At 38.4% G+C, this 270,404-nt stretch overlaps 7 protein-coding genes across 16 annotated transcripts; 4 read left to right on the top strand and 3 right to left on the bottom strand.

Annotated features, from left to right (window-relative positions):
* The first annotated feature begins 2,826 nt into the window (after positions 1–2,826).
* Positions 2,827–10,002, top strand: si:dkey-225f5.4 (ZW10 interactor). Its single transcript, XM_007232227.4, has 10 exons — positions 2,827–2,886; positions 3,984–4,080; positions 4,223–4,346; positions 4,551–4,708; positions 4,808–4,864; positions 5,037–5,179; positions 6,508–6,673; positions 6,780–6,919; positions 8,369–8,531; positions 9,550–10,002. Exons 1-10 carry the CDS (start codon positions 2,864–2,866, stop codon positions 9,613–9,615), a joined length of 1,137 nt encoding a protein of 378 aa, XP_007232289.2. The 5' UTR covers positions 2,827–2,863; the 3' UTR covers positions 9,616–10,002.
* Positions 10,003–16,335: 6,333 nt separating this feature from the next.
* nr1d1 (nuclear receptor subfamily 1, group d, member 1) lies at positions 16,336–23,680 on the bottom strand. Its single transcript, XM_007232226.4, has 8 exons — positions 23,314–23,680; positions 19,433–19,741; positions 19,233–19,321; positions 18,979–19,123; positions 18,144–18,859; positions 17,794–17,979; positions 17,443–17,653; positions 16,336–17,324 (listed from the first exon to the last, which is right to left on the bottom strand). The coding sequence occupies exons 1-8, from the start codon at positions 23,363–23,365 to the stop codon at positions 17,131–17,133; spliced, it is 1,902 nt and encodes a 633-aa protein (XP_007232288.3). The 5' UTR covers positions 23,366–23,680; the 3' UTR covers positions 16,336–17,130.
* A 16,255-nt stretch (positions 23,681–39,935) lies between these two features.
* Positions 39,936–44,605, top strand: msl1a (MSL complex subunit 1a). Of its 2 annotated transcripts, none has more exons than XM_022668484.2 (9): positions 39,936–40,033; positions 41,083–41,843; positions 42,185–42,381; positions 42,513–42,769; positions 43,153–43,217; positions 43,370–43,437; positions 43,526–43,650; positions 43,733–43,805; positions 43,936–44,605. In XM_022668484.2, the coding sequence occupies exons 2-9, from the start codon at positions 41,190–41,192 to the stop codon at positions 44,024–44,026; spliced, it is 1,530 nt and encodes a 509-aa protein (XP_022524205.2). In that variant the 5' UTR covers positions 39,936–40,033; positions 41,083–41,189; the 3' UTR covers positions 44,027–44,605. The 2 variants fall into 2 exon arrangements, with proteins under 2 accessions (XP_022524205.2, XP_022524204.2); XM_022668483.2 differs by having other exon boundaries at positions 39,937–40,033; positions 42,510–42,769.
* A 2,335-nt stretch (positions 44,606–46,940) lies between these two features.
* casc3 (casc3 exon junction complex subunit) lies at positions 46,941–58,644 on the top strand. Its single transcript, XM_022668468.2, has 13 exons — positions 46,941–47,148; positions 49,906–49,933; positions 50,058–50,113; positions 51,524–51,727; positions 52,297–52,445; positions 52,584–52,760; positions 52,902–53,728; positions 54,732–54,793; positions 54,947–55,055; positions 55,195–55,302; positions 55,570–55,775; positions 55,924–56,046; positions 56,526–58,644. The coding sequence occupies exons 1-13, from the start codon at positions 46,963–46,965 to the stop codon at positions 56,562–56,564; spliced, it is 2,274 nt and encodes a 757-aa protein (XP_022524189.2). The 5' UTR covers positions 46,941–46,962; the 3' UTR covers positions 56,565–58,644.
* A 27,542-nt stretch (positions 58,645–86,186) lies between these two features.
* On the top strand, positions 86,187–133,159 carry rapgefl1 (Rap guanine nucleotide exchange factor (GEF)-like 1). Its single transcript, XM_022668478.2, has 15 exons — positions 86,187–87,826; positions 104,342–104,420; positions 109,501–109,651; positions 110,414–110,511; positions 112,007–112,119; positions 114,193–114,360; positions 114,749–114,846; positions 117,251–117,373; positions 117,632–117,810; positions 118,762–118,852; positions 119,285–119,335; positions 119,443–119,530; positions 124,732–124,796; positions 125,917–125,971; positions 130,585–133,159. Exons 1-15 carry the CDS (start codon positions 87,445–87,447, stop codon positions 130,707–130,709), a joined length of 1,866 nt encoding a protein of 621 aa, XP_022524199.1. The 5' UTR covers positions 86,187–87,444; the 3' UTR covers positions 130,710–133,159.
* Positions 133,160–134,905: 1,746 nt separating this feature from the next.
* ppp1r9ba (protein phosphatase 1, regulatory subunit 9Ba) lies at positions 134,906–216,220 on the bottom strand. Its single transcript, XM_022668479.2, has 11 exons — positions 216,061–216,220; positions 213,171–214,628; positions 163,354–163,486; positions 162,127–162,247; positions 157,906–158,010; positions 152,101–152,236; positions 146,743–146,886; positions 145,705–145,758; positions 145,336–145,565; positions 145,128–145,224; positions 134,906–143,724 (listed from the first exon to the last, which is right to left on the bottom strand). Exons 2-11 carry the CDS (start codon positions 214,569–214,571, stop codon positions 143,671–143,673), a joined length of 2,475 nt encoding a protein of 824 aa, XP_022524200.2. The 5' UTR covers positions 214,572–214,628; positions 216,061–216,220; the 3' UTR covers positions 134,906–143,670.
* A 10,743-nt stretch (positions 216,221–226,963) lies between these two features.
* On the bottom strand, positions 226,964–249,983 carry col1a1a (collagen, type I, alpha 1a). 9 transcript variants are annotated; one of them, XM_007232224.4, is made up of 51 exons: positions 249,769–249,982; positions 247,621–247,812; positions 246,817–246,839; positions 246,610–246,645; positions 245,992–246,084; positions 245,361–245,429; positions 244,821–244,865; positions 244,433–244,486; positions 243,908–243,961; positions 243,525–243,578; positions 243,180–243,233; positions 243,011–243,064; positions 242,855–242,899; positions 242,663–242,716; positions 241,814–241,858; positions 241,634–241,687; positions 241,141–241,239; positions 240,977–241,021; positions 240,732–240,830; positions 240,473–240,526; positions 240,252–240,359; positions 239,065–239,118; positions 238,440–238,538; positions 238,154–238,207; positions 237,406–237,504; positions 237,113–237,166; positions 236,946–236,999; positions 236,144–236,197; positions 235,982–236,035; positions 235,074–235,118; positions 234,839–234,937; positions 234,591–234,698; positions 233,542–233,649; positions 233,383–233,436; positions 233,022–233,075; positions 232,287–232,394; positions 232,121–232,174; positions 231,944–231,997; positions 231,530–231,691; positions 231,313–231,420; positions 231,078–231,185; positions 230,912–230,965; positions 230,695–230,802; positions 230,551–230,604; positions 230,070–230,177; positions 229,894–229,947; positions 229,658–229,765; positions 229,285–229,564; positions 228,875–229,065; positions 228,516–228,758; positions 226,964–228,375 (listed from the first exon to the last, which is right to left on the bottom strand). In XM_007232224.4, exons 1-51 carry the CDS (start codon positions 249,848–249,850, stop codon positions 228,229–228,231), a joined length of 4,344 nt encoding a protein of 1,447 aa, XP_007232286.3. In that variant the 5' UTR covers positions 249,851–249,982; the 3' UTR covers positions 226,964–228,228. The 9 variants fall into 9 exon arrangements, with proteins under 9 accessions (XP_007232286.3, XP_049324026.1, XP_049324027.1 ...); XM_049468069.1 differs by lacking the exon at positions 229,894–229,947 and having other exon boundaries at positions 249,769–249,983; XM_049468070.1 differs by lacking the exon at positions 240,252–240,359.
* Positions 249,984–270,404: the final 20,421 nt, after the last annotated feature.

The raw sequence follows: 270,404 nt of genomic DNA, 5'->3' as shown, positions 1-270,404 counted from the left end.
CATTATTTTTTTTTAAGTAGTATATCCTCTTGGAAGGCTTACTCTTAGACCCCATTGGTCAAAACTTAGCCCCCTATTCATAAATATCTTTTTACTTCCCTGAGAAATGAATCTATATTTAAATAATCTAATAACACTTGTTTATCTGTTCAAAACGTACCGGGCAATCTCAAGTAGTTTTAATTAATTTTTACAAGGTTTCTAAGCCAAAGATGGTTACAAAACTCATGTGATGTTTAAAAAGCATGTTTAAAAGCAAGTCCACTGATTCCTTTCATTTTCTCTAAAGAAAGTGTTTATTTTAAATACATTTAAATAAATTGTTGCATGTTTAAATAATTGATATTTATGACAAAAAATCACTTCTGTTACTGATAATCATTCCTGTTACTTTTTGTGTTTTGAGTAACAGGAATTAAAGTAAAAGGAATTAGTTTTTAGCGTAGAATTAGCAAAAACATGAAAAATAGCTTAATGGTGGCAATGCTAATAGCATGAGGACACATTCTAGTGATTTTACCAAAAAGTGTGCTTAAACAATAAACAAATAAGACCTAAGCATTAATTTAGGTAACAGAACAGAGTGTTGAGATTAAGCTCCTCAGTCAGAGTTACAATAAAATCAAATATACAGAAAAATAAATTAGGGAAATTAATTTTGGTCTTCCCATGATCTTCAGAAGAACCAGCTGATGTCACTTCCTGTTGTAGATGTGACATGTAGAATGTTTCAGATTTTTTAGATGGGTTAATGTGTAACGGTAACAGGACTGAGTGAAAACCCAGGGACAACTAAAATGTGTATTTTAACTTAATTTTTGAAAATTTACTATGGGGAAAAAAAATAATATTTAAAGCATAGATGAAACTTGGAGTCACACAACAATGCAAAAAAATTGCATCTCTGAAGGTTTTACTAATTATATTTCATGGTTAAGTTTATAGTTAGAGAGTGGGGACAGGTAACACATGCTATTTATTCAGTGTTCTAAGTAGTTTTATATTAATATTAATGTTTTATATTACATATCTTACTTTTGCAATTAGATCAATGTACAAGATGCTATGCTTAATAATAAAATGTATTGTAAAGTTATTTTGTGTGCACATTTATACACGTAATTTCCTGGGGACAGAAATGGCACCCATTTGGTGGAATGGCCCATATATACACAAATGTATAGAATATGTCTCTGTATTTTATTAGTTTGTATCCCTGGTTATAAACTAGCCATAATACTGGCTAGTGATTTTTCCTACTTTAACTGAATATTAGGCGATTAATCAGCTGATTGTTTGGATTAGGTGTGTTAAAAAGAGGAAAAACACTAAACAATAGGACCAGGAACATTCTATCTCAAAAATAATAATAATTTGGCATTTTAAGATTCTTTGAGATGCACTGATGTGGAAATTCTTTACAATTTTTTCTTCCAATGTCGATGCCAATACACAGCTCTGAAAAAAAAGGGACCACTTAAACATTTTACCAAATTGAAAACCTCTGGAATATAATCAAGAGGAAGATAGATGATCACAAGCCATCAAACCAAACTGAACTACTTGGAATTTATGCACTAGGAGTGGCATAAAGCTATCCAAAAGCAGTGTGTAAGACTAGTGGAGGAGAACATGCCAAGATGCATAAAACTGATTAAAAACCAGGGTTATTCCACCAAATATTGATTTCTGAACTTTTACAACTATGAATATGAACTTGTTTTCTTGTTTTTAGTATTTGAGATATGAAAGCTCTGCATCCTTTTTGTTATTTCAGCCGTTTCTCATTTTCTGTAAATAAACGCTCTAAATGACAATATTTTTATTAGGAATTTGGGAGAAATGTTTTCCATAGTTTATAGAATAAAACAACAATGTTCATTTAACTGAAACATATACCTATAAATAGCAAAATCACAGAAACTGATTAAAAAACTGAAAAACAAATGTAAAATCTATTTCCCTTACATTTTAGCTTTCAAACAGCTGTAAGCACACAGTAAAATTAAACCCGTAAACCCTAACCCTAGTTTCCTCTAAAAATATTTTTTTCATTTATTTGGCTAACTGCTCCCTCCATAGACAACTTTATTCCTTCACAGCTTTAAACCCTCTTTCTTAAATTAACAAGTGAAATAAAACCATAGATCCATTTAAACTAATAAAAAACGTTGTAGTTCGGTCAGCGATGTCTGGTTATTTTCCAGCATACAATAAATACACAATAAATACGTCAGAAAACTTCGGCCAAACGTGCATCCCTAATGCCACTGATACAATTATATTATAGTAGCATGTTAATGCATTTACGTACAAAAATACACAAAGGGATCAAAATAATTCCATGGCACTTTCAAATCTTAAGGTACATCATGACTTTTACAGTTAATATTGTTACATTTAAAAATGCTAAAAAATAAATAACCAAGTAAAAATAAGTAAACTAAAAAAATAAGTAATTAATAATAAATTATTTAAGCAACTGGGTAACAGCATCTCCGCATACTGTAGTGTATGTTTAAAAAAGAAATACTTTACTTCCAAATATAATGATTTTTGTTTTTCTCCGTTTTTAGGCATTGTTCAGAAAGAATTCTGAAATGGAAATAAAGGCATTTTATACAAATACATTAACGATACATTAAGATACAGGTCGTTTTAAAAACCAAATGAAATAATAACCTATAGTTAACTTAACAATTATAAAAAATAATAAAGCATAATGTCTTAATAGTTTTTTTTTTTACTTTTATAATACTATTATTTGGCTGTAAATAATCTGATTGGCTGCTGGTTTGAGGCCTCGTTTGATTGGTCCTAATTCTGACCAATCGGTAATAGGCGGGTAAGATTCAAAACAACAATGGCGGCAGAGCGAGGTGTCGCGTAAGTATTCAGTGTGGATTTTCATTACGAGCAAAAACTGGCTTTATTTACCGAACTTGAGTAACGGCAAGTCTTACCACTCAATACCGGTGTTTGTCGTTTAATGTTTTTTGTCACAGCGTGTACCTAAAAGCTTTATAGTCCGTTAAAGTGAACCGTTAGGTTAAAACGCCGAATAGGTTAAAACGCTAGTTAGCTACATAGCTAGGTTACCTAGCCTCTCTGTTAAGACAGAGCTAACACTAAACTACTAGCCTAGTAAACTACTGTAAGCCTCTATTAAGTTACCAACTGGCTATACTCACTTTTCATATCGAAACCTTCCTAAAATAACGTATTTTTCCACGTTTTTCAGGAAACCTAACAGTTATTATGGCTATTTTAAAAAGCGCAATGGTTAAAGAGGATAGTTTAGCATACAGTCGAACAGAAGAATCAACCAGAAACCTTAATAAAATCAATAAAATATTGATTAAAAAGACAAAAACAGTTAACATTTTAACAGCAAAAGGTTGTAGAGCATATAATAATAATAATAATAATAATAATAATCCATTTTATTTCATAGGCACGTTTCTGGCACTCAATGAAAAAAACAGGCAGAGGGTAACTTATAGTCAGTTGAAATTAGGAGGATGATCTGAGTGAGCGAAAGGGAGTAGCAACATGGAAAAGATTTTAAAAATATAGCTTAGTGTGGAAAGATTGTGGATGGCCTTGAAAGTAAATAGTAGAATTTTTTACTTAATGCAGGGCTTAACCGCTATGTCTAAAACAGTTTAATGCATTTTACAGTAGAAATAAGAGGTTTTTAAAAAGACAAGAGAGAACACAGTTAACAAACCTGTCAAGTAAGCAGTTATTAAAAAAAAAATCTATTTTAGAAAAATAATCTCAATCAATGATTTTAATGCCACTGATAAAATGATAGAATAGCATAATAATGCATGAACACATTCCTTTTAATGTGTTCCTTTTGAAATATGAAATTGTATAAATATTATAAATAAATGTTAAATATTTTTTAAGGATTCAAGACCAATGTCTCTTGGCTAACCTTGCCAACTTACTGTTTTGCTAACTGTCTCTAACTGCAGATTACTGGAACAGACCAACCCTTCTCACCTGAAACCATGCGATTCCACAGAGGTGCAGGAAGCTGGAGAGGGAGAGATTATGACATCCTATTTAATGGTGAGCCTCCATTTAGGTAAATGTGAACAGTTACAAGAAAAATACATTGTACCTTTGTGTAAAGATCGCTTATACATACACACTTTTCTGACTACAACTCAGGTTTTTTTATATAAGTGTGTTTGTGTGTGATTGTGTATAGGACTGCAGGCGAAAACAGAAGCTTATGTGTCAGCAGCTTTGTGTGTTGGATGGTATGATGAAACTGCTGGCAGGTATGGAGTCAGCAGAACAGTTCCTGAATGAGCCATGTCCACCTCATCCAGGTAAAAATAAAACGTGTCTATGCACTCAAATTGCTAAATGGTTTACAGTTGCTGTTTCCTAATCTGAATATGCATGTTTTTATTTTATGTTTGATGTTATAAAATAAGAAATATTAAAGATATGCTAAAGTATATATGTATTCCTGTGAATTAATGGCATGTTCATTAGGGGCCGGTTTTGTATTTTTCTGTCTGCTTAAAAAGGTGGAGAGGCCCGTGCTGCGTGGAAAGCTTTGAAAGCTGACTATCAGCAGCAAGTTCAGGAAGTGGAGGGTCTAATACTCACGCTGGACGAGCGTATGAATGAACTGCACAGTAAACGTCAGAGACTGGAAGCTTTGCTGATAGCACTGGAGAAAAAAGTAATTTGACCCCATCATCGTGTCTAGATTATGAGTAAACTTAAAAGAAAAATAACATTACTGATCTCAAGCAATACTTACATGTGTAATCTGTTTCAGAAGGAGGAGTGCAAGGAAAAGGAAAGAACTGCAGCAAAACGGAAGCAGAGAAATGAAGTAAGCCTAGCTATATTATTTAGTCATTGTCCAGACAGCAGTATTCAGAGTACAGCATGCTCATTCCTTAATTCTCTAACAGGTTGTCGGTTGGTTTTGTATGTAGATTGTCGTAAACATGGCTTTGTGTTATCAAACAAGCTCACTCTCATACTTAATTGTTAACCCACAGATCCAGCTCAGTTTGCAGCTAGATGATTCTCTGCAGGCAGCCCAGAATGCTTTGAGAGCTTGTGAAAGGCGTCGTACTGAGCTCAAAGTTGAAGTTGAGGAGCAGCTGGCACGCTTGGCTGATTGGACATCTTATAGAGACAGGTAAGTGTCATCCCTGGAAAATGATCAAAAATCTGTGTGTGTTGAGGGGAAACAAAAACAAGAGAAATACAAGCAGATTTGAGTTAACAACAGATAAGTATAAACTACTAGGGAGCCAGACCTGAGTAGAAGTACAAGTGCACTAGAAGAAAAAAAGTAGAAGTAGAGTAGAAGTTGAAGTGTTCTTTAAGCTCCACACTTAAGTAAAAGTGCTAGTGGAAATAGGGGTGTGCCATATCATACCGTACCCACATTTTTGAATATCGTGAACGATATTATACCCTGAAATATCGTGCCATAACACTCCCCCCTAATTATCACATTAGGGTAGGACTTTTTTGCTGTTTTAAGCAAAAGAAAATTTCACACATTTCTCATTTCCTATTATATATCTACTAGAGACAGATTATATCTGTCCAGTATCACTCATTTTACTTCAATCCTGGATATATGGAGATATTTGGAGTGCATTATTAGTATCATGACATTTGGGATTATTGATTCTGTTACAAGTCTGCAAAAATTTTGTATTTTTTTTTTTTTAACTATCTCAGTTAGGGGTGTGCTGTATCATATCGTATACAATAATAAAATGTAGAAAAAGTGTAAAGTTTTGTTTTGTTGCAGTAGTGTATTTTTTTATTTTTTGTCATATCGCCAAGAGTACCGTTATCGCGATAATACCATGAAATATCGTTATATTATTTTAGGGCCATATCGCCCACCCTTAAGTGGAAGTATTCAACTATTTTTGTACTTAAGTGTTGCAAGTAGTTTATTGTGAAATATAGTATTAAAGGACGTAGCACTGCAAGTAAAAGTACAGTACTGCTTTATGTAGTTATTACAGAAAGCGGAGGGAGCAGCAAAATCTTCTTATAAAATCAGCTTGATCACTTGATTATGATGAAGAGCTTTTTTAAACCCAGTGAAGGTGCAGAGCATCTACTGCTCTGGCTTCATTAATAATGTGGGTTTGAAATGAGTTGTAATATTTTATTCTGTAATTGTAAGAATGCAGCACATAAAAAACTCAACGTATTTAAGTAAAAGTGAAAGTAGGTGAAAAAAATACTCTAGTAGATACAGATACAACATTTTAGTATTTAAGTATAGTGAAGTAGTTCCACTTCTCTCTAGCAACTTTTTTTCTTTGCCTTAAAGTAGGGAAAGCTCAGTCTGGAAGTGTGAAAGACACTGTCTGTTTATAACCTGTTAAGACTTAAGTAAAGTAGTGTATGTGTCTTAACATGTACATACTTTTGTGTAGTTTAGGTGTCCTAATTTAGTCCATAACTGTATTAAAGGTTATTGCTGTTTTCTCTTAGGTTGAGGGATGTAATAGCAGCCACTCAAGCTAATATGGAGTACAGGCTGCTGTCGGTCAGCCCCTCTGAGCTGTGTCTCGAGCTTGTGCCCCACTCTACCCAGCAGTCCCTGCAGCCTCTACGTCTCTCTGTCACTATGACCCCGAACGATGGCTTCAAACTCCAGGTACACTATTGGATGATTAGCATTCTGTAGAGTGATGGTAAAATGGTTTATTCCAAGTTTAAAATATAGAACCAGTAGCCAACCTTCCGATGTTCAATCCCTACAGGTGTTTCAGGGCACCGCAGGTCTATCAGAGGAGTCAGTAGAAGGCCCTGTTAGGCAGCTGAGTGCTGCTCTACTGGAGGTGATGCAGCGCTACATCAGTCAAGGAGAGATGCTTGCTGAGATCCAGGCTCTGCACTCCAGGTATACATTCTACAGTGCACTTCCTTGCCGTCTTTATTATGTAAGTGGAATAATATTTACACTATAGATACTAAATATTTTGTAGTTACTCGTGTACAGGGCTGCAGCGATTAGTCGACGTATTTGACAACTATAAAAATTTGTCGACACAGAATTTCATTGCCGATGCATCATTATGTACGATGGAGCTCACTACACCCTGTGAAAGAAGTAATGGACTCACAATCTTGGCTCGCTCTATGTGACTCCAAAAATAGATAAGGGACAAGAAAACAGCCATACTCACTGTTCATAAGCTCATTATACATTTAAACACATTTGCAGGGTTCAAATCTCCCATATAGTGACTTCTGTGGTCTCTGGAGTGATTGAGAGAAAGCAGACAGTGAGTTACCGGCAGCCAGGGTTGCCAGGTCCAGCAAAAAAAATCTGCCCTAAACCCTGGCCATCAGAAACTTAAATTAGCTCAATATCTAAGGTTGCCCCAGACATTAACAACACAGCATCTTTTCATTTTGAATAATTTGCATTTAAGGCTTTTTGGCAGCCCCAAATTCTCAGCCCAGTTTAGTGGGAAAAGTGCGAACCTGGCAATTTAGGTTACTGTGGCAATTCAAGATCGCAATGAAAAAGAAAATATTGATAATAAGTAAATAGGACTTTTTTGTGTCAGTAAAATGGTTACAAAAAACTTCCTCACAAAACATGATCAAATTCAAGGTAATATTGCCTGTTAATATTTATATCTTAATTAAAGACATTTAAGTTGAATTTCCTAAAAAAAAAAAAAGAATAAATATCTGACATGTGTTAATGTCTCCTATAACTTACTTTGTAATTTTATATGGGTATATCAATTATCAGGGCCCTAAAGGTTTATCTGTCAGGATGCCGTAAAACATGCATTGGCTCGGGAGCTTCACCAGTAAGAAATACAAATGGAGGGAATTATAAAAATCTTCAGATTTAATTGCAGCCCTTCTGCTGAATCATAAGGTTTTTAATAATCAGTCTCAATTTAATGGACTAAAGGCATAAATTAAGCATGAGTTTGACTTGCATGACTAGAAGGCAATGTTCTTTTGCAGTGGATGTGATATTTTTGTATCTAGATGATTCCAATATCCAAGATTTTTTTTTTAAATACCATAATTAAAATATTATTACCGTAATAAAATATTTCTGTAGATGTTCTACTGACATAATTCCATATGTAAAATGTCTAGCATTGTCACATATGGTAGTCAAGTGGCTAGGGTAGGATACAGTTTTGGCTTTGTTCATATCTTTTTGCCTGAATATGACATTCTGATTTTTTTTTTTGCTCAGGGCAGTGTGCACTTATCAAATCTAATCTTTTCAATATGAGTTGATTTAAATATGTGGTCTTAGATCAGATGTGTATACAATTTATTAGCATGCTACTTAAATGTGAAAATTGTTTTTCAGGTATGCCATTGACTGGTGCCCAGCTAAGCGGCTGCTAATCTTCCTGAAGTCTGCCACCACAGTGTGTCACCTGGAGCTGGGAGAGGGTTACCCGTCTGCAGGGAGAGCCAAACTACTTTCTGTACGCAAAGACGGCAACCTGCTGGATCTTGCCACACTGCAGGTAAACATAAGGGAGATATAAAATGATGTGTTTTGTTGTAATGCAATGAAATAATGAAACTTATTCAAGTTATCAATTAAAATATCAGCATCCTTCTTAATGGCTTTTTGGTGTGGATGTAATTCAACACAATAGTTGTGGCTCATTTTACTCTATATAATCATGGACAGCATGGTTTAGTACAAGATTTGAACAACAGAAAAAAAAGAAGGAAAACCATCAAGTACATATTTTTATTTATTTTGAGCTGTCAGTCATGGAATATACAGTTTGTTTCAGCTAGAGCTATAAAGTCTACCCTGAGGTTATTAATACAGTGTGTTAAGCATTCACAAAAAAATAAACATTCCCTGTTTTTATTAGATACTGTAGTGCAGGTAAGTACTTGATTAAATATTTTCTTCAGCACATAATTACTTGTAACAGCAAGAATATGTGGACAGTACCTTATATGTACACCATGATTCCATTCGATTCCAGTCTGTACAAATGATAAAATCCAATGCTTGGTTCAACCTGCAGCCAGGCTAGCTTCATTCCCTCCCAGACCTTCCAAGTGTCTCAGACGGCCTTTATTGAGTTTACAGAGCATTCTAAAGTACCAGAAGCATTTTCCACTGATTTCTCCATTATGCTTAGTTCGTCTAGTAAGTGTATTCTTTTTTTTACCAGTCAAATTGCAGTACCAGAGCCCAGTTTTGTTTTGTTTGCTACTGAGACAAGCCAAAGCTTCTACAGTCCAGTCCTTGATCATTGAGCTGCTGTGAGACAGTATGCATGCTCTGGTGGCAATTATAAAAAGTGAACGATAATAGGCTGGTTTGTCATTGAAACGTATGGGATGGGCAGTGCTGCATGTCATATTGCTATTTTTGAGAAAAGTAGAACTGTCCAATCTTTTCTACAGTGATCAGTTGAAACACCGTTTTTAATGCAATTAGTTATAATAAATGAATGTGCATGAATCAGATTGCACATGGTGTGTGATCAGTGCACTGATCAATTGTTCTGATTCCAGCCTCCTGTGGTGAATCCTGTGCTAACAGACTGGCTTGAGTTCCTCTCCTCCAATCCGGATTTTTGAGCACCAACTTCAGTTCCAGTCAAGGCAGGTGGAGAAGGGTCCTCAGCACCGAATAGAGTCTATTCAAATAAATCTAAAACAGACAATGAGTCAATTGTGTTAGTGAATACTGAAATTAACTATTTCTTTGTCTGTATGTGAAAAATTTCTAAGTGTTCATATTTCATGATTCTAAATTAACAGTCTTGTTTCATTTGTCTTGTCTTGTTTGTATTTCTGTATGTGTCTGTATGTTATTATTGTTTCTGTGTGTTTTTCCTGTATAATAAACTCATTTATATTGGGGGGAAAATGTCCGGCCTTTGACTGTTTAAAATATCACATGACTAAATATATAACTAGATTAAATACAGTGTTAGCTCAATAAATCAAGTTTTTGTTTCAATATTTATAATTTCAGTGAGTTACTGTACAGCTTTTTTAAAATGGAAAAAGTCTAAAGGTTTATGTTAGTGTTTTGTTTTTAAAGTAAGTATATAGTACAATATAATGCTGCTGCTTTTTAATTATCAAGAAAATATAAAATGTATTTTAAATTGATATTTTCTGTAGATTTGTATGTCTTCTAGCAGTAATAATCCAAAGAAAATACATTTAAAATTGTTAAATTTAAATTTAAATGATAGTGTTCGAGACACAGATTTGTATTATTGGTGCCAATCCCTTACAAAAAAGTTGTATTATTCAAAACAATATTCTGTGAATAATCATGAATAAAATCATGATTACATTTTTTTAAATGCTGGTACTTAACTATATTTTTGGGAAGGGGTGATAATGGGGATTTGAACCTGGCATACTAGATTCTTTTTTTTTTTTTACTGTATTATAGTATAGCAGGGTAGTTTTTAAACTAGAATATTGTAATTTTTGTAATAGTTACTGAGTTAAACTGAGAGTTAAATGGAGAAAAATAAAAAACTGGTGTAGCTCCATATTCCACATTCAACAGCGTGAAAAGAGGAAACGTGTGTGTGTGTAAGACCACTCAATATAAGAGAAAAAGAGCATGAACTTCAGCATAAATAAAAAGTAATATATGTTCTATACGTATACATTCTATAGCAGTATGCATTGCTATTTTTTATCACTAAATAAAACTATTAACGCATCACCAGGCTCTGTAAAATTTGTCACTATTAATTTGTGTAAAAAAAAAAAAGTTTCCAGATAAACTAATGTTGACAGCCCTATTTTTTTTTTCATTCATAAAGGCATCTAAAAATAAAATAATGAACAATCATAGTAATTAAAAGGGAGAAATTGTTAATGAATGATTATTTTATTGGAAAAATTCACTGTTTGGAGATGCAAAATAATATTTACTTACACCACTAGGGGGCAGAACACACCAAAAAATCATAGTAAAAAGTGATTTAAGATCACTGGTCGCAGTTCTGAAAAGTATACTGGGCACATTTTGTTCTTTTTTTTTCAGATCTAGTACTGAACTAACTCAAACTTTTATACCAAGCTTTTTGTGTGTTAGGTGTAATATGGTGGTGAGTAAATGTTTTTATATAAGATACTGAAATTTTAAAATGCATTAGAATAATTAGACTAAACAGTTTAATACACTGTTTTGTTTTATATTTGCTGCACTATATTAAACATGACTAATTATCCTGTCCAGGACATGCATGTTATTACTACTTCTACTAAGTTGCACACATTGCAGATGGAGATGTAGGTGCAAATGTCCTGGTACCCACACAGAGCTTGCATACTCTCTTTGACACTTATTGTTGCTGAATGTGATCACATCATCTCTGCAGTGCTCCATAATGTATTAGAAAGTCTTTGGTGGACTTTAGTGACAGTTACTCAAACAAAAGTAGGATAAACTCTTTATAAAAAATAAAATCTCCTCTCTATATAGTATTTGGAGAAAGGTATAGTACTTTCAGTGGAAGTCTCTGTAAAATGTTACGCCAGGTCATTTTTAAACACTTCTATTGATCCATTCTATTGACATATTTAATTAGTCACAATCTGAGAGATAGAGATGATTGTATACATTTTAAACATACATTTTTTTAAATACATGCTCCAGTTTATGTACCATACTGTACTTTCTCATCATATATGGAAAACTCAGAACTCTGAACCACTAGGAGGCAGCACACACCTCTAAAAGCAGCACTGTGTAAACTATTTAACCAGTAAAAGTCAGTGACTTAACAGAGGTTAGATAACACTTCAGAGCCCCATTGTGTTTATAGCTTCAGGATTGGCTGGTTGTCCTGTACTCTTCCAGTTTATGAGCATACTCTATATGATTATATAAAGGAAGTTACAGGGTGCTCTTCTTCAGTCTGTCCTGTCTGTTCTGTCTCTTTCTCTGTCGTTCTTCATTCATTTTCCCATCCATTCATTCATTGATGTTTTTTTTTTTTTTTGCTTACGTTTGTCGTAATGAAATGTACAGCAGATCAAGCTCATGTTGGTTGGTATTTGTCCTCATTCCCCAGTCTCAGTCTCAGTCACAGCCACAGCCACTCCACACCTTAAACTAGAAAGACTCTCTCAGTGGTGCTCACACCCTCTCAGCTCTGCTGGGCAGGAGCTTAGCTCCCATTGGCTGGCAGAGATGTGAGGCCTTCTCCAGAATGGGCCAATGAGAGGAGGCTGTGAAAAGTTGGTTATGAGGGCGGATTGACCCAATTCTGCAGTCCATGTGTGAGGAGGAGAGGAGAACCTCTTCACTTCCTCCGTCACGTTCGCTCCTGTTCTGTGAGCAGTGGGAAGGGGACGGGCTCTGCTGTGCGCTTTGGTAATCCTGCTCATAGATCAGGTTTCTCGTCTCCGGGAAAATTAATGAAAAGTAAGACAGAGTGGGTGGTGATGGTTTTCAGCCTCTTACGAAACAGAGTCCTTGACTTTCAAGCAAAGCAAAGCAAAAAAAAGGTCATTTTACTGAATTACAGTGCGGCACCATAGTTACCTGATTAGTGTTTGTTAGGTCACTGTGACCTTGCTGAGCTGCTGAACATCTTTTCCACTGGCTCATGGCCGTTTCTGTTTGAACTGTTTGATTGCTGTACTTGTTGCACTGATTCTTGTTCTTGATCTTTTTCTTAAAGACTACGTTCTCTAGTCTTGAGGTACCTTTCTATTGATCTTTCTTATACTTGTATGTATGTATTTTTCGCTCTATAAAAAACACCAAAGTATAAGGCGCACGATCAATAAACATCTATTTTCTGGTCTATTTTCATACATAAGGCACAATGGATTATAAAGCGCATTATGCGACACTAGCAAGGAACAGAGGTGTCACCATGTTTTTTTTATTTTATTTCAGCAGGTCTAGCTGCTGGGTGGGGGTAAAGCTAAGCTAAGTAAACAAAATTGTAATTCTTAAAAAACATTTTTTTTTTCTGAAAACTGTATTTGGGTGAGTAAAGCACTTCTGTTTGTTTACAGTAAGTTAAGATTTCCATATATTTCCTCTAAGGCTGGGTGCGGGTGCATTAGCATTAGCGGCTAACTGCTAGGGCTAGCCACGGTTAGCTCTAGTAAATGCCGCCTGACAGCGGCACCCTGAGGAACCCTGAGCAGGCTACAGACTGATAATACTCACCTCTGAACAGCAAAAGGGATTAGTGTGGTTAGTGGCTAATGCTAATGCTGCTCCAGCAGTGCTAGCCGGGGATAGTAGCAGGCTAGATGCTTATATATTCACCTCTGAACAACAAAAAAGCTAGCTGGCTATTTTTGTTCTGTGGAGCAGGTAATCACTAAGCTTCTGTAGCTAGCTGGGTTAATTATCACAGCCACAGCTGTTTACTAGCTTGGGAGCAACTTGTGTGACAGAAACTAAAAGTCTATATTAAGCAGTTTTGGAGATGTTCTAACTCAATTGTCTGCCCATCACAGAGGCCCTCGGCAGAGTGCTTGCTGGCTATTATATCCAACCCCTTGCCACTGTAGATGAAGATAATTTTTTTCAGTTTACCCACCAGTGATGCTAATGTTATGTTTTATTAGTATATTACTTAACAGATTAATGTTATTAATGTTATCTTCCCTGCTGTAAGTGATTTCTATACGGTTCAGGTTAACCACAAACAGGCAGTTTAAGGAACCACCCCAAGGCATTGGGTAAAGGGTGGAGGCTGGATGATGATCAGCTATGCTTACATAGACTAAAGTCATGTTCAAGAGCTTAAGGCTTACCCACATATGTCCGATCCTGAGAAGTGATTTATTAGTGTTATTGTAGTGTGGTTTTTTTTCTTCTTCTTCTTGTTTATTATTAATAATATTACAACTGTGTTTAGAGTCCTAACACATCCTGCAGTTTTTGAGATACTGAGGTCTGAACTGATCTGGAATAGTTTGCTTGTATACAGCTTTTAAATAAGCACAATTTTGCAAAATCTCCAAACAATCTTTTTTTTTTTTTTTGCCAAAAAAGTGCACTGCAATGTGTCCATAAAACTTTAACCCCAAAATTTCCAATTTCTCTAAACATCACATTTATATATGGCCACCATATTTGGCACAATCATAGATCTATTAGTGCAGTTTTGTGTTTTTTTTGTGTGTGTGTTTTTTTTTTTTAATAAATCTTACGTAAAGCCACAGTAAATCTATTTCCATACAAATTAAATAGTGGAATGTTCAGAAATGGTGTAACAACGGGAACATATCCCACAAACTAGCTTAGAGAACCATTTTATCTGTGTATGGAGGAGCTTTTGGAACAGTAGCTGAAAGCCACATATCAAAAACCTAGTAACACTTTACCAACATCTTAGAAACCACTTAGAACCACCTAGCAAAAGCTATACTGTAGCAACACCTTAGCTATCACCTAGCCACACCGCACTAATCAATAGATAAAGCATAATATCACCTAAGCTAGCTCTACCATAGCACTATCATAGTTACTAACACTCATAGTTACCAGTCACTTAGCAACACATTAGCAACATCTTAGTAACTAACACCTATAACATAGCAACATCTTAACAACCACTTAGCAACACAGTAGCAAGACCTTAGCAATTAAACCCTATACTCCTGTACTACTTAGCAGCATCTTCACAATTTTATAGCAACACCATAGCACAGATATGGAAGTAAAACAGTGTCACCAGATTTTGAATTAGGCTGAGCTGCAGTCACACTCACAGCTTCTGCAGAAACCGCACTCTAGTTAAATTCTGGTTTGATATTTACATAATTTGTTCAAATTAAGCTTTTTGATAAAAAAGTTTAAGCCGAATCCTTTTTTTTTAAATGCAATGTTTTATTTTAATGCTTTTACAGCCAGGCTGAGATTATTATGAAATCTGTCCTCGACCTTCAGCGATTTACTAGGTTTAGGACTTGACCTTCATGCAAAATTGCTGGCTCTCTTCTGAAAGACTGTTTTTGCCCCGCTCACAGTCACTGTCTGTACCCGTCCTGGTACTATTTTAAGAGGTGCAGGCTTTGTTGAAACCTTGGTCTGTTGAAAGATGACAGAATCAGGGCATTAACGCTGAACAATGGCAGAGCAGGCGGCTTATTTCAATATCATAAAGGGTGAATGAAGACACTGATGTCATATAGCACATGTTCATGACTTTAGAATTGTTAATATATATTTTAGTAACCTCTGTGGTTTGTTTATTCGAGTGTCACTGTTGTCTTTTTTTATAATTTATAAATTGCACTAGTAATGCTCAGGTAAGGACAAGCGTGTGCCTCCTCCTATACATGAAGTCAGACCCCTACATCTCCTTAGAAGTGATGTGGACAAATAGCGCGATCTGCCCACCGAGAATAAGGAAGGCTTATTGTGCTCCCTCGGACTCCAGCTGCTGATGGCAAGTACTGTTGTGGGTTTATTGTCTTAAAAATTATTCAGTTTTAGATATAGTATATCTCATAAATCACATATTAAATAATACTTAATGAAAAAGGCTTAGTTGTAGGAAAATGATGGTACAGTTTCTACATATGTATGGATTAGATTTCTAGAACACGCTGACTTTTACTGCCCTTTTTTTTTTATTTAGCATTTTTGTGCCTATTGATCCACCCTCAGTATATGCTGTACAAGGTATATTTTCTATTTATTTTGTTACTGTTATTCAGAGTGATCTGGTCAGGGTTGTTGGCACATTAGGTATGCAATGACATGCTTCATGTCATTAGAAATGAACTAATGTAGTATTGTGTCTCATGACTTTTGCTATGTCTTACGGAAACTAAAGAATGCTTCACTGACCTGTGGGATATGTGTGTGGGGCCTCCTGTACTGCATGTAGATATGAATTCTTCATGTTACTCACTTGTCTATTTGCACTGACAATTCTAACCACATTCTGCCAGTCGTGATCATTACCACCCATTGAACTGCACTTAACACTAGGTGGTAATGACTTCTTTGTTACAGTCTTGATACCCACATGACACATTGTATTGAGGAATATTAAATGCTCGCTTAACTGTATGTCCTATCCATCTGGCAGCCACTATTAGAGCTCTCTCAGCAATTTTGTTTTCTTTCATATGGCCTTGCCATGATCACACTGGTCAGTGTTCAGCCTCTCTCACAACCGGAAACAGTTGTGGGAAATCACAAACTTTCTCCTAAAGTAACACTGTATTTAATCAAATTAATGTATTAACAATATGTTAAAGAATGGAGCACTAAATATCCCTGGCTGGAGAGTATAGCAATTCAGTTTATCAAGAAAAAGGACAAGTTACACAAGTTTCAAGAAAAAAAATCTTTATGATGTAAAACACATCTGAAATACATGTCTGAATATTGTTCTATAATATGCATACACTCGACATCTTATACATTTGTGCCCACATATAACTTTGCATTGAGTGTTTAGACTTTACAAAAAAATATATATTTATATATAGAATATATTATACATTTTAAAACATTTCAAGTATGTATAGATTTATGCCTATTTACACATTTTTACAAGTCACAGGGATGTATTTACAGGTGGGATAAGTTTTCTCATGTTTTCTGTCCTTAACATTACTGATAACAAGAACCAGGTCACTGTTTCGAGAGTGTGTCTCGCAGCCTCTTGGAGGAACCCAAGCCTGACTGAAGCAACTGTCCCATAATAACCTTTACTGTCCTCTTTCACAGCCTTCTCACTGCAGGAGGCATTGTTTCACGTGTTCCCTATGGCTTGTCCTTGTGGACAGGAAGTCCAAGACTTTCAAGGTTGAATCTTTGAGTCCATGCCTTGCATCATCCTTCAGTGGGGTTGAAACTTCAGGGCAAGTGTGGCTGATGAATTAAAACTGTCCAAAAACTTTGCATGGTCATTTGACCACTATGATAGCACTTGGTGCTGGTGTGTCCCTTCAGACTCTTTAATGTTCATGTCTTTGAGCACCATCATTGCCAGTCAGCTGTTTGGTGGGGAACTCTTGAAAGGAGCACCAATGCTCGTGTTGCAAAGCCTTTCGTTAAGCCCACCAACGCTACCCATTAACTCTGACTGAGCTGGCTGGTGATTGCAGCACAGGGCAGTCCAGGGCCACTCAGTCAATGCGGAAAGACAGAAGCTTCTCGGAGTGCATGTTGTTGAGGGTGCGGAGGTCTGGCAGTTTGAGCAGCAGCTTGGTGAAACGTGAAGCATCAGCAGGAGCACTCTTGCTGACCAGTGCACGGAGGGCTCGGATCAGGCTCTCCTGCAGCATCTCCACTGAGTTGATGTTCTCAATGCCAGAGCGATCTGGAACATAGTTAATTAAAAAGAATAAACCTTTGTTCATGGCGTTGTTTTAAATGCAATAAATAATTATTGCTGCTTACAGGTGTTCATTTAATACTCAGAACAAAAAGATGCCTACCTGCAGATACCAGTACTACAGCAGTGAAGAGTCCCAGCTCCTCTGGAGAGAGCTCAAGAGCATTGAGTTTCTCACTGAAGTCAAACATGGTTCCCAACAGATCTCCCATGCCCATGTTCTTCAGAGCTTCTAGGCTGTAGGTGGTGCCAGAGATAAACGTTACAGTCTTCTCCTTAACATTAAACAGAGAGGCGAAACGCACCATCAGCACCTGTGGGGAAAACAGAGACAGAGTTTGAGAGATAGAACGGTTGACTTTTTAGTACGCAAAAATAGTATGAATACTCTTTAGTTAGAATCTAAGTAGTACTTTACAGCATTTATTAAATTGATAAATGGTCATGGGCATACCTCAAAGGTTCCAGCCTTCAGCAGCGTGACCTGATCATTTTGGGACAGGGAGCTGAAACCAGGGATGTGTTTGGCGAACTCTACCACTTCACGCACAGCTGGTGTGAAGCTTAGTGAGAAGTCTTCCCAAATCTCCTGTGGTGTCTTGTTAGGGTCTGCCTGAGGATGCATATTCATTGGGCAAGCCTGGAAATGAGACGATACACAGAAGAGAATGCAGTGCTTTAATATACCAGGCAAGTTTATAGAAAGCTCTTTAGAGTTTTCGATTCAGCATAACTCAAGGAAACTCTGGAATCACCTTGTATGAAACCAGTTCAAGATCTACAGTTTATGGACACTGAACTCACCAAAAGAATCTCCTTGCGGTTTTTCCACGGGCAGTTTTGTGACTGGACATTGTTGCTGGTCTCTTGACTCTGATGAACCCCGTACGAGTTGTTGTTGAGAAGGCGTCGCCCAATGTTTTGGTGTGGCAACCCGTGATGCTGCTGACTGGAGACTGGTGAGGATTGGAAGTGATGTCCATTATCAGATGCCATTTCAAAGCCATTGTGGTGAGGGGTAATGTTATTATTGTGACGGGTTGTATTGTGGCCATTGATGTGGTAGCCAGCTGAACAGCGATTGCCAATTTGGTCACTGATATCGACATTATTTTGGGGCCGTGGTACAGGGCCTAGCTTATCGTGAGCGTAGACAAAGGTCTCGCGGTGGGCTCGGGTGATAGCCATGATGGTACTGTCCACGCCAGGGCTGTGGCACAGTGGAGGGGAAGTGGCGATCAGAGGAGGGCTCTGAGCCGGCTGAGCCGGAGGGGAGGCAGGAGCCGGTGGGGAGGGGGAAGGAGGTATGGGCACAGCAGGAGGCTGAGGCTTAGGGGCCACGGTCAGACCTGGACAGGGCGATGAGGAAGAAGGTGACGTAGAGGACGGGGTCACGGATTTGAGACTAGCCATCTGGAATTCACTCTGCAGCTGATTGTTCACCATGTTATTCATGGCACTCTGCATCTCAGCCAGCATGCGCTGCTTTTCACGCTTTGGGATGCGTCCAAAACGGACAGCTGAAATAGAAGAATAGAGAATACATAATGTTAAAGCTTGCTTTAAAAAAATATATAATAATAATAATAACTTACTACTGTAGAATATTTTCAATATATTTGTGTTTGGTTTGACTTACCATCCCGAGACATGCCCACGGACAAGCATTTCTTGAAACGACACTGCTGACAGCGGTTGCGGTTGATCCTCATAATAGTGCAAGTCTCATTCTTCAGGCACTTTTTGTACTGGATGTTTTGCTGGATGCTCCGACGGAAGAACCCCTGTTGACAGCAAAGGAAATATTTCTCAATTTTTATGCTGTTACACAAAATTAAAAAAAAGAGATAAAAGGGTCCCATGTGATGGGATGCGAGTACATTGAATTCCTACCTTGCAACCTTCACAAGCATGGACGCCATAATGGAAACCTGAAGCTACATCTCCGCAGACTTTACAGAGCAGCACCATCCCATTGAGCTCTGATAGAAACAAGAAAGGAAAAACATTTTTTAGCCTATAAATTTATAAATCAAGCTACATCATAATTCTAGTGTGACTTAAATCAACAGGTGGTGCTCACTGTAACTCACTTGTAAGAGCCGCAACTGATTTGTTGGGTGAATTGCGTGCGTTGGTGCCTTCATCACGACCCCTTGGGGATCCACCAGAGCAGGAGGAGTTCCCATCCTCACCAGAGCCAGAACTGCTGCTGCTGCTGCTACTGCTGGTGTACATGCGGGAGGAATCTTGGGAGCCGTTGGGTGAAGGCGGGAAGGATGAGCCGAAGAATTGCTGGGTCAAGGACTGTGAACTGCTGTTGGAATTCTCACTGTACATGGACACCGGGCTGGTGCGGTTCGGGGAGCCTCCGCATGAGCCGATGTATGAGATTACGCCCCCTGGTAAAGAGACAGAAGAGATAAATAGGTTTAGCTATGTTTTAAAAGCATACAAACACAGTCTTTTGTAGAGTATATTGTTCTGTATAGAAAAGGGGTAAAGTGGGAGGAAATTGTTTATCAAGACTTAAAAAAAACACCATTACAATTTTTCATCTCACTAGACAAGCTCAGACCACATCCCAATTTAAAAAATGTTCCCAAAATGATAGCATGTGGTTACGCAAGGAGCCACAGCAACATAGATGTAGACTTGGCAGCAGAGCAAGGGGAGGGAATCTGGATGTTTATAAAAACAGCCGCTGTCTAGGAACTGCTGCTCACTGCACAAGGCTATCTAGGGTAACTTTTTTTCTTTTAATGTTTATGATTGCAGTCAGGAGTGTCAAGCCACGTGTACAATTGACACCTGCCTTATCATCTTCCTCGTACATGCCAGTGTGGTTGGCTCATTCCTAAGTATGATTCAGATCCTGCCTGCTCTCTGTTTAGTATCACGGCACTGAACACGTGCAGGCATGTGTGTGAGCATACATTGTTTACGCTTACTGTAAAGGTTAGTCACAACCTGATTACTTCTATGGAAACTGCTGAGTCTTTTATGAATGCAGGACGCTTGACTCAAGTAGACCTGGTTGACCCCACACTGTTACAAACTTTGGAGTGCTTTGAGGAACATTTTCTTCTAAAAAACTTTTCTTAAAGTTTCCCTAAATCACATTAAAGGATTTCTCCACAGTGTTTAATTGAAGAACACCAAAAAGTTTTTTTCAGCAACTAATAAATTTAACAGTAACAACTTTTGTGGTTTTATCTTCAGGGTTTCTCCCACATTTTGCTTGCCCACATTTACAGTCTCTGGTGAATGAAGATCAAATGCCCTCACTTAGTTCCAAACTATGAACCATAATGCACAACAAAGTGTCCCTTATGTCTGTCCAGTACTGTCGCCCAGAACATTCCAAACCAGAGGCAGACAGCTCCAGAAATTATATAACCGCTGTACACTAGTACAAAAAGTCAAAGGGTCACTGTGTCAGGTGGAACCACAACAGAAACACGTGCAGTTCGCCTGTTCACCCACAGTTCTTTCACAACCCTACCCTATTTTCCTCGAAGTCCTTCCCTTTAAACAAACTCCGGAAAAAATCGGTTGGAACTTGATCTAAAACGCTTTACATTCTGTAGCACTACTGGGTGTTGCCTACTGTAGCCTATTATCAGTGTCTGTACTGTATTATACATTAGAACTATATATTTTTATTTACTTATACTTTTTATTTCTATATATAATAATAGTTTAGCATTTCTAGAACATTAACAATAGTAATGAAGTGTAATTCGTGTTTCATATTTTTTTTTCTGACTGACTGAGACACTCCGAAGGAGACTCGTGCGTTCGCACAGTGTCCCCGTGTAGGCTGGCTCGAGCGCATCATCCGTGCACGCCCCCTTTCCACGTGCGCCGCAGACATAAGGCTGCTCAACGAGACTGCCTGCGCTGGTCCCGCCTTCAGGACATTCAATCCAGCTGCACGTTTCTCATTTTTTATTTTTTTATATTCTCATCTTTTATTAGTTCATTTCCTTGACTTTGTCCTTTACTGAGGAGCGAATGCCACATCAAGGTCTGATCAAGACATGTATTACAAAGCCAGTGTACTGCACTAGGCTACTAATAAAAACACATGTACGAGTAGTTATATTGTCTACATTAAGCTATGCCCTGCTATAAAAAAAAATACAGCTGGTCATTCAGAGAAAACATACCCTATGGTGGTCAAGAGCTAGTTAACGAGCTAGCCTACCAACATAGTGTATGTTTTTTTCTTGTTGACCATTGTTATTTTTATAATTATTGTTAATAATAATAATATTAATAGTAGTAGTAGTAGTAGTAGTAGTAGTAGTAGTAGTAGTAGTATTAAGCTATTTGAGTGTTACTGGTTAGTCACTTTATATGTGTTTATTTCTATTTTCTTTGCTAGACTAAGGTCAGACCAAACGGGGGTAATATTTTCCCCCACAATTCTTTTTTTATATGGAACCAGTTTGGAAAATGCGCAGTCACACGGCAGGCTATGTCAAGAATGGCAGTATAAAACTTTAGAAATGTGACCACACAATTTATATTTGTGCGTATTTTCCACATGAGTCGGTTCGTCGATTAAGTATTTTTTATGTATTTATTGTGAAGTTAATAATTTATCTAGACTAGGATGTTTGCTGTCTGTTCGTATTCGTGTCAGAACACGAAAAAAGCACCAAGCAACCAACCAACCAAACGCCTCACACACATTTACACACATTGAAAAAAAACTGTTACGTTGACTTGGATTGATTTCATGTCCTAGTTTCAACGCGAACGTGGGTTAACGTGAGGTCCTGCCCGCGTCCCACTAGTCGCTACATGCCGGGCCAATCAGCGCGCGCACATGGCCTCGAGCCGCTACGTCACACGCCCAGGACTAGGCGGCGTTATGTAACACGCGCGCGGCGTGTACCAATGGGGGGAGGCGAGAGAGGCGGAATCAAAACAAAGCGCACATGGCCAGCTCTGGCGGTCCATGTGCACGCGGCAAGAAACATGAGGGCGCCGCGCGCCTGCATCACAGGGATGTCCGTCCACCTGACTCTGCTTTAACAGCATGACCTAGTTCCCCGAACTCAAGAACGCGAGAACACAGCGGCTTGAACTACCCCCCCCCCCCCAACCCACGACCCCCCTCCAACCCAACCCACTCGTGTCCATGACCCCCCTCCCCGGCAAAAGACGCCCACAAGCTTTATTAGACTATGATCTAGGCTACAGTAGCAGCGATTTTTTTGGGGAGGGGGGTTTAAGTCGAGACTGACGAGACTGACCCCAATAATGTAGGCTATAGTCTAAACTTGGGCTTTGATAGGCTATTTGTTTTAGTTTCCCTCAGGTTCAGCTTTGAAGTGCTAGAGTTTTAAGACCTGTAATTTACAGTAGCGTCTATGAATAAGCCTTTAAGAATGTCTTGTTGACATTTTTAAATTAAACTTAGAAGCATAATTGTGTCAGTTCAAAGCACTTTTAACCATGTTCGCTCGTAATTAGCATACTTTATATATATATGCAAAGTTGTCTATGCTGTAGTTTTTATTTTTACACTGTAGCTACACGACACTAGCAACAACTTTTATAGCAAAAGGGAATAAGACCCCAATGATCTCTAATTGCAATGCATGCAATTAGCTTACATTTAGCCTACAGTAGAAACTTGTAAATTATCTTGTCTTGTTCGTGAGACATTGCTTGAAACTTAAAATTTAACATAAAGCCAATTTGTCAAATGAATCTCAACACTGCTCGTTAATATAGCCTACATTTATTTTGCATATTTTACGGTTTAAACTTGCAGCAAAGTTTAAAAACACAGCAATAGATTAAATGCAATTAACTTACATACATTTACAGTAAAAAAAAAAAAAACAGCAGAAAAGTAAAAGCATGGAACCATGAGAAGGAAAGTGAAAAAGATGACAACTCAAGCAAACGCAAGCTGCGTCTCTGGAGGAACTCAGAAGGTAATTAGGATTCTTACCTGTGTTGTTCGTGTCCATCGTGGTCGTCATTTTGTCCTCTAGCACAGTCATGCAGGTGTGGATGAGAGGAGGCTGAACCCAGAGAAAGTGTGAATCTCTCTGAACGCAGTAGAGATCAGCTAGCTCTCCCTATCTCTCTCCAGTGCTTCCACTATAATAACTACAGTATATAATAAAGCTCTAGCTGAATAGGCACTGAATAAGTGTCTTGCAGAGATGTGTGCTGAACGCCGAGGCTTTGATCTATGTGATCTATATGAGACAGAATGACAGAGTGTTTGTTTCCGGCGAGCCGGTGCAGTGGTGCTCTCCCTCTCGTGGTCTCTCAGTGTGTGAGGAGCTCTGGCAGCACGGCCCGCTTTTGCTGCGCTTCTCTGGGCAGAGACTAAGGTACATGCGCGGACGATCTGCGCATGCGCGGCCGCTTCATCGTTCCTGCACGAGGCTAGAAATGTGTCCATGTGAACCTGGGGAGGGCCTCGTGGCCCAGTGACACACTTTCTCCCGGACACATTGCAGTGCATGGCTGTTTTTGAAAATCCCCACGCGAGCGAGACGCTGGGGCGCATGGGACTTGTAGTTCTTGGATTCGGATCTACATTTTAGCAAAGACTTGGTGGAAAAAAGTTTTTTGTGAAGTAGTTGAGTTTTGTTTAAGAGATAAAAAGATATGTTCATCATTTTTAACTCTTTATAATGTGCATCTTTAAATATGTGCTTGTTGTAAAGAGCTTGTTGTCTAAAGATCAATATAAAAATATGTAGGTATATAAAAGTTTTTCATTTAAAACCTTTGTTAGTGGTGATTCTAGAGTCTGCCTCTCCAACCAGCATTGATTACCATTATTCCACAAATAATCTGACACCAACAAAAATGTTTTTTGTTATTTTGAAAGTTCACTTTATTAATCATTTCAAAATATAAACATTAACATAATTTACAAAAATGTGTAATTCAACAACATTAATATGGTGAACAATACAAATCTTACAAACACAAAACAACAACAAACTCACTTCAAACAAATCTTTGACAGTAGTCTTCTGCTAAAAAAAGTTCGATATAGTTCAGCACAATGTAAAAATTCAGGGCACCCAAGGCTCATTGATACATTCCATGGAGACCCCATCTGCCAACTTACAAAACAGATACTCAGTGGCAGACACCACAGGAGGTCAGTGGGACATCTTCGGAGGTGAAAACATGGATGTTGAAGTTTTGGCAGGACATGGGACACAATATTAGATTGGAGCTGCTGAGAAGAACAAAATGCTACAACAATCAGTAGCCTTAACAGTGTCTGTGGATTTTTGTTATTACTTCATTGCAAGATGTGGTTTAAGGCAAGTTTTTGAAGTTCTTAAGTGATGGCATGAAGCTTTCTTTAACTGTAATGGGCATATGCTTCTAAAATCACATTGACCTATTGTACTTTAAGAGTACAATAATTAGTAGGAGAAATTACCATAACATGCATTGCCTACACTGACACTTTTGGAAATTTTACAGGAAGGCTTTAAGAGCTTTAAGTTCTAAGTGGACAGTGGATTAATCATCAGCAGCCAGAGTCAGAGAGAACACAAATGGACTTGCTCTCTCTCAAATTGCCTTCTCTCCTTACATCACTCTTAGTATATTACTGAAAGGCACGGGCAGATGTATTAGAGCTGGGGATCTGCTGCTTTCCTCAGAAGGCCCTTGCTACTAAGTAATGCTGTTTAGTCGCGACTGGAAAAAAATCGGTGGCTGTTTTTTTGTTTTTTTTTACATGTGATGGATAATGCATAATGTAGTCTTTTCCGTCCTACTGTTAGGGGCATGTGGAGTAAATATGAATAGAGAATATGCTTATATGGCAGAAATATGTCATTAAAATGGCACAAGACAACATGTACAACATGGTTGTCATTGTGAGCATATTTCTTATTGATAACTAAAGTTTAAAATGTATTCTAAAGTCTTGCTACCTTCAGTTTTTAAGTCCCTATATCACACTTAGTGTACTCTTTAAATTACAGACAGGATCTGCCCTAGTGCTTATGTTGTTGGTGGCTTTGGGTCAATTACATCCACACACTGAACACCATTATTGGAGTATTCAAGAACCAGACACAAAGTTTCAGACTGTGATGAATCAGTGTGGAATGACTTTATGCAGTATTGGTTTTAGTAAGTCTGTGGCTGAACTTCTGTAGTTTCACTATAACCTGAGTTTTATACAGATTTGCATTTAATAGCAATGGTCAGATTTGCACTAAATGTGGTTTTCTGTAGCTATCAGTAGCACCTTTCTGGTTCTCAAAATTGAACTACAGTTGCCACTGTACATGCTTGCAGTAAAAAATAACATGGCCAATTCTTTTACTAAATACACTTTCAGTGTTTTGTGTGGCTCAATCACTCGATTAAAGGCCAATTTTGTAAATGTGAGTTTTTATTATCAATTCATGGTCTTTTTTTATATCTTGGCCCTATTTCGAGATGCACAGTTGTTATTTATATAGGATTGGCTAGGTTTTGTGTCTCTCTGAAATGATTGAGTATTCCATGATAACTTCAGCCTAAACCATTCCTGACCTTTATTTATGGAAACTTTATAAGCTTTATTTATGAATACTTTATTTCCATTCTTGACAAAAGGTTTATTTCAATGTGTGCATGCTGCCTTAAATAGGTAATAATGCATGATGCTTGTCCTATTTAAGTGGCAAACATTACCCTCACTTCCTGACTCTGTATAGCATGTATTGTATCCAAGTATAGAGACACAATCAGCAGGCATTCAAGGCCCAGTTCCTCTGATGGAGGCTATTTCTTCCTAAATCAAGTCAAGCAGGTGCCCTAAATAGGGCTGTGTGTCCGCTGAGATGAGGCTGACCATGGCTCACTGGACTGCTGTCCTCTTTCTTTCTTTCTTTTTTTTATTTCTGTTTGGCATCGGCACGTGCTCTGATTCAAAAAATAGCAGCAGCTCTTGTGGTGATAAACGGCTGTAAACAAGAACTCGATTTGAATTCACGTTATTGTTGACTCACTCTAGAGAGTGCACGTGCCAGAGCTGTTAATATTAAAGCCGATACACCTCTTTATTAGTCTGACTGCAGCAAGCAAACTACACTGTTATTCTATTCCTGTTATTATTCCACCCATTTTTGTCTCCTTGATTCAGGACGCAATTTCTAAGATCCACTCTGTTCCAACTCAGACACATCTGTACTGATTAAGAATAGTTGGCTTATATACAACTTGTAACAAGTGCAATAGAATGTGTACATGATTGATACATTAATTGTACATCTTCTCAAACTCAGTCAATTTTAAAGATATAACTATGACACATCTGTCTTGATCAAGAACAATGGGCCTTCAAACAGCTTTTGGCTAAATGTAATTATGTGTACAGTAAGCATTCAGTAAGTACTGAAATGTATCCATTTACTTTAAAACAAAATTATTTTTTATTTTTTGCAGGTCACATTTTTAAAACTACAAATATCAAAATCGACACCAATGTAGAACTAAGAATAAAGAGACAGCTTTATCCGCCACATATACAGCTCTGGAAAAAAATAAGAGACCACTTAAAAATGATGAGTGTCTTTGATTTTACCACATTGAAAACCTCTGGAATATAATCCAGAGGAAGATGGATGATCACAAACCATCAAACCAAGCTAAACTGCTTGAATATTTGCATGAGGAGTGGCATACAGTCATCAAAAAGCAGTGTGTAAGACTGGTGGAAGAGAACATGATGCCAAGATGTATGAAAAGTGTGATTAAAAACAGGGTTATTCCACTAAATATTGATTTCTGAACTCCTGAAACATTATGAATATGAACTTGTTGTCTTTGCATTGTTTGAGGTCTGAAAGCTCTGCATCTTTTTGTTATTTCAGCCATTTCTCTTTTCCTGCAAATAAATGCTCTAAATAACATTCTTTTATTTGGAATTTGGGAGAAATGTTTCAGTAGTTTACAGAATGAAACAACAACGTTCATTCTACTCAAACATATACCTATAAATAGCAAAATCAGTGAAACTGAAGTCTTCTCTTAATTTTTTTCCAGAGCTGTGTCTGCAGTCTACCAGAAATGGTGGATACCTACAACAATATTCATACAATAAACATCCAAACAATGCTATTGTGGCCAACACTCTCCCATAGAGAATAAATGAAATGTGTGCATTTATTTTGTAACACTACAACTACAAACACCCAATTGTCACAAGTGTAGAACTAATAGTGTAGCTTTAAAAATTGTGCATTTTGAACCAATCTGATTCAGGTTTTCTTGTCTGAATGTTTTTACAACTTTATTTGCCAAATTGTATTGGCATTCCACAATTTGTACAAATTCTTCTGAACCAAAAGTGTGTGGACACAGCCCTATTAGACATATATACTGTATCTTCATTGCACTATTTAGCCAAATGTTTTTGGACACATCTCTATTAGTCATATATATTTGTATATCACACATATATTTATCACAGCGTTAGACAAATATTTTTGGGTGGCAACATTTATCCAAAGCTATTGGACATAGCTCTATTAGCCAAGTACTTTTTGGCAGTCCAACATTTAGCCAAATGTTTTTGGACACAGCTCTACCAGTCAAACTTGCATTATTTACTCTGTAGTTGTGTTTCTCACTTTTTATTACACTATTTAGACAAATATTTTTGGATGCCAACATTTAGCCAAAAGCTGTTGGACACAGCTCTATTAGCCAAATGTTTTTGCAGTCCAACATTTAGCCAAACGTTTGTGGATGCCAACATTTAGGCAAATGTTTATGCAGCCCAACATTAAAACATATATGCGTTGCAACACTTAGGCAAACGTTTTTAAACACAACTCTTTTCCAAATGTTTATGCAGCCCAACATTAAGCCAAACGTTTTTGGATGCCGACATTTAGGCAAATGTTTTTGCACACAGCTCTTAGCCACATCTTTTAGCCACAGGTTTTGGTATTCCAGCATATATCAAAATTTTAGCAATGTCCTGCAGTCACCCTCTGTAGTTGTGTTTCTCACTCTGTGCTGCTGCATGACGGCGCACGTGACTGCAGGCTGAAAGTGTTTACCGCTACTCTCCTGCTGGAGATAGCAGTGCCGAGCGCGTGCGTCTGTTATTGTTTACGCGCAGCGCGCGCCCCGGTTTCAGGTGCATTGAGTGAAGCACTCGTGTTCGTTATTTAGACCTTTTAACAATTCCTTTGGACGTTAACATAAATTACTCGTCCAGATCCAGCCCGTGCATGTGTAAACGGCGGATGTTTTTGTTCGCTGCTTAAAGCACGAGAGTATTGAGGCCACGGGATAAGGCGCGCGCTTCCTGCGGATCAGAGAGGCGCTCGACTTGTCGCGTCACGTTTATGCAGCACGTTACCTGATTACACAGCACGAGACCAGGCGATGCGCACGAGGCGGCCCCTCTCAAGTGGACTTCCTTATGGAGTGAAACCTGTACTGGATGTTTTCATCTGTTAAAAAAATATTAATATTTCCTTATTGTTTTTTCCTCGAGCGCTTTTCACAGTGCACGCCCACTTCCAGCATTGGCGCGCGCAAAGGATCCCCTTTCCCTTAAACACTATTCAATAAACGTTAATTACTTGGTTGCATTACATAATTTAATGTTGATGATGGAAAAACAACATTTCCCAACCTTTATTTTACATTTTCCCATAAGCTCTGGCTAAAGTTGACATTTGACATTCAATCAACGTTCATTAAACGTTTTAAAGGCTTTCCATGTTTAAGTCTCTTATACATTCCCAGTGCTTTTATAGAATAAAATCGATATGCATATTTAATATAAGTAATGTAAGTTTAATACAAGCAATAAAAAACACATATAAAACCATAATGTTTGATCAATGTAAAATCACACAAAAAATCGTGTCTGACATTGAAAATCACCATTGTTTTAATGCATTAAAAATTAAGTAAAAATGAATGTTGTTTTTACATACTTTTACTATACACCAAGTATTGTGGCACCTGTTCATTTACTGTTTTTTCACAAATCAAATGTATAAAAACAAATTTTAAGCAGTTTATTCTGCTTTTCTTGGAGTAACACACTACGGGTTAAAACACTGTTGTAAGAATTTGATTGCATTCTGCAAAAAGACAATAATAATGTTAGTGATGTCAGGATGTCAGGATGTTGGACCACCACACCTTAGCCCCAACTCCCCACCGCATCGTAGGATAAAGTACAGGATGAAGCGCCATCATTTTAGATAACATAGTTATACTGCTCCTCAGCTCAATGCTGCACTAACATTAGCTCGTTAGAGAAAGCCCTCATAGTCCTCAAACCAGGTGCTAAACAAAGTTTTTTGAAAGGAAGGCTGAGAAAAACTGGCTCAAAAAGCAAAATAAATGTATTTGAAAATTGTTGTCAGCTTTTAAAAAAAACAGATTTTGTCTCCCTTAATTATTCATGCTAAGCATAACATATATTTAAAAAAATATTTATTTCTAATTTTCTAATTCCATTTTCTTTCCAATTTGGAATTCCAATTACCTAAATGACTTGTTATGACTCCTCCTATCACTAGTGATGCCCCCCAACACTAAGAGGCTGAGGACTAACACATGCGATGCTAGACTCTGCTTCTTTTCGAACTGATGTAGCATTAGGAAAGTGCAGCGATTCCTATTCTGATACATTAGCCAACAGACGCCTGACCAACATCACCATGTTGGGAGAGAGCACCATCTATGCACCCAAAGAGAGCTTGGTCACTCAATCCGGAGATCCTCATATCATGTAAGTATTGATATTGCTTTCTCCAATACTTTTGGGATGGGTTGGGTATTTGGGTTGAGGTGGAGTGGTGATCATCCAACACCCTGAACTTTCAAATCTGAAGCAAGATGCAATCAAATCCTTACAGCAATGCTAGAAAATCTAATAAAAAAACATTCTCCACACAATAAAGACCATTACTCCAACATAAGAAGGATGAACTTTTGTTTTTAAAACCCTTGCTTTGTGTTTCTTATTATGTCCCAATACTTTTGTCTATCTAGTTTAAAAGCTGTCTTTCCAGTTCATAGGAGTTTAGTCCCACCTGTTCTTATTGCAGTTCTCAGTGGTATTTAGCTGTGTGTGTTTTGTTTCAAAGAAACACAGCACAGCCAATCAGAATATAGCTTACCTTTTCTTATAACTAAGCCATAGGAACAGGAACATTATGTCCTTGACTTTTATTTTTGCTTTAAACATTTTGACATCACTTGAATCTTTTTTGACTGACCCACAAATATATTTGTGGTATATTATTACTGTTGGTGTGCATTGCAGCCATGTTACAGCCGAATTGGATATTTCTTACTTGGAAAATTGGGAATTCTTACATCTGAGTTCAAATGGAATGCAGCAACAGCAAAAAGCCATCCAGTTCTAAATATATTTTGCTGACTTGAACACTGAGAGGCATCGCTAGAGATGTATTATAGCATGTTTTTGTACTACAGTACATTTTGTTAGAGATGGTTTTCCATGAAGCAAAAATACAAGCTATAATATAGATAGGTAGGTACAATCATATGTGCATTTGTTCTGTAATTGCATTCCAGTTTTATAACCTAGAAGACCGATTTATTTGGACATTATTAATTTATTGTATTTCATGTGTACATACTTTAAGTTATTCTTACACAAAGAAGTATTAACTAAGTATAAACTATTTTTTCCTCCCTCTCTTTCCCTGCCTTCAGCAACAGGTAACTATATTAGTAGGATAGCTGAGTGTTCCCAATATTGTTCTATCTGGTACTCAAGTGAGAAATAGTGCAGAACACTGGTCCTTAGAGACCCCTTGCCCTTCCCCTACTCCCCCGACCTGATCATCTGCTCCAGTTCATGAAGGGCTTCACACTGAGCAGATGATCTGGATCAGGTTGGTGTGTATGGGCAGAATAGCCTAGTAGCACATTATACAGGACAGTCAGTGGGTTCACTGGTTTAGAAGATAAGTTAAGTTTCAAACAGAAATGTGTTGTCGCGCGCCCCAGAACACGTGTGGCAGCCAGAGCCAATCAGGTGCTCATGGGAGCACATATAGCCTGCTTTTTTTCCTCCAATCGCTCGTGGCCGTGTGCAATGTGCCCTGTTTCCAGAGAACACACTCTCTCTTAGTCATGCAAACACAGCAGCGCCTCGCGCCCTGAGCGTCCTGCGCGCGCTACAGCAGCTCAGCGCGCGTGTCTGTCCTCGTGAGGAGAAAACGAAAGCCTAGCGCTCGAGTGTTTATCAGTGTGTCAGCCTGCTGCACGCACTCTTAGCTTGGCTCCATACACCTGCCAAAGTACAACAACCTAAACTGACTGTAAAGTAATACAAATAATAATATAGGCAAATGGAATAAAAATTATTTTACCAACTTACCAATTATTTTTACCAACAAAAAAATCAGAGACCACTGAAAAATGATTTTACCAAATAAAAAAAACTCTGGAGTATAATCAAGAGCTATCAACAGTGTTGGGCACGTTACTTTGAAAAAGTAATTAGTTATAGTTACTAGTTACTTCTCCAAAAAAGTAACTGAGTTACTAACGGAGTTACTCCACTATAAAAGTAACTAGTTACCAGTAAAAGTAACTATTGCGTTACTTCGCCCTGTAAAAATAAATAAATAAAGAATAAATAAAGAAAATAAATGATGTAATTACTATTATTATTAGAAAAATAACAAACAAAAATAAACCCAAAATGTTGACAAAAATATAGTCTAACGAATAAAAAAAATAAGAAACGAAAAACTCCACAGGACCAAAGAAAATTACTAAGACATGTAATACTGAAAAAAAAACGGAAAAAACAAATACACGTCTGGGGATAAAAATTAAACAAACCAAACCACACTCAAAGAAATAAATGTATATATAAACAAAACAAAAGAATGGACAAAAACAACAATCCGTTAAAAAAACTAATTTAAATCCATTAAAAAACTCATTTAAAACAATCACTGGCTTTTTGCGCAGAATAATAAAAGTTTCGGTTAGTTTCAGTTTCAAATCATGAAAACAGCTCACCAAAACCTCAACCTATCCTTTATATTTGACAATATTTGATTAACTTACAGGTCCTTACTTATTTTTATTTAACTGAACTGAGTTGTAAATTATTTGTAGCCTCGCGCTGAATTCAGCTCCGCGCTGCAAAAGAGAGAGAGAGAGAGAGAGAGGCGCAGCGCATTTTGCCTGATTTCTCTTTATTAATTAACAGTACATTTGTTGGCTTTATAAGTTTAATAACATTAATTTTAGTATACTTGTCAGATCTTATTTATAAAAACTTTTTTTAGAAGACAGAGGTTATTCTGCGCGCAATGCCGCGCCGCTCCGCCAAGCACCACTTTGCGTGCCTGACATTTCAGAGCGCTGGACGAGATTTTAATTCATGAATTAATATATTTAATATTTTAATAAATTTGCCCTGGTGATAAGAAACGAATGCTAACATATAGCGTTATATTTCTGTGTATTTCAAATGTTTTAAGTTTTATATAATTGACGGGCAGCACCACGCGCCAGATTGACAATGTGCTTTGTTTTTCAGATATAAAAGTGAAATTCAGTTAAATAATAGCAAAGTTAACTAAAATAAATTTATGTTCAGTCAAAGTTATTTTCTCTTTTAATTTTCCATTTCAAAACTCCAGCATTTGAGTGAGAATAAGCATCTGTTGAAATTTTTAAACAGCAGAATGCCTAGTTACAGTTATTTAGTCTTTGTACTAAACATAAATATAAATCCTTATAACTGACAGAAATAAATATAACTAATAATAATTTATAGTTACAGTGCAGATTTTTAAGTATATATATTTTTTCATAGTTGATTGCTGAAGGCTCTGGGTGTGGTTTATTTTTATGTGGTAAAGATGTGATGGTATGGAGTATTTAGGAGCGCAGGGTGAGCAATCGCGCTAAGCTTTTTTCCGCCGCCAAGATAAAAACACGCCAGAAATTTACCTCAACACACATCATTTCCAGACCACCACGCCCATCGGTGTTAATATATTCCAAAGTCCAACGCTATTTTAAGGACGCGTGCAAGGCCTAAAAATAGACTGTTGACGGGTGGCAAAGCGCCACGCTACACGCCTTGTGCGGGGTGTATGATAGGGCTCTTTGTCTGTATGCGCAAAGTTAAAAAAAGTTTATTCAGCTGCTAAAGTAACGTGCAGTAACGGAGTGTCGAAAATGGTAACGGCGTTATAGTTACAGTCAGAGTAATTAGTTAGATTACTCGTTACTGAAAAAAGTAACGGCGTTAGTAACGCCGTTTATTTTAACGCCGTTACTCCCAACACTGGCTATCAAGCTATCAAACCAAGCTGAACTGCTTGAATTTTTGCACTAGGAGTGGCATAAAGTTATCCAAAAGCAGTGTGTAAGACTGGTGGAGGAGAACATGCTAAGATGCATAAAACTATTATTAACAATCAGGCTTATTCCACCAAATATTGATTTCTGAAATATTAAAACTTTCTGAATATGAACCTTTTTTTGCATTATTTGAGCCATTTTAGCCATTTCTCATTTTCTGCAAATAAATGGTATAAATGACAATATTTTTATTTTAAATTTGGAAGAAATGTTTTCCGTAGTTTATAGAATAAAAAACAACGTTCATTTTACTCAAACATGTAACAAAATCAGAGAAACTGATTCAGAAACTGAAATGGTCTCTTTTTTTCCAGAGATGTATATATACAATAATACAAATAATATATAAATATTTATAATAAAAACAAATATATTATTTAATGCTACATTGATTAGTGTTGATATTCTGACATTGAGTCGCTCATAAATACACTTAGGCGAAAGTTAAATAATATGAATAAATAAATATGAATAAATATAATAATTGTTATTATAATTAACAATTCTGAATTAAATACTCTAAAACTGCTAAATTTAGGAATTCTCCATGCCTTTATTTTTAGCTGCATACAGTAGACACACCCCATCACTGTACATTAGCTTAGCACAGACTCACCATTTAACCCACTCTTATCTAGCTAAAGCTAGTTAGCCATGCTTCTGTGAAGGTAAATCGCAGTGTTGAGACCAACGCTTTCTCCGCTCCACCGAACCGGCCACTCTATAGGTTTAAGTTCGGATAAATCTGGGTCATTTCTCCCAGCTAAGCCGCCTCCTAACCTACTGTCTGTGTGAGTCAGTAGGGCTGCAGTGAAGACTTTCTTAGGTGCTAAAGCCAAGCTGAACATAATCTCCTGAACTAGTCTCTCAGATACAGCTCACACAGCCAGTTACTGAGCTCCTCTGGGTCTGCATGTTCTCAGAGTGTGGCTGTGGTCTTCAATAGAAAACTCGAAACACTGGGCTATATGTCCAGTTGTTTGTGGACACCTCTTCTAATGAATGCATCAGAGATATTAAAGATAACCTGAGTAAATATAAAAATAATCATTTTATTTATTAAAGGGAAAAAAAAAACTATCCAAACCAATCTAGCCCTGTGTGAAAAACTTTGTTATGCCACCCTTGGTGGCAAAATCTGCAGTCAAACTTATTATTAGTTTTTTTTTATTATTATCTTCAGAGAGATTATATTATGTTCAAGTGATATAGCTACACTAGCTACACTATATGTTCAAATGATTGTGGACACTCTATAGAATGAATGTTAAGATGTACCCATTGCTGATAAGCAAGTACACACACACACACACATGCGTATTGTCTTGTCGCTGTAAAAAGTACTGTCAATAGAATAGGACTTTCTAAAACAGGTGAACATCAACACCATGCTTAATGCTAGGCATGGACTAAAGGTGGAATCACACCCCCACATTGAGCTGGGGAACAGTGGAGCTTTGTATTTTGAAATTGAGGATTATCCAATACTTTTGAAATTAGTTGGAGGTGGGTTGAGGTGGTATTTATCCATCATTCTGTCAAAACCTTAAAATTATCAATTATTTTTATTTTGGCAAGTATCCCAATACTTCTGTCCACATAGTGTTGCAGGGCTTTCTGTAGGAATGTATAAAATGTATTTTAGGACAAGAAATCATATAATTAGCATTTTTAATTGCTAATATTGGTGTTGTTATAATCATCACTGTCATCCAAAAACCTTGTATCTCAAACTTCAGAGTAGAAGGAAATACAGCTTTTAATGGAAATCAGTATAAACAATATCATGTTGCCATATTAACTAACAGTATAAAGAAGAACCAACAGATTCACCGTAGCCATATCAAAAATGAAAATATACTCAAAATGGAGTGGCATGTTTTTTTTTTCACGTGACTGTTTATATGCAATTTCAGTAAGGTAATAGGAATACAGTCTATTGAAACTCACTGTACACAATAAGGCCTTTTTACTACAGTAATATCCTTTAAAGATGAATAAAACAACACTGTTTACAGTCACCACACCTTTAAACAAGGAAAAGACTTAGTATTTATCGGTTACATCACGTTTACAACCCCTTTTAATTATTTCCTTCTTGGAAGCACCACGCATCTGTTATTATTACGTTTATCATCAAAGGGAATTCCACTAACTCTTCAGAATTTCTGCATGGTTTACTGGTTGAGATGTAAACAGTCATTAAATGTGGACTCCTGTGAAACGTTGTACTGTAGAGAAACAAGTGACTAGGCTTTCTATACAGTGGTGGGATACAAAGGATTATTATATACGTAACTACACCTATCAACATATTAAATGATTTAGGTATCCTATAACCACTACTGTGAACAATTCTTACCCAGTGTACAGTGGTAAAAGTATAAGTTACTAGAGGAACCTGTAGGGGTTCTTCAAACTGAAACTGTGGAGGGGCCTTTAGGTGTTAAAACATTGTTTGTATAAGTTTTCTTGAATTCCTTTAAGTTTCAAATTAATTAACCCTTAAGTTCCTCAGTAAACATATACACACTCTGAATTAATTTGTTTAAGTCACTATCCACACTTTATGGACAAAAGTATTGGGACACCCCTTGCATTGTTTTTTGTGAAATCTGGGATATTAAAAAGAGCCTGCTGCTTTTATTGGAATAACCTTCTGTACAGAGAAGATTTTTTTACTAGGTTTGGAGCATTGCTGTGAAGAATGGACTGCAAGTTCATGTTAGAAGTCACCTGTCACCTCAGTGAGAATTTTATATTTACAGTAGTTTTTATGTTTGTATATAGTTATGATATAGTTAGATATTTTGTCTTGATGCCAGATTTTGGTGAAGTTGCTTATAAGCTACACATATACAGTAGGAGCACTTTTTTTCACTTTTTTTTTACTCTGTTACCGATTTCTTTAATTATTAGGACCCAACAGAACCTGTGGGTGTGCTGATACTGTGCTGGTACAAATGGGTCAGCGTCCAGTGGGCACTATCTATCAGTATAAATCTGTATGTTCATGGGAACACTTAAAGTCAATGTGAATAGCAAGCTAGTAAAAGAAGATCAAAAAAAGTCTGTTGGGACTGTATATATCCAGACTATATCTATCCATCTATCCATCCATCATCCATTCATCCACCCATCTATCTACCCTGTGTTTATGGGAATATGGTCTACTCAAACTCATGGTAAATAGCCTAGAAAGGTAGTAAAGATAATGAAAACAACTATATTAACATAAATACTATGTTAAGACTACATCCATCCATTCATCCATTCAGCTACTTACCTACACTAGCAACCTAACTTTGCAATCATGAATACAGTACTATAGGAGGGGTGTCTAATCTTAGTTTAAGAGATGTACCACCCAGGACATTTAAGATTCAACACACTTGGCTCAGATATTCAGTCGCTTCTGGATCAGGTGTTGGAGCTCAGAGCTCTGCAGGGTGTGGATAAACAGTTCCAGTATTCTTTTAGATTTATCTGAACTCATAATTAATTTTTGAACCCCAGCAATAAATCGTAATTTATATTTAGTAACGGATTCATGTGAGTAAATGTTAATAAAGCTCATGGATGAGAGATGGATGCTGTGTGTCTCAGGTCTGTTCTGCTGCTCCTGCTGCTGCTGCTGCTGCTGCTCCACGCCTCTGCGACAGGCTCCCCGTGCGCCATGTGAGAGCTCCAGTACCGAGGACAGAGCTGCGCGCGGCGGAGCGTGACGAGAGCGCGACGTCACGACGCGCCGCGCTGCGGTCACCGGGCCGGTCCACGTGAGGGGGGCGCTGTTATGCAGCGCAGCGCCGCGATGTGGAGCAGCCAAGTGGGCGGTGACCCGGCGCTCTAGTTTCGGGGAAACAGCATCGGAGGGCAGCGCACCTCCACACCGGGCACCGAGCTGGATACTGCCCTCCTTAACCCACCCACCCACTCACTAACAAACAAACAGAATCCGAGACATCCGGGTCATTCATCTCATTAGTGTTTGCCTCAAAGTAGATAAAAAACATTAAATGTTCATCATAACTTTGAGGTTAAACATATATTTAAAAAAAAAAAGTATTTTATTGGTTATACTGTGAACACTATTAGCACCTTCAACTAAAAACGCTATGTTTAAAAAGCTGCTGTACATTTTTTAGTTAAATTAAAGTAAATAAATAATTAAAATGTCTTAACTTAATATTAACATTAATATAATATAATATAACATTAAGAAAATAACTTAATTCTTAACTTAATATTTACAGTTACATTTTATTTACCTGCACAGTTTTGTGAGTGAAATGTTTAGTAGTTTTTTTTACATAAGGAAAACACATCTATGAAGGAAATGGCAACTTGCTCTTACAGCTGTCACAAGAATGATGCCTTTTTCCTCAGAGAACAGTTTTGAACCTATTCTAAATATGAGTAGAAAGTAGACCATTTGTCCTAAATTAAGATACACAAAGAGGCTTCAGTAGTAGTATAATTTGTGACAATACCAAGTATATATTGTGAACAGTATTTATTAATAAATAAAAAAAATATTACTGCTTAAAGTTACTTAAAGTACTGGTTACTAGTACTAGTAAGAGAGACTGTGCGTTAAATTAAGTACCTCATTGATGGGATCTGATCATCTGGTCAGAGTTTTAAAGTATGTTTATCCAAGGATGCCCCCTGGTGGATACACGCCTCCCACACACCCAGGGACAAGAGTGCCTGTTAATATTAAAAGACTAGCTTTAAAATTTTGTTTAATCATTCAGATGTTTTTCTCTCGTTCATTTTCAACGCTCGGTTTATGGGGAGCCTGTCCACTTTTTTCTGCCCCGTTATATCAGAAAAAAAAAGATTTCTATAATTTTAGAAAGCATAAATAATTATTTCACCACAAATGCAGAAAACAAACCTGTATATGTCTAGTATTAGGCAGTAAAGACGCTAGCGTTACTGCTACTGTGCGCTGACTGGTTGGTGGGTTGATGCTGGACATACAGCCAGAGTACGTTTAAATGTTTTTATAATGTATATAATTGGAGTTTTACAGCTTTAAAAAAATATGTGTATGGTGCTGAAACATTTAATATTGTTTGTGTTGAGGGAATGAGTACTAGATTCAATATTAAAATGATCAAACATTTATAATCCACAATTTTGTTCTGTTGCTCCATATAAAACAATTTATTTTGCACCTACTCGAGAGCGCCCTCTGGTGGTCCGCACTCAGCATTTATTGCATTCAGTTTATTTTAGACTGAAATACTCCACTTTTATTTATATGAATAAAACACATGAATATTCTAGTCTTTAAATACAATTAGATCATTTAGAATAAAACTAACAGTACAGAACCTAACAGTGCAGGTTTCACCAGTGAAACTAGCCAAAATTTAATATAATAATTTAAAAACAGACCTGGAAAAACTTTTAAATTCATTAAACTGAATTAACCCAAAATAACTAGGCCAAATAATAGCATGAAAAATACATATAGTCTGAGGGTAAATTTAAGCATGAGTAAATTGATTTGTTTAAATGTGGCCTTTTTGAATAAACATTTAATTATACTAAAATATGTTTAAAGCAAAATGTTTTAAATGTTTAAAAAGAATTAAATCTTCATTTTTTTAATTTATTTTATTTACTATTACATTATTATTTATTTAATATTACCAGCATTAAGACCGGTTCTGTAAAAAAAAAAAAAAAAAATAGTCTGAAAAATCGTGAAACCTACACACAATCCAGTTTATAAAATATAACTATATAAATATCGCCATCTTTTGGGAAAATTTACTTTTTGCCTAAATCATCTCTTATTATTAATATAGACTATATGTTAATATATATTAATATAGACTATATGTTATAAGTATCGAGTTTGTAAGTCTTAGTTTTATTGAGTTTTAATACGTTTTTTAGTTTTTTATTAAGTACATTTAGTCAGCAAAATAGCTATTTCCAGTTAGCTAGCTAGAAATGCTCTACAATTTGTGGCTGTTAAAATTCTAAATTAGGGTTGATTCTGGTTTGTTCTATTGTTCGACTAAATGATAAAATATCATTTTTAACCATTGCTATTTTTTAAATAGCCATAACATCTGTCATAAGTTTTCTGACGCTATATCTGTAATTAAATAATGTAATACTGATCAGTGATACCGGAGGTCGCCGCTAGAGGGGGAATGAAACGAGCGCGCGAGCTCCTCGAGTCGAGTCGGACGGTAGCCAATCAGATTTCGAGCTCGGCGTGTTGAACGCATGCGCGCTATTTGTATTTTAAAAACAGTGGAGAAGCTGTGGTAAGTAGTGGACAGCTGGCTGGTTCGGGTGGGGATAGGGCGGTTTAAACAGCGGGATTTAACTCACTAATGGCGGTTGTTTGGTCACGACCTCGATCTGAATCTGTAGTAACTCACAGTGCAGGGTGTTGTTGGGTCTAAAATGGCGTCAGTCAGTTGCTTTTGCAAAGGAGGACGCAGCTAGAAGTGATTGTCATTGTTTATGCTGAAGATCTAAAATGGAGGACACAGCTGCAGAGGCAGGCTATGCTGAAGTGACGCTGGTTTAAAATCCCTGAAAGGACTTTATTCTCTTACAGCTTCAAATACTGAAAGACTGACGTTAAACAGTGCATGTAACTAACCGTTCTTAGAAGTTAGGTAACCTGTATAACTGGGGATGTAGCTACACATACAGTAAACATTAGTTTAGCTAGTTCTCTAACACGTACAATTCTTAACTATAAGCTATAAACAGTGTTGAATAATGTAGATTTACTCTAAGGCTCTTCTTAGAGTGACTGACCCTGAATTAGCTTGGCTAATTAACTAGTTTACTGTTGCCTAAACTAAGAAGCCCAAATATCAGAGCACAGTTGTTGTTAGCTAGCATTGCTAGCAGTTAACTAGCTGAGTCCCAGTGTTTCTTTGGTAAGCTTAAGAGCTGGATATGCAATATTTTAGCTAGGTTAAGTCCCCCATTCCTGCACTGCTTTCTAGACACACACCCAAACAGAATTAGGTTCCAACTAGTGAGCTGTAGAGCGATGGACGTTAACATGTACATGTAGCTACGTTCTTAGAAGTGTGAAGTACTGAAGCACAACAATTAGCTAACCTGGGTAATTGGGAATGTAGCTACACATACAGCAAACATTTGCATTGTTTCGAAAATACATTTAGCTAGAGTTCTAATGTACACTAACTATAGTGGAATAATATAGAATTATAGGGTTATAAATATAGATTTATATATAATATAGGGGTACCTTTACTCAAGTAAAATGTAAAAGTACTGGTTTCAAAACTATTTAAAGTGTAACAAACCACATTCTGTTTTTCTTTTTCAGAGCTCAGAATGGATGTGGATGTGGTGCTTCAAGCACGCTGCTCTCCCTCGCTGAGCCACCCTTAACGACAGCAGTGGGTGTAGGTAGCTCAGCAACTGCTACTCGCCATGACTATGCGCTCCACCGTGTTTACAAGTGGACGAAACACGCTGGACACAGACTTGACTGACCAACGCAAAAAACAAGTGGCAGCCACTGAATCTCAGAGTCTTGTAAAGAAGCAAGGCTGTGAGCATCCTGTCAGAGTTCCTGCCGTCCTGAGCACCATCCACAACAGTAGTGAACAGCATCTCCACAGCAAAGTGAAGACCTTCACAAGCAGTCACAGCACAGCAGGCAGACCTGGCCAGTCTCTGGCAGTGAGGAAAGGGCAAGAGGAGAACTGGGTGAACCTGGAGGATTTGATAGTTCCTCTGGCCAAGCAGATGGGGGCCGAGGGTACCCCAGTAAAAAGCAAATCACTGTTTGGACAGGCCAGTCACAACCACTTGGGCAGGATGGATCCAGTGGCATCAAACGGCAGCAAGCAGCCACGAAAGGCAGGGCCAGTGGGGGGAGTTGCAATAGCAGGAGTCCCCTCACCTGAACATGGCCCTGATGCAAAAAGCAGAAATATGATGAAGGGCATCGGCCATGCTGCCACACAGACTAGCTGCTTTCGTCAGATTCTTCTGTTGCAGCTAGAGCTGATTGAACAGCAACAGCAGCAGCTGCAGAATAAAAACAAAGAGATAGATGACCTCAAAGCTGAAAAGGAAATGGTAAGCAGAGGTTATTTGTCTATTGTGTACTAAACAAATTGTCTTTAGTATATTGAGACAGACACTACGCCACCTTCCCAACTGTGATACATTAATACATACCTGCTTGATCTTTGTATTTGGAGTCTAGATTTTATACAGTTTTATTTTCCTTCACACTTTTATGAGATTAAGTAAGTGGCTTAGGGCTGATAACTTGATTAAACGCACACAAATTAAGAGGAAGCATTTCTTTAATCAATTGTCATGTTTTGTACTTAAAAAAACAAACAAACTATGGCAAAGGCATCCTTCCACTGCTCTGGGCTATGCACACTTATTTATTAATTTCATTAATATAGTTGACTGCTCGCATTGAGCGAATGGAGCGGCGGCTACAGATGGTGAAGAAAGAAGGATCTGAGAATCGGCCGTCTCAGACTCCACGTCGCAAGGAAGTTGTTGAGGCCATCTCACCAGAAAGCACAGGGCAACCTGAGGGGCAGAGCCTGACACCTAGACCTATGACTTTAGGAAGGGGTGGCAAGGGCCTGAAAAGGTATTCAACATTTTATACGTAAAGCTTTAAATGTTTTTGTTTAAAAACATACTGCTTACTTATTTGTTGATTTGGCATGCATGAAAAATCAAACACAAACATGACTAAACTTTCTTTTGCTTTTTTAGAAGATTCCTTTTTCAAGAATCCGGGATGGCCAGGTCCAGACGAGGTCAGCCCAAAATGCCTTCTCCAAAGGAAGGCCAAGCTTTGAAGGAGGAGGCTCAAGAAGAAGAAAGTCCCGAATTTAAGTCACATGGTTCCTCCATTGTCCAATCAGAAGAACTGCCTTACCTGGCTACGACAGAAATGTATCTGTGCTGTTGGCACCAGCCGCCACCCTCACCTTGGAGAGAGCCATCTCCTGTGCAGGACGACACAGTTGCTGGTAAGTTTTGTCAGTTGTGCAAGCACTTTCAGTACCAATAGCCCACACACTTTTAGCACCAATAGCTCAAACTCTCTAGCTCATACATGGCATTAGGAACAGGGTCAAAAGTTTTGTGTTTATCTGCTTCAGAGATTCCTATTCTATTGGCAGTATATCTGTGCATGGACTATTTGCACATGTCAACAATGGGTGAAATTTAAAATAGCTGAATGTATTAATTACAAGGGGTGTCCACAAATATTTGTATATGTAATGTTTGTAGCGCTAAAGTTCTTTCAAATGTCAACAATGGTAACTTGTATCTAGAGAACAACAAAACTTTTAAACTAAATGTTGGTGATCTGGATTATTGACACTTTATACCTTCCTTTCCATTTTAGTCCCGTCTTGGCGAGAGAGCATTTTGGAACCCATGGAGGAGAAAAAAGCAACAGATATCCCTGAGGTCAGTAACAATTCAAAGAAAAGAGATTGATATGTTACACCATCTCCTGAAATGTATTACAGTGGCCTTTATTAGGAAAAAATACAAATGTAGTTTATCTATGTATGAAATCTTAAATCTGCACCCTAGAGTGACTTTATTATTTTATTCAGAGTCTAGATGACGGTGTCTTTTTGAAGCGGCATTCAAAACTGGAGTTGGATGAAAAGAGAAGGAAAAGGTAGAACTGATTAATATCCCTGCGGTTTCTTTGAACGGACTGCTTCTCTGTTTCTTTTCACAAGTCCCTAATTTCCTGTCTGTCTCAGGTGGGATATTCAGCGTATTAGGGAGCAGAGGATGTTCCAGAGACTCCAGCAGAGGATGGATAAGCGAAAAGTGATTCAGGAAAGTGAGCCAGAGCTACTTTCCTTCTACCCTGAAGCAGAGGATGGTATGTCACTAAAGTTTCAACAGTTAAACATAGAAAATTGGTGCATTTTTACCAAAATGTTCTTTTTTTTTTTTTGTTTCAGTGGAATCAATAATGATTACACCATACCTGCCAGTGGTGGCATTTGGCAGACCCCTGCCTAATCTTCAACAGCAGTACGTTTACTCATATTTCACATTTGTAACACAAGATTTCTTTCTTTTTTTTCTTCAAAATTTGTCCTATGTATGGTCTGTTCTGGAATCCTCTGCTTAAAATCATTCTCTTCATTTTTTCTTTGTACAGGAGTTTTGACATACCATGGCTGGATGAGCGCAGTCGCTGCCGACAAGAACTGTCCAAAAAGAAGACGCCCCATCGGACCTGCCGCAAGTGAAGCAGTCCTACAGGCGAAAAAAGACAGCGGCGCAGCCCACATGTTCCTTCTAAAGGAAATGCTGCTTCAGCTCTACTGTTTCGTGGCATGTCCTGTGTGCTACAAGATCATATTGGCAATATGCACTCACCTGGCATACCTGACTGCCTTGATTGCACTTTTGATCTTTAAGCAGACCAAGTCCATTTTTCTCCTCTGTTAAGTCTTCATTTGGTGATGGAACCACTTAACAGTCTAACTCCACAGTGGCAGAAAACCAAGCTTTCAGAAGTTCATGCTCATGGTTGTTTTAATATTGCAAAGTATAATGCTTGTGCCCTGGTTGCTTTTGCATCATCTCATACAAGTTTGCTTTCAGATGTACAGTATGGACCAAAACTCCCATCATATTGAGCTGAGAACAGAGAATGTCAAGATTTGTTGTTTTTGGTTTGCATTTCTGTTCATTGTAAGTGGATGGTATGAATCTAAGAAAACATGGCCTATCTTGTAAAATAGTGTTGATTCAAAGTATAAGTGTAAGATACTCTAAATGCATCTAAAGAGAATATTTCAAATATTAAAGAAGTTCACAATTTATTTGTTACTGTGTTTTTTTTTTGTTTGTGTTATCCACTCTAGTTTACTGTTTGTGTTACATTAGGTTGGAAAATACTTATGTAGTTAATCTAATTTTTTTTTTTTTTGCACTTAACTCAGTCATTGCACGTCATAAACAACAGCAATGGTAAGACTGAAAATGAGAAATAGTGTAGTAATCCAAAACATCCATTCAGACTCTTGAAAAAATGATTTGGACTGTATGGGGGTAATTTCATGAAAATTGGACATGGCTGTTTGAATGTAATCTGACAGACCTGTTTAGTTGTGCTTCCTTAATTTGAAATATAGATTCCAGCCTAAAGACCAAGGAAGTGTTGCCAATCTTCAGAAATCTTTCATGTGTGTGGATGATCATTACCCTGCTGAAAAATGCAAATGCAAAGACAAATATACATTTTTTTGGCTCCATAATTTGGCCTAGGGTAGAGACGTGGCTCTATTAGCGAAATGTAATTTAAACCAAAAGCTTGTGGATACAGCAGTACTACCTAAATGTGTTAGAATTATGCCGTTTTGCCAAATATTTATGGATTTCAACAAAACCTTGCACCACCTCTACAACCAACTGATGCTCTCAGGATGTTCAGTATATTTCACTTGGAACTTTATGACTTAAAATAAAGGACAGAGTGCTGTAAGGAACTTTGCACATGTTTTAAAGGGTCTGTGACATACTTCACCATGGGCTTTTTTGGGTTAATTAATCTCCACATATTTGGTATTTTATACCACACGTTCATAATTTTTGTCGACATAATTTAGGTCTTTGGAACAATGGCAATATGACAGTAAAAAAATATATATGTTATTTCTGTGCCCTTAAAAAGATTGTGATATTTATTATGTTGCTTATCTGTTGGATGATTCTGGGCATTTACTTTCTTTCCTATGAACTTAGTTTACCTTCTTATGGAGATTTAATAAAAAAAAATGGTCTTTTCTTATAAAACATAAAGAGTATAATGTTGTAGCTAAAGCTATTACTAAATGTTTATTAATGATGATGGAATCTCATATGCAATTTTACACCGTCTCCAAGTTTAAACCATTTGCTTTATATTAATGTTCGAGACTTCAAAAGTGAAACACAGTATTAGGGAAGGATTCTACAACAAAAGAAAAATTAGGCCACAAGGGATATCATATTGGAACTCTCATTTTACAGAGATCTCTTGGGGGAAAGCTTCATCACTACTTTATAAGTTTTGTATTTATAATAAAATCAGAGAATCAAGTACATTTAGAATTCACGTACATCTACCTATGTAATTATAATATTGCTACATTTATCAAAACAGTTAATTTTGCTCCAAACATACAAAAAAACTAGAACATTTATTTTTTTAATGTTCTTATTCAAAATATTTTTAGAAAGCTCTAGCCTTTTTTTGATAAGCAAATTAGAGGGTAGATATAAAATGTGACTGCTATTTTTGGTTTTATCTGTAAGGTCTCTACTGTCAACTTAACTTTAAATCTGATGATCCTCTTTGGCAAACACTCTAATATTTGGTTGGACCACCTGCTTTTGCTGTGGCATTTTTTCTTTAAGCTTCTGCAATGTCACAAGATTTATTTCAATCCAGTGTTGCATTAATTTTTAATCAAGATCTTGCAGCACTGATGGTAGAGTCTGACCACTGCACAAAGCCTTCTCCATCCAGCACATCCCAAAGATGCTCAATGGAGTTAAGGTCTGGACTCTGTGGTGGCCAATCCATGTGTAAAAATGATGATCTCATGCTCCCTGAATCACTCTTTCACAATTCCAGCCTCATGAATCCAGCCATTCTCATCTTGGAATATGCTCGTGCCATCAGGTAAGAAAAAATCCAGTGATGGAATAAGGTAGTCAGCTGACCTCATTCTTTCAGCACATACTGTTGCTGAAACCTAGACCTGACCAACTGCAGCATCAACCCCACATCATTTCCTTAGTTAAATCCAGGTGAAGATTTTTTTTTGCCAGTTAGTGTATTTCTTGATGGATTTAACTTGTTTATTAGCAGCAATAAAGCTGTGTCCACTGTAAATTACACTAAAGAGTTTAATTTGCCGGTTTATGAATGAGATGTGTTGTCAGTATAAATGTTTTGTTTAGCTTGAAAAACCTTTTTGGTTGTATGTTTAAATTACCTTGGATGTCTTTGTTTGTATTATATTGCTTTTGGAATTTAATAAAAGTATTTAAGCTCTATTTAAATGACTATGTTTCATTTATGAAGTTTCCTCAGCCCTGTTGCTTGGTAATAATGGGTGTAGAGGAAGTGACGCACTTCTTAACTCCCACATTGCCTTGCGCCTTTCCGCTCTCCCCTTCCTTGTGAGTTAAGATGGCGGACCGGCGACGACGAAGGCGGCGCGCTTCTCAGGACAGCGAAGAGGAGGAGGAGGAGGCTTCGGGCTCAGACAGCACCGGCTCCGCCTCACAAGCGGCCAAGACCCGGCCGAGGGTCCCGGAGCCTGTCGAGGCCCCGGCGGTTCGCAGCGCCCCAAAAAGCGATGTCGAGTCGGAGTGTGTAAGTATTGGCCGTCCAGCGGGGCTTCAGCGGCGGGCCGAGGGTCCGGCAGGGACTCAGCTAGCGGTCCGGCGGGGGGAGGGAGATAGGGGTTAATAGGAGAGGAATCGCGGGTTTTTTTTGGGAGGGACGGGTAGAGTCTGTAGAGTGTAGCGTTAGTGTGTAGTCTCTTTTTTTGGCTCACTGTTTTATTAGTCAACTCTGGTCAGAGGGACAGAGCAGGGTAGCTACATAACCCGCCAACACCTCCGGGATGGTGATGGTGATAGTTCTAGTGATGGTAATGGTGATTGTAACGGGAATGCATACATACGTGCTGTCCGTTAACCCTCTACTTCAGTTGTTCTCAAACATTGGTAACTAACATGAAGCACACCAAGGTGGTACACCACCAAATAAAGGTTTTAATGAATCAAAAACAAAAGATTATACAGCAAAATGCATGTGGGTACCACGTGATGTCCAAATGTCTAGCTCTTAAGAATTTGCCTGGTTTCATTGGAGACAATGACATGTTGTCACTATCATCTCATAAAAACATCTCATAATTTTCATGAAGAGAAATGTGATGAAAGTAATTTTGAAGCGTTTCTTTTATAATTTGGAGTTTACCTTTTAATAGCATTAGTGTTTCATGTCAACATCGATATAACACATTGCGTTATTTGTGAACATCGTTTACATGCTTACGAAGTTTTAGGTGGTACTTTGGGTTTGGCTTTGGTGGTACATGATCTAAAATGTTTGAGAAGCACTGCTCTAGCAAAAAAAAGGAAAAAAACAACATAATTTTTGTTATTAGTAGATTTTGTTGTGACAATGCTTCTTGGCAAGCCTGTTCATTTCCCTTAAAATTGTCACATTTGTAAGGAACATGCATTTCCAGGATGAGCAGCAGAGCTCAGCAGAGTATGTGGGTTGCCTTCATGAAAATTTTGTCAAATCTCCATCATTGCCAAACAGCGTATTCTGCTGTTACTACTGTTTCCTGTTTTCAGCTTCTGGTTCCCCCAGGTGTTGCCTTGGCATGAGCATGGGCCCTGGTACAGTGGTCAGTATATGTGTGCCTCAAGATTTGACATTCCTCAATTGACTAATCTGGATAGAAGGCCGAGAGGTAGCTTCACTTCAAGCTGGTGTGCTGCAAAGCCAAGTTACGGCATTATTCTGAGTGAGCCCTAGTACTGATATCTCCAAATTAAAGGCCACATTCCATATAGCTGACACTAAGTGGGCATCACAAGATGATCACACAGAAAGAAGATAGTCAACACCAAACGAGTCAATGGCACAATAAGCTGTTTGGCATTGGCATTGAGCATTTAGCATTTTCGTGAACACAACACACATTCTCTGCTCTGCTGCTCATCACACTAATGCATGTTTCTTAAAAATGTGGCACCATTTTAAAAGAGAAATAACAGGCTTTCCAACAGTATGGGACTTATTGCCAAGTCAGCAAAGAAATCGTCTACCAAACATGTATTTCCTTATTTTTTGTGCTACTTTTATTTGGTACTTGCACAGTAAATTATCGTTTCAGAATTGTCATTGATATCTAAGCATGGGCAAAGATGCGTCACATTGTTGATAATGTTTTTACAGCTTACTGCATTCAGTGTATGGATTTTACAAGACATTTGAAAGTGTCCTGTGTTTGCGATTAGGCACCAAGAACAACTTTAGCAGTAGGTCCTTTAAATCTTGTAAGTTAGGTAAAGTAAAGGGTGAGTGAGGTGGTGCCTCCATGAGCATCACTGAGCCGTAGGAGTACCTGACCATGTTGCTGATTCATTGGTTGGCCTGTTTTGTACTACAAAAGACCCGCCTGATGTTGTGGAGATATTATGGGCTGTCGTTTATTAGGCAGCAAACATTGGATTATTGATGATTTACACTCAATTTATCTCCATTTATCTCCATCAGTATAAGTTATTTTGCTTCAGTCTTTAATACACACAGAAGGCATTAGTAATATTATGACATTGGACCACTTTTAATACTGCAGTATTAATTACAGAGCAAGAAAACATCACTGTCAGTTTTTCTTAATATTGCTTCTTGAGTCACAATGAGGAGGCATTGACACATTTTCTGATTAAAGTGTGTGTAAGAAATTGGTGTGCTTTCTGCTTACAAGGAAAGTTACACAAAGTTATGTGTAGATGATCAAGTCTGGTTGGTAAGGCTTTGATATCTCTAGACATGGGATTTTTAGTTTTTTTTTGTGTCTTGGCTACACACAAAGCCCCCAGACAACATGCTTTTGTTGTCTGAGGTAACCGAACTGGGAACCAGCAAGTTTTTGTATATAGGTTTCATGGTGGGGCCTCACATATGGATGCCCAGTATGGTTTAGTATAGGATCAGGGGGAGTTAACCATCAATTTATTCTGAGTTGTACACTCACATGGGGCCTGGGCACATAAAGGAAGCCCAATGCATGGACAAACAAATTTTGTCCACCTGGAAGCCACCTAGCATATGACCTACGCATGTTAGCCCAGTATCAACATGTTGCCAGGTTTAAAAGCCATATTTTTTTTCACTTTCTGTTTGGGTGGATTACTAAATGGATGTGTGTTTCCTTTGTGAACCTTATCAGGTGACAGAGGTTTGGCTTATAGAATAAGGAACTTGATGTTTTTGTTTATACAGTTTTAAAGAGAAAGGAATTAAGTGGTTTCACAAACACTGTACAGCTCTGACCACCAACCACAAGTCTGACTTTAACTATATTTTTTTGTTCCTTTGTAGGAAAGTGAAGATGGTGGTGTAGGTGAAGGTGAGTTTCTCTTTGTGCTTTTACTTAAAAGTACTGACACTAATGATGGGCTTTATCATACACGGTTCCTATGTGATTGATGTAGATCACTGATTCACCACTTTTTTCGTTTTTGTTCTTGCAGCTGTCCTTTCAGACTACGACAGTGCGGATCCTGAGGAGAATGGTTCTCACTCAGAGGTGAGTCACCATAGCAACACAGACTGGAGGACTGGTGAGAAAATCTGTCCCCAAACTGGCTCCAGTACATGATGGATGCTGTGCATTAAGTGTTCGTTGGTTGCGGCTTATTGGTGTACATTTGAGTAGCTTGTTTTGGTTATGTTGCCTTTTGTCCAATTGTGTTGTTTATGGCAAGAAGTTTTAAAGAAGTTATCTCTGTTCAGTATTTAGTAGGGTTGGAAGCTGAGCTGATGTTCACTTGCTGTTTATATTAGTAATGAGTTGGAGCCAATAGGAATGTCTGTATCAAAGGCTACGTTCACATTACACCTCTTGTTTAATCATTTTAGATTGTTTTTCTCAGTTAGTGTTCGGTTTATTTGATGATCTACATTTATAAGTAGTTTGTAAGTGTAAATGACCTAAAGTGAGCAAATCTGTGCCTGAAGTAGGATGTACACATAAAATTATAAAGCACTTTTACAACAGCTTTACAGAAATGTTAGCAGGACAGAGAATCAGTCAAAACATTTAACATACAACATAGAAAACTTTTACCTTGAGAAGGAAACTCACATTTACTTTTTTCTATCAAATGTATTAGAAAGGCTAATATATGAGGGGTATCCATCCTCCTCTGGTCAGACAGCTTATAAATTAATTTTTAAAAGGTAAAAAAATGTTTGTGGACATGTTTTGTGAAAATCTTATTCAGACATGATTTGTCTACATGGCCCCTGGAAAAAATCACATCTATTATTCAGTTTAATTTTTGCAATGCCTTTATGTCTAGTCCAATACTCGAGTACAGTGTAGTGGTGCACTATTATGGTGACCCATTGGCTGTTGAGAATTAAATTACATATTGTTTTAATGCTGTTTTGCTAATTATTATTCATAGAAATGAATTCCTCTTGTTGAGCATAGACAAAATGTTGGTTGTTGGGTGCGTGGAGTTTGTGTGCTGCATTTGTTTGAACATGCTGTACATCTCCCTGTGCTGAGTTAAATCTGAACAACCTTTTTTTGCCGAAGTGGTCGTTTTGCTCGGTGTCCTAGCAACCCTCGTTCCTCAATCTTCTCGGCTGTCTAGCAGAATGAACCCCAGGCCTGCATTTGCAGTATTTCCTCTCCCTGCATATGAAGAGCTGTTTGCTGGGTTGCTTGCAGTTTATTTCATCACTGCTGCTTGCTATTGCACTTGTATTCAAAGGATAGAACGTGCTCTTACCACATGAGCAAATTTCTTCATTGACACCAACTAATTTAGTGTCCAATGACAACAATATTGCTTGATGTCTCACTTGAGTACAGTTAAGAATTTGTACTATGTGACCTTGGGACATAAATAAACTGTACAGTGTGTTTTGAGTATTGCCAAGGATGCCTTGTTTTGGGGTTCATCCATTTGACCTTGCTCCATCTCAGGGAGGAGAGGAAGAGGAGGAGGAGGAGGGAGAGCATTTTAGTGATGAAGAGGCTGCACGCCCTGCTGCAGAACAGAAAGCTGCAGTGGATACTCCTGCAGAGGAGTTGGGACCCGAACAAGAGGGGGAAGAGGAAAAGATGAAAGAAGTGAAGGTGGAAGAAAAGAGCAATCTGGCAGGAGAGAGACAGAGTGGGGATGGCCAGGTATGATATTAAAACTTTTTTCCCTTTCTACTTACTTTTTTTAAATGCATACATTTTGTATAAATATATAGTACCAGTAAAGATTTAAAAACTATAAAGGACCACATATGCAATTAGGCAGTAGACAGAAAAATGTCTTTGGCCTACACAAACACCTGGCTAGTTGGAATGCAGAGTGAAGGAATAGCAGTTGACAAGAGCTCAGCACCTCTAGAACTCCTTTAAGACAGTTGAAAAGACATTCCAGGTTCTACTTCATGAAACTGACTGAGAGGATCAGCCAAGAGGGGACTAAGTTAGCTTTAAAGCAAAGGTGGTACTTTTTTTATTAATCCTATATAAACTTAAGTGTAAAAAATATATTTTGGCTTGTTTATTTATTTTGTTTACTTCATAATTGCATATGTGTTCCTTTATATTTATATGTCTATTATTGAACAATGTAGATAATAAAAATAAAGGAAAAAAGAAGGGTAAATGTGATTGGATGTATCCAAACATTTGACTGGTACTGTATCTGGCATAAAATCATTGTAACGACATAAATATGTTTGTATAACTCTGTGCAGGAGAGTACAGACGACCCAGAGAATAAGTCGGCGGGTAAAACAGGCCAGAAGCTGGATGATGACGAGGATCGTAAGAATCCAGCTTACATCCCTCGCAAGGGCCTGTTCTTTGAGCATGACGTCAGAGGCCAGGCCCAGGATGAGGAGAGGTGAGAATGCTGGGAGCTAGGAGAAGGAGGTGTAGGATCAACAGTTTTAAATGCTACAGGACTGGACAGTCAGTTTAAATATGTTGTTGTAAGTGAAGGAAATTTTTCTCTGCTGACTTTTTGTGACTTCATTCTCAGGCCAAAAGGCAGACATAGGAAGTTATGGAAAGATGAGGGTCGCTGGGAGCATGATAAGTTCCGGGAAGAGGAGCAGGCGCCTAAATCTCGTGAGGAGCTGATAGCTGTGTATGGTTATGACCTTCGTAATGGCACTGGGCCCAGCGAAGGCAGACCATACCGGTCCAGAAAACCAAGGTGAGATATTTAGATTTTCATCTGTGTTAATAGTAGTCAACTTTTTGCAATTTTAGTGTGGTGACTGTTTGTTTTTTTATGCCTGTTGAGCAAATCAGAGTTACTCTCAGATCTTTACACTTGTCTTTTTTTATGTGGTAGGCATACTGGCTCACCAAACCAGGAGCCCAAACGTTACAAGGATTTCGAGAAGCCTACACGCACCTCGTGGCAGGGCTCAGCTCCCGGTTCCCGCAATGCTCCCCCACCCACAATGACTCTTCAATCTGGCCCTCCCTCTGCTCCCCATTCTGCTTCCCGTCCCCAAGCCAGGCCTTCCTCACAAGCACCTACACGCAGCTTCCAGGGTGGCCGTGGCCCGGTGCAGTCCCACCGCGCAGAGACTAGAGGATACGGGAAGCCTGGAATGGAGGGGCCCCCACCTCGCAATACAAGACCCCAGCCTTTGGAGGGCGAACGTGCACCCAGGCTAAGAGGCCGGGGTTCGCATGGACCGCCCGCAGAGCGCAGCCCTGCTGTGGTGGTGGAGGACGTACGCAGTGAAGACGAAGAGGAGGGTGAGATCCCCGCTGTGACCACCACCTACACCGCACATCACTACAAGACGGAGCGGGAGACTGCTCCATCGCCAAGGCGGCAGGAGTCCGGTCCTGTAGCTGAGCCAGCCGGTGGGACAGGACCAATAAGGGAGTCCTCCCCTCCCCCAGAGAGGCCTGTGGAAAAGAAATCCTACTCCCTTGCACGGAGGACCCGGGCAAAACCCTCGGACCTTAGCAAGCAGGCGTCTCTAGAGGACTCTGCTCCATCAATGCAGCCCACCCCCACAGCTATAAAGAGTGAGTCCTGGCAGGGTGAGACGAGCACACAGAGTGGACTGACTGGGCTGGATCAGGACCTGGCTCGTCTCAGCTTGGCTGGGCAAAACTGGGCCCAAAGCCCACCTTCGTACCTGCGGCCTGAGATGAGGGGTAGGTTTATTCTCTTTTCTTAGTTTTTAAATTACAGTAAAGCAGGGAATGATACATTTGGAGAATAATAGTCTAAACTCTGCTGAGAGAGATTTCTGGTGCTCTTCGAGAACTCGTCAACATGTTTCAGGCGGGTCTGTATTAGATGCATGGACTTTCCTGCTAGTTTTGGTTGATTTTAGAGGTTATTTTTACCAATATAGACCTTCGGAAGAAAAGTGTGTCCAATAAGCCGCAAAATATGTTTGGAGAAATGAGCAGTGGGTTCCTAAAAGGAACTTTTTCGAAGGTAGCGGGAGCTGGACTACAGCATGTCTACGCTTTGCCTCTATGCCTTTTTTTTTTCTTTTTCCCTTAGGATGTATTTATCCAGCTTATATATTTTAATATATTTCCAGATGCCACTGAGTTTGCCGTTTAGCTAAACATACAAATAATTATATTCTTATCATTTTTGCAATAAATGCATAAAAAAAATCTGCTTTAATGCCTTAAACAACAGCAAACTGAATTTGCATTACTCATGCAGAAATAGACCTCTGAAGAGTGAGGTAGAGGTCCTTTACTTCAGTCTTTAAGACTCCAAACTACTTCTTAGTCTTGGTAAAATGAGTGCAGCCAAGCCAAGTGCTAAAAAAAAAAAAAAAAAAAAAAAAAAAAACTTTTGAGGAGTTAAAGTTAATTTGTGATCTTATAATGTTTTGCATCGACATTGGGATGTCCAACAGTGTTTGCGTATTGCATTGATTGTCGATGTTGCGCACCCCAATTCAGTTTCTTGTGTCCAGGTATTTTTTGATACACTATTAAAAATAAAGGTGCTAAAAAGTTTTGAGTGGTGCTATAGAATACCCCATTTGGTTCCATAAGGAATAAGTGTGTGTATCAAAAATATTCTCAGAACTGCTTGAAGGTATGAAGGCTTAAAGCTGGTGCCTAGTTGAAGTATAGCCTCCAGTTGGAGTATGGTTTGTGTAATCATCAATTTTCTTACTTTTTTTAGGCATCCCCAGCACTATGCATATGGGAGGAGGTCCTCATCAATACGGCAACATGGAAGACATGGTGAGTGTTTAGCTACTGTATAAAAGCTTAACAAATATTAATATATAACCAACCACTAAAAAAATTGCTGCTGGATCGTTTGTCACTTAATGCCTGAAGTATTTTTTATTTTTTTATTTTTTTTACAATACTTTTGATATTCTTCTCTGCCAGGGTGTTGGAGGCGGTCGAGCTAAACGTTATTCCTCACAGCGGCAGAGACCAGTTCCTGAACCTGCACCAATGCATATAGGGGTGATGGAGGGTCATTACTATGAAGCCAGTAAGTGCACTCCCTTATGAAGCCTCAAGAGGGCACTATGGATTATTGGTACAATACGTGTTTGTCTGTTGATGATAAATGTCTCACATAGTGTGGTGAAAGTTTATTAATTTTTTTTTGTGTTATTTATGGCTTGCAGTGCCATTCCAGGGACCAATCTACGCACACAGTGATGGGCCTGCCCCCATGCCACCGCAGGGACTGCTGGTCCAGCCAGAGATGCACCTGCCCCACCCTGCACACCCAGGTAATGCACTGGAAACACTGGTTTGGAGGCAGTGTCCTTGGCTTCTCTTTTTTTCATGTTCCATGTCTTCTAATAAATATGTATTCTACTATAATACATAAAGACTCTGCAAGGGCATAACAATGTCATCCTTCATCTTGCTTTCAGTAGCTGTGGGATTCTTCCTTCCTTCCTTCCTTCCTTTCTTCCCCCAGATATAGGTGTAAAATCCATGATCATCTGTGTTGATTGACTTATTTAAAATCTTCTGTGCTGTTTGTCTTTCAGGCTTGCATCCACACCAGTCGGGAGGACCCATGCCTAACCCTGCTCTCTATGCTGCCCCACCTGTTTCTATGTCACCCGGACAACCTCCCCCACAGCAGTTACTGCCCCCGCCGTTCTATCCCCCACCTGGGGTCATGACCTTTAGCAACACAAACTACCCCTACCCTGCTGGAGCTACACTACCACCAATGTACCCCAACCCACAGGTGAGCTACGCTCTTCAACCATTTGTGTCATCTCACGATTTTACTGCAGCTTAATTCATTTGTTTTTTTTTTCTGTTGTGCATTAAAGTAAATTGTAATGCTTGTTTTTACAAAGGAGGCAAAATGTTGTTACATCTGTGTTTTTAAGGCCCAGTCACAGGTATATGGTGGCGTCACGTATTTTGACACGGTACAGCAGCAAGCCCAGCCTAAACCCTCACCCCCACGACGCACCTCCCAGCCGGTCACTGTCAAGCCTCCCCCACCAGAGGTAAGCATTGTTTCAGTGTATTTCAGTGTATGTAATTTTATTTTTGTTGCTCAATTCACACATTTCTCTTAGATCGTTTTTAATTATTTGCTTGGCATATCATGATACTTGAACCTCTGGTACCAGTACTACTGATATTCTACAGGTTGTTGACTGGAGCAGATTTTGTCAATTTCCTGTATGTGTAAAGTGCATTTTTAAAGTGCAAATACACACACTTACGATATAATTGTCATAAGAGAGGTCGAGGTTTTGTTGAAAACTGTGAGTGAGTTAGTTGTGAAAAATGTGATTCATTTACATAGCATACAAGTTGACTGACTGACTCTCGTAACTATTGAGAAGAAGGGGGGACATGTCCTTGAGACCCTGCAATTTTAGTTATCCTAGTGTTTAAAAAATTCTGTGATCTGACCTACACACAGAATGATTTTAGATGTGTCTCACCTGAGCTGTTTTCTTCCTTGACTGTGTTTCAGGACCAGAGCAGAAAGCCCAGTGAGGAGATTCGTTCCTAGCTCTCGCTGAGAGACATGGAGGCAGCATCGCTGCCTTCCAGGACCAGCACCACTTGTGGATGAATAGAATTTGCATTCTTGTTTTATTATTTTTAGTTTTTTTTTTTTTATTTGTTTATTCCTTATGTTTAGTTTCTTATTCTGCATTGTCAAATTTTAAACCTCATGCAAAGTCCTATTTGCAAGTCATTTTTTGGTCATATCAGTTCTCTTGACCTGCAGTGTTTTGCCTCTCAGCCGTTTGCTGTTGCTGTGTGCCGCCATCGCGTTCAGGAAGGCATATCTCAGCCCTTGAAATGTATTGCAAGACGCAGTTTAAAATCAAGCTGGCAGATGGCGAGAGGTTGTGCGGCTGATAACTGTTCTTGTATAACTTTTGGTCTACAGATATCATACTAATAATTGCTATCTTTCCTTTTTTTTGGGTAGGAAAGGCAGAGAGTAGCTAATATTTAAAACAATATTAATTTAGTGCAGTATGTCGGATGTGTTTAAAGGAGCTACATGTAAGATTAAACATACCTTTTGTCTGCTAGTAATGAAATATCGAAAATAACCTGCTTCTTAAACAAAAAAGGCTTGAACCTGCATGATTAACTTTGCTTGGTGGAATGTAACCACTATACCACATGTGCGTGACAGCTGGATGGAGGAGCCGTTCAGATAGGCTTTAGTTGCAATTAAAATAAAGAAAGATTCTTGCATGTAGCACCTTCAATTCTGTGTTGCGCTCACATTCAGCATTAGAAGGCAGTTTGTTCAGCCTGTAAGTCTATGCAGTTACTTTAGCTTACTCATTGTTTCCTGCCCCCCCCTCCTTTTTCTCTTTCTGTTGGTTAGTTAAGTAAGGTACATTTCATTAATTTTGATTCATTTGATTCATTAGTGTGGTTTCAGTACCAGAGAATGCAAGGGCCTTGAGCTGAGTAACTGTATGAGCTGTATGATTTAATTATTTTTTATTTAATAATTGTTTTGTGTAGTAGCTTAATGGATTAAGTGTAAAGCATCCATGATTAGTTGCATCACAGACAAGACTATTAATAAAAATGTATTACGGAAGGGGCATAAAAAGATATTGGTTACAAAACACTGATCTTTTTTTTTTTCTTTTCATTTTTCATTCCCTATTCCTCATCACTCACACCAGGTTTTCAAGTGTGCTCATTCAATATGAAATCTGATTTGTAAATCCACCCTAATGGTGCTAGACTCTGTGTAGCGAAGAGTAAACTTCACACTCTTCCCCGCACCTTCACCACACCTTCAAAAAACTCTCTCTCTCTCTCTCTCTATTTTTGACATTGTACTGTGTTAAATTTAATACTGTAAAACCAGATAAAGAACCGTTAACCTTGCCTGAAAAACTGACGTACTTGACAGTACTACTGCTAATGTAAGTGTATATAGAATAAATGTATATTAAAGCCTGTGGTTTAAAGAGCAGTAATACTTTAAACTCGTCGGCAGGGAAACCTCGCCTAATAACCCCCCCCCATTTTTTGTTTTCCATGCATTGTTTGTAATGGATTAACTGAATTAACTTGTGGCTATAAATTGTTTTGTCTACATTTTTTATTTTTATTTTAGATATGCTGAATGCTGAAAGTCATACCCCCCCTCCCCCCCTCACCTCCTTTAGAGGTACTGTACAGGCATGCATGCAATTAGCAATTCAAGAAGGGGCTCCTAGGGCTGAGAGGCTGTTACGTTCTACTCTTTGGGGTCTGTTTATGGATGCATCATTTTAAGTGATTCCCTTTATTATGCGTTCCCCAAAACCTGCCAGTATAACTGAAATCTGATTCTCCTGTGCGCTCTCAGTGTTGTATAAATGTTGCTCATAAAGTGGCGATTCGAGTATATTAAAAAATATATATATATATTACTTATATATGCCTTAAAAATAAATTGGTTTGACATATCTGTTTTGATTGACTAGACCTGCCAACACTGTGAGGGGCTCGTATGTTTCATAGGTGTTTGAATATATTAAAGTGTTTCATTTTTTTTTTCTTTTTTCCGTTTGTTTTGTGGAGCAATTTTGTCAAGAGAACTATTAAACAAAACCCAAGTGTAATTTCTTTGTGTGTGTATTATTAGTAATCACGATATGGACACGGTATAAACTCAACATCTCTGTCCTGTGCTGGAGTAGTGTGAATATGCATTAGTGGTGTCGATTGAGTTATTGACATTTATCTGATTAGATAAACAACACATTTTTTTGCTCCTGTATGTTTAAATGCAAAGAAAATTATCATAGATTTGCAAATTGTATAGTATCACCTTGCAACATTTTAGTATTCAAGTCATCTTTGTATAATTGCCTCTTTATGAAAGTAACTATTGACATCACAGTCTTCATACTGAAGATGATGGATGTTCAACAATTAATAATATTCATTTTATTAAACAGTTATTATATTGTCTCCATATTTAGATGAGGTGAAGCTTAAGCTGTCCAACATGTCCTGATAAAATATCAAGGAAATTAGAATAGCTTTCTAATTACTTTAATTGTAAATGTATCTCTGAAACCATTTGGTTCTTTGCAATTAATATATACAGTGATTTAGGAGGGAAAATAGGACTTCTGTGCTTTCAGACATTTAAATAAGATGAATGTTCAGAAATATATATATTTTTTAAGGGCCAAAATGTACATTCTAATAATGACCCAATTATTATTTCTCCTTTAGGGAAAGGGCACCATTGAGCAGATGCTGTGTGAGAAAGGGCAGATGAGGGTCATTTCAGCCAGCACTGGCGCTTCCAGTAGCGGAGGTGTGAGACGAGACTGCTAGATTTCGTTCTAACGCTCTGTTCTTCTACTTGGCATGTAGAAGCCAAGATGGTGCAGATGGGTGCATTTTATTGTTTTTTTCCCCCACCCCCTGATCAGTAAAATAAATGATTAGCATTTTATTATCCCCATTGTCTTTTAAAGCTTTAAAACCACAGTTGAGCTCTTTGTTATCAGGACTTCAGCTGGAAACTCAGAAATTTAAAATCCAGAGCAGTAGGCCGGCAGACTGAATCAGGATTTGTCAGAGACTGTTTCTCTGGTCTCCTTGTCACATGCCAGTGCTGACTTTGCCAGCAGTGCAGGGCAGCCTGCTGCTGCTGTATCTGCCAGGCAGGAGATCTGTGTGTGTTCTGCCCCACAGCCCTACATTACACTGGGCTCCAATTAGTTAGTAGTAGAGGAGCATGTACAGGACCTTGATATGGCAGTTTTTGTAATTGGTAGGAGGTTAAATTTGTTTGGCATGTTGCATTTTGACTTTGGTCAAATTTTTTACCCCACTTTCTCCCCAAATTGGAAGGCCAATTATCCAATCTCTGTTCATATGAACCCATATATCACAAAAAAAATGCCACCAAACACTAGCTGAAGGGTGAGGACTAGCAGCATCACTTCGAAGCCAGCACACTCGCAGGAAAGTGCCACATCCCCAGCTCTGATACATCTGCCAACAGACAACAGTGCTGACCAACATCACATTAAGGATTCAAACCAGCAAGCCTTGTTTGACATTGGTTAAGTTTATGAAGACAGTGAGACTTGTCATTAAAACAGACTTATCATGTGAACAGTTTTTTTTTTTTTTTTTTACTATTTCTAATATAAATTCTTCTGTATATTTTAAAGCAAAGGATACTTTTTTACTGTCTTTTAACGGTTGCTGACTGAACGTTGTAAAATAATTAGAATTATTATTCCTTTGTTCCATATTTTTTCCTGAAATTACAACGAATTTAAATAAACAGTGTTTACTTGTCATATTAATATGCTTTTCCAGTAGAAAATTAAACCTAGAATGCTGAGAAACTGATTTGAGAACGCTTGTAAAACAGTATACTTGTTTTGAGGAGCAGTAGTGATTTGGAACTTGGCCACTTGGAGGTGCTGATTACTCTGATTTGTAAAGAAGGGCGCCTGATAGACCCTGGCTTGCTTTAGCAGCTCTTGAGCTGCACTTACAGTGCTTATCATCACACCAGACATTAATTTTCAGATAATACATGTAAGTGAAGAGGGCCACTGGAGAACTTATGTACTGAATTAACTGTAAGTGGGAGTGAGAGACAACTGGGTTCTGTTATAACACTTTTGTTGTTCTTGTATTCAGACACCAGACAGTGCAGATGGCTTTGTGGAATTCATATGCAAAGGGTTTACTCTCCACATTAGATTTGGTTTTATTATAATTAGGGATGCACCTATGTGGGAATACTGGGCCGATGCCGATATCTGATTGGCCCAATCGCAAAATGCAGAGATTTTCTTAAAGTATAGTCCAGTACTGATATATTTGTGAATTACTAATTATAATCTTCCTATATCTTAGTCTTACCATCTCACTGTCAGCTACAGAAATAAAAAAAAAAACATTTACATTTTTCTGTCTTGATCTCACAAGATTTTAGTTTTTGATCCTAACAAATCAACAAATCCTTAAAAAAAGTTCAGAGATATTGATACAAAAAATATATAGTTCATAGTCTTTCTATACCTTTTGTGCAGTTTTTTTTATGTTGTAAATTAAAAAAATGAAATTCCATCAAGGGTGGAAAAAGTTTCCATACAACTTAGCAAATGTATAGCTTGGTTTTCCAAATGTATAATTAATTTATAATACAATATATTATAAATATTGCACAAACTAGCTTTTTTGAGTGTATATTAGGCCTTCTAATAACTGTAAATTATATGGCATAATTTTTGTCAGTAGGCGCCCTCAAGCAGAAGGAAGCATTTGTGTAAGGAAAAAAATGACCGTATAAATGATGTAGAAAACCATGAGCTTAATTTCAGGCAATAAAAGCCCACCTATGGTAGGTATTATTATGTTCACTCAATAACTCAAAGAGTATTACATTTTAGTCATATAAGTTATTATATAAAGTGGAAAGAAAAGAATGTTGTTTATATATTTTGAGTTAAAGGATGTGTCCCAAAAAACACCACTACCCTACGTAGTACGTTAAAAAGTTGTGTAGTACGGAGGTGTGGTTTGGGACGCAGCCTCAACTCATAATCAAATTTTAACGGATTTCAGCGTATCAGCGCGTGCTGAGCGTTCATTAGAAGCTGCAGGTGAGGAAAACAGCTACTATAGTTTATCTAAATAAAATAATAATAACAAATAACCTCCGTTTTAGCGAATAGTCAGTTTCAGGTCATCACTTCATGTTTATTGATGCCTGTTTTTGTCTTACTGAACACTAATAACTTAACCTTTTTTTGCCATAATTCCTGTAACTAATAATGCAGGATAACATTTAGCTTAACTACTTAGATACCTAGCTAGCTAGCTAGGTTAGCTAGTTAGCTACATTCACTGCTCTTTTTGCATGTTTTTAAGGTCGACCATAGCTATTTAAAAGGCCTGACGAAGAGAAATGTTCAGAAATAAGTGGTGAGTTAACTTACCCGTTTGAGATACAGTTATGTTTGGCGGGTTAGCTAATTAACTAAGCTAGCTATCTAACGTTAGCAAACTAGTTAGCGTGAAATGTCTTAATAGACAGAATTACTTGTGCTTAAACTACAAATATATCACCTGTAAGCATATTGCTGGATTCAGTTCATTTTTTAAGAGTTAGTTAAGATTAATTTAATTACAAAACTAGCAAAATTAAATTACATTTAAATTAGTGAGGTTATTCACTTTTTTAGACCTTTCGGTAACGTTACTCTGTAGTACCCAGACATTTCAGTGGCTTAATCATTTGCTAAAACACTGAAAAAGCTTTGCGTAATATGGATAAGAATTTAGGTAGAACCTCTTGGACAATTGAGTGCTATTCGAATTGTTGCAAACATTTTTGTTTAAACAACCAAACAATTATTGCTGCAGTAATAGGTGTATATGTTATGTTCTTTATATAGATTAGAACCATCTCTCAAGCTGATGGTATTTGGTGTGCCACCAAATCTGCACAGAACCAGTGTCCTGTTGTATTTGAAACCAAGATAATAGCACTGCCTTCCATTGACCCAAGGTCTAATTTCAATCCTTACGTGTCTATAGGTGTAAAAGTCGACTGTGCACCGGCATTGATATGGGCATTCTGACTGGTTGGAAGCTATTGTAATACATTTCAGTGACTTGTGTCTTAGTAGCCATTCTTTCAGTCTAACCCATATAGGGTAGCTTTTATTGCCCTTGTGAATCAATGAGTCTTTGGAACGTCCTGTCACCGGTTTATGGTTTGTCCCTCCTTGGTCCACTGTCACGGATTTCAGAGATGCTCCTAAGCAGATGTCTGTCCAGAACAAATTGGCTATTGTCAAAGTGGCTCTAGTCTTTAGGCTTGCCCATTTTTCTCACATCCAGTGTGTTAACTACAATAACAGTAGACTGTGCCAGACATTTACATCTATTATTATTTTAAGATAATTAATGTTTAGGATGGTCATATTGTTTTCACTCCTTGATGTAGAGATTTTTTGTCTTATTAGAACTTGTTTACACCTGGTCACAAGAACTATGTGACTAGTATCTAGATTTTTTTCTGATATTCTGACTTTTCAAAAGTAATGTGCGAGTACATTGGTGTATTATTAGTATTATCAATGTTTGTAACTTTTATCAATGTAAAAGTGGCAAAAAAATGATTCTAAAAAGACAATAATATTTCCTAGACAGTATTACAATAAAAATGGAACTCTGACTGGCCTGTTTACAGATTTGGGAACTTATGTCTCACAGTATGCAAGCTTCTTTATTTAAAATTTGGCACCACATGGTTCACAAGGTTTAGCCAATCTAGCTCATTAAAAGCTTTTAGTTTGTATTTATATTGGAATTTAAGCTGTTTGGTTAGTGTTAGTTAAGTGTTCCAGACCATGACATTTGTTTTGGTTTTAAGATGTTTTGTATAGTCATAACTTTTTGGCTCACTCTGGTAAAGAAGTCTTGAGTGACTTTGTAATGTTTTTTTCTGTTATTTCTTCAACATTTATCAAAACCTGTTTACACAAGGTCACTTTGTGAGACTAGTATCTGGATTGTATTCTGATTTTAACCATGCATTAACATATACATTTACAATTGATGGTCAAATGAGTCCCTGGTTAGTGCAATATTCAAATTTGCTTTTTGTCTATCAGTTATTGCAGGTGTTCTTATTTGCGCTGGGATGAATTTTGATTGTTCTGGGGGGAATTTTGTTCGTTAAATGTGTTTTGGAATGACTTATATGTTTACACTGCTATAACAAGTAGTTTGTTTGAGTAATCTGAGATTATATCTGTTTTAAACTTGCATTTCTGTATATGGTTTGACCTTTATCCATATATAATCCTGATACTAAAGATGCGTAGTGTGGTTAGGTGTAAATGGGGTTTTTGAGTTTGTGTTTAATATTCCTTTTTAGATATCTTTGAAGTCCCTCCATCAACCACAGCAACTTCAGGCCAGTTGCAGAGTTACATTTTCTCCCTCTGATTTTCTGTTGCTGATGGAACAGGCCTCGGAGGCGAAGCGCCAATCATCTGCCCACACCACAAACGCCTTATTCACTGAAAAACAGAATAACATGATGAATATTCATTCGATTCACAGCAAGACCTGCTGGACGATTATATTGGTTGGCATGGTGGTCAGTCTGTGCAAATGTATCTGCTCGACCAATCAGCCTGAGAGCGCAGAGGCTGCCCTGCAATGAATATTCATGCCTGGAGCAGCTGGAGGGGATGCTGAGACCGCTGAGGCACTTTTGTACGCATGCATTACTTTAGCGTTACTTTAGCACTAGCAGCTCTGTGCTGGAACACGCTTGTAATTCTGTATGAGTGACAGGTCTGAGCCACTGCTTGATGAGTGAGAAAGAAGTGAGATCCAAGGTTGTTATGCAATCAGAGTCATTTAGGCAGGAAAAAAAGAGCAAGTCTTGCCACACTTCTTCAATTTCCTGTCTGGCTAAAGGAGATTTCACACTTACAACGTGTCAAAAAAATGTGTTCCTCTCTCAGTCCCTCTCCTGCTGGCATCTCAGTGTGCCAGTTCTGTGGCGTTGCTTAGTGTTCTGATCTCTTTCTCTCTCTCACTCTCTCGCTCTCCCCTTTTTTCTGTACATTCTTTAACTCGTGGCTTTTCTTGTCTGTGCCTTCAGAGACCCAGGCCTTTCTCTCCCTCTCTTTACTGCCACTCTCACCATTTTAACCCTCCTATCATCCCCATGGCAAAGATATGTTGAGCTTTTTTTGTTCAGATCATTCTCCACCCTTAGCTGACTGACGCAAGCCAAGGAATTTGTCAAAATAATTAATCTAACCTTTCAATTATTAGTGTTTGTTTGGGCATGCCCACACTTGTATAAGTTATGAGGTATTATCTTGTGAGTGAAGATAAACACTGGCCATTGTGCTCATGGCAAAGTGTTGTGAATGATCGGAGTTTAAAGGAGGCTTGATAGGATGTTGGTGCACAATAGGATGGGACATTCCTTTGCATACAAATTGCATAAATTGGAACAAATATTTCATACATTCTTATTCTTTATATTTGAAATAGTTTAAAATATTTATTAAAATAAATGTAATTTATAAAATAAAAGGCTGTATAAAACTTATAGAAAAATTAAATGCTTACAAGTACAACAGTTTATTATGAAATTATAATGTAAATAGAGGTTATATTTTCATTGAAACATATTTTAAAATGTATTTGTTATATTTGTCTATCAGCACAAGCAGATATAGTGCAGACTCCTAAATTAAGATAAGATAAAACTTTATTGTCCATTAAATTTACATCAAATGGAAAATTGTCTTTGGCAGTCTGGCAGACAAATACATGAACACATGGACAAGTAATGAATAAATACAAAAGCTTAATAATGAATACATTATTATCAATCAATCTTCATTGTCACTCAAGAATCCATTGAGGATAACATTTTTACTGTTAAGTGTTACATATACAAATTAAAAAATAAGAATAAAAATCAAGTAAACATTTAAACTAAAATCTAAATTTAAAATATAATAAAATAAAATGGTAAAAGATAGAAAGTAAAATAACTCAATAAAAGAAAAAAAAATAAAAGAAAAGATTAACTAAAACTAAAACAGACTGTCTTACTGCAATGTAATTTAAATTAATTATATAACAGTAATAGTATAAATTTACACTAGTAAAGAGTTTGACTCCCTCTCTTCCACATGCGCTCTCTCTCTTTGCTTCTCTCTCTCTCTCACTCTCTTTCTCTCTTACCCTCTTTTAGTCTATTCAGATGGGCTGGGATAGATGACGGGTCACTTCATGCTAATTCACAGTTCAGTACAACATACTCTCAGCATGTTTTTTAGCCTAATCGAGAGTACGTGCTCACACACGCTGCATTCCCTGCGTCTGTACTAAACATACACACACTCAGTGATGTGTGGAGTGTGCTGGGTGTGCGTGTTGGCCTGGGCGTTATGTCTGAACTCACTGGAACGGAGTGTAATTTATGACTCCAAGCTCTGGGTGATGCTCCTCAGAGGGGGAGTGCTGAAGTAGGATCAGTGTGTGTCGCTCATATTGTAATGAAGACATTTGGATGCATGGTTGGCATTTTGAAACTGGGCTGGCATTTCCAGGCGCTTCATGCGTGGATGCCTCAGGTGAAGCTATCAGAGCAATGGGTTTTATCATAATAATTATCATAATACCATACTTGCACCTCCCAGCCATATGGGAGTAAACATCTAATTACCAGTTTGGCAGAAACAAAGCTCAAATGTGGACACATACACAGCTTAGAAGTTTGGGGACACCTTTAAAAAATGACATTTGTTAAGTAATTGTTGTTTTGTGTTGTTTTCTTTGCTAGATTATAATAATGTACTAAAAATATGCTAAAAGTGGGAGCGGTGTCTCCAAACTGTTGAAAGATAACATACTGTACATATTGTCCCTGAATGAACACTAATTAGGCCTTGGACTTGTTTTCTTTGGTAAATTGTGCGCTAAAATGTGGATTATTATGCACCTTTTTTTATTTGGTTCAGTTGGTTTTGCATTAAAATAACCTAAGTGCACCAATTTAACAAGTGGATGTTCATTGATTTGTCAGGAATTTGTCAGGGATACCCGAGATTAATTTTCACATTCTCTAGCATTTCTGCCAAATAACCTTTTAAAAATTAGCTTATCATTGTATAAAATCCATATCTATTTACTCACATATATTGCTGATTTTTTAACTCTCACATGGAGATGGAAAGTTCCCGTATCCACCTCATGTCTTCATGGTTTTCCTCTGGGGACTTCAAGAACGTAGATGTCCAAAAACATGAAGATCAGATGAATTGGTTGAATAAAGTGCATTGTAAAACCAAAAGTAATTGAAAAAAAAAATACAGTGTTAGGACGAACATGAACCTTTTTTAACTTTGATCCAGACTTTCAGGTCTGAAAAGGCACTTAGACTTAAAATAAGCTAAAGAGTGTTGACATGGAAAGTCTGTCAGATCTAATTTTAGTCTGAGTTGTGAAACTTTAAAGGATCCAATACTGGTACACAGATTAAGCCTCATCTAAAGCGAAACTGCAAAAGTGAGACTGTTTGTTAATCGCTTGACCTGTGAGAATTTCTGAAGAATAAATGAAACTGTGTAATTGTTCCTTAGCACCAAATAATAAAATACTACTAAATGTGGTCCTGGCCTGGTTCAGACTCTCATTTAAAAGCTACAGAAGGTCCAATTAGGTGGTTTTCTTTCAGGGCCTGTGTCAACAATGCATTTTAATAGGCAATGGTGCTGGTTTCTGCATATTTAAATAGGTCCCCTCACTCTGCTATTGTTCTCCTCTGGAGAGACACATTGTTGGGGAGGGACTGACCCCTCTGGCGTTGTCACAAGGCGACAGCGACCAAACAAAGCAGGGTGCCAGTGAGGATGATATCACCGTGTTACCCCTTCCCCCAGACTCTGTGTGTCTGTTTGTGTGTGAGTGCATTTGACACTCATTAGACACACACATGATTCATGGTAGCTGTTTGAGAGCAGCCACCCAAAGAGACAAATGATGTGCTCATGAAATGGTGTGTGTGTGTATCTGTGTGCGCGTATTGCGTGAACACAGATGCTCCCTCGCCTGGTTGCACATCCGAAACGCAAGTGCTACTCTGACTCAAAACATTCAAACTCTCTTGTTTGTATTTTCTTGACTTTGTAGGAAGGAAAAAAAAGGTGGTGGTTGCTACGTGGTTGCTAAGGTGTTTCTGTGGTGTATAGCTCTTGGTTGTAAAGGTTATGCTAGGTGGTTGGTAAGATGTTAAAATAAAATATATAGTGGTCAGTTTCTAAGGTGTTGTTGTGGTATAGGTGTTGGTTGCTAAGGTGTTGCTGGAAGAGCAGCAATGGCATTGACAGATTAATTGTAACAAATGGAAAGGGTGATTGTTCCATTTTCTGTGTTTCTACTACATATATACATATATATTTTAGATCAGTAGCCCACCTTCTCTTTCTCACAAGTAACCTAATAAACGCCTTAAAATCATATTTTAAAACTACAAAAAGATGTTTTCTTTAAATACACAACATTACTCAAGGTAAAGGGCTGTCTATAAAGCACTGTCAGTGGTTAAAAAAATAAAACATTCACAGTGATAAAAAGCCTGCTGTTGTTAGTTACAAAGGCTTAAAGTCTACTGAAGTATATAGATGAAGTGGAAATCAATGACTGACCCTAACAACTTCCTAAATATAAATCGATGACATAAACGTGTGTGTCTGCTCCTTTATTATAGTAACTTTTCCCCGTCCACAGAATTTCTCCCTTCTCTCCCTGGTACTCCACCTATTCCATATTAATGATTAGACTCTAATCTCTTTCATTGTGCTCAGCCATCACATATTTATCTGGTGCGTCTCCAGACAAGTGTGTCTGCCTTTAAATGAGTAGATCCCATATGGATCCAGGCCTTACCTAATATAGACTATATTAAGACATTTATCAGGCAACCAATTAGAGATGACACCTCTCAAAAGACACTGAGCTAAATTATGCGATACGCCCCGGGCCGACAGTGAAGCATAATCCTGTGTAAGTGCTTTTTTGGAAACATTTTCTGAGGGTGAATACATGCTGTTACTATATATTGTCCTGAGCTGTGGAGTGTAATGCTTGGGCCCAGTGAGCCGTGTCTCTGTCTGGTGTTTATGATGCATTGGGCAGAGCATGTGTGGGTGTCAGGGGCCTTTGATGGGGCTGAGAGCTCCATACATCACAGTGCTGCAAGCCGAGTCTGTTTGAAGAGTTAAAGATAATCTACAGATTGATGTGCCTTTGACTGGCGGCGCGTTAACACGCAGCGGCCGCTCCGGGTCCGTTAAATGGTGCTTTTGTGTTACTATTTGTCGTTTTTTCCGTTTATTTCCTGCAAATATGTGCATCGGAACACCCGTGCACATGTTCTACCACCGCCAGACCCTGCTACAGTGGAGAAACCAGCCAGAAAACACGCTACCGGACGAGGTTCTGCAGACGCTACTTGAGCTTAGCCTGCTAAGAGACCCAGGCCGCCAGCCCGCGGTGTTTCCTGACGCCGGAGCCCAGCGGAAGTGCCATCGCAAGCGGTGTGAGTGTAAGCGGAAGCGCGGAAAGAGAGCCGGGATCCGTGCGAGGCTAAAGGCTAGTCCTAGACGGCCGGCTATACCATCGCTCTTTCTTGCAAACGTCTGTTCCCTTGACAATAAACTGGACTACATCTGACTCCAGCGAACTACCCAGCGTGAGTTCAGAGACTGCTGTGTTTTGGTTTTTGTGGAATCGTGGCTTAACGACAACATTCCGGACAGCGCCATTCAGCTAGCCGGGCTAACCGCGTTCAGAGCCGATAGAAGCGCGGCTCTATCCGGGAAGACCCGCGGTGGAGGAGTAACAACGCTGTGACTGTCACCAAACACTGCTCTCCGCTGGTGGAGTTCCTGATAGTCAAGTGCAGACCTTTTTATTTAGTACGGGAGTTCGCCGCCATGCTAATAGCTGCTGTCTACATTCCACCCAGCGCTAGGGTGATTCTCACGAAAAACAGATTTAAAAGGGTTCACACTTGAAAAATTTCAAAAGGCATTTAAATATAAAATTTCTTTTTGTTATGCAAGACTAGGGTCTGAACTTTTTAGAAATACTTTTTTTTTTTAATTTTATAATTTTTTTCTGTATATTTTGCACCATTTTAGTCAGTCAGAGCACACACATTCTCAGTACCGCAACATGATAACACAGAACAGATATGGTTTAAAAGTTACACATTTGTTACTTTTTAAATAGATATTATTAACAGTTGTGCTCATATGTGTATATAACCCAGAAAATATTATATTTATAAGTTTCCCATTTTTTTTTATTTTATGATTTGTCTCATTACCGCAACAGATTTCATGATTCATGTCCTGTCTTTTCAGGATATTTAACTGAAAAATTACATGTATAATTTCTTATTTAGTACAGATGACCTATGAAGAAATACAATTTATCCAAATACCATTATAAACTAGAATTTGTTTTATAACAGTAAAATAATTAGTAAATAAATATGTGTTGCGGTAAAGAGAATGGTGTTTCGGTAAAGAGAGTCAATGTTTCGGTAAAGAGAGTCATTACAAGGATTCCTACTTAATTAACAATAACACTTTACACAACAAACACAGAGTGTGAATGCTGTGAATAAATAACAAACTCTAATGATGTACTTCTTGAGTTTTGTATGGAGTAGTAATATTGAACAAAATGTGGTATTTGCTGTTGAAAATTATTCTCAGTAAGACTCAAGCTGTGAAAATATCCTATTTTGAACTGTGTATTTTAATAAAACAAATTTCAACATACCTCATTAGACATAAATTCCTTAAAACTTTAAACATCACTGTATAACTAAATTGAAATGGAATGTTTAAATACAAAATAAGTAATTCAACATCTCATAAAACAACTTTTTTATTAAGTATTAATTTCATGACAGATATAAACATCAATGTACAACTAAATTGAAATTAAATATTTAAGTATGAAACAAGCAATTCAACATCTCATTAAACATCTTTGTATTAAGCATTAATCTCATGAAAAATGTAAACATCAATGTGCAACTAAATTAAAATTAAAGATAAAATTAAAGAAAGTTGTTTAATGAAATGTATATATGTGTGTATATATATAAATTTCATATATATAATATATACATTTCATGAAACAACTTTTATTGTTATAAACTGTTAATAAAGGTTGTTTCATAAAATGTGTGTATATATATATATATATATACATATAAACAGTTTATAACAATAAAAGTTTATAAAAATAAATTTCATGAAACAACCTTTATTAACAGTTTATAACAATAAAAGTTGTTTCATGAAATGTATATATTATATATATGAAAATTATATATATATATATATATATATATATATATATATATATTATTATTATTATTTTTATATATTATTTTTATATCTTATGCGGAAGTTATATGGGTGTCACTGCCCTGCTACATAAATCTGTTTTTTATCTGAAATTGCATCATGTATTGTTTTATATATTGTTTATTATAAGTAAATAAAGGCTTTTTTATGAAAAAAAAAAAAAATATATATATATATATATATATATATATATAAGTTCATGTCACTTAAAACATTAATTTCTCTTTACCGCAACAGTGAATCTCTCTACCGCAACAGGCCTTAAATTGTTGCGGTGTATGAGAAGGCTGTTGCGGAGTATGAGGGACCTTAACCTTCTTTGATCTCTGTGGGGCCACCATGATGCCTGGCTAAACTTTTGCTAGCTTTTTGTATTTAGACTTTAAAAACCTTAAAAATTCCCAAAACACAATAACATTTTCATTTTTTTAAACATTAAAAACTAGCTGTTTCGGTAATGAGAAACAAAAAGTTGTGTATGCTCGCTGACAACCAAGTTTTTAACATTTATCTGGAGAGGTATAAAATTAGGTGCTTACCTGGTAGCCATCTTGGGTGTCATACTAAAAGGTGTCCCCCCTCTCAAAATGGCTGTTTTTTTTCTGTTCCTTGTGGTCTTAAATGGTGCTTGAAAATTGTTGCGGAGGCTGAGAACATTGGTTCTGACCAAAGTTATTTTTCTAAATATTTTCTTTTCTTTTACCAATGAATTCCAAGTAATACATTTTTATTGACTGTAACAATTTACTTTATGAGATACATTTAAGTTTTTTATTATTTATTTATTTTAAATATTAAAATTGTGTAATTGAAGAGCCGAGATTCAGCAATGGACGCGTTGCGGTACTGAGAATTTCACACTAAATTATAAAAAATACATAATTTAAAATATCACAATGTCTACTTTTAATCACTTCCAATATAGCCTTTGATGAGATGTTTATAAACCAGTGTTTCCCAAATTGATAGCATTTACCTGTTCATCACACTCCTTAATGCCACCTCATTAGTCTGATTTCGTGAGAATCACCCGCTAGCATTGGTGCCAATGCTAAAGAGGCTCTGTGTGAACTCTATCGGACTATCAGCGATCTGCAAAACAAACACCCAGACGGACTGTTTATTATCGCCGGAGATTTCAACCACGCAAATCTCAAGTCAGTGCTCCCTAAATTCCACCAACATGTGAACTTTGCAACGAGAGGAGCGAGCGCGTTGGATCTTGTTTACACAAACATCCCCAGCGCGTACCGGGCGGAGCCCCGCCCCCACCTCGCTTTCTCGGATCACATGTGTGTTTGGCTGACACCAACATACACACCACTCATCAGACGCTCCAGACCAGTTCAGAAGCAGGTGAAAACCTGGCCGGCAGGCTCCATCTCTGCCCTTCAGGACTGTTTTGAGTGCACTGCATGGGACATGTTTAGGGAGGCTGCTACTGAAGGCGATTCTGTTGATTTGGAGGAGTATGCAGCATCAGTCACTGGCTACATCAGCAAGTGTATTGATGATGTCACTGTCTCCAAGACCATTACCACACGCCCAAACCAGAAGCCTTGGATGACTGCTGAGGTACGTGCGCTGCTGAGGACCCGCGACTCCGCCTTCAGAGTGGGTGACAAGGTGGCCCTGAGGAAAGCGAGAGCCGACCTGTCAAGAGCTATCAGATTGGCAAAGTGCGCACACGCCCAGAGAATCCACAGCCACTTCAAGGACACGGGTGATGCGTGGCGCATGTGGCAGGGCATCCAGGCAATCACCAACTACAGGACAATGCCACCGTCCTGTGAACGTGATGCCTCCCTCCCTGATGCCCTAAACATTTTTTATGCACGGTTTGAGGCACAAAACAACACTATGGCGAGAAAGACCATGCCCAAGCCGGACGAGCAGGTGTTGTGCCTGACTGCAGTGGATGTGAGGAACACTCTGCGCAGAGTCAACCCACGAAAAGCTGCAGGACCAGACAACATCCCCGGCAGAGTGCTCAGGGAGTGCGCAGACCAGCTGACAGATGTTCTCACGGACATCTTCAACATCTCCCTGTGCAGCGCCACTGTCCCAACGTGCCTCAAGTCCACCACCATCGTCCCCGTGCCGAAGAAGTCCACAGTGTCCTGCCTCAATGACTACCGTCCCGTTGCACTTACACCCATCATCATGAAGTGCTTCGAGAGGCTAGTCATGAGGAACATCAAGACACAATTGCCCTCTTCACTGGACCCCCTGCAGTTTGCGTATCGTCCCAATCGCTCCACGGACGATGCCATCACCACCACCCTTCATCTCTCCCTCACCCACCTGGAGAAGAAGGACACTTACGTCAGAATGCTGTTTATAGACTTCAGTTCAGCATTCAACACCATCATCCCACAGAACCTCACCAGGAAGCTAAGCTCGCTCGGCCTCAACACCCCCCTCTGCAACTGGATCCTGGACGTTCTGACAGGGAGACCCCAGTCAGTCCGGTTCGGGGGCAGCACCTCCAGCACCATCACACTGAACACGGGGGCCCCCCAGGGCAGTGTCCTGAGTCCGCTGCTGTTCACCCTGCTGACTCATGACTGTGCTGCAAAACACAGTTCTAACAGCTTTATCAAGTTCGCCGATGATACAACCGTGCTGGGTCTCATCACCAAAGGCGACGAGTCAGCATACAGAGAGGAGGTGCAGCGGCTGACAGACTGGTGTACAGTCAACAACCTTCACCTGAATGTGTACAAGACAAAGGAAATGGTTGTTGACTTCAGGAGAGCACAACACACCCACTCTCCACTCAACATCGACGGGTCCTCTGTGGAGATTGTTAAGAGCACCAAGTTCCTTGGTGTCCACTTAGCAGATAACCTCACCTGGACCCTGAACACCAGCTCTACAGCCAAGAAAGCCCAGCAGCATCTGTACTTCCTCCGGAAGCTGAGAAAGGCCCGTCTCCCTCCACCCATCCTCACACTCTTCTATAGAGGGACCATTGAGAGCATCCTGAGCAGCTGCATCACTGCCTGGTTTGGGACCTGCACCGTCTCTGACTGCAAGACCCTCCAGCGTATTGTGAGGACAGCTGAGAGGATCATCGGCGTCTCTCTCCCCTCCATCACGGACATTTACACCACCCGCAGCATCCGCAAAGCAACCAGCATTGTGAATGACCCCACTCATCCCTCACACGAACTGTTCTCCCTCCTGCCTTCGGGAAGAAGGTACCGCAGCATCCTGTCCAGCACGACCAGATTCTGCAACAGCTTCTACCCCCAAGCCATCAGACTCCTTAACTGCAGAGACTGAACTGATGGTTTTTCTGTACATGCACACACACTCTTACCCCACTTACCCCAGAAAATGGAAAGCACTAAAAACCCTACTACCTCACTGGACTCTATTGCACACTGTGTAATAGAGTAATCACTACCTCACCTGGTCCTTTTTGCACACTGCAAAATTTGTCTTGTTATTTATTATTCTTTGTCTGTATGGTGTTGTATTGTCTGTCTGCACTTTTGTACTGTTGCACTATTGTTCTGTCTACACTGTGTTTATGTGCACCATGGTCCTTGGAGGAACGTTGTTTCGTTTCACTGTGTACTCTGTATATAGCTGAAATGACAATAAAAACCACTTTGACTTTTTTGCTTATGAGCGGAACGACTCTGTGCGCGTGCACACACGCACACACACACATTCTCTCTATTTCTTCCTCTCTCGCGAGCACACACAAATACTGAGAGAACTGAGAGCAGAGCACTGGAGCTGACTCGAGTCGACAGCGATCTCCTTTACATAGCAGAGACCAAGTTTAGTTGTGTGTGTAGGTGTGTAAGAGTCAATGATGTCTGCCTGTCTTTGGCTAAACAGAAATATGATTGCAATTGTGCTTTGGGATGTGTTCTCAGGACACTTAAGTAAAGCCTTTACTCCAGCACAGATGTACCATCATAAAATACCTTTTTTAAGTTTCTCATTCAAAGGTCTACATCCCTTCTGCATGAGTGAAAATAACAAAACAAACTACAAGAGAAATTGTGTTTGCATGTGAACTGTTTAGACCTAACATTTAAATTATGTACCTTTGTGAGTTGAGATCTCCATGGATCGCATCAGTGAGCTGTTGCTATGCATAATCCTGTTGCCAGTTCTCTTTGGAAACATTTAGAATTAGACATTAGTAATAAGGAGACCATCTACTGGCTAAAATATGAAAAGGAGTTCTTGTAATGCCCATCATGGCAACACCTTAATGTGGAGATCTGTGTAAGTGTAGTAGCTAAAGTTTTTGTCAAATTCTACCAGCGATTTATGTATTTAATATGTAGTTAAGCCATTGGAACCCTATCATCTTTCCCTGCCAGGGTTTGGTAGTATTGTGACTGCTAGCATCCCGATAGAATTGTCCATGCAACCATGGTACAAAGCTAGTACCAATTATGGTACTAGTTCATGGCCCATAACTTTTGGTGTGTCAGTGTATTTCACCAATGCTCTGGCAAATTTTGCATGCCACTGATAAATATCTATTTACTGGGCAGAAAAATAGGTAACTAAGGCATTTTTGTCAGAACTATAGCATATGCACTGTGTGAATCAGTCTTCAGCTTGAAACACTTTCACAAGGAAATAAATGTCTAGAAGGTTTTATAAACAACTGTTTTTGGTAACAGAAAATTAGCAAAGAAAAACCCAAAATGAACTGTCGCATTATTTAGACTGAAACAGATGCAAACCTCTCATCAGCCCCAAAACAGTCTAGATGATAAACTGCTGAAAAAGAATAGATGCAGGGAAGTAGGGCCCTGTTTCAGCGTTGTTAAGTGGGCCCAGTACTTATCCTTACCAAAATAAAGGGTGTGGACCCAGAGAAAGCTGTAATTCCAGAATGGTAAGGCTAAAATTTATCCTACTCCTAAAACAAAGTAATATAAAATAAAAGGCAGCATTCAAATTCATATTTACTTCTGGGTGTACAAAAATAACACTTGTGAATTCGCCTGTGGCTGTAGTAAACTGTGCACTGGGACATTATGAGTACATGGACATGGCATTAGGAGTAAGCAGTGTCCCTGGGTCTGCTGGGTGCACTTGTTTGTGCGCATTGTGGGGGCTGGCGAGGCATATAACAACCACACTGTGACAGCATGGATGGTGTGTGTGTGTGTGTGTGTGTGTGTGTGTGTTTGTGTGTGCGTGTATTGGGGGAGTCATACTCGATGAGTCATCACAGATGGGTACTCTGGCCCTGTCACTCTGGGGCCAGTGTGTTATGCTCTTGAGGTCATTCGTCATCACTGTCTTTCTCTGTCTTTGTGTGTGTGTGTGTGTGTAGTATGTCCTTCTTAGCGACACGCACACATTTTCAAGAGCCACGTTCAGTACAGAGAGAGATACGATTACGCAATTGCCAAGACAACAGTTCAGTGATGTGTGAAGGCCTTTCTTCTCTGTTCGTGGTTCATCTTCTTTTAGATTGAGATTATAGAAGGATCTACACAAACACTGCACCATGCTTACAATGAATCATGTTCAGTTATCATCCACAGCAGTGGTAAAGGACCAAGGTGAAGATCTCTTCCTCACAGTTATGACCCCACAGTTTGTCAGCAAACAATACAGTGTTCCTGCCACATATGTTTAGGAGAGACTGCCCACCATGGCAGCATTATTGCTACTGCTGCTTCAGAATTTTATGAAACGTTGAGAAATCGCAATTACAAAACTCAGCTGAGGGCTTTAGATGTGAAAAGGATGCCGGAATGAGTCAGGGAGACACGAGGAAAGAAAAAGAGAGCAGTAGCTACCATTTAGATTAGGTAAGATGAATTTTACAGTTGAAAAGAACACTCAAAATTTAACGTAAATCCAAGCCTCCAGGCACTGAGCTCATTAAAGTTAGGTAGATGTTTGATATTCAGCAGAAATTCTTGATTCACCCTTTTTCTTTCTAGCAAACAACATCCCAAACTCTCTAAAATCACATTTTCAGAATGATGGAGATAAAGACTACAAACATATTTTTTTTCAAAGTTTCTAAAAATTGTGTTGTGTATTACATTTAGTGGTCACCTAATAAGGGACCATATAAAGTATCTAAAGTACAGACACTAATTAAAAATGTTAACAATAATACATTCACAGCGATAAGGAGCCTGGTGGTGTTCTGGGGGTGACTCTGTTGGACTCTAATGCATTGGTTCATTCTGGATACAAACATTCATAATACCCACCCAAGAACTGTCCCACTGGTTGTTTCTGAAATTATCTTCTCTGAAAGTACCAAATACTGTAGTTAAACATTATGTTGTTTGAGATCATCCATTTTGTATCCATAGTATGATGAACCACCTTTGTGTTAAAGAAGTGTATTTACAGTGAGAAGCATTGACTGTAATATATAGCATAAAATGCTGTGGCTCCATACCCTTCAATTCTATAAAAATTAAGTAAAACAAATCCCTACTATGTTGTCTTATTTGCACCTAGATTCTGTGTAACACTCATTTGGTAGGAGTTCATAATGTAGTCCAGTAATTTTACAGTTCATGTAATTAATTACAGAACAATTAATACTTTCCATTTCCATCAAATTACAATATTACAATATAATGTTTGTTCTGATTGCAGCAAAGATATTAACTTACAGCCCATTTTAACCCCAGAATTACTGAAAGAGAGTCAGCATGCACATTTTGACACCAATGTCAGCTAACTGGCTAACAATTAATTTAGTTACGTGGGCCAAATTATGCTATCAGACTTAAAAACTTGCCTCAAAAACACAAATAACTTTTTGCAGAGTGTCTATTGATGCATCCAACAGCACAACACCATGTGATCAGTTGATATTTGAGAGAAAGTTAATATAAAAAAGTGCCAATATTAGCGAAGGGAAAACTGTTGGACACTTGTCCTTATGTAAATAGAGTTTAAATTAGAAAGATGGAATGAATTATGGGCTTTTTTATCATTAGACGATTTGACACGTATTTCTTTCAGCCAGTAAAGGCACTAGACCTGTTGTAGCTTTAATTTTATAAGATATGTTGTCCATGCTTTCTGCAGTTACTCCTAAGAAGTCTTTTTTTTTTTTTTTTTTTTTTTTTAATTCTGAATTCTTAAAAAAAAATTGACAAAAATAGAAATTCAATTTTAACTGAGACAGAGATGATATTAATTTTAGGATTTAAACACTGTTGATGTGTAGTTTTGCTGTAAAGATGATGTTTTGCTGAAACTATCATGACATTTTATATAAAACTGTAAAGGCACATACATAAAATCATACTGGCTTGAACACAGTATATTATTGTAGAAATTAAGAAAATCTGACTGAAAGCTGTCTACTGAGTTGAAGGAAATGCTATGTAAGATGGATAAATAAGGCATAGCACAGAATGTAAGCTGACTTTCGCAAAAAAAAAAAAAAAAAAACTCCTAAAATTCTGTTTGAAACAAAGCCCACATAGAATTTGAAGCCTGGAAAGAGCATATTTAAAAATCTGCCAATACTTCCAGAATGATTAATGAAATGAGAACTTTGAAATGGTTTCTCTTCGTACTGAAAATGTATAAAGTGACTTAAAGTTAAGTTTAACAATTAAGGTTAGCCATGTAATATACATATAATATGGCACACTTACACAACATATTATGTTGTAAATGATTATGATAATAATAAATATCTTCATATTGCACAGCTCTTTTTAGCAGTGTAAGGTGCAACCACTTCCCAAATGTTTGGGTCCATCAGATATGCTTCACTGAGTGAGTTTTCCTCCATCACTTGACTGACAGAGAACAAAAGCCCCTTGTTTAGACAGCCGTAACTTGCTAAGCGTCCATGCTGCAAGAAGGCATCAGGTTAATGTAACCTTTCCAAAGACATAGAATTAAAAAAAAAACACTATATTTCCATTTAGTTATAAAAGAAATGGGTTCCTAAACTTTTTAGTTATATGAACCCTTAATCATGAATGAGTCTGCTGAGTAAATGTGCTGTTTGAGCACATAACTGTCACTTTCATTCAAAAAGTGACATTTTACTAAGGTGCATTTACGACTTGATTAGCACTGCTTAAGTAAATTCATGATCAAAATTCCACTGTTTAGGTAAACAGACAAAAACAGAGCAAAAGCTTGTCAATGGCCAGAAGAAGGTCAGAGAAACACAGGTAGAAAGAGTCCTGGAGAAAGAATGTGAGATCACTATTTAGAAAATAAACATGAGCTCAATTGTATGCTGTATATGACAAACAGGACAAACCATTTTGCCCAGAATGGACAGCGACAACATTTAATAAATTAACAGCGCAAGCAGTTTCTATCGCACAGGAGATAGTGGACAAATGGGGGATGGTTTGAAGGAGGTGAAATGTCTTTATCACCTGCAGTCTGCAGTCTTAAAAATATCTTATCTTAGCACACTTTGCAGCGTCAGCCTCCAAAGCCTTTTTCCTTTTTGGGCATACCTTCTCTGCACTGTAGGCTTTCTTTAGCTATCCATGTTTTACCACCAAGTGCCAGAGATTATAAACAGCCTCAGGGCTAGATACTTTCAGTTATAAAGCTAACTGCTATCTGCAATAACCAACTAGCAGATTACATTGTCAATTTATTTTAGAAAAGTTATTGAATATCTATATATCTATCTATCTATCTATCTATCTATCTATCTATCTATCTATATATATATATATATATATATATATATATCCTCTATCCACAGTGTCATATGTGTACCAGACAATACATCATAGAATGCACAACTGCTCATAGTAGACATTGCATTGTTTGGTAGTTATTGTCACCAGCAGCATCTGTCTTAAACTGTCCATGCGCATCGACAAGCAACTCTGACAGAAATCACATCCACAATTATTGCAGGAGGATATACACACACATCTCACAGGTCAAGGCTTCGATTGGCAGCTTCCCAACTGCCAGTATGTTGCACCTGTCTTTTGTGCTGTCTAGCAAGTCTACAGTTTACTCTTCACATTTATGTCATTATGCTTCGTTTTCCAGTCAGAAACATTTGCATGTTTGGCTGATGGCCACACATTGAGGATTGGCCACCAGTTCTCTCTTTGTCATTCTTTTAGTGGCCCAAATATCTTGATGACTAGTCCATCCTTGGCTACAACACCACTGTGCTCGTTATTCAGTGGATCAGCTAATATTTACCATATTTTGTGTAGGCTGTCTTGGCAACTTCAGTGTAAACAGTTTATTAGACCCAATGTTTGAGCTGTGTTAGATGTTATCAGTAATGTGCTCACTCATCACTTGTCTGTTTTGGGGAAGTACCTGTTTAACGGCATAGTGAGCTAATGGAGTAAAATTACATCATATTAAATGTCAGAATTTTTTGACATCCTCCTAAAATGACGGGGTGTTCCCCTGTGGGTGTGTGTATAACCTTTTGCAATCCATTGGTCCAGCAAAGTGCTACTGGTACTAAAATATAATTTGTTGCGTGAATTCAGATATATGACTTGTATTTATATTTATTTGTTTAATATATTATTTTCCCACCGTTTTTGATTAACACCAGATATTTTTTTCCAATGGTTTGCATAGCTAAAAAATCTGTTGTAACCATATTGCTGCGTTATTCTTATGGACGTTCACACAAAACCCTTTGGAGGAGATGGTCTTGTCAGGTCCCAAGCAAACTCTAAATTGATTTGTTTTTGGTTAGGATGTGATCTGACCTCAATCCGACACAACTGTTAGATTTATGTTTTAGCTATATGGCTCTGCAGGTGAAGTTTGAGCTGGTAAAATAGTCAGAAGATTACTACGGCTATGAAGAAGATATATTAGTTTAATGTAGGTTCAATGTATTATGACCCTACATAACAAATAAAATCACTTTTCCAGGGAATAAGGGGTGAACGATAATAAATAATAGTTGAAGAGATATGATGCCCAAAGTTGAACTAAAGACCAGCATTGGGGTTATTAATTTTGACAATGTATTTGTATTTAGAAAGATTGTTCTATTTCTTAGTGGGAGGATTTCAGCCACTTGGTGGCACACAAAAACAAAGGGAGGGGGTACAAATGAGAAATGGTAGTGGGCCCAATGGCAGTGTTCTTTCAACTGGGCTTTCTTCTGAATGAGTCACTGATTGTAAAGTGATATCCAGTCAGTTTTTCCAACTCAGAGATTGCAATATGATCTACGGTCATTTGACATATGACGCTTGAGCAAATCACTGACAGGGCACTCACCAACATACACTCACGCAGCTCCGGAGTAGTGTCATACATTGTAGTGCAGAGGCTGGTAGATGTGTGATGAAAGTGGCATTTTTTGAGAAACGACGGAAGGTTCCCCTTCAGAATTAGAATAAGAAAATGGAATGATTGTTATAAAGGAGAAGTGGCTACTGTGGCGAGAGAAAAAGCTCCTGTGTGTGTGAGTGTTTGTCTCCTGTTCATCGACTGTGTTGAAAACACGACCACACCAGTGTGTCTTAATTTAGCGCTGTGACCAGAAGTCGACCGTAGGGCTGGGGTGCTATGCAACATCTTCCTGCGTCACGGTTTCACACTCAGACAGAATTTCCATGGTGACTGTGGGGAATTCTCAGACATACAAGTCTAAAGTTGTAACGTAACACTTCTTATTTTACTCTGAGTAGACTGTCTTTTAAACCAGTTAAATGATGATGTTTATGCCAAAATCACATGTTCAGATGTATTATGTTTTACTACTGAAATGTTGGCTTGTGGTCATAACCTGCATTGTGCCTGAAAATCTTTTTTAGTCTGTCTAATTTTCATAGTGTGCAATTTAATAGCCTAGCTAAACAATCTTACCTTGGGCCTGTGTTAAGGTCAATAGTATTTATTGCTGATGCAGTGTTTAGAGCTTATTGTGGAACTGTGATGAAAGTGGCAATATTTGGTTTTGTTCAATAGAATCTACCAGTGATGGTAAAGTAACCATTTATAGAACAGTATGCATAGTAAGGAAAATACAAATAAAACAACTGCAGTTTTTCTACATTTGCTTTGACTTTTTATTTAATTGCAGGCAGTATGAACCCATTTCATGATTTTTGATTTCATGTTTTGTCTGATCAACACATTAATTTAATTTAAGTAATGAGTTAACACTAAAAGCACTTATTTAAAACAGAGCAATATGTGGTTATTAATGATTTGGTACAAAAGCAGTATACATAAAAACGTCTTTGAGGAGCAATGATGGGCAGAGGGGGATGTTGTTTATTCTGGACCAAACCCAAAAAGAACCATTCAGACTGTTCAGCAGCAAATCCAAAAGCCAGGGTATATCATGGTATGAGGTTGTATCTGTACACTTCTTTGATGAAGCAATAATACGGACAATATATTAGGTATAGTATAAATATAAAGATTGTGGAGCAACATCAAGCAAGCCTTCAAGTCATCTTTTTTAGGGCATTAATGCTAAACCACATGCGGCACACATTACAAAGACTTGGAGTTGGAAAAAGGGATAAGGGTCCTGGATTGGCCTGCCTGCCATTATTCTTAATCTGCCTCACAAATTGTCTGAATTTAACCTTAAAATTAATATATATTTTAATTTCCACATTTTTTTAAATATGTTTTTTTCACTTTTAAAAATTCAATTTATTAAAAAAAAAAAAAACTTGCAAACTTTTATGAGAGACCATGCATTACTATGATTTCCCATGAGGCCAAGCAGAGTGTAAATCAATAAAGGCCATAAAAAGGTATAAACATAGTGCATTAATGCATAAGAAAACTCCTCTAGTCCATACCAGCATTAGTGATAAGAATGCAATGTATATCTGGCTTGGAGAGGCCTATTCTATTGGCAGTACTTCTCTACTTCTCTTCTCTAGGGACTAGACAAGTGTAGCGTTGTCTGCATCTGCACATCTGTGTCAGCAATGGGTGCAACATAATGTAGCTGGTTGCATTAACTTAAAGTGGTGTCCACAAACCTTTGGCTGTGTAGTGTATGTAGTGGTTTATAATTTTTGACATGCCTAAGATCTACAACCAAAGCAAAGCACCACAATTTCATATTCAGGTACTTCATTTTTATATTGTTCTTACGTAAATTTAAAGAGTCCATATCTTACATATTTTATATCTCGCATATTACTGTTGTAAACCTTCTTTCTTTAACAATCTTTTTTTAATTTATTTAGAACTGAGCAGGTTGTTTTTGTTTTTGTTCCTGTCCCTTTAAGACCTGACATAAGGTAAGTGAGCTATCTTCTGATTGACTGTGCTGTATTGCACCTCATTCAAAAAAGCCCTCAGTGTTGAAACACATCTGACAATATAGTGTGAATGGGTGGGTCTAAACGGCAATAGAATGAATAAACAAATATATGTAAACAAGTTGGTTCACATGAAACCATTCAAAATAGGCTGTTTTTTTGTTTTCTGTAAATATATTGTACTGTAACTATTGTGGACTATACATGTGCACAAACCTGCTCCTGTGGCAGTAACACTACCACCACCTTATTTCACAGACTAAGTGCTATCATCATCGCATTACTTTGATGCTTCATCATCTGTTAAAGGGCAAATAGTGTCTCTGTTGCCGTAATACTCCAGGCTCTGCATGCTGCAGGAAAACACTTGTGAGTCTGGCATAATGCTGCCCAATTGATATTTCTCTGATTCAGTTCACATGTTTCTTTCTTTCATTTGTAGTCACAGCTCTGTATGTATTTCAGCTTGTCTATAAACATGTGTGAATTGTCCTTTTTAACTCTACATTCTATTAATACATTTTTCTCCTGTTTTGCTGTCCCTAGATGAGTTGTGAATAAATAGCAGTTCAACCTGCCAAGTTAATGGAAAAATGTTTTTTTACTCCAAAGAAAACAGATCCACTGCTCCACAGCCCTGGGCTGGGGGCTGTATACCCCTTAGGCAGATGCTTTGCATTAGGCATGAACTGAAGTCTAGAACCTCTAACTGACATAATCGTGACAATGTATATTATTATAATCGTTTACAAATTCTATTAAATCTTCTCTAATATAACGTTCTGTTAATGTTTTCCACTGCTTAATACATTTTAAGTGCTTGCATATAGTGTAGTCATGTGACACCACCCTATGCAGCCTGCGACACAAAAGCAACTTTGGCGAAAACTGAAACACTAAGTTAACTGAGCAACTCTAGAAGTTGGTACCAAAGAAAAATACAATGTCCATTATTTATTAAAATATTGATTTAATAATCCTCATCAAAGCAGCATGTTCGATAAATCGTGATGCTCATTTAAGGACACATCGCCAAACGCTACCATAGGCTGACGTGTGGCTGCCCCATGAGTGTGCATTCTATTAGTAGTCTTTTTATTGGAATGAAGCTGACAGTCAATATTTTATCCCACTCAGTCACATTGTGCTAAACACAGTGCTAAAACAACCTACCGGTACATACATTCTGAGCCCAGTGTATTTAGCAAATTACTCTGTGTACTATGTTTATGAGGAAACAACATGAGACAGACAAGCAATACAACACTGCTGATCAAGTTACGCTACTTTGTCAGCTCAAATTTATTAGGCAGCTTAATGCTTAGCAATGCTGAGGGTCTAACATCTTGTGCCACGTATCTCGTAATGACTCTTTTTAATTAATTTGTGGAGTCAAGCATGAAGGGATCTAAATGCTATGCATACATTTCCTATTGGGTTATGTCTTCCATCTGGACCACTTGGACATAATGGCAGGTCTCAGTGAAAGCTGACCCAGTCTAAGGACAGGATGTTGGCAAAGGTCTCTAAAACCATCACTGAATTAAGACTACTATTGCTATATACTTTATTGAAGTAATGTTTAAAATGTTAATTGTTAGACTTTTTCAAAATTGAAAACTAAAATATTTTAAACACAGTGAGAAAAAAATGTAAATTAATGAAATCCTGCGTTTAACATATAAATGTTATATAATCAGTTAATCTCTAGTTAACATGTTTTAGAGCAGGTGGTATCTTTCTCACTTGTATTCTTGATGATATATGAAATCAAGAAACTTCAAATGTACTTTACAGTTCACTATTAATTGAATGTATATTTGCATATTATCTGTTATTTTAGAGCTTTACTAACTAACAAAACAAAAAATGGTCACAGTTGTTAATATACATGTTTTGGATCCATGTAGCTTAAAAGATTCGATGTATATCCTTACTTAACTTTACCTGCAAAATGTAGATACAGTGTAAATGAAGTACAGTGGTGACACATGCCATCATCCACCAAGCACCTGGCATAGATTCATGGATTCATTTTCAAATATGTAAATTTTCGAATGTATTTGCATGTATCTAAATGGCCTTCATGTCTCTGGCGCTCGTGTGCTCACGTGCTTGCTTTGCCTGCGTTGTGGAAGTCCATTCTTGCTGCTTTAAAGCATGTGTAGGCTACTGCACCTCCAGTAGCTGCAGAGGAGAGCGGGGAGAAAGGAGGAGGAGGAGGAGGAGATAGCGAGCCATGTTATTTTGTTTACCACCTGTATTCAAACAGGCCCCGCCTCCTTGTTAGAGATTGGCAGGTCGTCCGTACTCGCAAGTATGCTTTAGTCAGTATATGGAATAAATATGGAATATTTTTGTGCCAGAAGGATTTGAATTTGAATTCCATGAATTTGAATTATTTTTATTAACAAGAATTTGAATATAAAAGATACAATACGGAATCAATGCAATGCAAATTTAGATCATCAAACTCAGACCCAAATCTCAGAATTTCTCTCAATTTTTTTACATCTGATGAGCTGAAAGTGGGATGAATACATTGGTGCTCATTTGCTCTTTCCAAGTACCCAGATGTAGTGTTTTAAGATTTTAATCCGAATTTGATTAGCTAAATTTAATATTTTTGTACTTGAATCCAGTTGTTATTTTGAAACTCATTTAAATATATTTAAATTAAATGTATCGCCTTAAATACACATTAAAATAGTTAAACATCATATTCAAGTCAAATTTAATAAAAAAGTAGTTCAATTTTATACCATAATAATTCAGATTTTGGCTCAAAAATCATTCCATATCAGTAGGGCAATAGAGTAGAATTGGGCTTACAACTGACCTATCCAAGCGCGGGACGCGGACCGCACTCAGCCAATCTTAGTACGGGAGGGGCGGTACTTGTCCGAATATGGGTGGGGAAAAAACAGCGCTACTGAAGCGCCGTCGCGGTCACAACACTTGAATTCACTCGCACGCACACCCCCGCTGGGTGTGTATTAGCCAGCCTACTGTAGACAGGAGCACAGCGCAGCTCAGGACCTCTCACATACAGAAAGGAAGACACGGAGAGGGAGAGAAGAAAGAAGAAGGAGGGAAGAAGAGGAATGATATGTAGGCTGTTTCTGCAGCCCCTCATAGCCCGTTCTGTTGATTAGGTAGGAGGAGAGAAACAGCCAGGCACGGTCTGCCTCTAGCCTACCGACCGACATCAGTGCTGAGCATCTCTCTGATCCCACAGACTCTGACCGCATCGAAACCGGCGTTAAAAACAGCGCTGTGTTTATCACAGGCTCCGCTGCTGCTGCTTCTCGCTTATCTCGTTCCTTTTCGTTAATTTACTATCTGACTAACGTGCGTGTTTCTCTGGGTTGAATCACGAACCAGCTCGCCGTCCGCCCGCGTTTACACGACGGCATGTCCCTCGCTCTTTTACCGCAACAGAAAACTGTCTGTCTCTCTTACACGACCTGAACGACTGCAGAGGACGGCGAGACAGGGAGCGGCGGGAGCGGCTGCACCGGATCACGTTTTGGGCTTTTATCAACTAGCTAGCCTATTTCTGGAGGACTGGAGCTGACTAACACTAGCTAACGGGTTGGATAGCTAGCTAACTAGCTTATTAGACGGCGCACTGTGCACCCCTGGTTGTCAACTTAGTCCATTTGGAGGCAGACAGACTGCTAGTAGCAGCGGACAGTTTATTATTAGCTGGCTTATAATTATTTTTAATACTATTATATATTATTATTATTTTAATTCACTGGAGTTGACTGAACACTGTAAAACTGTGTGCTGCGGTTATCTAGGTTAACTATCTAGTTAGCTTGCTAGTTAACTAGTCTATTTGAAGGCTAGCTAGCTGCACCGTCCGCAGACAGTGTTTTTTAGCTAGGTTAGTTAACTATTGCTATTTCTAAATCACTGATGGCTGCGTTTTCTTGACAGTGCATAGATTAGCTGGCTGGCTACCGCAGAAAGGAGTATATATTTATTTGTATATTTTATTTAAGCTATTCATGTATTGGCTTTTTCCTTCCTTTACTAAGTTAAATAACCTAACTAGCTAGGTTAGCTAAAATGTAACGCCCACTTTTAGTTTTTTATTTTAACAGAATTCTTTTTATTAGAATTCGTTTATAATATTTAGCTAGTAATTAGCTAGGACAAACCCAAAGGCCTTCTCGCTGTACCCCCGACCAAAATGCCGGCTGGAATGAAGCCACTGGAAAAGTTTCTGAAGAAGCAGACCAACGCGCTCACTCGCGCCGGGGGCTTCGGGGAAAAGGCGGCCGGCACCGGGGCGTCGCGCCGGAGGGCCAGCCTGTCCCGCGTGGTCCCGTTCTTTAGGGAGACCTCTCCTGAAGGTGGCCCGGCGCGGGACGTCTTCAGCCCCGAGACGGAGGAGGCACCGTGTTGGCCGTCCGCCGCCGCGGACATCAGGAGCCCCTCGCTGTCCAGCGATGAGCAGAGCTCCGAGGCGAGCCTGGACACCAGCTGGACGCCTCTGGCCGCGGACACGCCGGAGAACCTGGCGCTGGCGCTGCTGGACAGCGTGGCGGGCAAGCGATACGGCAACTGCACTGGTAAGAATCGGTGATTTTTTTCATTAAATATTTTATTGAAAAATTAAATAGTATCTGCTACAATTAATCATCATCATCACCACATACCTGCAACATCATCGTGACTTTCACTTATCCAGGAGCTCTTCTCTGATAGTATTATATAAAAACATTAAATAACCGTATTAAAGTATTTTTGATTGCATCACTTTTACTTTTATCTTTTAACGTTGATGATGCAAAAACAATCTTAACATTGCCTCATCAGTTATCAAGCATCAGTTAGTGTTGAAATTAGTGTTGACACTGAGTCAACGTTAATTTAAAGGTTTTGAATGGTTGGGGCTCTTTTGCACCAACTAATAATAATCATTATTTTAATGTCATCATCTATACACTGAGCACAGTATACTGTATACAGGCTGTAACAATATGACACGTACTATGTTATATTGTTGTACATAATGCAATGTATGTATGCAATGTAAGTAATACAAACTATACACAAATAAACCCATTGAATTAATGTTAATGTTATCATTAATATGTGGTTTAAATGCATTAGACATGGAAAAATTAATGTTGTGGTGTGATTTAACATACGTCTGCTCTCTGGGTCACTAGCGTTACCTCGTATGAGAAGCGTCCTGTCACCACAGACATAACAAGGCTTGTTTCTGCACGTGTCATTAATTGCATGGCCATCTCTGGCTGGAGAGTAAAGAATGCCAGCAGTGACTAAAACTGACGCTAACAGGCCCAACAACCACATGAGTGTTGAATTAGGAGCAGCTCAGGGCGAGATTACTCTCCATTGCACCACTACACTAGCCTACTCTTGAGGTTACATAATATTACCGGAGTTATTCAGTCATTACACTAGCCTCACTCCCAACGAACAAATATAGTGCTGCAGTGACTTTCATGAGCTTAACAGACTAAAGGTGAAATGATTTGCAGACTAGAGAGTGAAGTTCCTGCAGAGAGTGTGTGATTGCAGTTCAGCAGTGTTAGTTACTGTGATATTGGTGGAAAGGTGTTGGTTGCAAAGCTGTTGCAATCTATATGGTGAAACCAGCTACAGTGTTCACAAGCTTTTTAATGCTATAACGTTGGAGGTCAAAAATGTTTGGCCAAATGGTGTTACGCAAAGGTGATTGGCTGAAAGAACCTTATCTACAAACAAAATGGCTAAAATGTGGGGTGCCAGACTTTTTGATGGTTGGTCCAAAAGCAAATTAGTAGGCCATTAACAAATTAGGTATTAGAAAAGACTAGGAGAGTAAGAATCTGCTTGGCATGTTGATTTAGGTGAAGTGCCTTTACACAGCGTGTTGTGTGTCGTCTGCTTATTTATTCATTTAAGAAAATGAGGTCATGTTTCTCTCTCAGCAACAGGAGTTTGATATAATGCTGGAAAATGGCTGGTTTTGATATGGTTATGATAGTGTGAAGGACCATTTAATCTCATATTTAATTAATTAATGCAGTGTAGTGCGTGAGCTTCATATAACACGCTCTGCTCGTTTTGCAAGTTCTCTTGGAAGGCTGCCATGATATGACTTTTATTATCCTTATTTTCTACGCTTATTGCGTGCCAGGCTTTTAGCCGAGAAGTCACTAGAGTGAATGGTTTGCATACGTTCACTTTCCTTTTTAGCTGGGACATTCCTGTCTGCTCGCTGGCTGTGTATGCGGGAAAAGGAGAGGATTTCCAAGGTGCTTTCCTAATGGTTATTCCTGTTACACTGTTCCCACCTGTCCATCAGTCCGTCAGTCAGTCAGTCGGTTATTCCTGTCAACTACACCTTCTCTTAAAAGGTGGCACCTGTGTTCTACTATACCCAGACTAATCATTAACAAAGGGTTGGTCAGTTACAGTACGTCATCTTTAAGGCAAGAGCATTACACACCTCCAAATCACTTCCTGTTGCGATGATATCAGTAGTGATTTCTTCAGAATTCACTGCTAATACAGAGTGATTCACGACCACCCTGGCGCCGCAGCAGCAGCCACTGCACATGTGCAGTGAAGTGTTATTGTGAAGTAACCATAGAAACTACAGGGCCCTGGGAAGTATGGCTTTGCATAAGGGCCAGTCTGTGGGAATGGCGTTTGAAATCAATAGACCCACTAGCAATTTCCTGGACTCCACTGTATTATTGCTTTTGGTTATGGACAGAAGATCTGTCCCTCTGATGACAAAGCAAACAGGAATGCTCTGGACAGAAATTCTTCTCCCCTGAGTCCCATGGCTGTCTAAATTTGACTCAAGCTTACAGGGCTTTAAGGGTCAAGTTTGTCTGTCTGTCATAATGAAATGTGACACTTGAGAGGCTGGATAATAGGACTAAAAAACTCATATGGCAATATGCTTAAGGGAATTTGTGAAATACAGTACAACACAATATTTGGTCTGAGTGTATTGGCAAAAAATTGGTAATACAATATGTAGTGCAGTGTATTGACGCAAACTTGGCAATACAGGGGTTAAAAATGATTTAAAATAGCAAAATATATTGCAATTACCATAAGCAAGTGGACAAAATGTGTTTATTAAAGTAATATCAGCAAAAATGGAACATGTAAAGATATATATTAGATTTTAAGCATCTATGGAGGAGTATTTGGAGTTGGTATTGGTATTAGTACTCCATATAAACCATAGAAACATGACATGTACCAAAGTAAGTGTTATTCACAGATCTAAAACATCTTTAGAAAACACTTTTTTGCTTACTGTGGTAACTGATGTCTTGCACAAAAAGACAAAAACAGATGTCTGTTTAGTATAAATTCCATTCAGTTTGCAGATAAATCTGCTTCAGTGCTCCATTACAAAGCTTTATCTGATCCGTATCCAGACTGACTTATAGGCTTAGTATACTGCACACTTTTGACGGTTAAGTTGTGAAAATTTCCTGCCCAACCTGTTCCTTGGAACACTGTGCGCTCATTTGTAACGCTGTCATTCCAGAGGTCTGAGAGCATGCGAAAAAGCACCGCTAATCCTGGATTAGCTACTGATACTTTCCCAGATTGACTGTCTCATTGCGACCTGCTGTCTGCAGCAATGAATCTTTGGATTATGGATCGGGGTGGTCTATTGACCTCAGTTCATGAGACCAGTGTTTCACACTATACGCATGCGTATCAAAATATGTGCACTCAGTTCTGATTCCGATGTGCAAATGCACAGACAAATACAGCATATCTAGCCCCTATAGAGAATAGCCAATAGAACAGAACTCTCTGAAATAGATAAACCTGACAGTTAACATGTTGGCACAAACTTGTTGCATAAAGTGTGGGCTAGAAATGTAGTATTGAGCTGTGGAGCAGTGGCAATGTGTTTTCTGGAATGCTGGTGCTCCATTTAGCTCTTTTTTGGACAAGCTGGGGAGTTTGGGATGTTGAACTACTTTTCTAATATCTTTGGTTTTGGAAGAAAAAGTGAATGAGCAGGTGTCCCAAGACCTTTGTCCATATAGTATATCACACTGTCAAATTCTACACAGTTATTTATTGCCAGAAAATGCACCTACTGATTGTGTACCAATTGGCACACAGTACATCTTTCCAAAGAAAGCAACAATCACCTCAGTGATACCAGCTCTCACGATCCTGACAAAAGTCACATCTTATCTATATCCCTGTTCCCATGATAGGAACAATTTGCTATTTTCACTTTAATTTTGGCTTCGTGCTTGCACTTGCCAGAGCACCTTTGAGACACACTCTTGTCAACCCAAAACTCTCCACATCATTGCACTGTGCATTTTTAGAGAGCAAATAATAGGTGACCATCTGACGTGAAGGAATGAAATCAAGGTTTTGCAGTTCATCAGAGGTCAGCTGGTTCACTGTTATGTAATTATGTTTACCTTCTGCCCTGCGGTTGTGATCCACTAGCTAGAGATGTTTCACAAGCAAGCATGTCAGGACAGGATTTCAAAGGGCAGTGTTAGAAAAGGTACAGACAACAGTTTGGCAAGTGGGCGAGTTACTTGTTTTGGCAGTACAAGCTGGTACTGCACTGGGAGATTCCCATTACTGTGTGTAAGAGGAGAGGTTTTTTTTTCTTCCACACTTCTTGTCTTGTGTGTACAAAGAAAAGTGTTATGGTTGAGGCGTAATACCCATAGAATACCCATCATTCCTGTTAATATGTGAGTCAGACTCCGCTCAAGGTGTTTGTGATGGACAAGCGTGACATCAGGAATCTATTTTGCCTCCAGCACCTGCACCTTATGCTGTTTATTCTCAGCGCTAGATCCTCTACAGCTCTGACAGCTACAATTAAAGTGCCCACGCCCACACGCCTACGCTCAGAAAATAGATTGACTCTAACTAGCCTGTGTGCTAAATTAGCTGCACACTTATGTCTGCTGCAAACTCGACTGCTTCACGCTCAACTTCTCTCTTGTGTATGCTAATACTGGGGAATGCTGATCAGGTGGACTTAGGTTTCCAGCCACCTGTGCTTCATGCCAGTCAGCTGAGTCATCTTCCAGTGCGCTAAACAAGAGCATGTAGAGCATGCGAATCCCTCTGTGTCCTGAAGCCTGGTTGGGTTATCCGCAGTTAGGTCTCTGTGCGCCCATACGGCGCACTTCGTATTTCAAAACACTCCTCAGGCGCATTCTCGAGAAGTCTTCAGCGCGAGAGAGAAGAGAGGTAGGGGATGGGGGGTGAGCAAGCAGTAGAAAGAGATGGTGAGAAAGGGAGAAACACAAGTGCAACGTGAGAGAGTGGTGGCATGGGTCTGTGTGGGAGGAATGTTGCTTTTTGCTTTTCTCTTTCCTTTTTTTCTTTTTTTTGTTGAAAAGAGCGAGGGATTAGGAAGAAATGGCTGCCCACTCACTGGCCTCCCTTTGGAGAGCTTTACATAACGGCAGTATCTCTCTCTCTCTCTCTCTCTCTCTCTCTCTTAATGGTTGTGCCCACTTGCTCTGTGTATAGCCCACGCACCTGGGCCACTCTCTGCAGAAGACATGGAAAATGGGGGCCCCCGGGGCTGCTGCACTTGACCATGTGCAGGACGAATGCGTGTCGCTTTGAAGTCTGTCTGTGCGCAAGTCTGTCTGGCTTGTGTGTTTGTGTGCATATGTGATTGCACACAAACCCACGTGTGAGTTCACGTGTGCATCTGCTTATTTATGCATGTTTCTTTGTGTATGACTCATGTTACAATTTTTTGACATGGATTGTTAGCATGTACCAGTAGGTGGATGTTAATGCATGAGGAACACACTCATTTCTTAAATCTGAGTTTGTGTGTGTGTGAGTGTCTGTACTGATTATTACTTGGTTATTACGTGCACTGCTCTATTCCTAAACAGTAGATCAGTGAACATTATTGAGGTAATGTCCAAATATTGCATGGTAAGTTGATTGTGTAGTTATCAGGCCTACTGTATTATATAAACCAGAATTAGAGCTTGGATTGGGTCAAAAACATCCAGCCTGACCATACCCAAGCCCAAGCACAATCTGTCCGATTATGACCTGGCCGACCACATAAGCACATTATACAAGTTAGCTGACACATTTTTACGATTACACTGTGATTTGTTACTATATTGTGATTAACATATCATAGCTTCATATAAAATAAAAATAGCATTAAAAAATGTAGGCTGACACAAACCATTTTCTTGAGTCCGATTCAACAGGGCCTGAGGTAAGTTGAGGTCAGAATGTTGAATGATCACCACCCCACCTCATTCCAACTTCCCAACTCATCTCAAAAGTTTTGGGTGGCACACCAACATTCCAGAGAACAGATAGTTCCTCCTCTACTGCACAGCTTAATGCTTGAGGGCTTTAAAGCCCTCTAGCTCATGCCTGGCTTTAGGCACGGTGCCAGTAGGTTAATGTTTATTTGCTCCACAGTGTCCTATTCTAGACTGCGCTACTCTGTGTCAGTAGTTGGTGCAACTTAAAGTAGTGAAATGCGTTCATGTGACCGGGTGTCCACAAACATATTGATAAAAGGGTAGTCTGTATTACAGTTGCAATGTGCAGTAAATTGTGTCTGTGTTTGTGTGTATGTGTGTTTCTGTGTTGGTGCAAGTCTATGTGCAGAGGCACTACACTTCAGGCACAGCACCTGTTCACATGGCAACCAGCACTCTGGTATAGGGAGGAGTAGGGAAGAGGAGGAAGAGGGAACAGGAAGGAAGGGAAGGGAGGATGAGAGGAGGGTGAAGTGCAGTCTGCAGGGATGGGGTGATCACTGGGTGTAGAGCGAGCACTGCTTTGATAAAGTTGGAAAGAGGGCAGCTCCAAAAGTGCAGCTCGTTCGCCCTAGCTTCCTCTTGCTCTCCCTCGCTCCTGCGCTCTCTCTCGCACAGACGTGTGCACTGAGTTAAAATAACAGAAAAGGAGGAGGGCACTTCCAAAAATTCTCACCCCCACACACACACATGCATGCACATGCTTATTGTGTTATAACAGCATTGCAGTGAGGATGAGCAAAATAAGCCATGTGATGACAATTTGATGAGACTGCAGTGGTTGCTCTCCTTTTCGTTCACTCTGTTTTCCACATTTCTCAAGTGTACACATACGCACAGATGGCCTCATGCTCCTCGATCAGTGGCTCAAAAGACAGCCCTAATAACAGCCTATAGGCCTGAACCCAAGAGAAGGATGTGATTAGTGCACTGTGATGACTGTGACTGAGACAGTCCGATATGTGCAATACAAAAAAAGGCAATGCATTGGCTAATGACAAGCTAATGCAGAAACATTTGTTGAATTCTGCTCTAAAATTCAGATTAGTCTTTCACCTTTACTACAGCTTCTCAAAAGAGTTTAAGTGAGGCTTTTGTCTTGCCCAATTCAGAATTTTATTTTTGTTTTCTTTGCGTCATTTAGATGTGGACATTCTTTTGTGCTTTGAAAAGTTGTTTTGCCACATAACCCAATTCAGAATAGACATTCTCCTACATGGTTTTGCCCTATTTTCTCCTCAATTTAGCTTATCTAATTAACCCACACTCACTCTAGGATGCCCCATATTATTTGCATTTAGGAGGGCAATCTTGTGCACATGCCCACTCTGAAACCTGTGAAGCCAGCTGCCGCCTCATTTCAATTTGCCGCCTATGCAGCAGCAGCAGCACTATGCTGCCAACACGCTCTTATGCATCAACCTACAGACGCCTGTGCTCCTTCCTGGTTCTGTCAGGAATGGCAAGTCACCTATGTTCTAAAGCAGTGGTGTCCCCAGCCCATCACACTACCACCACCATGTTTGACTGTTGGTAGAATGTTCCTACCCTGTATGTCCAAATATTTATGGACATCCATCCAATAGGGTTGGGATGAGTTGGAGATAAGCTGTGGTGGTGATCGATCATCCAACATACTGAACTTATCTCTTCCAAAATGTCATATGAGTTCATCCTGCTTTTGTTGTAACAGTCTCTATCTCTATTGTTCAGAGCAGGATTTCTACTAGATTTTGTAGTTGAGTGATCACTACCTCACCTTACCACCAACTCACCATCACAGCACCATCATTCCAGATAGCACAGTCCCACTGTTCAGCAGCTCAGTTTGGTGTTTAATGCAGGGATTTATTTTATTACTTGATTAATTTGATTACGTATTTTATAAATTTTGTCCATACAGTCCAGCTTTATCTGTAGGTTACTCTTGACATTAGACATGGTGGAAAAAGGTTAATGTTTATTTGCGTTTATTTGCTCCAGAGAGTAATGTTCAATCAGCAGGAACTAGACAAGTAAACCAGCTGTCTATTGTAGTCATATATATTTGTTTTAATTGCTTTGTATTACCATTGCACCCTATGATATATAATTGCTCTGATGCATAGCTTGGCTATAAGAATACTTAAATTTAAACCACAACCAGGAGGAACATGCATTGTGTATGCCTGCCACATGATTTTATTTATTTATTTTTTTTCCAAAATGGATATCTGTAAGAAACAAGTGATACAAGTCGACTTACAGTAAGTGAGCCAGCATTGCACAAATGCCAGTCTACCTCTGGTTTGAGGCTTTTGTCTGTGATCTAAATTAAGTAGTGTGACCTATCCATAGGCACACACAGGTCATAAATCATAGATCTAGTGTGGGCCATAGGTCTTTTGTGTACTGACGGCATTAACATGTGAGTAGGTGACTGTTTAACACCTAACTGTTCACCTTAACCAGAATCCTTGTTAAATATTTAGTATGAACTCATTGCCCTTAGCTTCTGCTAAATCGTTAGCATTAACGGACATTGACTAGACTTGTTGTGCAGAGTTATTTGATCCCATGTGAGGCGGTGTTGAATAATGAATGAATTCTCTGCTCATAAGTGCCGAACTCATAATTTTGATTGGCGGTATTTTTAAAGAGCGTAGGGATCTTTGCCAAGAGTTCATTGCTGGCCTGTGAGGAGGCTGTGCTATATTACAGGCTGCTTTGTAATACATATACATGTATGCTTCTTCTTTCGCATCGTGTATCAGGAATGTTTAGTCCAAAATTAGAAGAGAAGATTTTGAGTTTGTGAAGTTTGAGTGTTGACGATTCCAAAAATGTCTCTGCCCAACTTGGTTTTGATGTTGATTTTTGAAGTATTGAGGCCGCTCTGACTGTCATCCTTGGTAGGCTACATTAGAGCCCACATCTTTCTTCACTTTCAGTGTGTGTCCTCGGGGGGACGTAAAGTAGAAAGTAGGACATGTGCTACATTAAGAAGTTTGCTTGTGTGTGTGTTGTGTAGCATGCTTGAAGCTGGGAGATTTTTTGTTGATGTTTTAAGCAGAAGCGTTTTGATAAGGTCCAAGGTGGTTTGGTTTCTGTGTTGTTTTTATGTCTGCAAGCTAGAATCTTTTTCTTTTTTTTTTCATATCCCTTTCACTGCTGATTGAATGCCTGCTATTTTTATCAGCTTCTTTTCTGAGAAAGTGTTAGTTGCATCTTCCTGCTGATGGTTCAGTATAATGAAAAAAACTGCAAAGTGCAAAGTGAACTTTCTTTACCTCTGTGAGAGCAATAAATGCTAACCTTGAGTGTTCAGTATCAGCGAGAGTTCAGAGTTCGTGCTCTTGCTAAACAAACACGTGTTTGAAAGCAGGTCAGTTTAATCAGCCTTGGACTTTATATGGATGCGTTTTGCTTGCAGTGTGAGTGTGGGTGAATGTTATAATGCTGTCAACAGGCATTATTCTGATCTATAGCTCTATAGTATTTGTTCTTGTCTTATGTAATAACAGCCCAAGCTAAGTGCCAAGTCATTGCTCCCAGTGCACCATACAGGAGGATTGGAGTGATATTCGTGATTGCTGCTGTGGAGAAGTTCCCCCCCAGAGACAACTACAAACTGGGTTAGGCCAAAAATCAAAAACGCTAGTGCTATATTTGGAAAGGAGCAGTGGCATTTTAGCTTTATTTTAGGAATGCTCTGACTTTTCCCATGCTGGCGTGATATTAGCTTACCTTTCCTACCGGATCCTGTTCTACACCTACGTCGCACAAATATAGGGCAAAAATATAAGAAATACTTATTACGAACAAAACTCACAGCAAAACACAATGCTCATTTTTAGTTATTCGCAGTACCAGTCAAAATTTTGAACACACATCTTCTCATTCAATGTGTTTTTCTTTCTTTTTATGATTTTTTACACAGTAAATTTAATATGAAAGGCAAGCCATACAGGAACACATGCAGAATTATTTACTAAACAAAAAGCTTTAAACAAACCAGAATAGGTTTTATACTTTAGATTCTTCCAAGTACCACATTTAGATTTGATGACAGATTTGCACAGTGTCTTCATGAGGTAGAGTCACCTGGAATAGTTTTCTCAGTGTCTTAAAGGAGTTCCTGGAGGTGCTGAACAATAGTTGATGCTTGTCCTTCATGCTGTAAAGCACTTGCTCATCCCAAATCACCATCTCAGTTGGGTTTAGGTCAGGGGATTGTGGAAGACAAACACTTGTTATGTTTACTATGTTGACTGATACTGTACTCACATGGCAAAAGCCATGGGATAGCAGTGCATGTAAATCGATACTCAGGTGATACCACAAGGGATGGCTTGGATCACCCACAGCTATATCAATAAGTCATGAGGGGCTATCTTGTGAGTGAGGTTAAACACTGGCCAGTGTGCTCATGACAAGGCACCATGAATTATTGTAGTTGGAGCAAGGTAGGATAGTGGGTGTCAGAAAGATGGGACAATCCATTCTTAAAGTTGTGCAGGTATTGTTGATTGTAGATTTCTCACAAGTACATTAGTAACTACTGTAAGCTGGCAATTTCTTTGTAAAACTTTCTCCACAACAAGCACAGTTCCCATGCACAGAACTATAGCTACTAGACCAATTTGAATAAATTCTATTCACTTTTTTGCATAAAATAAATTTTTCTCCCCATTGTAATGATTGATGCGAACATAACCTGAAGCTGCTGGCTCGTATCGCCATGATTTTATGCACTGCACTTGATTTATTGACTAGATAAATGAATGAGTTGGCGTGCAGGTGTTTCTAATAAAATGCTCAATGAACGTCTTGTCAGGCATGTTAGATATGCAGGGCGTGTAATGGAGGTACGTACAGGACACTCTAGAACAGAAGAAGAATTGAGTAGAAGACTTGAGATGAAGCAGATATGAATAACAAGAGCAGGCATCTTTTGAGAATGCGCAGCGACCTCACATATACACATTCTTCTATCTCCGTCTTGCTCTCGCTCTCGCTCTCTCACACACAAACACTCTCTCCTCCAGCGTCTCTGCATCTCCGTGCCTCATGCCAAATGCTCCAACGCATGAGAGGGAGAGATGCAGAAAAGAGAACCACATAGAAAAGAGAGGGTGCGTAGGAGGTGGGGGTTCAGATGTGATAAGGCCTCCATGGTAACGGCCTGTCTATCACAGTTTATATAATCCAGACGTTCTCTATTTAACGTGTCTAAAATCTCACTCAGTTATCCAGCAGATTCCAATCTCTACTTACCCAAAACATGTCAGTGGGGTGGTCTTCGTTTTCTTCTTCTAACTGACACACTAAACACACTGATCTGCAGTATGAGAATTGGATGGTGCCCACAACCTTTCAACCCCCACTTTGCCACCCACACACACCAGCGCTCTGTGCACCTCGTTCCTTAGCCTTGAGAATGTGAAATATAGACAGAAATGCAGTGTAGAAGGTTATGGTTTGAGGTGCATCAAGGCTACATTCTGTGTCCATTCCAAAGTTCATAAAACATCCTTTCCCTCCCCTTTTCTGTTCCTGGGTAGCTTTCTAGTGGTGGAGTTTCAATTTTATGATCTATACCTGTGGCTGTTTATACGGTAGCAGGTTTGTGTCTGGTTCCAAATTGACCAGTCACTAGTTGGTGCTAATTGGGTCAGATTTCACACTTTCAGGTAGAGCTTGGATTCATGCCTCTAATGGCTCTACTTTATTCGCTAGGTACAAGGTTGCTTTCATGCCTACCTTGTCGGAGTTTTTAGTTTAATTCGAACCAAAATAGCAGTTGTTAAACAAAGGTGTTGTGGACCATGGTCCAGAACAAAAAGAGATGGGCATGTAATAATTCTCTTAATTAATCATGGGTGTCACTTGCCATTCACTCTGATTTTGGTGGATTAGTATTTTAAAAGTGCAGTGCTTATGTGCTTCTTAGCAGAGGAAGCTGACCTGCTCTTTCATGCTTTGAAGGTTTACGAGAACAGCAATGTTAGTTTGTATTCTGTTTATTGTTGATGTTAAAGTTGCCAAGATGTTTTCCACTGCCAAGATAGCAATACGCCAGAAAGTTGCCTGAAAAAAACTCACTTTTAGTCCATCAGGCCCAATCAGCGTAGATGTATTCATAAGCTTTGCTGCTATTATAACAGCACAGGTGCAAGTCGTGAAAATAGGCGGTTGGCGAGGTGTAAGGGTGTGAGATGGGGCCCATTGTGTTTTAAAACTTGCCACCATGATTGCAGTCATTATTGTAGTTGCCTCTGTCAAGTAAAGATGTGTTAGAATTGAGCCAAAGTTACATTTTTACACTTTGCTGCTGGTCGATCCATGACATTTAATAAATCAGCATGGGTACATTGTCAAAAATGTAGTTTAATACACCAGGTATAGGGGTCCCAAAACTCTTCAGCACACTCACATTATGCAACTTGCACTCGTAGCATGTGTTATATGGCACCTTTTCTGTTTTCAACCAGCACTAGAATTTAACAAAGTTTTATTTTCCTGCTTGTTTTCACTCAAATGAAAGCAAACCACAAGTATAAACATACTGTACGAGCTTTTGGTTTGCATGGTGGTTCTGGGGATGCTGGTGGAGGGTGAGTTTCTGTGTTCATATGAGTGGGCAAAGTGAACAGTAGGGAGTGGATTTGCACTTTTCTCTCATTTTCTGAAACCTAAAGCGAGGTGCTTTATTCCAAACCGGGCGAGAGATTTGCTGCACTCAGAGCTCCATCTTAATGTGAACTGGTGGGCAGAAGGAGAGCGATGGATGAAAAGCAGAGATGGAGAGTGCGGGGGCAGTTAAGAGGTTTTTTCACAGACGTGGAGAGAGAGGTTTCATTTCCTATGTTCTGGAGACTACTTGATTGCTAACCTCACCATTCTTTCAGAGATAATCATATTAGTCAGAGTTTATTGTAGTGTTTGAAAGTGGAGATGCTCTATTCAGTGTGTGTAGAATATCTATGTGTTTATTTTAATTCTATTCATTTTTTTAGTGGTGCAGTAGGTCTGAACCCTCTTTGCACACACACTTTTGTAGCCAGCCTGTGGAGTCTTGGCCTTGGAAGACTGACAGACACACACACACTTGCGGAGGCAGGGTTTTTGTACTGTGTATTTGTATCTTGTGTGTGTGTTGTTGTGATTGGTGTACTTGACTGTAACACTAGAAGTGTATATAGTGCATGCAGTCAGTGATGGGTCTAAATCAGGACTGCAGGGCCCGGTGTGCGGTTTTGCATGTGAGTGCAACTCTGAGGGACAAGAGTGTCGGAGGTGGTAATTAACCTCACTCGCTTCTCCTCGCTCACTCTGTTCCTGTCGTTCACACTCACTCGCTTTCTATTTTCTACTTCTGCATCCCATTGTGTACCACTTCTATTCCCTCTGCATGTTTTTTCTTTATTTTTGCTCTATTTCTCTCAATCTTTTGCCCTCTCGCTTTACTATTTCTCTACATTTCTTCTATTTCTCTTTGCATCTATTCACCCCCTCTAATCACTCTTTCCTCCTCTCCTCTTTATCAATTTCTTACACTCTTCATCTTCATCTTTTTTCTTCCCCTTCTTCCTCCCTCATTCTCTCTCTCCTAATTTTTCCCTTCCTCTTTTTACCATTGTTTTCTCCTGACCATGTCTTTCTTTCTCTCCTCCTGTCCTCTTTACCTTTCTCTCTTCACCATTTTTTTCACCATTTCATCTTCAATCTATTTCTCTCATTTCTGTCTTCCTCTCACTATTCTCTCGCTTTATATTTTTCTCTCCCCTTTTATCCCTCCCATTCTCTCTTGACCATCTCTTGCTCCTTGTCATTTATCTCCCCATTGCTCTCTATTTTTTTACCTTAGCTTTTTGTTAAGCTTTTTCTCTTTGCACTTTTTTATCTCTCACTTTCTCTCTCCCTTCTTTGCTCTCTCGCTCCCTATCTAACTCTCCTCTCCCTGTCTCTCTCTTCTCTTTTTCTTTCTCTACCTCCTCCATCCTTTCTCCCTATTCTCTCTCTATCTCTTTGATCTCTACCATTCTCTCTTGACCATCTCTCACTCTTTCTCTTATATTTTCTCTTCTCTCTTCTCTCTCACTTTTTCTCTCTTCACCTCTTTTCTGTCTTTCTCTTTTGCACTGTCTCTCTCTCTCTCTCTCTCTCTCTCCGTCACCCTGCAGCCACTTAAGGCAACGTTGCCTTGGCAACCGTGGGAAATTTGCAGCTGCAAAGATGTGGACAGAGCCTCAGCTGACACGCCCACCATGGCACACACACACACACACACACACACACACTCCTGAACAAACTCTTGTACAGTATGCGTGACAATCCAGGTATACAAGCAGCTCCAGAATGAGAAAGTGTAAAATATGCCTTGAGTTTAAACAGCGCAGGTTGTGCTTTCCGTCATAATGGAGGTGAGGCAGAATTCACCACTCCGCTCACAGACCAGTCCTCTGAATCCATGCATTTAGCCCCCTGTCACGCAGCTCCTAATCCTTTTGTCTCTTTTATTCCTGCGTTTAACTGCTAGCTGGGGTCCGTTCACCTAAACTGCTGTGGCCTTTTGGCGTCAAAGGAACCACCAGGCAATTCAGGAGGTGAGAAACAAGGCAAGCCTGGACCAGTCAGGAACGTCTCACGCACTTCTGGCCTTGTCTGTGCCACACCTACAGTACTACAGCAAGGGCTGATCTGGGTGCAGCATTCACAGAAGTCAGGTTGTTTTTTTGCCAGGAAGCAGTGATTTGGGATTAGGCTTGTTATGCAATGGCAGACTTATCCAGACCCAATCAGAAAGTAGTTTTTTCCTTACCTGGGAACACTAGCTCCATAAGTTTTTTATATTTCTGATGAGGTTTGAACGCTGTTTTCAGCCGGTTTGAGGGGTTGTCCAGGGTACCAATCTCTGTTTCTCCTGAAATCGGTGGTCTGGGGTTCGGGTTAGTCTGAAATTGGTTCTGCAGACTCATTAATTCTGGACAGGTGTGACAACTATACCGGAAATATAATGGGAAAAATAGTAATCAGAAGATATCTTGGGACGTGATATCTTAAAATACAGTACAAGAAGTCCTTGTCAAATTTATCAGGGTATTAATCCATTGTTTACAGACTGTCTGACCTTTACAAAAAGTACCTTAATTAGCCAAGGGATCTCAGTGGCTGATTGTAAAAACCAGTGGTTTTAATGACCGCCTGACATCATTTTGTCTGGTTTGAGGTCGCTGGAACTGGAGGTTTTCTCCTTTACTGGCTGTTCACTGTCTAATAGAGCACTCCATCTCTGTAGCTAATAGACTGGAGCTCGTCTCTTCCCAGTCATTTTCATGAGCTCTTTTTTTTTTCATATTCTGTGAAGGGGTATACTCCCCTGACCTACTTTTTCAGCAGCTGATGTGTTCATTTTGAGGCTGCTTTTTTGGTCCTTTTATAAGTGGCAGACTTCCTCATATTCCTCATTATTAATCATTTATGAATGTGCTACAGATCGATCTAACCCAGATACTTTTGCGTAATCGTGACCAATTAGAGACAGTTAAAATGTCCAATGATTTAAATTGTAGTGCGCAACTGCTTAAAAGCACTTATAAGCAAAAATAGTTTTTGTTTTATTTCATAAAGGACTGGTAATAGTTACCATATACTTTTAGCATATCCCAAGGAAGTTAAATAGGGATATGCATAAATTGTGATGGGCCTCCTGCTCTGAATGTGTCTATTATTATTGCTAGGGTCGCTGCTCTGTTCCCATGGCCAATTCTAGCCAGACACTGCCAGTTACGCTCATCATCACATGCTGTGCTGTTTATAATAGAGGGTAGTAATTCCTTCTGTGATGTATTCCTTCTACACACATGACACTGTGGATCGAGGAGTGTTTAAAGTTGAAGGCCACTCTGAGCCTTGTGGCCAGTGTTCAGCCTCAACTAATACAGGATTGAGCATTTCTAAGCTGATTGCTGATTGTTACTATTGAGGTAACAATCATGATCAATTTGCATGTTGCTATTTCACGTTTGGTATGTCAGTCTGTATACTTAATGTTAGGCTATGAAAGCAAAACAAAGTGACAGTTGATGAGGCTGAAAAAAATACTTTCAACAAACCTTTCATAGGTTAAAACTGTATCCACAGAAAGATGTTTTGGCTCATGACCGGTCTAGCAAGTCCAGTATGTGTAAGATGATAAATTGTGCCTTTGGGGTCTTTGCTGTAGGCATACATCTCCTTGTTTTCAGCTTTACTAATTTTCAGCTCAGGAATGCTACACTGTAGAACAGAAAAGTATGAGGACAGTTGTTTGTATGTTTTTTTAATAGTTTTTTTCTAAAATCAAGGGTATTAATACCTTTTTTTCTGCTTTTGTTGGAGTAGCTTCAGTCTCTACAGTCTAAGGAAGGCTGTCTACTGTTCTTTTTTTTATTGAGGATTGCTGTGAGGATTTAATTGTATTCTTTGACAGTGAGACCATTAGTGACGTCAGGATGTTGGATGATAAACACAGCTTCACTGATCCACAGCTCAGTTCTCAATTCTGGGATGGTTTATATCTCTTTTTTCTCAAATATGTCATTAGACGTTGTACATGGTTTATATTCATCTGCTCCCAGATAGTCCTATTCTATTGGCAATACGTCTTACAGGGACTTGACGAAACACAAGATCTGCTATGAGACGAAAGTTAAAGTAGCAGGTGTGCCCACAAACTTCTGAACATACAGTGTATTCTGTAATGTCATGTTTGCATTTTGATTTTGCAAACCAAGCTTACTAATTCTCTCTCCTCTTTCCTTTTTCTTTTTGCAGAAATACTGCTGGATGACTTCATGTTGACACACCCTATCTTCCTGGCATCTGACAAGTTCCAGCAGGTTCTACTTCAGCAGTATCCTTCACGTAATGCCAAGCATCATCCATGCATCTTGAATGCTTAGCAACCAGGTCTTTGCAAACATGGAAATATCCACAGAAAATATCTTCTGTATTTGTTTTATCAGCCGCTCTGGCCGAACCCACTTAATACATCAGTCGAGGGGCGTTTAGATGATGGGCTAGCAGCAACTGGTTTCGTTTGTTTGGGTTAGAATTGGATTATCTCTGCCGTAACTCTTATTATTGCCCAACAGTTTCAGTTCAACAGTTTGAGTGGTGAGTTTCATAATATAAAAAAAGGCTCTTTGGCTCTGAGATGTATAAACACTTTGGAGAAGAACATCCAAAGCAGCAGTTGCGAATCTTCAAAACACTGGCTAGAAAAACACAGGCTTTTCAGCCAAAAAAACAGAGCCAACACCCATTCCAATGGCAGGGCCGCTTTATGCTTTGTGCTTTCAGTCTCTGTACTCTTCTCTACAAGTGTTTCCCTACCTCTGGCAAACTGCGTTTTAAATATCACTCCTTTGTGCTGCACAGAGGCTGGGGATATATCGCAGTTCTCTAAATTCTCATGACAGAGCTCCATTGTTCAATATGTTTAACCCGTAAATGCCTAGAATGATTATTCTAGATATATAATTACACAGTTACATAAGTCATTATAGTTACGTAATGAAAACAAAAAAAAACATAAATCTTTAAAACTATATACTACCTCTTACTCAGCTGCACAACTTTTGCACTTTACCCATAACTCTCATCTCTAGATTGTGTGCTCTTGTATTCTTCATTTGTATATTGTGTACATTTAGTGTATATATTGCCATTCATATTATAAGTCTTGAAGTCCCTTTATGTGTCAATCTGTGTGTCTCTCTGTTATATTGCTAAGGTTTACGTTAAACAGCTTGATTCCAGTAATGACTTAATTAATAGTGAGTTAAATAGTGACTTTTATTTTGGCACAGTCTCTTTGGTCAATGTGTTAACAAATTCTATATATTTCATTCTATACCCTTCTTACATGTGACAGACAGCTGTTAGTCTTAAAGTTTTCAGAGCAGCATTGCTTCAAGATTAAGGGGAATATTACTTACTATAATTTAAGACTTGTGTCTTTTCTAATAGTTTCAAAATAACAGCTTTGGCAGAGTTTTGCCACACTGCTATACCACCACATATAACTATGCATGTGACAAATCAACGGATTTTATGTGATTTGATTTGAGTCTGTATTGATAAGCTATCTTAGATGTTGTCCTTCTCTTTACATGTTTTTTTATTTTCTGTATAAATACGACATGCACAAGTTAAAAGAAAAACTGCTCTTTCTCTTACCCTCATATAAGTGGCATCTACTAAAAGTTCAGAATCTACATTTTTGTCCACTTTCTTTACCACTTGTTTCAGTGAGCTCCAAGCAAAACCTAATTAAAAGTGGAAGATAAGTTTTCAAGGCTTGGTGTATGCACCATGGGGAAGCTTGGAGGGTTAACTTTTGGGGATTGTTTGTGTGTGTGTGAAGAGAGGACACCCCTCGGTAATGTACCCTGTGCCCCCGCTCTCTCTGCATGACCTACATTCTCAGTGTGAGGAGTCTCGGCAGTGGAGCCTCTGTGTGAGCTACAGTGAGTGTCTGGGGGCTCGTCTGCTCTCAGAACACAAAGCCGTGCCTGGGGAGGCCTGCATGCCTCGCTGCCCCTAATGTGGCGTGTCTGCACCCCGTCTTTTCACAGGGCCCTAGTGAGTGTGTGCGTGTGTTTGTGTGTGTGTGTGTGTGTGCGCCTGTGCTAGCGAGGGGTCGAGTTTGTGCTATAAACATCACTTTCGAAATAGAGGTGCAAAAATACATCTGAAGGTGACAGTTCAGCTGCGGCCAGTTTAGAATGTTCTGGTTAATTGCAGTTCATTCCATTCTCATTTCTGTTTTTTCTGTTAATTATTTATTTTGGGGGATTTTTATGTTTTTATTTTTTGTTGATTTTACTTTTTTTTTCACAGATTTTCGTTTATGCATTGTAAACTGCAATTACATAAACATCTTAATTAGTGACTTTTTTATTTTGACACAGTCTCTTTGCTCATTGTCATAAATCGTACTGTTTTTATCCATACACTCCATTTATGTGACCGACGACTGCTCAGTCTGTGTGTTTTCAGTGCAGCTCTGCTTTAAGATAGGGGGGATTGTATTACTTACTTACTTATAACTGAGTGTAAAATATTCTGTTTAATTGGATGATGTGCAGCAGTTATGTAGTAAAAATCACTCAGAATATGCTATTGCTGATGATATTTTGATAAGTACTGTGTGTATTGTAAAAATGCCTTTAAATATCACACAAAAATATTTTTACCGTATTTCCCAGAGCATGCCATCAGTGTGTACCTAGCTATGTACACCAAGAACAGTGGCGATACTGTTCATATCAATATCAGATATCAGAATTGTATGGTATTGTTCGAATTTAAGAATTATATTGTGATATAAGTTGTGGTCACATTGTTTAGCCTACCTCCTACATTGTAGAAATCAGTGGGCCCTAATTTAGCATGTACTGGTATGTCTTTTTTAGCCAAAATGTGGTTCCTGTTTTTGTTGTCGTATAAATAACAGTAGCATGTAAATTGTACCTTTGAGGCATTTTTATTTTTAAGATAATACTAAATCGACCCAGTTAAATCCAATCAAATACGCATACACTAAATTTACACCACTTATAAGTAAGCCTCTCTTTATGCCGCCATTGACTTTATTAAAAAAAAGTCATGCATTGAATTTGTTTGACAGATATTGCAAAAAGTAAATCGACTGCAAGATGAAATTGCATTGATGTCATATATATTCTATTCATGTGGAAATCGTCTACAGAGCTGAATCAAGGAAATGCAGTGAATTAGTTTTTTTTTTCAATAGTGTCTCTGGGTCTCTCCCCTCTCTCTCTTTCTCTTTCTCTCTCTGTGGCACTCTTCTTTTCTCTTCCCGCTTATCTCACCTCGTCCACGCCTCTCTCCAGGTCCGCGGCTGCTGGCCGTAATCCAGCACTAATCAGATCTTTTTGTTGTGAGAACACGTCTGCTTCCTGCTGCGGACCAAGACAAAAGGGAAAACCCCTCGGCCCACTTTTCTGCAGCCACCTCTGATTGGATTAAATGTATAAAAAACAGAACCCCTCTCTTTTACTTTACACTGATGACTCTGTCAGCTTAGTGCACACACACACACACACTCACACACACACATTTTGGCTCTCTCTTATCTACTGTGAGTGACTGAGAGAGATCAAAGCCCGTAGGCTCAGTGCTCTGTTACAGTGAGCTGGCTTGATACGGGCCATTGCGAGGCCGGGGGCTAGCAACTGCTGCAGCCTAGCAGCAACTGCCCGCCGGCTCGTGCTCGAGCCCACCGCTTTTGGATTCTAGCGCGGTAGAAGTGGCAGCAGTCATAAATTTAGACTTACTACATGTGGAATGTCATCAAAGGCAGCTGATGCATGTGTGCTGCATGCTGCCTGGCTGTTTTGAACAGGAATAGTGCTTTTAAATCTGGACAGGGTGTCGGGGAGGGACTCTTTAAATAGATCTGAAGAGCAAGGCTACAGAAAACAGGGCTAATACACTCCAGCCTGGCCTGAATTTAGGCTCCCTGATGCAGGAATACTGGAAACATGTGGTCAGTACAGACTAGGACTAGAACAATATGTGCAAAACTCGTATGACTACATTCTTCGTAATTTATCAGAATATTTAGGATGTGAACGATCAAAAAGTAACCATACATTTGCCAAAAATGTGCACAACGTATGTTAAAAAAATGAATTTGCCAAGTCATGTAGCTATTAAACTCTGTATTATATATCAGTCAGTGTCAGATTTTGTAAAAAAAAAATAAAAAAGTATGCTTTATTAATAGATCAATTTACGTATGGTCAACTTCTTCTCTGGCATACAATATATATAAAAAGGTGCATGCAACACACGTGGCTGTTTATAACATTTCTGTTGTGCAGTGAGGCCTTATACAATCCAATAGCACAGCCCAGTTAATGACAAACTGCATAAGAGGAGGGACAGCTTGTGTCAGTGTGTGCATGTGTGTGTGCGTGTATAGACGTGCTGGGTGTGTTCCTTTGGCTACAGCACTTCTTAGAGGCTGTAATTATGCTGGCTGACTGGCCACATGCTACGGTTTGTGTTTTTCCATCCTTGCGTCTCCGTTAGGTGATCAGAAGCCAGCTGGATTCTGTTTGTCTGAGTGTCTGTGCACGTTTGTGTGTGTGTGTGTGTGTGTGTGTGTGTGTGTGTGTGTGTGTGTGTGTGTTTGTTGCCAAACACATGCATCTGAGATACCTGCAGGCACATGTCTGTTTTGTCTATTCTTATGAACATGACATCCTTAAATCTGAGTCTGGTGCTCCCAGTGGTGATCTTTGAGGACTCCTGTCCTGCTGGGTCTAACACACCTGATCCCACTAATTGGATAATTGATCCATAGGCCCCATCTGTGGACATAAAAAAAAAAAACAGAGATTTCCCTTTTTTCGTTTTTTTTAATATTTTTGTCCACATCTAGAAGAAAATGTATGCATGAGCTTGCTAGCCCTGTATGGTGTGATAATGCATTATGAAAAGGGACATAAAATGCTAATTCTAGAGCTAACTACAACTACTGCTAGACCCAGTAGTTTTATGAATTATGTAGTTCACTATATTGAGAGTCACTCAGAAACATGCATGTGTTGTTTTCTAAAATAGAATTTTAATAAAGCTAAATTTTCAGTGACCGAAAACTATTTTTTGTGTAAATGAAAGGCCGAAACACAGATGAAATCCATTTTTTAATGTGCAGATATGTATGGATGATGTTAGAGGACACTGAATAAATATATTGTTTAAATTACTTGATTATTAGCAGCAAAAACAAAATATCTGCAAGAATTCATCTCTTTGTTCTCTTGTTGCCATAAAATGTGAAAACTGTCATGGGCCCTATATTAAAAAGTAGAATATTGAATAGGAACACCTTCGTTCTGATATGCAGGCTATAGTGTACATGTGTGAGTGTTGTGTTCCTTGACGTACGCGCTCAGGTTTGGGACGGAGGGGCGGCAGGGCGAGGGCTGGCCCAGTTGGGACGGGGTGGAGAGGAAGCAGGCCGTGCTGAGTGTGGCCTTCCGCTACCTGGACACCTACAGAGAGCTACTGCAGGAGGAGGGGGACAGGTCCAACAGTTTCCCTAAGGTACATCTCTCTCACTCACTCACACACACACACACACACACACACACATGCACCTCCGACAGAAAAGCGCTCTAGAGATTTCAAGTGTTGATCCTGGCTGAAGTCTATCAGGGTTGCCATGGTAACAGAACCGACTAAGCAGTAGCTATCTTGAGTAATAATTGTTTTGGCCAGATTTTCTAAGTCCACCTCTCCTATAGCAAACATATAGATCAGATTTTTGCTAATCAGGTTATATAAACCCAGTATTTTTTTTTGTAAACCAGTAGTATTGTATTTTTGTAATGTGACAAAACAAAACTAAAAATTGCAATAAAGTAAATGTTTATTTTTTTTTTTTGTGTAACAAATTAAAACGTTCAGTAAACATTTGTCTATTTTATAAACAGCTGTACCTAACCAAGACTTTGATTTTGTATATAATAATAATAATAAAAGTAATGTAACATAAATGTAATATAATAAAAATTTACCACAGTATTTAGGGTGTGCATATAAACTGCACATTGTGAAAATCACAATTATCACAATATGATTTTTTTTAGTATAGGTAATAATAAGATATATGAGCCTTTTATATTCAGACACAGACAACAGCCATTATTGAGGCATAAATACTAGTGGTACACTGGCGGATTGATGACATTTTCTGGTAAACTGCATCCTGTATAGCTCATATCACCTCACTAATGCTCACTTGCACATGCATGAGTATGAATTTGCTTTAATTAGTTTTCTTAATCCCACTTATTCCTAATACAGGACCTGTATCTGTGTGCTGTGCAAGAGCTCAGCCGCTTCCCTGAACTGGTGGAGGATGTCCTCAAGCTGCAGCGCTGGACTGAGATCCTTCATAATCCGTGAGTAGACCTACATATAGCACTTATTATGGTCTTCTGGTCCTCTAGGTAAATATTGGCTGTAGATGATTCGTTATTGCACCTGGAGCACATACCACAGTATGAATTTTATTAAAACTTAAAAGAAAACGAAAAAAAATCCCTTAGGCCATACTAAAAAACAGTCCCTCAAACTTCTCTTCCCTTTTCAGTGCAAAACAGTAGCAAGCTCTAAATCCAAAACAGAACATATTAGTGTATCCCATTATGGAGTGCAAAGCCGCGGCTCTGTGAAGTGGCTAATTGGGAAAGGCGCTGCATCCGGAGATTGATGCTTTCCTTATGCGATTTTGCTTTGACTGAGTCGTTAAATCCCTTCCACCATCTAATGAAGCCACTAAAGCCTACATGTTTTAATTTGAGTTCAGACGCTACTGTTGCTACTGAGCATAAATCAGCATGTTCAAAACCGGAAGAAAGTGTGAATTAATAACAGTGACGCAGCATGAAACTAAAATAACTTAAAATGTTATATCTAGCTAATTTTATACTTAATGTAAGTGTTGGAGATTTAGAGACGTCTCTGGTGAGAACGTTTAGTTGCACTGAGGAAGAGTACTTTTAAAACCTGAATTGTAGTGCAGTCTCTTTTCACATTGTAGTGAAGACTCTGTTGCTCTTCATTTAATTTGCCAGGTATCTTTAGTTCTTATTCTACTTTTCTTTGGTTTAACGATGAGTGCATGAGAAGCAGATGAAGACGTTTGTGATTCTGTTATCTCCATGTTTGCAGAAGTTATTGTATTAGCACCATTTGCACCACCACAAATGCTTAGGTAAACAGCATAAACTGTCAGAAAGACATGCGGCCTGGCCAGAACAACTCAAAGGAAAACCTACCAAACCACTTTGCTTTTAAAATGAATGTGTTTGGTTTGCATGGATGGTTGCAGTAACACATTGATGTATTTTTCTACTCAGGAACACTGCTGCTTTTTAATTTATTCTCTTTTGAATATTGGTATATACAGTGGTTTACAAAACTGCCAGATCCAGGTTGTATTTCACTGTGTAAAGCATATGGTTTACTCTTGTCTACATGTCTACATGACCCTACACAAATGTGACCCTTATAATTCAATGAAGGTAGACTACGCCACCTGGGGAGTTTCACCCCAGGAAATAAATATAAATAATACCCAAAGCACACAGGTGCATTCAGAGATACTCAGGAGACGTGAGATGAGGTTCAGCATACAATCTTTACTTATTCAAGTTTGAAATAGTAGATACATGAAATACATAAGAACACTTTATTAAGCAAGTAAAGTTTAAAAAAAAAAAAAAAAACAACTTTAAAAGTATACACTGAGCCTTGGGACAAAATGCGCTTAAAAAAAAGGATATTAGAGATACTGGCTGTTTAGAGTCTTAACATTGTAAAGCTTGCTGCAGGTCTGCATTTTGGGCCAAGTCATCCGCAGCTGACCTGCTTTTTCTCCTTCTCTGTCTTCAGGGCGGAGGAGGACAAGGAGAGTCGGAAGAAGCAGGTGCGTCCACTCTTTCGCCATTTCAGACGCATCGACGCCTGCCTCCAGCCCCGAGAGGCCTTCCGAGGCTCAGACGAGAGTGAGTATATATATATACATACACTTTATATATCGCAGTATTATGTTTTGCTATACTGTACTGATTCTAAACAAAAAACAATATGACACTAATTAATTAACACTTTGATGGTTCTGGGCTACATGGTTTTCTAGGTTTTATAACTCAAAGTGCTGGACAGGAATGATACACATAGAACAAACAAACAGCTAAACTTACCCTATACAACACCATGACGAACTGTTATTAGTAATCCAGCTCTGGCAAATTTACCTGCTTCTATTGGAAGCAGAACTCGTCAAAATATGGTCTGAACCCACTCAAGTCTAGTAGAAATGTGCAGTGCAGCTGAAAAACCCTAAATGACCAACTGGGTCAATGCAATGCAAATCAACATACACGTGTGACACACAGGTGTATGCCTTTTTGGGCCGAAGTACTTAAATATTATATCATTTTAGAACTTTTTAAAAAGTAAATGTGTTAAGTTACTCTTAAACATGATCACCCTAGAGTGGAGTATTGGAAAATATCCCCAAAGTATTTATATGTTGTTTAATGTTAACTTTTTTTGTTTTGATTATTTCATAAATGTGTTGAAAATGTATTTTTTTAAACAAAGCAAACTTTCAGTGGACAGTGTATACACCGACTGCTTTGTTTATAGCCTAAATTAGCCCAATTTGGCTGCAGTGGGGTCTTTGAGTACTGCAGGGTCAGCCACGTTTTGTTATTGCTCCGTACCTCATAAATCAGTCCAAAGTCAGCAGCAGTGACTCATGTCATGTGGTTTCCCAAACTGTAATCAATAGGTAATACAAAAGAGGAAGTAGCTGGTGACCTCACTGCCCTCACTTAGCCTGATGTGGTGTATTTTTAGAGTAGCCTTATGACCGGGGGAAACTGGCAGCGAGCCAATGGATCGATCAAGAACAAGATACTTTTGAACTCTTCTTGACCTGAGCGTCTGTAGTAGATACAAATGCAAATGAAAGAGATGCATGCATATGTATTAGATTACTAATAAATCATATGCAGTCCCTTCTCTATGGACACGTTGCAGTTTTGCATTAATGTAATGAAGATGTTAACCCTTTGTAGGAAAACTTTTCACTGCTTTCTGTGATAACTACATAACACAATATTGTAATTTTACTTTCAGTTCTTGAGTAGTACATTTTACAATAAAGTGCTTGCAATGCTTAAGTGCAAAAAATGCTCATTGTTTAGTACTTGGTAGTGCTGTGCGATATGACGATAAATATCGTGGGGACGCTAGAAAAGTGTCTATCGTTCTACTTACCTTCTATCATCCCTATCGTTTCTACAGTAATTTCATTTCATCAATTATTCATGCAAATATATAAAATAGGCTACGATGAAATGTATTGGTGTGGTCACTTTGCATAAACTTGTTTTATATAAGTAAAAATAAATAATTCCTCGCAAAAACAGCTTCATAATGTGGTTTTGGACATGACTCTGCTTAACGTTATTTGACGGACACGCCGGTTTGCGACATGCTTTACGTTATTAAACTCATGAGAGCTAAACAATGGAGACACATTGTTCTTTTGAAAAAATGAGCTACTGCATCTACCTCATCTGTTTTCATTTGATACATATATATTGCTGCACTAAAATGTAGTAATTCTCATTTGTGAAAGTTTGGTTTTATTTTACTTTGAAATAAAGTTTGAAAAAAGTAAGCAATATTATTATAATAGATATAATAGAATAATAGATATTATTTTGTCCTATTTTTCGAAGAGTAACTGAAATGTGGTATATCATGACGTTATCGTGAGGTTAAAAATTCCATATCGTGATTTATGATTTTTCCCATATCGCCCAGCACTAGTACTTGGTACTTTTAGTTAGGTGTGGTTCTTAAGAGCGCTCAAACTTCTACTCAAGTCACTTTTTGATAGAACACTTGTACTTTTATTCCAACCTGGGTCTAGTACTTCATACATTATTTTTTTTTTTGAGAACTGATACAGTATACAGATTTATATAAAATGACAGCATGCTTTTGTGATAAATGTGATAAATGGGACTTCTAGGACTCATTGTACTTGCATTCGTCTGTAGTCTTCTGCAGGGTGTACACGCCGGACCACTCCTACGTGACCATCCGAAGCCGCCTGTCGTGCCGCGTGGGAGAGATTTTAGCTCTGGTGCGGGAGAAGCTGCAGTACAGCGAGGACCAGCCCACGCAGCCTGCTAACCTTATACTGGTGGCAGTCACTTCTTCTGGAGGTAATTCACAGCACATGGGCAATTCATTTGTTCATTTCTGTAACTTAAATACCGGTTTCATACTAGTTACTAAATCACTCCTGTAGCTTCTGGACAGTAGATATTAGGATTAAGAAGTGAGTTTTTGACCATGGATGTAAGACTGTATGTGAGTTTACAGTCAGCACTTCTAGAAATTAATTGAATACAAACTAAACAAATCTTGTTACGTTTGAATTCAGGTGTTTTGTTGTTTTATAACACCTAGCTGCAGACTCCAGCTTGGCTTTGCTGGCAGTGTGGAATGTAGGTGGGATGTGTTGATGTTTAGGTACGCTTATCAGCGTGGGCTGAGACACATTACCATCCTGCTCCAATCTGTGCGCTTGTGTGTGTGTTGTTTGCACAGAGAAAGCCGTGTTCCGTCCCAGTGATGAGGCCGTCTTCACCACCCTGGGCGTCAACACCCACCTGTTTGCCTGCGAACCCTCAGAGCTGGAGGCCCTGGTGAGAAGAGATGTGGGAGAGGGGAATGCTGAGGGTGGGAGAGATATATGGGGGTTGTGCCACCTCTATAGAAAATTCACTTACAGCTATAGTTCATTCAGAATCAAGTGGACGGTACAGGCAATTGTAACGTTGTAAAAATTAACATGAGACTTCTGTTTGTTTAGTTTGCTCTAAACAATTCTCTCTTCACAGAAAAGCAGTAGGCTGTATCGGGCTTGAAATGACACTTTTGGCCCTATTTTAACTACATATAGGCGAGCCCCCCACCACACACCATGCAGCTTGATTTAGATGCAAAAAGTACGCCCACCACGACTCGAAACGTGCAAAAGGCATATACCAATTCCCTTATTAACCCTTGTGAAAAGGAAGTGTTTTTAAAAGCATTAAAATATTTTCAAATTAGTAAAAAAAGCCTAAAAGTACATTTTCAATATAATATACTTTATTAAACTGCACATAAAATATACTTTTTCTGTATTTCCGAAAAATTTGTTTTAAGCAATATGCTTTGAATTAAACATTGTGTTGATACACACTATGTGCATCAATACAGAAATTATTACATTTACAGTATACTTTAAGTGTATTAAAAATGATGTTTAAAAGCATGTGCTTAAATCTATTAAGTGTGCAGAAGTTATATGAAAAAGCACATAAAATCACAATCTTTATGCTTTTATGTTGTATATAAATATAGCTTAATTACAATTGAAATATACTTATAATATACATTGTTCCAAAATAGTACATTTAGTATGAATTTAAAATAACGCCTGACTGTTGTCAGGGTTTTAATCAGTTAGTGGGACACTAACTTTTTTTCTGCTGCCAAGCAATACACCAGAACTTTAGCTGAACACATCTTATTTCCAGACTACCAAGCCCATGAGTGTAGATCAGGGGTCTCAAACTCATTTTTGCCGAGGGCCACATTGGCATATTGGCTGTCCTCTGAGGGCCAGATGTAACTTATAAATATAAGAAAATGTAACCAGATGTAATACAAAATGAATGTAATTACTCCTTAATGTTAAATAACTCTCAATATACTATTTATTCAATCAAATATTACAGTTGCATGGAAAAATGGTTGCTTGTTGCTCTATTAACATAAATCCTTTTAATTTATAAGTTATATTAACTTTGATCAAAACGTTTGATACTGAAATAAGGCTTAATAAATATAAAATCAAAAATTGTGAGCTGTGACAGATTTAGCATTTCCTCAGATTTAGCAGTTCCTCATCCAACCACTAGTCGGAGCTGCAGCTGCAGCACCACAAGCCCGCAGTCTTTGCTTAGTCAGAGCTGCAGCCCAGCCACGGGCTACAGGGCTCAGCTGAGCCAGTCTGGAGCGTTTTTAAAAATTTGTAAGTTCTTCTGTGTATGAAATAAAATAACCTCACTAAACGGATAATACAGCTCTCTACAGTTCATCTTTCAGCCCAAGCAGCTAACAGCAGCAGTTTAGAGCAGCCGTCACGGAGTCACTGCTCGGATTACATTATAAACAGGTCAGTTAGCGCGCTGCTAACCTCAGGATGTTTATAACTACGGAGTTTAGTGGACACACCACGGCTGCAAGGTTAGACTGTTGAAGGCTACTGAAGACTACTAAAGCAGGCAACGCAGCGTAAGCAAAAAAAAAACAAAAACCACACACACACACCAAAATACAAGTTAAGATAAAATATGAAAACGAACATAATAAAGCATAAATAATTAAATTGAATTGCGGGCCAGATGTATGTTTATTTTGTTAACACGTGAGGGGCCGTATGAAACCGCGTCGCGGGCCGCATGTGGCCCGCGGGCCGCTACTTTGAGACCCCTGGTGTAGATAAAGCTTTGTTTCTATTTTAATGGAGTGGGCGCAAGGTGTGAATTTTCATATACAAAGAATGGCAGGTACACTTTATAGCAATACACAGTAATAATGTCCAGAACCTCTGGTGTAGTGGACTTACATGTAGTATACTGTTTCATGTACAAGCATGTAGTGTATATAATGTAGTGTACATAGTGTGGTATACATCCATGGTAGTGTACATAGTGTGGTGTTTGGGCATATTGCATTAACGGTGCAGAACTAAAAGAGGTGTTGTTCTGTATCTTATCACATATCAGTGTTTAAATGTTTGAGGAACACTTGGGTGTAGTTGGTGCTGATATTGCTGGTTGTTGGTCACTGCTGTTGTTGAACAGAATGTTTGGTATGTGCTGAGATTTTCTGTCCCAACACGTACACTTCCAATTGTTCATCGGTCAGGAAGGCAGACAGTGGCTGATATGTTGGGTTATTGCAGTGTAGATCAGATAAGAAACAGATAAGCATGGGACAAACCGTATAGCTAGGCTGAGCCCCAGGGTTCTCATTTCTTGCGTGTGTGTCTGTCAGATGCCTCTCCCTGAGGAGATCCACTGGTCACCGGGGGACAGCAAACTGCACGACATGAGTGCAGAAGAAGTGGCCAACCAGCTGGTGGTGTTCGACTGGGAGCTGTTCAGCTGTGTGCATGAGGTCAGAATAAAACAATTTTCACTCAGTGCATTTTAATATGCCCCTGCCCCCATTTACTTTTTATATAATGTCTTTTACACTGTTTTTTATTCAATGTTTATATTATTATTTAAAAAATATATATATATATATATATATATATTATATGTTTACATCTCATTGCTGCAAATACAGAGGCCAAGGTCTCTGCCTCTACTAACTTTGTGTCATTATGTGTTTTGCTCTTGTGTGTGTGTATGTGTGTATGTGTTTGAACAGGTGGAGTTTGTGTGTTACGTGTTCCATGGGGAGCAGGCTCGCTGGCGCCCCCTCAACCTGGAGCTGGTACTACAGCGGTGTAGTGAGGTGCAGCACTGGATCGCTACAGAGATCCTGCAGTGCCAGTCACTGCCAAAGAGGGTGCAGCTGCTGCGCAAGTTCATCAAGATAGCAGCTCTGTGAGTACTTTTTTTTGTGTGTGTGTTTAAGAGAGTACATGTGCAGACACATGCGTTCGTACATTTGAAGGTGTGGTCAGGTGATCTGGTGTGTTTGTGTTGAGCATGGGAGCAGCTTTTTAGTGACTCATGAATGTAAGTTGTTGTTATATACACTATATGGACAAATATATTGGGAAATCAAGGGTATAAAAGAAGAGTTTTTGCTGCTTTTGTTGGAGTAACTGACTCTACTGTCCATGGATCTTTATATTAGATTTTAGATCATTCGATCTGAGGATTTGATTGTATTCAGCAGCAAGAGCTTTAGTGAGGTCAACATGTGGGGTGGGATGGGCATTGCTGGCATTAGGCACAGTGCCAATAGGTTCATGTTTTTCTGCTCCAGAGAGTCCTATTCAATTGGCAGGCCTTCTCTATGGGGACTAGACAAGCTGTGTGTATGTGAATTTGCACATCTGTTTTATAAATGGGTGTAACTTAAAGTGTAAATGCATTTTTTACAAACATTTGGACATTTAGGGCCCTTTTTTAGCGAGCCTTCAACGGCGCAGCTTGATTAAGGTGGGTGTCCGTGTATCTTTGGTATCATGAGAATGCAATGCAAAAATGCGTGTAACGGGCACCTGCGTTGCCAAGATAGCAATTAATGACTGTTGACTGTTGTCAGGGTTTAAATCAGTCAGTGAGCACAGTGTTTTCCGTTGCCAAGGAAAAAATACGCCAGAAATTTACCTGAGCACATCTCACTTTCAGACCACTACGCCCATCAGCGTAGATATATTCACAAGTTGCTATTTAAATGATAGAGAGCAAGGCGTGAAAATAGACTGTTGACAGGGTGCAAAATGCAATATGCATCACAACACACTTTGCGCAGGGTGTAAGATAGCGTGCATAATGTATATATATTAGGTTTATAATCAATGTGCTGTGTTGGGTGTGTTGTAGGTGTAAGCAGCAGCAGGACCTGCTGTCTTTCCTTGCTGTCGTTCTGGGGCTGGACAACCCTGCAGTTAGCCGCCTGCGCCTTACTTGGGAGGTCAGTTTTCTTTCTCCTTCTTTATGTCTTTCTCTCTCTCTGGTTGTCTCACTCTCTTTCACTCTCACACACCAGCTGTCTCTCACACTCTCACTCATTTTGTCCTCCTATTTTCCTCACTCTTTCACTTGAATAGACACACACATGCACACAAATACACACATACACACACACACTGTTTTGCCTCCTTTCATTTGGTAAGAGCAGGGTGTTATTCCTGGCAGAGGCCTATTAGCTGTTGTCATGGCAACGGAACTGACTAAGCAGCACCTTTCAAAGGGAAACACTTCCCAAGCCCACCTTTTCTGTTTCAGCGCAAACTGATATGTATTCCTTCATCTCTGTACCCACCGCTCACATTACATACACTTTTCTTCTCTCCATGTTAACTGAGAAAGGTGTCAGTGGATATTCTGCGCTGTGTTTTGACAGGGCTTGCCAGGAAAGTTCCGGAAGCAGTTCCAGCAGTTTGAGAGCATTGCGGTGAGTGTTCTGAGTCACGAACCCTTCATCACCACAGTTCACAGAGTTTGCTTCCCACAGAACAGCCTCTGAATGACCTTGTGTTCTGCTTTGTGTTTGTGACTCAGGACCCCTCAAGGAACCACAAGTCATACAGGGACCTGCTGGCCAGTCTGAGGGCCCCTCTCATCCCATTCACTCCACTGCTTCTCAAAGGTGAGCCTTCGAATACAAACGAATACAGATACACTGCCTGACAAGAGTGTGGACATTTAGATTTTAGTACATTTTTACACTTGTCCTTAATGAATGAGTTCACACCCAGAGTTGATTCTTGGCTTGTTCTGGGGAGCAGCTCATTATCTCTGGCTTGCTTTTACAAACAAGTATTTTTTTGCGAATCATGTAGGAGAGTAAGCTTTGACCATTTACTTCTTTTTACTTTTTTTGCTTCAATTACAAACACTTAAATGGAGGCTTAAGTGTGTATTGCACCTTGCATAGACATAGCCTTAATTTCTAAATACGAGCAGAACTGATGCACCAAATAGATTTAGGATACACAAGGCCATCATTTAATATTAATATAAGGTATGTTGCTTAAAAAAACAAGTCCCTAAGATATTTTCTTTTAAATTGTGTGTATTGCACCTTGCATAGACATAGCCTTAATTTCTAAATACGAGCAGAACTGATGCATCAAACAGATTTAGGATACACAAGGCCATCATTTAATATTAATGTAGGGAATTTTGCTTTAAGAAGAAGAAGTCCCTAAGTTTTTTTTTTTTTTTTTAATTGAAAGCAGTAGAATCTTGAAGCTGGGAGAATTTTAAACAGCAGTTCATATACATTAACCAGTATTAAAAGTACTCTTCAACAGTTTGTGTGCAATTACACATTCTTACCATAGAGGTCTCTAAATCCCTCTAAAACCTCAAATTCCCTCTAAAACCTTATAGACAGTTGCTTTAATGTCAAGATAAGTTTTTACAAGTCTTCTTAAACATCCTTTTTTTTATTGTGGTTGAACAGGTTTTGTTACTCTGCCCTTAGGATTCATATGTGGCAATGTTTTTTGTTGGGATTGGTGTTTTGGTTTTGGTTGTATTGTGCAGTCCAGACTAAGACATTCCTCATTACTTCAGTGTGAGTTGCTATGAACTAAATAGGTGGATATATGTAAATGTTTTGGTTTTGATTTTCACACAAATAATACAACAAACATTAACAAATACCAAAAATGTCACCCAGACCACCTATATTATACATATTACAAATTTTCTGAGTGACAAAATCACATCAGCTATAAATGCACACACTCTTGCAGTGGTCCCGAAGCTCTGCTGTCCTGCCACAATAATCCCTGTGCAGCTGCTGTCCAGATGTGTTCCCATAAAGCTCACTACTGCTGCGGCCATCCTGCTGCTGCCTGATTATAAAGCAGCATAACAGGCCCCACTAGGCTAATCAACACCCTTCTGTTCTCCGCTCACTGTGCAGGCAAGAGTCCGAACGCCCTCCCCGCTGGCCTAATACACACTTTCCTTCTGCACGTTTCTCCTCACAGCGATTGCTACTACTAGTGCTACACATGCACACTTGCACAAACACACACACATACTACACAGCCCTTCTGTTCATTATCACATAGTGGTTCACTAGACATAAAAAACATAGTTTACTACATGTATGCTTTGTGTTTATACTGCATGACCAAACTTTTAAGAACATCTTGGGGTTTTTTTTGGAACGACAAATATTTGGCCTATGTTCACTTTTCCATACTGGGCTGAAGTTTAGTCTTGATGTGACGCAGATTGTCAAATCCAAACTTTTCAAATCAGATTTGAGTCATTTTCATTTGGTCCTTGATTGGATACGTGACTAAGCATGCACTTACTGCAGTTGGTGACATTGATGATTTATAGTAAAATCTTTTCACTCTGTGGCCAATTTTGCAATGTCACAGGCAGTTATTTCTACAAGACCAGGCTTTGGTCTGTATAAATGAGGAGACCAAAATATTTAAAAATGAAGGTCAAATTATAGTTTCAAAAACAGATTTTAAACCACGGATCAACTCTGATTTAATAAAGAACCTAATAAATAGTTTGTAGCATCTGGCTCAATGATGCGCATAAAAAATATTTGGCTACTGCACCTGCACAGATCCCCACATCAAGAGGGACTTCTCCACAAGCATATTAATCCTCATCCTATCACTCCGTGATATGACCAACGACCTGATTGGCTAATTGTGTTGAAGGGTGGGACTTTGGGCTTATGTGCTCAAAATATAGTGTATCCAACAATAATAATAATTTATTGTATTCTGCAGTAAACCTGGTAGCACACAAAAGGCTGATTCTACACTCTGATGTTATCATTTCCAGAGTGAACATGCTAACACCATATAAAAGAAAGATTGATTTTTATTTTTCTTGCAGAATAGTGACTAAGGGGAGCTGTGGAAAACAGCTATGTACTGATAAAGCTCACAATAGGCTCAGAAATATTGTATCATGACTTTTATTTCATGACTTTTAATCGTGATAATGTAATGCAATCAGTTTCATTCAATTAGTGTCACTTTGTAAGCAAATCTGTTTTTATCTAGGTAATATTTTCACAATTTACTACTGTTGTAATTATTAAAAAATGCCGAAAGATACATTTACTGAAAGCACATTAAAAAGCTTTATTTTACTAAGCTTTGTGTGCTCACATAATCTTAAAAGCTCTGTTATGTTTGCTGGGCACACACTGTGATTTGGTAGATACACACAGCATGCACGGTAGGTCAAACCTCAGGAAAGATCAACGTTTAAACACACCCTCACTGTGTTTTCAGGTGCTTCTTATTTCCGCTGCTTGAGTTTTTCTTCAACTTCTTCTTCTCCTCTGCTGTATGCTTTTATACTGACCCCTATACAGCTGCACTGCCATCTTCACATCAATCAAACTGCTTCTTCTTCTCTTTTGCCTTTTCTCTCATGAGGCTTTTTTTCTAGTTTTGCCTCTCTCTCTCTCTCTCTCTCTCTCTCTTTCTCTGTACCTCGTTTCACCTCCCCTTCAGCTCCTTCTGACTCTTCTCCAGAATGCTGTCAGGACTGCTCTGGCATCAAACTCTAATCAGAGCTGATCAGCACTGACTACAGCTGTGTTTCCCTTTGGTTCAGACATAACACAGATTTAAAATGCAGACTTGACTGTGGTCTGCTGTGTAAATATGGTTGGTTGTTGATGTTTGGGTGGTGCCTGCTCTCTTGATCTATCAGTGTACCCTGCAAGTGACCTTTTTTTTTTAGTGTTAAGAGTTAGGATAATGTAGTAATCAAGTAACAAAAGCTTCAAAAATTGAAAAGTCCTTATTGGCAAGTCTGTTCACATGGTGGCCATCTTTACTTTAAGACTACCAGGCAGTATTACTTTATTTTGCACAATAAGGCTCAGCAGATTATAAGGCAGTATTTTCTCTTATATTTTGATACATAAGGTGCCCTGGACTATAAGGCGCACTGACAATTTTCGGGAAAATTAAAGTATTTTAGATGCGCCTTTATGTGAAAAATACAGTACCTTCCACACAAGACCAGGCTCTGACCTCTGTGAACAGGGCAAGTCCAAAATACTCAAAACTAAAGGTCAATCTGCTTTTTTAAAACTATATTTTAAAATAAATTCTACAATCTGCTAGAAAAATTCAATAATGTAAAAGGAACTTGATTTTTTAAAACTTAATGGCTGTAAATCTCCATTTTGATGGGAGCTTCCTCACTAGTCAATTGACCCTCCTTAACTTACGTCGTAACCATCTAGCAGATTGACTCTTTTAGTTTAAGATTAGCATTTTATCCATACTTAATATTTCAACCAGTAAATGGTCTCCTAATTTTAACATTTCTGCTTAGAGCCACCATATAAACAAAAGCAGCATACTAACTATTTGTCTAAATGATCACACTCCTATTTTATATCGTGTCACTTTCAGTAATCTCCTACAGAGTTATGTCATGCCAGTTGTTTCAGAGTGTTAGTGCGCTTACTCTTGCATTAGTAATGAAGCTAAAACCGAGTTGGGTGAGTGTGAGGGAGAACAGATGGAGCTGTGTTTGGATATTTTCTTATCCTTTCTTATATAAGAGAGGTAGCCTGTCTGTGTGTGACTGTTTTATCGACAGCTCAGATTCTGGGTCAACTACTTCCTAGCTAGATGCACATTTATTAGGGAAGTCCTGATCTGATTCAGATTTGGAATCACTAAGTTTGGCTCACCAGTCAGAAGTTGCAAAATTAGATAATCCCAGGGCAAGAGTTTTTAAATTGGATCATGCTTTTGTTTCATTGTGTAAAAAAAAAAAAAAAAACATTTTTAGCAGCAGTTCAGTTTGAAACTATTGCTTGTTTTAAACGTCAAAATTGTAAAATCATTGTAGAGCATTTCTTGCATTAATATGCTATTAATGTGTATTAAAACATCCCAATATGAGTTCAGTTAAGGCAACTGTCTATAAGATTTTTCAATTAGTCTAGTGAGATTGTGTAATTGCATAGTGCAAAAAGTGATTTTAATATTTAATAATATATATTTTTTCATTTAGGGAAAGATGTAAAAACTTAGAAAGCAAACCTACCATAGCACCCTGTTCTGTTTTTAGAATAAACTTATTATACATTGCAGGGATGGTCGTGCCAGGACACTGGTATCATTAATTAGAATATTTAGAAAAATTTGACACTGCTGCTTTAAATTGACATTGGTTCACATTTCATTCATCACACTGTTCATTTATTTATATTAATCCTAATGTAATGTATCATCAGAATTGACACAGATGTATAAAAAAGTGCTCTGATTTTAAGAGTCTTTTTGATGGACTCTTTAGTGTCCTGTGCAGTCACCCTCAGATAAAGTTAATAAATTATTGCCAGCTGTTCTAGTTATTGTGGTCTTTTGGGAGCTGGCCGGAGTTCTATTTGTGACTCAGCCTTGAATTTTTAATACTTGTTGACCACCTCTAGCCTGGCAGGGTCATGAGTTCATCCATGACCTGAATTACCTTTCTGTCTGCCTCTCTCTCTCTCTCTCTTTATCTCTTTCACTCTAATGAACCACCTGTATTCATAGTCTTCCTCCAGCGGCTCGCAGCAGCTCGTCTCTGCTTGTTCCACTACCCACCCACCCTTTTCACCTCTGCAGCAGAATAACGTAGTCATGCCGAAGAGACATCATGGCCTGCTGAGTCTCCCTGCAGCCATCAAACCTGCCCAGCCTTCTCTCGCTCTCTCTTTTTCATCTGGTGTGTGAGCGCCATGCTGATGCTCTGCAGGGGAGCCGGCGCCCAGCTAAGCAAGTGCTGACATGTCATTACATAACCATTCCTTTAACCATAATCCCTTCTTACTCTCTGCAGATCTGACCTTCCTTCATGAGAGCTGTAAGACCTTCCATGGGGAGCTGGTTAATTTTGAGAAGATGGTGAGTGTCAAGAGTGGTTTGTGTACACACTTACTGACACATGCACACAAACACAGACACACCACTTGCATGCAATCTACACTCATCATGAAAGAAATGTTTGCAAACATAGTTGCACCCGGAAGGAAGTGTCAGATTGCACAAATTGCAATGTTATTCAGAAGTAAAATAAAAAGTTACCAGGAACTAGGGGTGGGTGATATGGCCCTAAAATAATATCACAGGATTTGATGGTATTTTCGCAGTAACAATACTCTGGACAATATGACAAAACACTAAATTAAAAAGATTATTTCAACTATACACTCTTGCAACAAAATGAAAATTTTATTATTAAATTTGATATGATATGAGACACACCGCTAACTGAGATATTAAAAAATACAAGAATTTTATCAGATTTGTAACAGAAGTCACTGATTCAGAATGTCATTATACTAATAATGCACTCCAAATATCTCCATATATCCAGGACTAGTAAAAAATAATGATACTGGACATATATTATCTGTTTTTAGTAAATGTATAATTAAAATAAAGAAATAAGAACAGTGAGAATTTTTTCTTTTGCTGAAAATTGCAAAATAGTTGTATCCTGATGTAATAATTAGAGGTGGGTGATATGGCACGATATTTTATGGTATAATATCATTCACAATATTAAAAAATGTTGGCAGTATTATTGTGTAAGATACAATATGGCACAGGAAGAATAAATGGTTCATAATTTAGATTAATATGGGCAAATCTTTGTTTTATTAAGATAGCAGCAGTTTTTGGACGAGCATTGTCATGTTGGAATAGATAGAAAGTTCAGAAAAGGTCGGGCCTGTGCTTGTAGTTGGTCTGGCATCATGCAACCAGACCAGACAGAACATTGCTTTAATCTTGGCACTGATCACAGTGACTCCACACACAGATTTGTTGTTGTCTCTGCCATCCTGAGACACTCCGTGTCTGTCGTAAATACCAGTTTACCAAGTTTCTTTCCTGTCAGTTGATTCCTTCTGCATGTAACTTTTTTTTGATGACGAGTGTATCTGTAAACATGATGCATATAAACTTCAGAGGAATGTACAATGTCTTAAACCTTTGTTATTGTTCTGCTCTTTCATTTCAGCATAAAGTGGCAGAGATGGTGCGGAGTATCAGGCGATACAGGAGTACTCAGCTAGGTAGGCATACCCCCTTTATACACACACACACACACACACACACAAACAGATACAAAACCTGTCAGAAACGATTACTGCAAAAACAAGAATATGATTTCAACCATCAAAATATGTACACACCTGCATACACATACTTGTATACGCTTGCACACACTCACTCAAACACACACACTCAAACTCAGACACACACCTGTCTGAGTGGATTAATTTTGGAGGAGCTTTGCTCCACCCTGCCACATCCCATCTGTTTTGAACAGCACAGCCCTCAGGGCTAAAAAAACTACAGGCAGCCGTTCAAAACACACATAATCACATAAATAACACTGAACTCAATCACACAAACAAATTCACACCCACATTCACACCAATTAGAAAACAATTTGAAAACAGTTATCAATCTCAGCATCATTATCTATTCCATACAAAGATTCTGGGAGTTCTGGCCCATGCTCACAGGTAGACCTCCTGCTTCTGTTTCTTTTGTAACATCTAATTGTGGGATTTAGGAACAGGAAGCTATTCCCAGATAACCCTGAAGGGGCAATTTGCATCTGGAGCAGCTGTGCCTCTCCCAAACACCTTCATTTCTTCCTCTCATATCTCCGTTTGAAATCAAACCAATCAGACAAACAATAGCAGAGCCGCCATGGCAACCGTGACATCACCACTTGCAGAAATGTTGAAACCTGTCGTCTGCGCCCACGCAGGTAAAGTCCGCTGCACCATAGCGACCCCTTTGTATTGGCACACCCTCAATAAATAGTCCTCTTAATTTTTTTTTCTGTGGTGTGGTATAGTTTTGACACTGTTATTAGCAGCACCAGAACCTTCTCATCTCAAATCTCTCGCAAAATATGATGGATTATAAGGCACAGCTGAGATTTCTGGTGTTTAAAATGAAAGCTCTGTAATCCAGTCTCCCCAAAACAGTGCCTTTCTTATCCAGATAACTAATGTCCAAGATAAGGATTGTTTTCATTCTAAGTCTGAGTAGATGATTCGAGTGTCTGAGGAGTTTGATCTGTTCTGGGTCAGTTATTGTGACTGGCAGTAAAGGCATCCGTTTAAAAAAAAATTTGTTAAATTATATAGTCATTTTAAGACAATTTTAACCCTTGATGTAATAATAATATTAGAGTATAATAATGCAACCTTTTTAATGTTAGAGAATATTCAGATATCAGTACTGGAAACTGAATACTTTGTAATATACTAAAAAATAACACATAAATACTGTTAATGGGCACTGTTTGCATAGAAAAACATAATGGGCAGTGTTAAGGGAAGCAGAAATAATTGGTCATGATGAGTCATGTCTATATATTGTACGATATGTCAATAATGTAATTAGTCTTTCCAGTTTGGTCAAAACTAAAATAGCAGAAGTAAAACATGATGTGTACCATAGTCCTGGCCAAAGGACCAGAATTTAGTATGACTGAAAGAGTTAATTTTGATCTGGATCTTCTAAAACATGGTCAGTTGCAGTGTAAAAAAAACCCGCTTTATTAGATATTGAAGGATTTTCAGTCCGATATTCTCAAGTTAAGGCAGACCATCTTTAATCATTAAGCAATAAAAAGGAAAAAAATGTGTGCCAAAATCCCCTTTACATGGATATACCTACTATATCTACTGTAACTATAGATTAATTATTAATTTTAAGCAGAATTACGCTGATGGACATACATAAGAAGACTGTAACGCACACACTTGAACCTTAAACTCAGGCCCAGAATTTAAGTTGTTGTGTGTCTTGTTTGGCCAATTTAAAGTATTGGTAGGATCTGCAGGATCTCTCAGTATTTAATGAAACACATCAATAATTGCAGGCTGTGTCTGGTACAAGGACAAGCAGGCAGGTCTACTGTGGCAATAAACAAGACAGCAAACTAATGTTCATGAGAACTGCACACATTATTGCCATTTGTCTTTGCAGTGAATCTTTAAGCTGAACTGAATGTTATTTTGGAATGAATTATATCAGTCATCCCCTAACAACATGTTTAGTATAGAAACATAAAAAAACAGCAGCTTTCTTCTACAATACATGAACAGTTCACAACAAATAACCTAATTGAACTCTCTTAATTGTTTGCATACTTTAGTTCACGTCTGAACTTGATCTCTGAGCCTGGCCTATTACGTTTACACATTAGGGCCTGGCTCCTCTGACTGAGCACAATGTTCTTTTGGCGTAATTATTGGAGAGCTTTCTTCAATTCATCCACCTGAGTGGATTAGGCTTATTGCTTTCCTTCAAGGGTACTGCCGCTAAGTTAACAAGGCAGTCGCTTCCAGTCTGGTGCAGAAATGAAGCCTGTTGCATAACAGGAGTATTGCATAATATATTCATGCATTAATGTACACTCATTTTCAAGGAGAAAATAGTCAGAGGAAAGTGTCAGATTGAAGTGTTCTTTAGAAGGATGATAAAGGTTACTGGGAAGAGATTTAGACTGATATATATTCAGATGCAACTCTTGGTCATATTTATTGAGATACAGATACAGAATTAGCATGTGTAATGCAACATGCCAGATGTCTCAGTATGGAGTTGTAGAGGTTCCTAATCGTGTCCTGTGATAATCTAACCAGTTCAGTTTAAATATTCTCACACGGTTCCTGCTGATTTTGTGGTAGGGGTGTTTTATTGGGCATCCAATAGCATCCCACATATTTTCAGTTTAGAATAGGTATGGTGATGTGGTTGGTCATGCCATTGTATCTGTGTTTTGAAGGCAAGTCATTGATACAGCGGCAGTATGTGGACAAGCATTGTCCCGTTGAAATAACATACCATAATATGTTCAGCATTTCGAAACAGTATGGCCACTGGTTGAAGGATCTCTTTAACATAATATTGGGCTGTCAAAGTTCCTGTAATAATGACCTAGAATGATCTGGCATCGTAGGAAATGCTTTTTGTATATCTCAGAAGAAGAGCTTTATATATGTGGTAGAACAATATATTTTCACAAATTTGATAAAAGTCAATGGATGCTACACACAATACTAGCATTGCAGTCAAGATTTCTTTCTCTTGGCAAAAACTGCAGTCCAGCCTCAACCTGGTCTTTGTCGTTTACAAGTGTGATAAGCATCACATGGTAAACTATTTCTAATCTGCATGACTGAATGCATTGTTGGGCTTCTGTGGCATTCTGGGGCACTGGTACCTTGCCACGCTAGCCTGCATCAGACGACATTTTCAGCACCTGCTGACAGCACATTATTGATGTGAGGAAGTCAGAGAGCATCAATTAGACCGGACAAAAGCCTTCAATTGTAGCCATTGACATTTCAGGCAGCTCATGCAGATCTGCGCTGCGTCTCCCCCACAGTGGGCTTGATCTTTCGAATGTGACTCAGATGTGGGAGTTAATAGCGCTGTAATCACGTCTATAATGGGCACTTGCTGACCACAAGTGAGGAAGGGGAAATTTAGCTGCTGCTGTGAGGAACATGTTGACATGACCTTTTTTCATGCTATATACGAAACAACAGGCATATCTTATAATGCTTTTAGTCAAAGATAATCAACACGGGAGGTGCTTTGTGATTGAAACCTCATGGATGAGTGTGTGAAGTTTGGTCTGGGTCTGGTGGAAAGGTGGATATGCAGAAGTATATATATCATTTTTTTGGAAGATGAGAGAGGACATGTGTAGCTATTCATAGTTCCCTTTATCTCTTTCTCTCTCTCTCGGTTTCTCTTGCTTGCACACTCGGAAAGTATCTTAAAATACGAATGCTGAGCTCCTGCAGTTGGTGGGTCTGTGTGTAAGTGTGTGCCTGTTTGTTAAAGCAAAGAACTGAGGGGATTTACATCAACATCCCCACCATGTGGTCAGAGTTGGAATATTCAGTCACTGCAGATGTGTCACTCAGGAGTGAGATAGTGCCATCTACTGGTGTGGTGCAGAACTTGTTCTCTGGTTACTTAGAATAGCATTTATTTATAAATGTATATTGACTTACTAATGCAATAATGGTTAACAATTAATGTATAACATTGCTTTTATATCACTATATATATATATATATATATATATAGGACACTCCTAATGAATGCATTTCTATCCATGCATTTTTAACATTTACAGATCTTTTGTTTACATGCATTTTAAATGAATCCTTTGTGATTTAAAATCAAATAATTAAGACCATATTGTCTTATGTTTAACATCATATTGACCATTTTGACATCACAATAGGGTGCCATCCCAATGGGCATCATGACATTATAGAAGAGTGCTATTACCATGGCTATTATGGCATCACAATAGGGAGCCATTGCAGTCGCTACTATGACATGACAATGCAGTGGACATAATGACATGCCTGTAGAAATGTAAAGCCAATATAGAGAGGGGTATAAACCCTCATTATTGTGCTGTGAAGCAGCTTTATACAATACTTTTAGGATGAGTTGGAAACAGTTACAGAAGAAACTGTGAATGAGAAGGTGTCACAACACTTTTGTTCATATAGTGTGGTAAATCAAATGTTACAAAACCTTTGCATTGCAGTGTATATATTTATGATTATTTTTATTTATTTATCTCTGATCTCTCTCTTTTTCTCTCTCTCTCTCTCTCTCTCTCTCGTAGTCATGGAAGCAGAGCCCTCCCCCTCTCACCTCCAGACGAAAGCTTACGTGCGGCAGCTGCAGGTCATCGACAATCAGAACCTGCTTTTCGAAATGTCCTGCAAGCTGGAGCCCAAAGACATGTAACAGGGCCAATCATCTCCTATCTACCCCTTCTTAAACCTGCCCTCCTTAACATAACCACCCCCCCTTTCCTCCCTGACCTGCACTTTGACCAATCTGCAAGCTCCTTTCGCTCTGTCTCTGCTGCTCCGTCACAGCTGGACTGTTAGACTTGAGCTTTGCTCAGTAAGAGTGGAGGAAAAGCAGGAGCTCTTGCTGCTTTAGTCTGGACATATTCAGGATGCTGTGAAACGTTCGGACAGAGCTGAATGTTCTGGAGCTCGTTTTGTTCATATCTAATATTATCTCACGCTCTGCTAATAATAATTCTATAACCCGTCTGCAAGGTTCCGCGGTGTTTCGTCAGTGAGCGTACGGTGTGAACAAAGCTATCTTCGAGAGTTTCCTGAACAGTGACGGGCTTACATCCGCCCGCATGGACCTTCTTTCTTTCGCATCTTTTGCTTTTTATTCTGTTGGTGAGCTCTTGTCCAGTTTGCACTGCCATCAGACTGAACCAAACGCAACAAGGAGGCGGATCAGATCAGCTGATCGCAAGCCAATCCCACCACTTGTTGTTCCTGCATTTTCTCCAGATGCTTCAGAGACATGGACTGCGTCTTGACTTCAGCTCTTTTACCTCACACTAAAGACCCACTACAACATGAGACAATCTGACCTCTTGAACTTTTACCTTCCCCACGCCGTTTCCTACCTTCCAACCCAGCCAACACAGGCACTTACTGTACCACCCTTCAGCTCTGTATTAAACAGACACTTTCTCAGCCATGAATTAAAAGTATAAATTAAGAGTCTCAAAGCCAAAGACCAGCTACTTCATGCAGCGTTCTCTGTCAGACCCTCTGTCAGGCCCTGGACTTCTTGTCTTCTTTAATTTGTGCACTAACATTTAGAGAGTGCTGAAATAAGTAATTAAGTTAAACCCTCAAAACAGTGTAAACTCTGATTTGTGTTCATTTGTAGCCCTCTGCTTCTAGACCAATGACTGTAGAAAAACATGGACACTATGGTTTTCTTCCATTCTGTAGAAATAAAACAAAAAGACCAGAGACCATGTTTTTGGAGTGTACAGACATGATGATAGCACAATGAGATGCCATCACAATGACCAAATGACATCACAGCACTCAATGTGATGTCATAAGTCATTATATATTATATTATATTATATTATATTATATTAATATATTAAATATAGTAGCATGTAGAGAAGTAGACCAGAAGCAATTGATAGCTTGACTATAACACAGCTAATCCATTTATTGCAGACGGTCTGTTTCAGTCAAGGCTCAAGTGCAACAAGTGACACCATTCGTAAGATGAAAAATATTTCTGGGGGAAAAAAAAAAAAATGTGTCAATAGCACAGGGAAAACTAACTGTAGGAAATAGACATGAGAAAATTTACATGAGAAAAATTATATATATATATGGTGATGTACCTATTCTAGTTATACTGCATCCAGCCAGAAGAGGCGCTAGACCTGTGGTGGCTTTGTTTTCTACAGTAATTGTTAGAAGAAGTGTTTTATATGTTTTCAGGATTACGCAGTTGCAGTCACTGTTTCAACACTTATTTTGAACTCATACATGCCCTTAATTGGTCTACTTTAAATTATTTTAAAAATGATTTTCTGGTTGAACAATTATTGTAACACAGATTTTTAATTTCTGACATACTTAAAATTGTATTTTATCATGTCATTTTCTCCCAGATCCCTAACTAAGCCATCATAAGCTATATAAGGCAAATCTGGTCTCAGGTGGCCACAGGGACAAACTGACTGCTGCTGTTCGTTGCTGCCCTGTTCGTGTGAGGTGGCTGGTCTTGGTTGCGACTCTCTCAGGATTAGTTCCTGAGTCCGAGCTCTTTGCAGACGCTGATCTGTGAAGCCTCAGTGTATATATGCCCTGTAAATAGCTAAATAAATATGAAGACTCTATTTTATGTATGAGCTATGAGATGGACACTCAATGAGAATATTTGTTTTGTAAATCTGAGGAAACAAAATGTATGTGTACATTTTAAAAACTAAGATTGAGACTGAGTCTAATGTCCGCATTGGGAAAAAAAACTGTACAGCGTATCTTCTTGGTTTTGTTGCATTGCAGTTTTGATTCTGTTCCTATCCGTAGTGGATGAATTGTATATATATCTTCTAGTTTTGTTGCATTTCTTTGGTTGTTTTATTTTCTATATGCGATTGATTGAATTGTACAGCATGTATTTGGTTTAGTTGGATTTTCTTGTTTTTAGTTTTTTTAAAAGCGGGTAAACTACGATCTCTGGGTGTTGTTTTTGGTTTTTGTACAGAAGTCCGTGTTTACAGTGCGCTCCTCTGAAACTCAGACATGTCCAGTGAGGCGGGAAGTGGGCGGAGCAGAGGGAGGCGCTGCTCTGCTGCTTCTCCACCTGAAACAAAAACGCATCTAAAATAAAGCCTCTTCTGATGAGCCTGAGAGTCCAACTGTGTGTCTTTGATATAATGGGTTTTTTGTTTGTTTTGGTGATGTTTAAGTGGTTAACTGTGAAGAAATTTTTTAATGAAATCTAATCTCTTTAGATATTATTTTACATTTTACTCCTAGCAATAATTTTATATGGTCACTTCTGCCAAGAAGACAAAAGAAGGTAAATTGGCCATAGACAAAATCTTTCAGTAAAAATCAGTGCAAAAAGTGTAATAAAGTCAGTCCTAATGCAAGACTCTAAGTCACTTAATACTTAAAGTTGTTAAATATACTAAACATTCTTTTGGAATACTTAAAATCTAATTTGCTTTTTTTTTTATTCAGCTTATATTTTGTGCTGTATGATGGAAAGACATTTAGTGTTCGTACACAACCCTGTTTCTGTAAAGCAAGTTGAGAGACAAAAAGAAAAAAAATTGAGAGCACAGGACAGAAGAATAGAAGAGCCAAAGGTGAAAACATATGTAAACAATGGTGAGTAGTTTGGAGGGGTAAGAAAACACAGCAGTGATGGGAATTTCCAGCTCTTGATAGAGAGGCTGGTTTTTTGGGATTGGGTCCCTAAAAAGATACGTTTCTATGAGCTCCCAAATGGCTCCTCAGATTTTTTTGTACAATTAATTATCATATGTATATTATTTATATGGTTTTATTTACACACTTAATATGGAACAGTGCTATAAAATAAATTATAAAATACACAAATCAAAGATACATCTAAATTAGATAAAAAAGCTCCTGTCTCTGTGTATATTCCCAGTGATTTTGGGTTTTCATTAGCTGTAAGCCATGATCTCAACAATAAAAGAAACTTAAAATAGATCACTCTGTCTGTAATACATCTTTATAATATATTTTTCACATTTTAAACTGAATTACTGAAATAAATAACTTTTCAATATTCAGTTTTTTTTAGATGCGCTATTAGTATATATTTCAGTTTTTCTTCAATAAACGGTTTTTATGCGATGCTTGAGCTACAGTCGGAGCTCTGAGTTTAAAAGTTTTATAACTGCAATTTTAAATGCTTTTACATTTTTTGCGGTACTAAACATTTAATATTGTTCTGTGTTGAGGAAATGAGTACATGTTAAAGAATAAAGAATCCGCCTAGTAGTATATTAATTTGAGGAGTAGCGATGATTTTGGGCTCGAAAGAAATGGGTGTTCTTAAGAAAGAATAGCAGCCTGTATAACAAGGGAGAAAAACTACGTCAACTAATTCACTTTTGGAACAGATAATTTAGTTTAATATTTAAAAATGAACGATGTACGTGATCTAATCGATTTAAATTTTTAACTTTTTGTATGTAAACTGGCATAACACTGTCTGAGAGAGTGTTTTAGGTTTGTAATTAAACGTACTAATTAAACTATTAAATTAGTACGTTTATGGACTCTCTCGGCTTGCATTATATGCATTTTTTAAGCATGATATGACGCTTTCAAAAATGATCCATAAGTAATTTTAAACCTTTTAGAACCTTGCTTCAAATCAGTAAAAAATATAATTTTGTAAAAAAAAATATATATATATAAATGCATTAAAATTTGTGTGTAAATGACTATGTATAAATATATATATTTAAATCTAACAGATGGGATTGAACCTCACTCGGTGCCTTTGTAGGAATTCTAATCCTATAATTATGCAGAGATTACAAAAAATAATTTCATTAATTATATAAACTTCATACACAGAAAAAAATGCACACATTTCCCCCACCGTTCAACACATTTCTGCATTTATTGTTAATGACAGTAAATTATGCAGGATGACCATGAGGCTCCTTTCAAATGGAACATTTTTTCTTTCATTCATATGATCGCAACTCAAGGCGGGTAAAAACAAAAATAAAAGAAGGAATGGAGTTAAAAGTTTAGTTCACGTAAAATGAGTGTAAAACTCGATTACCAGCACGAGCAGGACTGAGTTCCTCTCTTTACACAGAAACAAGCAAATCTCATCAAAGGCTACAGCGTCTGCGAAGCGAGGCTGATGGAATGTAAGGTTAAAAAGTGTGATCAGAGTTTCACCGCTCTCACTATTCTCCTCATCCGGGTTTCAGACTGGAAATACATCTTACAGTGTTTCTCCTGCTCGGGTCCTGCAGCACTGCTCCGCGGTGGAGAAGAGTGAAATGGGATTGGACCCTTTCTGTGCGGACAGTCGTGTTCAATGTAAAGCGAAAGCTGACCGTAAACCAGCGCTCGTGCTCAGCGACACGTACGACCCCCAGATACTGATGCACATCATGATTTCTGGTCCAGATGCTTCTCGAGCCAGTGCAGAGTGTGTCCCTGTGCCAGAACACAGCTACTGCAACTGTCCATCACTGTATATACACATATTATAATAAAATATATTGTTATATGCTGTTAATACACTGCAGGAATACTATAAAGAGTAATATTAAATTCTGGAAAAAATAAGAGACCATCTAAAAATGATGAGTTTCTTTGATTTTACCTAATTGAAAACCAAGCTGAACTGCTTGAATTTTTGCACCAGGAGTAAAGGCATAAAGTTATTCAAAAGCAGTGTGTAAGACTGGTGCAGGAGAACATGCCAAGATGCATGAAAACTGTGAATTTATGAATATGAACTTGTTTTCTTTGCATTATTTGAGGTCTAAAAGCTCTACATCTTTTTTGTTATTTGAGCCATTTTTCATTGTCTGCAAATAAATGCTCTAAATGACAATATTTTTATGTGGAATTTAAGAGAAATGTTGTCTGTAGTTTATAGAATAAAACCGCAATGTTCATTTTACTCAAACATTTACCTATAAACAGAAAAAAATCTGAGTAACAGATTCAGTGTTCTCTTAATTTTTTCCAGAGCTGTACACATTTATTGTGATGCATTTCCAGTATATTACATTTGTTTATGGGCAAAATTCAGTTTACAGTTCCTGAGTTATTCTGCTGACCCATTCCAATGTCTTTCTCTAGTACACAATTTCTACTGAGCTGCACTTAATTGCGTGTGGAATGCATTCATTAATGTTTCATGCATTTGGTCCATATTTTCTATATTAATGCTGTGTTTGAGTCGATTGAAACTGAGAGTTGAGTGGAATGATTAAATGACCATGAGTTGGTGTTACTGGTACTGGAATATACTGAAAATACATCACTTTGGTTTATTTTATATATTTTTTATCTTTATTCTGCCTAATTTATCATTTAACCCACTCCCTCACTGGGACTTCCCTTAACTCTTGATGCTCCTCACACTAGGAGGATCAGGACAAGAGCATGCCTCCTCCAATACATGTGAAGACAGACTCGGCCTATTTTTGAACTGCCACTAATGCAGCATCTCCAGGCAGCCAGGTTTCTAAGAGGAAAGCACCGGATCCTCAGCTCTGACACATCAGCCAATAAGCACCTGTGCAGACCAACATCACAATGGCAGCTGGAGAGGCAGAACCAGACCTGGGATTGTCTTGGTTGTCTTTATACCAATAACTTAAATACTTCTAATTTTTATTCATTTAATGATACTTTTGTGGTTTAACATATCTAAATTGTTGGTTCAGTTTATGAGATAATACTGACAAAAATGTTGCTTTTCCAAATCAAATTATGCCGTCAGCTTATGGCTATGTAGGACACAAAGACGAGAGTGTAGAAAACCCAGAGAACGACAGATTCAGCCTGTTATAGAAAGACAGCCCCCCTCTCTTCTATAAGTAGAATCAGGAAGGAGAGACAGAATTAAAATGGAGGAGATGGGGCGATATAGGGTTCCAAAAATATTAAATAAGGGGAGGAGCTTCAGGGATGTTCTTCCTCCGATATCTTGTGATGTTTTTCTAATGACACTGATTTTGTAAAGTTATATTGTTAGGAGAAAACACCCCAAGACTTTACATTCTCACGTTTTCTCTTTATGATGTTTGTCCTTCTCCTAAAAGCAGTCTATTACAGTTTGTGAATTGTTGCAGAGATTATACATTATATTCCATTTGTTTTCTTTGATATATACCAACAACATATAACAATATATTTCATTATACCGTAAAAATGATACACCGGTCTGACTCGTCTACAAAACAAAGCAAAAACACCAAACTACAGACCCAACCCAGACGAGTCTATAAAAGCACTTCCAGTTTTCAGTTCTTCAGTTATCTACGACACTGTCTGTCTATCTCGACTATCTATGTACAAACAAATCCAGCTGAGCAGAGAGGAAAAACCTGAGGTAGTTCAGGGGTTAAGCGTACGTGTCGACTGTGGTGAGTAAGAGCGCTGTTTCAGGATGAGTCTCGCTCGCCCTTTCACAATGAGCACGACTCCACAGCCACAGGTCAGCTGGGACGCTTCACACAGATGAACCCTGGGCTGGATCACAGTGTTAGGAGTGACCAGAGTGTTGGAGGTGTGCTTATGGACGTGCTGTATTGCGCTTCTTGCTGCACGCTGTGTGAAACTGCACGTACTGCGAAACCAGTCGAACCAAGAAATAAACCAGTCTGAGCAAAGTGAACGGTTCGATTCTAATTTCACACATTCAAAAACGAAAAAAATCGTTATACTCTACTGACATTAATAAAGCCCATTATATATCGTCGCTGAGTGATACCGTCGCATCACTAAAATATCTGTTAAAAGGTCGGATAAAACCCCAGACTTCATTTTCAATACTGCACTGTAAGAGACATTTTTTTTGCCATCACAAAAACATACCAAGTGGAAGCAATGGATTGAATTAAATCACATTATCTTAGAAAGCCATGGAATACTACAGCTACTGTTATTAGATTTGCCCCAACTAATACTGTCCTTCCAGAGTCAAAAGATCAATACTTTCAACAGAAATTGAAGCATGGTTTTAAGTAGAATAAAATTTACAGTCAGTAAAACATCTTTCTTATTGCATTCATAGATAGCGCTCTCCATCAGGCCCTGGATTACCACTACTGCGCACTGGTGGATGCTGTCCTGGCAGATACTGGAGGGTAAGGCTGTTTTTTTGTTTATATCTAAACACAAGTGTGTTTCGATTTAACAGCATGCTGCCAGTCGCTCCAGACACTTCTGGCTTCAGATCATCATTAAATACAGCTTCATACCTTTTGTTACACTATGTGGACACGTATTGGGACACAATACAACTCTAAATTGCTGAATTCAGGAGTTTTATTCAGTCTTACTGCCACAGGTGCATAAAATCGAGCACCTTCCTTCATACTTACATTAGTGAAAGAATGGGTTGTTATAAAGAGCTCACGGAACTCCAGTGGGGTAATATACTGTTAGTTTTGAGCAACAAAAGCTACAGATCACATACAGTTACAAAGCTTTATAGTACTCACTCTGCTGACTCAGTTGGCGGTTTTCTCCCGCTGGTTAAAATGGATACTTAGGCAGCTTTATGGTTTCTTTTTCCATTTGCTGTGTTGCTAAATCAGGACCAGGACACGGACGCTGTCTCGTAATAATTACGAGATTGAAATATTGCGTTTGTTGTTGAATTAGTTCAGTCTTTACATTCCTATCAGAGGAATTGTAACAGAGCCCTGTCCTACATCACTACTGCAGTGCTAGCATGCTGGCTACAGGTGTAGTCCAACATCACTACTACAGCATTAGCACACTCTGACTAGCGCTCTCACTCCACATTGAGACCCCTGTGTTAACCTGACATTAGCAAGGTCCAGCAAGCCAATCAGCAAATTAAGTCTTCCCACTAAACGATTCTGTGTCCCCCAATTAAGGTTAGCTAACTATGATGATAATTGTGAAGGTTGTGAACAGTTCATTAATATTTAATATCTATGGATTTAGAATGAGAGCTCATAAAAGCTCCTTCCAGCAGGTGTAATGTGTACAACAGTGTCCCAATACTTTTGTCCATACAGTGTATTACAACAAGAAACATGCATTTAGTTAAAAAAAAAAAAAACTTGGATGATCCTCCAAATACTGATCCGAGACCAGTTTTACATTTAATCAGCTGGTCCTAGATCAGATAAAATGGCAACATCTGCCTAAACAATGTTATTTAATACTTTACACAAACTCCAGTTGTCCCCATTTGTAACATATGAGAGAATACAACAAAACAAACAGATCAAAAACTTCAGCTTTAGTGTCACCAGTGACACGTCAGCGTAGGCTAAGGCTCTGTTCAGACTGCAGAGAAATCCGATTTGTTTCTTAAATCAGATCTGCTGCGCTAGATTTCTGTCCACACTGAGATGCCCGATGGTTTAAATCTAATTTGCAAAAATCTGATTTTATGTGATTTTTGCCTGTTCAGACTATCAAAAATGTATCTGGATACAACCAAGATATAAGTAAATACGGATTCAAAGTGGTGTCTGGGTGTTCAGACTGCAAAAATCAATCTTGATACAATCCAGATTTGTCAAAAATCCCAAAATTGAATTTAATATGTTTTCTGGCCTTTTAGACTATCAAAATTAATGTGGATACAATCTAGATCTGCCAAAAAACTGATTTGGACTGGCAGTCTCAACACAGCCTAAAAGACAGCAGTGTTTTAAGCATTTGGAGGTCAGCATTACCACTGATTTGAGACCAGAGTTTGTGTTTCCCTAGAACTGAATGGGAAAATGCTCTTACATCAGAGTAAAAAACACATTCAACTCAGAAAACTACTGAAAAGCAACTGATTATTGTGTATATTGGGATTATAAATACCAAACGACAATGAAACAACACTGCAGTCATTTCCACTGCCACTCTCTATAATAAGAGATGTTTCCTGTGCTTAGATTCAGAGTATTTGTATCGGTATCTGACCACTATCTCATCTTCTGCCTGTGGGGAGAAATAAGGCTGTAAAGGATGTAATTTGGTGACCAGGAGAAAGAAAATAAGAACCGGATTAACTTTAACACAAGATCTGCTGATACACAGCCATCACACAGCATCTCCTGCGGTGACTTAAGATCTATCCAAGCTGGATTAGTTTCACTAGAGGAGGTTCTGTAATTCAACCGGCCAAATCTCATGGGATAATGTATCTGAATAATTACCCCCAAATTACTGTAGATAGCCCTGAAGAAACTATGCAGCATTCCCAAATAAGGAACTGCAGGTCTAAGCTGTTTTTGCTTGTGGGGAAAAACATAACAAATGCATTCTAAAGCAGATCTGCACTTTTTTCACCAAGATTTTTCTATAGCCAGGACACAAAGCAAGCTAACCCAACATAAATTATGTGACACAAAAGTAGGACTACTTCTAAATATTAGTATTACACAACACCAGCAGCTACTACTCATGCTGTACTTCTGCCAAAGCATTAGAACCCTCCTGAATTGTGTCTCATTTCTGGTAGTTTCAGACCTTAAAGTATCTGGAATTTGGGGTCTACTGATACCAGCTCTGGATGTTGTGAGGGAATAATAAGTAAATTCCATAAATGTAAAAAAAGGAAATATCATTCTCACTGTCAATACGTTAAGCTGTAATAAACTACAATATTTTTAACAGGACAAATTTTCATATCTTTAGCTAAATTTAAATAAATATAATCAATATTTAGCATGATTTAAATTTTTAAACATATTATTTAACATTTAATTTGATTTTTTTGCTACTACAATAGAGAATCAAATTGCCCAGATGTTAAATTAACATACATAATACAAATACATTAAATCAGTAACTTTATATCAACATATTCACTGAACTAAAAATGATTTCCTTTTTTTTGGGCCAGTTTTAAGAAATCACTTCAGATCACAACTACAAGATTTTGACTCTTTGTATGAACACATTCTCTAGAACAGGTCTGTATGCAACAACATATAAACAACAGACATAATAAAAAGCCTCTTAGTGTAAACTGGTTTTAATACACTAGGTTAACAGATTCACTTTTGTGAATTTTGTTGAATGTTCCAATTCATTAATTTAAAAACATGATGTAAACACGTGATGCAGGTGTTTGTATCTGCCCACATGATGGTGTATAAATTATACATTTCAATAAACAGGGCACCAGAACTTCTAATAAGTTATTGCATTAGCTTACTAGCTCAATTTTTCAGGCTCTCACTTATATATTCAAAACAATTATAGCAATTTTCCAGGAGATCTCATAATTACAAATTAATTTCTAAACGTCCTGCTTTTTTCCAGTTTTTTTTTTATCATGCATGTGAAGCTGCAGTGTCAGCTTCCATGATTGCTACATGATTGTGAAATTTATAGGATTCAGTGTCATCTACTGAAAAACAATTACATACAATACAAGCTACATCATCTATGAGACTTTATTTTAGGATTGTTGCAAATTTCAAACAATGCCATTTATTTTTCCCACAGAAAAAAACAGCTGCACTTCTATTTATGGACGTGTTCTCAAAGCTCTCCTGAAATGACACAACTTGGATTTAAACCAAGCTTGACATTCAGTAACACAGGGCTTGTTCAGCTTGTATTCTGGGGAGGAGTTTCTTTATACTTTAGTATAAAGAGAGATAAAGGGAGATATGGGAGAATTTAAGCATGCTTTGTGTAAACAAGCCTAAAAACTACATGTACAAAATACTGAATCTCTTTCATTGTTTTGTTTCAGATCAAAATAAAGTTTCAATAAAGGATTTGGATGCTTCTACTTCTGTAAACATGATTACAGATTAGTACATGTCTGAGCTCCAGGCTCAACCAGCAACAGGATTGAAATCCACTCTGTAATTACTACTATTCAACTTTGAATACATATAAAATTACAAATTATAATTACAGTAACTCCCTTGGTAATACTAATCCAGCACAAACAGGGCTTCATTAATGTGGAGGATTCATCCAGTTTGCAGTAATTTTCTTTATATGAACTGTACTGGCTAATTCATAGGCTCCAAAACACCAAAAAAAAACTAAAACTCCTGCATTAGTTTTCCCATATATAACACAGACTGGTAAGCACCACTTTTCACCATGAGAAACATGACTCAATTCTTAACCTTCAATCCTCAAACCAGAAGCTCAGACACAGCGCAGGGACAGCACGAGTCACGACTGATCTTTTCTGGCAGGAGGTGATGATCTCGAGCTTCGGCTGACGGTACACAGCTTCAGTAATACTGTCTAAAGGAAAGCAAAGTGTGAAATGCGTGTAAGCAACTCTTGGAAGGTACGTACATGTTAAATGTCAAGATCGCACAAGTCTCACACCCTGTTTGCCATTATTCGCTAAAACAAAACAAAACAAAACAAAAAAACAGAAAAGGCATAAAAGTAATACAGATACACAGCTCTGCCTCTTTGCGCTGCTAGTCTAAAGCACTATTTGAAGTGGATTCGTTTCATTAGAGGAGGTGCTGTAATGTGATTTGTAAAAGGATTTGAATGGGAGATTCATCGTGTTTTTTTTTGTTTTGTTTTTGTGTATTTTTCACAAAAAGCATAATTCTAGTATAGCTATCAGTTCTCCAGTTCCATGTCACATCACAGGTGTGATTAAGAATATACTGTAGTGTTACAGTTTGACCCCTTAATATCCATATGTAAGCTCACACTCACATTTTTCATTCAATAACGACTACTGTCAAATGTAGCATAAACTTCATCGGGCCTAAAACAGAACCCTGTGGTATGCTAAAAATAAAAGCAGTTACCAAATAATCCACAATCATTCCTACATAAGGATTACAAATTGAATAATGAACCTAGGGTTGCCTCAAGAGGGTTAAACAGGACAACTACTATTATTATTGTAGAAGTTTAAATGGCTTCAATCACAAGTACTTCCTCCGGTAAAACCAATCCAGCTCAAATAGCACTATTTTACCTAGACCCTTTATTTTACGCTCGATGTTTTCGATCACCCACCCCTCCCCTTCCCTCCGTCTCATTGCTTAAGCGATTTTAAATACACTGAAGAATATATACAAACACCATCAGCTCTTCCGTCGCTGCTGTACAACCAATACTGGCTCCATTCTGCCGGGCAAAGAAGAGCGGCTATATTCCTGTTGCTGTTTAGGGGAAAAAAGAGAAAGAAAAACAGGCGAAACTCGTAAGTCTGCCGCTCGCTTCCACTCTCGCCTTTTCTGTTCTGTTCGGGTTGGCATCGTGCCCAGTCAGCCCACGGGTCACTCGAATGCACTGTGCAGAGCTGCTGAGAGGAAGCGGCGTAATGCTTTTAGTTTTTTTTTTTTCTTCAGGGCCGTTTAAAAAGAAAGAAAAATCAAATACTGTACGAAACTGAAAACCTGTCCCGGGGTCTACTTTATACGGGCTGTCGTGAGGACTAGAGGTGGGCAGCCTGTGTCAGGCTTTCTGGCAAGGCATTATGGGATTTTTTCTCACCCCCACCCTTACCCCAGGATCATCCCTTTAACGTTTCTTGCAGTCTTTTGGTCGTCCGTTGTTGTTGCATGCCTTTGAGGGAAAAACGTGTAGGAGCGAGGGATGGCTGGGACTGAAAGGCATTTCTCCCGCCTTCTGTCTTGGCTCTCTCTCCCTTTCCCTCTCTCTCGTTCTGAAGTTCCAGGGGAGGTTTAGGAGGGCTCCGAGCTCTTCAGTGCGCCCACCTTCGTCTCCAGGTCTGTGATCTGTGAAGGAGAGAAAACAAAAACGTACAATAAAAAAATATCAGCCTGCTTCTGTGCGGCAAAATGACCTGCAATACTCTATCAACTCTCTTAACAGAAGTTTACAATACTAGACAGTACTTAATTAAACTCATATTATAGTCATATCGAGACAGTAGATCACATGTGACTAAGGGTGCTTTAACACCTGAAAGTCTGGACCGTGGTCCGAACCAAGGTACATGTGTTTGCTACATTGTATATATTTGGTCCACATATTTTCACAGTTTTCACACTGCAGTTTAGGGAGCGCACCAAAGACCTTTGGTGATACTGATACACCTACACCCTGACACTCCTACACCCTTTAATCATCACTTAAGTATCGTTTTCCTTAACGTGATGCTGATTGGTTTTAGAAGGACATGCGTCTGACGTTGGCGTGTTGACAATTCAGTGGGTGGTTTATTTGGCGGGAAGCCTTTCCAGGATAAGGATAAAATGAATGAACAGATTCATTTCGTTTCCATAGTAGTGCTGCTGCTATTGTGGTTTTTATACCAGCAGCAACTTCAGGCACAGGTTAGTTCAAATTCTCTAGGTTAGATCAAATTCGCCAAACGAACGTGCTCGTCCTGAAGCAACTGTATTGCCGACATCAGATAAGGAGGAAAAAACGGTTATTTTTCTTCTTCTGCTGCCGTTGCTGAGTAACGCCTGCTCAGCTTCCTGTAATTGGTCCGAAAGTTCGAACCATCCAGAAAAGCGATTTCACACTGCAGGCGAACCGGACCATGGTTCAGAAGATCCGGACCGAGACCACCTCTCTTGGTCGGACCAAAATCTGGTCCTTTGGTCCGGACAGTGGTTCGCGGCCCCTTTCACACCTGCTACTTTGGTTCGGACCAAACGAGGCAGGTGTGAAAGCACCCATAGAGAGGAATGTGGGCTGCTAAATCCTATAGAAAACAACATGTTCCAGTAGTTTATGTACAAATAAAGTGATGACCAGCAGCTTTAGGGCTACTAGGGAGTTATTCTTAGGTTAAGGTGCAGAAATGTGAGGTAAGCTTTAGAGTGTTAGGCCTTAGATTTGAAAAAAGGTAACGTAAACTTGATATATTGGCGTTGTCCAATGAAAAAACGCACCTCAGAACAGCAATAGGAGTCAATGTTAGAAAAAAAGTTGATTTTAGTATAGATACTAGGGTTTAAAATACTTCTGTAGAAGTTGAAGTATCAACTCAAACTTTTTTGTCAAGTAAAAGTATAAAAGTTCTGGTTTCATAACTACTCAAAGTATAAAAGTAAAAGTAATGTAAGAGGAAAAACGTCATTAAGGACAAAAGCTTAGGCCACGTCACAGGGTTCTTTAGTGCACCACAATGTATTTTTTTTTTTCTATTTTTGACTTCCCACTATACCTTCTCCTGCAGGTTGTCTGTCTCCTCTTTACGGCCGACCTCTGACTCCTCCTGAGCACGCCGCTGTGCTGTCTCCTTCTTCAGGTACTCAATCTCTCTGTACACACAAACACAAACACATGCAGTGTCATTTCAAATCTACAAATCCTGGGGCCACCCAGGCGTTACATCACTGGGCCTCATGTCTTTAGAAGCCCTGCACACTCACTTCTGCTGGTACTCTTTGATGAGACGTTTGGCTTTGCTGTATTTGCGCTCCAGTGTCTGGTACTGGGCCTGCGTCTCCTTCAGGTGCTCATCCACCGCCTGACACAAAGCCTGTGCCTCCATCCAGTAGCCTTCCAGCTTCTCCATGCGCTCCTTCGTCTCCCTCACCGTCTGCTCCAGCTGGGCCTTCTCCATCCGCCAACGCAGCTTCTCCTGCTCCGCATGAGAGAGCTATATACATACAGAGAGAGAGGGGGAGAGAGAGAGAGAGAGAGAGAGAGAGAGAGAGAGAAGGGAATTTCTAAAACACCTTCCATCCACTGTACTCTTTGTGAACTCTGAAACTCCATGAGCTTCATGGTGTCCTTACCTTCCTTTTCAGCTGTTTGATCTCAGCCTGGGTCACAGCATGCTTTATCTGGAGCTGGAGAAAGAATAAAGGGATGAATGTGAGAGATGCCACAACAGACATATAAACAGACATAAATAACAGACATAACTTATAACTCCTACAAACGGCATTCAACTCATTCTACAAATTACATCCAACAGTGTTCAAGTTTCACTTTTCATAACAAAACCTGGTGTCAATCGATATAAAAAACAGAATTCTGTAATTAATCATAATTAATTTGATTTACCCTAAGACTAAGCTTTTGATATTGGCTAAAATCATGATTACATTTTTGTACAAAATTTAGTAGTAGTATGATTGTGTAGTATGATTTACACCTGGCAGATTAGATTCCTTATTTTACTGTATTATAATATCTCAGTGTAGATTTAATGTATTATAATATCTCTGGGGTGTTTTGGTGCTTTTTAAACTAGAATATTGTATTGTGCTGAGTTACTGACTCTTTAACTGAGAGTTTTGTTGAAGAAAATTAACGCTAGTGTAGCTCCATATTCCACATTCAACAGCTTGAATATAGGAAACGTCCCTCAGCTGTGTGTGTGTGCATGATCACGTGAGTGTGATAGAGAGAGAAGAAGAGAGACCATAAACTTTAGCACAATTTGAAGGCAATCCACCTTCTAAACTTAACAGTAAGCATTGCTGTGTTATATTGCTCAATAAAACCGCTGTTGCATCTCCAGGCTCTATCAAATTTTGTCACATGATTAATTTGCGTTAAAAATATTATTTACTTCTGCTCTGACTAGATAGGAGCCAGGCTAAAAAACCTTATGTGGTCTTATGTGTGGCATGTTATCTATGAATATGTAGTCTTCTATGAGTGCTTTATCTGAATGTCTGTGCATCTGTTTGATTTCACTGTGTACAATGTGAACTTATGGGTGACATAATTAAAGGCAGTATGAATCCAGAGTGACCAGAAGAGGCTACAGTGCTGTTGGAGTGGGCTGGTCTGAGCAGGATGCTGTCCTACACAGCAGCACTGACCTCTTTGAACTTGTGGGCGAGTTTCTCTGGGTCCATCTCCACAGGCGAGAGCATGTCCTCGTTCTCAGCCAGATCAAACACCTCTATAGCATTCGGGAACATGGGGCTCATCTCTTCATCTTCATCTGTGGCATACTCGCCCGTCTGAAACAACAGAGAGAGAGAAAAAGAGAGAGTGAGTGAGTGAAAGAGAGAGAGGGATGGTGCCAGTTCTCTGTGTAATTGTGAAATCTGAGAGTCCCCCGTTTGGCTGGGTAATTCTCCATCTCTTCAACACTTTCCCTGCAACTTCTGACTCCTATTCTCCACAATAATGATGGCAATCAGCAGTGAGTGGGAACAGGGCTGCGTTCCAGACAACCGTGCTAATTTATGCCAAGCTTTTGCCAATCCAGCAGTAATTTCATTTCATAATGCACAGTTCTTCTGCCAAAGATTAGCGGAAAGCCATTTTTTTCTTTTACAAGTCTTTGTGGACTTGATCTACAGAAGTGTCATCTGCTTTTATTGTTGTTGGATTTAACACACAGGTCTGAACCACTTTACTAATTGAAACAAAAATCACACAAGGTTCTGGCCCATTTCATATAGTACAAATTAGACTCTGATTCTTTAAATTTTCTGTTCCTGGACTTTGCAGTCCTTAGTATGTGCAACACTACATGGCCAGTCAATTACACCAACCGTTCCCTTCATTTCCTAAATTCAGAACTGAAAACTGGATTAAAGGCCTAAATTTAGTGGATACTCTTAATATGTGACAGTTCCAAGAATGGCCACAAGATGGCAGAGTATCTCGTGGATGAAATGAGCCCATTCTGAACAGACTGTACAAAATATGTTAATAAAACAAATGGTCACCCACCATTTTGATTGGTATTTACACCTGCAGCATATTATCTAATGCAGATAATACAGGTGACCTGTATCTATTTCTTGATTTAGTAAGAGCTCTGAACTCAGCAGTGAACCTAAATACAATTCTAAGCACATACATTCTTATAAGGCCTGTATGTGACCTAGTTTTTATAACTATATATCTTTATTTACTGCAATATTTTGTTGTTTTGTGATATATACTGTGATTAAAAAAATAGTACTTGGAATTTTCAACAGAAGTTAGTGATCCAACACATCATGATATTAATTATGTACTTTGTGTACCAAAAACTGTAGAAAAATACATGATTCTGAGCAGCAATAACCTGCATTTTGTAGCTATGCCATGAACCAAAGGTAAAAGTGCTGCTAATTGCTGCTACTAAACATGGTTAGGGCTGCTGCTAACCGTGACTTAAGATTTGCTTAACCAAAGAAACAGTTTTCAGGAGAAAAATCTGTGTAGATTCATTTTCGGTGCTTGTTTGACTTTGATGAATTAGAAGGGAAGCATGGCGACACCCTTGTTCCTTACTAGTGTTGCTTAAAATGCACCTTACAGTCCGGAACGCCTTATGTATGAATATAGACCTGACGGTAGATGCTCATTGATGGTGCGCCTTTTAATAGGGTGCGCCTTATAGTCCATAAAATACAATTAATTAAAAAACATAGACACAATGTTCCCGCTAATCCCAAATGCAGTCAGTGGTGTCCAAGGATTTAAACCTACTTTAACTTTTCAATTAAGCTTTAAAGCTAACATAATGCTGCATCCACGTAGTGTTGGAAATTAGAAAAAACTGTTTGTACCAATTGTAAATTGCACTCAATTAGCCAATGAAGTGATTTTACAATTTAAAACTCAAGATTCTTGATGATACACAGATTTACAAAAAAGTAATGGGTATCTGTCCACTCAGTGAACAGATATTAATTTATTAAATACCTTGATATACTGACTGAATCTGAACCTGCAGTTCTACCAATGCACCATTGATTGATTACATCCTACAAAGCCATTGTAAGAAACTGTGCCATGTTTGTTTGTTCTGTGAATGGCAGGAGGATCTCTACATTTCTGAGGGTGTGGACCCAGACCTAAAGAAGTGTTAGTGTTGACCTGTGTTCCTGTAGTCCCACCTGCGGTGATTCCTGAGGCTTTAAACAATGGATTTCCTCTCCAAACAGAGACAGGAGCTGCTAGACTCCTGCTGAGGCACAATGGCTTTCCTCTCTGAGTCACAGCACTGCGTCACACACAGGAGGACCAACACAGCCCTGCAGGCCTGCTGCCGCTGCTTCTGTGTGCCGTTCAGACATTTCTAATGACAGCAGCGAAATACTAGGCGAAAGCTAAGCTGCGCTAAATGCCTAGGATGGATCTGATGCGAAGTGTTTGTCCCCTTGCAGAGAGCCACCTGGTCTATTTGCATAAAACCTAAAATAACCAGCACTTACTGAAGCTAATCTTACAGCATTAAATAGAAGTTGATGAAGAAAGTAGCATTAGCGATGTTTGAATATTGTCCTCATTCTATTTTACTTTACCTTACTTTAGGCAGAAATTGTTTAACTTTTAATTTAATATATATATATATATATATATATATATATATATATATATATATATATATATATATAAAGAATGTAATTCATCAATTGTATATATTACTTTAAAATTATATATGTATATATATATATAAACAGTAAAAATTGATGAATTACATTCTTTTAATATTGTCACACTTTTGTTTCAAACTAAATCAGGGAAGTATATTAATAGAACAGACCAATGTTTGTAGATTTGTTCAGTTTTTACTGAATAAAATTTAAAAAATACATAAAAAAATTACTAAATAAAACTTTAATAATATTAGTATGCATTAGTATGTTTTAGAAATTAATTAAGAAAAAAAAAAACAGTGTTTTGTCATGTCGCAACAAAGAATACTGTCATCGCAAAATTATTACACTGAATAATTGTGATATTCCTTTAGGGCCATGTCACCCACCCCTAACACATAGGCCTGCATTCGTCATTTAATTTAGCCTAAATCTAAAGAAGGAGTCATATTAAAAACAGTAAAAATGGAGATTAACATAATTTGCCTAACATCAACAGCATTAGCATGCTACAACCTACATTGGGTTTAATACTGTTGTAATTTATTACATTATTTACTCATTTATAGCTTTTTCTGTCTTGTGCAGTTACTGTACTGTATTTGTTGTTGGGAGTTTATTTTAGCCCTGCTGTGTAGTCACTGTTTTCCTGTATTTCTCACTACTCAGTATATGCTGTGTGTGCTATGTTGATACATTAAACACTGGCGCTGGCTCTGTTGTTTCATTGAAGCCTTGGAGGAGAGTTATTTTGTTCCACTTTATGAATATATTCGTATATAACTGCCAAGACAATAATGTTGCGCTCCTGTATTTGTCTTTCTGAAGAGTCTGTGCTTGTTTTCTTACGCCCACGTCATACACAACCTGATCACATCTGATCCACCACCACTGAATTATTTACCACTTCCCCTTCACACCCAAAAGCTGTCAGGTCTAATGGAGGAGAAGGAGGAGGCTGGGCTGGACGGGGTACCGTGACGGACGAAGGTGTGAATACTGCATGTACAGGACCAATAATTCACACCTGTCACTTTGCAAAAACTAGGGCAAATTCACCCCCCAGGAAAGTGATTAGTCTGTGTGCAAGTTAAGCAAACTGCCCATGCTGGGTGCTAATTACCCTAAAGTGATTGGTTGGTGAAAATAGTATTTAAATATATTTTGGACTCTAATTGTAGTCCACATCTCCTACATCAACAAAGACACTTATTGTTTATTAAGTTATTCACTGAAATTAAGTTTATGGTACACACAATCTTACTTTTCATCAGTCCAGTCCAGCATTGTGCAAACTGCATGGTTAAATCCTCATACACTGGCTGCATTACTCTACAGATACAGACATTCACAGATGGCACTGGCACTGGTTGTTATGATATGTGTATCATGTCTGTAGGTTATTCTGAACCTGGCATATGAAGCATAGAATAGACAGTATGATGCAAATGTCAACAGCCAGACTCAGCCTGGTTATAAAACTGAAAGAAATCAGAGTAAGTGCTAGGATGTGCTAGTGAAATCTGATTACTGAGATAAAATTAAACTGTTTTTATGGTTAAATCCTCACACACTGGCTTAAACTGTATGAAGATGTTAAGTTATTTAACACAGATTTGACACCACCCCCCTGCTTACTGCTTTGGGGAGTCACAGGGAAAATAAATGGCAATAAATCAGTGTATCAAAAGTAGTGAGTACAGGGGGCTCCGAGTGGTCCAGCGGGCTAAGTGCTGTGACTATTATCAGGAGATCGCTGACTCGAATCCTGTTTATGCAGCTTGCCATCAGCTACCAGAGCCCTGAGACAGCACCATTGGCCTTGCCCTCTCTTGGTGGGTAGATAGCGCTCTCTCCCCACATCAATCCAAAGGGTGATGTCAATCAGCACAAGCCATCTGTAAGCTGATGTATCGGAACCGAGTCGCTGCGCTTTCCTCCAAGCACACTGTGATGCTACTCGGTAATGCTGCATCAGCAGCAGTTAAAAAAAAAAAGGCGGTGGCTCTTTGCATGTATCGCAGGAGGCATGTGCTAGTCTTCACCCTATTGGTGTTGGGGCATCATTAGTAATAGGTGGAGTCCTAATGAATGAGTTGGGTAACTGGCTGTGTAAATTGGGGAGAAAGTGGGGCAAAGAAATAGAAATAAAATTATATTAAAAAAAAGTTGCACATACAGATTTCTAGTGCTTTTTCTAAGGATACAGAAATAAAATCTGAATATGCTGGTTACATGACTATTTAAAGGATCAGATAACTGCAGAAATCTGATTATACTTAGATTATTAAGTGCACTGAAATATACTCATTCTCAAGATGAGACTTCAGACAGTGAAATCTGTTACTGCACTACATAACAATCTAAACGGTTGAGGAGCAGCTTATTTAGATAAAACTGATTCAGAGGTAGAGTGAGCAAAGGATCAAGTGTACATACTATGTTTATAGTGTACAACTGAAAACTGCAGCAGCAGCAGCCATCTGGAGGCCTGGATTCTGTCCATCCTTTTGTCCATGTTTATAAATAACTGTATGTCATTACAGGGTGTGCAAAACTGAAGAAGCACAATTCCTTGGCCATCACTCCATGTGTCATTATGTATTGTGTGTTTTTAAGGGTAAACAACAGTAAATATTTATGATTTAATCAGAATTTTAGCTATAGAAAAAAATCAGCATCATTTATAAAGGACACACATTCTTCCCCTCCTCACTGTGTTCAGGATGAACAGAATAAGGTCTTAGAACCATGTCTCAGTGTCTTGCTAATGTTCTTGTTTAGTTTGTGTGTGAAAAGGGTCTCGGCTGTGTGTGAAGTGTTTGTGTAAGCGTGCCGAGTTGGTGAGCTGACCTCTTCGTCCTCCTCCATGTACTGATTATAGCGCTGCTCCATCATTTCCCTTTGCCAGCGCTCCTGCTCCAACGTCTGCTGGATCAGCTGCGCCACCTCACTCTGCTCACCTGGCTTTTCCCGGCCAATGATAAACCTGCATCGCACACAAACACACACACACACACACACAACCAAGAACTGATCAGCTCAGCAAAATAACCACAGTGGAAAGCAGTTTACAGCATTACGCCATTCTGTGGTCTTCTGTGGTCATTGGCCACACACACATTTTAAGGTGTTCCCAATATATATACAATGCACATTAAATTGTACATATTATGTACATATAATTGGGAATCTGGACACATTTTATAGTGCACAATGCAAATAATAAGTAGCATTTCTACAATGTGAACATTTTTAAAGCAAGAAGTATAAAAGAAGGCCATTCATCATGAAGTCTAATCATCATAATGTAAAAGACAGTTGCAACATTTTAATTCTGCCTAAATGTGGAAAAACATGACATTATTGAAATGTACAGTACTATATAAAACCAAATGTAAATTTTGTGTTTTGAACTAATTCATTTACTTACTTACTTTACTTAGCTTTCTCATGTTTGGCATGAAGGAGAATCTCCACAAGGGGGTGCTATAAGCAGTCAAATAGCTTTTGGTGCTTCATATCACTGACACTGTGTGTGTTCTTGTAATTTGTAGATTACTTTGTATGTTTTATGTGTTCAATGTTATTTTTGGTTTATACGAAGTATAAACTGAAAGTACTGTATCCATGTTCTGGGTATTGTTCTTGTTATAGTTTTATTTCTGGATCTAGTGGAACAAAATCTCTTGTGATGTTCAACTTATACTTTTTCAATTGGAGTAAAAAAATGCTTTTCTAAGTAAAAAAAAAAAACCCTCATTGTTTTTAGCGTTTTTCTACAATTCCTTATTATTTCAAAACCATTATTTTTTTAAATGAATCTAATAGTTTACAGTCATTTTAGGACAACCCTTAAAATCACCTTTGTATTTTTGTATCTATTCATATCATTAAGTGATTAATACAGTGCAGTATAATTTAGTCCAATTTAAATGTATTCAGCACTTTTTACAACAAATCAGCTTTACAGAGATCCAGGTCTGCGGGCCCTATTTTATACCCTGCGCAAGAAGTGTTGCGATGCTCATTGCTTCCAACAGTCTATTTTCATGCCTTGTGCCTGCTGTGTTAAAATGATGACAGTATTTAGGAATAAATCTACACTGCTGGGTGTGGTGGTCTGGAAGTGAGATGTGTTTAGGTAAATTTCTGGCGTATTTCTACATTGGCAACGGAAAACACAGTTGCTCTACTGACTGATTAGAACCCTGACAACAGTCAACAGTCAGAGACGTTCATTGCTATCTTGGCAAAGCAGGTGCACAGTGCAAACTCAACACGTGCACACCTCTACTTGTTACACACACACAAGGATGTTAAAGAGTGCACAAACCCAACACTTACTTCAGCAATAAACAGGTAACAGACAAAATAAAAATAACCTTTACAGCATCAACGAGCAGGTCAGTTTTTTTTCTTTGGAGAAGAGCAAAAGTGTTGCGCCATTAAAATAGCAATCCACCAAAGTCAGAGTGCACCCAGCTCTTAATGCGATTGTCAAGAATGACACGCTGATTTGTTTTTTACATTACGCCCAAAACACACCCATGATTAATTACGATAATTAGTAAACATGCCTGTTGCACATTTCAAGCAGCACAACATTAAGAGGAGGAAACCTTGGGATGAACCAAGGCTCACAAGGAGAACCCATCCTCCTCCTGTTGGGGAGCCAACAGCTCAGTCATACATTTGCTGATGGAGATGGTTTGAGAAGTTTGGCACGGACATTCATATCAACACTGAGAAAGGATTGTGTGTGAATGACAGGGATTGTAAGCTATCTGCCTCAGGCCATCTCAGTCAGAGCGGTGCTTCTACAGTCAGTGGTGATGAATCTGAACTCCAGCAGGGCCATATGTCACCTATGGCCAGGGGTTCATGGGAGTTATTGGCCGTGCTGTCGCCGGGTGTGAAGGACGGCAGGGCGCCACTCTGCCTGCCATGTTGCTAAGCAACACATTACCCTATGAAGGGGGGGGGGATGTCTGCTTGGACCAGTGTTAAGAACGCTGATGGAAGGAAAGCACAGAAGGAGACGTCAATTGACCAGACTGGTAGGACTGGTAGTGATTCTTTTTCTTTTTTTGGTGAGAAAGTATGTCAAGAAAATTTTTATTATCTTAGTAATTAATAAATAATTTTAATTGATCAGATAATATATTAGACCTACTCTATGTGGATGTATAACAACTTTTTAACATTTATTTATAAGTTGTCTGATCAGAGGATAGTACATTTATAGTTTAAAAGACAATACCAGGGACATGAGAGGCTTGATTCCTCTCAAGGTTTCTTCCTCATCCATCTCTGAGGGAGTTTTATGGTTTTCCAGATGTCTTAAAGGAGTTCTAGAGGTGCTGATATATATATATATATATATATATATATATATATATATATATATATATATATATATATATATATATATATATATATATATATTAAAAATAATGTGTGTCTTTGATTTTATATATATATTAAAAATTATGAGTTTCTTTGATTTTACCAAATTGAAAACCTCTGGAATATAATCAAGAGGAAGATGGATGATCACAAGCGTAGCAAAGAGTGGCAAAAAAGTTATCCAAAAGCAGTGTGTAAGACTGGTGGAGGAGAACATACATGTCAAGATGTGATGTGATTAAACACCAGGGTTATTCCACCAAATATTGATTTCTGAAATATTAAAACTTTATGAATATAAACTTGTTTTCTTTGCATTATTTGAGGTCTGAAAGCTCTGCATCTTTTTTGTTATTTCAGCCATTTCTCATTTTCTGCAAATAAATGCTCTAAATGACAATATTTTTGTTTTTAATTTGTGAAAAATGTTGTCTGTAGTTTATAGAATAAATCCTATAAATAGCAAAATCAGAGAAACTGATTCAGAAACTAAAGTAGTCTGAGCTGTATATAAATATGTCATTCAAAAAGTCTGTCTAGCAACCTTTCTCCTAATTGTAGAATATATTCAGGGCCTTTCCATCAATCATATCCCCAACCTGTCCACAACAGACTCTCAGTTTATCTAATGAATATTCATAAGTAGGAAAAGCTCACTGAAGTGTGTCTGTAACTTGAGACAGCTCCGTAACCTTTTGCGAGTGATTGACACACTTCAAGCCTGACTGTTCTCTAAACACAACAGCAGACTAATCAAAGCTCCTTCTCTGCTCATACTGCAAGTTAATCTACTTAAAGATTACTCCACAGCATAATCTGCTGCGAGACAAACGGTTACATAATATCTTACACAGCTCTCAGTATCACTGAACTGCCACTACAATCCGAGAACAATCCGACAGACGACAAAAGTCTTAACAGGTTTCTTTGCGAGAAGACACAGTGTGAAAGAGGCAGATTCTCACTCTTATATAGCACCCCTGCTGCTTTGTTCTTGTCCATAAACTAGCTCAAGGACATAGATTTGGGTTGAATAATGGTCTGCTGGGGGGGGGGGGGGGGGGGGGGTGCGAACTGGACAGTTTCATAGGAGTTAATTTAAGCCTGTGCTGGGTTTAACAGTTGTTGGGTTGTAATAAAAAAGGCTGTCTACTGCTTGACATCTTTACTACAAACATTTGTGTCATGCAAAAGCTTTTTTTTCCAATTGTATTTCGATTTGAGTTGATTTTACTTATTTATTTTTTTTTAGAAGTTTATTTTTAATTTTTATCCTATTTTCTCCCCAATTTACATGGCCAATTACCCAGCCCAGTCATTAGGAGTCCACCTATCACTAGTGATGCCCCAACACCAGGAGGGCGAAGACTAGCACATGCTTCCTCCGATACATGTGAAGTCAGACTCCGCCTCTTTTTGAACTGCTGCATTGCCGAGTAGCATCACAGCACACTCGGAGGAAAGCGCAGCAACTCAGTTCCGATACATCAGCTCACAGACGCAGCCTTGTACTGATCCACATCACCCTAGGAGTGATGAGGGCAGGGAAGAGACCAAGGCCAATTGCGCTCTCTCAGGGCTCCGGTAGCTGATGGCAAGCTGCATGAACAGGATTCGAACCAGCGATCTTCTGATCATAGTGGCAGCGCTTTAGTCCCCTGGCAGTTTTTTTTTTTTTTTTTTAACAAAAGCTGGGTTCCTAGTAGCCTATTGGTCACATGACTGGAACATTTTAAAACACTATTGTATTGATGACAGGGTTGTGGGTTTGATACCCAGGTTTGAGCTGCCGTTGTTGGGTCCTTAAGCAAGGCCCATTACCCTCTCTATTCCCTGGGTGCTGCAGCAATGGCCACTACTATTGTGTGCGTTCTCACTAGTGTGTACGTATATGTTCACTGCATGAACAGGTTAAAAGCATTTATAGGCTGTAAATTATTGAAGAGTGTTTCACTTTGGAACAGTCTTTCATGAATGAACAGCCAAGAATTACAGCCTACCTTGAAAATACTGACTAGCCTAGGGACTAGATTAATGCCATTTCCAATCAGTTGAATTCTAAAACCTTTTAAAAGGTAATTTTTCATGTTTATTTGTCATTAATATTGTCAGCTCTTACTCGAATAGTCATGACATACAAATGTCTCGCCTCTGATTGGCTAACAGCACTGCGACGCTCCCTCCATGTCTCTGCAGTGGGCTGTTGCAAGCCAAAGTGGGCGTGGCCATGAATCCTAATTTACAAGATGATGCCGGTCTGGGGGCTTTTCCTGATTCACTTGTTTTTCTGTCTATTTTCGTTTATTGGCTAATGCAGGCAATGGCGATAGAAGAACAGTTTCATGTGCAGCATGCATCTGCAACTCAGATTAACCTATTGTACTTTGCAAAGAAAAAATACTAAATGGTTTCTAGTGAAATGACACCTTTAAACTGATTAACACTGCACCTTAGCACATTTTAATACAAACCAGAGCTAGCTGAAAAACTCAGAAGGGGAGCTTTTTTTTTTCAGTAGCTTCTGTCTAATAAGTCATGAACTGTTTCTCAGTTACAGATGCAAAATAGATACTAATACTGATGCTAAACATGAGCAAACAAGCCCTCTGAACATTCCTACTGTTTTAAAAGCCCTTTAGAACACAAGTTCTGGGGGAGCTTCTGCCCCATGTGTCTCAAGTTTGGATATATTATGATAAACTTTTTGTTTTTGTTTAGTCAAAGTGATTCATCAATGTATTTCTGTTTTCTAAATATTGTGAGACGTATGACAATTACAATAATATAGAAAATGAAAGGCAATACTAGCATTTCTCCAGAATATGTGTCCCTATTATCAGTCATTGTGGTGACCAGTCATTTTCTTAAAAGCAACCATCTCTTTACCCTCAGTGCTTCAGTACACTCTTCAAAAGCTTAAAACTGCAGAGACGTCTGCAGGTCTGGCTTCTGAGACTCTAAAATTTACTTAATTCAACCAAATTAGAAAGCATCCATGTGACAGCAATGGAATGGAGCTGCATCTGCTTTAAATACATAAATATTCAACATAACATACTTCAAAGCAGATTTATGTGATACAGACCAGTCCTATATCATGGTCTGTACAGATGATATACTGTAGCAGCCACTGGGTTTGAAATTAGATGTCACATAATGTTAAAATGACATAATGCAGTTATTATGAGCAGTTATGCAGCCTTGCCAGCGGAAACAATGCAGAGTCACTCCTTTTAAGCATTGGCTTACTTGACAGTGCCAGTGGTGTTCCTCAGGACAGACGCTGCAAAATTCTGAGTCACGCCAACCAGACTGGTGCCGTCCACCTCAACTATCAGGTCATTCACTTGAATCCTGCATTAGAAAAGAAGGGAACAAAAAAATAAAATAGATCAAACGACATAGAAAAAAAGGATCTGCTATTTAAATGTTATCATCATCATCACATATTATTTACATTATACACAAATTTTACTTTACATAAATGAATGCTGCTAACTTAAGAACATTAAATTAATTATATTCACAACAGCTAATTACAACCTGTGCCATTAATGCATTAACCTTATATACACATACATAATAGCAAGTGACCATTTTATAAAGCAAAAGGAATGCAATACATAAGCAATAAGAATAAAAGAAGTACAACATTTTAAAATTGAACCTTCATTCAGGGGAATGTCAGCTTAACTTAATGCTTCCTGTAATAATTCCTGACTATTAAACTGATGAACAGCCTCTGTCATCCTCCTCTACATCATAAAATATCTCTATTAAAGAGCTTCGTCTGCAGTTTACTCCTAGCATAACCCCTCCCCTGCTCGGTAATGACAGTTCCGACAGCCTGTCTGGACACTCACGAAACTAACTGACAGAAAGAGACCACCACTAGAGAGTTAATTTAGCACAAGAGATCAGGAGAAGTATCACATATGTATGTATATGTTTTTTAAAGAGGTTAAATCAACCCATGCTTCTAGAGAGCTGGTACTCTATACTGAAACTATGTTGAACAAACCCGAAACGTTTTGCTTTAATGAGCCCAACTGTAGCGATCTATAAGTGAGCCATCAACCATGCACCGTTCAGGTTGATACAGGGTGTGTCTGTGTGTCTTTTTGCTTTCGCAACAAGGGGAAAAGTACTCCTTGTGCAGCTTGACTGTTGACTGTTGTCAGGGTTCAGATTAGTCAGTGGCGCAACTGTGTTTTTCATAGCCAAGATAGCAATACACCATACCATACATTTATCTAAATACACCTCACTTCCTGACCATCACGCCCATCAGCATAGATATATTCACAAGCGTTTCTGCTGTTTAAACACCAAAGGCACAAAGTGTAAAAATAGACTGTTTGTGCTGTGTAAGCTAGGCCAACTTGTTTTGTTTATTTTATTTATAATTATTTTATTAGTAAATATTAGCCATGCCAAAACCACAAGCCTATAAGATTAGAATAGTTGTACAGGTATGTTTAAAAAAAAGTCAGGGTGTGGAAATAGGTTTGCATCATACAAAAAAACTCAATTTTAACTTTTATTCAAATACTTGCATTGGTTTCAGGTGAGAGTAATAGGGGTTCATGACATGGAAACAAAGGATTACAGAGAAGATGCATCATTTATATTTCACTCAATTAACAGCCACATGGGGTGTGCTATATAGTATGCAATATCATTGTCAACATTTTTGAATATCGTAAATTATATTATATAATATCGTGCCAGGGAACTACTTTTTTGCTGTTTCCCATTATATATCTACTAGAGACAGATTATATCTATTTTCTCAATGTTTTTAATGTTTTGTCGTATCGCAAAATATTATTTAAAGGGCTATATTGCCCACCCCTACCAGCCATGAGTCCAGGTACAATTGCTGTTAAATAAATCGCTTTGGGATGCATTAAAATTCAGTATATTTGTGTATATTATATTTTTGCTCCCTAATAGGATGTGCTGTGTTGTCAGTTTCAGCCTCATGATGTAAACTTAAAGACTCTATCTTACACCCTGCACCATTAAAATAGCAATTGAGTTTATGAATATATTTACAAAGATGGGTGTAGTTGTCTGAAAATGTGGTGTATCAGGTAAATATGCTGTATTACTATGCTTTTCCAGATTCACTAATTTTTTTATCTATTTTTTTATTGGCTAATGCAGGTAATGGGGGTAGAAAAACAGTTTCATATGCAGCTTGCATCTGCATCTCTAAGTGATTTATTGTATTTTTAAAAAGAGAGCACATACAAAACAGGCTCTAGCTGTTTCTATGTGACATCTTTAAAACTGAGTAGCATATCTAAAAACACCGCTGGTCCAGCCCTCACACCCATTTCACAAGCCAAAATGTGTACTGTGACCATGGTTTAATATAAAGTGATAGAGCCATAAATAGACCCCTGCATCCGCTGACGTCCCATTATTAAAGTGAAAGAGCATCACCTCTACGTGACCCCATAGCGCACTGTGTGTGAACTCTGTTCTATAGGTCTCTTAAAGTCAGTTAAGCTTCTGCTACAAACTAATCTCAGCTTTACTAAGCCAACTAAGCCAACATGCTTCACAACATCAACAATACAGCTCTGCTTATTATTATTCTTAACATTTTAATTACATAATTATATCTGAATTTATTCAGCACCTTCGTTTACACTGGCACAAACATCGCCAGTGCTTGTCTGAACATGAGGGTACAATAACAACGAGAAAGTGTCTGTTGTATGTGATTGTTTTCTATTTTTAATCATTTATTCTTTTACCTGGTGAAGTATGTTTAGCCATATGCTGCTGTACAGAGGTTGGAAACAGGTTCTTGGTCAAGTTTGAGTGTAGAAGTAAACACACAACTGAAACAGTAAGTAAACCTACTTAACCTCTTGAACTCTCGAAAACAGTTCTGTGGCTGCTGCATTTGTTTTAACATACTGATAATTTTCCACATCAACTGTGTTTCTGCTCCAGCTGCCAGTTTCCATACTAAGCAATGTGTGATTAATAATGCTGTGTATTGTTTAAACTCGGATGTTGGTATTAACCAACCTATAAGTTAGAAGTTCCTATTAGTTTCAAATAGGAGATTTGAACTGGAACACCCACAATCCACACATTTTCTACTTGGAAAGTTGGGAGAACTTCTCCAGCTAACAAAGGATGTTATAAGAAAGTTTACATTACATTGGCAGACGCTTTTGTCCAAAGCGACTTACAATAGTGAAGTACAAAAGTAATAGAAGTTAAAGGTAAAAACATCTTTAGATAGGGCCTAAAGGAGGTCAAAGGGAAATAAAGGGATAGAGAAGTGAAGAAGGGGAAGAAGGAAATGAGGTTAGAAGTAGTTAGTGTGTTAGGGGTGTTAGGAGAGTAAGTGGTCTTTGAAGAGCTCTGTCAGGTTCCAGGAAGGTTAGCCTGTAACGTTGCAGAAATAATGTTTCAGGATGGTTCTAAAAACCTCTGATATAATACTTGATATAATAATTATTTGCATCACAATTTCATTAGAAAGTTTCTCACATAATGTTCCCAGCTAGACACTTACAAACACTATGGAAACGTTAAAAGTAACATTCCCAAAACTAAAAATTAAAACATGGGCACAAGTGACACTGCAGCTAAATAACCAGAACATTTAAAAACGCTAAATAAATAAACGTAAAATTAATACATTCTAACAACAGACAGATTTTAATGCTCCAAGAGTGTTAACTGTAACATACAAAACATTTTTGCTAACCAAAAATTGTTAGCTGGGTTAATAACCAGCAGTATTACACAGTTCATTAGTACAAATGTCTATTTGTTTCTCATTAAACCAGTTGTACACACAGACTGTTTAACTTCTGTATGTGGACATAGTGTTTCTAAGGTGTTTGGGTATACAAAGTCTGGTATAATCCATTGTTATCCACTTGTATCGCTAAAAAATGCTAACATGGACCACTGCTACCAATATTAACTTGATACAATGCTACTAATCATAAGTAGACATTAATAGTGTTACATATTTTGGCTGGATTTCCCATTAATCACCAATTAAGCTAATAATTGTCGAACTTAAAAGGGAAAATTGAAAGTATTTATCAAATATTTTTTTCTAAACTAGAGAACAGTTATCTGAATGTTTCACTGGAATGCCGTTTCCAGAGAAAGGGAATGTAGTATAGCATGCAAAACCAAGGCAAGTTTAAATCACTTGCCATGCTAACAAAGCACCATTCATCAGACTACTGTTTATTTGTTACTAACCTGCACATACTAAATCTTTCATAACTATATTTTATAATATAATAAAGCCATACGCTCTTACAGCCTTTGAGATTATGCATGGGCATTGGGAATCCCCTATTACATAAAAGCCTCCCAGCTATTTAATCAAAGAACTTCCAGTCAATTTAATCCAAATTCGGCTTGCCTTGAGCCAAATCCATTCAAATCCTGTATATTTCCTTTCAAGCCGTTACTGACCTTCCGTCCCGGTGAGCAGCACCTCCATCCGTGACTGTTTTCACGAAGATTCCCAGTTTCTCCAGGCCCATGTCTGCTCCAGCACCCATTCCAATGATACTGATCCCCAAGCCGTCTCCATCTGAAAGAGCAGCACAACATTTTTATTGGATAATCTATATTATAGATTATCAAGTCTTTACAGCTACAGTAGCTTTTACGTTTTATTAGTAAAGAATGTAATATAGCAAAGCCAAAACAATCACAATCAAAAATGCATCATTTTCAACAAGCAAATACTGTATATGCTTTAGCATTTATTGGTATCAAATGAATAATAAACCATGTACATTATTATTCACATCTCTAGAAAAAATAAGAGACTACCTTTATGAGTTTATGAGTTTCTTTGAATTAACCAAATTAAAACCTCTTGACTATAATCAAGAGGAAGATTGATGATCACAAGCCATCAAACCAAACTGAACTGCTTGAATTTGTGCACCAGGAGTGCAGGCATAAAGTTATCCAAAAGCAGTGTGCAAGACTGGTGGAGGAGAACATGCCAAGATGCATAAAAAGTGTGAATAAAAACCAAAGTTATTCCACATAATATTGATTTCTGAACTCTTAAAATTCTTTATGAATGTGAACTTGTTTTCTTTGCATTATTTGAGGTCTGAAAGCTCTGAACATTTTTGTTATTTTAGCCATTTCTCATTTTCTGCAAATAAATTCTTTAAATGAAAATATTTTTATTTGGAATTTAGGATAAATGTTGTTTGTAGTTTATAGAATAAAACAACACTATTCATTTTGCTCAAACATAAACCTGTAAATAGCAAAATCAGAAAAACTGATTCGGAAACTGAAGTGGTCTCTTTGTTTCCAGAGCTGTATTGTATTCTATTACAGTACATTTAACAATGAAAACAAATACAGGGAATTAAAAAGCTCTACTTTCTGGTCTATTTTAGTGTTTAAAGTAGCCTAATACCTCTGGGTTGTTGAATAAAATTAATTAAGAAAAATGAAGCCAAAATCTCTTATTTTGTTAACAACTATCAGACCTAAATACTTACAGAATAGAAGGTTTATGAGGGAGATTTTTGGATTACAGCAAATGGGGCAAAGTGTTAGATTTAGGAGTATTAGCTATTAATTATGCAACTGTACAAAAACATTTTCATTACCAAGAAAAAGCTCATAAAACATGGGCTAAAGTGACGTGTTTAGGTAGAGTTTAACCTTTTTCCAGTTCCACAGGGAAGAGGTCCAGTCTCTCCACTCTCTTTTCCAGCTCATACTCCGCCGATGCTGCCATGGGATCAACGTCATCATTGCGCCGGTCGTAGTCCTCATTGGAATATGTGGTGAACACCTGAAAGAGTTCAATGGAAGATGTCAATCATTTACAGTGGGACAAAAAGTTAATAATCAAAGCTAGCAAATCAAACACTGTTCAATTATCAAACAGCATATGGATAGAACCTTCATCACTTTTAGGACCTCAATATTACCTATTGTGTTTATTTATCTGTTTGTTTCCATTAAGATGAATGTGACCAATATATACCGACATATAGCTGTAGCTATAATACACAAAAGCCATAATACAAAAAAGGTATGCAGTGAATTATAGGCAATAACACCAAAAAAAACCCTATAGAATCTTATTCTGTCAAAAATAAGTGTGTGTAATGATTCTACCAAAATAAATATGAAGGGTGCACTAAATTATTTAGTTAGAAAAAAAAAAGAAGTAAAAAGCACTTTTAGTGTTGGCGAAAAGTAAAAAAAGACTAATAAAAATCATGTATGAAAAAAAAAGTGTCAATTTATAAGTCAAATTGACATTTTTATTTTATATGGCTGGGATGTTAAAAATGTTCAGTGCTCAATAAATATATCTTAAAATATTTTTAAATGAATTTATCTGTAAAAGGCAAGACAAAAATATATTTATAATATTTGATTTATGTAAAAAAAAGTCAAAATGATAGAAAAGATGCCAAAAACAATGTTTGCTCATATGTATTTTGCCTTTGACCATGTTTCTTTTTGTTTGGTTTTGTTTTTTTTAGCCACTGATGCATAACAATGGGTTTGTGCTTTTTTTTACACCCCTAGTACAGATGTTGAGCTGCTTCATGCAGGTCAATAAGTGAGATCACACAAGGAGACACACATCTGGCTCATTTTATCAGACCATAAAATCTGCAGATGCACATGCCTAGGAATAAACTCATTCAGCTATCTGTTCATATTTTTATATCTCAGGCCACGCTTTTATTCAATAAAAAAGAGAAGCATCCATGAGGAGTCCCAACATCCCCCTGCTCTACAACAGAGTGTCCTTGTTCGAGATACTGACCAAGATACAGCACGGAGAGGACAGAGCACAGACAGAGCTGGCATTGTGCTCCTCACAAACACCACTCTCTGCAACTCAACAGAGGAGAGGAGTCCTTCAATCAATCTAATGAATCCTGAATCTTCACTCTCCATGACTCTACACATTCAATCTCTGTGTCTCAGAGTGTGTAAGTGTGTGTGAGAGAGAGAGTAAGAGTCTGTTGCTTGGCTGCAAGAACAAAAGCCTGAACTGCTGGAGAGAAAGAAAGCTTTATTTTAATGTAGAACACAATTAAAACCTACATGTCTAACATAACTAAAGCTGAGACTAGCCTGCATGATATGATTCTGCCTTGCCTGGTCTTACAATTATCTATTATTTCTAACATGTTTCTAATTTCTAAAACACATCCCTATAGTACAGCCCTTCTGTAAATCATTACTGGGTTTCTGGCTTTCGATATACTGATAATGCAGAAGGCTGTTATATGCAAATGAGCCTCTACTGGTCACTGAATGTTGAATACAGTATGCTGAGAGTGTCCTCTCTGTGGAAGTCTGAATGGTTCAAAATTGTCACATGATCCAACCTAAGCGCTAATGTTTAACCACTTCTAATCTTCTAAAGGGTGCCACTGTGTTTTTAAGAACAATATGTACCAATACATTGCTATTGTTGCTGATACCTTATGTGGTATACTGTATGTTTGTGTTTTTTTTACAGAAAGGTTGATCTACATCTTGTTGAACTGAATACAATTACAACTAGGCTTGTCACGATAAGGATTTTTTGTGGACGATATATCAACCCAGAAATTATTGCGATACACAATATTTTTGTAATTTTAAGACTATTAAATGCCACCAACATAATGATAACAGAATAGCATAAAAAAGCAATTAAACACTTTTTAAAGACTACATTCAAATTCAAATTCTGAATTAATCATTTACTATAATTACTTTGGGAATTGCATACTTATTTCTTTACCTACTTTAGTCCACACTGTGTGCATGGAGTTACTGAAGCATGACTGGCTAAATAATACTTCACTTTTATCGTCTGTTGTGTTAATTTGAATGTTTGTTCACATATATATCACGATTATCAAAAATTATAGAGGTAATGTTAATTTATTGTACAATAAATCGATATTGCAGTTATTGCGACAGGCCTAATTACAACCTACATTGCTGTCAATCAACCAATCAATCAATCAATCTGTCTGTGCTATAGTATTTTTTATGCACAGTGCAGCCCATCATGTATTTATTTTAATATATGCCAATCTGATCATACTGTTCTGATTGGATAAAATGTAGGCTTTTCTTATACACAGATTTTATGAATATGATCATGTGGTTTTTACTATGACAGTTTTCATTGGATTTAATGAAAGTATATTAACCATTGGATTTAAAAAGTATATTAAAACATATCATTCAAATTGTCATCATTAATCATCACATTTTGACAATGTAAGAAAAACAACTGCCAGATTCATTTTAAGACAAAGTAACAGTTTGACCTGGAGAAAATGGAGATACTAGGCTTTTCTCCACCAAAAGAAAGCTCAGTCTAATTACCAGCTTAAATGCTTGTATTTCTATGAGTTGGTCTGCAAGCACTCTCAGCCTGACCAAACCAGACAACCAGCATGCCCAAGCTTGACCATGCTAACCATAGCTGGTTATCTAGGTGATTGACCAGCTTTTCATCAACCTTGACCATCAGAGACCAGCGACAATTAACAGCTGGCGTTGAGCTGGGTTTTCATCAGGGTTGTGTGACAGTAAAGATCTGCTAAGTGCCCGAATGAGAGAAGAAGAAATAATTAAGAACAGGTGCCAGGAGAATTGAGTTCACCTACAGGTCAGAGCGATTTCTCACCCACAATTCACACACAGTCCTGATTTACAATACAACAAGTCAATACCGTAAAATACAGAGCCAAGTCCGCAGGCATCCCCCCACCAGGACCCAAGAGGGTGTGTCTTGGATTTGGGTTATTCCTAGACAGCATCAGTTTTTGAACATGGATGGGAAAACACTCACTGTAGGGGAGTGTGATGTGCTATAAAAGTGGTCAGATGCAGAGCAGCGTAAAGCCTCAGTGTACCTCATCCATCTCTGAGACCACTTAAAGATTACTCGCAGAGATGCTGGAATGCCAATTCAAACAGTGAACTGCTCAGTTTATCATGTTCCCTCTCAAAGGCACAGTGCTGACAGCAGAGTGTAGCAGACATAGATCAGGCTATTAACTTCACAAATAGAGGCTGGCTGATATATTGTCCCACTCCTAATCAATGATATATCTTTAACGCAATTTATTGTATAGTTTTGACTGTATCATATCGATATGTGGAATCAAAAATTGATTTTGAAGCACAGGTGCTCTCAACTTCCTAAAACACCAACGCCCTCCATACTCTGTAAACGTGACATGCATAAATCCATATTTTCAGTTTTTTTGCTTATATTCAAATGCTGTGAAATACGGTAGAGAATAGTTTAGCTAGAGTAGGAAAAACAATGTCTGTGTTTCTAAAGGACACTGATGCAGAATAAATAAAATAATAATATTAAAAAACTGTGCTTTTGCAGACAGGATCAGGTGTGGGCTTATAAATATTTCTATAAATAATTCTCTCTCTCTCTCTCTCTCTCTCTCTCTCTCTCTCTCTCTCTCTATCTCATCTCATGATGACATCCTGGCCATAGGTGCATTAATATTTCATCAAATCATGTTGGTTGGCTTTTCCTGTCTCTGCTGATGTCAATGCCCCATGTTGTATGTTGTGTAGGGGTGGGTATCATCACTGATTTCCCAGTTCGATTCGATTCCGATTCACAAGGTCTCGATTCGATTTTCAAATCGATTTTCGATTCGATTCGATTCTCGATTCAACATCGATTAATTTAGGGAAATTTCAGTTACCATAAAAATTGTAGTTTGAATATGAAATGTAATTATACAAGGAACACTCAAATTTCATTATTAAAATATTAGTTTATATTATGAACACTCACTTATGAACTGTGTATCCTTACATATAAATGTTACCAGAGCTTCAGATATTTTTTTAGCACGAGGAGAACTTGAAGGTAGTTTCATCGCAAATGCTTTCTCTAGTGGAGTTTGTGTGGGTTCTGCCGTTTTCTGAGTATCAGGATGGTGTCGCGTTAGATGATTTCTCAGATTTGTGGTATTTCCACAATATTTCAGCTCCTTGTTGCACAGTTTACACACAGCTTTGCTTTTATCCAGCTCTTCCCTACCGCCATAGCTTCTGAATCCAAAATGCAACCACACGTCTGCCTTCAGGTTCTTGGGCGCCTGCACTCCTGCTTCAGCCATGCTTAACTGATCACCCCAGCCAGAGCGCGCTGCTCGGAAAAAAAGGATGGTCTCGCGAGATCTACGCGAGACGTTAAAGCTACGCATACACGGGGAAAAGGGGCTAGTTATAAAGATCGATCTCGGGTTTATATAAATCGATATCGGATCATTCAAATGAGGATCGATTTAAATCGAATAATCGATTTTTTTAACACACCCCTAATGTTGTGTCTATAGTTCATTGCCTTTTTCTTTCCAATACACGCTTCCTTTTTTTCCGGCTGTGATCCCTTTTAGCTCTTCATGGCCTCATCCTTCCATATTTCTTTATTGTACCAATAATTTTATTAACTTGTTTTCACGCTGTCTTTTAAGAGTTTGTTTATTCTGCCTTTGTGTTAGAATATCCACTGATTTACTGCAGTCTGTAACAGCTACTGCTGTGAAAACTGATCATAAAATATGCTAACCCAATGTTCCAGCAAACCATTTAATGTTATTTAGAGCCATTTAGAGCATAGCTACCTAGCATTTAAACATGCACAGCTAAATTTGAAACGTCCACGCTTGCAATTCTGTTATGAAGCTCTAGTAAAGCAGAAATGTTGTGTGTTTGTGAGGTTGTTAGGTAAGATGTTAGCTTATGAACTAGCCGAAGAGCTTCTCAAGCACCCAGTGCAACCACATTACCATTACTACTCTTTTTGTGAGGTACTGCTCCCTCCAATCAGCCTTCACACAGTCTTTTTTTATATCTGCTAGTCACTACAGCCTAGTTAGCTAGCATTTAGCAAACACTGGAAGCTTAGTTAGCATTAGCAGGTAAAAACCTTTAAAGCTAACCTTTTACAGGATTACAACACCAGGTTACCTAAAATTAGATCGAAGTTTAATAGTTAAGTCTTCTGCTTTTTTGGGCTAAAATGCTAACGGCTATTGGCAGCGCAGACAAAAACTCATTTGGAACAGTGAGCTGCCCATACGTCAGAAATACTGCGACAATTTGATTTGCATACCATGGAGATTTGATAGGAACAGAGAAGAACTACAAAAGAAGAGGAGACCATAAAGATATGGGAAGAAGGGGTAAGAACTAAGAAGACCATGAAGATATATGAGGAAAAGAGAAGAACTACAAGAGAAGACCTTGGTGATATGATATTTCCAGGGAAAGAGAAGAACTTTAAAGAGAAGATAAAACCATGAAGATATGTAAGGAATAGAGAAGAACTATAAAGATAAGAAAAGACCATGAAGATTTGAGAAGAAAAAAAGAAGAAACATAAGAGAAAATCATAAAGATATGACAGGATTATGGCTACAACACCAGGTTACCTAAAAAATGAAAGCAAAATATTTAAGACAGGATCAAACATGGCATGCTATTCTGTTTTTTTTTTTTTTTTTTTTTTTTTTTTTTTAAGAGACGTGCTACTGTATAATTCATAAAGTGGGCACATTTAAGTGGAAACTGCACTAAAATAGCTCGAAATCTTAGAAATCACAGAAATCAATTCTATTATTATTTTGGAACCACAATTCAGAATTAATATAAAAAAAAACATGATTTGAATAAGAAAAATTTTAATAATAAGAAGTAAATTTGAATAAGTAAATTTTATTGCTCCAAATGCACTAAAGGGAGTTTTTAAAATATTATCATGCAGTTAACATTTAATAAACACTGCTTCTTCTCATTTGTGGCCACTAGTTTAGTTTCTGTTTCTGATATGTAAAAAATTATGCCAGCTCAGACAGGAAACTGAGGCAGGAAGGCACCCAGTTATATCCAGATCAAAGTTTATTAGTCTAGTCTTCTGTTTTATTGGGCTAAAATGCTAACAGCTATTGACAACACTGATAAATACTAATTTTGAACAGTGAGCTGGTAATATGCCATATGTATTTCATTTGGATACAGAGACTTTCATCACTACACTGCCTTGTAAGTGCATGTGGGCTGCAAGGCATCAAGTCAGCATTTCAGACACAGGAAAAAAATGATCTCAAATTGTCTCAAATTGATGCAGTTAAATCTGCAACCTTGCAGCATTTTCTCTCTTCTCTACCTATTTTTTCTCGTCTTTACCTATAGCTCTGGAACTATTAGCATGAGTGTGTGAGAGAGAGAGAGCTTGTGTGTGTGTGTGTGTGTGTGTGTGTGTGTGTGGCATGGAGGAGAGCAGCAGCAGGCAAAGGCATCGCCCCTCACTGTGAACGCCATCGCCCTGATCACATGGTCCATCTCCATGGTAACCAGCAGGCTTTGCGATTGTGATTCTGCCTCTCTTTACCTCCCTCTCTCTCTCTCTCCCTCCCTTCCTCCCTCTCTCTGTCATCTTTTTTTCCATCTTCCTCTCCTCCTCTGGGCTGTGATAAAAGAGCGGGGGAGGGGGGGAAGCTTGTCAAGTGTCAGCGTCACACTGTCACACTTTGATATCGAAGAATGCACTGAAGACAACCCACACACGATAACACTAACACACACTCCTCACACTCCAATAAGAAAAGGCATCTATCACCAGCATCTCTGTTTCCCCCTGAAACGCAGCCCCCTGCGTTCCTCCTGGTTCTGCAGATGCAGATGCTAGCTGGCTGAACAGCGGATCAGTCTGAGCTGATCTTCAGATTTTTCCAGAAGCTCTCAGAAGGAATGTCTGTTTGGTCACTGCGTTTACTGTTCTGGCATCATGAGCTCACTCTGAGCCAGTATATACAGGCCAAGGTGTCTGGAGATATCAGCACATCTTTGGGACCTGCTCTCTCTCTAACCAGATGTGGTTGAGACAGACAGATAGACACACAGACATACACATATATAAAAAAAAAAATCTCTGATGTCTCCTTAAGAGAACCAGCAGAAGAGACAAGAACTGGGAACAGAACTAAAAAACAGTAGTGAGGAGAGGAGAGAAGAAGAGAAAAACGCCATGGAGAGAAAAAAAAGAGAAGAAGAGATAAGAAGAGGAAAGAAAAAGGTAAAATAAAATGAGAAGATATTAGAAGAAAAGAAAAGAAGAAAGAAACATAAGAGGGTAAGAGAATAAACTAGAAAAGAAGGGGAGAAAAAAGGAAGAGAGAAAAATGAACATATGAGATAAAAAGAAAGAAACTAGAAGACCAGAATGAAGAGATAAGCCAATTAGAGAAAATGAGAGAAAAGAGGAAACATAAGAGAAGACCATACAAATATGAGAGAAAAGAAAAGAGAAAAAGAAACTGTAAGAGAAAAGAATAGAAGAGACAAAAGAAAACCATGAAGTTGTGAGAAGAACTGTAAGAGAAGAGAAAACGATGAAGATATGAGAGGAAGAGAGAAGACCATGAATATATAAAAGGAAAAGAGAAGAACAATAAGAGAAGGAAAACCATGGAGATATGAAAGGAAAATAGAATAACTATAAAGAAAAGAGAAGATAATGAAGATATGAGAAGAAAAGAGAAGACTTATGAAGAGAGGACAAGACCATAGAGATATGGGAAGAAAAAAAAAGAAATTTAAGAGAAGACCACAAAGATATAAAAGGAAAAGTGAAGAACTATAGGACGAGTGAAGACCACGAATATATGAAGGGAAAATGAGAAGAACTATAAAATAAAAGAAAAGAGAAAATCACGGAGTTATGAGAGGAAAAGAAAAGAAGAACTAAAAGTGAAGATAACACTAGGGAAGAAGACAATAAAAGAAAAGAGAAAACAGGAGAACAGTGGAAAAACTAGAAGAAGAGCGAACAGAGATAATACATCAGAAGACAATGCACGGAGAAAAAATAAGAAAAAAAAATAGGAGAAGAAAAAGGAGAGAGAAAAAGAAAATAAATAAGATGTGTGTGTGTGTGTGTGTATTGTTTTTATATAGGCTATACACAATAACGTGTGTCCCATTCGCTGTTATACAGTATAACACAGTTAACGTAAACACAGTGAACACTGCTCATATCAGCCTGTTAACTACGTCATATATGAACCACCTCCTCCTCCACCTGATCAATACTATCAATACTACACTCCCCCACACTGGACCTGCTCAGCCTTCTGTTCAGTCTCTAGTGTGTGTGTGTTTGTGTGTGTGTATGTGTGTGGAATGCAGCTGGTCTGACTGCTGTTATTTATCAAGTTCTGCCTGGCTCAGCCATTCCTCAGCTTTCCTAGGCAAGCAGAGAGAGAACCGTAGTGTTAGCACAACAGCACACACACACACACACACATAGCTCCTCCCATAAACACAATCACACACACACACACACACACACACACACACACACACACACACACACACACACACACACAGGTACACACAGAGGGAAAAGGGTTTTTATGCAAAAAAAAAAACCTCTCAGAGAGAGAGAGACTTTCTCACACACATACATACATACACACACACACAATCATGTTTTAAGACACGCAGCTTCCAGACATATGGTAAGAGAATGTGGTTGATGGCTGAGAGGACTTCAGTTTAGATCTGCCTCTACAGCAATTTAGACTCCTTACCTACACCAACAGTGTTCTGTTATCACTACCACAGTGTTTTATATATAGTTCGCTGATCCCGATACTAAGATTTGAGCATCAGTCGATATTTACTGTTTAATGAGCTTTAAAATGAGCTATTCCCTTAGGATGAGCCTCTTAAAAAAACTCAACACAGCCAATACCATCACATCTCACATCGGTGTGAGCTTCTAAATCAGGCTTGATTCATTTCATATCAAATCACATCAGGCTGGGTTGTATCAATACGCTTCTTCTTTTCAGTTATTGAGCTAGTAGCATGCAAATGCTAACTATGTAGTGTTTCTTCTAGAATTTTTTTTTTCCAGATACTGGCTATACAAGGCTATCATGGTAGCATTAGGTTTTACACAAAGACTGTCTGTCTGACTTTCTCCGGTATTTGCTGTTCCAAATTAAATGCTCTCTGTTTTGTTATTGCAATTTCATGATATTTCATACAATTCTGAAGCAGCAGCAGCAGCAATAATATGTATTCATTTATTTAATTCATCTATTATTATTCTACAAGATTAATACCCAAGGAATTTCCAAGAGAACAACGAGAATTTCCAAGAGAACAACATTAATCCAATATTATTTTATTCATCTATTAATAATCTACAAGATTAATTCCCAAATATCTACAAGAGAATTTCCAGGAGAACAACATTAATCCAATCCTGGAATTTGAAAACATATCTAAGCATCTGATGCCAAAACATTTAATACATATAATGATATCATCTGATGTAATACAGATGTAATGTACAGAAGAAAATGCAAAAAAACAGTTTTCAGAATAATATAAGTATCTTATGCTGATAATGAAATAATCAAATATTGTGCAACTCTTATATTAACTAGAGAAATTGTAAGAGAACCACATTAATCCACAAGCAGAATTTCTGTCATGTGTTTGCTATGGGAATGCCATCCTCTTGCTTTCTTCTTTAAATTGAGCCCTGCTCTCAGTGTACTGCAGTGTTTGTGTATTATATGAACATTAAAAGCTGGAGAGGTGCTTCTGTTCTTCCTTTATCTTCAACGCTTGCAGTTATTTGACAGTGGATTGGAAAAAAGACTGTAGGGAGGGACAGTTTTCCCTAATTTAGAACCATCAAATAGAGACGAATCTGCATATTTAAACATTTTCTAAATACACACAGACACACACATAACTGTGGAACGCAATATCAGCTACTTCTAATACCCAGCAGTGTAGAAGAGTAGCAGTATGTTTGCATATTGCAGTGTGTGGGTGTATGCACGTGTGTGTAGTAAGCCCATGTGTGCATATCAATATCAAGATGTGCACTTAACTCGTCGGTGCATCACTGTGTGTGTGTGTGTGTGTATGTTTTCCCTGGTCCCTGGTTTATTACTCTTCCTCTTTTTTGGATCAGGCAGCTGGTTTAACGCCTCGCTCAGGAAGAGCGAAAACCAGGCTCTTCAGGCCCTATTTTGACACTTCTAGCCCGGTTGCTATGGCGATCGCCTTTACAAGCAGACAGACTACAACACACACACACACACACACACACAAAAACACACACACACACACACAGCTCACAGGAGAGCCCCTAGGCATTCTAAGAGGTTGCGACAGTTATTCTTAGCACTGTGGGTTTTGTCCATTAATTGCAGTCTATAACCGCAAGCTTGCTGTACGTCTAGAAAAACAAAGGAGGGAAAAACATGCATGTGATTAGACTGCAGGCTGGCCTACTGCATCACACACACTCAGATCAGACAGTAAAAGAGGAGCTTGAGGCAAATATGGCTTGTTTTGCTTAATATTTGTTCATTTATTAGCCCTGCAGCACTTAATCTGATATCTCAGGGCCTCAGGTCTGTACATTTGCATCATCAACACTGACCTCTCTGCTTCTTTTCTGTGAGGTTGAGGAACATCAAATGGCAAATCATGTGGAGCAACTATCTCTACGATCAACAGGACCACAATGACCTAGCACAACCCGTTACCGAACACTGTTACAGCATCACTCAGCATCTAGAACACTAAAACCATTCTTTTTTTTTTTTTTTTTAATTATTATATACCAAGCATAGGGTACTCCAGTTCTGGAGGGGCAGCCTTCTGCAAAGGTAAGTGATCTACCTGCCCAATCATACTTCATTCTACTCCTTTCATGTCTATGTTACCCTCTGGCTCTCTTGTATATTAGGCTATTATAGTCAGATCTGCCAGATTTGGCAACCCTCATAACACTCTTACCACATTCTCATAATCCATTCACAATCTCCTGTTACCCACCACAGACTATCCATCCATCTACTGCTACCTGCCTTGGACTAGTTGCCCACCCAACACTGCTGCCTATATTAAACATTTACATGGATTCAATTATTAAAAAATTATTGCAATTATTCTTAATCCTATGAACTATTTTAATCATCTCAATCAACCACATTTGTATTCTAGTCTTGCAAGGTTAGATACATTGTACAGATCACTGGCAAGATCTCATTTAACTTAATGCATTAAGGCAATTAATGAAAGATCCTAAAGATCCGTGTGCATGTTTCGATCAAAAAGATGCGAGTAATACACTACACACTTATTATTGTTTACTATTATTATTGTTATTTATGGGACTCTGAGTGGTTTGAGTGGTAGATGGTGCTCTCTACCCACATCAATCCTATGGTGATGTCTCTTAGCACAAGGCATCTGTGAGCTGATGTATCAGAACCGAGTCGCTGCGCTTTCCTCCGAGCGCACTGTGATTCTACTCGGCAATGCTGCACCAGCAGCAGTTCAAAAAGAAGCGGTGGCTGACTTCACATGTATCAGAGGAAGCATGTACTAGTCTTCACCCTCCTGGTGTGTTGGGGTATCACTAGTGATAGGGGGAATCCTAATGAGTGGGTTGGGTAATTGACTGTGTAAATTGGCGCGAAAAAAAAAAAAAAAAATTAGACTAAAATCATACTATTGTTATTTATAGGCATAAAAAGACCAACTGAAAAAGGTGATTCGAAGAATTTTTTAACCCATTTCCCTAACAATTTTAAACAAATGTATATTTATATATTTATTTACTTATTTATTTATATATATATATTACCACTATCAGCATCAGCCATTAGTTCAAGAAAATCACTTTGAACAGCATTTATCTTGAATACTTGTACAATCATGAACACAAGGTTTAACAGAGACTGCAGATTATTAAATCTAAGTCAGTTATTCAAAGGCACCGTTTGAATAGCGCAGCTAGGGGCTTTCTTTCTCAAAAGCATATAGCCTGCGACCAAAAAAGAAACAGGAAGCCAGATACAACAACAGGAAGTTGTGGATTATGATCTGTGTTATGTTGAACAGAGAAACATTGCAAAACTGCCATGCCTGCCGAACATAAAGAGCGAGAAATTATATATATATATATATATATATATATATATATATATATATATATATATATATATATATATATATATATATATATATATATATATATAAAACAGTGACTGATACTGCACTGAACTGCTGAAATCTGGTGAACAAATCATAGATTAAAGAATGGTAACTAGGTTAGGAATAAAGTTGATGAATGAGACTGAATGAATGAGAACACTACTGTAGTTAATTATTTACTAAGACTGATAAAGTAATCAGATTTTTAAATGGTCAAATAATAAAAATGGAGCAATAATAAAATAAAGACTACTAAAAAAAAAACACTACAAATGTTTAAAAAGAGGCAAGCTGCAAAGTCTTCATCATTCCACACTTTCCCATTGTAGGATCTTCATTTATGGCTGCTCTTCTACAATGTTTTACTGGTTTACAGCATGGCGCACCCCAAGGGTCTGCATATAAGGGTCTCAATTCATCAGAGAGAGGGCGGCAACTGGGAATAAATGCTGCCAATATATGCAGCTTCCTATAGCCTTTTGGCATGGGAGAAGAAATTCACTGAAATTACTGTACAACTTTGAGAAGGGTAAAAAAAAGCCCCTTGTGAACATTATTGATCTCCATCTGTTGACTGTACAGTCACAGTCAATCAATCAACTGATTAATCAGCCTTGTCAGGACCCTTGATTCATCAATCATTGGGATGTCAAACACTGTCAAAAACTGTCAAAAACTGTAGGTTGGATATATATATTGCACCAGGAGTGAAGGCATAAAGTTATCCAAAAGCAGTGTGTAAGACTGGTGGAGGAGAACATGCCAAGATGCATAAAACCAGGGTTACTCCACCAAATATTGATTTCTAAACTCTTAAAACTACTAATGATAGAATTATTTGGGGTCTGAAAGCTCTGCATCTTTGTTATTATTTCAGTCATTTCTCATTTTCTGCCAATAAATGCTCTAAATGACATTATTTTTATTTGGAATTTGAGAGAAATGTTTTCTGTAGGTTACATAATAAACAATAATGTTCATTTTACTCAAAAATATACCTATAAATAGCAAAATCAGAGAAACTGATTCAGAAACTGAAGTGGTCTTTTCATTTTTTCCAGAGCTGTATAAATATATCATATGCCATCCTCTGTTAAGTCCACCAAAGTATAGAGCGAAACTTGTGCAAGCCTCAGCTGTGTCTGATAGCTGATAACCAGTATGGCAAAATGCTGAGACTGCTAACTGGTAATGAATAAATAATCTAGATGGTCTTCAATATGAACAAGGCTGCTGATAGGGGGCTATTCATTGCTGTGTTAAAGAGGTTTAAAGAGGATTTTGTGCTGAAGAGGCTGGACCCACAAAATCAAACCTCATTATCCTTCTATTGTTATACGCATATACACATATACAGTGTGTTCACATTTACTGTACGTAAAGTCCAAGGACATTTCATGGTCAATGATGTACAGAGTGCTATAGATGTGCAGATGTATAAATGGTAATATACACACAAAAATACTGCAAAAGCGATGTCTCCATTTTTGACAATATCTGAATTGTCAATAAATCTCAATATAAAAGTTGTTTTTTATACTGTGTCTGAAATATACGGACATGCTGAAAGTCATGGTACAGGAACTAGTATCATATTCCATGACTTTTGCCAAAGATTGCTGTACTGACCTGTGGATTTTAAGTGCAAGACCTTCCACATTGAATAGTTCGCTTGTCTGTTTACATATACAGTTCTAGCCAGATGGGCTGTCCACTGTGGGTGGTAATGTGAGACTGTGGGTTTAAAAATGTTAAATGTGTCCATTTTTTGACAAAATGACAGAAATGGAATGGCCCATTCATCTAGCACTCACTTGAAATCTGATAGTTCATGTTGCCTTGCCATGAGCACACTGGCCATGAACCAAATAACACCTAACAATGAATTTACATACTGTTGCCACATGCCCTGCAGGATGCCTGCATTGTCTTCTCTGGTCCTAACCCACTGGCAACACTATTAACATTGGACTAGTCTCAGTTTCAGCAGTGAATAGAAGACTTGGGGGTATAAGGTCATTGCTAAAATGAGAAAATTAAAAAGCACATTGTCTTGGCCATACAGCACTGTTGGGAGTTTCCAACCATCTGCCAGCTTATTGACCATGAAGTGCAAAAGGTGAGAAGGAGAGCGAGAGAGAGCGAGCCAGTAGCAATGTTTTACTGTTTCAAGCACTTAAAGTGTTTGTTCTCTCCAACTGGAAGATGAATGGCACAGCATGGGTGGCTTAAGAGAGTGGTCATTGATTTACACCCATAAACCAATTCAAGTCCCGACAAGCTGCATGCTAAAGAACCCAATAAAGTAATAGTCCAAGCAGGCATCCATCTTATTTCAGGAGGAACCCCTGGCTGAATGCTCTGCAGTGGATTTTATTTATCTTCAAACTGCAGCACCTCAGAACGGTCTGTGACACGTCAATTTCTGTCCATTTTCCTGACTAATGACTCTTTGCAGAGCAGAACATGCAATTGATTGTTAATTGAGAAGTAAAAGTGAAACTGTAGAGAGAGAGGGGAATGGATTCTTTGGCTTGGAGTTCCAGGCAGCTTCTGACCCCATTTTCCCTTTGCTAAAAAACTGACAAGAACTGGGCCTAGGAGTTGAGGAGAAACCAGGAAAAACACCATATTTGGTCATCACAGACAACTAAAACGGAACTATGCAAAAATATAAAGAACAAGTTAACAGAGTGGGAGGAGGTTAAGAAGGACCAGAAAGAGAGAGTTCTCTAAAACTGGCATTTCGTAACATAAAAGTAAGTATCTGAATTATCCTGCATCCTGTATCCTATTTAAGAGGTGACAAAGTCTGAGGCTACACTAGTTTTGCTCAATATGGCTCAGATCTGATTTTTTTATGACTGTGTAACTGTGCCAAATCTGACTTCTTTAAATCAAATTTGAGTCACTTTCATATGAGGTCCTAAATCGGATACATATCCGATCCATGGACATGTGGCATTAATGTGGACGGTCAAATCAGAATTCACGCATCTTTTTGCTTTTGCGCATTAGCATTAGCGTTATGTGCTTCTCTATCGTACCCACACATCTCCTGGTGCAGCTGTGCAGCTATAGCTGCAAAAACAGCAAAAGCAAACCACCCGGCCTTTTTTTACATCCTCAACCTGAGCACGAACTTCAGACCAGCTGTTTGTTCCCCACTCCAGCAAAAGATGCTCCACATATGAGCTGCTAACACATCCATTTTCCTTTAAAAGCTACGAGTTGTCTCTCAAATATGACGTTTTTTGTTATACATTAATCTTTGCGCGCATGTTAGATGTTTTAGAGACAGATATGTTCACATTACACACAGATACAGCTCACTTAGATTTGTGGATATGAACCATCAGGATAGCAAAATCCGATCTGACCCAAAATAATGTGAACGTAGCCTAAGGTTCTATGACAATAGCTTGTTTGCTCTGGTCTGAATCAAATCCAAGCTTAAAAGAAACGCATTTTATTGAACCACATAAGAACATTCTCTGTGCTGATTGGTCAGACCTGTCTGGAGTGGAGGAAAAAAGAAGGACAGAAAAAAAGGTCCTGTGTTCTGGACTAGTGCAGATTTATGCGCAGTTTAGTATTAAGCAACAGCAGAGGCATCATTTCTTTAATGCTGTAGTAATTTTCTGGACAATATACCAAGATAAACTACACAACTGCATCTGCAGAATGCAATTTAGGCCAGATTAGTGGGGGATAGTGCGGGTGTTGACAATGGATGGATAGATGGATGGTTGGAACTAACAGTTATCAGAACAGTGTTAAATCAAGGTCAGATCACATTTCCCACCACAAAGAAGCCACTCCATTTCCTCTTAAGGATGCAGTTGTTTGGTCTGCATCCGAGAGCTATTAGTGTATTCAAAACTGCCCAAACTAATCGCACCAAGGGTGAAAACAAACCAGAGCCTTAACTGGACTGCAAAGTACAATTTTGACTCCAAAACACACACAATTTAAGCGTGAACTAACAACAATAACTTAATTGTTACTAACAGTATTTTGTTAATAATGGAAGATACGGGACCCGGCCATATATGCTGATACATGTAGGCAATCTGATAACAACTGATTGATTTAACCACTTATTTAATCAATAACTAGAAATGTAAAGAACTAGATTTCTATTTATACCCTGTATATTTGCTGCTACTCTCTAAAACTATAAAATCTCTATCTCAGTAATTGCTGAGATTATATATGTTCTATATGTTACAGTACATTACACATCTCTGCACCTTATCCTCACTATTCACTTATTATACCGTATCGGTACTGCACTGTCCTGTTTTTAAATTGTCTCGTCTTTTGTATTTATTGTATTTATTGTTCTAGTTTTATGTTGCACTATTGTCACTCTTGCACTATGTTGTCTATTGCTTGTTGTTCCATGTTGGACCATGGTTCCGGAGGAACATAATTTTATTACACTGTGTACCTGTACTCAGGTGTAATGACAATAAAAGCCTTTTGACTTTTTTTTTTACCAGTTTGTTTCCTTTAAAATTACTTTATTATTTTACTTATAAATGCTTTTCGCATTACATCATTTTAAGCAATTAGGCAATTCATATTAAACATTTCTGTTGATCACCAATAACTGTGACTTCTGCTATTTAAATATTTGGGTCATTTAACATTGCAGTGACAATATAATGGGGTTTATACAGACACCTCGCCTGCACAGATGTGACAGGGTCACTGTAGGGGACAGGAATCTGTCACTCTGTTTAAAAAGAGGGACACTTGCAGAGGAGTTCACTTCCTGTGACAGGGAGGGTCAGATGCTGCAGCGTGCTGTCCTCACTTTCCATCCTCCCCCTTCCCTCCTGCTTTATTCAAATCTTTATTTTCTTCTTCTTCTTCTTCAGAGGTTATCTTTGCCCTTTGCTTATTATAAGGTAACAATTTCTGGTTGCAATGATGCAAATCATTATTATGTGACACATTTCAGAATCTTCCTGGAACATTATTTCTGTATTTCTGTAACGTTACAAGCTAATCTTGCTGCTAACATTTTCAAAATGTTGCTAACTGGTTTTATAACCTTTTTATTAGCTGGGACGTCACAGTCCTTGGTTCTCCTTCTGGCTTCATCATATTTGTTAATTTTATTTACGCCTCAAAATGTAAATACATCCACTAGCTAAAGAGGAAGTGAGCATAAATCCATGCTAAGCTAAATCCTCAGCTAACCAACTTTTACTATCTCATTCCTCCAAAATCCTCCCACCTAAAACCAATCGGACCACCTTAACACCAGAGCTATTTACACATCTGAAAAGAAAGCACTGAACCAGCAGGGAAGTGAGCAGGTGCTAGGCTGGGAACTGGGCTAAAAACTAACCTGGTTACAGTTTTTTCAAGTGGTTGACTGCACACCACACAGAGAGGACCACAACACAATCCAGTTCCTGTTGTTCCTGTCACAGTGTTAAAAACAAAGTTATGCCGTGCTACACTTCAGAGGCATAAATCAGCCAATAAAAGCAGAGCTTATAATCGTTCCACAAGCCGACTATAAAAGAAAAAGATCTATGTTTGGTAACAGGGTTGTAAATAGACATCTGAGCATTTTTCGCCCCAACCAAAGCCACAAACTTAGCATTTATTATTTAATGTAATTAACATAAAATACAAAATAAATGCATCTTTGACACTTTTTAATAGCAGATATTTACCATATTTAAGTATCAATCTGATTATTTTTTTCTCCATGTTTTCAGTTGCGCCACTGCTGTTACGCAAGGGCATGTTTCTTGCTGCTGGTGCTGCTTATTCAGATGGGATCTTGTATTAAAATTTTTATCAAATGATATATGAGCTGTTTAGATTTGACTGATATTTATAATGAATATTTGATGATGTTTGTGTTGAACTCTAAGGAGAAGCAGGATGTTAGGGTCATTCTGGCTACTGCACCAAAATAAGTACATTTATTACTTTTCACATTAAAATGTAACTTTCTTGTTACGGCAACATGGATTTAGTTTTATTTCACATATTTAATCGGAAGTAATCAGCAAGCATTTAGAGTCCCTTTATCATTGCATTTCTATATAAATATATAATTGGTGGATTTCCCTTTCAGGACTTAAGTATTTACTGTATCACTAATCCTAACAGGGTTCATACACTTTTTAACTAATTTTTTTTTATAATTGTTCCATGCCTTCAAGGTAAATTTTTATGACCATATGATTTTTAAAACATCAGTGCAGACATGGACAATAAAACAAAAACCCACTAAAACTATTAATTAATAATTAAAATGATCATAGTAGATTAAAAAATGAATCAAGAAATGTTGACACACAATCTTGTATATTATACAACAGTTAGTTCCGACCTCACAATCTGATTGGCTGAGAAGTGTTCTAGCTGTGCTGATATTTGTGATAACATCACGGCCTTCTCACACTAAACTTGTATCACTCCGTTGACGCGTTGCAGAGTAACGGCGTATATACAGCGTTAGCTTAGCTCGCCCGCAGTACACAGCGCTAGCTCATCTTTTGTGGAAAAAAGGGAAAGAAAATCGCTTGGCTAATGCCGTCTGACAGCCAGAACGGTAACTTAACCAGCCAAGCTAGGCTAAGCTAAGTTAATGCTGAGGGAAAGCAGGCAACGCTAACCTAACCACAGTCCAGCAGGCATGCTAAAACCAACACCACCCAGCAAAACAAGCAGAAATGCTCAAAAGCGCGCAGCGTTCACCTGAAGCCGACTCCACAGAGCAGGAGAGGAGAGTATTAGTGTTATTTCACGGTCCTAATGTTACCATTTTCGATTATTCCCAATTTTGCTTTCAAGCTAACTTTCGTGGTGTTAGTCTGTATGAACCATGCACCGTTTTGTAGTTAAGTTTCAGTTCTGTTACAGTTGTTGTGGAACTACTTTTTGGCGGAAGGCACCGTCCATATTAAAGCATATTCAAACTGAATTTCTTAAAGTTCTTTGATTTATTTTCTTTGTTCATTTTGTAAAAAAAAAAAAAACTGTTGTATAAAAGCAATAGAACACTCGAAGTCATGTGTTATCACGAATAACATCACGGCTTTGATTATCTACCTACGACCGAATCACAGCCATAATGTTATTCATGATAACACACTCCCTCTCGTGTTCTATTGCGTAAATAAAAAGTGTGTCAGATTCTGAGAGCTCCATTGTGTAGGGCTAGGTACTGAATTAACTCTGAGCTGATCTATTTGTTAGCTCAAAATAGATTTTCTCCATCGATAAACTGAAACACAAAGATTTGTAGACCAAATTTTTCATTACTTTTTCTAAACTTATCCAGGCCTGAAAATTGCCATTATCAAATTCCATGACTTTTCCAGGTCCACAAACCTTGTCCTAATGTTGGCAATATTGGGTCTTGCCATCAGTCAACAGAGACATATTGTGTATCAAGAAAAGGTTGAATGTTGCCAACTCTTATTTCAGTTATTTTGAAGCATATCCCAACTGCAATGTGTATTAGCATGACTGCAGCATCGTATTTTGTCTGTATCTTTCAGCCCCATCCAAAGCACTCCATCAACTGGATGCCCTGCTGAACAGCAGCAGCACCAACAAGAACAGACAACCACAGAACGATTACACAAACAGACCATGCTAGCTGTCAGAGCTTTGTAGTAGCTCAACAGAAGAAGCGCAGCAAAGTCTCAATACTCACACACAAAAACATCCTGATAAGGCTGACACACACGCTGTTTCAATGGTAAGAAACCAACAGGCTGGATGATCTGACAGGGTGGTCTGGACTTGCCAAGCTAAGAGGAGGTAAAGCTAAGAGAATTAACTCAAAACCTTTGTTTCTGCCTGACTGCGCCAAAGACGAGTGGGCTCACTGCTTTCACTTCCACCTCAGTACCTTCACCTGGGCAAGCCTAGCCTCAGCAAAGCTGCACCAGCAAAACTAATCAAGTCAATGGACAACAGAAGCCCAAACATTATGATTTGTTCGGACGTGGGCCGAGGCAGGGGGATTGGAGGCAATGAGCCGTAGCACCGTAATCTGTCTGGATGTGACGCTAATCCTTGAGAATCAGGCCCCCGGCTTAATCACACTCAGGAACTGCGTTGTTGTGCTGGGCCTGATCTCTGACTGGACAGCCAGTGCATTAATGTTTGTTTAGACAAAACATAATCAGTGGTTATGGCCGTAGTTATGAAAGTTAAGCTTAGTGTAACTGTGTGGCGATGATGCAGCTTTTGAGATCAACGGACACTCATGATACTGTACGTCCAAATGTTTGTGGACGCCCCTTTTAATGAATGCATTAGATTTTATTATTTAAAAAATTGCACACATGGCTTGGCCTGTCACTATAAGATTTTTTTTGTGGACGATTTATCATACCAGAAATTATTTCGATAAACAATATTATTGTTATTTTAAGACATTCAATGTCACTGACATAATGAATAAAGTATTGGTCATTGTATGTCTGGCTAAAATTCAGTTAACTGTTACATACAGCTCTGAAAAAAAATTAAGAGACCACTTAAAAATGATGAGCTTCTTTGATTTTACCAAATTGAAAACCTCTGGAATATAATCAACCGGAAGATGGATGCTCACAAGCCATCAAACCAAACTGAACTGCTTGAATTTTTGCACCAGGAGTGGCATAAAAATATCCAAAAGCAGTGTGTAAGACTGGTGGAGGAGAACATGCCAATATGCATAAAAACTGTGATTTATTCCACCAAATTTTGATTGCTGAACTCTTAAAACGTTATGAATATAAACTTGTTTTCTTTGCATTATTTCTGTCTGAAAGCTCTGCATCTTTTTTTGTTATTTTAGCCATTTCTCATTTTCTGCAAATAAATGCTCTAAATGACAATATTTTTTTTGGAATCTGGGAGAAATTTTGTCTGTAGTTTATAGAATAAAACAACAATGTTGGTTTTACTCAAACATAAACCTATAAACAGCTAAATCAGAGAAACTGATTCAGAAACTGAAGTGGTCTAATTTTTTTTACAGAGCTGTATGTAAACAAATATTCAAATAAATACAATATAAATAAATTAATAGACTAAAATGTAGATAATATAATTATTAAGACAGACCACGGCCAACGGCTGACACATACACACACAGTGTACCAATACTTTTGTAAATATAGTGTCGTTGCCAGGCATTGGGCATGTGACAACAGAACAGTTTTCATTTGTTTTCCCCAAAAATGCTTATGACCTAAATGTGTGTATATTCCCATACACATTCCTCTATTTTGGTGCTGCTAGCATGCTAATTGTAGCAAACTAGCCCACCATAAACTGTAAAAACACGAAAGCAAAAAAACAAAAAAACAAAAAAATAATAATAACATATACCTTCCACAGCACAACACCACACACTTTAAGTATAAAACTATGTATAACAAGCTCTGTTGAGCTTTAAGGATTTAACTTAGCAATTAACTCGGGTTAATTGCTAAGTTAATTGCTAACTCGGGTTACCATAGGCAGTAAAATATACAAGTGAGCATATTTATGCCAGAAAAGTACATTCTCACGACTGTACAGTGCAACACATTGGATTTCAGCATAAAATAGCATATATAGCAGCTCGCTTGGGGAAACAAGGGATTTGTGTGCCAGCTCTTCTTAGCTAAGAAGCTAACATAGCGATTAGCATGTTGGCTTCTATAATAAACAGAACAATAAAAAGTAAAGTAAACAATAAAGAAAAGAGAATCAGAGAAACATGATAATACAGTCTTCTAAATGACTGGACTGTGTGTGTAGTTTTGGTCTCTTATTTTTGTTTATTTAGAGCAAGCAGACGAGAAACAGTTGTGTTTAGACATTGCTAACATTAGCATTTTGTCTGTTCTGTGTATTCAGAGCTGGGCTAACATTAAAGAGGTCTGTACAGCCAGAGTAGGAGTTCTATTGGGTCATGGACCTGAAGTTGAACTCAACACAGTTTCCACAGTTGAAGTGAAAATGTATTAGATTCGGAAGTTGCTCACTGAAACGAATGTAATTTTGCCAACAGAAGCCTTGTGTGACTACAGCTTCAGTCAATGAAGGGCAGAAGATTAGGGCACTGTATTTCAGGGACTGTGGATACTATGACCATTGCTCCAGTTCTCTAAATGGACGCAGTGAACTAGGGAAAAGGGGCCACAGTTTCTCTTTCTTGCTCTCTCTCTCTCTCTCTCTCTCTCTCTATCACACACACACACATGCACACACACACTCCCTCAGGGCTTTACCCCAATACAGTATTAGATGTAGCTGGGGTTGCTGTAGCCACACCACAATGACCCAGCTTTAACTAAAGCTACATTTACTGTCCATACCGGACAAATCGATCACCCATTAGCTTTCCAATACATTTAGCGCTTACTGCAATTAGTCAATTAGTCATTAACTGGGTCAATTAGGAAAAACATGCTCCATTATTCTCTAGAATGTTCATATGATAGACACAATCTTTCTGATAGACATGCAGCTCTGGAAAAAAATTAGAGACCACTTCAGTTTCTGATTCAGTTTATCTGATTTTGCTATTTATAGATATATGTTTGAGTAAAATAAACATCGTTGTTTTATTCTAGAAACTACAGACAACATTGCTCCCAAATTCTAAGTACAAATATTGTCATTTAGAGCATTTATTTGCAGAAAATGAGAAATGGCTGAAATAAAAAAATATGCAGAGCTTTCAGACCTCAAATAATGTAAAGAAAACAAGTCCATATTCATAAAGTTCAGAAAACAATATTTGGAGGAATAAGCCTGGTTTTTAATCACAGTTTTCATGCATCTTGGCATGTTCTCCTCTATCACTCTTACACACTGCTTTTGGATAACTTTATGCCACTCCTGGTGCACAAATTTAAGCGGTTCAGCTTGGTTTGGTGGCTTGTGATCATCTATCTTGCTCTTGATTATATTCCAAAGGGTTTCAATTTGTAAAATAAATAAAATAAAAACACCTCATCATTTAAAAGTGGTCTCTTATTTTTTCCCCAGAGTTGTACATTAGTAATATTTTAATAAATGCTCTGCGTTAGACTCCATTGTTGAGACTTTTGATATCGGCATAGCTGAGTCAGAAGTTAGAAGTTAATGGCTTAATTAATGAATTGCTTAATTAAAGCTAAATGCTAAAGCTAGCCCAATTGGAGAAATGCAACTGGGAATATGCACAAGAAAGCTGAGGGGTGGGGGAAGGGGGCATCATTAGGAAACCATTGAAGAGAGAAGGTGCTAAGCCAGCTAGCCAACTACAACAATCTCTATGGCTAGATAGCTGGCTAAAAACCAAACACTGTGCCAACACTGTGGACATCAGGGCATCAACAGTGGAGAGGCAAGCCCACCAATAAAATCAGAGCCCACCATTAAAGGGAAACAAAATAAGGTTGTTTCATTCCAAGGAAAAATAGCAGGGTAATCAATAGGCTTGTAAAATCAGATGGGATTGGGTAAGTAGCACAGATTGTCCTGCATTTTTGTACCATTTCATCCTGCATTATTTTAAAACCAAGAGCTTATTTAGCAGGATAACAACATAATTTACCAAAGAACAAATTGTGTGGCTTACTGAAACCTGACTAACAAGCTTTTCAACAAATGACTCATTTTACTCAAATTACTCAGCATGGGAAATTGTTATTAGACTAACAGAAAGGTGAAATCACATTTGATTTTTTTTTTTTTGTGGTGTGTTGTATCTGTAGCCCCCTTGCTAAGCTAACATTTGCTTAGCTAGCTCAGCTACAAGTCTACTGAGGATTAAACAGCTCAGTGCAGCTGCTGCTGACTAACTGACATGAGTTTTGAAAATAAAATTAATAATAAAAAAAAGTTGGTATATTATAACTATCACCGTAATACCACACAACCCAAATCTAAGCCCCATTCAAAGCCACATACTTTTTTATTTCTACATAAAAATAAGATCTTAAAAAAACTAACAAAATGTATTCCACTGCACCTTAATGGACCTTAAAATATTAGTATTACTGATTATTTTTATTTCTATTCTGACCCTGCAATCTTAAAGATGAGTTGAATCTCCCACAATACAATCCAGAGAACATCCTGAATCCAGGCTACAGTGAAAACACAGCAGATTAAGAGAGCGAGAGACAAAAAGGGAGTATGTAATAACACACAGTACTGCAGCAGAATGCGTCAGTGTGTGAGTCTGATACACTGGGGGGAGAAATCCCATCTCTTGCTCTGAGCTCCATGACTCCCTAAGCTGCGGGTGGGCTCAAACACGTAGCTCCAGGAAACTCATTTTGGCGTTGGTTATCAGAGCAAATAGAGGAACGGGGCTTGGCATGCAGGGAGCCAAGTCATATTACCCATCCGTTTAAAGAAACATGACCATAACAATCAAGAGCATGAATTAATAATGCAGGAACAGAACGCCGTTTCCTGTGAGGGGCCGGGTTAACACCCCTCAGGCGATGACAGCCGTTGCCTCCCCAGCCACAATTTGCTGTTTTAATAGCTGCGTTAAACAATGGGGGAAAAGAGCATGGATGCTAAGGGAGGTGACGACAAAAAGAGAGAGAGAGAGAGAGAGAGAGAGCGAAAGAGAGAGAGAGAGAGAGAGAGAGAGAGAGAAAGACAGACATATAAAATACAATATTGATGATATGAACTTTAAAATACTGTACACACATTTTGCATGTAAACTAAATATATGAAATGATAACTGTATTACTTGTAATATTAGGATATACAGCTCTGGAAAAAAATAAGAGAACACTTTAATTCTAAATCAGTTTATCTGACTTTGCTATTTATAGGTACATGTTGAATAAAACGAACATTGTTATGTTATTCTATAAACTACAGAAAACATTTCTCTCAAATTCCAAATGAATATATAATTTTAGCATTTATTTGCAGAAAATAAGAAACGATAGAAATTCAATAACAAAAAAAATGCAGAGCTCTTAGACCTCAAATAATGCAAACAAAACAAGTTCATATTCATTAAGTAAAGTTTTAGAAGTTCAGAAATCAATATTTGGTGGAATAACCCTGGTTTTTAATCACAGTTTTCATGCATCTTGGCATGTTCTCCTCCACCAGTTTTCCACAGTGCTTTTGGATAACTTTATGACACTCCTGGTGCAAAAATTCAAGCAGTTCAGCTTGGTTTGATGGCTTGTGATCATCCATTTTCCTCTTCAATTCAGTAAAATGAAGGAAAAACATCATCATTAAGTGGTCTCTTATTTTTCTTCACAGAGCTGTACATTTCATTTGAATGACTCTTCCTGTACAGATGTATAGAATTGCCCAATGTTTCAAATCAGTTTATAGTAATCCTGCAAAGAGAATATTTGTGTGAAATATATGTTTTGGTGGTGTCTCAGGCATTTATGGCTGGCAGCACAAAATAGCACAGAGTGGAAGTACAACTTCATTAAACAAGTAATCTATGAGTATATTTTATTCATGAGTAAACTATGAATAATGTAAGCATGTATGCATGAGTACTATATGCATGAGTAAAGTGTATGCAACAACAATGCTTGGCAATACTTGGCAGAGATACGCTAAAACAGTTTACACAGACACAGAATAATCAGTCACATGTGAAGTGAGTCTATTACTAAGAGGAAGATGATTTAGAAAACTGCTAATGATTTGCTGACATGGGGCATGTGACAGAGTCCACTGAGAGGTGGGGATCATGGGAATTGTTGTTCAGATCAGCAGGAGGAAGACCAGAAAATGACAGTTTTACTCATCTGTAATGCTTATCCACGTGAGTTTTGTCACTCTTTCTACATTTTATACAAGTGTATGGATCAGTATAAGTATCATCATTCCATTTATTAGTCTTCCTATGTGTTTTTTTTGGGGGTTCTGGAGCCTACAAGCTATTTCAGTGTTACATGATGAATTAATACAGAACTGCATTCATTAGCGAACACAACATAATTGGAGAATTAGTGTTCTCCTCCAAGCATGTTGAGCTGTTTAATGAAAAAGCTGAAAAAAATATAATGTTGCTTTATATGTTCTGGTAAGGCGCATGATATCTTGTTCTCTCTCTCAGCACTGGTGGAATTGTGTGTTTTAACATACAAATTAACACACTGTCCTTATCCCTATAGTAAATGCATCCCTGCATACAGAGAGATACACACAAAGACCATAAGGGAAGAACAGATGCTAATCCGGAATGTGTAGGGATGGCCACAAAGCAGGAAGTAAACAGAAGCGGATTGGAAAAGAAAGTCTGTAAAAGCAGCGATGGAGCGGAGGACGGGAAGCCGAGAGAACGAGGGCAATATGTCAGAGAGGAGAGATATATTTAGAGAGAAAGAGAGAAGATTATAGTGAGCGTGGTCTGAAAGAGGAGGCGGAACGCGCGAGGCTGTTCGCGGAAGGGGCTGAAAGAGGGAGAGCACAGAGGGAATGTGAGGGAGAGAGGAGGAGAGAACAGAGGCTGCAGTGTGCTGCAGGCCCACCAGATGACTGCTAAAGAGGAGAGAGGGGGAGGAGGGGAGGGAGAAGGGCAGCACTGGACGAGTGCACTGGACACTCCAGAGTGACCTCAGCAGCCCCCTCCACAACACACACACTATGGCAGCGAGAGGCCTCTTCACTCCCGCAGTGGAAAACAACCCTTGTGGTATCGCTCGCACTTCCTTTGAAAGGCTGATCCAGCCTGAAGGCTCCAAATGGATGATGATGAAGATGATGATCACGCACCCACAAAAGGTCGAAGCTTTAGCATCTCATTAACAGACGCTGCGCAAAAAGCACTTCAAGCAGACGACGCAAAAACAACATCCAGGGATAACAGCTTTTATCAAATCTAATTAAGGCCCTCCTTTATGAAGGAGCACCGCGTTCGCCCTCTTCTTAGCACTGGAACACAAAGAGCTCTCTAATGGCTGCTGGGCAAGGGTGACATTCCTTCCTCAAAAACAACAGCATCAGCAATGGCTCAAGAAGACCCACCATTTTGTATCAAACAAGGGTCAAATCTAAAAAACAGAACAATTTTTAACAGTACCGTATTTTTCGGACTATAAGGCGCACCGTATTATAAGGCGCACGATGAGTGAACGGTCTATTTTTAGTGTTAGTCCATACACAAGGCGCACTGGATTATAAGGCGCACTAAATGAAACTTTATTTATATCAGTAACAATAACTCTGAGCAATAAATCCTTCACAATATCTGTGAAAAATAACAACATCTCTGAGCAATAAATCAGCAAGTACGTATTACTCTGCGACGCTCCTGACAACTGTAGCCGCAACGCTCCGACAGACCATAATATTATGTTGAAGCACAGCAAGTACGTATTACTCCGCGACGCTCCTGACAACGGTAGCCGCAACGCTCCGACAGACCATAATATTATGTTGAAGCACAGCAAGTACGTATTACTCCGCGAGGCTCCTGACAACGGTAGCCGCAACGCTCCGACAGACCATAATATTATGTTGAAGCACAGCAAGTACCGCATTACTCCGCGAGGCTTCTGACTATAATAGCGTGTTGTGCCGAATTCGGTGAATAAAACGGTTTTAAAACAGAGATAAAGGTTGGATAAGTTTCATTTCTGGATGAAGTGATTTCCAGCGCTGTTTGGATATAACTGTGGATTACAGGAGACTGGATTGATGGATTCTCTTTAGTCTGGACGCGTTTTGAAGGTAGGACCTGTGGCTGAGCGCGGGTGTGTGTTCGGGGGGTGGCGGCAGTGACCGGAGGTTACCCCAGGACAAAAGGAGAGCCTTTTATTACTGGAAACATGCGCTCTGACGCAGCTCTAATTCATGAAACATACATCCTACAGTAAAAGCACAGTTCTGGAATCCGGAGAGCCAGACGGTTCGAATGGTGTATGACATGACCGCATTCGATGAAATATAGACGAACGATAAACGCAAATATGAGAGTTATGAATTATTAAAATCATAACCAAGGCATATTTCGCCCTAAATGTTTATTTTCTGAAAGGATATTCCGCTAAATAGGCTACATAGCTCAAAAGCAGAGATTCTAAGCTTTAAAATGGTATATTGGATGTCTATATTGAACCTGTAACTGTTCAGAAACACAGCCAGTTATGAAATATTAAATATTTCTGGCCCGCCGGTGGGCCAGCGCGTGTTAAGAGGTTAACTTTACTTAGAAGTGGGCGCTAAAAAGAAACAGTTTGTGCTATTACCCCAGAACGGGTGGAAAGGAAAGTTTACCGGCACCTTGTTCTGGCCACGGAGCTACAGTGGAAACTAGCTACCCTGAACCACAGCCGAGAGGCAGTACGGCAGTCAAAGGTAATCCCCGCGCTAGCCCAAGAGGGGGATCTTTTTCTGGCGTGGGTGAGGAATTCTGCACAACAGAGCGCCGTGTACCACATAAAAATCGAGGTCAGTAAACACAAGCAAAATCCATACACAAGGCGCACTGCATTATAAGGCGCAATGACGATTTTTGGGAAAAAATAAGTATTTTAAGTGCGCCTTATAGCCCGAAAAATACGGTATTTTAAACCTATAAAAAGATGCAGCAATGTAAGAGTCGATGCAGGTATCTGATCTTTTTGGATTTGGAAAAGCAGCACTATAGTCTGAACACTATAGTCCCAATTATTGGGAGCAGCGATGAAGCATCAATATCAATGTGTCTGTTTTGGACGATATTTTGCCAAACTAATTCAACTGCTTGACTACGCCTTTTTGGTCATTATCAGTTTTGAAACAGAGAATTTTTGATTACTGATTCTCATTATTATTATTATTATCATCATTTTTTCTTCTTTTTTATTTTTATGTGTGAAAGCATGTGTGCACTTAATATTTTCATTAATCTTATTATTGTCACTTTGTATAAAAGTGTTTAACTTTAATGAACCGAAATAAACTAAACTAAATTAAATTAAACTAAAAAACTAGATGGCAGTGTAGAAACTTCCAGTCTGCCATAAATTTCCATAATTGTAGATTAAGTTAAAAGTATGTTAACATGCCTTATGTAAAATAGCAGACTAAAGTTATTAAACACTAACTGGATATCCCTCCCAAAAGTTCAACACTTAGCCCAGTAATCAATGGGTTGACAGTATTTAAATGTGGTTTATTCTCAAGATAAAATGTACATTAGTTTTTGGAGACAATTGGAAAAACGTTACATAAACGCTGCACAGTAATGATTTACCAAGCAGTGCTTAGAAAGGATAATGTGGCATTCAGCTCCACCCTCGGTCATCATCATCTCCCAAAAAACTGATCATTTTATCTCTAATTAGAATGAATTGACAACGCGTCACTATATTTTGTACTCGCCCCAGCCAAAAACCAATCAGCTTTAGCCTAGCTCATTATTGCATTTTTTTTTTTGCAAATGCAAATTAAATCTTATGCACTGAACCGCTATGCCCACCTAACTGATGACAATGCTAATATTACTTTGACATTATACTAAATCTCCCACCAAAACATTGTCAGGATTTCAATAACTTTCAACAAATTAAATATAAACAGCTAAACATATACCTACATTTCCTTGCAAAAAAAAAATCCCAGCCCAAATATGCAATTAGCCACTGTCTGATACATATCTTGTGAGTTGCTGCATCGCTGTGCAACAAGGTCACAGGACCTTGTTTAACCAATAGAAATTTTTTTATTTATTTTTTTATCGTATCAACCCCAAAAACCCTGATAGGTCTAAGTCTGGCTCAGCCATAATATGTTAAAAGGATTCTATGGAGACAGGTTGTAAGTCAACTTTTTAAAACACTAATCCAGCATCAGACTTACTCTGTAGCACAACGCTGTATGTGTCAGCCAACTTGTATTCCATTTTCAATCATTACTGTTTTTACTCATCAGTGTTCACTCAGTATCCTTATAGCTTAACCCATCTTGGCTTCAAGCCACTGCTCTATACAGGTAATACCTCCACACCACTTGAGAGAGTATTACCTCAGTCGTTAGCTATCTGGCTTCTTTCTGCATTAGCTCAGTGGCATTAGCTTTAGTCAGTGTGCCAAAAAAAATCAAACAACCTGGCTCAAAGCAGTTTAATCCCTCTGAATTTATCTTCCCCTTAAAGATCCATTCAGAAAGGGCTTTCCCAGTGTTCATAAATCTTTCGCTGCTACTAGAAACAGCTAGGAGTCACCAGTGAAAGAGATCATTTAGCTTGTTTACAACAGCTGTACCAATGAGCACAGTTTTATCCGGCGTCTGAAATCAGCCCTCAGTGTCTTTAGGTTCACATGCAGCTCTGCCGGGTAAAGGCTGAAGTGAAAGTTGGCAGATCTTAGTGTTGTGAAAGACGAGTTTCAAGTGACATACCATAACTTCCTGCTTCAGGCAGTGAGTGAGTGCGTGGGCTTGTGTGCACATCTAGACAACAACTCCAACGCACAAACTGCCTCTGTCATGGTCTAGTACTCTGGTACCTTTTATATAACCATGCAGTACTCTATCTGTGAGGACGAGCAGTGAGGAGTGGAGGTATGAAGCCAGAAAAAGGTCTGATATTCAGTTTCAGCACTGGGCCAATACCAGTCAGAGACTACAGATCATTTTTAATACATACATATACATACGTATATTCCGAAGTCTTGATTATAGTAAGTACGGTTGATACTGATTAAAATTGCTTGTTCTTTACACACAAATATATATATATATATATATATATATATATATATATATATATATATATATATATATATATATATATAAAAATATATATATATATATATATATATATATAAAGAGTAAGCCATTGCTATCAGTATCAACCGTACTTACTATAATCAAGACTTCAGAATATACTAATATAAAATATAATTTATAATATAATTTTCAGGATGAGAAATAAATATATATATTTTGCCTCATCTATATACAATCAAAATATGAAATTGAGTTGATACATTACAATTTTCTCAAAATGTTGATCATAATCTGAATGAAACAAATGAGAAGGGTTACTGTGTTACATTTTATAAAATATAAATAAAATACATTATATAACAATATTGACATTTTTCCATGCGGCTGAGAGAAAGCTGAAACAACTCTTGAGGAAATATCCTGTGTGTCTATCTGTTTTGTTAACATGTCATTTATTCACTCATCTTATTATCCATTTTCTAGTCAGGGTCGCGGTTGGTAGGCCCGTCCCAAAAATTACATTATTGACTTATCGTTCAACATATGGACATGGCCTCAAAAATTTCTCCTGACCTCAATATTTCCCATTCTGTTACAAAAATTAATTCACATATCTACCAAATGCAGATTGAATCTGACCAATATTGTTTATTTTACTCTAATCTTTGATAAGCAAAGTATTAATATGACATGACAAGCTGGACAAATCATTTCTTCAGAAATCTGGCGAAAATACCTGTTTTTGTATCACTTAATATAACATGAAAATACCACAAAGTAGAGCTGCACAATATATCATTTCAGCATCAGTATCACAATCTGCACACGCAATAATGGCTTGATAAAAAAAAAAAAAAAACGCATTTTTCATGATATATTTAACTGAGGGCAGACTATATTTGTAGCAAACTGTGGTTCATTGTGGATAGTGTTGATTTTAAACTCCAAATAAATTCCATTAAGAACATGTTTTATATTTATTTTTCAAGACTTATCTGCCCGACTTTACTGGAAGAAGATCGGAGGACTCAGGATTTCTGTGAAGGTCATCGTATAAGATCATCGGGAGAACTTGGGAGACTGTTTGTGATTGTCAGGAAGAGCGAATCAGCTTCAAAATCAGCACCGTTATCCTGTATTGTTGTGCAGGCATCAGACAGACAGCAGACTCCAGACAATGGAACAAAAAAAAGCCAGACACTCTTCACAAGTGATGTCCAATGCATTGGGACAGCAGCCAATGACAATGCAAAAATCATGCTCCGTCCTTCGCTTTGATTGACAAGCGTGTGCGTCACAGGTCTCCTAACATGCTTATATAACATCGAGGCAAGCTGGCGATTGGCAGAGAGAGAGAGAGAGAGAGAGACACATATGTACTGTATTTATTTCTCTGAGTCTGTCCTCTGCTGGTAGCCTTGAGCTAGTTTAAACACCACATGCTCAAAACTAATTCAGTTTCTGCATAAAAAAGAAGAAGAGAACTAGATTTCAACAGATACAGTGAGGTACCTGTATTAAAACCTACTTCAGGAAAGTTCAAGTGATACCCAGTGATGCATAATTCATCTATCTTACTGCAGTGAGACAAAAAACAATTCAGTTTAGTTCGTTTTATTTTTACAGCACATTTTACAATCAGCCAAGACACAAAGAAGCTTTGTCTAAGTCTCAATGTTCCTGTGAGCAGAGCCAGCATCAAGAGTAAAACCAGACCCACAAGGATAATGCCACACATGCTCAATGAAGAAACACAAAGGCAGTTTATTAGCTCATAGTCAGCTAAATGTGAAAATGTATAAAACATATAAATCACCCATGTACTACACATCACCCCAGGTATGTATAAGCAACATAAAATTTAATATATACAGTACTAGATGGAATAATAACATAAAAATGCAAAAATAATAAAATAATATTAATAAATAATAATTCGTAAACTTAGAAATATATATATATATATATATATATATATATATATATATATATATATATATATATAACATAATAACTTTTCTTAACTGGATAATATATTGTACCTAAAATAATGCAATAAACGATATTATTTTATTTTTAAGAAAATTTAATGAGACTGATATAATGATACTATATTAGCACAATAATGCAGTTACAATTACAATGTATATTTTTTGTTCTTCAGCTACATAATACTTTTTATTTTAAACAATGACCCTTTAGTCTCATATGGAGACACTGCCTGTATCATCTAGTGGTCACATGACAACATTACACTCAACTGATTGAAAACAAGATGATGGGAATCCCAGGCGAATGTTTCTACAGCCAGTTCAGACAGAAACATGGGCCAGGTTGTGTTTGAAGCTAGTTTATTTCTCTGAATAAATAAATGAGAAACTACTGTAACTACTTTGTAAATCCTTTGGTAAAAATATATGTTTTACATCTGCTATAAAAGTAAATATTACTCATTTATGTACTTAAGCATGATGATGGTAATCCCCCCCCCAAAATCCTTTACCAAATCACAGGATAAACTGTAGAGCATAGCAGGGTTCACATGTTGATTACACACAGCACCTTGTAATAATAGGGAGACGACAAGTAAATGACACATGTGAAATACAGGCTCTGTCAGAGAGGAGGAAAAGTGTGGAATTACAGGCTGCAGGAAGCTCTGATTAGGTTCTGTGTCTCGTGTGTGCAGTTCTGCACATGAGCAAGTTCAGTGATGAGAAAAGCAGGGGTGCATCGTGTACAGAACATTTCAATCCAGCTGCATTATTTTCAGAATGTTACTTAAGAACTAATTATAAATGCACAAAAGTATCACAATATTTAATACAATATATGCTCAAGTTCTCAGGCTGTAAATGATTGTAAACAGTAGTTTAAAAAACAGCTTGTTGTTGTTGTTCTCTAATGTCTTTCTTCCACTGCTCTGTAAATAGATCCTGCACTCACATTCATGCCACATTTGCATTCATTTATTACAAAATGACTGAAGTGAATCGAATCAGTGTGAAATTTGAGGCTTCATGATTCACTGGTTCCTTCGCTTAATAAGCAGCTTCTAAACAAATCACTGCAGGAGAAATGGCTGTCACCATGTCAGTATTTCTAAGTAAAACAAATACAAAGAAATTAATTAATTTAAAAAAAGTAAAAAAAAAAAAAAAAACGCATCACTCTCTGAACTCTATGTACTAATCTGACCATGAGGTGAAATATGACAATTTGTTAAAAAAATATAGTTAGAAATGGTCATTTTCTGACTATATTGGGCGAAAAAAGCGAAATCCTGGGTTGAATTTTTTACTTTGCCCCATAGTAAAGGATTGCATTGGTGATAAAAATGATTCTTGTGCATTTAATTTGTCAATATAAAATCTGGATCAGTCTGTTCCAGAACAGCAATGCATCACACCATGAGTCAGTGTGATCACAAGAAGATTTAAAAGAAAGAGAACGCAAGAAAGTAAAGAGGAAGAGCAAGAGAGAAAGAAAGGGGAAAGAAAGAGAACCATCACACCCTCTATTTTTGTAGTTTTGTTCTCCACACATTTAAAAAATGATGTGAAAGCAGTGGCTCTTCCAGAGAATGTAAAATGCAGTAAATGCACAGCATGCTGTGGTATGTCTTTATCGCTTCCTGGACACGACTGCCTTACATAGGCACTACCCACAATGCCCTCGCTAAAAGCCAGTGTGAGAAAGAGAGAGCAAAGACTCGTAGCCTATTTATAGCCAGACTTTTACGAGAAGAGGAAAAAAGAGAGAAAGGCCCACTAGTTTGGTGGTTACTGTGTCTTCCTGCCTACAGTCCCAGTCTATTTTTTGTGTGACCTCCTTTTTATGTCTCCACATTTCATCGCTCGCTCCCTTGAGTGAGTGCAAAAAAAAAAAAAGGGCCTAAAATGGACAGCAGAGGAACTCCATGAAGGCATGAAGGTAACTAAAGCAGAATGTGCTTCACTTTCAGCTGGTTTAGTCCTAAATCTGGCATGTTTAACAAGAATGTAGCAGCAAACAACACATTTATTTGTAAAGACCTAGTGGTTCTGATTGGCCACGCATGCATGTTAGTCCCGTCCTCTGGAAACGAAGGTGATGCTAACAGCTAGGTCTGACAGGACTAAATCAGGTTAGCCATGATGCTAACAGCTAGGCTTGACAGGACTAAATCAGGTTAGCCATGATGCTAACAGCTAGGCCTGACAGGACTAAATCAGGTTAGCTAGGCCTGACAGGACTAAATCAGGTTAGCCGTGATGCTAACAGCTAGGTCTGAGAGGACTAAATAAGGTTAGCCATGATGCTAACAGCTAGGCTTGACAGGACTAAATCAGGTTAGCCATGATGCTAACAGCTAGGCCTGACAGAACTAAACCAGGTTAGCCGTGATGCTAACAGCTAGGCCTGACAGGACTAAATAAGGTTAGCCATGATGCTAACAGCTAGGCTTGACAGGACTAAATCAGGTTAGCCATGATGCTAACAGCTAGGCCTGACAGAACTAAACCAGGTTAGCCGTGATGCTAACAGCTAGGCCTGACAGGACTAAATCAGGTTAGCTAGGCCTGACAGGACTAAATCAGGTTAGCCGTGATGCTAACAGCTAGGTCTGACAGGACTAAATCAGGTTAGCCATGATGCTAACAGCTAGGCTTGACAGGACTAAATCAGGTTAGCCATGATGCTAACAGCTAGGCCTGACAGGACTAAACCAGGTTAGCCATGATGCTAACAGCTAGGCCTGACAGGACTAAATCAGGTTAGCTAGGCCTGAAAAGACTAAATCAGGTTAGCCGTGATGCTAACAGTTGGGCTCAGTATGGTTTTTGAAGGGTTAGAGAAAATCTGCAGTGCTCACATCCAAGCTCAGCAGGTTTGGAGCCAGGTTGCCGTGATGCTAACTGCTGGGCGTAGCAGGGTTGCAGACAAATTGCTATGATGCTAACAGCTACACTTAGCAGGCTTGGAGCTGGTTTGTTGTAATGCTCGTACAGTGAGGCTCACAGTGAGGCTCACCAGAATTGGAACTACGGTGCTAACAGACACAGCATTTGTTTTGGTCTGAGATGCTCTAGTCCAAAATCTACTGGCTGAAATCGCTTAGTGCTTCTTACAAAATAAAGGATCTTCTAATGGTTCTTTGAGTGATGCCATACAAGAAACGTGTTTTGGTTTAGTTTTCTGTAAAGCTTCATTAGTTGCATCTCTTTAAAGAATCCAAAAGTGGATCTTCTACCTAAAGAACCACCTGAAACATCGTTTTTAAATTTAGTTGTGTAGTAAAAGCTTGTCATAAGCTGGATAAAGACAGATAAGTCACTTAAATTACTCACATCTAAATTTACAAGTAGCAATGTAGCAACCAAACGTATTCATTCTTTCAAAACAATCCAGGATTGTCTTGTCTAGTTTCTCTGTTGTTCAACAAGCTCTTGTAAGATGAATCGACTGTAGTAATCTTATTATCCTCATTACTCTTTGACTGAGTACGGCTGCAGTAGTAGACGTAGTCTACTAGCACTACATATGGTGTAGGGCTGCTCCTTGCATTGTGCATGTACATAAGAGGCTGGAGAAAAGGAGATTCTTAAGAAGTCTATTAGAGGATTATCAGTGTAGCTCTCTTACAAAGGGCACTATATGTAGTACAGCTTATTCTCTAGTCTGAGGGTCCAAAGCCTTTCCCTTGAAACCTGGCTTTTCTAGATTGTTTAATAACAATTGTGAGCTGAAGAGCCTCAGGTCTTTAATACTGAATAACTTGGTTTTCTGAATTAGCTGTGATTGGGTAATATTGACAATATTCTATTACTGTATAACAATACAATGCATAATATAGACCTTGCAGAGTATGCAATCTAACAAATTTAATTCATGTAACATCTTTATTTTCTGCTTGATTTTTCACGAAATATTTATCAGATGCAAATCTGTATCTATCTATACCTGCCTAATATAATTTATTTCATTTTGCACAGTTTATTTCTATTTTCAATGCATCACAATAACATGAAAAATATTTTGCACTCTTGAAAATGTCTTTAGATATCATGATACCCTCCATTTGTATCATATTGTACACCCCTAAATCACAGTACAATATACAAACATCTATATCACCACACTTAATTAAATTCCACAATGACCTTTATATACACTCGTGTAACAGAAATGGCAGTATGACCATGAGAACACAATGCTCCTCAGATTGGTTGACCCAGAAAGAGCATCAGTGCGGACCTTTCTAGCATCTTGGATCAATTCTGGGTGCTTAAAATGCCAGCACAAAGAAATGGGAAGAAAAGAGTGGCATCCCAATCAATAGTCATTCACAGCTTTTACTGAAGGAAAAAAGAAAAATCGAGGCATCTTCTGAAGATGTTTGATGCTCCTCGAGGTGGTACTGAGCACGTAATGCAGCTTTCTATTCTTTCTAGTCTAAGGGGAAAGCCTAGCATTGGTTATCCATGACTTCAGCAAGTCATTGGAGGCTGTAGTTGTTTTTTTGTTTTTTTTTAAAGTATGCCAGTCATATTCAGAGCTATACAAGCCAACCATTGATTAAGTGGCCGGGCAAAGCTACTTATCAAAATGAGGCCATACATCAATCAATACTTACATTCTTTAGGCAGTCAGGAGGCCTATAGAACCATAACTGTCCAGCCTGAATATTTCAGCACAGCTCAGATAATAACCTTCAGCCTCACTCAGACAGCATTTGTATCTCAATGAAGCTTCTAATGTAGCAGACATCAGATCAAAAGCTTTTTAGCAAAGACAGGCTTCTGCTTAATGGGTAATCCTGACTGTTAAAGAGATAGAGGAGAGTAGGAGAAGACTGTGGCTAACAATACAGTTAATATGGTTTAATACTTAAAAAAACACAGATGCAGTTAATTAGCTAGAAGATGTAGAAGATGGTTTGTATGTGGTGGAGTTTACCTGCAGATCAAGATGCAAAAACCCATTGCTGCCCAGTTTAAGCATTACAAATATGGATGATAATGTAGTGCATACGGTTGCAGCAGTAAGCCTGTTCCAACATTGCTAAGGCTGTCTGCTGTGTCTGATGGCATTGCAGCTTTAACTTGGCTGGGGCTGGCTGTCAGCACATTGACTATGCTACTATTTAAGGCTTCATTAAGGCAGGTTTAGAATAACCTACAGAAATTATACACATATCATAGCAAACACCCAAACTTTATGACTTTAACCAAGCTCAGTCTATTTGTTAGAATTTCTGCTAAACCGCTGCTCTAGATTTTATTATTCAGTTTTATCAGTTTATTATTCATCTTAACCTTATTCATCTTAACAGCTCTCAGCCTGTCAACAAATATCAGAGAGAAATCCAGCTCAGAAAAACAGCTAAAATCTACCTGTTCCCAAAGCCATCCAGTACATGTACCAGTCCGCAACCCCAAATAGCTCAGATTTTTGCTTTAAGTAAGATTTATCCATACCATAACTTAGTACAGTTTTTATTAGTCAACATCAGTGTTTTATTGCTGTATACATTATATTTCAATATAATCAAACATATACACCATATTAAGCCGTAAGTCATGAGCCACAAGCCATACAAACTACAAAAAAACAGAGCCTTACTGAGTGAACATTCAGGGTTCTCTTTAAACCTAAGCAATCTCTTGACTAACAAGGCTTACGTAGGTATCTCCACCGCAATCATGGCTAACTGCTGAGCCATTGCTGACAAAGTGCTGCGGAAGTCAAGTGTTGCGTAACATGTATTAAGGACAAGAGCTAAAACATGTTGAAGTTCAGTAACCCACTGTATAATGTGAATGCATGTGTTCTTACGTAGGTAAGACCATACTTTAAAACATGCTTTTTTTTGCTCAGTAGACTAGACTTTTGAGTAAAAAGAGGTTAAATAGAATAATAGGCCTCATTGTTTTGAAACAAGACCGCAGCAAGACACCACTGAGAGCCACAGCTGAGACTGCAGCCAGATTACCCAGGGCTCACAAAAACGCTGAGATCATTCAGGCCTCCTCATTTGTTCCACTGGAAATGCACATGTTCTTTTCCTCAAATTTCGCAATAGTGGGCACTGGAATTTCACTAGCAGGCGATCTCCCATGCACTATTAACCATCGCCCTCAGACCCTCATTACAGCTGTTCAAAGAGCAAGAACAAAGTGACGTTTCTCAATTTGAGCAAGAAAGGGAATTATTTTGGAACTGTCTGTGACTAAACACACTAATTTACAGTTTGATGAAACGCGTTTTACGATATCTTTAGCACTGCATGACTGACATGCCTGTATTTAACAGTCAGTATGTTCAGCTGTGGACATAATTTCAAGATAGGAACATAGTTTGAAGCGAAATCGCTTTAACACAGATCTGATTTGGAAAACATTTACACACTACCTAAAAAGTATTACTTTAAAGGGCTGCTAAAATGCCATACTGCTGTCACAAGACACTGCAGTTCCTTGTTCAACTGCTAGATGGCAATACAGACTGCATACATGGCGCAGAAACCCACTAAACACAATATTGAACACTAATGTGCCTTGCAGGGGGAGGCAGAGAAAAGAGTTTCAACACAAAGCACCGGATACCCCTCTTGAGAGTGCTCCACTCAGCCCAACTATGAGATTTCCGATCAGCCAATAATTTAGCTCATCCTTAGGTCAAATAATCCATATTGTATGAGTTGCTGCAGCACAGTTCCTCGTTTAGCTGCTAGATGGCAATACAGATCTCACATATAAAAAAACATAACTAAACTCAATGCTGAAAACAGAATAAAAACAGAGTAAAATGTCTTTAACCAGATATCCCTCTCAAGAGTGCATAACAATAAGTCAATATAGTATCAAATGTAGCAGAGCTAGCAAAAATAGCAGTTCTGCACAAGAATTCCCTCTCATGGCTCTCTTACAGAGTTTAACATTTTACATGAGGTTGATTCTAAAAAGTAAAGTATATTTCATCTTAATAATCAATGCACGAAAACCTTTTGCCTGGAAAGGTTAATGTGGCATCCAGAGAAGTTTTTATTGGTATTGAAAATATCTGCAGAGCTAGCCCATTCTAAAACTCCAAAATGTTTACATACCAATCTTGGTTAGGGATCTGTGTTGAGCTAAAAGCTAATGCTAGCCTTTTTAACCATCTCTCCAAAGACTGCTCCTTCAAAAACAAAGTGGACAATCTCAGCTGAACCAATCTAAACGTACAGTAGAAGAGTAAGTACCAGCTTTTTTTTTTTACTGTTAAGACTTGGGGGGAAAAAATGGGTAGCGAGTAGGATTAGCAAGGCTAAATGCTAAGAGCATATTGCACTAATATAACACAGATAGATGGACACACAGTCAATACTTTACTTTCCACACTGTATTAAGGTGTACAATTGTCTCATTTATGCTTATCTAAATAAATATATACTCTAATCATTAAAAGATACTCAGAATGCAAGAAGCTCCACTAGTTCATTCCATGCTAAGAGAGCTGCTAGCCTTTTGATCCAGGAAGACTGTGGTACAGCTCTTACAACAACAAGTAAACATCCTGCATTCAACTGATTGAACACCAAAACTACAATCAGAAATGACTTTTTTTTCACCTCATCTGTCCTGAGCAGGACACCTAAACGATAATTAAATTACTGATGATCATCTGAAATCAGCAGTCATCCACAAATGCATTCATAACCACTCCCAATCACAGTGCTGCTGGAGTTAATCAGGGCTGTCCTGATCCCTCAGACACCTCCGACACTACCTGTGTTCCACACACCAAGCCTTTCTCTCTGGATTAAGGAAAGGCACTATTTTTAACTGGAGGTATGCACTTAATCTGTTTAGGTAATAGAGTGCAAAAACAGACTGATACTATCTGGGAATGCAGGAGTAAGAGTAGGGTGTAGTCTGCAAAGAGCACTTTGTTGTTATGTACTGGCCTTCTGTTTATATACCAATCTAGCGGTTAGCGGCTAATGCTGCCCGACAGGGCTACACTGAAGAACCCTGCTGTGTTCTGTTAAGCCAGTGCGATATTAGCTAGCGGTTCCTCTTAAGTAGCTTGTTTTAACACGCGCAGACTACAGTGCGATATACTCCTCTCTGAATGACAAAGAGCTAGCATGGTTTGCGGGTAATGCTAATGCTATTCCAGCAGTGCTAGCCTGGGTTAGCAGCAGACTATAGGCTGATAATACTCACCACTTAACGGGGAAATAACGCTTAGCGGCTAATGCTAATATAACTCCAGCCAGGTGCATTGGATTATAAGGCACACTGACGATTTTTGGGGAAAATTTAAGTAAATTAAGTGTATCTTATAGCGTAAAAAATACAGTAGTTGACATCTCCCTTCTAGTGGATGTTTAAGCAACCCTTATTTTCTACAAACATAAACCTGTGAAACTGTGACAGCGATTTAGTGCATTCCAAATTGTAAAAAAATGAGTGATTGAAAAGTTGTTGTTTTTTTTATGATGCACTAAGCATTAGTGAATCCCACTAGCCCTAATCTTACTATACCCTATATATACTCTATAGAAGTGTCCAGCTTGTGTAAAGTAATGCCAATTATCTGACCAATTGGCACGAGTGGCCAGTAACTGCAAAATACTGGCTTTACTAATGGTCTGAGCATGGCATACAGTTTTTTAAAGATTGTCCTTAAGATCTACCACCCGGCAGAGTTTACCCACCTGATTCAGGTCATTTCAGGAACATTTGAACATTCTAGACTTATGTTTGACATCTCTAGGGCCCATCCATGATATAGATTATTACATTTAATTGTCTAAAAAATGGCTCTGCACTGCTTTCCCAAAACTGTCTAGAGCAGTTGCACTCCCAATATAGGGTGGCATGGATATTTCAACACATAGGTGGGCCACTGCTTGTCTTGTCGGTTGACAGAAATAAAATGATTGTAAATGGCTGTAAAAGTGATTCTGCTCAAATCAAAGACCAAGTTTAATCTCATAATTCTGCTTATTTTGATGCCACTCCTAATCACCATAGCCAACGTCATCTAACTGCATGTTTGGAAACTTTTTTTTTCTGCGAAACATTTGGATGGAAACAAGGCTATTGCCAGCTGTAATGATGAAGGAAATGGTGGTTGTAGTCTTTCACAGATCAAATTAATGATATGAAAGCAGTTTCTGTTTTATTTGAGCCTGTTTATCCCAGCGGCTCCAGGTTTGACGCTCAACAGCAGTATATGGCCTCCCTGCCTGTTAATACTGATATGATATCTTGCTAGTGCTTTTCATTGACAATTACGATGGTACTGTTGTAAGAACAGGTCGATGTACAGCCTTAAGCAGCTTTTAAGAAATGTAAACCCACCCGCACAAAACACCAAGAAACAAAGCAGCATTTTTTTCTGATTTGAGGGCGCTGTCTGAGGACCAACGTTGTAATAGCTCCTTTACAGTAGAAATGTATACATCTATTTGATGATATGATATCATTTTTTTTTTTATTTTGTTACGTTATTTTTAATTAGGCAGGTTTAGCATCGCTTATAGTGCTTGATATCAGTTTAGTACATCTTTTAACTGATTTCTATGAGTTGTACAGGACTAGGATAGTAATGTTAGCTGCAATAATTTAGCCTTAGTGTTTGTTTGTTTACCTAAAGAATGTAAATTTTAAGTCACTGTGACTTAACATTAGCTAGTTTACCTATCTCACTTCTCTCCACTGCCTGTCTTCCTTTTTTCCACAAACAGAGAAATACTTGGATGGGCATCAGTTTTTTTTATTGTAATTTTGTGCACCACAATTTGGGCTTAATCTGTACATATGTTCTAGGCCACTAAAGTAGTGCGCATTATGTACAAACCACAGTTAAAGACTGAAAGACTGAAATCACATTCCTCTAATGATTAATCCCACCGTTCTGTCCAGCCAAAAGTAGCTTTAAATGCTGTTCCTGTACTCATCCAGTAGCAGTCCCCATTTCCCAAGCCTTGAGCCTAAAACACTGGTCAGAAAAAAATGCCATACTGGTCAGTGACTCCCACAAAAGGACAAGTTCTGCCAACTGGGCTAAGCCGGTCCACCTCCTTCCCTGCGACTGCTGGAGCTCTTCCTGTGTTTGAGAGGATAAGAGGGGCCGCCCAAGGCTGTCTGAAATCAGGAAGCACTTAATAACAAGGTCAGCCACAAAGCTGGGCATGCACACGCATGTAAACCCCACAAGGATGTACGACAAGAGAATAACACAACCCGTAAACACCACGTAAACAGGTATACCGCAAGCAGGATCGACAAAGACATATTGTCTTTTTTCCTACGTCCCTGGCTCAGTCTCAGACACAAATTGCCTCCAGCGGTACAGTAGAGGCTACAGCAGTGTTATCTGCAAGGCTGGGACTCTACTGCTGCTGCTGCTGCTGCTATTGCTGGTAGTTTACAGATGGCAGATAAGAGCAGGCTGGTCAGATGAGCCTGAGACTGAAATGAACAGGCGGGGGTTGGGGAGGGAGGAGAAACAAACAGGGAATTAAATGAATGACTGAGGGCAAAATGAAAGAGAGAACGAATGGATGGCTGAAGTTGGTTGAAGCAGCCTTTCGCTGCTGTTTAGTCTCTACATTTTTGGTTTGAATTAATCAGGACAATATTGAAGCTTGGATGCGGCCCGATTACATACTACAAGGGTTGCAACAATTAGTCGACATAATCGTCAATGTTAATCATAAAAAAAACTGCTGACTGCAAATTTCAGTGTTGATTAATCGTTCATTTGGAACTGCATCGAACTACACAAAGTGCTGGGGACAAAAACACAGTGGAAGAGGATTAAGGAGTGCTCACTCAGTTCTCCCTTAACTTGGTTATCAAGAGTGACAGACACAACAGATTACATATGTTCTCACTAAACATCAGAACGTTTCTACTATACTGTGATTCCGTGACACTCTACCATACTTCATAGTCCATCTGTGTTACTGAAGAGGATAAAATACTGATAAATATGCAAAGGTTTTACTTCAGGTTTATTAGATTTTACTTGACTTACTATCTTTTTCTATGTTTGACAGTGTTGTGTAAACTAAGATTTTTCAAATTGATGTTTCATTTCATGATGTCTCTTAATATTAAACTCCTTAATTACGGCAACTTTAGACTCTTTGGCCTGTTTTTCTGCGCTACAACTTCACCCTCTCCGCTTTTAGACTCTTTGGCCCGTATTTCTCGGCTTTAACTTCACTCTCGCCGCTTTTAGACTCTTTGGCCCGTTTTTTCTGCGCTAAAACTGCGCGCCCTCTCCGCTTTTAGACTCTTTGGCCCGTTTTTTCTGCGCTAAAACTGCGCACCCACTCCGCTTTTAGACTTGTTTGCCCGTTTGTCTGCGCCTCAACTTCACTCTCGCCGCTTTTAGACTCTTTGGCCCGTTTCTGACACCTAGTGTTAAAACCTTGAATCTCACATTATAAAAACCTGCTTAACAGGGGGCCAACTTTCATTCTATTACTAAAATACCTCACGGGCCGCAAATGGCCCGTGGGCCGTAGTTTGGACACCCCTACGATATGATATATTGCAATATTAATATATAGGCATGTATGTAAATACGCACCAGGATTTTGTGACTATTGTAACTCTGTAAAAAGGTTTTGCTCATGTGTCTTAATACTTTGCAAGTAACATCGCAACTGCAACATATCGTGACTGCTAAATAATCATCAGTCTCTGCATGCAGCCCCATGCAGAGTCACTGCAACAGGATTCATGATATATCTTTAGATAATCCATCGTCTAGGCATATATATACACATATAAGTACTGCTTGCCTTGCATGATGCTCCCTGCGTCAGTTAGATTACACTATGTGCGTCAGGACCGAGCATGCCTACTTTCTGCCTCCACAGGGAACTGGCCGCCACCATACTGGGAAACTGGCATAGCACAGCACCAGGCACAAGACCCAGCTGCATTCAATTCAGCGTCGGAATGGCAGCCCTAAAGTATCCATGGAAATAGCCTAGTGTCTAACAGTGCATGAATGGACAAAACCACAGCATTAGCATCCGTGTGATCAGAGACTCCATGGGGATGTGAGCCAAACACAAACTGAACAAACTGTGTTTTAAAGTGGAAAGATTGTGATATTAAAACAAATGCATTACTTACAGACTGTATGAAATAATTTCCTTTAGAGAGAATCCATGAAATCATTATTACTAAACAGAATAAAAAAAGTTGCCAAATAGTGTGAATTATGCCCAACTTGGTCAGTCGACCATTAATATTGACCATTATAATGGAGCCAATTTTAAAGATAGTCAAGAACAAACAAAAAAAACATATTTCAAAGTTCCTGCAATGAGAGTACCATATAAACTGATTAACCATAGCATCATGACCACCTCCTTGTTCCTACATCCATTATCCATTTTTTCATCTTAACTGAGTATAGAGAACTGCTTTGTAGTTTTAAAAGCAGTGATTAAAAACACCAGCAGCACTGCTGAGTGCTGTGTGAAGGCACAACTGCAGTGGTAGAAACACAATACTGAACAGACCAATCACAATCACTGCAGTCTACACAGTTCTGTTTCTATAAAGAAGCATAAAAAAGCATAAACTGGCTTTAGGCCTACAGTTGTACAGTTTTAGGGGATTAAATGTACCTTGAAACTGGATGAAGTTTACTTACAGACTTAGGCACAACACACAGCATCTGCATGCTGTAATATCATGTTTTGAAATGCAGCCAAACAGCCTTGTGTAATTGCTCTGTGAACTGCAGCAGCCACTCTAGCTTTTAGTGGAGGAAGCAGAAGCTGAGGCAAGGGATAGAGAGTACATTAGCTAGCTGGCGTAAAACTGCGGAGCTGCGGAGGAAGATGCTCGTGCAGCTTGTGCAGCCAAGGCTAGGTTTCTGTTTGCAGGTTAAGGATAAACAGATGTGCATTCTGTCCAGAATTATTGCAATAAACAATATTATTGTATTTTATTATTATTGTATTCTATTTTATGCCACTATGCCAATATCAGGGTGAGCAAAAATGATTGCAGTCCATAAACTGCATGATAAGTCAATAACAAAATTATCGCTACAAGCCCACAATCTAAGCAAGAGCCTTCAAACAGAAGATGAAATGATTTATTGCATGCTGAGGCATCTCACACTCATTTCCATTCTGACACATCTCGCTCTTGGCTAATTTCGCACCCGTCCAAGAAGAGCTTCTGGTGGGTGTTGGGATGAATCAAGGCATTAACGTCATTCAACATAAATAATTTCGTCCATCAAGTGGCACAGGCTTAAGCTGTGCTGCCTACAATAATAATGGTGCATCATTATCCACTACACGGAGCAATACAACCTCTATATTGCAGCCATACTGCAATTTGTGTGACGTACTAGGTTGCAACACCATCTACTCCCTGGAAGACTGGGGTTCAATTCTGTCTTTGGGTACACACTATGCTATACCAATAAGTGTCCTTGGGAGAGACTCTTAATGTTACAGAATGCTCTTTTACCTGTGAAATATGATACAAATGTAAATGACTCTGGATAAGAGCATCAGCCAGAGTGTCATACACGTAACGTCTATACTTTAATGCCCATATTGGGCAGCCCTACTATAAAAAGAGAGATCTACTGAGAACATTTGATTCATATCATATCCACCTCACGAATACTGAGGTCACAAACTGCTGCAGTTCTTCGTTCAACTGCTAGATGGATATAAAGAATTTAGATCCCCATTAATGCCAGCATCTGTATTTTTAGTGTCTGGTTTACACTCAAAATTGAGCAGAATCTAACATGCCTCATGGGAAAGCAGAGTAAGGCCTTTAATATCACTAACTGGATACCCCTACAGACCTAGTATTCCACTAAATCAAACTGCTAAAAACACTCTGAGCTCTGATTTATTGTCAATGCTCTCTATAAAAAAACACCAAATCCAAGAAGCAAAATCAGACTTTACTAAATGCAACAAAAAATCCTTTTAACAATGCACTCTACCTAGAAAGTCATTAGGACATGATTAGGACACTTGGACTCTACTGAATTACTGTGTAATAACTACACCATATTTTTCAGAATTCATATTTCGTAACATGTGTGTTACATACAAAACAATACTTCTCGTTCTCCTTCCACATGAGCTCTTTCCAAGCAGCACTGGCTATTTTTTTCCTTTAGCTGTGAAAGTGGTGACTAGCTTTGCCAATGACCTGCTAATGGTGAACCCTGCCCTGGTAGAGCTTTCAAGTTTCTGCCACAGTGGACCACAAGTGTTTCCTGCATCATGAGTTCGCCAATGCCAAAAACCACTAAGCTACTCGAAGGAATCTTTGGCCGGAGAAAGCTCTGATGCACAAGGTATAGACACTTAATAGACACAGAAGTAACAAAAATATGATCACTTATCATCAACATTAGGCTGGGCCTGATATGAAAGTTTTAGTGTGTAAATCACAAAATTCAGAATTGACCCTAAAATTATATCACAACATTTCAGGGTATTTTTGCAATAACAACTTTCCTGGCAATACTAATCAAATTGAATCAAACATTACATTTACGTTTATTAATTTCCATTTATTAATTAATATACTACTGCAACAAAAATAGAATAAATACTTTTATTTACTATAAATATATATAAAACAGTCTTATATATAATAATGTAATAATATTACATTGTAATATGATATAACATTGTAAAAACACACACATGTGCTATTTATAGGCATGTTTGAATAAAATGAACACTGTTGTTTTATTCTATAAAGTAAGGCTGAAATAAAAAAAAAGATGCATGGCGTTCAAACCTCAAATAATGCAAATAAAACAAGTTCAGAAATCAGTATTTGGTGGAATAACCCTGGTTTTAATCACAGTTTTCTTGGATCTTGGCATGTTCTCCTCCACCAGTCTTACACACTGCTTTTGGATAACTTAATGCCACTCCTGGTGCAAACATTCAAGCAGTTCAGCATGGTTTGATTGTTTGTGAGCATCCATCTTTCTCTTGATTTTATTGCAGAGGTTTCAATTTGGTAAAACCAAAAAAAAAATCATAATTTGGGTGGTCTCTTTTTTTTTCCAGACCTGTAGTTTTCTGCTCATGTTGCATAATTCAAATCCTAACAGTTATGGCAGTGGCTATAACTCGTGGCATGACGGTATGAAACTACTGCAGGCTTGTCGCTGAATATCTCATTCATAAAATACAATTTTACCCACTGGGCTTCACATTTATACACCTATACATCTACATAAACATTTTTTTGCTGAGAATGTGATGGTTTAGCTCTAAATCTTTACTCTTTACTTTTTTTAGAGATATAGATATGATTAAGATAGACAGATATGACTGAGGTACAGCAGGGTTCGTTGCTTTCACATCCTGTCTTGCTGAATCTGTGGCAATAGACTGGTACAGAAAACAGCGGTGTCACAAGAGCTTTCTTAGGGGTACGAATGCTAACGTGACAGTCATTGCAAAAGGCACAGGGTGCGACCATGTGACTCTCATACAAAGTAGCCTGGCAAACATCTGATCATCTGCAGCATGCTAACAGGAAGAGACTCCAAGCTTCAGAAAAGACACACTGAGACCTGTAGAACTGAGCTGTATAACACGCATAAAGGTCTCAGCATGCCGGGAGGAGGCCGTGCATGCTGTCAGCCTGGCTGCCATAGTGAATCTGTGGCTGGAGCTGTTCCCTACTTGTGACATACGGCTGGTCCTCTATATACAGATTAAGATACTAATTAAGTCTAGTATGCATTACAGTCACGGGCACTTTTCCATGAACAATCCATGTCCAGTCCAAAACTGTCAGCACTAAATGGCACCATAGTATTCATAACAAGAGAGACATACCATTAAAATACAAGCATAATATTATATACCACTGATTTATATCATGATATATTCACAAAAGTTCTTAATTTCTGTTTGGCTTGACTGCAGTAAAACTGATGGTAATGCCCTATTTGTCTATTCATACTAGTACTTGGTCTGATTACTTTTATCTTGAAATATGAACCTTTGTTTAATATAGCTAGACACAGATACAGCAGACAGCAGACAGGCAAAGCTGGAGCGTGTTGTCTGCAAAATTTATCAATGTTTCTGAGCTGGATTACTCACTCTTAGTTGATGACAGGTCAATGGGACTGCAGTGGTTGGATAAGGTAAGTCTTGCTATTTGTTAGGGAATGTGTAGTATGTCTGCACCTTACTCTGGTCCTCAGTTATAAAGCTAGAATTGCAGGTTAGTCATCCTAACCAGCCAGTCTCGGCAAGCGTGTTAGCCACTATGTTAATTGTTTTTTTTTTTTTCAGAGCTGGATTACTCGCTGGTAGTTGATGATAGTTCAATGTGTGTATTGTCTACATGTTATTCTAGCCCTAAGTTAAGAAGCTCAAAAGAGCAGTATGCATCTGCCAGCACAGCGCAGGCCTCAGGCAGGTTCTGAGACACACTGATATATATATATATGTTATCATGATATTAAATTATTGTCCAGCACTATGTAGAGCTAACTAGTAAGCCATGACTGTGATGTAGCACACACAGGCATTTGTTGAGTGGACTGTGTTAATTAGCTTTCATCATGATGAGCAAAATTCCAGAAGCCACAATTACATTATTACACAATTCAATTATTATACAATTACTGCTGTGCACTATCAAACAAAGCGCTTCATTAAATGATGCTTGGTTAACTCGTACTGCTTGTTCCTGTCTCAGCTGTGTGTGTCGATTTCAAGCACTCACCTTTATGGGCCCGGTGCTGAAGCAGATCTTCCGGCTAGCTGGAGGTTCATCCTCGACCGGCAGGCCTGAAATTTCTGTGCAGCTGGATTCAGGTTCGTAAGCTTCATCGTCGTCAGCCTCCTCGTCCTCATCCAGCTGACTCCCACCAGAGTCTTCACCTATGCCACTGTAAGCACTGATGTCCACCATGTCTGCTTCGGAGTAATCCTCCCTATGACACTCTTCTTCGGCCGCCTCATCTTCTCGAAGGTGAGAATCTCCCGAATCCGGTCTGTCCTCATCTAGCTTGTCTTCTGTGTGGCCGCCATCAGCCTCTCCGTTCTCCAGGGAAGTGTGGACATGGACTTCTGCTTGAATTAGTCTACTGCCAGCATCCTGCATGCCAGTACTGCCACCATCATTAGATTCTTTCACTGCACTGGCGTCTGCAGAGTCCTGGATTTCACCTGACTGGACATTCTCAGACTCTGCTGATCCAGCTACCAAAGATTTGTTGCTGCTTGACGTGTCTCTTTGGGAGCTGGTCCTCCTGGGGCTTTCAGGGACACCCTCCTGTTCTTTAGACAGAATTCCTTTCTCTTGACCTTCTTCTGTTTGAGGAAGCGTTCGCACCTTTTTGGCAATGATCTTGGAGTTGACACCCGCTGCTTTCACTGGAGTGGGGCTGACGCCACGAGAAGGCAGCGGGGAGGTCGAGGACGGCCGATGGAGGTTGTTGCGCAACTCAGCTTTCTCAAACACGGCACTCAGCTGGCTGACAGTGGGTGACACTGCATCAGCAGGGCCAGGGTCCCCGTCTATTCTGTCTAGGGCCTCTGTGCTGCCGTTGAACCGCACAACTACATCCAGTCTGCTGTCCTGGAAGCCTGACGCACGCTCTTTTTTCAGCAGAATTCGATTGGTGGCAGCCTGTTTCTCTTGTAAGTGGCGCTGTTCAAAGATCTTTCGCGTCTCTTGCAGCTTGGAGGAGCCTGCGGAAGATCCACGGCTGCCGCTTCCATCACCCTTACTGTCAAACCGACTGACCCGCTCGGAGACGGTGCCACCGAGCTTGAGCAGGGCACTGTGGTCCACATTCTCATTCAGGCTGCTGGCTCTGGGCAAGGACAGCCGCACGGCCTGGTCTTTCATCTTCGATGGGTCCTCTTCATCCCCAGGGGAGCCCATCTGCATGAACATGTTCTTGATGCGATGGACGTTGGTGCCGTACCTGCGGCCCCGGCCAGTGGCCCGCACCTTCCCTTCCTTTTCATCCCCATTGGCAGCGGCAGGGTCTTTGACTGGTTTAAGGGCCTGAATTCCAGCCTCATAGGCATTCCTGTGCGGGGAGGCGCTCCGCGCTCCGAGTGGGTTGCCACTGGTGCTGCCGCTGGCCGCAGACGGGGGTTCAGTCTTCATCATGATTGATCAAACGGTGGTGAAGAGGAGCTGAAACGACATAGCCCCCTGCCTCTCCTTCTGCGTCAGTGGTAGAAACAGCAAACAGGAAGCCCAAGGTAACCAGAGGCCACCATAAACCACAGCATCATGAAACAAGAGCGAAAGCATCACGTTAGTACAGAGACATCTTTCACAAACAAGTACAATAAACACACGATTCCTTTATATAATGGCTGGCAGGTGAAGTGAGGCCAAGTGACTGTTGAATGAAATATTAATAAGATAGCTATCCACACCTTTAACAAAAGCACAGGTTTTTGATGTGCCTTTAAAAACAGCATTGTTTATTTATAGCCCTGATATACCATACAGGCCTGCCTGATATACAGGCCTATGCTTTATGTACTTGGGGGCTGCACTCCAAGTATGTAACATTGTGATGTCATATTCCAATACATAATCTGTGTGCGAGTTAATTCCAAAAAAGAACAAGTATGTGTTCGTGTGAAAATGGTTTGGTTTTTAGAGGTATGACACACTTAAAATTACATTCTTTTTAAGATTTTTATCATAGTGTATTTTGTCATATTGCCCAGCCCTATTACGAATAATTAGATTTCTTTTTATTTTTATGTCAGTTAAAAACTATAGAATACAAGATAAAAAAAATAATACTACTTATAATAACACAGTTATATATAAATATTTGTTATCTTTTTTTCTTTAATTTTCTACATTTCTATTTAAGATCAACAGTCCTTTACAATGTGATTTATATTTTTTAATACGTATGTTGTGAGGTTGTTTATTTTAGTAGACGTGTTTGCCACACTTCTGTTTGATTTAAACATCTCTTAATAATGATAAAAAAAATAAAATCCCAAGCTGTTTGCCCATCACATCAGCATCTCCACTAAAAGGTGCAGACTCTTCTAGCTACAGCACTTCATGTACCAAAAAATGGCAGCTTCGGCATGAATATATATAGAATTACATATATAAACACTGTGTAATAAACACATTAAATCCTGCGCTCTCTCTCTGCAGGCTGCACGCTGTGCTGGGCTTTGTTATGGAGGAAGGCTGCGACTGATGCCGCTGTATTTGTGTAGGGAGGCTAAGCTTTAGCCTGCTGCTGAGAAACAGCTCTGCTGCCGCTCCGTTATTCTTCTTTTGTGTCCAAAAGCAGTGAGCTGGAGAACAGAACCGGCTACAGCTTTATCTAAACCCCCCGGACCCGCTCAAGTCCGCGCGGGGTCTGCGGGTCGGTATAGCGGGCTGTCGGCTCGACAGTAGGACCCTGCGGAAGAGCGAGGCCCTGCTGGCCGCTGCTGCTCTGCTGCTCGGCTAACCCGCGCCGCTTCCTGCATCTCATCCTCTCCCGCTATCCGCTCTCTCTCTCTCCGTTTAAAACACAAACACACACAATAACACAACACGCGCTCTCTCAGCTCTCACACACGCGGCCTGCCCGAGCCTCGCGGCGGCGGCGGCGGCGGCGGGGAGTTACCTCGGCTCCTGTGCTCATCGAAAGCTGCGGCCGTTAATCGCAGCTCGCTCCGTCCGCTGGAGAGCCCATTGTGTCCACGAGCCACTTCTCTTTTTTTCAGCACGAGCGCGCAGGAGTGACGCGCCCGCCCCGCTACAGGCTCGCGCTCAGCACTGCGACCAGCACTGCCCTGCCTCTCTACAACACAGCCGCACGCGCACACGCTCACACACACACACACACACCATTCATATAACAGCGTCGAGAAAAAAAAATATATATTAGACATGTAATCAGACAGAGATAGATAGATAGATAGATACGTAAATAGGTAGTTGACAGACAGATAGATAGAAAGAAGTAAATAAAAAGACACACAGGTACTTAAATAGGTAGTTAAAGATAGATAGATAGATAGATAGATAGATAGATAGATAGATAGATAGATAGATAGATAGATAGATAGATAGATAGATAGATAGATAGATAGATAGATAGATAGATAGATAGGCACTTAAATAGGTAGTTAAATAGACAGACAGATAGATAAAAAGACAGACAGGCAGGCAGGTAAATAGGGACTCAAATAGACAGACAGACAGACAGACAGACAGACAGACAGACAGACAGACAGATAGATAGATAGATAGATAGATAGATAGATAGATAGATAGATAGATAGGTAGTTGACAGACAGATAGAAAGAAGTATATAAAAAGACACAGGTACTTAAATAGACAGACAGACAGACAGACAGACAGACAGACAGACAGACAGACAGATAGATAGATAGATAGATAGATAGATAGATAGATAGATAGATAGGCACCTGAATAGGTAGTTTATTAGACAGACAGATAGATAAAAAGACAGGCAGGTAAATAGGGACTCAAATAGACAAACAGGCAGGCAGACAGACATAAAATAAATAAATATTTTAGACATGTAACAGACAGGTGGATAGATAGATAGATAGATAGATAGATAGATAGATAGATAGATAGATAGATAGATAGATAGATAGATAGATAGATAGATAGATCAGCTCACTTTGAGTGTTTGAGCGCCCCCATGTGGTAGACTAAAGACTCACAGTTAACCTGAATGTGTTCTCTGTAGCCTCGTTTTCCAAAAACTCCTAGAAACAGCTGGAGTCGAGACTGGGCCTACAGACACTCACACACACTCAGCTGCAGGAATCTACTCTACTGGATTTATTTAGTACACTGTATGCCTTAAAAATAACTCAGATAAGCACAGGGTTAGATCATTATGTAGGCCACAGAATTAAAGGCCACGGAGAAACTATAGTACACACATCCCAAAGAGTGATGACTCGGTTCGAATTAAACTGCAAATTAATTATTTAATTTTAAATGCACATTATTCTTAATAGGTAGGAAACTTATATACTCTTTCTTTCTTCATTTGACTTGGGACAACAATGTTTATTTTGGCAGCAGACCCCATAGTATCTTCCTTGCAGGACTGAATTCCTTTTAAATCTACAACACAATCATTGATGTAGATTTTTTTTTAAGCTTAATATGACATTCAGGCGACAATGGGATTAATAAACTGAACGTATTAAGCCCTTAGATCGCCGGGAACAATGCGACCGTACTGAGGCACACTGACCCATTTTGCTGAGCTCTGCAGCTGCTCCGCTGAGTGAAATGTGAATCTGGCGGTACCCAGCGGCGGATCAGTGGAACTGCAGCCCCCTGTAGGAGAAGGCCTGCAGGGTCATTCAGCACTACAGGGCTGGACCCCTGGGAGGAGATTGTTCACAGCCTTTCATTTTCTTTCATGGTGAAATCAACCCTGACCACTTTAGGCTTTATCTGCTGCTGGACTACGGCAGCTTTTTCAACTCATTTTATTCCAGTTGGTTATGCTGCCTCAGAAGAATTATAAGAGGTTAAGGGGATTTTTAATGTTCTACATCACAGACATAAAAATTACTGAGTGAATCCTGTGGTGATCCTGCGTTAATTTATAAGTAAAATATCATATTTTAAAGCATAAAGCACTGAATATTGAAGCATTAAATTACATAAGAATTAGTTATTCACCAACGCAATGTATTTGTTTGCATGTAGGTCAACAGAAATGTTACACTGTTTTGTAGTTGCTTGTTGGTTGTCACCAAAATTCTATGTCAGGAGAATGTCTAATAATGGTGTTAACATTTAGATGGTTGCAAATTGTGATATTAAGTGAAGAAATCCAACATCTTCCAAATATCAAATAAATAAATAAATAAATATAATTTGTAGGTATGAGGTATGGAGACCAAAATCCAACAACTACTAAAAGGCATGATCCTAGACAATGTTGTGTTCTAATTCTTTCAGCCAATAACAAAAAGCTGAAGCTGCAGCCTAGTGGTTGCATTGGAGATGGGAGTGAATTGCATTAAAGAGCACTTAAAATCTGCAAGATTTGTTTTTTAATAACTGGTTAAGCAGCATTACTACAGATACACTGTGTTACTTGTTAACAGGAATATGCCAGAGACTCCCCACACACATATCCTGCAGCTCAGTGTACCATTATTTAGCATTCACAGGACATGGAAAAGTCATAGAAATGTCTTTGCAAACCATATCTACCAATATTTCTTTAAGAAGAAATGAAAATTATTTGCTTAAAACATATTTACACACTTTTTTAAAGATTGTGACATTCACCAATGTTTTCTTATTTTCAATTAAAAAGATCAATAGGGTCCATCTTTTTGAGAACAGAGCTGTGGATAATTCATAACCACATCAAAAATCTGACATGCACATTTTGTCGATTGTTCTTGGGTAGAACAATAGGGCATTTTCCTACAATATTTCAAAGACAATCACTGATATTAGGCCTGTTTATGATAACTATTCTTATTTTGATGATATATATAGTCCAAAAACTGATTGACCCTTTTTCGTTCCACTGATATGATAAAATTATGTCATTTTTCCTTTTTGAAGAGAATGTACGTTTAATTATTACGACTAGTTTAATATACATTGACATTTTTAAGCTTGTTTAGATCGATAGACTTTAATAATAGGCAATGGCGAGGTCAGCAAAAATGATTAAGGGCATTTCCATAGCCTACACTGTACAATAAAGAAAGTGTTAATTATTGTGAGAGGTCAAACTGATATTAATGCATAATCTAAAGATGAACTTATGTTTAAAAGCTGAACAGCGGTAAATGTTGCAATGGCTGTATATTCCTGGAAGGTGTACATAGAGGCAGGTGGCTGCTTGCTTCCTCTGAGATGCACAAACAGCTGAGCACTGCATGATCCTCCTGCACAGATGCAGAGTTGTCATGGCAACACTGCCGCCATGATGACCCAGATTCTCTGCATCTGCTGTTCCTATATGTGATGACCTGCACTGATACACAGGTTCACTTCAGACCTGCTGCCATAACAGAAACCTATACTAAAGTTTTCGCTGCATAATTGGTAAAAAGTGTGACCAAACAATGTTAAAGCTCTTTATATTCAGTTCTATTCATTTTTCCATAATGTTATATGCAAGCATTGTGCTTCTATTGTGTGTTTGTCTCTCTTGTTCTGGCTCTCTCTCAACAGTTATACCTGCTGCCTTCAAATCCACCTCAGAAATTTGCTCTTACAATTTAAGACCAGAGAATCTGTAGGAATAAGAATGAGTTCTGGGTTTGCCAGACACAAAAGAGCGCTCCTAAGTGATCCCCAAAATGAATGGGTTTGTATGGAGCAATTAAACAAGAGTTTAAAAAATCTGGGGTAATTTTTATACTAAAATTTGTACCCATTTCCTCAGAACAATAGCAAAGCATAAGATCTCCAGTTATTTACCTTTAAATCATGCTTTACGTGTAAAACCAATATTAGCTCACCAATCAGTCAGTTTATAGTAGCATTAAAGCTAGCTTCTTTACTGCCTAAAACATGTTTATCATACAAAAAAATGGAGATACACAGATATAGTTGTTTTGCCTTTTTTAACAAATAAAGGGATTTTTTATTTTACTTAAAGGAATATCCCAGGCAAATAGTTTAATTACTATTATTTAATTAGCAGCAGATCAGCTGTTTAGTGAGGTTCTATTTGTGTTTATCGGCATACTGAAGGTATACTGTGTTTCAGGCTGTTCTGCACTTAGCATTAATTTACCTTATTTTTGTTCGCATTTCTCAAAATGGTGCACTAATTAGGGCAGATTTTTGGCCCAATCCCATTTCTCTTTTGTACCCACTTCTTGTTTTCGAGCGTAACCCTTTCGCTTTGAACAGAGTTACAATTAGCTGCTGGTTCACTAGTTAACTTTGTATGTATTTGTATGTCTCCAAAAAGGGGGCAGGTGGTGCAGCAATAAATCATTATTTGACTCTGTGATGAGAAGCTGAAATTAGCTTTTATTTTGTTTTATTTTCCTGGTTCTCCCTTAAATACTGCAGTCTCTTGCTATTTGTTGCACCATTTAAGGTGTGGGAAATGGGATTAGATATTCGTCTTCTCCTGGTAGCTAATGCTAACACTAATGTTACATTTATGCAATGTTTTGGAGCAGCCAGCCTAGTGCTCAGACACCTGCTGTTCTAAGTAAAATTGTCTAGCCATCTGAACCTCTAAAAACTCCCTCATATAGCTAGAGTTATTACACCAGGTCTGAAACCTGCTTTTAAAATAATAGATAAAAAAATAAAATAGTGGACAAATACCTGCAGAGCTTCGAGAACAAGCAATAGTTCCAAAAGACAAGGTATTGGTTCAGGCCCGTCCGTAAAAACAAATAAAAGTAAAGTATGCAGTGCTAAACACAAGTTTCATTGTTTCCGCAGCTTACCTTTACTGTTAGGGCATTCGTCGGACTGGTTCTTCAGTTGAAATAGAAAAAAGCCTGTGTGTTTTAAAGACAAGTTTCATAAGAGTTCACAGGTGTAAACACTTGTGCTGTAAATAAAATGATATCTGTAATATCTAGGTAACGTTGAGGCTAGATCCAAACTGGATCCAAACCATCACTGACAAACAGGGATTTTTTTATTTCATTTAGAAAAAATCAAAGGACCAGAGTCTGGAGGAAGAGTGGAGAGAAACACAGTTCAAGCTGCTTGAGGTCTAGTGTAAAGTTTCAACAATCAGTGATGGTTTGGAGAGACATGTCATCTGCTGGTGTTGATCCACTGTGTTCTATCAAGTCCAAAGTCAGTGCAGTGTTTTCCCAGAAAATCTTACAGCACTTCATGCTTCCCTCTGCTGACAACTTTTATGGAGATGCAGATTTCATTTTCCAGCAGGACTTGACACACTGTCAAAAATACCAACTGGTAATATCCAAATTTTCCAAGAGACTGATTTTTGGGTTTTCACAGGGTTAAACTTTGACCTCGCGTCAAGCGCTACGGCATAAAACGCGTGACATGTCACTCATGCGACCAGGGAAAACTGTAGTCCAACCTACAATAAACACGACGAACGACTAATGTTAACGATAAGTGAATCCTCTCAGCTGTACAACACTTCCCTACACGCATATAGAGATAACAGGAGGGAGAACAGAACCAGAGCTTTATTATCTGACGATACAGGACTACAGATGCAGAACTCTAAACCACAAAACACTGGTCGCAGAGGTGATAGCGATAGCTGCCAGTGAGCAAGAGGGTTGCTGTTAAACAATGTACTGTGGTGGTTTTGCTCTTATGTTAGTACAACTTTGGCTGGGTATTATTGTTTTAATGCTGTTTTACTCTCTGTGATAGTTATGTGCTTTGTTTTGGGTATTGTAATTAGTTTGTGCCATCTGGCGTTTCAAACAGGTAAGAACAGTGCACCTTTATGTACTGCATCGTGTAGAACTCTGCTCTAGAACTGTTTAGTTTCTCTAGGTATTTGGATGTATTTTTTTTATTATTGGCCAGGGATAAATAGAGCAATTCGGCTTGTTTATTTTGAAGCTTGCTGTATTATGTAGAGAAGTGAGACTATTTTTTACTAATCTTCATTGGTGCTGTCCAGTTTGACTCTCCCATTGTGGTACAAAAACACAGCAGTTTTCACGTTTGTGTACTTTTAATGACTCAGAGTTAAATAAAGTTTTTATATTTCCTTGTGTGATTTACCTGATTTCATTTTTACATGATTTAAACGCCATGTGTGGTCCAACAATCCTTAAACAAAAGGTGGGGTTGTAACAGTAGTTAAATAATTTGGGTTTCTAGCAATCCAGCTCCTTAATGAGAGTTTAAATCAATCTGAAGTAGTATTTAAGACCTGATTACCAGCCCTTTAAATTTTTTTAATTTTTAATTTTAATTTTAATTTTTTTTGTACTTTTGCCGTTAACAGCCCCTTAAAGATAAGTTTTCCATACCAAGGTAAATCATAAACACGGCATAAAATGGCAAGAAAATAAAGAGATGCACTTAATAAAAGGAGCGATTAAAAATAAAAAGAAGCGCACAAACAAAAAAAAGGCAGGAATAAAAAAAACACACTTTTATAAAAAGATGAGCAATAATATAAAAACGGACAAAGTTTAAAAAAAAAAAAAGTTGCGCAATAAACCCTTAACACTATTCTTTTTAGAATTTTTTAAGGGATCCAATACCTCACCTTTTTATTTAGATGAATGCACTGTATAGCCTAAAGTATTAATCAAGCCAGAGCGTTACAAGTATGTCTGGTTTGCTAAATAATTTTGAAACTCTGGCTCTCTAACAGCTGTGTTCAGTGAATGGTTATTTTTGTTGGGTCATTACATTGGTTGCTGTGGCCTTTTATTGCAGGTTAATTAATTTACCCCCTTGGTTAAGTTGAATCATCTGAGTGTTTTTATGCAACACAAATTATTCCATTAGGTAATAAAAAAATCTTCCCCTAAGGTTTATACTTGAGGAAAAATCTTATTCTCTCCAATCTGGTAATTGAAAGTAATATGGTAAATCTGAAAGATGCAATTTTACGTTACAGGAATCAATTGGTTTAAGGTTTATCAATGGAGCTCTCTGATGGAACTGGTCTGATCCGACAGTCTCCAGCCAAATGTTTTTCAATGAGAGATCCATTCAAAATTCTGTGTAATCCAAGAGTAGGCTTCACCCCTGTTTGGGGAAACTGCCCTGTTGTACTTGGACATAATTGCATGACTCTTAACCACTAGATGGCGATATTTGCCTGCAATATAACAGTTAACCTGAAGTCTAAGAAGGTTTGATATATAGAATTAACACTAATTATAATTTTCTAAATGGAGACCATGACACATATACATAGACTGATTGAAACGTCAGTTGATTATGTTGTGCTGGGCCCCCTTACACGGTCCTAAAAGAAAAGTGCAATTAAAGTCATGAATCTATTTATGCTTAAAGCCCCAACCAAAAACCCTTTGGCACAGGTTTTTTTTATTAAACACACACATACTTGTTGGTCTCCTTATTTAACCCTGCCTAAGGTTCTCAGATGTATCTATCCTTTCACATGAATCCCTTGATTCTCATTTAAAACCTGTAGGTGGCACTGTTTCCACAACCACTGGACGAGGAATGCAGTACTGCCTATTGCCAATTGTGGACATATTGTTTTGCCCACACTGTTGTCACAATGTTCTAAAATAAAAAAACGTTTTCTGTTGGGAGAAAATGGATAATAGAACATGATAGAAATCTCTTTTAAGGTCTTATTGGCATGAGGTTACCTAAATGTTACCTAATGTGTTTGTTTCAATGTTGCTCTTTTGGCAATGTTCAAGCAAAGTTGTTAGAAAGCATACAAAGCTGTGACAACTTTTCTGTTTTTAGTCAGAAGATGTGACAGAAAGCCATGAACCAAGGGCGTAGGAGCGGGCTTGATATGGGGGGGGGGGACACATTTGCCAATATGAACCCAAGCCCACCCAATAGTTTCCTAGAACAACATTTGTGGAAATTACTTTTAATTAAAAGTAAATTATTATTATAAGGTGATTTTACAACCTAAACATGTTACTCCACATTACAGCTACTGTTGTTAGAAAAATTATGCAAGCAATGTCTGAGTTATCACCTAATATTTAAAATAATATAACAGATTATTATTGTTCTTATTATTATTATTATTATTATTATTATTATTATTATTATTATTATTATTATGTATCGGCATGTCAATTCTGTTGTATATTTACATTTTCTCCTGCACTTTTATTTTTTTCTACTGAGAGCTCTTCTTAAGATGGTGTCCTTTTATGTAAAAGAATGTAACTTTACGTTTCATAGAGACTTTTATAAACGTCAGGCTATGTGGTCTTACTGTGAACTACAAATGAACAGAAGTCACGTTACAGCAGTGTTTCTCAACCCAGTTCTTATATATTCTACTGCATATTAAAACTGTTCTGCATATTCTAGAGCTTCCTCTGGTGGATATACATGATTAATTTAGGCTCCATAGGGGACTAAAGGATTTTAACAGGTAAACTCAGTAAATGACTGTTTATTAGCTGATCAGGTGGAAAACACTAGTTTAGGGCAGTGATCGGGGTTAAGTAACTGCTTTAAACTACCAACTTAAAGTACTGTACGAAATTCTGGCGATCATCTACATCCAGCTTCTAGATAACTAGTTAGTTAAATCAATTTTCGTTCATTATAGCTCACAGTAAGTCATGTAATCCTAAATGAATAAACAGTTTGAAAATTAAAGTGATTAGCTGATCAGGTATACAGGGAAACATTACATATATATTTTATTTTTTTCCTTTAACCCTGACTCCCAATCTAGCTAATTCCAAAGATAAGCTAACTCACTAACACAGCTGCAGTTTATTAATCACAGTGGGTTTAAACTGTGTGCTGATTCAGAGACGTGTATTTTTAACCAGCTATCAGAAACATATCATCACAGTTGAAGTGGTTAGCCTATCATTACCTTTCTTTTAGAAAAATCTCCGTATATCCATATCTGTTTTAAAATCAGCTGAAGCGGCTGCGTCCTGATCCCGCTGCTAAATCTCACAGCGAGGGGGCGGGGCTTCCCCAACAGCAAACTGCCTCTGCTCCGCGCGCAAGATGATTGGCTGTTTCTACTGAGAGGCGTGACTTAATACCTGAACCGGCTCCGTGATTGGTCCGGTCTGTCTCCTCATTAATAGTACAGCTGACCTGAGCGAACTGATATCATTTTTTGGGGGGACAAATCCACCTGTTTCTAATGTCCCACCCATCCCCCCCGGTTCCTACGCCTATGCCATGAACTATGAGAATGCAACATGCTCAGTATAATTGTGAAAGTCCATGCTGGTTAAGCCGCTGATGCAAGGATCCAGAGCAGAAAAGCATGACAACAGGCAGCAGGGTAGTGGAAAGCCTGGTCAGAACAAATGTCCCCCCATTATCTCCGACCCCTAATGTTTATTAAACATGTGGAATCAGCCACACCAACCTAACTTGGACAGGTTTGACACCCCTAGCCACTACTGAAAAAGACATGGTTTTAGATGAAAACATATCCTATGCAGGGAAGTGACTAGTTGTTGACCAGTTCTGGGTCATGCTGTTCATGCTGGACTATCAGCTTAGTTATACTAGGCAACAAGCCTGGTTATGCTTGGTCATACTGGTTATCTAAAACTTGGTCAGCTTGATAATGCTTATGGCCCAGCAAAACCAGTGTTTCCCAACTGTGGGTCTGAATGCACACTTTCTTGCACATGTTAGTACTATGTCTGATTAAACCCACCCACTACAGCTACTACATGGATTGTAAATTGCTTAATTAGTAGGATCAGGTGTGGGAAGAATATTAAAAAGGGCAGTGTGCCTCAAGGACCAGTGTGGAAAAAACACTGAGCTGAACCATCAAACTTTAATCCATCTATCTTGAATAAAAAAAAAAGTCACTAAATTTATAAACTCATCAGACTTAATCTTGCTATCTTTACATTTAGTTTAAAGCTATGGGGCTATAACACAATCTTTTGGGGTAAAATGTTAATGTACTACATTAACGTTTGTTGCAGGACCTTTGCAACCTGAAAAAGCTAATTTATTTAGCTAGCTAGGCTACTGATATTGCCAAGTACAGTTCTTTAAGACTAACAGTCTAGAAGGGGAACCCGTAGACTTTCTAGTTTTTCTTTTCAACAGATGTAAAGGCCTATTAGATTCCAAAACACCCAATGTTATTTAATGAATGAAAGTAGGGGACTGGGTCGCGTTTCAGGTAGCCCCCACTGCTTCACCACATACCTATCCACACAATGGCCCTCTTGTATCAAGCAGGACCAGAAAAAATCAGCTAGCAAACTTCAGTCCAGTCCAGTGCAGCAGCAGCAGCATATCATTCCAGAGGACACTGGAGGATACACGGGTCGGTTTAAGCTGCTAAAGTGTTGAAAGTACTTAGTTGATTTGTTCATTTTTGGGGAGTTTCTGCACCTGATTGAGGCGGCGTTTGGTATGTTTTGGTCATGGAGGCTCCACGGATCTGAATAGGATTTCTATTGGATGGGAAACGTCATTTTTTGTGAGGATATACCTCCAAGGATTTCTCAGACAAGGATTTCACTGACGGGATTAGCAGTGAAGAGTCCGAATTTCGGTTTTGGATTATTTACGACGAGTTTTGAAGCAGAGAGGAGCGGCCATTAAAAGATGCAGGTATCTTAGCTAATCATTCCACACTTCACAACAACAGTAGCATTAGCAACTATGCTAATCTGTAAAAACTTCACTGCTCAGTGTTGGAAGAACAAAACCAAATTTAGATTCTTCTTTTTAGAGCCAAAATAATTACAAATCATTCAAAAAAGTACAATTGTAAGACAGCCATTTCTGATACTTTCTTTAATCTTCCTTTTTTAGTCCAAACAACTGTAACAGGTGCAAGTTGTGCTTCATTCAAGTCCATTGGGCAATCAGGGATGAGTCAAGATCACTTCTGACAAACATAAGGTCGACCACTTAACATGCTTTATTTCAGCATTCAAAATAATTAAAAACATCTCAAATTATTATACATATACAAAATAGGTACAGATCCTCTTGTTTTAACCCCCCTATTGTGTGTCTGCTTTCTCACTAGTGTTTAGTTGTTGGAATTCTCTATTTCTCTTGCTATTCTCTTTGGAAAACCTTAAAAACCCTTGTCAAAAAAACAAAACAAAGACAAAAACAACAAATTCCAAGAAAAGGGGAAAAGGGGGCACTGCCATTGAAGTAACCATTGAACAACACGAGGGGGACTTGGTAAAGAAACCAAAAAAGACAACAACCAAAAAGTGTCAAAACTCAAATCTGTTGGGGTGAAAGACTCCACCTGCTTATTGCTACACTTGAAAAGACTATGTGCATTAAAGCTGCGTTGCTATAAAGCCCTGCTGCAAAAAAATGCAGCAAAAACACATTAGCAAGAGAGGCATTTGTTACAACTGGGCAGCAAGATCATTTGTTTTTTGCCTTTTTTTAGCACCAAAGGCCCTGTGAGCAAGAGTGACAAACAATACATTACTTTTTCAATTAAAAAAGCACAACTCTAACACACCCACTTACAGGACCTCATGATATAGCACCTTTTGCAGCTGTTACTTGCTTCTTTTAAACAATACTTCCGCAATGTAAAATCCTAACCTGGTGTTGGTCAACACTGGGTAATAACGTTGGTTTCTTTTCTGAGGTAGCCATAAGATATCACAACAAAGTCAAACCCCTGTCTCTTATTAGTTCTGTTCTTTCTGCGACGCTCGAAAGGAACAATGATGCTTCGTGCCTGCTGGACACTTGTTCTGATGGGTAGAACACAAAGACACTTAAATATCATTTTACAGATTTATTCATCACCTGAACATGGTACAAAGCATTTGGTTCTTGTTTTCATTGTCCTTCCGCAGTGGTAAAAAAAAGTCACCTGTATCTGTATTCAGTTTTTTAGCTCCAGGGGGATTTTACGCTTTACAAGTATATATTATTTTCTTGTTGCCAGTGAAACAAATGTCTCCTCGGTGTTGGTGGTGGTAAAATAGTGGTCCCAAAAAAAAGCTTGATAACACACAACCACTGTCTTCTTAAGCACAGTTCTAAGCAAGTGGACCATTCGGACAGCCAAATCGGACTCTAGGGCTTTTTTTTTAATTGCATAGAAAAGATTTTAGAGAGATGACTGCTAGAAAAAACACACACACATCACACAAACAATTTCAAGTCCAGATTTCTTTTTTTACAAGAAGCAGACTGGGCCAACTTCAATGCCAAATTCCTGATTGGGTGCACCAACGTCCATAGGAGCGATGTCAATAATAGGCAGCCGAGATGTTTTCGTTGTTTTGTAGTCGATGACTGTCTTGCCCCATGCACCAGTGTGTGACTGCAAGAATTGAAAAAAGAAAAAGTACAATTAGTCAACACAAACACTACAACAAATACATTAGTGTTACATTTGTATTAATATAGATTCATGTTGTAGTGAATTACACATGACTATATAAGAGCTCTTATATTACGCACCGTGCAACCATCCTCAGTGACGCTGTATGTGAAGCGGCTGTTGCCCTCTGCTCTGATCTCGATCTCATTGGATCCCTGGAGCAGCAGAGCCTTCTTAAGATTGCCAGAGGCCTGGTCCATGTAGGCAATGCTGTTCTTGCAGTGGTATGTGATGTTCTGGGAGGCCTCAGTGGACATGAGACGCAGGAAGGTGAGCTGGATGTTGACATCCTCGGGCTTGGATTCCTCACCACCATATTCGAACTAAAGAGGAGAGGAAAATAAGAAAAAAAAAACAGGAATAAGTACACACCTTAAACAAATTCCTGGAGGATAGTTTTTCCAGATTTTGTCAGTGGATGCATGAAAAGAGCCCTCACCTGGAAGCCATCGGTCATAGCCTCTCCGAACCAGACGTGCTTCTTCTCCTTGATGTTCTTGCTTGTGTACCAGTTCTTCTGAGGAATGTCGGACTGTGATGGGTAGACGCAGGTCTCGCCGGTCTCCATGTTACAGTAGACCTTGATGGCATCCTGGTTGCAGCCCTGGTCAGGGTCAATCCAGTACTCTCCTGTTTTGGGTAGAAAAGAGGTCACACAGGTCAGTCGACAATGCAATGCACCAGATAAGATACCATCATAACCAAGGCAAGTTCAAGGTTATGCATCTACTAGGTCTGGCAGGGTTCAAAGCAAAGTGTGTTTATTTTCTTGGGCTGAGTAAAGACCTGGTGTAAATTTAAACGTAACGCCAGCCTGATTCAAACTTCTGGAAGATTCAGTTCACGTACCGCTCTTCCAGTCAGGGTGGCACATCTTCAGGTCGCGGCAGGTGCGGGCGGGGTTCTTCTTGGTGCCATCAGGGCTGCGGATGCTCTCAATCTGCTGGCTCAGGGACTTGAGGGTGGTGTCAACCTCCAGGTCACGGTCGCGCATCACATTGGCGTCATCAGCACGGAAGTGACGGAAGGGATCGGGTGCCTTCTCCTGTGGCTGGGCAATGAAGCCAATGTCGAATCCACCACCAGAGGGTCCAGGAGGTCCAGGGGGTCCGGGAGGTCCAGGAGGTCCCTAAAACAAAGGATGATGGAAGTAGGGGTGTAAAGTAGGTGCCTGATATATGGTCTGAACACTTTAAAATGAGAAGAAGAAAGAGTATCTCACAGCAGGTCCAATTTCACCACTGCGACCGCGAGGTCCAGGGGGTCCAATGGGTCCAGGAAGTCCACTCATGCCATCCTTACCAGGGGTACCAGCAGATCCAGAAGGTCCCTATTGTTGTACAGAAGGAAACAATGACTTTATCTTCACTCAGCTTCAGGCAAGTGTCTCCTGGTATTGATATTGGTGCCAATTTATTATCCATGAAAAGGAATAGAAGAAGAAAGAGAAATACTTACTCTAGGTCCAGCAGGGCCAGATGATCCAGCGGGTCCAGACTCTCCAGAAGGTCCCTACAATGGAACAGAAACCAAATCATATCAGGCATACTGTTTGGAGGCTTATCCATAGGACTTACTGGATTGTTAGATTTTTACAATTTCCCAGGCAAATAGAAGGTTGGAAGATCACTTACAGGAGGTCCAGGGGGTCCCTGCATTCCAGTGAATCCTCTGTGTCCCTTCATGCCTCTTTCTCCAGCCTCTCCAGTCTCACCCTTGTCTCCACGGGCTCCAGCAGGTCCCTGTAAAGAACAATATGAGTTTAGTCTCAAAGTTTTTTTTATTTTTATTATTATTTTATTTTATTTTATTAGATTTGCCTATCTCTGACTGGCCAAGATGTTTATATGGGTTGTTGACCACTTACACAGGGAACAAAGTGGTTTTGGTCAACTGTTCGTGTTCAAGAAATCAATGATTGTGTGATTGATCAAATGTGGATGGTTGTTCTTGGTGCTGGAAACTACAAGAAGATATTTTTATTTGATTACACTGCAGCATTTATGTATGTGTTGGCTTTTGTTTGCAAAAGCTCTGGCCTTTATGTCAATCATTTACGGGTTGACTTTGTGATGTGTGTAAATACATGTGTGGTGAGAATTAAATGGAACTTACAGAAGGACCACGGGGACCAGCAGGGCCCATAGCACCGGCAGGGCCAGCGGGACCCTAAGAAAGAAAAGATACATTAAAACAATGTTTTCACTATGGATTTTATGAAAAGGCTTTTTTACTTTCAGATTTCAAAATGCCACTCACAGACTCTCCACGGTCACCAGTCTTTCCAGCGGGTCCAATGGGGCCAGGAGCACCAGGGGGTCCAGGAGCACCAGGAGCACCAGCAGCACCAGTCTCACCACGGTCTCCCTATAGAATGTAAAGAGATGACTTGTCAACAGCCTATTCTCGAGAGTTCATTTGAAAATGGCTACATGATCAATGTAAAAAACACAAATAGATGGTGAATTCAGCTTACCTTGGCACCAGCAGCACCATCACGGCCAGCAGACCCCTCATTACCAGGAGTTCCCTAGTAGACAAGTTTTCAAAAGTTAAGTTTGGCCTATGTTTTGGACAACATCAAATGCATCAAAATATAGCTCTGTGAAAGGTGAACAACAAGGATGTCTAAAGGTACTCACCTCACGACCAGGCTCGCCAGGAGGTCCAGCCAGTCCAGGGGGTCCCATGGGTCCAGGAGGTCCACGCTCGCCACCGGGTCCACCAGGTCCCTGCTTGCCAGGCTCTCCCTAGTAGAGGAAAGAGGTTGGTTGAATTGGTTAATGCCTGATCAGTTACCCACAAATCCAATACATCAACTGATCTGAGTGCTGACTCCAGTATTTGTTAAAGTTAAAGCGGATTCAGAACACTCACAGATGGTCCGGGAAGACCAGGGAAACCGCGCTCGCCTCTCTGTCCAGGAAGACCAACAATACCACGCTGTCCAGCAATACCTTGAGGTCCGGGGATACCAGAAGATCCCTACAAAAGAAAGTCAATGATGAAGATCTTTAGCATGTACTGGACAGTGCATGGAGTTTATGCCTCTTAGCGGCAAGGGTCAGAAAAATTAACAGTGTGAGAGACTTACAGGGGCACCCTCAGCACCAGGAGTTCCCTTCTCACCAGGGGCACCAGGAGGTCCAGCAGCACCAATCTCACCAGGACGACCAGCAGGTCCAGTCTCACCCCGGTTACCCTTGGGGCCTTCCTTTCCAGAGGGTCCAGGAGCTCCAGGGGGACCAGAGTTACCCTGCAAAGGACAGAGTTAAAGGCTTGAACACTGGACTTGTTTTTAAGTTAAATTTTTAAGAAGTATTAGTTAGTATCTTCTAATAATTCAGTAAATATCATTCTTTTATTATTCAGTAACTTCAGTAACAGTAACATTTCACATATATATGTGTTGTCAGAAATCGCAGCATGGGTACATGCCACATACAGGCCTTCAGGATTTAAAGGGTTCTAGAGTTTATGAAGCCAGCTAAACAATGAGAAAACTTACAGCGGGGCCAGGAGGTCCAACTCTGCCAGCAGCACCAGGGAAACCAGTAGCACCCTATGACAAAAGAGATTTGATATTAAAACATTGTCAAAAAAACAAGAGAATCTCATGGTGTTTGTGTAAAATTTAAAGTCTAGTATGGTTAAAGAAGTATAATCAACTAGGAGAAATACTCACAGGAGGTCCAGCAGCACCACGAGCACCCTTGGGTCCAGTAGCTCCAACAGGGCCCTGTAGGGGAGCATTGTTATATTTGTTAAATTGTAAATACATAGCAATGATTCAATCATCATGCTTTTCAGTTTGCTAGCTTTGTCTCAGAGAAGTCTGGGTGTTGCTGTACCTGAGGTCCAGGGGCACCAGTAGCTCCAGCGGCTCCGGGGGCACCAGCATCACCCTTAGCACCAGTATCTCCAGGCTCTCCCTTGGCACCAGCTTGGCCATCAGCACCCTGTGTATGAAAGATATACGTTTTTAGACCCAGCCTGTTTGACAAACAAATGAGCATACTATAAACTGAAATGCCACATGTCCTTGGACAGGAACTAGTATCTCTAATGTCCATGACTTTTGGTGACAGAATTCTGCCAGAGTGGCTTGTTTGTTTGCAGGGACATTTCGAGCCAGATGCTGCCAGTCATGATCATTACCAATTACTGCACTGTCCACTATGGGTGGGAATGCCTTCTATGGGGCATTCCTTCTACACAGGTGATCCTTCAGAAGCAGAAGTGGAATGTCCTTATCCATCTGCACACAGTGTCTGGCTTTACTTGAACTCTTATTCACATTGCCTTGCAATGAGCACGTTGGCCACCAATCTATAGAGTTGTGGGCTTTCCCAGTCCAGATCTTAAGATAACATTTCATGACCAATTCAATCTTGTAATCCCAGTACTATTGGCATGTCCATGTATGTAATACAATGCATCTCAAGGTTGCTATCTTGTAGTTACTCAGATTTTGTACAACTATAAAATATTTACACTTTCTTTTTCTAAGATGTAACAGAATGCTTGGAAAAGGATTTAGGAAATTTGGAAATATGGAAATGTATGAATTTTATTTAAGTACTCACGGGTGGTCCAGCAAATCCAGCAGGTCCGGGGGCACCAGACTCACCACGCTCGCCCTAGAAGTTGAGACAAGATAAGAGTCGATTGTGAGATCCAAGTTAATGAATCATAGGCTTTGTAATGTGCAACCAAATAATTTATTTAAAAAAATTATGCAGACAAATCTTTATATGTGGCACATCAAGTGTTAACCATTGTGTTTTGTGATGTGCCTTACAAAATAATAGTGTAATATAAATAATGAATGATTAATAATTGTTTTAGTTACCACTTTCACTTTATTTCATTATTCAAGTGCACTAGTTGTATGTAATGCATGTTTGCGGCCAGATTGCTCAGTATAGATAATACAACAGTACTCACAGGGGGTCCACGGGCACCAGTAGGTCCAACAGGTCCGGCAGCACCAGGCTCTCCCTAAGTAATAATAGGGAAGATAGATTTTTAACTTCACGGAGTCCAGGTAATTCCATGATCAATCACAACAACGATCATGAACATTAAGCTAAAAGATAGACTAACCTTGTCACCCTGAGCACCAGCTGGTCCAGGAGGTCCAATGGGTCCAGTCATTCCGCGGTTGCCATCCTTACCAGCGGCACCATCAGCACCCTTGGCACCTTGGTCACCCTAAAGGGAAAGGCAGTGTGACAATGTGAGATTTGTGTATTATGCTGATTTGGCAGATTATGGATCTGCCAAAAAAGCCATTGCAATCTTGAAAAGTATCAGATTGTTGTATTGGTGGTTTTGGAAAACAATGATGTGCTTGATTACATTTGTATTAAGAACATTTAGATTCTTTGGAAGTAGTGACACTTTGAGGACACATGCCCAGAGACCTGGACAGCTTTCGCTGCATTACCCAGGGAACAATGGGGCTTAAAGGCCTTGTTCAAAGTGGTCAACAGTTGCAGCTATCAAATCCACAACCTCATCATCAATAATCCAGTGTTCTTAACTGCTCTGACACTACTGCCCAAAGATAATTAAATCAAACTGAGGTTGACAGCTTGGAAGGCAGCTATGCTCACCACTATACCACCAACACCATAGATATTTGCATATTCCAGCTGAAACAGAGTCAGCCATGCTAAGGTGCACCTGCAGCAGAGAAAGTAAAGGCCATTGCCCAAGGGCCCAACAGTGGTAGCTTAGTATGTATCCAAACCACAGGTTTTATCATTATCAACTAGCTCTAACCACTGAGCTCTTATTTATATGGCAGTAAAGAATTCTAGAAGTGTATGTAGATCTATGGAATGATCTGGCTAAAGGGAAAAACTGGCAAACATTACCATAGCTTGGCAATATAATATATAATATACTGAGGACAAGCTATATTGTATTATCATACATTGAACAGAAATATAATGGCATCAAAATGCTCCTCTGAAATGGATCCTCAAATAGGATCTAATTTCTTTTATTTCTAGGCTCTGAGCATGTGTGATTCACTGCATGAATGGGTTGAAGACCGTGGCTACTTTCCAACATATGTAAATAATATGTGCATCAATAGAAAATCTGGTTCCAAATGTGCTGTAAAGCATGGTGTTGGTGGCACTCACTCTGTCACCCTTGAGTCCTGGCAGACCGGCAGCACCACGCTCACCAGGCATTCCCTGAAGACCAGGAGGACCCTGTGCACCAGGGGCACCTGAGGCACCAGACTCTCCCTAGAGAAAGAGAGATTTAAAGAGAGAGAAATGAAACAGCATGATCTTAGCAAGGCTAGCACACATTTCCCTCAGTCTATTTGCTATTGTCCCAACTTAAATATTTGTTCTGATGCACAAAAATGACCTGTGACTCTCACCTTGGCTCCATCGTTACCAGCTGCACCAGGAGAACCACGAGAGCCAACGGGACCAGCAGGTCCAGGGGCTCCGCGCTCACCAGGGAATCCTCTATCACCCTAAGCAGAGAAGAAAGATAGCAAGAGGCTTTTAGCATTTGGCCTGTTTTGACAATAGAAAGTTAAAAAGCACATTTGTAATGTTTATCCCATATTTAAAAGTATTTGAAAGCAGTGGAAAGTACTGAATACTTACTCTGGATCCGCTAGGTCCAGTAGCTCCAGCCTCACCAGGCAGACCCTGTAACAGAGATGATCATGTTATTGATTGTATCCTTTACCACTAATTCCAACTCATGCATTGATGGTTAGCAAATGGATACTATATGGACAAAAGTATTGGGACACCTTTGTAAGTTTTGTTTTTGTTTTTACTAAATTCTAGAGCATTGCTGTGAGAATTTGGTTGCATTTAGTGATGGTGAGCCTTAAAAAAATGCATCCCAAAAGTATTGGATGAAGCACCTCCATCATTCCACAGAACTATGGCAGGGAATCATCACTGATTTTAAAAGGTTAAAAGGTTAATCATCTTTATATGTATCCATATCAGATCATTGAAATACAGATGAGTTAAAAAAAAATCATAAAAAAAAAAAATCAGCTCAGTTCCCCAGCTCAGTGCTCCAGAGAGTCATTTTCTCTTGGCCATGGGGGCTATGTGGACTTGAAAAGCTGTGAATGTGGGTCTGCATTTGCACATTTGTGTCAGCAATGTGTGGAACATACTAAAGTAGCTGAATGCTTTGGTTACAAGGAGTGTCCACAATTTTGTTTTGTACATACTGTGTACATTAAGCTAATACAGCTGCATGCTGACCATGTAGAAGGATGATAAATCTTACTATATACTATTTTAGTACACTGGAAGCATAACAAGTGTCATATAGGAGAATTGATTGCTTTAAAACATTTAATCTAACCTAATTAGCCTTGTTACTTGGAATTAAAAAGTTGCACTACATAAATATAAAAAAGAAACAAGAATATGGCTTTCCAATCAGATCTCATGTACGCTATGTCAAAGAAAATATTAATAATATTAAGACTATTCATTTTGGCAATGTGTTTGAACATTAAAATTGACATAAGCTTGTATCTTACCTGCTCACCAGGCTTTCCGGGCTCACCAGTAGCTCCCTGAGGTCCGGGCAGACCCTGTTACAGTAGAGAAGAGCAAAGTGATGAGAGCACTGTTCCTGGAGAACACCTAAAATGTACCAGATTAGATCAGATGAGGTTATTTAATAAGAAACAGGTGCTTACCTGGAATCCAGGAGGACCAGCAGGTCCCTGCTCACCTCTCTCACCAGAAGGTCCCTATAGACAAGAGAAAGAATAATTATGATTTAAAAACAATTACCGTAGAAGATGAAGATCAATCTATAAGAACCAAATGAAGAGAGATCACTGATATATATTCTATATATTGTACTAAGGCTCCACTGAGTATTGATTCAGCATTGTAATTGCAATGGGTGCACAAGCATAATTATACTGCCTCAGTATCATTTATTTTACTTCAATAATCTATACACATTTGGTGTTATTAATATTATGAGGCATATGGAATAATTGGTTTCTAGTGAAATACTGTAAAGCCCTCATCTTTACCATCTATATCTATATATGTGTAAGATTGAGGAAGCTTTTTATACATTATATTAAAATATAATCTACAGTCTAGTTGTAGAATAGACTGTATAGGATCATAATAGACTTGTACATTATCTACTTTCATTAAAAAAGAAAAAAAAGAAAAAATCTTTAAACTTAAAAAGAGATAGTATCTCCATGTTTTGTCATTGCATAATTAGCATTATTAGCATTAGCCATTCATTAGCTTTTTATCAGTTTTTGGCCATAGGAACATTGTTCATCTTGTTGGCCAAACAAAAATGGGTACACAGGTTATAGAATAGTGTATCTAATTATCTTCCAAGGAAACCTGTTTGCTGTCAACTAATGACTGTCAACTATAACGGACTTTATAGATGGGAAATAGTAGATGATAAAATAATAAATACAGTTTCTCAGGTATTCTCAGATATTTAAAAGAAATACTTACAGCGGCTCCGGGGGCACCAGGAGCACCAACATCACCATCTTTACCAGGAGCACCCTACACATATGTACACAAATACATAATAATGAAAATATAAATATGAATGGCAGAAGTGTATCTTTTGTGGGGTTTTTTTGTATGTTGTTGAGTAAAAAAATGAAGATGCTTACAGCAACACCAATAGCACCCATCACTCCTCTCTCACCGGGTTTGCCAGCCTCACCCTGTTAAAGAGTAAAGAAGAAGATTTTTAGCATAGTATCATAATAAGAAGTAGTATATGTATTTTCCCATTTGTAGACATTTGTAGGCCTTTTTTTGCCTAATGTTTAGAAAGACCTTTGACACAGTTTTAGAAGTTATATGGGTCAAAAAGGTTGCAAATTTACCAAACTATATTACTGATCATTTTGACCTGTTCAAAAAATATATATATTATAGTACACCAGCAGATCACACTTACAGCAGCACCCTTTGGTCCGGGGAATCCCATAACACCAGGCTGACCTCTGGCTCCAACAGGGCCTGGGGGTCCAGGGCGGCCATCTTGTCCAGCGGGTCCCTTTCAGGAAAAGAGCAGGGAAATTTAATGTGTCGTTCATTTATGATGTGAACAGTGTTTATTATGTGTGGGGCAGCCTATAGTGACTGTCAAAAATAGTTACTTTCATCAGTTCAGCAGATATTTATCTTAATATCGCTCTAAATCAAAGAAATCTATAACTTTCTGGGTATAACCAGACAGAGCTGTATGTCTTAATGCACCATGCTTAAAATGGCCATCTAGAGTTCTTGTTCAGAAATACTAAACAAAGCCTAAATGGGGATGGTTTATCTGTTTGGAATCGTGTTGCTATCCATACAAAACATCTCCAAAAATGGTAAATTTACAGGAGAATGATATACAATTCTTAGAATGTAAGTGTAATGTAAGGTATTGTAGCAACAGTGAGTGATTTACTGACTCTGGACCAATGTTACCAAATATTTCCAGAGGACAGAAGCTAAAGCTTGCAATAATGGTTCTTAATATTAGCAACAGAATTGCTAAATTGACAATAGTACTTTGGACTACTTTAGGTTTATTTCGTATGTAAAGTTCTGTGTTGTATGGTTTGGTATGAGACATGATACTAATGCTGGCTTGTAATAATGGAATAATGTATTGTTGATATTGTTGTGTAATGAAGTAATGGGTAATGGGTACTTACAGTGGCACCAGTCTTTCCATCAGGGCCAGGGCTGCCAGGGCTACCAGTCATACCCTAAGATTAGCAGAACAAGAGAAGAAGATTATAAATTTGGTTATGAATATATGTGATTATATTATATCTGCATCAGTATATCAGTAAACTCCAACCAGTCTAAACTAGCAGCCAGATTAACTTGATAAACATCCAGCTGAGCAAAGATCATGGCAATATCTAAAAATCTATCCAGATATGCTCTTATTTGGTTTTATTCTCTTATTTTTTAAAGAAGACTGAGAACTCGTACCTTTGATCCAGGCATACCAGGCTCGCCGTTGCGGCCAGGCTCACCAGTAGCTCCCTTAGGTCCCACAGCTCCAGGGCCTCCACGCTCACCAGGTGCACCCTATGATGAATGAGAGGATAGGTGATTGATTAATCAATAGTGATGATTATGATGATGATTCATAATGTAGTAGCCATTAGGGGTGTAAGAATACAGCATCAATATATTGAAGTATCATGATTTAATATTTTGTTATACTGTATGAATTCTCAAAAAGAGGTTTTAATGTAGTGATTGGTTACAGTGGTTTATTTTGTGTTGAGTTTAAACCCCCAACCACTAGATGGGAGTGCTGTACTGTATGTCTTCAGATCCTACTGATCTGATTGGATAAAAAAATCATATACAAATGATGGTGAGTGTTTTATGCCATAACAGTTCTTTTCTAAAATTAGACTTAAAATATTTCAATATATTGTCTTGTGGTATCACAATATATTGAAATCATAACCCCTGTATTGTGATCTGTATTGTGATATGCTTGGTATCAGCAGGCTTCTGCCAATACATAGCCCTATTTGCCCCCATTGTCATTGTCTCCCTGTGCTGTATTGCAATATGATTTAACATATATTATGTGACTCACCTTGGGGCCAGAAGCTCCATCAGCACCAGGGAAACCACGAGCACCAGGAGCACCCTGTGGAGAGAAGAACAGGGGGATTAAGCTTAGGCTTGGTTGTGTTTCCAGCAATTAAGAAGTACAGTGATGTAGAAGTCATAATTCTAGCAAAGTCAGTAGGCAGATATTGAGATATTATTTGTGGGGGGGGAAAGGGACAAATGAAAGGAAACATGGCTTATTATCTTCTGATCATCTAGGTCAGTACAGGGTTAGCATGAGCACTAATACTGATACCAATACTACAACCTTTAGAATCTGAAATCCCAATATTATACCAATACTATTTGAACACCATCTTTTTTACAGCTCCTAAACCTAAAAAAGCTTAAGCAGTTAATAATACATTTGTCTGAATGCAAATAAAACATCATACTCATCAAACTACTCTTCAAATATTTTGCTTCCATATGAAGCCCAGAGTACTGGTAGGTAGGCATGAATACATGTAGGCTTGGGAATAAGGAATCAGCATACATGTGATAGGTTAGAATAATAGATCATATTGTATTGTTTGGATTATACTTAATTTTTTTAATGACAATATTCCATCCAGTGATTTTGGCCAATATCAGACCAATACCAATACAATTAAGTATTGGATCAGCACAGCCCCAGTCAGTACTAGCATAGTGCTAAGCAGTAATGATCCACAAGCACTGTGATCCATCACACAGAAGATGGTGATTTAACTTAGATGGAGTTTTTAACTCAGTTTTGGATTGTTTATGGTAGTTTTCAAAAATGTTCAAAACGATTTTAAAATTTAATATGAAAATAAAGACCTATATGATAACTTTTTTTAGTTTAGATTCTTAAAAAAATCTAAACAAGCTTAGTGCAATTATTTCATTGCTTAATCTTGTGCTTAATATATTTTTCCATAATGCACATTTCACATGCAGCCTATTTTTTTACACCTGCTTCCTCAAGCAGCCAATAATCTAACTGCTCAAGCCAGTCTCTTTTAACTCCCTGCTTTTCTAAATGCCGCCCACTCTAATGCACAACACTGCAAAGCATTAATCTGATCCCGCCCAGCAGTTACTTTGAGGATACTTTTTTGGGAATGGGAAAGTGGAAGTCGCTGCAATGTGTTTTTTATATAGATGGTGAATGTGAGATCAGCTCTTTCTAAAAGGGGTACATACACGCTCGCCAGGGGGTCCGCGGCCACCGGCAGCACCGGGCTCACCACGAGCTCCTCTCTTGCCCTCCTCACCAGCGGGTCCAGGGGGTCCCTGAACTCCAGGAGCACCCTGGGTAATGACAGAAAAGACATAGACTCAGGTCAGATTCAGCATCTCTGGAATACTGTATATATAATGCCATTTAAGGAATATTTGGATGGTGGTAAAGATGGTGAACTTACAGACTCTCCCTTGACACCAGCCTCTCCCTTGGAACCAGGAGCACCAGCCTCACCCTGTAACACAGGAAACAGAACATTTAAAAAAAGCTTGAGAGAATACAATGGTGGCAGCCAATCACTATGAATGGTCTCGCTCTATCATGTTCTTGGATGTTTTCCAAGCTTCAAAAATTGTAGAGCACAAATTCAGGGCAAAAATTAGTTGAAAAGTGAAAATTGTTTAGATTTAAGGTTCAAATTTACAAAGATATGCACTCACAGTGTTTCCCTTGGGGCCTGGGGCACCAGGAGTTCCAGAAGGTCCGGGAGGTCCACGAGGTCCGGGGAAGCCAGGAGCACCAGCAATTCCAGGAGCTCCCTGTAGAGGGCAGCAGAGAACAAACATTTAGTGCATCTTCTTCGCTGATTATTGAAATGATTAAAAAAAACTAGTTGACACAAAGAATAAAATAAATACACAAATATAAAATATTGCTGAGCTGCTAAATCAAGTGATATACTTACAGGGCCACCCTTCAGGCCAGGAGCACCATCAGCGCCATTGTTACCCTACAGTGACAGACAGAAACAAAAATATTTTAATGACCTTATTGGTGAATGGACTGAACTAGAATTAAGACAACACTCTACCATGCTTAAAAAATGAGAAAGTCAGAAAGTCCACTTACAGCGGGTCCAGCAGGGCCAGCAGGTCCGGGGTTACCAGGCTCACCACGGGCTCCCTGGGGTCCCTCAGCTCCACGACCTCCCTGAGCACCGACCTCTCCCTGAAGATAACAGAAGAAGAAGTATAAGGTTGAGGCCTAAATGTTTCAATGTTTAAAGTTAATGTTAAAAAGCCTTGGCCACTTCCTAACCAAATGCTAGACTAAAGTAAAAAAAACAAAAACAAAAAAAAAACTAAGTAGTAATGGGTCATATCTCACTCTAACTGACCTTAAGTGACCTTAACTAACAAATATTATAAACTTTAGCCCAGTAACATATTGACACAGAATCAACTCTACTAAAAATCAGATAATAATGCAGTTTTTGGTTTATTGGTGAGGCAATTTACAGTAATTAATAAAGCAGACAACCTATTACACAAACAAGCCTAATCTCCTAAATCTGCTCTGCAAGGTTTCTCTGAGGGTCTTCAAAATGATGCAGGACTCTTACCTTAGCTCCAGGGCCACCAGGGAATCCAGGAGGACCAGCAGGACCAGTTGGGCCCTAAAACATAATGTGTAGAAAAGTGTGCTTAGCATCACCTGTATATTTGCTTCATAAACTAAAAAACAATCAACAGATCTGTTTAATCTGGAAACCAGACAAATTATTCAAAACGTAGCTACTCACAGGAGGACCAGCAGCACCAGCAGCACCATCATTACCACGAGCACCCTGTAGAAAGAAACAGACAAGAAAAAAAAAGCGGTTTAGAGGCACTGTAGTAAACATCAACATTGGTCTAAAATGAGCACCAGGGTAAAGTTTCTCTAAAATCCAAGTTCTAAACCTTGGATGAAAGGAGGATGTTTTATACTACTGATTCCTTTTCTGGTAGATAAATACACTGATTGAAGTGTCTGGTATTATGTTAATAAATAAGCAAGTGAACAAATTAATTAGAGGTAATTTAACTAAAAATCTTTGGTAAACAACTCTTACAGGTGGTAAAGCAGCAACATATGCTAATAAAACAAGTCTAGAGTAGGGTTGGCAGTCTGTGAACCAAAATGTCTGATCACCAATTGATTTTAGGTTGAGTCAACAAAAAAATGAGGTTAATACAGTACCAAGTTTTTCTTTTGTTGTCCAGTATATATATTTATATATTTTTTTTATCTCCACTGTTGAGTTAACATCAAAATAATGATTTAAAATGTAATTTGTGAATTTATTGCTGGAACACATTTTTGGGTGTGGCTCTAGAGAACTTAACAATAAATAGAATCCAAAACCAAACACAATATTTTTTTAGCATTGCAAATAAAATAAATAGCCTTTGGTTGCAGACTATTCTTTTTAGAGAAGTAATCTATTCTAATGTTTATTAGGAAATCTTCTAAAGCTCCAACAAACTCTTTATATCATCAGTTTTAGGACCTTATGTTTAGGTCCTCAAACCCAACTTTAAAAATGTTTTGTTACAGTGATGTGGATGTGAATTGCTGTTGAGAGTTGAGAGCATGGTTTGGTACTTACAGCAGCACCATTGGGACCAGCACGACCTCTCTCACCAGGAAGACCACGAGGACCCTAGACAAAAAAAGATAAAGATAAATATGGAAGGTCAGGGTGGAGTACAGCCAGTAGGGTCAGCCATATTCATATTCTTCAGCTCATTTATCCTTCTATCTTCATGCAATGGTGAGGATTGGGACTGGTGATACTCACCATAGCTCCGGGAGTTCCGTTCTCTCCAGGTGCACCAGGCTCTCCCTATAGGACAAGGAGGAAGCATGTTATCATGGTTATCTTCAAAGATGGCAGTCTCAATAATACAATAAAGAAGAACAGTGTATTACTGTAATTTATCTACAGAACACTAACCTTAGGACCAGCGGGACCAGTATCTCCCTTGGCTCCATCTAAACCACTGAAACCCTAAGGAGGAAAAGATCATATTAGAGATTTAGAGGAAGTGGAATGGAGCAAATGGTGCTAATGATGAGATCCACCAGGGTGTAGAAATGGCAGTGGCACTTGAATGGTCACTTACTCTGTGTCCCTTGATGCCAGGAAGTCCAGGGGTTCCGGGGAATCCACGGGCACCCTGTAGAAGTAAGAAAACAAAGCATTTTTAAAATAGGATTCATTTTTAGAAGGTGTACACAGTCAAAATGAAGGTTGCTAAATGGATCTTGGATGAGATGTAGACTTGTAAGATGCACCTTAATTGGTATTGAATCTTTACAATATTTAGAGTTTCTTCAGAGTTTTGTTAACAAACTTCTGACATTTATGGTGCTTTTACTATTTCAAAAATGGTGCTTTTGTGTTTGTAGTGCTATATCTATGCTTTTCACAGTGTTTTAAAGGGATAGAAGTGTAGAAATCTACTCACCTGAGGGCCAGAAGGTCCACGCTCACCTGGGCGACCAGGCTTGCCAGACTCACCCTACAGGAAGGGAGATGGAGAAAACAAATGTTAGAGAAATATGACAGAAAAACAACAGTGCTATAATGAACCAGAATATTTCTTGGTGGAGGATTGAAGTCAACTGTCATCCAAACACTTCTGAAACCAGTGACAATTTAGACTGTTTCTGACTTCTAAATAAGATTTAGTCTGCTACTGAGCTCATAAAAACATCTAAATAAATTTGTCCTATGTGCAGTCCTATCAGTCTGGATGCAGAATACATTCTTAAACTGGAATCTCCAAAACCATTTTTGAGAGCCTATATTTGTATTTATAAAGTTGAAAAATGGAACAGAGCTACTCACATCTTCTCCGTTCTTTCCAGGAGGACCAGCTGCACCACGGGGACCCATTGCACCCTACACAAACCAAGCAGAAGAGAAGGCAGGTTAAATATGTGTATGTCATTTGGATGAGAGAAGGAAAAAAGTGAACAAATAACATTAAATGTTTGTTCTCATATATTTTATTTAATGTGTATAAATATAAAACTACAACTTTTTATCAAAATGTATGAACACTGATATTTAAATCAGCACTCTTGACCCACATGACCTTTTGGCCTTGGTTAACCTGGTTTACCCCAATTCAAATGTCAATGAATTGTGATCATTTAAAAAAAGTAAGTTGTATTACATGAATGGATAAATTTATGCACTACCTTAAATTACATTATATTACAAATATACATTAAATAATGTCAATTGGACTATTGATTGATTGAGACTGATTTTCCAAGACTTTGCATACTGGATTTTTCTATACTGAAACATGAGGTTGTGTTCTTATGTTCATCTTTTAGCAGAAATGGATGATAAATTCATACTTACAGGAGCACCAGCCTCACCGGGCTCACCAGGGGGGCCAGGGAAACCTTGAGGTCCCTACATGGGAGAAATTGAAATAGAAATTGTGAGAATTAGTGAGGAGATATAGTGACCAATGGCAAAATTAAACAAGCCTTACATAAAATATATGTGATTAATTTAGCTAACTTACATATAATTCATTTAAACAATTCTATATTAAATGAGATATATCAAAATTAATAAGGTAAAACAAATACTTCAAGCCATGTAGATACATCAATATTCATTAAAGTACTGTTCAACACTAGGATCTACCATTCTTCATATTTGCCTATATAGTCAATTTTAAGAAAAGGCTTGAACTATTTGCTACCTTGTCAGATCAATAACTGAGGCAGAGACTACTTACAGAAAGTCCGGGAGGTCCGGGAGGACCACGGGGTCCCATTGGTCCCTGTAGAATAGAAAAGAGACAGAAAGAGACTCATCAGTAAAGTGTTTGCTATCTGTGGTTCATCCCATTTCATCTCATGCTATCATGCTAGAGGCTACATCTTACCAGTATAACACTAATATATTCTTTGAGATAATTCAACACTGAATTGAGTGTGTTTCTACATTAAAACTAGAATCTATATCTCAACAGAATTTTTCTAAAGCCAGTAAAAGTTAGATTATTCTAGTCTAGATGTGTCAACACAAAAAAATGGGTCTAGACTAGTTTCTGAACTATTCTTGAAGCCTTTAGCAGCAGAGAAGGTTCAGGTTCATTACAGAATATGTACCTACACAACAGTGTGATTCTGTAACTGAAACAACTGTGGGTTTATATAAAATCCACAAGTGTTTATTCTGAATAGGTCTCTCATGAAACCATCAACAACTGTTTTTCCTTCTTGTTATTGTGTGTAAATATATGTATATGTATGTGTATGGACACATTTCTTACCATGGGGCCTGGGATGGGCATGCCACCAGATTTCTCATCGAAACCTCCAGACATTTGAGGAGAAAAGTTCTGTGGAGGGCGAAACAGAGACAGATATATCATCAGCAAGTTCAACACTGAGCAGAAAGTGTCTAAAGAATCCAGTTTATCCAAAAGGGTGTCAAAATATATATGAAATATATGAAAGAAGATATTTCTTAAGGTACTAAAGACATCTCAGATGTTTCAATTATTGCAATTATTGCCTTTTTTAGTTAAGAAACCTTAAATCTTTGAGATTCTGAAGTTCTGTACTACTTATTAGCAAGGAAGCAAAATCTACTCTGAATACTCTGACAAGGTTTATGATGCCATATTGCATTTTTGTAGGCTTTTATTGATTTGTTTCATTTGCTCAGGCCCTCAGGCTGCTGTCCACTCCAAGGGTGGTGCTGAATTGTGCCTGGGCTCTAACCTAAAGAGCTTCCCTGGGAGAGCTCTCTTATTCAAACAACAGCAAAAACACTCAGCCCTGAGGCCTGGAGTTTTTTTGGGAGTCAGCAGACTGTCCTTTCATTCAGCCCTGAGAGCTGGAGCTACTGCTCCAGTGTGTTGTGCTTCTTATTTTCCTTCTCAAGGGTGGGATACTTACTCCGCCAAGGCCAGGGGGTCCAGGGGGGCCTGGGGGCCCAGGAAGTCCAGGCTGTCCGGGGATGCCATCGTTGCCGGGAGGACCAGGAGGACCCTGATGGAGGACAAAAAAAAAAAGAAAAAGATTAATTAAGTGTGTGAGAACAAGTGAAAAAATCTTTGGGTGGTTGCAGCTACTACATTCAATCATTGATCAATGTCTTTTATAGGATATATGTATAATAATAACAACCATTAAATGTAAAGAATGGTTGTCTTTCAACAGCAATTGAGTGGAAATCATCAAATAGTATAGGCTAAACAAACTATATATAAAGAATGTATAAAGAAAACACAGATATTGCTATTGAAACCACAATGATATTCAGTATAATAATCCATTAAAAAAGAACCAATTGTTGTATTAGTTGTAAATTTAAACAACACAGTTAATGCAGTCTTTGTAAAAGCCATAGGCAGTCATAAAATACATTTAGTATATACGGTCTACCCTCAGTTTTTACAGATATGCTGCAAAATTAAAATTCTATTTTTAAACTATCCCATTTAAATAATAGTAAAATTAAACAGATCAAATTAAACAGCTTTCATCACTAAAAGATGTGGAAATGAAACCTACCCTCTCGCCCTTGTCACCAGGCTCACCTCTGGGACCCTATAAAATAATATTATTTAAATGATTAATAAATGTACAGTGTATGAACATATGAATGTATAACTACAAGCACATTGGCCAGTAACAAAAAGCAAAGAAACTGAAATAATCAAGTGAATAAACATAATAAGATGGTAAAATAATAATAATAATAATAATAAAAACAATTACCTCAGCTCTGGGCTCTTGGTATTCTACAAAATAAAAGAAAAAGTGAAAAAAGAAAAATTAAAATCATACAAAAAGGACTGATGAGTAAATGATAAATAAGTGTAAAATAGCATGAAAGTAATTCTAAATGATATACAAAGCCATGCTAAGCCTCATAAATAACAGCATGCTGCATGTCACATGACCTTTTGACCTGTATCTGTCCCCTGGATCACTAAGTGTGGTAAAAAGCCAAGGGGTCGAGGCTAGGGGGTGTCAGGTCTCATCCACGAGGCAGGATGGAGGGAGGGTTTCATTCATTCATTCTAGCAGAGCCAGGGGCAGGCACACCACACCTGATCAGAAGTTCAGTAGTTTGACTGAAAGCAACTGATTCAACCAGTGCAAACAAGTGAGTGCTCAGGCGTGCTGCAGCTTGATCTGAATGAAAGGCCTGCAGCCAGCCATTCCAGCTGTTCCTTGTGGATAAGACTGGACACCCAAAGTGTACTTTTCAGTGGGGGACTTTTTAGGGGTTCTTCAATTAGAATCTCTGGAGGAACCCCTTATATTAAGGTGCTTTGAGGATAAATGTTTCCTGAAGGTTCCTTGAAGCACTGTTTCAAACTGAAGAACCCCTAAAAGCTCTACAAAGAACCTGAGGCAGCATTTAATTAATCCAGAGAGGGGAAAAAGGAAGGGATCTCCACAAAACGAAGGCCAGACAAATCTGAAATCCGCTTGGAAAAACCGCTGTTGTAATTTTCCCAATTAACTTCCCACGATACAGGCGGGTGGGCGGGGCTTTAGAGCGGGCTTCCGTACCGTCATCAGGGCAGACAGGGCAGCACTCATCTGGGGGGATGATCGGATTGGCGCAGTCGCTGGTGTCCTCGCAGATCACCTCGTCGCACATGACCGTGCCGCTGTCGCACACGCAGATCTGGCAGGGCTCCGGTTTCCACACGTCCCGGTCATTGTAGACCTGGCCGTCCAACGTACAGCTGCTGCCTGTGCCTAAGGACACAAATAAAATAAGAAAAACACGTTAAAGCGTGTTACTTAATTATTTTTTTTTGTAATAAGCGTTCGCAAACACATTTAAACAAATGATTTTGATCATTCTTTAATTTATTTTATTATTTCGTTTATTATTGTTTTGTAAGGCAGAAGAATATATACATAGCTGCCTTACATAAACAATCCCAAATGTACATTATAATCATTAAAATAATAATTAAATAAATTAATAATATATCAATACTATCTATAACATGGATATATTTTTTAATTGCACCAAATTCACAATCATTGCTATCACTGCTCATATTGTTTTTATTTTTAATGCAATTATTGGCGATGATAGGCCTGAAATCAAGAATATTATTCTAGCTATTTATAGCCTATATTATTTTTTCGCAAAACAAACAAACAAAAAATAATTTTCAAATAATTTTAATGTAAAAATGTGAAGACTAAATACGGATAGGAAAAAATGTTTCCGCAAAAAAGGTCTAAAAGTATATTTTCTAAAGCGCAGGGTCCACTTTAACTGCTGATTCTTCTGTTGTTTTTTATTTAATTTAATTTTTTTAAGGCACTAACTGTATATTTTATTTTCGTCCTACGCTTGCACACAAATCTCATCATCTGTTTTTTTTTTTATTATTATTGAGCTCAATGCTCCAATCCATTCAAATTCATTCATCAGCGACTTTTAGCCAGATCGGCTATATGTAATGTCATCATTGTGACTCTTGATGGCGCTCTATCTAACAATGCCTTTCCCTTTTGTAAAGCAAGGGGAAAAGGCTCAGGAGGGAAAAGGTCCACGTCTTTCGGGGTTCACTGTATGTCATAAAATAATCGAAACCCGTCGGCTTGGCAGCAACATGCGTTTTCCCTTAGTGGAAAGTCTGCAAAGCCCACATGTGTTTTACATTATCATAAAAACACCAGAGGCGGGGTGGGGGCTCTGCTGAGGCTGCTGCCAAAAAGCAGGCCAGTCCCAAACCTGATCGCTAGGAGGCGCTGCAGGACTGCAATTGCGCTTCTCAAAGCGTTAAGGACAATTGCAGATGTCTGGACGGGTAGCTCTTTTTGTGTGAAGGAATCTGAAGACAAGAAAAAGTTTCTACCATGTTAAACAACTAATGTTAAGTAGTTCCCCCCAAATTCTAAGATAAATAAATAGCTTTTTAACATCACTTTAGTTTTTTTAATGTTCTGATCTCCTTGTTTAGCATGACATAGTCATGGTCCAAAGATGAGCTCATCACTTTTTCCATGGGAGAAAAACCTAAACCTCAAAAGTTCCAACGAGTTACGTGGTGGATGTCGACTTTAGACTAGTAGAACTAAAGACTCCAAACGAGTCGGGTTTTTTTTTAGCTAAATCAGATTTTTTTTGGTAGTTTCTGGTTTAGATCAAACATGTAAACACTTTATTACAAACAATACACAGCTAAACAACACTGTATAAGCTATAAATCCATATGTGCTTTAGCACTTTTACTTTTTTACTGTTTTTTTACCCCTCTGTACATTATTTTGCAGCTGTTGAACTAAAGCATAGCTCCAGGGCATCACTAATGTTAAGCATGGAGAGTAGCTAAAGGAGGGGTGTTGGGAGGGTGGACGAGTCTCTAAGCCTGTGCCAACTTGCCTCCATGCATGCAAGCAAGCAAGCTCTTGAAGACAGACTCTCAACATAGTGATACTCCTAGTGAATCTCCTGCACCTTCAACTTTCAATCACTGAAGTTGCTGTTCTTCCTCCCCTCATGTTTAAAATAGCATAGCATAGAGATAGATACAAGCTTCCCCAGAGCTTGGCATCCCTGGCAACCCCTCACTGCCCTCACTCTGCCCTTTTTTTTTTTGCTTTTCCCCCCAAAGGCAGCCCATCCTACCCAGTCAAAGTCCTAATCAAGAAGAAAAAGAAGCTGGATGTGAAGATAGAGAAGATACTCACGGTCGTCCTCGCCTTGCCCCCTTGCCAAAAGCACTGTTGCACCGAGCAACAGCGCCAGCCGAATATCCACAAAGCTGAACATGTCTAAATATTAGACATGTAGACTCTTTGAGGCGAGGGAAGTTCTTTTTTAGACTCCAATCATACACAGTAGGGTCCGGTCTTCTCTGACTCCAGTCCAGACCCCAGCAGAAACTCCCTACTGCCTAAACGCACTTTTCCCCCACGCTTTTATACTCCAAACTTTTGGGGAGGTGCCGGGCGCTCCACAGAGCTCAGGCATGTTCCCGTTTAACAGGAGAGGAGGAAAAAAAACGGACCCTCCTTCACCAGACGGAGGGGCTGTCTCCAGAACTCGTCTTTTTCTTTTTCTTTTTTTGCTTGCTTCACCCTAGCATCTAAAGAAACTGGGAAACTTGATCTTTTAGAGAGAAAATCTAAGGGGTTAAGCAAACCAAAAAGCCAGCTTTGGTTCAGTTGGATAGAGGAGGCAGGCAGGCCTGAACCTTCTTACCTTCTTACTTTCTTCTCACCTTATTCAACAGAAGCCAAGATGGGATGGAGTGCATTGTTGTTGTTGAATTTCGACACGTTTATTCTTCTTCTGGGCTCTGCTTGCTTGGTATCAGAATATGCATGGTATGGTTTTGTCTATTAGCTGTGGATGTTTATTCATAAATGCATACATGTGATACATTTATGTCACCATATTGAAAGATTTTGAGATTTAATTTAATCAGTTCAATGACATCTCATATATTTGCAATTGTGGGGTTTCTCAGAGGTGACTTAAGTTTAACCCTGGAATACACAACATTAATAAGGAGCAGTTTCTCAAAGAGGGAAATGATTTATTTTGCCCTTATTTTTAATGCACTCTTTCTGCTATAAAGTAAAATGTATTGTTTATAGACTTTTGTTTATTTATTCATTTTTAGCCCAAATCAACTTGGTATAATTTGCTATGTTGGATTTTAACAGTGTGAAGACTTTTTCATAAAAGGTAAATAGAGTCTGTAAATTGACTTCATTTGGAAGTACACATTTATTCATGGGCTTAATTTCCAGGATCCAGCCTATTTATCAGACCAAGATAAATCCCAAATCTATAATAATAAATTGTATACATTTTTAATGTGGAAAAAACTCAGGCATCTAGATATTAGTCTAATATAGTGCATAATGGATTTGGCTTAATAAACATTTACTCTATAATATAAATATTTTGTCTTTACATTTAATGCAATCATTTTTTTTATTTTAATACCACCAAGAATGAAGCACTTTTTCACTCATACGCCCAGACCTTCTTTATTCCCAGTTCACTCCCAGTTTTCTGCACATAAACAGTCTTCATTTCATCAATTGCATGTCTGGGGGACTGACTGTGTGACTAGGCAGTCAGTCGGTCTACGTGGCTCCAAAGCAGAGCTGCTGCTCCCACATTGTAGACATGCATCATCACATGATACCAAAAATCACTAAAATCAGTTTTAAAGTTAGTTATAAACATATAATATATATATATAGTGAATATAGATGTATATAAATGAAGATGCTGCTGACCCATCACTACAGCCACGACGCAATAAACGCGCACGCGCAGTGCTATTATTAAAAAATAAAATAAAACGCGCGCGAGCTCCTTGGCTTCAGCAGCGCTCCATCTCTCTCTCTCTTCCGCAGACACGTCGCATCTGCGCGGCTGGCCAATCACAGCGCTCCTCTCTCCCCCTCATTCTTCACCCCATCCAAGAATCCAAGACGCTTTTTTTCGCTTAAAACAACGCAGATGAAAGCAGCGCGAGCTTCTCTGAGGGAAAACGCCACCTCATCGCCTTCAGGTGCTTCAGGGTCAGTGTGGAGAGGAGAGCTACTGTTCTGCTCACGTTTACTCTAGTCGTTCAGAGACGTTTAGAGAAGGTGTGAGATGTGTAAGAAATCTTTAGATATGGGAGAAAATAATAAGATAAGTTGTTTATCTGAGCAGAAATGTATTAATCTATGTTTAAGTGTTATCTTAACCATTTCCTATTAAAATTCACACGCCTACAGATACAACACAACACATGGTTCATCAAACCATTTAAATTAACTGGCTACTTCATTACTCAGTTCAGTTAATTTATTAAAGTAAATCAGGTTAGCGGCGGTTCACATGGTAATAAGCAACTAAACCCTATATTTGGCAACTGAAATTATTCGTCAGAAAATGACAAAAAAAAAGCATAAAGCAAAACCAGTGAAAAGTGAAAAGACTGAATAAGTCTGCAGAACACTATTGTGGTTTGTAGTTTTGTCTAACAGTGATTTTTTTTAGTGTTAGGTGTTTAATGTGTATTTTTAAAAATCAAGAAATATATACTTTAGTGCTCATTTATGCATTGGTAAAAAGTGTCAAAAATCTAAAAAACTTTTTAAATCTTTCAGTTTTTTTAACATTGTGTCAAAGTGCCATGATGAGTAGACCAAAATAAATGTTCCAAAACAACTTGAAATAAAATCACATACAGCTCTAGAAAAAAACACTTAAAAACAATGAGTTTCTTTGATTTTACCAAACTGAAAACCTCTGAAAATATAATCAAGAGGAAGATGGATGATTACAAGCCATCAAATTATGCTGAACTGCTTGATTTTTTGTACTAGGAGTGGCATAAATTTATCAAAAAGCAGTGTGTAAGATTGGTGGAGGAGAACATGTCAATGTGCATGAAAACTGTGATTAAAAAACCAGGGTTATTCCACCATATTTCAGATTTCCAAACTTTTAAAACTTTATGAATATGAGCTTGTTTCCTTTGCACCTTTTTTATTATTTCAGGATTTTAAGACTTTACATTACTTATGTATTTCAAGTTCAAATTACATTAAAAGGAATAGTTCATTTTCCATTGACCCCAAATCACAAAAACAATCATGTCAAAACATTTTTCTTTTTTTTGTCTGAGACACTGAAACAAAAAGCTTTTACAGTATAAGTTAATGTATTTATCAATCAAAAGATTGCAGGTTGACTTTGATTTCTCTAATTTAATATTTTTTTCCTCTTTTTTTTCAGATGGTAAGTGGAATTGTTTTTAATTAAAAAAAATAAATAAACATATGCTTATCTGTGTGGTTATAGTTGCTTTGAAAATAAGTTAATAAGACCTTGAAGTTTAATATTTTATTATTCTGATTATTATTTATATAAATATTTGTATATTTTAAATGGAGGATGTGGAAGGTGATGAATTATGGCTGTAAGTTGCCTCTGCTACTCTGCTACATATAGACTGCCAGATTGGTTGGCGTGTCTAAAATATTTAATCTATCTTTGACTATCTGTGAATAAATATGTTTTTGGATATAATGGGAGTGCTGTCAGATTTCTTTTATTTTTGGTTCTTTAAGTTGTCATGGTTGTATAGTACCTTCATTGCCTTTAATAAATTAATAGCCCTTCAACCACCACCACCACCCTCTTTTAAAAAATAAAAATGACCTTGTATGGTAAACACTAGACTAATATTTTATACCATTCCGATTTTCTGGATTTTCTTTTGAACCATTGCTCTGAAAAGAGCTGTAATGAAATTGTTAGCAGCAGTACAAAATATGGGCTTACTTTTTTATAAGCATATATGACAAATTCCTTGTTTGCCACCATGTTTTTACTGTAATGCCAAGAACCATCTTTCTGAAAAATTCAGCTAACAACATATATGTGGTCACATTTAAATTAAGGCGGACATGTAATTTGTGGTTGTGTAGTGTAGGATCTGTACATTGGGTTGTAGATGATAAAAATATCTTTCTTTACAAGTTCTTAGGAACTAAATGGGGATTTTCAGAAAATGGTATAAAATTGCTTCAAGGATCAATGAGTTTGAAGGGTCTACACCTCTTTTTAAAGATCCTTTTTAAAGTCTCTTTTTTAGGTGGTTGTTGTTGGGATGTTGGGTAGGGCTTTCTGTAGTATATCTCTATTTACAGCATCAACCATGAAACCATATCGAAGTTTTGTGCAAGTTTTCTGAAGGTGGTTTAATGAGGTTGACTGATGAATGTGACTCATGATTGTGAGAGTGTTATTTTTTGGTGTTAAACAATTTTGAATATTTCAATCAGAGCTAAAGAAACAGAAGATTTGAAGTGGACAGTGGGGACTTGCAAATGAATGAAAATGGAAGCAGTGGAAGAAAGATTAGTGTGAGTGTTTGGGCAGGGAGAGCAAGGCCTTCTGGGAGCTCGCACATTGTCCAAGACCAGCATGGGCTGCAGGACAGAGAGGGGGCCAAGCAAAACACAGCACAGGGAACTTGGAAGGATTCAACCTGGAGAAGACACTGGGATGACTGGAGAGATAGAACTCCTGAGAGGACTTCGATTATTGGGCTCATAAGGCTTAATTTTAGCAGAGTGGGTTTATTACAGACATGGCACGGCATTAGACAAAAGATACATTGATTTTCTTATCTGTCCAATAAAAATATAAACTTAAAATATGTTTGGCATTAATGATACAGAACATTTCTTCATGCAAACACGCTTTAAGGTGTGCAACAGTTTCTAATAAAATAAATTCAATTCAATTCTCCACACATTCTGTATTGCGGACAGGTCAGGGCTGCAGACAGTTGAGTCTTTTACCCGTAACCCCTTTTTCTGCAGCTCTGCAGCCTTTAAAATGTGTGCAGTGTGGGGTTTTGCATTGTCTTGTTGAACAATGCATGGACGTCTCTGGAGAAGATGTCCCCTTTAAGGCAACATATGTTAACCTAGACTCTCAATATACTGTAGTGTACTGACACATCATACAAAACATACCATGATGACCATTTAAGTCATTGATCTGAAGCTCATGGCTTTAGTTTTTTTCCAAAAAAAAAGCAGCAAAAGGAGCAGAAAGGGTTACTGGCTTTGCTCAAGAGCACAAATAATAGCACAAAGATGAAAAGGTTAATATATTACTTCTGTATTGTGTTCTTTAAACCAAATTGTAACATTCAACAAATACATAGCAAAAACCTTTCAAATTACATTCATGCAAAAACCTTGTATTTCTACTGAATGTAAATATGGCAGTTGTTCTTTACATTTCATTGATTTTTTATGCTGAATATACCAATGGAAATGCTCCAAAAATGACATAAAACAAATTGTATGCAATGACGTCTATTAAAGGTCAAAAAGTTTCTCATTCTCTTGTAAAAAAGAAGGTTTTTATTTGAAAGCAACTATATACTTACTTAGAACATCCACATTTTACACGACTATATAAAACCAATGCCATTCGAGAATACTTGAATACTGGAGACTTCTTTTTGAAGTTGTGCATTTTATTTAAAAGAATCATCATTCTTGAACTGAAATACCAGGCTCTCTTTAAGTCAGAAGGGTATGTGCTGGCATTGCATCATAAATGTGCTCCTCAACCATCATGTCATTAGCCAGATCAGTCTCACACAGTTGGAGCTTCTGGAGTTTGATGGGTGGTTGTCTGTTTTGACCAAACAGGTGTTCTTGCCCTCCCCACACTTTCAAGACCCAGAAGGCCAGCATGACAAAAATACCATCTTCACACCATTCAGCAGCTCCTGCAGCTGTTGCGCTTCAGGAAAGTGCTCATCCTCTTGCTGGTTTACAATTCTAGTGTAGAAAATAAACAGTCTGAATCCGTGTAAACCTGAAAAACATGAGACAGGGGGAGAAATGACAGGGTAGAAGGTTATAGTTGGTAGATAATTGGTACAGTTATGAGTTGATTTTGTTCATAAGTGTTTAAGAACCTCCTCTGTTCTTCTTGGAGGACTACCTGGAGGACTCCACTGTGTTGTCTTTTCTCAGTTGTCCACAACAATATATAACTAAAGTTCTGTCATGATTGCCATCAGTTTCATAGGCCCTAAAATAGAACTCTGTGGGGCTAAATCAGATGGTTTCTACATACACCACAAAACAATTTATCCATCCTGGGCTTCTGGGGGTTTAAGGAACAAACAAATATAATTTTTTGGTTCAAAAATCTTCACACATACCCTCTTCCTCTGCAGCCATGGTCTTGTAATACCGTACATGCAGCATGGTCCCCCTGAAAAGACCTAGAAAACTGATTCTAATGGACATAAGGCTTTCTGCTTTGCACAGTACAATGGCATTTGAAACTATAGTTTAATGGATAAATTGTTTATCCGTTAGGTCTAATAGCTGTAGAAAAAAAAATTATATATATTTTATATATAAATATATATATATAGAAATAAGAGACCACTTAAAAAATGAGTTTCTTTGATTTTATCAACTTTAACACCTCTGGAATATAATCAAGAGGAAGATGGATGATCACAAGCCATCAAACCAAGCTGAACTGCTTGAACTTTTGCACCAGGAGTGATATGAAGTTATCCAAAAGCAGTGTGTAAGACTGGTGGAGGAGAACATGCCAAGATGCATGAAAACTGTGATTAAAAACCAGGGTTATTGCACCAAACATTGATTTCCGAACCCTTAAAACTTTATAAATATGAACTTGTTTTCTTTGCATTATTTGAAATCTGTAAGCTCTGCATCTTTTTGCAAATAAATGCTCTAAATGACAATATTTTTACTTGGAATTTGGGAGAAATGTTGTCTGTAGTTTATAGAATAAAACAACAATGTTCATTTTACTCAAACATATACCTACAAATAGCAAAATCAGAGAAACTGATTAAGAAACTGAAGTGGTCTCTTAATTTTTTCCAGAGCTGTATATCTAGGGTCCAAAGCCATTAAGGAACATTGAGTTCCTTTAGGGCCGTGTGTGGAAAACATACTGCCAGCATATAGACTACACAGCTCCTACACAAATTGAACCGCTGACCGTAGAACTGAACCCACAGTGGGGAAATTCTTGGACACAGCTCCAAAAAACCCAATTAAAGGACAAACAACCAGCCTCTAAAATAGCATGGTGCTTGGCAGCCATGAGAACAACAGTGTTACATGTTTGCTCAGACTTTTGGATGGGTTTAACGATGGTGCTTTAATCACGTTAAGTCTTCTGGCGTATGTGAACGTGTATGTTTGGCGACGAACATAAAACAATTGCTATATTGAGATGGAAATCAAACGAGGTCATGCGCCATTAACCTTGCGCTGGTATGTACGCCAGACTATAGATAGCTAAGAAGTAGAACATCTGTCTCGTTAATTTAAGATGCTAAAAAAAATACATTGAGATTAAAAAGTGAAACATTCCGGAGCATTCTTAATGCCTCCCTGTTTGTTGGGGCAATATTTGAAACGCTGCAAAACAACTTAATCTTTATTTTCAGGTCGTTTGGATAAACTGCATTCCAAAAGCATTGAAAAAGTTTAATAGAGCGGTAGTGTGAATTTTTTATTAGTGTTTGACTCATTTTGGAGGTTTTACATACTTTATGAAAAATACAGTGGGACCCCTTTTTTAGCAATCTGATTTATGGCGCGTCTTTGGTATTGTGAGAGCACAAAAATAAACAACAAAAGGCATGAATTAATTTTCTTAATTATTCATGGGTGTGTTTTGGACACAAAGTGAATTAAACCAATCAGTGTGCCAGCTGTCATTACCTTTAAAAGCCAGGTGCACTCTGACTTCGGCACGTTGATATCTTAACAGAGTGATGCTTTTGTGCGTCTCTTGAGAAGAAACTGACCCTGCATTCACAACTTGCCTTGCCTTATTTTATTCTTTACTTTACTGTTTATTGTTATTATGCAAAGCTGGATTTGTGCACTGCAGCATGACTGTTGACTGTTGTCAGGGTTTTAATCAGTCAGTGGCGCACCTGTACTTCCTGCCGCCAAGATAGAAACACCAGAACCAGAAATTTATCTGAACACACCTCCTTTCCAGACCACCATGCCACCATGAGTGTACAATAAGGCCCAGAGTATCATAAATACACAGAATGTTTTTAATCAAATAAAATAAAGTTTATTTTCACTGTTAAATGTGTAAAGTTGAGTGAAAAATTAGGTGGAAAGTTCCTTACAGTAGTATTTACACAATATATATACAAAATAAAAATATACAAATTAACCATTTAAGTAAGTTTACAACATATTGATTGTTAAAAGAAAAAATAAAGCATTTTTTTAAAATAAATGAATAAATTAATACATTTTATTTAATTTAACAACATTGTGAAGTGGCAATGAAAAAGATCGAAACAGATCTACTAATATCCCTGTTAATCTATATTGTGTACTGATGCGTATTTGGGGGAATATTTATATATTTATTTAATCTACTGTTATTAAGAGTCATATTCTTATTCTAAATCTAATTTTATTTAATCTAATATACAAACATGTACGTAGGTGACACACTTTACTGACTTTCAGTCATATTCAAAATAGGTGTTTGAGAAATGTATTTAGCAATTTCACATAATACAAAATCAATGTGAAAGATGCTACTCACAAACTTCACACTCCAACATATGCAAATCTGGCTGTTATAAGGACAAAAATATATATTTATATAAATAATGTTTACAAGTTTAAAAATGCCTACCAGGAGTATAATGAACACTGCTAAGTTTTGTATTGATTAATTTAAACCTGTTGTCATTAAATATGTATCGTTCCATTTTAAAACAATTGAGAAAGTTGGGTTGTGCAATAAAGAGTTAAAGATACTTATAAAGCATCAGTTTTTAATTCACTGTTATAACAGGTTTATTAGGATTAAATGCATCTATTCTATGTATTACTACTTTTCATGTGGTAAGCTTAAGACTTTACAAATAGATGAATCTGAATCAGTCTTACTGAGGAATTGATGAAATTATACCTTTTTGATATATATTTTTGATATATTATCGTTTAATTCAAACCATTTTCAGTTACTGTCATTCTGTTTATGGTTTCTTAGTGAAACTGATCATGAAGTGCATTTTTAGAATATATTCCATTATTATTTGTACTTATAGTATTGTGCACCTCAAGAACCCTCAACCCTACAATCAATAAACACTGTTTATGTAATTTTCTCATTTATATTAGTTTGTATTCTGGTTCTACATTAAACAGATATTAAGCAGATATTAGGCAGATATTATGCAGATATTAAGCAGATAGACGGTGACTGCTGGTCGTCTCCGGAGGCCTCAGAGGTAGAGTAGAGTAGACCATGGCAGCTGGATTTACTGCAGGGCTGATTTAAGCGTTGGCTCAGTCCAGACAGCACGGAAAAACGCTCCACTCTGAAGCTCCGGTCCTGCCAGCAGCTCAAATGCTAACTGTCCTGGAATGGAAATACAGCTGGGGAATCTGAGGAATGAAACTGGGGGAAGAATTTCACTTTGATCCCACTTTATTCACTCTCTTTTCTGCTGCATTCTCAACTATTCATTTGTATACCTAGAAAGTTATCTCTTGGAAATGCAACTCTCTATGAAATTAATTTACACCTTAAATGTTTACCTTAAAAGACACGTTTTATCATTTAACTGTATCACATTGCTAATAGACTAATTGGCATATCCTTCTATAAAAGCAAGGAAGGCCAATGGGGCAAATCATTCAGAAACCTATAAGTCAGAAATCTTTGTTTGTTTAATTTCCAGTCCAGGCAGTAAATAAGGGCAAAGTTAGTTAATTTTCATGAATGTATAGATATAAAAATATATATAAAACTATTCGATTTAGATTAGATTAGATAGAAAATGATCTATTTGCAAATAAAAAGAAGAATAAAATAATAAATAAATAAAATATGTAAAGGTTAAATTTGAACTTGGAAGGCCTCCAGTAGGCCACTAAAAATGTCCTCATTAAATTATTGCCATGAGGGCATAGATATACTTTTAAAGCTCCACTAGGTAGGATTGAGATTTTGTGCTCGTGGGCTCCCCCTACAGTTGTAGAGTGTAATAAATGTTTCAGGCGGATTAGTTTCTCTGTCTCGTTTTCTGGCTTTCACAGACACATTCGGTCTCTTTCCAGCTTCTGCCAGAGCGTCTGTATGTTAGTTTGTAAATAATGAACCAGTAGTCCTTGTAGAACTGTTAGAACTAAAGATCGGAAAGCAGGTCGCAGTTCTCGCGAGCGTTGGTTGCGGCCGCCTCGGAAAACTTACAGAGTCTGGTTTGAGCTCAGAGGAGCTCCGGCACACGAGACACGAGAGCACCGCTATTCCTCCTATTACACCTCAATGCAGCGCTGCAGTGAGTTTCAAGCTTTAAAAAAAAGATCAAAAATCAAGGAAATCCTACCTAGTGCTGCTTTAATAGAAAACTAAGATTAGATACAAAATGGTCTATTTGTATAAAAAAGAAGGAAATCAAAAGAAATAAAAATATAAAGGAGAACAAACTTGGAAGGCCTTTAATAGGCCACTAAAATTGCCCTCATTAGATAAACAACCCTTTAAAGCTTTAATCTTTTAGAGGAAGGTACATATCAAGCTCTCATCCTGCTCCAGATGTGAAGAAATCACAGACGTTTCAATCAGTCCTACCCTTGTGAGGAGATGATCATAGAAGCAGGTGGAACTCATCAAGAAGAAACAAGAAAGAAGAACATGTGACAAAAGCAAACTGCTGAAACTGTTGATGTTTACAGAGGAATGAATGGGTCGACAGCCCCAGAATCCAGACCTCAACCTCATTGAATTGGTTCTTTGAATGATGTCATGGAAAACTTATTGTACAGCAGCCCATGCAGATCTGTTTGTGATGCCATGCATTTGATTGTGTGGTATTGAAACCACCTCCAAATGTGGGTTGGATCCAATTAGCAAAAATCAGGTTTTTTTCAGGATTTCTTGTGTTTCTGGCTGTTCAGACTATTTAAAAAAATCTATTTGGATACAATCTATATATGCCAATCAGATTCAGGATAGCAGTCTGAACACAGACGGAATGCTTTAAATTCTAAAACTGAGGTATGTACAAGGTGTGTACAATACGATCTCCCTAACCAAATACAAAATATCACCTGATTTTATTGTACGAATAATAGCAAATATATTGATTGATCTCCTGCGTAGATTCATTAATAGGAATACTCTTTGATTGATCTGCTACAAAACACCCCCAGTCCCTCACACAGGCCTTTCTGTGTGACCTTTCTGAGCGAGCAGTGTGTAGGAGCGGAACAGGAGCAGAACGGCTTCACATGGAAATAGAAACTGCCATTTTACAGAACCTCCTCATCTGGCCCCGGTCTTTGTAATCTATAGTTCTGTGGTCAGCGTCTCACAGGGTCCAGACTGGTGATTATGGGTGGAGTGCTGCTGGACTGCGCAGCAGCCTGGAGGTTGACTGTAGACGAGCTGTGCTCTCTACTCTATCAAGAGGAAGCCTCTTCTTCTCTTTCTCTCTTTTTTCTCTCTCTTTTTCTCTCTCTCTTTCTCGACTGTGAAGTGAAAAACAATAGTTGATTGAGATTGCAGACAGAAGGCAGCTAAAGCCTGGAATGAAGAGTAGAAGGCTGTGAGAGAGAATCCGGCTGAATTTATAAAACAGATTGTCATCTATTGTGGTTTAATACGTAGAAGTTTGAATGACAATACTGTCCTATAAGCTATAACACAATAAACAGAACAATAAACAACAGATGACCAAATAAAACAATGAAAGTGCCGTCAGCCCCAGAGTCCAGACCTCAACATCATTAAATGTACACTCTTAAAAATAAAGATATAAAAATAAAGAACCACTTTTGGTTCCATAAAAAAGAGGTTGCATTAAGCTTAGAGATAAACAGCTCTGAAAAAAAAACCTTAAAAATTATGAGTTTCTTGGATTTTATCAAATTGAAAACCTCTGGAATATAATCAAGAGGAAGATGGATGATCACAAGCCATCAAATCAAGGTGATCTGTTTGAATTTTTGCACTAGGAGTGGCATGAAGTTATCCAAAAGCAGTGTATAAGACTGGTGGAGGAGAACATGCCAAGATGCATGAAAACTTTATAAATATGAACTAGTTTTCTTTTTTGTTATTTCAGTCATGTAATGCCAGGTAGTGAGGAGTGACGCGAGCCGAGTTAAAAGTACAAACAGGTTTATTAGCAGGTAGGCTAACAGATACTGCTAACAGAATAGCCAGGCAAACAGTGATCTCACAAATAACAGAAGTCGTCGTCAAAAATACAGTCCGAGTTCGAAACTGAGAAACAGTCCAACCATACATCAAATCCAGAAAGGGCAAAACAAAAGACATAAACCGATAATCCGAAAACAGGGTCGTAACGAGAACGCAAAAACAGTAATCAGGAAAACGCTTAGTATGCAACATAAGTCGACAATACCTCGCGGTGTTTGTTTACAAACGGATGCCTTAAATACAGGAGCTAGACAAGAATGAACCGGAAGTAATTCAGAACACAGGTGAATCAGAGCGTCGGAGCGTAATGCGATTGGGTGAAGGTGAAGGGTTATTATTGACGTCATTATCAGGGGAATTCTGGGAAATTGAGTCCGGTAGTGTGGAAGGAGAACAAGGCTGCGTGACAAGTCATTTCTAAATTAAAATATTTTTATTTGGACTTTGGGAGAAATGTTGTATGTAGTTTATAGAATAAAACAACAATGTTCATTTTATTCAAACATATATCTATAAATAGCAAAATCAGAAAAAACTGATTCAGAAACTGAAGTGGTCTCTTAATTTTTTGCTGTATATACATTTGTGATTTGTACTGTAAGCTTTAACACAGTAGATATAACAGGTAGACATGGAGGAATGGTTTGGTCAGCCTGAGGACCAGGTTCAATGTAAAATCATAACATCATTGTTTTATTCTATAAACTATGGACAACATTTCTCCCACATTTCAAACAAAAATATTGTCATTTAGAGCATTTATTTATTTGCAGAAAATGAGAAATGGCTGAAATAGCAAAAAAGATGCAGAGCTTTCAGACCTCAAATAATGCAAAGAAAATAAGTTCATATTCATAAAGATTTAAGAGTTCAGAAATCAATATTTGGTGGAATAACCCTGGTTTTTAATCACAGTTTTCATGCATCTTGGCATGGTCTCCTCCACCAGTCTTACACACTGCTTTTGGATAACTTTGTGCCACTCCTGGTGCAAAAATTCAAGCAGTTCAGCTTGGTTTGATGGCTTGTGATCATCCATCTTCCTCTTGATTATATTCTAGAGATTTTTAATTTGGTAAAATCCAAAAACACATAACGTTTAAGTAGGAGGAGTACACCACACATAATGATATAAAACCCTTAGTTTTTTGTATGAATGTTTTTGGTAGGCCCATATATTGTGATACATGTGTTTTACTGAGATAAGGAGCCTTTTTCCATTTTAATTTATGCAGGTGCTAAAAATTTACTGTTTTTTTTGGTAAGTGAAAAAAGCTCAGACTCAGGTTTTAATAATTGGATGCACAGACCTTTTAAAACCTTTCCCCCTATTTTTATTGGCTTCATTTACCAACAGCTGAGCATTTCCGTCAGTTATGATTGCTTTATGACAGCAGTTTTTTTTCATGCCTCTTCATAAGAGGGGACTAATGAGAGCACTGTAGCCGTCGTCACAAAGCGCCTGACCCAGAAGGTGCCTCGTTTTAAAGCTCCCTGTTTTTATGAACGGAAGCCCGGCGTTTGAAGTGTTGTCAGGAGCCACATGTTTGCTGAGAGTGCTGAGTGGCTGTTAGCGGGTGGGAGACGGGGGGCCGACAACACACTCAGGCCTAATCATACATTACACACACACACACACACACTTACAAACAGAGAGACGTACACACAACATAGTTTAGCGCACATCTGCAGCACAGGAACTGGGGCACCAGTAAATTGGAGATTTTGTGTTTGTGTATGTGTTTTTAGGGGCCGGGTTAATGAAGCGCTTCTCACCTGAGGGAGGGTTTTATTCTCCAGCTCTTCTGCTCCTCAGATTTAAGCCTAAATGAGTTTCTGACTTAAGCTGCAGCTTCTGCTCTTGACAGAATTTTAGTAGAGGCTATAGAAAAGGGGAAAGTAAGCTTTTATGACTATATTTCCTGGAGTCATATATTATGAGCGTCCTTAGACATATCAGCACCTGCTTCCCATAAGTTCTGATCTACTAGAGCTATGAATTTGAATGATTGAATGAATAGGATAAAATAGGTCATTGATGAATTTAATGATATGTTTAATTCATATCATTGCTGTCCAATGAAAAACAAGTATATTTAATTTTGAACACACAATTTGTCCCTTACACTGTGGTAAAATTTCATGATGAATAGACCAATGAAACTCTCCAAAATGACCCAAAATAAGCTCATTTTACGTTGACTTCCATTGAACGTTATATTATAGATATTAATGCTTTATTTCTCTCCTGTAAGGTTGAAACCCTACATTTCAAAATCTACTATTACACTTCACTGTTAATCATATTGCACTTGTATAAGTTGCCTGAAAACAGGTAACAGATTTTAGGGAGTCCCACAGGGTTTTATTGCAGGGTCTATAAAATTGCTTTCTGAAATTGCTCACTTTGAGAGAACTGCAATAATGATAGTGAAGAACTGAAGTGCTGACATATGTACATACGTTTTAAGGACTTAAATAAAGTATAGCAACCATCATTTTAGATTGGATGAATAATCTGAATCATTATTTGTAAAAAAACAAAAAAAAAGAGCTTGAAAAACATTCAAATTGAAGTGTTTAATAAAAGGTTCTTCACACGTATTCCTCAACTTTGGTACCACAAACTTACTTTTACTTAATTCTTTTTTAATAAAGCATCCCTTACTCTGGAATAACCTTCCAAATAATGTTCAGACAAAGCTTGCAGATCCAGAGGTTCATTAACAGTGATGGAATTGTGGTAAAAAACTGAGATGCTGGTGCTGTTATCCTTTTGACTGCACGCAGTCACTCAGGTTTGTAGACAGTGGAGCGAATGCATGCCAGTCTTTCATAGTGCCATCATGTCTATGTTACCTTCTGTCTCTTTTCTTTTTCTCTTCTTAGGCTCTTATTGTCAGATATGTATCTGACTGCAAAACATGTTAAAACTTTGTATCTCTTTGTATTTGTATTAACAAATTGACAGAAGACAACCTTCTTACATTTCAATGTCTCTTTACAGTATATATATATATTCAGCCCTGGAAAAAATAAGAGGCCACTTAAACAAAAGATCATTTTCTTTGATTTTACTAAATTGAAAAACTCTGTAATATAATGAAGAGGAAGATGGATGATCAGAAGCCTTCAAATCAAGCTGAACTGCTTGTTTTTTTTTTGCACCAGGAATGAAGGCATAAAGTTATCCAAAATCAGTGTGCAAGACTGGTGGAGGAGAACATGCCAATATTTCAAATATTGATTTCTGAACTCTTGAAACTTTATAATTTAAACGTTGCATAATTTGAGGTCTGAAAGCCCTGCATCTTTTTTTTTATATTTCAGCAATTTCTCATTTTCTGCAAATAAATGATCTAAATGACAATATTTTATTTGGAATTTGGGATAAATTATGTCCGTAGTTTATAGAATAAAACAACAATGTTTATTTTACTCAAATATACTCCTATAAATAGCAAAACCAGAGAAACTGATTCAGAAACTGAAGTGCTCTCTAAATCTTTTCCAGAGCTCTATATGTACAGTATATTTGATTGTTTGATTCTGTGCCTTGATTTCAGAATAAGCAGTGAATGAACAGGTGTCCATATGGTTTATTCAATATTTTTCTTTATTTGTTTTGCAAAAAATGTGTGCAGTAATTTGAAAATAATCTACAGAATGTAAAGGTTCTATTCCAAAACTTTTTTGTATCTATAATCATACTGTATGCCTTATCAGAACCATTTAGTTTTGATCTTTGATCATATAAATTAAACTCTTTTTTGGGATTATTAATTAAAAAGTCTTTAATTACGCTGCTGATTCCTCTTGTTGTTTTAAACTTTCACTTGTTGTTTTAAACTTTCACAACTTTAAAGACAGCATGATGAACATATGATGGATGAATGAATACAAACCACTGTAATTATATATATATATATATATATATATATATATATTTTATATTTCCCCTCATTAAAACGTAACCAATTTCTGAGGTTAGATACCTCCCCACGACATATCCCTGCCTGTAGCAGCTTGTGTGCAGATGTTTGAGTATGAAGTGCTTGCCCTGAAGCAAAAGGGCGACTTTGGCACGAGTATCATATAGACACCTCATTAGGAGGGGGTGCGTGATGATGTCAGAGTGGGGCTCTTCTAGATTACCATAGAAAGTGATTGATAAATTGATTGATGATTTTTTTAATGAATTAAAAATGAAACAGACAAATTAAACACACATTAAAAAAACATCAGTTATTACATGTATTTAGTATTTATAGTTTTTACATGTATGCAAAATGTATATTTTGGTATTGAAAAAAGAAAGAAAATATGATTTTCTTGCAGTTTTCTTGGAGCAAAAGTGATTGAACAGCTGCTGAGTTACTTACACTCACTCTCTCTCCTTCTCTGACTTCTGTCTATTTTATCACCATGAGAGGAGAGCTATTTCCTTAAAGATCGACTCCAAAGAGCAGAAAACTGTGAATCAATCAATTATTTCACCTCAGCTGTTGTTAAAGGCCCAAAAATCAGCAGCATTCAGCTTTAGATTCCTGGACAGCTTCTGATAACATCAACATTCTCCAAAACACTGAATACAAGTTACATTATTGTTTAATTAACTGCTCAGTTATACCAAACACCCTAAATTCTGTGTTTTTTATTGTTTTAAAATATTCTTAGTTGTAGATTAATACTAAAGTCATCCAGACTTTGATAAACAACATATGCAACTATTTATTAAACAAATAAGTGTTAAACAAACCAGAATATGTTTTATATTTTAGACAATTTCAAAGTAGAACCTCTTGCTAAGATGCCAGTTTTGCACATCTTGTCATTTTCTCAATCATTTCTAGATAGATTCACCTAGAATGTCACGTCCTGGCCCTCTTTCTGTCTTTTCTCATGTCTCTTCCCCAGTACTTTTCCACCTGTGTCAATTTGTAGCTCCGCCCCCTAGCCCCAGGTGTTTCCAATTCCCGTGTTTGTATATATAGTCCTCCTTTGTCACTTTGTCCTCGACGGTCTTTGCACCTTCTCATGTTGTTTTTGTAGTTCCACGTTTAACCTAGCTCTAGTTTTCTTGCTCCGTATTTATCTTAGTTTACATCCCTGCCCTGTTTAGTTAAGTATTCATTCTGTTCCTCGTTTGTTCCTTGTTTATTTCGTTGTTTATTGCTTCCTGTTTATTTCTTGTTTATTATCATTACCCCTTGTTTGTTTTGGTTTGTTTCTTTGGTTATTTGTTTATTCGTTTATTTGTTTCTTTGTTATTTATTTAATAAATGTATTTTCATTACCTGCGTTTACGTCCGCCCCCTCGTCTTCTTGCCTGCTCTGCCTGACAAAGACTTTGTGTTGAGTCAATTACTTAAACTCTTTGTCTCTTAATGATTTTGAAAGCATCATTTGTAAAGTTCTGAAGAGGTAGAATTGGTATACAGTGAATAGCCCTATTTGATTAATGTTCTAATTCCTATAATGGCAAAAAACTACTTAACTAAATGAAGAAAAAAAATACTTTAAGAAATGAAGGTCAGTCAATCTGAAAAATTACAAGAATTTTAAAAAGTATCCTCAATTAAGTTGCAAAGAACATCAAACATTTTATGATGGAACTGGCATTCATCAGGACTGCCCCAGGAAAGGAACCCTTAGAGTTATCTCTGTTGCACAGGATAAGATCATCAGTTACCAGCCTCAGAAAACTGCTATATTTACTACATGATTCTTGATGTGTTCCTTCATAGTCCAGAGGACATCAGTATTTGTTTAAAATGTAGGAAAAAAATAAAAAACACAAAAAGAATGCAATTGTTTAAATGTGCATTATTTTGTGATTTTGTGATTTGGACTAGATGCTAAATTTCATTTTATTGACTTGCACTTCTTTAATTGCACTAAAAAAAAAACTAAAGTATTTTTGTATCATTATAATTATCTCAAACCACAAATCTGAACTCAGTTGGTTGTAAAACATCTCTATTATCTATGATCAGGCAAATAGTAGCATTAAACTGAAAGACCCTACATATACTGTAAATATCAATACCATTCTCATTATAATAATGAAGAATTGTTAGAGATTAGGAAAAGCTCACGTTTTCTCCACAAATCTCTTTTTGTTAAACTTAAAATAAACATTAAAGTACAATGAGACCAAATGTGGTCATTATAGCTCTCTGTCTAAACACAGTGTCATCCATCATGAAGCTGACGTTTTCAAGTATGGGCCTATAGTTAATTTCACGTTGCACCTAATCCATTATTATCTAGACATCAGAAGTGAAGCAAAGGACCTTTAATGTGTTTTTGGAAACAGAACCAACGTCTTTTTCACAGAATTCAGAAACTTCAGCAGGGGCAGGAGTCTTCTTTAGAGAGCACCTCAACTCGAAAATAACCTTCCATAAAATGTTTGAGGCTTTAGCTTTTGGTAGAGGATGAGGATCCAGGGGTTCATTGACATTGGTGGCTAATTGTGACTCAATGGAGGATGGTGGAGCAGATGGATGCCAGTGTTTCAGGGTGTCATCATGAATGAATTAATAATAATTGAAGTTACAGTTGTATAGCGCCTTTCTAGAAACTCAAAGACGCTTTAAAATGTACACGTTTTACATACAACCATTTATACTCAGCACTCATCCACACACTGGAAAGAAAGGGCAGCCAATAGCGTACAGCGATAGAGTACAATAGAGTACAGCGTACTCTGAACCGGAAACGACCGTCCACCTGGAGGACTGCATCGAGCACTACAGCATTTACCCAGGACAGAGTGTCAATCCATATCTGGGGACACATTCATGCACACATTTTTTATATATGTACATACATATACAAATAAATTTAGAGTATGGGCGATTAAGAGTATCTAGTTTACCTGATCACCATGTTTTTGGACTGTGGGAGGAAACCGGTGTCCCCATAGGAAACTTCCAGAACCAGATAGGGACTTGAACCCAAGACCACAATGCTGGGAGGCGAACGTGCTAACCACTAAGCCACCATATCCATGGGCCTTTTTACATCTATAGTCGGTTTCTATGGTCCGAATCAGTTGATGAGTTTGTTCACTTGAAACGTTTTTTTCCCTCTGTTTAGTTTGGTTTCACACAAGCACAAACCTAAACGCACCAAAATGTGCACCAATAAACCACGCAAGCACATTGTCTCCTCTGATTGGTCAGAGCTCTCTCTATGTTACCTTCTGGCTCTCTCCTTTTAGTTGAACAGTTTGTAACGGCAGATTGTAACGGCTGTTACAATCAGAATCCATAGACAATCTAAACAAAACTAATTCCATCTCTTTACCTTTTTACCTTTGATTTAAGAGAAGGATGGTTCCCCCTTGTAAATCGTGGTTTCCTTACTAGGTTTCTTTCTCCAGCTTTGAGGGAGTTTAAGATCTTGCCACACTTGCCTTTAGCTTGCTCAAGATTTATGCTTTATATTTTGTAAATGTAATCCTTAATCTTATTATTGGAGTTCTGTAGAGCTGCTTTGCAACAACATACAAATAAATATGATTTGATTTGAAGTGTTTCAGCACTAGATAATCTGTATTCATCTCTCCAATCACGTTGGTGCTCCTCAGGGCTCAGTACATAGGCCAATCATGGTTGTACAGTTTGGATCATCTCAGTCACTTCTGGTGTGTGTGTGTGGATGGGTTTGTGGTGTGATTTCACAGATATGTGTGTGTGTGTGTGTGTGTGTGTGTTTACAGAGTTTGTGGCAAGCTGTGAAACACACTTCACAAGCTCCTGTTAGATGTTAGGGGTGGAGAGTATCTGCTGGTTGGCGCCTGCTTTTACCCAGGCGCTTCTGTTGCCCAGCAGGTGAGCAGAATAACACACACAAACACACACTTTACAACTTTACAACGTAAGGCCACACTTCAGAACAATAGCACGACATATAAGCTGCGAAATCACACTCAGCAACATATCGAAAACGCACTTTTGCACTTTTTGATTAAAAAAATATGTTTGCTTGCAAACAGAGCTCTATAGCATTCAGAAAACCATCACTTTTCTGTTGTGAAGGTCAAATAGTACATTCGCATGCTTTTCCAGCCAGGTGCTGATGTGGCTACTGTGGCTAGTCCAGGTTTAGCAGCGTATGCAATCAGTTATCAGCTGCAGGGCTTGTCTCGGCCTGACGATACCATCTGGAAATAATGACTGGCACATTTACCCACAAATCACTCTGCTGACATCACATCTACAGTGTATTTTATTCAGCAGTCAGTATGCTTGCTATAGGGGGGAATGCTGGTAGCGGGATAGTAAAAGTTTGTGTCCAATGTAATTCTTTTATATAAACAACTAAATGTTTTTGATCACCAATTTTGAGTTTATATTCCTTAATAAAAACCAGCAGGGTGCTGCACTCAGGGCACAGCCTTATTTGCCTCATTTTCCCATCAACTACACTCTGGAGCAAATTAACTTTTATTAATGTTTGAATAATACGTTAACCTTTGCTTTGGAAGGAATGCATAATTCTATGATTAAGATGTAATCAGTGTAATATAAAGAAACTTAATGTGTTAGAAAACCTTACC

The sequence above is a fragment of the Astyanax mexicanus genome, chromosome 19, assembly GCF_023375975.1.
Source record: "Astyanax mexicanus isolate ESR-SI-001 chromosome 19, AstMex3_surface, whole genome shotgun sequence".
NCBI classification, from domain to species: domain Eukaryota; kingdom Metazoa; phylum Chordata; class Actinopteri; order Characiformes; family Acestrorhamphidae; genus Astyanax; species Astyanax mexicanus.
This window is presented reverse-complemented; position numbering and strand designations above follow the sequence as displayed.

Bases quoted from the DNA above. Each gene is read 5' to 3' on its own strand.
- si:dkey-225f5.4 (XM_007232227.4), top strand. From the start codon at position 2,864: ATGGCGGCAGAGCGAGGTGTCGC. The intron at 2,887-3,983 runs GTAAGTATTCAG...CTCTAACTGCAG, and splicing joins GCGGCAGAGCGAGGTGTCGC to ATTACTGGAACAGACCAACC. The intron at 6,674-6,779 runs GTACACTATTGG...CAATCCCTACAG, and splicing joins ACGATGGCTTCAAACTCCAG to GTGTTTCAGGGCACCGCAGG.
- nr1d1 (XM_007232226.4), bottom strand. From the start codon at position 23,365: ATGACTGTGCTAGAGGACAAAATGACGACCACGATGGACACGAACAAC. The intron at 17,980-18,143 runs GTGAGTTCAGTG...TCTCATTTCCAG, and splicing joins ACCGCAAGGAGATTCTTTTG to GCTTGCCCAATGAATATGCA. The intron at 17,654-17,793 runs GTATGCCCATGA...TTTTCCCCACAG, and splicing joins TGAAGGCTGGAACCTTTGAG to GTGCTGATGGTGCGTTTCGC.
- msl1a (XM_022668483.2), top strand. From the start codon at position 41,190: ATGACTATGCGCTCCACCGTGTTTACAAGTGGACGAAACACGCTGGAC. The intron at 43,218-43,369 runs GTCAGTAACAAT...TATTTTATTCAG, and splicing joins AAGCAACAGATATCCCTGAG to AGTCTAGATGACGGTGTCTT. The intron at 43,651-43,732 runs GTATGTCACTAA...TTTTTGTTTCAG, and splicing joins CTACCCTGAAGCAGAGGATG to TGGAATCAATAATGATTACA.
- casc3 (XM_022668468.2), top strand. From the start codon at position 46,963: ATGGCGGACCGGCGACGACGAAGGCGGCGCGCTTCTCAGGACAGCGAA. The intron at 52,446-52,583 runs GTGAGAATGCTG...CTTCATTCTCAG, and splicing joins CAGGCCCAGGATGAGGAGAG to GCCAAAAGGCAGACATAGGA. The intron at 52,761-52,901 runs GTGAGATATTTA...TTTATGTGGTAG, and splicing joins TACCGGTCCAGAAAACCAAG to GCATACTGGCTCACCAAACC.
- rapgefl1 (XM_022668478.2), top strand. From the start codon at position 87,445: ATGCCGGCTGGAATGAAGCCACTGGAAAAGTTTCTGAAGAAGCAGACC. The intron at 114,361-114,748 runs GTAATTCACAGC...TTGTTTGCACAG, and splicing joins GGCAGTCACTTCTTCTGGAG to AGAAAGCCGTGTTCCGTCCC. The intron at 124,797-125,916 runs GTGAGTGTCAAG...CTTTCATTTCAG, and splicing joins TGGTTAATTTTGAGAAGATG to CATAAAGTGGCAGAGATGGT.
- ppp1r9ba (XM_022668479.2), bottom strand. From the start codon at position 214,571: ATGATGAAGACTGAACCCCCGTCTGCGGCCAGCGGCAGCACCAGTGGC. The intron at 145,759-146,742 runs GTCAGTGCTGCT...TTCTTTCTCCAG, and splicing joins TCGCCCACAAGTTCAAAGAG to CTCCAGATAAAGCATGCTGT. The intron at 145,566-145,704 runs GTAAGGACACCA...GTATGTATATAG, and splicing joins TCAAACAGCTGAAAAGGAAG to CTCTCTCATGCGGAGCAGGA.
- col1a1a (XM_007232224.4), bottom strand. From the start codon at position 249,850: ATGTTCAGCTTTGTGGATATTCGGCTGGCGCTGTTGCTCGGTGCAACA. The intron at 237,167-237,405 runs GTAAGTGTGATC...ACTCTTTAACAG, and splicing joins CCGGACCAAAGGGTGCTGCT to GGTGAGGCTGGCAAACCCGG. The intron at 229,948-230,069 runs GTAAGTGATCTT...GTTCCATTGTAG, and splicing joins AGGGACCCCCTGGACCTCCT to GGACCTTCTGGAGAGTCTGG.